The sequence below is a fragment of the Vombatus ursinus genome, unplaced genomic scaffold, assembly GCF_900497805.2.
Source record: "Vombatus ursinus unplaced genomic scaffold, bare-nosed wombat genome assembly UNPS02014809.1, whole genome shotgun sequence".
NCBI lineage: Eukaryota > Metazoa > Chordata > Mammalia > Diprotodontia > Vombatidae > Vombatus > Vombatus ursinus.
In genome coordinates, this window is record NW_020954587.1 from 21,005,762 (window position 1) to 21,294,119 (window position 288,358).

The window sequence follows — 288,358 nt, forward strand, 5'->3', positions numbered from 1 at the left end:
CATCTTTCAGTTCCAGATATAGAAGTGACTACTATCTGACCATGGACAGTAAAATTATATAACATATCTGCTCATGAACCTGGCCAGGGGAATTTTCTTATTTGTAACTGCCTAGTTAAATGACTACATGACTCTTTTGGTTGCTGTTCTAGAGGCTGGTTTAAATAAAAGTGACTGCTTTAATTAGATTTATTGAAACCTCCATCTGGATTAAGCCAGTGATGCTAATGTAAACCTTCCCTATCGGTAGTCATTTTATTGGTGCTTTCCTCTGCTACTAATGTAAACACAAGCTTATTCTGGTTCCACAAAAGTTAATTTTGGAACCACAAATCACATTCAGTTTTCAGTCCACATTTACTCCCATGAATTGAACCCAGGCTCTCCGTGGACTACTGCATGCCATCCCCGCCCCCTCGCTACACCCCCAGCCCGGTGTCTAAGGAGGTGGAGAGGGAGAGCAAAGGTAATGACAAGGATACTCTTTCCTGGCTATTGTTAACATTCCTAGAAAATCTGGACCTCTACCAAAAGGAAAATGAAACTAAACTGCCCACAAGTATTCAGCAACTAGAGGTAAATGTAAATGTCGTCTGGATCTCTAAGCAATGTTTTTCTAGTGGCTTTGGTTGAGATAAACCCTTACAATTACTAAACAAACAGTAACCTGTGATAAACATTGTAAAATACCATTTGTTGAACTTGCATAACTTGTATATGGGGGTGATTATAATCTCCAGGTCCTAAGGACTTTAATTTTGGGATTATCTAAGAACTGTGATGAATGACTCTTTATTGAGCATTTAAAAAGCCATTAAGAACTGAGCCACATGTACTTTGTCGAGACACTGTAATGCAAGACACATGAGGAGGTACTTGAAAGGACAGTGCTTGAGCCTGTCTAGGATGCCAGAGAACTTTCCAGAACTGTCCAGAGCTGGCGATCCAGACAAATGTGCCAAATGCACACTTACTAAAGATATAAAAAATATGAGGAAAGTGTAGTGGGTCAAACAGGCGCCCCAACACCCCCCTCCAGGCATCTGCAGGTCCTTGAACTGTGTCTGCGGACTAAGTGTAAATTACAGGTGGTATCCCAGTCCCCACTATCCTTGATGGATGATAAACATTGCCTCTGTTGGGTCATTTCTTGCTCTCTAATGATAGGGAAAAGTGAAACTGTATTTGCATAACTATCCAGCCCCTCATGGAAGAAAGGGAGTGGGTGGGGGGGAGGTAGAGCAGCCTCTCACCTGAAGCCTGAAGAGGGGTAAATATTTAGCACCATGGATAGAGTGCTGGGGGGAAGATCAGAGTTCAAACTTGGCCTCAGATACTTACGAGACTATGCAAATCACTAGACCCTGGGCAAAATCCTGTTTGCCTCAGTTTCCTCATCTGTAAAATGAGCTGGAGAGAGAAATGGCAAACCACTCCAGTTTCTTTGCCAAGAAAACCTCAGATGGGATCACTAAACAATAACGACACATGGGGAGGTAAAGGTCCTGGCTGGTGGGCCACAAATCACAATGGATGGTGGTATGGAACAAGTTCGGTATTTACTTGAACTCCAGATAGCTTGCAAAAAATAATTTAGTCTGATAGATTGTTAGTGGGAAGTACAGCAGTGAGGATTCATAAGCAAGAGTACAAAAAATCTAGGTTCTCAGATTTACACTAGAACCCTGGGTAGCAACTGTTCCTCTGGAGATCCTAATTTGCAAATGTGAGTCTGGTTTCTGATTCTTTTGTGAAAACCCTTCTATGCCCTATAACCACTGTTAAGGATTATGACACATTTAACATAGGAAGAAATTGAGACCCAGAAGATGGTGACTTTCTAGGACAGTTCACTATGCATAGCTTTTCTCTCCTTTTTCATGAATTCTAAAATGGAATAATCCATCTCCTCCCCCCACTCCAAAGTTCCTATCATTTCTACTTCAGTATTGATGCAAATGAGACCTGAATATCAGTTGCTCTCATATCTTCCTCCAATTTTGTAAGAACAAAATTATCATTAAGACAAGTCAAGCATTTATTAGTTGTTCTGTCTTTTGGCAGAGAGAAAGCTCCAGCAGATGTCTGAATCATTAGAGTTTCACTCACTGCTCTCTTATGCCTCCTTGCTATGCTTTATTGTTCCTTCTGTCCAGTTTGTTATATATTCACATTATAATATCAACTCTATATCTCTTTTATTTGATTTTTACCCCAAAAGTCTCCTATACTTCTACCTACTGTATTTACTGGATTTCCTCATGTGAATATATCTCTTAATATAACTGTGGTGCACAGAGATAACTTTAATAAACTTTATTACTACTCACAAGGGGAGGAGAACAGCTGATAGCAGGAAAAGTCTAAGTGTGCCAACTCCATCCCCACAGTGGGTGACACACAGGGAAGGTGGGGGAGGGGGACAGGAAGCATCCCCATTCCAGTCAAAGACCTAGAATCCTGAAGGATTCAAATTTGTATTTTGTTTGAGATAAAAGGCCAATATCATAAAATGAGGTTACTTTCTAAAACTCCTAATAAAAAGTGAGGAATGAGGAGTGTGAAGAAGGAAACTAAAACCTAACAGTGCTATCACCATCAGCTCACAATCTCAGCTCTCCATCACCCAGAACCAAAAGTCTTCCACACAGGAAATGTCTACAGCAGACAGTGAAGGGATTGGTGAGCTGGTGCTGGGTGCATTGGAGCACACAGCAGATTATGATCAGGATTATGGCTGTCTGTCATGCAGAGGGTTAGATTTTAGAAGACACTTCAGATCTGCCATTGAGTTTTCCTATAGCTGGATGACAGATCTATCTGCTGCTAAATTTAGCTGCCACTGCTATTGCTTGACACAAGCATAGGATCAGTGTTCAGTGGATCCGCAATAACGTACCTGGGAGAAAAAAAAATAAGAGAAAATCTTTGAAAAGCAGGAGCACTTTCATGACGCCACCTGGGCCTGACTGCCTCCACAATATAGATGATAGCTAGGACCTAAGGACAAGTAGAAAAACAAGTCAATAGCAACAATAAGAACAGAGTCATAGTATCTCAGTTGGTTCCCATCCAATGTCAACTGTGGAAATTAAAAAAAAAATTGAAAGGGTACAGGCCACAGTCTAGGATTCTCCTACCCACCAGCTTAAGTCTTCCCTTCTAAGTCTAGTCATTTCCTTTCCCACCAGCCTATCAGTGGACTGTGTTGGGCAGGATCCATAATGTCCCTCCAGACCCCCAAACCACTATCTTCACTGGGAGTTATTTATCATCACTTGCTGGTTTCTGCAAGATTGTTCCCTCTCCCCAACCTCACCTGGGGACAACACTACTTCTGTGACCATTGTTTGAACTAGTTATGCGATCCCAATAGCTAATCTAGACTATAAATTGGCTATCCTAGGGAAGAAACGGGGTCTTAGGCAGGGTGAATGTAAAAGGTCATGTGTTAACCAGACTAATCAGGGCATGACTGGCCTGAGTCAATGCATCCAGGTCAATATTAGCTCCACCCTAAATGGCTGGTCCTATTGAATAGATCATCTACCTTGCTACTGGATATGGCTTGGGCTAGAAAAAGGAAGGTGCATTCAGCTGTGTTGCCAGTGGTTATGGACCCCTAGATGCATCACTAGTTGTTCACTTAGCCTCTTCCTCCTGAAAATGGGTCATCTGAGATTTGTAGGGGAATGGAAATGTTCAAAGGGTAGAATGACTAAGGCAGTCCATCCATCCAAAGTGATTACCAACTATGTTCCAGGGGCAGCTAGGTGGTGTAGTGAATAGAATGCCAGGCCTGAAGTCAAGAAGACCTGAGTTCAAATCTGGCCTGACACTAGCTGTGTGACTCTGGGCAAGTCACTTAACCCTGTTTGCCTCAGTTTCCTCATCTGTAAAATGAGCTGGAAAAAAATGTCAAAGTACTCCAGTACCTTCTCCAAGAAAACCCCAAATGAGCTCATGAAGAGTCGGACATGACTGAAAAATAACTAAATAACAACACCGTCATTACAGCATAGGCCTTGTTTCAAGCAGTTGTTCCATTGTTTTATGATGCCTGCCAGAGGGTGGAATGGAAAATGGAAAATCCATCTTATGCCCGGATTTCAGGGCCATCATTGAGTACTGCAATAAATGTAGTCCTGTTGTCACTAGAAATAGAATCAGGATAGCCAAGGTGATGATAGATTTTCTTTTTAAGGATTGGGATGGAAGTCCTTGTATCCAGGTGGGAAGAGGTTGTGGCCACCCCATATTCTTTCTGAGTATCTATGACCTTCAAGATATATCATAAGCCCCCGTGTCATAAAGGCGGAGTCTACATAGTCTACTTGTCAAGATCCAGCAGTTCATTACCCTCAGGAATCTTCCCTAAGGATCCTCTTTCTCCATCGCAACAAAATTTCAGAAAGTACAACTAACTCCAGCTTCCTTGGTTTCTTATTTGAGATCTAGCCTTGCTGATGGCTCATTCTTGCATAGGGTGTTCATTTTCACTGCTGGTGCAAATGTGCACCCATTGCATTACTCAGATGATTTTCCAGGCACAGGCTTGATCAGGCATGCCATTTTATTTGGATTCCTGGGGGAAGGGTCCCCTTAGGTCACATGCATGGAATATTGCTGTCAATGTTCCCCGCTCCACCATACTGGGTTAGACTTGATTTTCCAGTTTGTTGTCAATGACTGGCTAGATCACTGGCCATGACCCAAGAGTGTCAGTATAGGTGAATATTTCCTTTTGAGTTCTCAGTTTAAAAATGAGGAACACTGCCCCATATGTCTTTTCATTGGGCTAGATGACTGTTGGTGTGAACCTCACCTTTTATGCTGCTGTACTCCACTGAACTCGGCCATTTTTATGCAAGAGGTTCTGTCAGTAAACTAGGTCTTTTCATCCTTTGAGAGGTAGGACAAAGAAGGGCCCCAAATCACTTTAAGTGTGGGCATTGGGGTTAGGTCCAGGCAAATCTCCAGTGGCTCTGTCAGTTACCAACTTGTGCAGTTTAATCCCTCTATGAGCCTAGGATTCACTTGATTGACAATTGAAAAGCCTCCTGCCTTGTGAGGCATGGTCTCAGAACCTATTGAGGTGTGGAGAATCTCAGGACTCAGTGTGACCAGAATGTCACCAGTAAGCCTCACTGTCTCAATTAGTGTCAGGCCAAGTATCAAGCTACCAAGGGTGAGGAACCTGAAGCCTTGAGGCCACATGTGGCCCTCTAGGTCCTCAAGTATGGCCCTTTGACTGAATCTAAACTTCACAGAATAAATCCCCTTAATAAAAGGATTTGTTCTGTAAAACTTAGACTCAGGGGGCAGCTAGGTGGTGCAGGAGATAAAGCACCAGCCCTGGAGTCAGGAGGACCTGAGTTCAAATCTGGTCTCAGACACGTAACACTCACTAGCTATGTGACTTGTCACTTGACCCCAATTGTCTCACATGAAAAAAAAAATCCTTCGACTCAGTCAAAAGGCTGCACTCGAGAACCTAGAAGGCCACATGTGGCCTCAAGGCCACAGGCTCCCCACCCCTAAACATTGCTTCTCAGAGGTGGGAGGAGTAATTGACTGTTGCCCCTATAAATGTGCAGATTCCAAACCTCAGAGGTCTCTGGGTAGTGGCTGCATCCTCCTTCCATAAGCTTCAGTCTGCTGTTACTAGAATAATTGATACCTGAATTCCATGGCATGGTGGGGGGAGGCAGGGGTCCAAGTGGAGGGCCTATTGGACAGCCTCTTGGGAAGCTTTCAATGTCACTTGCTGCTGTGATTCCCACTCAAACCATGCAGCATATCACGCACAGCATGGAGGGACCTCATAATGATTCCTAAATATGGGATGTGCTACCTGCTGCCAGTAGATGGAGATCCCATTCACGGCCTAAGTCTCCTTTTTGGTTACTAGGGGCTTCAAGGTCAGGAATAAACTCCTGATCCTCTTAGGAATAGCCCTCTGGGCCCTTGCCCATTGGACTCCTTGGAACTTTACCTGTTGGGATGGTCCTTGTATCTTGTCTGGGTTAAATTCTTCCCACCTTGATCCACTTAAGCCCTTAAGGAAGTGAGGTTAGTGTCCACTTATTTTTCAGTTGTTTGGTTTCATCAACACAGAGCAGAACTGTAATGTCAGAATCAGATTGGAGCTTGGCTACTGTCCACCCTACACATTGGTGACAAAAGGCTAGACTATTAAGATATCCTTAGGGCAGGACAGTAAAGGAGTACTGCATTCCCTGCTAAGTAAAAGTATGACAATAACTAATATTTATATAGTGCTAACTATGTGCCAGTCACTATGCTAAGCTCTTTATAATTATTATATCATTTGATCCTCACAATAATACTGAGAGTTGGGTGCTATTATTATTCCCATTTTACAGAGGGGGTGAACAGAAGTTAAGTGAATTGCCCAGGATCATACAGCTAGTAAGTGTCTGAATTCATATTTGAACTCAGATCTTCTGGACTCTCTGGACTGCAGGTCCAGAGCTCTATCCACTGCTCTACCTAGCTGCCTCAAATGGGCTGTGATCCTCCTCCCTTCAGGGAATAGAAAAGAAAGCAGTGTTCAAGTCTATCATACCACCACCTTCACCAGGAGTGACCACCAGAATTTTAGTTATAGTTAACATGGTAGAACACAGTGGGATAAATCATGTCCACAACTTGGTTTAGCCCTTGATAGTTGGTCACCAACTATCACTGGTCTTCCTTATTGGCCACACTGGGCTGTTGAACTGAGACATGGTCTAAGGGCTCTTTTATTAGGGCAGTCAGCTCTCCCCCTACCTGGATCCTTACCTGGAATTCACTTTCATGAGGCATGACAAGTTGGTGATGAAGGGGGTGGAAATGGGGAAAGGAAGATCATAAACTGCTACCCACCAGGAGATGGGTAATGGTAGTAGACTGTGATCAGTCAGGCTGTCAGTCTCCCCCATAAAGCAATTTAGCAGATCTATGCCTACGATTTAGTCTTCAGTCGTAATTGCCGCTATAATCCATTTGATAGGCTGGAACAGTCTCCTTACAATTGTGGAAATCACTTGGGACTTAGGCTGAAGCCACTGAGGAGTATCTTTTTGTCCCTTGTATATGTAAATCCTAAAGCTATAGTCACTTTACCCCTGATGTTTAAGAGTCCTAGAAAATGTCTAGTTCTCCCATTTAGCCATTCTATCATGATTTAGGCATATTTCCTATGATCCCTGTGGGAGTAGCTAGTCTTGGGATTATGCTCACCCCTATTGCTGTTTGCCCAATCAGGGGAATGTCTTCTTCTCCTATGTGGGAGGCAGATGGGGATGACAGTGTTGGAGCTAGAGGTATCTGTCTAGCAGATACAAAGAGGAACTAGCTTATCTTACTCATCATTCTTATTTTGTGAGGTGCCCAGGGTTCCACTATGACATGTTCTAAAAGTGACCTATCTTCCTAGACCTAGGATCTTCTCATCCTAATTCTCAGTTTTAACCTGGTCTTCTTGCCCAATCAGCTAGATCACCTCCTTAAGAGTGTCTCTATGGCAGGACTGCCTCAGAGATCCCCCTAGCATCTCTCTCTTTCTGCTACAGGAAGTTGTTATGGACCAGATGTATATCCCCCTCTCCCCCCTCCTCCCAGGAACTCCATGACCTGGTAGTCACCATCATATGCCCTTTTGGGTGGGGGAAGTGTCCCTCCTATCCCCATTTCCTGACTCTCCACCTGCAGAATAATTGAATCTTATCTCAGAGTAGAAATTGCTTCTGTGTAGGTGGACCACTGCCTATCTGGAGGGACCAGGAAATTCCCCAGTGGGTTATGTTTGATGGCTGCATAAAGCCATTCTAATAAGGCAGTTTCTTATCCCTTACCCACTGGGTAGTCATTGTATTAGTCAAGAGTGGGAGGAGAGGGAGGTGGGGAGAGGGGTCAATGGATAAGCCCCATAGGATAATCCATTCATCTTCTACAATGGAGATAGTTTGGGTGCCTTTATCAATAATATGAACTATCCAGGATTCTAAAGATTCCATGTGACTTTGCTAGCACCTGTCTCAAATCCTAGCAAGTTCCCTCTCACCAACATTCATATCTCTGTCCGTAGCTTGCTGGGTTGAGCTACATGGTAGTGGTTGCCAAGAAGATTCTGGCTGATTTTACTGTTCGTGAGTCCGCCCCTGCTATTCCCTCTTCCTTCTGGGTGAGTGCTTCTATCACTGTGGGGAGCAGTCAAGGAATGAAATCCTTTTCTCTCAGTTAATTTCTTGCTCCTAAGCAAGCCATGACTCAGGATTCTGGTGAACTGCAAGAGATAAGCCCTCTGGACCACTGAACACCCTGGAAACCTAAGTCTCCTGAGTATCTGGCCACCAGGCTCCACAGGAAGACTGTCATTCCTCTGGCACTTCCCTTCCCCCTTCCCTTCCTCCTTTTTTTTTTCTCCAAAAAGCTAAAGTCGGGAATAAGCTTTTCATTTCCACTGCTGACACCAGATTGTAGTGCAGGGGAGTTCAGATGAAAAGCAGCAGCCAGCCCACATAGAGATAGTTTTAACACACTTTATTGCTATATATATATATATGGGGAAGAAGAAAATAGTTGATAACAAGGAGAGTCTCAGTATGTGGCATCCATATCCACAGTGGTCAGCACATAGTGGACAGGAGAGGTCATCCCCATTCCAATTGACAGCACAAAGTCTCTCAGGGTTCAAAATTCTATCTCATCTGAGACAAAGAGCCAATATGTCACCAATGGGAGATTGCCCTGTTTTCTGCAGTAAAGTGATGGTATTTTCTAAATTGCCTAGTAAGTGAGGGATGAGGAGCAGGGAAGTAGGAAACTTAAGTATCACAGTACCATCGACTAAGAGGCTGAAATTGGGGGGCTAGGGCTGTACCAGTCAAACTGGTTTTCACTGGTTCATAATATAATGGTAGCTACTCTACCCCATTCCTTTTATCTATTTTGTTCCTATTTTCTTGGGAAACAGTACAGGGTGGTGTTTACAGAATGTTTTTGGAATATAGATGACTTAGTTTCAAGGCCTAATTGGACACATATTGGGCATATAACTTTCTATGAGTCACTCAAACTCTCAGTGCCTACAGACAACACTAAAAGGCTAAGTTATAGCTGCCGATCTACATTGGTGGAGGGCATTTGTATGCCAGACGATCACTATTTCTAGTCAAAAACCCTTTCAGCATGAGTGGAGTGTGGGATGTGTCTGAGATGCAACTCACAGAATACAAAACTTCAATTCATGACCACTCTAGGAAAGATCTAGAAAGATTGCTCTACCTATGATGGAAGACCTTAGAAGCTATTTCAAGGACATGCTGGTCAATGGCATCATCACAGGATCTGGAAGCCTGTATGCATCACCTAGAGTAATCATACCAAAAAAGAATGGAAAGACACAGATGTATGGATATTATTCAGCTTTGAACAAAAGAACTACACCAGACACATGCCACAGTGATTGTCTCAGACTTGTGTAGTGGATATTATCAGATTCCTATGACTGAGGATGATTGCATTCACTAATTTAAGCACATGACCAACGGCATTTCAGGGAAACCTGCCACTTTCCGAAAGCTAATGGAAAAAGTAGTTAGAGACATGAACAACCTAAAAGTGTTAGTGTACCTTAATGATATTGTTTTTAGAAAGACCCTAGAAGAACATGAGGAGAGACACATGAAAGGCTTAGATTGGTTGGACAATGCTGTTCTGAAGCTGTCAATATACAAGTATCAGTTTTGCAGTTTAATATGTCAGTCAAATGTATTCCAGTAATATGTGAGCATGGGCCCAGAGAAGGTAGAAAAACTTCTGGATTGGTATGCCCACATAATCTGAAAGACTTAAGAATTTTTCTGGGATTTGGTGGTTATCAAACATTTGTTAATAACTATTGAGTTGCTGAACCATTGCATGACCTCACTGGTGTACATATGATTGAAGACACTCAGAACCAGAGAGGTAAGAAATGTGAACTTGTCTACAAAGCCTTTTGCAGTTGGATGAAAAGAAAAATATGAAAAGACCTTCCAACACTTAATCAATTGCCATATTTCAGTGTCTGCTTATTCAGATCCAAGCAAACCTTTTGGTCTTCTCACAGATGCCAGACTAGAAGGTTTCAGAATTATAGCATACCAAGAGAGTGGGGGACACCAGAGACCAAATGCATTCACCAACAGAGGTTTGAATGACCAGGAAATTCATCATCCCACCCAAAAACTTGAATTCTTCTTTTAAGATCATTAAAACAGTATAGAATCACCCCCATTAGCCTCCCTCTATTCTGGAGTTCTGAAAAGCTATATGTATTATCTCCCCTTATAAGAATGCAAATTATTTAACTCTGTTTAATTCCATGTGATTGCTCACTCATGTTTACCTTTTTATTCTTCTTTTAATTCCTATGTTTGTCAAATTTTCTACTCAACTCTAGTCTTTTCATCAAGAATGCTTGAAATGTCTCTATTTCATTAAAAATTAATTTTTTCCTATAGGGATAATACACGTATTTGCTGGGTAAGTTATTCTTGGTTATAAGCCTAGATGCCTTCTGGAATACCATATTCCAAATTCTTCTTCTTCTTTCTTCTTCTGTAATTGTGTTAAGTGACTTACACAGGATCACACAGCTAGTAAGTATCTGAGACCAGATTTGAATTTAGGTTCTCCTGACTTCAGGGTCAGTGCTGTATTCACTGCATCTCCACTTCTTTATGGTGGTGGCTGCTAAATTATATGTGATCCTAAATTTGGCTCCTCAGTACTTGAATTATTTTTTTCTGGCTGCTGGCGGGATTTTTTCTTTGACTGGGAGCTCTGGCTTTTCACTATAATATTCCTGGGAAGGGTTTCTTTCAGGTGTTGGAGTCTTTCAATTTCTACTTTGCCCTTTGGTTCTAAGAGATCTTGGCAGTTTTATGATTTTTTGACATACTTGCGGCTTTCAGGTAGTCCATTTGATTCTTAAATTATCTTTCCTCAATCTGTTTTCAGGTTAGTTGTTTATTTTTTTATTTTATATTTTCTTCTATTTTTTGAGATTTTGATTTTAGCATTTAATGATATCTCATAAAGTCATTAGTGCCTATTTGACCAATTCTAATTTTCAAGGAGTTATTTTCTTGGGTAAGATTTTGTACCTCTCCAAGCTGTTAATTCTCTTTTCACACCTTCCTTCTCTAGCTTTCATTTCTTTTCCCATTTTTCCATAACTGCTCTCATTCATTTTTTAAAAAATAATTTTTAGATATTTTTTAAACTCTTACTTTAACATTTCTAGGAATTCTTGTTAGACTTGTGTCCAAGTTACATTTTCCTTTAAGGCTTTGCTTATAGGTATTTTTGCGTCTGTCACCATAACAGCTTTTAGAGTGAGATTAATTTTTGGATTTTTTTTTTCATTCTTCCAGCCTACTTCTTGACTTGGGACTTTACATTAGTGGGCTTTGCCCACTTCTGGGGGCAAAGTGTATTTGATTTGATCTTATGTACTTTTTTTGCTTTCACAGATCAAGCTGGGGGTCTAAGAGCTTTCAGTACTCCCAAAGTGGTGTGAAACAGAGTAGGGTCTATTAACTGTCCTCTTAGATTGAACTTTGCTTGTTCCTGACCTAGATTTGGGTCTGTTGGCTTGTCCCTGGGTGGGAGTTTCATTAGATTGTTGCTGCACTCAACCACTATTAGCTCACTGGAAGGCTCTAGAAGTTTAGAGTAACTGAACTGCCCACTTCCCTTTGGCTTAGGGCTGCTGCCCTGGTTATCCCATTGAAGGCTTACATGCTGGGCTAAAGGCTAGAACTTAGTCATTGTTCTGCCTTGGGATCAGAGTCACACACTACATTTCCAGAATTTTTTCTTTGCTCAGAACAAAGCTAGGGCCAATGGTCACATCTGCTCTACTCTGCTCTGAATGTGTGACATGAAATGGAGTAGTGGGTCACAGGGCTGCCATATGGCACCTGTTCCTATACCGAGCACTAGTTCAGGGATCCCCTGTAATCTATTTCTGCCCTAGTGCTTTCTGTGCTGGTACCCAGTCTCACCCCTGTATTCCTGGTATAAATTCCAATTGGTCATAGTATTGCTGTAATCTCCTTGCTAGTATTTTGTTTAAAATTTTTGCATCAACATTCATTTGGGAAATTGTCTATAGCTTTCTTTCTGTGTTTTAGCTCTTCCTAGTTTAGGTGTCAGCATCATATTTGGGTCACAAAAGGAATTTAGTAAGACTCCTTCTTCACTATTTTTCCAAATAGTTTATATAGTATTGGAATGAATTGTTTTTTAAATGTTTGGCAGAATTCACTTGTGAACTCATCTGACCCTGAGGATTTTTTTCTTAGGGAGTTCATTAATGGCTTGTTCAATTTATTTTTCTAAGATGGAGTTATTTAAGTATTTTATTTCCTCTTCTGTTAATCTAGGCAATTTATATTTTTATAAACATTCATTGATTTCATTCAGTTTGTCAGATTAATTGACATATAATTGAGCAAAATATTTCCTAGTAATTATCTTAATTTTCTCTTCATTGGTGGTGAATTCACTCTTTTCATTTTTGATACTGGATATTTGTTTTTCTTTTCTTTTTTTTAAATAAAATTAGCCAATGGTTTATCTATCTGATTGGTTGTTTTTCATAGAACCAGATCCCAGTTTTACTTATTAGCTCAATAGTTTTCTTACTTTTTATTTTATTAATCTCACCTTTGGTTTTCAGGATTTTTAATTTAGTGTTCAATTGGAGATTTTTAATTTGTTCTTTTTCTAATTTTTTTAGTTGCATGCTCAATTCATTGATCTGCTACTTCTCCATTACTAACATAAGAATTTAGAGAAATAAATTTCCCCCTAAGTACTTCTTTGTCATGTTGTCTCATGTTGTCTAATTGTTGTCATTCTCTTTCATGAAATTATTTATTGTTTCTATGATTTGTTCTATGACCTACTCATTCTTTTAAGATTAGATTATTTAGTTTCCAAATAATTTTTAACCTATCTTTCCATTGCCCTTTGTTGAATGTAATTTTTATTGCATTATGATCTGAAAAGGATGCATTTAACATTTCTGCCTTTCTGTATTTGATTTTGAGGTTTTTATGCCCTACTACATAGTCAGTTTTTGTGTAGGTGCTGTGTACTGCTGAGAAAAGATACATTCTTTTCTATTTCCATTCAGTTTTCTCCAGAGGTCTGTCATTTCTAACTTTTCTAAAATTCTATTCACCTCCTTAGTTTCTTTCTTGTTTGTTTTTTGGTTGAATTTATCAAATTCTGAGAGGAGACAGCTGAGGTCTCCCACTAGCATAGTTTGCTGTTTATTTCCTCCTGTAACTCATTTAACTTCTCCTTTTAGATTTTGGATGTTATACCACTTAGTGAATATATATTTAGTGTTGATATTGCTTCATTGTCTATGGTACCTTTCAGTAAGATGTAGTTTCCTTCCTTATCTCTTTTAATTAGATCTATTTTTGCTTTGTCTGAGATCATGATTGCTACCCCTGCTTTTTTTTTTTTTATTTCAGCTGAAGCATAATAGATTCTGCTCCAGCCCCTTACCTTTACTCCGTGTGTGTCTTTCTGTTTCAAGTGTGTTTCTAGTAAACAACTTATTTTAGGATTCTGGTTTTTGATTGACTCTGCTATTCACTTCCATTTTATGGGAGAATTCATCCCACTCTCATTCACAGTTATGATTACTAACCCTGTATTTCCTTCCATCCTATTTTTTCTCCTGTCCTCACCAATATTTTCCTTCTGTCCACCACCTCCCATAATCTTCCCTCCCTTCTGTCAGTTCCCCCTCCCTTTTACTTAATTTCCTATCCTCCTATTTCCCTGTAGGGTAAGATAGATTTCATACTCAACTGACTGTGTATATTATTCCCTCTTTGAGCAATTCTAATGAGAGTAAAGTTCAAACAATATCCATTGCTCACCCTCCCTTTTCCCCCTGCACTGTAATAGCTCTTTTGCAACTTTTCATGTGAAATAATTTACCCTGTTCTACCTCTCCCTTCCTTCTGCTCACAGTGTAATTCTCTTTCTTACTCCTTAATTAAGTTATATCATTCCCTCAAATTCACCTTATACCCATACCCTCTTCCAACTGCACTTTAAATGATCAGTTCTTAAAAATTACAAGTATCATCTTCCCATGTAGGGATGTACAGTTTAGCCCCATTGAATCCTAATGTTTTTTCTTTCCTTTTTATTTTTTTATGTTTCTCTTGAATCTTGATATTGAAAATTAAGTTTTTTGTTCAGCTCTGGTCTTCTCCTTATGAAAACTTGAAAGCCTTCTATTTCACTGAATGATCATTTTTTTTCCCTTGAAGGATTATGCTCAATTTCACCAGGTAGGTGAATCTTGGTTGTAGTCCTCACTCCTTTGCTTTCCAGAATATCATGTTCCATGACCTCCAATCCTTTAATGTTGTAGCTGCTAAGTCCAGTGTAATCCTCATTGTGGTTCTTTGATATTTTCATTGTTTCTTTCTGGCTGCTTGCCATATTTTTTCCTTGACCTAGGACTTGTGGAATTTGACTATAATGTTCCTGGAACTTTTCGTTTTTGGATCTCTTTCTAGAGGTGATAGGTGGATTCTTTCAATGTATATTTTACCTTCTGGTTCTAGGGTATCAGGACAGCTTTCTTTGAAAATTTCTTGAAGTATGATGTCCAGGTTCTCCTTTTGATTATGACTTTCAGGCAGTCCAATGATTCTTAAATTATCTCTCCTGCAGTTGTTTTTCCAATGAGGTATTTTTACATTTTCTTCTTTTTTTTATTATTTTGATTTTGTTTGATTGATTCTTGATGTTTCATAGAGTCATTAGCTTCCACTTGCCCAATTCTAACTTTTAGGGAACTATTTTCTTCAATTAGTTCTTGTACCTCCTTCTCCATTTAGCCAATTCTACTTTTTAAGGAGTTTTCTTTTTCCATGCTGTTGGCTCTTTTTTCATGATTCTCTTGCATTACTTTCATTCTTTCCTCATTTTTTCTTCTACCTCTTTTATTTGATTTTTAAACTCCTTTTTGAGCTCTTCCATGAGTTCCTTCTGGGCTTGATATCAATTCTCTTTTTTCCTTTGGAGCTTTGCCCTTAGATATTTTGACATTGTTGTCCTTTTCTGAATTTGCATCTTGATCTTCCCTTTCACCATAATAACTTTCTATTGTCAGATTCTTTTTTTGTTTTTGTTCATCTTTATCAACTTTTTTCCTTTTAAATTTGAGCTGTGCTCCTGGGATGGGAGGGTTGGCCCAAACTTCTTGTGCAGGAGGCTGCACAAGGGCAACAGCCCTGGCTGTTTGCCTGGTATTACCCTGAGGTCCAGGGTGGGGGGGGTGAAGGGGGGTGGGGAACCATCATGCCTGGCGCTGTTCTGAGGGAGTGTGATGAGGTGCTGCTAGAGGCTGCAGGGGTCTGGAAGCTTATCTGGTGCTGCACTGAAGTACATGGGGGGGTCTCAGTGTTGGTATCAGCCTGTTCTCCTAAAGCTTCTCTGAGGCAAGTGGAGGGGAGGGTTCTGGCACTGGTATATGCCTATTTGCCTAGTGCTGGAGTCTGCCCTTGTGTTGAGGCACATAGGGGATCCCGGCACTAGAATCTGCCTGTGTGCTGAGGCAGCTGGTGTCTGCCCGTTAGCCTGGGGCTGTGCTTAGGCACATGGTGGGGCGTAGTGTTGGCATTTGCCTGTTCATGTTGTGCTGGGGTTTAGGACCTCCCACTGGCTTGCTAAAGTAGGGCCTGCTACTGCCTTCCCGGGATGCTTCCTGTCCTAGACTGTACTTCCCTTTCACCTGAGTGAGACAGACTTTTCCTGCCAACCTTCCAAGTTTCTTGGGCTAGAAGATTGTTTCCCTCCATCTTTTTGCTGGTTCTGCCATTCCAGAATACATTTGGGAGTGCTATTTCATAGCTGTTTGGAGGTGAATATGGGACAGTTCAGGTGATTTCCTGCTTACTCCACCATCTTGGCTCCTGGAAGTCTGAGCACAAAAATATTAATAGCCAGTGTAACAAATGGTAAGTTTGGGTGTTGGGAAGCAAATCTATCATCATAATGACCAACTCATAATGTCTACTAACTGAGGCATAGGAGCCGAGGACAGACAGGGGAACTAGACCCATTTGTCAAGCCTCATAATAAAAGGGCAGAATTTGGAGTACAGAGAAAGTCTATCAGCCTGGACTGTTCTGTGAACTGAGCTCTTGTGGCCATCAGCTTTGACCTGGACATCATTACAACTTAATACTCCACCTGAGAATAAACACAAAAGAAGCAACAGCTGGGCCATGTGCTCATGCAATAAGGAATTTCCTTCATTTGAAAGAATGATGAGCCTTGGCACATTTGGTCAGAATCCCTTGGAATTTCCTGAGCCATCCCAATGTGGTGACTTCAACTATAGTGGGTCATCCAGGAATAGTGGTGTGTTTCTCCTCTGTACCAACAGAAGAAACAGGGTCAGGTTTCAGCAATGGTAGCACAAGCCAATAAGAAGGCTTTGTCCTGGAATGGGGCAGGGTGAGGGTGGGGAGTCGGGTTTGGCAAAGTCAGGTCTCCATGGCAGTGGTTGTCAGGTAGCAATGTCAATCACAGTGACCAAAGCATAATAGTACAGGCCCTACAGGGAGTGACACTGTTCAGCAAATCATGGTCTAGTTCATTCTTTTGTAATCCTACTTGCTACTTTCCATGTCTAACACCTCTTGAAGGAAGTATTCATCATAGTAGTCTACAAGTCTTCAGCTTCATGTTTTCCTCACCTCTACCATATATTTCTCATCATACTTACCTTTTCTCATTTTTTCCATTGACGTTACCAAGTATCAGAATATAAGATGATTACATTCAGAGAGGCTTGCCTAGTTCTTCATCTTCCTGTTCAACCACCAATTCTGGTCTATAAAGTGTAATTATTTTTAGGGTAGTCTTCTTCTCTCAGGCAGCTAGGTTGCACAGTGGTTGGATGCCAGACCTGGAGTCAGGAAGACCTGAGTTCAAATGCAGCCTCGGACACTTAGTAGATGTATGACCCTGGGCAAGTCACTCAACCCTGTTTCTTCAGTTTCCTCATCTATAAAATGAGCCAGAGAAGGAAATAGCAAACCATTCCAATATTTTTGACAAAACAAACAAACAAACAAACAAACAGGGTCATGAAGAATTGGACACAACTGAAATGACTGAATAACAAGAAGTCTTCTTGCAAATATTTATCATCAGTACTGTAATACAAGATGAGATGTCTCATAAAATTAAGTTTCTTGCTGCCTTTGGTATACAATAAAATCAAGTATCCCCTCTCTTTTCCATGTCTCTTCAAAGAATTCCTGTGACCCATCTTTCCATTTAGTTTCAACTTTCTTTTTTTTATTTTTCAACTTTCTTCTGGTTTCATTTATAGCAAGAATTTTAAGAATGATAGAATTCATCTCCTTTAGCAGTATTTTACATTGGTGTTAGACACAATATCACATTTAGAATACCAACAATCAAATTAAAACTTATAGAAGATCTGAAAAACTCAATTCTTAGCACAGTGTGACCCCTTTTTTGCTATTCTTGGAAGTTTTCATTTTGGGTTTTTTTTTCAAGAGGTTATTGGAGAATTGTTTTAATTTTTGCTTTGCCCACTTGTTCTAAGATAACTGGGAAGTTTCTATTTATGATTTCTTGAAATAAGGAATACAGGATTTGGTGGGGGAGGTTCATGATTTTCTGGTAATTTAATGGTTCTTAGATGATCTTCCCTTATCTGTTTTCTTCATCAACTGATAAGATGTTGCTTGGATGCTGTCCTGGTCCTCTTTCCTGATGTAGATGGGGCAGGTAGGTAATGCAGTGAATAGAGTAATAGGTCTGGATTCAGGAAGACCTGAGTTCAAATTTGGCCTCAGATACTTACTAGTTATGTGACTCTGGCCAAGTCACTTCTTTCTAATTCAGTTTCTTCAACTATAAAATGAGAATAATAACAGTACTTACTTTCCACGGTTGTTGTGAGGATCAAATGAAATAATATTTGTAAAGCACTTAGCACAGTGTCTGCCATACAGTAAGTGCTTAATAAATGCTTCTTCCCTTCTCTTCTCTTCTGTGTGGCCCTGTTTAGTGCTGCGGATAGGAATGAGACTCTTGAGTCTCTGTACTGGGTGCTGCTCTAGTCATCTCCTATTGTGGGACTGGACTTCCATTTGCCCTAGTTTGTCTCTACTCTGTATTTCTGCAGGATTCTGGCAGTCTTTTTTTGTGCATCCTGTACCAGATGGAGGTGTTTATAGCTGACTCTCTGGCTTTCTTTATCATTAATCCTTCTGGTGCATCTTTAGAGCTTTACTAATGTGTTTGGGGTAGAGGGAGAGATCTGGGCTCCTCTAAGTCCTAACATGTTCCCATAATCTTCATACATTTTAACTGGTAATGAACAATTTTCATTCATCTTTTTGAAAAATATCTAGAGCAAAATAAATTGACACAAATTGAGAAAGTATCTGAATTTGAAGACATTCAGGTCTATTGCCCAAGTTACATGTGTACACTGAGGTTTGCTGGAGTTTCCAATGGTGCCCCCCTCTATGCTTATTGAGAGCAATGTTGCTCAGTTTCTCCCCTCCATTCAAGGACTTCACTATCAGAATGCCCCACTTCTTAGTTCCCGCATCTAGCAACTGCAATCTTGAGAGCCTAATGTTGTAAAAATAGTTACCACAATGTTTCTAGTATTATATAAAGGGAAAACAAGTTTATAGGTTGTAATGAAGAAACTGGACATAGAGGGAGAAGTAGAGAGAGCAAAGAGAGGGAGAAAGGAAAGGGGGACAGGAAAGGAGTATAAATGAGTCATAATCATAGTACTGTAGACTTGGAAGAGTTGTGTGTGTGTTATTGGGGGCAGAATGAGGCAGGGTGGGATGCAAAAATACAATGAAAAAGAGGCCAAGAGAAAGCTTTGTCTAAAGATAGAAAGAAATCATAACTCAATGAAACAGTGATTTATTCATTGTGATACTAAGAGCTTGATCAACCAGCCCCGATGTACAGAGGAGTTCTTTGTGTGTAAAATGCCTCAAATAACAATTGTCATTATATTTTTGTTATTTTTTTCTGTAAAAAACAATGTTTGATACAACTAGCATAAGAGGAGCAAAAAATATTAAGAAGTGTAGCAGACCTTTCAAGGAAGTATTCTTGTAAAAAAATATAAATTATAATCCCTGGAGTGCATAGTTATTCTAACTACAGATAAATGAAATTGGCCTTTGTTCTCTTTATAAAATAAATAATAAACAAATCATTTTTGCATTATTTTCAAAAGTTCTATTTTTTAATTCTTAGGATTATAATCTTCAAAACTATTATAAAATATTCAGGATTCTCTTATTTTGAATCTGGACCATTCAAAATTATTGCATTATTTTTTAGTGTTTCTTAAATAACAATTGGACTAGACAATATGGCAAAGTACTTTGTGACTCAACTTTTCCCAGTAGACAGATTAATCTCTAGATGAACTAAAAAACAAACAACTCTGAAAAACTAGGAAACATATTGTCTTTTTTTCCTATAAAAACAAATATGCCAAGTATTTCCACTGGAGTTAGAAATTCTCCCCTCATCTATGTTAGAAGCAGATTACATATCTAGCAAGATGGTAAAGGGAGAGGATGCCTGTCTAAGTCAACTCCTCTTCACTTCAAAACAAGAAATATTCAAAATAATTTGTAGCCTAGGTTGACTGACCTATGAGGGTCAGTCCTCAGAGCATCCTCAGATATTCTCCGCCTGTTTCCAATCCAACTAAGTGGAAAATTTGAGGAGCTGGTTTCCAGCCATGAATGACTCAGGGAGTTGGTACTGTGGTGTTAAAAATGGCTATGAAGCTGCAAGAACTGATAACTCAGCAGCTGATGAATTGGAACTCAGTGTGCCTACAAAAGGGGCGACCTGCCCATCTTCTTCCTTTTCTTTTTCCTTTCTAGCTATGAGGAATTAGGATGTAAAACTGTTTTGATCATATCTCAAGAATTAGGTGAAAGACGAGATCAGCTTTGTCTCTTACCTGATGATAGCTTCAATGAGTAGCCATTTCTGTCTCATGTTTATTATTTCCAAATAGTAGGTGAACAAGTTTCTTAGGTGGATGTGCCAGACCTACAAAATGCAAAGGACAAGGTGAGGCATGAAACAATACCTAACCTCAAAGAGCTTGCATTCTTTTGGAAGGTTGTGGGGAAGGGGAGAGGGATGTACATTGTGACAATAAACAAAAAAGATATAAAAGAAAAATAAAAGGTAATTTCAGGAGTATGGAAAGGTACTACCAACTAGAGAGGGTTAGGAAAAGCCTCTGTAGATGATGGCTCTTGTGTTAAGCTTTGAAGAAAGGGATTCTAAGAGATAAAGGTGAGAAGAGAGTTCCAAGTGAAGATTAGGTGTATTCCAGGATTGAGGCCCAGCATGTTCAGAATGGAGATAGATAGAAGATCATGTCTATTTACCTGAACTGTGGAGTATGTGACAGAGAATAATGTGTACTAAGTATAGAAAAGAAGCCTTAGTCAGATTGGGAAAAGGCAAATAGAAATTTGTACTTTATCCCACAAGCAACAAGGAAACACTAGGGCTATCTGAGCATGGTTAGACAACTTGAGCTTTAGAAATATCACATTTGTATGGTTTGGAAAAGATTTGGCAGGAAGACCAAATAGGAGGCTATGATGGAAACAATATATTAAGGCCTCTGGTCCCATGCAAGTTAGGTTAGTTTTTCCTTAAAAGGCATTAAAACACCTTTGACATTTGATTGACTCAGTGGGCTAAAGCTCAGGCCGTTGACATGGTTTGTTGATCCTTTGGGTCCATAAGATACAGTACACTGGGCCTGGGGCCCCTCCCTGAGTCTTCAGACCATGGGTAGCATGAACAAGTCTGGGAAACTGCTCAGCTGAATAAATGCTTTATCATATGTGAACAAATTAATTAGTCACTCAAGAAACATTATTAAACACTTGACATTGTATTAAGCACTAAGGACACAAAAAGAGGCAAAAGACAATCCTGTCCTCAAGCTCACAATCTAATGTGGAGACTTATGGACAGGTGAGCAATTTATGAAGAAACAAAAGATAGAAAGCAAAATGAGGTGTAAAATGGATGATCATTTAAAATTATTTGTTTACTTATGTATTTTTAGTTTTTGACATTCACTTCTGTAAGATTTTGAGTTCTAAATTTTCTCCCTCATCCTCAAGATGGCATGCAGTCTGATATAGGCTATACACATACAATCATATTAAACATATAAAATAGATAATTTTGTTGCATTAAATTAAAAAGTATGTGTTCAAATAAAACAAATGTAGCCAGGATCAGAAGGAAAGCAGAAAATGGGGGGAGGAGGAATTTATAGACAGTTTCTCAAATAAAGTTCTCATATCTCAAATACATAAAGAATTTTGCCAAATCTATAAGCATATGAGTCATTCTCCAATTGACAAATGGTCAAAGGATATGAACAGGTAGTTTTCTGATGAAGAAATAAAACATTTAACAGTCATAATGAAAAAATGCTCTAAATCATTATTGATTTGAGAAATGCAAATTAAAACAACCTTGAAATATCATTTTATATCTATCAGATTGGCTAAAATGATTGAAGGGGAAAATGACAAACGTTGGAAGGGATATGGAAAAATTGGGACACTAATTCATTGTCAATGAACTTGTGCATTGATCCAACCATTTTGGAAAGTAATCTAGAATTATGGCCAAAGAGTTATTAAACTGCCTATATACTTTGATTCAGCCATACCACTACTAGGCCTATTTCCAAAGATGATTAGGGAAAAAGGAAAAGAATCTATATGTTCTAAAATGTTTATAGCAGCTATCTTTGTGGTGGCAAAGAATTGGAAATTGCAGGGATACCCATCAGTTGGGGAATGGCTGAGCAAGTTATGGAATACTACTGCGCTATAAGAAATGGTGAGCTCGATGATCTTAGAAAAACCTGGCTACACTTGCACAAAATAATAAAGAGCAAAGTGAGCAGAACCAAAAGAATGTTGTATACAGTAACAACATCATTGTTTTAAGAACAACTTTCAGCAAATAAATCATTTTGACTGTTATAAATACCCAAATTAACTACAAAGGACATATGAAGGAAAATGCTATCTGTATCCAGAGAAAGAACTGATAAATAGAAGTATGTATAGAATGATTTCACTTATGCAGACATATTTGTGTCTAATGATAGCCATCTCTAGGGCAGGGGAAGGGGAAAACAGAAATTTACATGATAACTTTATTATAATTTGAAAAGAATAGCAAGATGTACATAAAAGATTAGCAGTCTCATGTGTAATAATCTTTTTTTAATATACTATGTTATAGAAAGGCTTATTTTATTCCATCAATTAAAAATAAATAAAATTTGTTTCAAAAAGGTAAAACAAAAAAAAATCTAAGTATAACACAAGACATATGGGAAGCCTTATTTAAATTAGATGCAAAGTGAAGTAAGCGGAACTTACACACACACACACACACACACACACAAATGATTACAACATAAGTGTAAAGAACAACCAGAGAAAATGCCCAGAATCGAGGGATGAACAGTCTTGTTCAAGGATTCAAGGAACAGCAAAAAGGCCAGTGTCACTTGAGCACGTAGTTGGGAGTAAGATGTAAGAAGACTAGAAAGGCTGGAGAGGGCAGGTTATAAAGGGCTTTGAATACCAAACAGATGCTTTTGCATTTGATCCTGGAGGCAACAGGAGCTACTGGAGGTTATTGACTAAAAGGGTAACACGATTGCACCTATGCTTTAGGAAAATCATTTTGGGAGCTGAATGGAAGACAGCGGAGAGAGACTTGAAGCAGGCAGAACTATAAGCAAGCTATTGGAAGAGTTCAAACATGAGTTAATGAGGCCCTGAACCAAGGTCAGTGACAAGAAAAGCATGTATTTGAGAGATGTTGCAAAGGTGAAATCAATGAGCCTCAGCAACAGTTTTAATATATGGAGGGTGAAAGACAGTGAGGAGTTGAGGTGGATGAGACCTACGTTGAGAATCTGAAGGAATGGGAGGATGTATCCCTTCCCTGCACTGAACATCATTCCCTGCTATTAAGTTAGCTATTAAGTTAAGTAAACACCCTTTTGTTTCTGTTAGATTATGAGTCTCTCATTGCACTTCAATTTCATTCTCAACTACTAGGGGGCTTACTTGCCTGAGTCAGGTCCAGCCTATTACAATTAGTGATAGTTGGGGGGCAGGCGAGGGGGGAGCTATAGGGGAGGGAGAAGGAACAGAGTTGGGCAATGGAGAAAAAATGTGGACCTCCAAGCTTCTCATATTACGTTTGATAATAATGGCTGCTTAGTTTGAGGGTTCCACCACTGCCCCTAGGGAATTAGTGAGTAAACTGTCCACAACCACTCAGCAAATAAGAGACCAATACATGCTTAAGAACTATACCTTGAAGATAACAGCAGGAAGCTGTGTTTTAGACACATCAGCTGTGTTGTCCCTGGGGCGTCCAGTCTGGTAATGTAAGCCTCCTCCAAATTATACTAAGGAATTTCTTTAAAACTCAAAGCAGATGGCAGGGATTGAATTTTAGGGATTAAAAGTGATTTATTTTTTCCCCTCTAGGAAAGGACAAATGCATGTGAATGAGATGTGCCCTGAATTTGTTGGCACGTGATGACTTCGTATTGGTAATGATCATCACCTTGAGGGAATCCTACCAAGGAGAAAGCTCCTGTCAGCTTTAAGAGAGTTTTCTACAATGTAAATTTGACATCAAAACTTCGTAATTTAAACGGAATGGTTTTTGTCCTTTGGATCTTACTATGAGATTTGCATTTGAATGAGGGAAAAACTGTTCAGATTTTTTGGAGATAGTAGTGCAGTTGAATAAACTCTACTCAGTTCTATAATTTTACATGGACCTAACCAGCCATTTGAGGGGTGGCGTGAAGAATCCCTACAATGAGAATACATAAACCAAGAGAGATGCCTGCAATTTTAGGATTGTCAAACTGGGCTGAAGGAAGAGGGAAATCCTTCAGAAAGCCATGTGAATTGTGTTGTGATTCTTTGGTGCGAAGGACTGGTTGGAGTATCTGAAAAGACAGTGCTTAATTTCCCTCTGGATATATGGAGAAATATCCAATTTTTTTCCTAGTTGATTTGCTGAGCACAAGGGGTGCTTTATCAGTTTAAAGAGAGAGAGACTGTCTGTGTCTTTATGTGTGTGTCTCTGTCTCTGTCTCTCTCTTTCCACTAGTGGAAACTCTCCCTGAAGAGAGTTTTCTACTCCCTTCTCCTCAGCAGAAATAACTACTGTTTGTACATGGCAGATCAAACCATGTATGGGCTTAGGGGAGTCTCTGGCTTTGTGTATTTTTGTTTTTCTTTGTGTCTCTTTCCCTGAGCATAAGTGGATGATCCTGAGCTGAAAATTCCTAGTATTGATGGCAGCCTTATGAGTTCAAGATGTCAGAAGCTTGGGGATACCTAAAAGAGAGCTGACTGGCAGCAAGAGGCATTTTCTGCTTGGGGGAAGGTGACTATTGAAAAGAAAGGAACCAAATCCCTGGCATAATCAGTCAGAATCCCTTGGGATTTGCTAAGCTATCCCATATTAGGGTCTCAGACCTCATCAACTATGGTGGACCAGTCAAGGGCAATGCCTCTGCCCTATAGCACCCAGACAAGGCATAGGGGACAAAGTTATGCTTACCCCAGCATACAGAGGCAGAATCAGGACCCACAGACATGGTTTACTACAGAGTGGGCACTGGCATGGGCAGTGACAAAGGCAGGCCCACTGTAGCCCTTTGTTGATTATAATCTATATAACTGATTGGTCCTTCCACATTGCAACTAGTACAGCACTCAATGGTCCTCTGCCCATGACATTATCAAATACTTTTAATTAGTCTGATTTATGCCTTTCTTGATATTGATACTAAGAGGATCAATCATTGAACAAAATAATCTGTTGTCGTATGCATCTTGTAATCTTGCATGATTTAACTTATTGATCTCCCTGTCTTCCTTTAAGTCCCAACCACAATCCCACTTTCTACAGGAAGCCTTCTCCAATCCCTCTTAATTCTAGTGCCTTCCCTCTGTTAATTATTTCTCATTTATCCCATATATAGCTTGCTCTGTGTGTTTCTGCACATGTACATGTGTGTGTGTGTATAGCTATATATACATGTATACATACATATATTTGCATGTTATCACCTATATTGGATTGTAAGCACCTTGAAGCAGAGATTGAGGTTTTGGGGGTTTTTGGGTCTCTTTTTGTGTCCTCAGCACTTGAGACAGTGCCTGACAAATTAATATTTAATTAATTAATATTAAATTAATATGGTGCTTAACAAATGTTTATTGATTATTTGATCAATATGTTCTCAGTTGAATTAATTGGTTTTTTTTTCTTTCACATTTCACATTTCACAGAATGTTAGAGTTTGAATGGATTTCAGTGGCCATTTAATCCAACTCATACTCAAAAAGGAATTCCCACTAGGATATGGCTGGTAACCCAATCTCTGTTTGAAGACCTTGGTAGTGGGGGGAGGTGAAGAGGAGAAAATACACTACTTCCTAAAGAAGCTCATTCCATTTTCAGGTAGCTCTGAGATTCTGTTTGTGAACTTTCCCTACTTTTGAATGCTACCTTCTTTGAAATAACTTTTAAAAACTTAACTCCAGTACTTTAAAAATTGTATTGTTTTTATCAGAAATTTCTTTTGTATACACTAGGTGGCACAATGGATAGAGTACTAGGCCTGCCTGGGGTCAAGGAGCCCTGAGTTCAAACTTTACTTCAGACACTTAATAACTATGCAACCCTGGGCAAGACACTTAACTCCTGTTTGCCTCAGTTTCCTTATCTATAATATTATTAGCACCTCTATCCCAGGGTAATCAAATGAGATAATAATTGTAAAGTGCTTAGCCCATTGCCTGGAACATAGTAAGTACTATATAAATGTTATTATTATTGTTATTATTATTATTATTATCATCATTATTATTATTATTCTTTGCTCAGGTCTGCTTCCCAATTTATCTTAAGTACCATTATGACTCCTATATAATGCATTTGGTACTGAGATAGTAGAGTTCAAATGTGTCCGTGATGGTCCCATAGAAGAATGAACATCCAGCTCCTGTGTCAGAAAGTTCAAGGGTTTTCCATTCATTTGCTTCCCCTATTCCATACAAAAAAGTCTCCAAATAGTCTCTCAAATAGTCATTGCAAAGTAAAGCATTACTATAACAGACATAGGTCTGTTATAGTCCCAAACTCACAGGCACAAATCACACTTCCCTCCCCAATATAGACTTGTACAAATTCAACAAAAAACATTTTACGAGAATAAAAGTTACCTCTGGTTGTTGTTGTTCAGTCATTTTTGGTCATGTCCAACTCTGGCACCAGAGGTCATTGTTCACTTAATACATAAAATGGGTCTATCCTAAACCATATAAATACAGAAAAATAAAATAAATAAAAATTGGAATTTTAATAAATAGCAAAAGTGAGGAAACAAAACTGGAAAAAGGGAAAATTGAGTTTCCCCTCTGAGAGCAAAGTTACAAATGTGGGCTGAAAACAATCAAATGACTTTTATTCTAACTAATACCATATAAGATAATATTTGCTAGAGATGGATGATAGTACTAGTTAATTAGGAATTTAGCACACATTACCAGATAGGGAAGAATGCTGTGAGTGTAGATGACCTATCCTGAAGCCACATGACATGAAACTATAGTGATACCTTAAAAAGTAAAAACTGTTTTGCCCAAGGAGTTTTACTGCAAACTGATAACCAAACATGCTATCAGGGAACAGATGGTGCCATCCAGGTTATAGCCATGAAAGCTCTATGTGATAACTTTGTTTAATATGATTGACTTTCTTGACCTATATGGGTCAAGAAAGATTTCACACTAGTATTAAGCAGACTCTGATGGCCCAGGACGGCTTCATATGTCACCAAGAAGTTCGAGCTTTGTACTTGTTATGTGTAAAGTAAAGCATTACTAACTCATACTGAAAATTTGGAGAATATAAGTACCAGAAACATACCAGTACTTGGGTTCAGTGTGTACAAAGTAAAACACTACTAATTTCAACTACATTACCATCTCATACAGAGTATTTGTACACAATAAGTACCAGAAACCCTTTAAATTTTGTCTGTATTGTTTTATCTCTGGAAGGAGATATCAGTTGTAATTGACTACAAGTATTGGCAGGTGTACCCATCTAAGAACCAGAAAGCTTCCACAGTTGTAAAATATTGTGAAAGAAGTGTTTCTTACCATATGGATTTTCTGCTAGGATCCATTTGAACAAAGTCAGTTGGCACAATGGATAGAGCGCCAGGGTTGGAATCAGGAATACTCATCTTTATGAGTTCAAATATGACCCCAGATACTTATTAGCTGTGTAACCATGGGCAGTTCACTTAACCCTGTTTGCCTCAGTTTCCTCATCTGTAAAATGAGCTAGAGAAGGAAATGGTAAACCACTCCAGTACCTTTTGCCCCAAAAGGGGTCACAAAGAGTCGGACATGACTGAAAAATTATTGAACAACATACACCTTGAAAGCATGCTGATTAAGAAAATATTAGCTTTGATTAGCATTAGGAAATCTAGAACAATACCTTGCACTGTCAAGGGGGCAACCTGAATATTTCAACTGATGAATACATTGGGTGCACTGAGACCAGAACAAAAATCTCAGTGGACCCATTATGTGGTTTCCTAGTACATATGTTCAATTCTACCAGGAATAATGTCACTGGCTTTATACCCTCTTTGCTAATGTTTGAGTGTGAGTTATGATTACATATTGATTTGTGTTTTGGAATCTCTGAAGATGAGAGACCACAGGCATTCACAACCAGTACATCTTGACTAAAAAAAAAAGTGAAGCAAGGCTACACCTTGAGCCAAGAATGCTGAAAGAGAAAAAATTTATGGCCAAGTTTATTGGCAAGACCTTCAAGAAAGAAACAGTTCTACTGAGAAATCTTGGTATTCATGGTATTCACTCAAACTAGCAAATCAGCAGGAATTTATCCCATACTCAGGTGTGGAGAAACTGGTCAAATTGTCACTTGACAAAATAGACCCAGAAACTGGTGAGGGCCCTTCAAAGACAATTCAATATAATCACTAATGTGAGTTAGTTAGCCTCCCTCACAAGCAAACTGACATTAATGAATGCTCACCTCAGCTAACTCTAAGGGAAAGAGCCCATCTGCCAAATCATGTTAAGTCATCCTGACCTAAACAATGACTCAGAAGCAGACATTTCAAGTGAAGAAGATTTTGTATCCTGTAACCCAAAAATAAATTCAAATGCTGGGAGCGGACTGAAACCAGAAATGCCACCTTTTCTACCAAGTACTTCAGCTGATCAGACTCCTACAGTACATATATCCCACAGCGCATAGTAAAACTACTACCTAGCCTGTGTCCTCTAGAAGTTCAGGCTTAGGGAGGCAACACTGATGAGGATTATGTGTCACTATAATGCCAACTAGCACTGGTATAATAATAAATATGCTAATTGGCCACATAAAAGCAAAGACCAGCTGATCAGTGAGCGGACTAACTTATGATGTCCAAAGTAAACTGATGAAACAGTCATACTTGTATCCAGATGATAACACAAATTGTTGACTTATGCAATGATTACTGCATGTTCAATCTGTTCCTGATTTATTTTCTTATGTTTATCTTTATTAGCACCATGCATGCATTGTATAGTTTCTTAATTATTCTTTGTTTTTCCATTAGCTGTGTCAGTCAGTCAAGAAACATTTATTAAATACATAATATGTGCCAGGCACCATGCTAAGCACTGGGGATACAAAGAAAGGAAAAGACAGTCCCTGCCCATGAAGGGCTCACATTCTACTGAGGGAGATAACATGCAAAAGCTATGTATAAATAAGTTATATAAAGGATAAATAGGAAATAATCAACAGAGGGAAGTCACTGGAATTAAGGATTGAGGAAAGTTTCTAGTAAAATGTGGGATTTTAACTGCGCTTGAAGGAGGCCAGGGAATCCAGGAGACAGGAATGGGGGATGGGGAGCAAACTTTCCAGAAATGGGGTACAGCTGATGAAAATGTACAGAGCCAAGAGAGAGGGAGACTTGTGTAAGGAACATCAAGGAGGTCAAGGCCTCCTTGGAGGCTTGACCATTCCTACTTGGATAGGTAGGGAAGTGGGCTAGACTATGCAGGCTTTGAACGCTAAACAGAGAAGAGTATACCACAGTAAAGATTAACCTGGAAGCCTGTACCAATGAGAGTGACATTCCTACAGGGAAAACTTCAAGTCTCTAAGCTCTTCAAATACCTCAACATCATGCCATATTGAGCCACCTTCATTACTGACAATGAGCCGTGGGTTATCACTTCTTTCACTGAGTGTGGTTCTGCAAAGGATCTCATCTGCATGCAGTCATGAATGGCATGAATAAGAAGGCAATTGAATACATCCTGCAAGGAATTCTAAAAGCACTAGACCATATCCATTATATGATCTACGTATACAGGAATGTTAAAGCCAGTCACATCCTAAACTTAGAAGATGGGAAGGTCTATCTGTCTGGCTGTGGCCTGTTCAGCAGCCTTAGCATGATCAGCCATGGACAGCAGTAGCATTGTCCATGTTTTCCCCAAATATAGCATAAAGGCTCTGCCTTGGTTTGGTCCTGATGTTTTTATGTTTTGTTTTGTTTTGTTTTTCAGAATCTTCAGGGTTATGATGCCAAGTGTGGAATCTCCAGTGTGGGATCATAGCCTGTGAGCTGGCTAATAGCCACATCCTCTTTAAGGACATGCCTGCTACCTAGAAGTTTCTGGAAAAACTAAATGGGACAGGACTTCTGGGTCATGTGATCAATAACATGGAGGACTAGACATTTTCTCAGATCCTCCCAATCTTTCAAACCTCTCCCAAACAGAAATTGTGTGCCAATGATAAAGCAATTTCAGCTGTCTCCATGATTGAAAACACTGGAGTCAAAAAGAGGGCTAAAACAACAACAAAACCCCTATGAACTGACTCCTACACTGAGCTCACTCAGCAACCCCCCACCCTACCTCCCACAACCAGCAGCAAGGTTGCACTTAACTGACCCAAGAATCCACCCTAAGGATGAGACACACAGCTCCCAACAAATCTAAACCCCCAGACCCTTCCCTCTTTTTAGTGATGTGGAGACCCTAGATCCAGGCTGTAGAAGTTTGCTAGGGCCATGACAGACAAGCCAGTGCTCCAGGGGTGGAAGCCTGCTGGCACCTTGACAGCCAGCTAGCAACATGGCAGTGCTCCAGGGGCAGAAGCTCACTTGTGGGAGGGGTAGTGTTCTGTGCCGCAAAATATCTCTGTGGTGGAGCCAGTAACAAGAGAAAGGAGCAGAATACAAGTTTAGGCTTAAAATAGAGCACAATACCCCATCCCAACCCACTTTCCTCCCAGATCCTCAGAGACCCACACTATAGAAATCAACCCTGTAGCACCAGCATGGCAGCTCTCTGAGCTGCTGGTGCTGGGCCAGAAAACTGAGAAACAGAGGTAGTGGGACAGGTCACAAGAACAAGACTTCATATGTGGATGGGAAAGGGGGATTTGCAATGGTCCACTAAGCCTGAAGGTAAGAGTTCAGCATCCAAATGAGGTCAGCTCTAACTCCCCAAAGGTCACTTAGAACAAAGACCTAGGCTAGTGATCCATGAAATGCCCAGGTGGGAGGCAGCTGAGATGCTTTGCCAAAGAAACCACCATCAGAGGGGAGAGATCAGACTGTGAACAACAGGAGGAAATAAAGGGAAAAAACTGAACCTATCAAACATCTCACACACTCAAAAATAAAGACCTTGAGCATAAGCAGATAAATCAACAGGGAAAACATTAACAGCAAAAAGAAATATAGCCTCCAAATCTAGTCAACTATTTCAGGAATCTATGAATAAATACTGTAAAATGAAGGAAAATGATCCAACACTTGATGAGAGCGAGGACCCTGTGGAATGTCAGGAGAACATGGAACCACAGCAAGCTGTTCCTGAGAGGCTTAAAAGAGAAATGAGAATTCTGAGAGCAGAATTTATCTCCTACACAGCTAAAATAATGAGCAGAATAGAAAAATTGGAATCTGAGACAGCAAATCTTAGAAAAGAAACAGAAGAGAGAATGATAGATTGAAAATGGAAATTCATTCCCCAATTGATAAGTGGTCAAAAGATATGAACAGGCAGTTTTCAGATAAGAAATTAAAGCTATCTATAGTCATATGAAAAAATGATCTAAATCACTATTGATTATAGAAATGCAAATCAAAACAACTCTGAGGTACCACATCACACCTATCAGATTGGCTAACATGACGAAACAGGAAAATAATAAATGCTGGAGAAGATGTGGGAAAATTGGAACACTAATGTATTGTTGGTGGAGTTGTGAACTGATCCAACCATTCTGGAGAGCAATTTGGAACTATACCCAAAGGGCTATAAAACTCTGCATACCTTTTGACTCAGCAATACCATTTCTAGGTTTGTATTGCAAAGAGATCATAAAAATGGGAAAAGGACCTACATGTGCAAAAATATTTATAGCGGCTCTTTTTGTGGTGGCAAAGAATTGGAAATTGAGGGGATGCCCATCAGTTGAAAAATGACTGAACAAGTTGTGGTATATGAATGTAATTGAATACCATTTTGCTACAAGAAATGATGAGCAGACAGACTTCAGAAAAACCTGGAAAGACTTATATGAACTGATGCTGAGTGAAGTGAGCAAAACCAGGAGAACATTGTACACAGTAACAACCACAATGTGCGATGACTGACTTTGATAGATTTAGCTCTTCTTAGCAATGCAAGATCCAAGACAACTCCAAAGATGTAATGATGGAAAATACTGTCCATATCCAGTAAAAGAACCATGGAGTCTGAATGCAGATCGAAGCCCATTATTTGATATCTCTTTTTTTTTCTTTTTTGTTTGTTTGTTTCTTCTTTCTCATGGTTTCTCCCATTGGTTCTAATTCTTCTTTACAACATGACTAATGTGAAAATAGGTTCAATATGAATGTTTATGTAGAGCCTACATCAAATTGCATGCTATCTTGGGATGGAGGAAGGGGAAAGATGGAGAAAAAATTTGGAACTCAAAATCTTTTGTAAGTGAATGTTGAAAACTAAAAACAAATAAATTAACTTTAAAAAAAGAAAATGAAAATTCTCAGAAGTAAAGGACAATCTAGAAGAAGAGAGAGAAAAACAAAAATGTTAAAAGAAAATATGCTCACTCTGTAAGCAAAACATATGGATCTCAAAGACAGGCTGTGTAGAGACAACCTAAGGGTTGTCTTCCAGAAGAACATGACAGGACAAAAAAATCTTAACTCCACAATGAAGGAAATAATAGAAGACAACTTCCTAAAACCTTTGAACATAGAAAATGAAATACCAATTGAAAGAATTCATAGATTTCCTCCAAGAAAAAAACTCAAAGCTGCAAACTCCAAAACACATAGTGGTTAAATTTAATAATTCATTTCAGACACAATAAGATCTGCAATCAATGAGGAGATGTTGTTCAATTATTTCAGTGTGTCTGACTCTTCAAAGCCCCATTTGGGGTTTCCTTGGCAAAGTTACTAGAGGGGTTTGCCATTTCCTTCTCTAGCTCATTTTAACAGAAGTGGAAACTGAGGCAAATAGGGTTAAGTGATTTGCCCAGGGGTGCATAGCTAATAAGTGTTTGAGGCTGCATTTGAACTCAGGTCTTCCTGACACCAGGCCCTTCACTCGATCCACTGAGCCACCTTGCTGCCACCAGCTGCAATCAGATGAAAGACATTCAAATAGAAGGAAAGAAAATTAGATTAACACAAGAAAATTCTGCACCCATGAGAAAACACAGCAGGGAGGAGGAGAGGTGGTAGTGGAAGAATAGTAATGTTCAGAGGTATTCAGAGTGTTCAGAAAAGCAATTGAGCTCAGGATGCAGTCCAGGGTGACCTACCCTGCAATTCTAAGCTTAAGTGAAAAGAGGTGAATATTCAGTTATAAAGAGGCATTAGAAATAAAACTCAGTCTCAAGAAATTATTTGATTTTTTTTAACACCCTAGGCAACAGAAATATAAGAGGGGTGAATGAATGCAGCAGCTAAGAACAGCAACAGCAACCGAAAGATAGGGGAGTCCTGTAAGAGATGTCTTCTAAATGGACACAAAGAGACACAGTTAAAAATAGTAGTCAGACAGAGGACAATAGTGAAGAGGCAGGCCAGGAGTATTATGGACAGATCCTAGTGACACCCTGTCTACAGATTAACCAATGGTTTTTGTGGGACTATATTATAAAATGGGAGGTATATTAAAATGGAGAGAGGAGCAGGGGAGGATAGAGGGGCGTGTAGATGGGTCAAATCAAGGGCCAGCAATGAAGGGAAGATAATCTCTGCAGCGTCAGGAAGAGAAGAGTCAATGTTTGTCTGGGTGGAGATAGATGTTCTGTGAAAGGAGATGGAGACCTTGTGTTGGATGTATTTCACTCTTGTTCTAAAAGACTACTTGTTCTACTCAAGAAGAAGGAAACTAGAACTTCAAGGAACTCCTGGCACCTGGGAGAGGGGGAGGGCATGGAATTGGGGAAGAGATTTTGAAATAAATGGAGAAAAGAATATAACAGAGGTGGGGAGGGGGAGTACAGATCAGTGATGGACTGTGTAATCAGGGATGTGGTGGTGGTGGTGGTGGTGGTGGTTGGGGTGGGGGTGGTGGAGGCATTCTACCATGGGTCAGCGTCTTCTCTAACACCTGAAGGAACTGGTTGGGAGTGAGGAAAAATGGAAAAGGTGAATAAAGAAAGCAAGTTCTACAAGGCAGTGGCAGAAACTGCCTAGGAAGGAGAGGTTAGAATGGATACCTTGAAAGTTTTGATTCTATAAGGAATATAGAGAAAAGAAACTAGATAAATTATAGGAATCAGGAGCCAGAAAATGAGGGTAGACAGAAACAGAGAATGGATAATGGAAAGAGTGAGAGAAACTCCCTCTGGAAAGGGATGAAAAAAATTTAAAAATTAATGAACAGGACTAGTTGAAGGGGAAGAGAGGATGGGTGAAACTACTTGGGAAAATAAGAGAGGAAGAATTGACCAAAAAAAAACAGAAAAGAAAAAAATGACTAATAAACAAAACCTCAAAGGGAAAGGAAGAGAGGATCAAAGGTGAGGGGAAGAAAGCTAATGGGAATAAAGCCACCTAAAAAAAGTAAGCTAAGGTAACTAAAGAAATGTACTACTGGGTTTACAGCAGAAAAAGGAAAAAAAAAACACAACTTTAAAAATATTAGAGACAAATAAAAATATAAACACAAGTCTGATAACTTTAAATGTTAATGGATTAAGATATCCAATAAAACAAAAAAGTGACAGATTGGGTAAGAAAACACAACCCTACAATCGGTTGCATACAAGAAACACATTTAAAAATTAAAATATACACAAAATAACACTTAGGAGATGGGGAAAAATGTACTACATATCAAGTGAATTAAAAAAACAGACATTGAAATCATATTAACAGAGAAAGCAAAAACAAACATGCAAAAAATAAAAAAATGGAAGAAAAGGGAAACTACATTCCAGTTAAAGAATGATAAGCAACAAAACAATATCATTAATAAATTTACATACTCCAAGTGTCTTAGCATCCAAATTCATAGAGGAAACGTTAACTGTGCTACAAAAAACATAAGCAGTTAACATGGTAGGGACAGGAGACTTCACTAATCCTCTATTGGTTTTGAATAAGCATAACAGAAAGATAAACAAAAGCGAAAATATGAAACAAAAAATTTCCAGGGAAATTAGAATTAAAAGACTTATAGAGTCTTCTAAATGGGATTCTTAAAAAATACTTATTTTTCAGCACCACATGGAACATTTACAAAAATTTACCAAAATAGAGATATTGCAAACAAATGTAAAAAAGTCAGAGATAGTTAATATATACTTTTTAGACCATAATGTAATAAAAATAGTCATGAGATCAAGAACCACAGACACCGCAAATAGACATTAATGGAGATTTAACAATAAAATCCTAAATAATTAGTGGGTCAAAGAACAAATCAGAGAAATAATTAATAATTATGTGAAAGAAAAAGATAATGATTAAACAACATAATAAAATTTCTGGGATGCAGGTAAAGCAGTCTTCAAGGGTAAAATCATATCTCTACGAACACAGTTTTAAAAAGTAGAAAAAGAAAGGATCAGTATATTGAATATGCATTTTAAGACAATAGAAAGCCAAGAAATAACCAAACCTAAAATAAGCACAAAAGAAGAAATATCAAAAATTAAAGGAGAAATATATGTTGAAAAAAATGTAAACATGATAAAGCTAAAAGCTGGTTCTTTGAAAAGGCTAATAAAACTCATAAACCTTTGGCTAATTAAAAAGATGGCAGAAAATCAAATCAATAATACAGAAAAAGAGCAAGGTGAAATCACAAGAAAACCAGAAGAAATAAAAGAATAATTAGGAAAAATGCATAATTATAGGCTAAAAAAAAAAACAACAAACCAGAACACAAAAGAAATAAAGAAATATTTTCAAAAACACAAATAACTTAAAAAATCAAGAGACTAAATAGAGATCTTAACCCAATCTCACAAAAGGAAACAGATCTACCTGTAAAGTATCTACTAAAGGGGAAAAAAAATGAACTACTGGTCCTGATGGACTCCCAGGAGAATTCTATCAAACTTTTTAAAAAATATTTTCAAAAACTGAGGAAGAAAGCACCCTACCAGAATCCTTTTATAAGAGAAATATATTCCTAATACCTAAGCCAGGAAAAGATAAAACACAGAAAGAAAACTATAATATCATATCATTAATGAATATTGACTAAAAATTTTTAACAAAACCCTGTGAAACAGGCTATAGCAATTTAGCCAAGAAATCATTCATTATAACCAAATGCGATTTATACCAGGGATGTAAGAATAGTTCAACATTAGGAAAAATAATCAACATAATTAATCATATTAAAACCTAAAATCTCCAGAACCACATGATCATCTCAATAAGTTCAGAAAAAGCCTTTTACTGATTATGGTCCTTTGTGCTCAAAGACCAAAATGATATCACTATGCTGGGGTCAAGGTACAGTGTGTCTGACTGTAGCTGATCAGAACAATATGAGCTCAGAAGGTTCTACCATAGGTCAGGCACAAATAGTCCATATGAACATTTGGAATGGAACTGTCTCTAAATTTGTGCATCTCACATTTCTTTTGAGTGACTGCAATTCTGCTTTGCTCACAATTCACAGCATCTTCTTTTACGCAGGCATGCCATGCTGCACTGTCCTTTGCCAATGTCTCCCATATCTCACAATCAATTCCAAAGTTCTTCAAAGAGGTCAAAGAGACCTTGAGAGTGTCCTTGTATTGTTTCTTCTGACCTCCATGTGAGTGCTTGCCTTATGGGATGTCTCTGTAAAATAGTCTTTTAGGCAAACATATGTTTGGCATTCAAACAATGAGTCCAACCCATCAGAGTTGTGCTCTATATAGTAGAGTTTGAATTGTTGGCAGTTCAGCTCAAGAAAGGACTTCTGTATCTGGTACCTCATCTTGCCAAGTGATCTTCAGAATCTTCTTAAGACAATTCAAAGGGAAATGATTCAATTTCCTGGCATGGCACCAGTATACTGTCCAGGTTTCACAGGCATAGACAATGACGTCAGCACAATGGCTCTCTAGTCCTTCAGTTTAGTAGGCAGCCTAATATCTCTTTTCTCCCAAGCTTTCCTTCACAGCCTCCTAAACACTGAGATAGCTCTAGCAATGCATGTGTTAATCTCATTATTTATGTGGACATCCCTGCAAAGTACACTGCCAAGGTAAGTGAACTTACCCACAGCATTCAAAATTTCTCCATTTGCCGTAATCAATGGTTCCATGTATGGATGGTATGGTACTGGCTGGTGGAGAACCTCTGTTTTCTTGGAGTTTAATTGTTAGGCCAAAATTAGCACAAGTGGCAGAGAATTAATTAATCCATACTGTGTTGCATCTGAACCTCAGAGACTTCACTGAATGCACAATCATCTGTGAATGGAGTGGAGCATCAACTCTCCCTCCATTTTAGTCTTGGCTTGTAGCTTTTTCAAATTACATACTTTACCATCAGTGTAGTTGGGGACCTTGATGCTGTTTTTGTCCTCATTGAAGGCTTATGACAACACTGATGAAAACATCATATTAAAAAGCATGGGACAAAACATGCAGCCTTGTTTTATTTCCATTGGTGACTAGGAAAGCACAAAAGCATCATCCATTATCCAGAACCCATGCAAGCGTGCCATCATGAAACTGACATACAATATTGATGAACTTCTCTGGGCAACAAATTTTGCCATGATGTTCCAAAGCCCTCATAACTGACAGTATCAAAGGCCTTAGTCGGATCAATGAACATTGTGTAGAGATCTCTGTTGTCAGGCAGCAAACACCATATTTACCATTCTTGGCCCTTTCTGAAGCCACACTGGCTCTCAGGTAGATGACCATCTTCCAGGTGAAGGATCAGCCTATTAAATAGGACTCTGGAAAGAAGCTTGCCATCAATGACTAAGAAAGAGGCCCCCTACCCCCCACCGTGATCATCACAGGGCAATTTATTTTCTTTCCTTTTATAGAGATGGACAATGGAGGCATCCTTGAACTCCTAGGGGTTAACCTCCCTCGCCATATAACCTGAAATATTTCAGTCAACTTTTGTATAAGCAACGGACCCTCTGGTTTATAAATCTCGGCTGGAATACAAACAGCTCCAGGCACTTTGCCGCACAAGATGAGCCTAAGGGCGTTCAAAACCTCTTCTTCAATTGGAAGTTAGTTTAGAGAAAGATTGACTTCAACTTGAGGTATTCAGTCAATGACTTCAGCACTGGTTGATGACAGTCTATTACAAACACTATAGAAGTGTTCAGCCCATTTCTCCAGGATCATTTCCTTCTCACTAATCAATGTGGCTCCATCAGCAATGAGTAGTTAAGGTGTACAATATGTCTTTGGCCCAAAAATATCCTTCAGGGCATGATAAAGGCATTTTGGATTGCTGTTATCAGCATAAAACTGAATTTCACCTGCCTGCTTACTGAGCCAAGAATCCTGCATCTCTATAAGCTTTGCTAGCACTTTACTTTTGATGGAGCTAAATGCTACCTTTTTAGAGACAGCTGATATATCCTGCTAATAAACCCTTTGGAGTTCTCATTTTTTTTTTTTGCAGTTTCTGAATTTCCCCATTATTTTCATCAAACCAGTCTTGATGTTTGCAAGTGTTATAGCCCAGATGAGTAAATGCAATGCTGTACACCAAATCTCTGAAAGCTGCTCACTCCTTTTCTGCTCCACTGTTGCCAACCATGGTTTGACTCAACTTTCTCTCCAAGTTAGCAACAAACTGTTCACACATGGAGAAACACTCTCATCTGTTGATATTAAGTCTTCTGGTAGTCATCTTGCCTTGGGGCTGCTGCTTTTGTTAAATCAAATGTTTAGCTTGAAGAGGATAAGTCCATGATCAGCCCAGCACTCTGCACCACACATTGCCTTCATCATTCTCATACCCTGTCTGTCTCTCCTCCTTATATTGACACAGTCTATTAAATGGCAATGTTTGCTGTGAGGGTGCATCCAAGAAGTTTTATTGTGTTTAGGTAAATGGAAGACAATATTGATGATGGAGTCACTAGACACACAAGTCTTCTGTAGTAAGTGAGAGTTGCTATTGCTGGTTGTGCCTCTATTCTTCCCAAAGACTCCCTTCCATGTCTGATAGTCTGTGCCTACTCTGGTGTTAAAGTCATCCAGAATTACAAGCTTGTCCTCTTTTGGTAATTGATCACGAAGGTCTCCAGTTCTTTGTAATTTTTTTTTTACCTCATCAGGGTTTGGCATGGTGGAAGCATACACACTGTTGATGGTGGTGTGATGCCTTCCTACAAGTGACAATCGTATTGTCATGAGCCTATCATTCACTCCTTTTGGGAGGCATACAAGCTTGTTGACTAGGTTAGTTTTGATTGTGAAATCTATGCCAGCTTCACAGTTCTCCCCATTATTATAGCTACTCCAGAAAAACATGTACCTGGTTCCAACTTGGTAAGCTGGCCTTCATTTGCCAGCCTTGTGTCATTCAAGGCTGCTATCTGGATGTGATACCTGATGAGTTCTCTTGCAACAAGAGATATTTGTCTTTTAAGTCTACTGAATTTTGTGTTGTCTGTAAATGTGCATAAATTCCATGTACTAATGGTGAGTGGAATCAACTTTGTAAATGTTTTTGGACACTTTCTTCATATTTCGACTACAGGGTAGGATCCCTGCCTGCCGTGGTAAGCAGGCCAGGGTTAGGTTTGGTGAAGCAAGCAGTTTTTAGGGCACCTTTTCTAGTCCCTTCCTCCCACCAGGAGGTGAGCAGTGTGATTCTGTAAAAAAGGCTGTTCAGCCACTCAGGGGCCTTCTGAACCCTACTACTGCATCTGTCCAATGAGAAAACGACATTATGGCCTGGCCTACCTACGTGCAGGGTTGTGACTACAGTTCCCAGGGTGTCTGCACCTACTGCATCATCACTTGCCTATCCCCACAGGACTTTGAGGTAGGTAAAAATGGTATGATGTCTTTTGACTAGAGCATAAATTAGATTTAAGTGAGGCAGAGTTTCACAAAGTCATCAGCCTCTCTTTTCCAGAGTTGCCAAAGTCCAATGACAAGACAAAAGTCAAGATGACTGGTGATGGCTCAGGATGCAGTGGATGACCTTGGTGTCTAAGCAAGCTCTAAGTACTCCACAGTGTCTGCTTCCCCCACCTTCATGGCTAGTTGGAACAAATGTTCTCAACTGCCCATTCTGCCAGGGAAAGTCCACACATGCTTGGGACAGACACCTCCCTAACTCACTGACAGGTTTGAGGTGTGTTGGTTACCCACAACCTGGTCTAGCCCCATTGTTGAAATGGTTCACCAGGGTGTGGCCACTGCACAAACTACAGCTTCTTGGAGCCACAGGTGAGAGTTGGGTGGCAAGTGGACACCAAAAGTGGAAAGCAGCCCTGATGAAGGCTCAGCAGCCCAGACACCAGAAGTATTAGTCTTCCCTGATATCCATACACACCATTTTTTGATACTAAAAACCCTACAAAATATAGACATAAAGCAACCTTTTTTAACATCATAAAAAAATTTATCTAAACCCTAAAGCTAGCATCATATATACTAGAACCTTTCTCAAAAAATATGAGAGTAAAGCAAGGATGCCCACCTTCCTCATTACTATTTCATGTAGTTCTGGAAATGCTAGCAACAATAGGAGAAGAGAAAGAAATTAAAGGTATAATTATAAGTAAAGAGGTATATGATGATATACTTGGAAAATCCAAGGGAATAAGCAAAGATACTAACTGAGACAATTAATAGCTTCAATAAAGTTGCAAGCTACAAAATAAACCCTCAAAAATCAATAGTATTTCTCAATAACAATAATAAAACCCAAGAAGAAACAGAAAGGGAAATCCCATTCCAAATATCTATAAAATACATAAAACATCTGAGAATCAACATACTAAAGTCCACAAAACCTTGTATATATTAAATTACAAAATGCTCCTTAAATAAATAAGAAAAAGGAGTAAAAGCAGGCACTCGCTTGAGCTCTCCCTCAAACCCCTCCAAATACCTCTAAAAATGACTCTAAACAAATTCTAGAGCAGCAGAACCCACAAAAAGACAGAGTGAAACAAATTTCCAGCCCAAGACAACCTGGAAGGTCAACAGGAAAGGTCCGTTGCACCAGGCTGAGAGGATCACAGTCTAGTGGGGGCAGCTCAGGCACAGACCAGGTCCCAGCGAATCTGGAGTAGGTCTCAGGGGATTGAATCACAGACAGCTGTGGAGATTTCCAGGCTTCTCAACCAACAAATGCCAAAAACAGCTTAGAAGGTCAGTAGGAAAGGTCTGTTGGACCTGGGTGAAAGAGGAGTGTGTTCTAGCCCCTGCCGCAGCATGGCCCCAGGGCAGCAGCAGCAGAGGCGGTGGTAGCAGTGGTGGCAGCAAAGGCTGATGCTTCTGGAGCTTTCAGCCCACAGATGGTAAGGGGATCAAACAACTGATAAGAAGGAGATTACAGGGATCTCTTTGCTGTCACTAAGGCAGGATTCTATTACTTTGCCCACACTTGAATCTACTCTAGGGTGAGGAGGAGCACTGGCATAGCAAAGCTTATGGCAGCAGTAGAGAGGGAAACCTCCTCACAATTCTAGGACAGAAAAGAGTGCTTGAGGTCACTCACAGACCGGAGCACAGGCCAGGAGAGGAGTAAATATCTCTCCTTAAATCATGCCACCTAGGAAGAACTGAAAACTTACAGGTCACTAGAAGTATCTCTGAAAACAGTTGCACAAAGCCCTTGAAGCTTGGGACAGTACACCCTCCACATGGGAAGCAGAGCCTACCTTAACAAGGAGTTAAAAAAAGTCAAGTAATTGGCTGGGAAAATGAGCAAACAGAGGGGAAAAAACTCAGACTATAGAATCTTACTTTGGTGACAAGGAAGATCAAAACATACAACCAGAAGACAATGAAGTCAAAGCTCTTACATCCAAAGCCTCCAAGAAAAACATGAATCAGTCCCAGGCCATGGAAGAGCTCCAAAAGGATTTTGAAAAGCAAGTAAGAGAAGTAGAGGAAAAATTGGGAAGAGAAATGAGAGTGATGCAAGAAAATAATGAAAAACAAGTCAACAGCTTGCTAAAGGAGATCTAAAAAAATACTGAAGAAAATAAATAGACTAGACCAAATGGCAAAAGAGGTCCAAAAAGCCAATGAGAAGAAGAATGCCTTAAAAAGCAGAATTGGCCAAATGGAAAAGGAGGTCCAGAAGCTCACTGAAGAAAATAATTCCTTAATAATTAGAATGGAGCAAATTGAAGCTAATGACTCTATGAGAAATCAAAAAAATTATAAAACAAAACCAAAAGAATGAAAAAATAGAAGACAATGTGAAATATCTCATTGGAAAAACAATTGACCTGGAAGATAGATCCAGGAGATATAATTTTAAAATTATTGGACTACCTGAAAGCCATGATCAAAACAATAGCCTAGACATCATCTTTCAAGAAACTGTCAAGGAAAACTGCCCTGATATTCTAGAACCAGAGGGTAAAATAGAAATTGAAAGAATTCACTGATTGCCTCCTGCAAGAGATCCCAAAAGAAAAACTCCCAGGAATATTACAGCCAAATTCCAGAGTTCCCAGGTTAAGGAGAAAATATTGCAAGCAGCCAGAAACAATTCAAGTGTTCCACAATCAGGATAACACAAGATTTAGCAGCTTCTACATTAAAGGATCAGAGGGCTTGGAATATGATATTCTGGAGGTCAAAAGAGCTAGGAATAAAACCAAGAATTACCTACCCAGCAAAACTGAGTGTAATCAATGAGGGGGAAAAATTGATATTCAATGACATAGAGGAATTTAATGTATTCTTGAGAAACCAGAGCTAAATAGAAATGGATGGGGGGAAATACAGTTAGTCTTTCACAACATGACCATTATGGAAGTGTTTTACATGATTACACATGTAGTCATGTGTATTGCCTTCTCAATGAGGGTGGGTAAGGAGGGATGAAGGGAGAGAATTTGGGACTCAAAGTTTTAAAAACAAATGTTAAAATTGTTTTTACATGCAACTGGTAAGTAAGATACACAGGCAATGTGGTATAGAAATTTATGTTACCTCACAGGAAAATAGAAGGGGAAGGGGATAAGAGAAGAGGGGGAGGGGTAATAGAAGGGAGGACAGATTGTGGGAAGGGATAATCAGAATGCACACTGTCAGGGGGGGGAGGGAGGGGAGAGATGGGGAGAAAATTTGGAACTAAAATCTCATGGAAGTAAATGTTGAAAACTAAAAATAAATAAATAAAATTAAAAAAAGAAATAAGAATAACTTAAATTGGGGACTATTCAGTGTTAATAGCTGGGTCATGCAAATTTAATAAAAATGATAATACTTCTAAAGTTAACTTATGCTTTTAATGCTATACTAATCAAATGTTCAATGGAATAGTTTATAGAACCTGATAAAACAATAAAATTCATTTGACAAAACAAAAGATTTAGGATAACAAAAGAAAATATGCAAAGAAATGGGGATGAAGGAATAACCTCTTCTATATTACAAAGAAGCACTCATCAAAACCATGTGATATTGGTTAAAAAAATAGAAAGATCCATGGAACTAACATGGAATCAAAAACAATGGAACTCAATAATATGGTATTTGATAAAGTAGAAAACATAAATTCCTTAGGAAAATATTCTTTATTTGACAAAAGCTAATGGAATGAGGTTATCTACCCTTAGAGAAAGAGGACAAATAAGTATAGTGTGGTCTTACATGGATGCATATGAATATATATGTCTATATATGAGCATAATTACAGATATCTAAGTATATCTATGTAGATGTATGTATGTTTATATGTGTGGGTATATATGTGTATATGCATATATATGTATGTATATGTGTATATATGTATATATAAATATATCTGCACTTAAGTGTAGCCTTCTTGGGGGGGAGGGGAGGAAGGAGGAAGAAAAGAACAAACTAATAAGTGCACAGCAGGGAGCAAAAGAAAACTTGCAAGGAAACAAAGAAAAGACAGAAAGTTCTGAACACAGTGCATAATATTTTTATATAGGCTTTCTTGAAATAGAAATTTGATGTTGTATATTTTGAATACTCTTACATTCTGCTGTGCATGACAGTGCTTTTTTTTCTTATTTTGTATTTGTTTCAATACTTAAGTTTACATGTTTCTTCTTTTCTTATTGTGTATTTAAGTTATACCATTTAAGTTTAAAAAATTTTAAAAAGAGGGAAAAAAAACTACTGGAAAAACTGGAAAGTACTATAGCAGAAATTAGCTTTAGAACAATACCTTACATCATTTTCCTCAATTCATTCTAAATGGACGTGTGACATTGACACTAAAGGAGACAGGAGGAGAACAAGACTGAGGTTAAGGTAAACCTCACAAACTTGAACAGAACTGCTCTCTCCTTCAGTTAGTCAGTCAACATTTATTAAGCACTGACTATGTGCCAGGCATTGTGCTAAATTCTGGGGTTACAAAAAGAGGCAAAATACAATCTCTGCCCTCAAGGAGCTCACAATCTAACGGGGAAGAAAAAAGTTAAAAAAAAAAATATGTACAAGCAAGCTATGTGCATAATGAAGTGATAGAATGAGTGTTATCAATCAGTTGGTATGTACTAGCATTTTTAATCATAGAAATCAGTTGCATCTTACTGATGTATTTGTTATGGCTACTTTTTAAAGCTTTTATTTTGGTAAACCTAGGTAGGAAGGACTTAAGTGATCATCTAATACAACCACCTCATTTTACATATGAGGAAATTGAGTCTCAGAGCAGTTATGTGATTTATCAGAGGTTACACAGGTAATAACTAGGAAGAAGGCAGATCAGATGCTGCGTATGGCAGGGCCCCACCCCTACTGGGGGAACCCGCTTTACTGTGGCTGAACCTTGATTTATATACTTGTGGCTAGACAGAGAGTCAAACAGTGTAGCATAGCAACAGTAGTGAGGGACAACAATAACAGTGAGGCATGGTTGTGTAGTGACAAAAAGTTGGCTCATAGCAGGGCTTCACGTCTGGGCCTGCTGGTGCTTGCCCAAGCTCAGGGACCATAAGTTCTGTGATTTAGTTGCAGCAGTGTTCATACAGAGGGTGAGTACAAAGGATTGTTGTTTGTCAAGCTCAGGGCAGAGTTTGCTTGCTGGGCCTTAGCTCCGGAAAATAGAGTGTTGCCTCATAGTATCTTGACACTAAATTCTGTCAAAAGGAAGCACAGATAACAAACCAATATCGATGTTAAACTTATATGCTCCAAATGCCTTAGCATCTAAACTCACAAAAAAAAAATTAAGTTAATTAGAAGACATAGACAGTAATACAACAGTGGAAGGAAATTTTAATATTCCTTCAGTTTTTTTTTATCCACCTAACAGAAATATAAACAAATGAGAAAATAGAATTGAACAAATTACCTACTTTTATCCCAATATCTACTCTGAACTAACAGGATACTGGTGTTAGTCTATCTCAACAATTTTGGTATGTTTTCTCATTGTTTTCATTTTCTTTGATGAAATTATTTATTGTTCTTATGATTTATATTTTTTCTTTTTATTTTGGAGGTAATCGGGGTTAAGTGATTTGCTTAGGGTCACACAGCTAGCTAATAAGTGTCTGAGGTCACATTTGAACTCAGGTCCTCCTGACTCCAGGGCCAGTGCTCTATCCAGTGCACCACCTAGCTGCCACCTAGCTGCCCCTATGATTTATATTTTAACCCACCAATTCTTTAGTATTAAGTTATTTAGTCTTCAATTAATTTTTAACTCTTTCTTCAATGTCTCCTTATTGAATACAATTTTTATTCTATGGTGGTCAGCAAAGGATATATTTAATATTTCTCCTTTTCTGAATTTTTTGGTGACATTTTATGCCTTCATACATGAGTAAATTTTTTTTTCTTTTTACAGATGCTATACACAACTGAGAAATGTTTACTCCTTTCTATTGTCATTCAGTAATAGCCAGAGATCTATCATATCAAACCTTTATAAAATTCTATTCAGGTCCTTAATTTCTTTCTTGTTTAATTGTTAAATTTGTCTGTGGCAGCTAGGTTGCCCAGTGGATAGAGCACCGGCCATGAAGTCAGGAGGACCTGAATTCAAATCCGGCCTCAGACCAAACACTTAACACTTACTAGCTGTGTGACCCTGGGCAAGTCACTTAACCCCAATTGCCTAAAAATTTAAAAAAGAAGAAAGAAAAAAAATTGTTAAATTTGTCTAAATCTGAAAGGGATACATTGAAGTTCTTAACTATGATATTTTACCTATTTCTCTCTCTAAATTACTTAGCTTTTCCTTTAATATTTAAGTGTAATGACATGTGATTTACATATATTAAGTATTTATATTAATTAGTCTTCGGTGCCTTTAAGCAACTGTAATTTTCTGTTTATTATTGCGTTCTCTGAGATCAGGTACCTCTGTTTTTCTTTTTTCTTTTCTTTTTTTAGTTCAGCTGAAGCAGAATAGATTTTGTTCTAGCCCCTTATTTTAACTGTGTGAATTTTATGTTACAAGTGTATTTCCTGTAAACATATTATTGCAGCCTGCTTTCTGCTACATTTTGCTATTTGCTTCTGTTTTATAGGTTAGTTCATATCATTTACACTCATAGTTATGATCCTAAATGGGTATTCCTTATCCTATTCTCTTGTACTTTCTCCTTTATTTACTGCCCTCCCTTCAGATGCCGGTGAGCTCTCTCCTCCCTTAGAGTTTCAGCTTTTAAATCTAATGTAGTCTTGACTGTGGCTCTTTGGTATTTGAACTCTCTCTTTCTTGCTACTTTCAGTACTTTTTAATTAACCTGTTACTTTCAGGAGGTTACAGGAGCATTTTTTCTGTTTCCATTTTGCCCTCTGGTTCAAAGAAATCTGGGCATTTTTCTTCTATTATTTCTTGAAATATGATGTCTGGGCTCTTTTTTTGGTCATAGCTTTCAGGGTATCCAGTGATTCTTAAATTATCTTTCCTTGACCCTATTTTCTAGTCCAGTTTTTTTCACTTGAGACATCTCATATTTACTTCCTTTTTTTCAGACTTTTGATTTTGTTTTAGTATCTTGTTGCCTAGTCATTAGCTTCTATTTTGTCCATTCTTATTTCAAGAGTGTGTTACTTGAGTTAGGTTTTGTACTTTTTGTATTTAGAATTTTCCCTCCAAAGTTTTCCTACACAGTTCTTATTTCTTTTCCAATTCTTGCCTGTAGAGCTATCATTTCATTTCTAATATAGTTTTGACTCTTTTATTAACTCTAATTTCTTCTGGAATTATAGTTGACCTTATAGCCAATCTTTATCTTCCTTTGAGGCTCTTTAGAGTGATAGAGTTGCCAGCTCAACTTTGATGGCCTCTGCCTTTGTCATTCAGTTGCAGGCCTCCGCTCTGCTCTGTTGACTGAATCTGAAGTCCTGTTCTGGATTGCAGGTCCACCTGTGATCTGCAGATCTGATCTGTACCTCTCCATGGTACGAACCTGTGGGCTGAATCCCATAATTTCTCCAGGATCAGAGCTACAGAGCTACAGGCTTACTTCTGAATCTGAGATTAAAAGAGAGAGAGAGAGAGAGAGACAGAGAGAGAGAGAGACAGAGAGAGAGAGAGAGAGAGAGAGAGAGAGAGAGAGAGAGAGCTGTCAACTGACCCCCCAGTCCAATCTGGTTATTTGCCTGAATGTTGAATCTTGGGCTTGAAAAATAGGTCATTATCCATTGTGATTTCTCCTTGCATTCAGTAAATCATTACTCCATCTGATGCTTTCACTCAGTCTTTGTTGGAATAGTTGTGGAACAGAGCTAGGCTGTATAGTTTTCTCCTACCATCTTTGCAGGTGATCTCCAGCTTGGGTCACCTTCAAGTTTCTGTTCTGATTAGTCCAGGAGAGTGAAATAACTTTTAAAGCCATCCCGAGACCCAGCACGCCATTCTTCAGACTATACTGCCTCCTTTTTGATTGTTCAAGGAACTCATTTGCACCTCATAAAGAGATCATCTCCTGGCTCAGTTTTTACACTTAGTTTAACACCTTTTTATCCTTCCACTTTCTTGTGATTAGCCTGAAAGACCAGCTCCCTTACAAGTGCAAAGAGGAAGATTGTACTCCACAGGAAATGCTGCCCCTTCTATCATGTTTTGCTTGTTCCTATGCAAAAGAAATGACCAATTTGGTCTTTATGGCCAATAAATGTGAAACACAAAAGTCGTCCACACTGAGCCTCTGGTTTTCATGGGAAGGGAGGGAGGGTGGATAAGGCTTCATCCAAGCCCCTTTCGAATCCTTTAATCCCTCTTCTAGAATACTGAGCAACCACTCTTCTTTCTGCATCCACCTGTGGGGCTCAAGTGTGCTCACGGTGGCTTGGGGAGGAGGGCTACAAGTGAGGGCTGCTGCATCTGAGGTCTCCCATCTGAGGGAAGCTCCTGCTAAGGCCGGCGCCGTGATTACCCCGCGGCTCCGCTAGGGGTCTCTCGACGTCCCCGTAGCATCCACGCCGTTCTGGATCGCCCGAATCAGGTGACTTCTCTCCCAGAGCGCGGCTGGAGCAGCTGCTTCTGCTCAGTTTCCTGAGCAGCAGCAAGCCAGACAAGGCAGGGAGGGAGGCCACAAGGAAGCGGAGGCGGCGGCAGCAACAGCGGCAGTGGAGGAAGAGGAGGAGGAGGGAGAGGAAGAGGAATAGCGCAGCTGCAGCTGCAGTGGCCGCAAGGAACCCGCGAGCAGCCCGTCTCCATCTCTTCCTGCAGGGTCGGGATGCTGCCTCCGTTAGTGCCGCTGCTGCTGCTCTCTTGGACTGTGGGCGCCCTGGAGGTAGGTGCACGGGCCTAGGGGCCCCGGGAGCTGCGGAAACACAAAACGGAGCAGGATTTTTCGCTTCCTGGGAACCGTCTTTTGCTCCGTCTTTGTCTCTACTGAGTCCAGCGCTTGCAGATTATGGGCGGGGGGAGTTTGCCATAACCACCCGCAGTGGGCAGGTGTCTTTCCCTTCCCCATCTAGACCACAACCTTCCTACCCTCCCTAGCTGATGTTTTTCCTTCCTCTCCTCCTCCCACCTGACCCCAAAAATGACGGCCTTTTTTAAGTTGGAGTGTGACAGACTAGGCAGGGCTGCAGCCCAGCCCAACTCCTTCATGGGCGGTTAAGCGAGGTCCGTGCATAGAAAAATCCAGAAGGCGACCCCGAGCCCCCGGGACGATTGTCCAGGGAAGGATTGAGAAAACTGAGGATGCAGCGGTCACCCATCCTGCTTTTTCAGACCTCTGCTTATTCCCCTCGGTGTGTCCTGGGCAAGGGCAGCGTCAGTAAAATTCACGAAGCAAAGACTAGGACACAAACTCTGTGCTTTATTCAGAGGTTTCGTCCTTTTACCTTCTTGCATTTCCACCACCATCTGTACAAATGCACCTCTCTTATTTCTGCTCTCTCTAATCGCCTCAGTGCAGGGAGGTGGAGGGGGGGGTTGGGGGGAATAGTAGGTATCTGTTGCCAACAGCTAACAAACCCTCGAAGAGCAATTGCCAATTTTCCAATTTTTTTCTCCTCCATCTCTCATGCAAATTGATGGAGAATTTCTCCCACCCCCCCACCCCCTTCCCCTTCACCACACCTTTCCAGAGCCCCGACATGTTGCTGTTTTCCCTTCCCTTCGCTCCAGGAAAACGTTTCCTGAAACAAAAGCCGAAACCCAGCCGCCCTTCCCTCCCTGGCCTCTCCATTTGTCCGGAATGCTGTGGGCAGAGCTGCGGCTTTCCTGCTTTGCAGCTTCTGCTTTCTGCGTGTCCACTTTGGGGACATGGCCGGGGAGGCTCGGAGCACCTCTGTGGAGTGACTTCTCCTGTGCCTTCTCCTCCTCCTGCCTGTGGCCCCTCTGGGTGGTTTTGTGGTTCTAGAACAGCCTGTGTCCTTAAGATTAAATACAAGGAGAAAGGAGCAGGGGGTGTAAAAGCAGGAAGAGGAATGGCTAGGGGTGGCTGGCTATAAATGGGCTGTTTACTCCTTGTATATGAAAGGAGAGGCTTGCAGGGTAAAGATAAGTCTTTAGCTCTGGGTGTGCCGGGGACTCCTGGTTGACCCTCGAGTGGTATTTGGAGAGGATTTCCTCTTCAACCTTGTTTTTAAGATGCAGATGAAAGGGCTGCATTGAGTGAAGATTAAGATGAAGATGGCGTCTCTGCAGTGCAGCAAAGAAGAGCTATGATGAACGCAGCATCCTGGTGAAATTCAACCATCACTTGGTGTTTAGCAAATTTTCTTCCTTTACATTAATTTCCAAGTATTCAGTTAATTTCTCATGCCAAAAATGGAAGTAATTTTTCTTTTTGTCTGAAAGCTTTAAATCCTCAGTGGGTGTTTATATTGCCTGTGGGGGTAAGTGACCATCAGTTGGGTTCCAATTCCATACTTGGCAATTTGTCTCTTGCCTCCACCCTCATCGTCCCCCCCCCCATTATGATAATTAAAATCGACAAAAAAAATACCTGAATAACGGGTTTTTTTTGAAATTCCAAGGAGAATATATGGGATGATGTAACATCACAATTTTTAAAAACTTGCTAGTTTTGTAAAGGTCATAGAACTTTCTGGGTTTTACCTTCCAGAATCCAAAATCTTTCCAATTCTAGCTAAAGAGAGTAATTTTCTGAAAAGATAACTTAAATGTGCCATGATTTTTTTAATCCATAGGAAAAGAGGACTTTGAAGCAATAAAATATAAATGTATTTATAGAATTATCTCACTTTTTCCATGATGAGGTTTCTCCTGTTGATTTAAAAAGCTCTTGGGAATGAAAATTATTACCTTCAATGTTTTGAAGCTTTTCTTTGAAACTTAATGTGAAAGCAACCCTCCTGAATCTTGATTATTTTCTTTTTCTGTATAGTGTTTAGATAATTAAACGGGTACAGCTTGATTCTACAGCATAAGACCTTTGCTTCTATTTTTGTTCTTTCTGCTAGCTTTTTAACCATTTGACTGCTTATCTGCACTTTGCCGGAGAATGGGCCTGGAAAGTTAGAATGAAATTTTCTTAGGTTAATTTTGATGTTTTCAGTTCTAATTGTATTAGGGAGTCATCTGCAAGTTAACCAGTGCTCACATCTGCCTTCCACTCCTTAAATGTAGGTGTTCCTTAATGCTCTGTTATGTTCTCATTCTACACTATACTCCTTAATGATCTGATTAACCCTGATCTATCTTATTTGTGTAGGTGACAAATAAATCTGTATATTCAGCCCTAATGCCTTTCCTGAATGCTAGTCTTGTATTACCAACTTACTGTTGAACATCTCCCTCTGGATGTCCTGTAGGTATCTTAAACTCAATGTATCCAAAATGAAATTCATTGTTTTCCCCCTAAACACATTACTCCTCCAAATTTTCCCATGGCACAACAATGCTTTTAATCAGGTTAGCAATCTTGTAGCCCTCCTTGGCTTCCATATTTAATCAGTTGCCAAATTTTGTCAGGATCCCATATCTACATTGTTTTTTACATTTTTGCCCTTCTCTCCTTTCACACCATAGACACCCTAGTTTGGGCCTTCATCACCTATTGCCTGGACTATTATAATAATCTACTAAGTGATGCCCCTGACTCCAGTCTCTTCCTTCTCCAGTCCATTGTCCACAAGCTGCCAAATCGATGTTTCTGAAACATATCTGATTGTGTCACTGGATACTCTACTCAAAAATCTTCAGTGGCTTCATTTGCTTCTAGAATAAAATGCAAGGTCTTTGCCTGACATTTAAGCCCTCCACCTATCTTTTTAATGTAATTTTATATTATTCTGTGGCTTAGTGAGACTTGCTTGCTAGCCATTCCTCACGCATAACCATTTCTGTGGCTTTGCACAGATGGTCCGTTAACATCTAGAATGTCTTCCTTCTTCATGTCCTTGCTTGAAGGTACAGATCAGCTACTACCACTTAGGAGACTTCGCCTGCTCTCACCCTTTCCCCCTCCTCACCTAGTTATTAGTGTTTTACTCCTGTTGAAATTACTTTGTATTTATTAAGGGACTATTATGGGCCAAGCACTGTCTTAGTTCAGGTTTGATGTGGACACAAAATGAGGCACTGCTATATAGGTCATTCAGCAGTTAATAATAGGAGCAGCTTGAATCAGGATGGCCCATGTCATGGTACTTAGAATTGTTACATCCCTGAAATATAATTTATACACATTCAGAGTGTCAGTTAGGTGGCACAGTGGTTTGGTACTGTAGAGTGCTGGATTTAGAGTCAGGAAGTCCCAGAGTTCAGATTTTGGCCTTAGCAGGGCAGGGTCTCACATAGGCTTGGGACATTTGCCAAGTCTGAATGGCCCTGTCCCCAAGTGGTTGGGCCATTTTATGTCCTTAGGTACCTAGAAGCCATGTCAGTATAGCCAGAGATTACTCCTTCCCCCCTCCTACCCCAAAAAGGCCCAGCTTTGTTGCCTTTTCAGAAAAAACTGAACAAACCCTGGGGGGGGGGGGGAGAAGGGGAACAGAAGCAGCTCTGGGAAATATTAATTATATTACATACCATCAGGGTAAAACCAATACTATTCTAAACTGAAATGTCTTGGACTATGATCCTATTATATCTGTTGGTTGTGAAATAGATAAGGGCAGAATTGAATTAATCTCCTGAATGGGTTTATAATAAGCAGTATTAAGTTCTGTAGAAAGAGTGGGAGTCATGAAAACTGAGTTCTAATGCATGACTTATATTCATCCAACATGTTTTAGGTATCTGCTAAAATAAAAGCTAAGACAGGAAAGAGTTTATGGTCCAGTGGGGTCCGCTAATTAGCTTGCGTCCTTAATCGAGTTCTTTCACCTTTTTAGTCTCCAGTTTCATCATCTATAAATATGAGGAAGTTTCAGGGGTGGGGAACTTGCTGCCTCCAGGCCACATGTGGTCTCAACACCTAGAGGTTCTTGGGTGTGGCCTTTTGATTGAATCCAAGTTTTATAGAACAATCCTTTTATTCAGGGAATTTGTTCTGTGAAGTTTGGATTCCTTCAAAGGGCCAGCTGAGGACCTAGAGGGCTACTTGTGGCCTCAAGGCCGAAGGTTCCCATCTCTGGACTAGATGGATGTTCTGAATTCTCTTCCTACCCTAAAACATTTGGAGATAACTCTCTCTTGCTTTATTTGTACTTTTCATTAGATTCTCTATTTCACTCAGGCTTAATAAATATAGGTATAAAAATATAAGAGACAGCTGTGGTTGCAATTAAGGGGGACGGTAGCTTTTATGTACGCATATTTGCCAGTTTAGCTTATTTCCACAAAATGCTTACACAAAAGTCCATTGCATAAATGAATAGTGAGTATATCCATTTATCCAAGCAAACAGAAATCAGTTAAGTCATACAGATTGTAATATACCAGAAAACACATCAGTAAATTAATTCTTTGGCTGCAATCAAAATTAAATCTCTCATCTCAAACCAAGAGAGAGGGCCTTGTCTCATCCAAGTTAAAAGTTCATATTAGTCTATAGGGAGGCAAGCTGGAAATCAAGGACATGTTGAACAACTCGTTTCCCCTCCATGTCTGTTGCTTTTCTCTCCATAAGTCTCCCAAATGTTTCTGGATTTACATGTGTTTTTCCTTGAAGAAGCCCTGGCACCACTTTTATTCTTTACACAGGTACACAGAATCCTTTCATTCTTTTCATCATTCTGAAGTCATGTCTCCTCCATATGTATGAATGCAAAATGCCTTAGGCTTGGTTAGAAGCCCAGTTCTTTAGGATATTTTTTAGTTGATAGCATTGCTTTACTATGAAGAATATTTTCACAGTTTTTAGTGGTCTGGTCTTAGCATGTTAATCATTCCAGGAGAACCCAATTATTTAAGTATTATGCCTTAAATTCTCTTACCAGGGAGAATCATGTATCATTCTCCAAAGATGTAAGTATTATCATGCTAGATTATGGAAATTGAGAAATTCTTTTTCAGCCTTGAAGCAATGGTAATGGAAGAGGAGATCTGACTTGGGGGAAATCCTTTTGTTTGATGATGGTAATTTTTTGTAGGTGAGGCAGAGAGGTTGATTTGGTACATTGCTTCTCTCTGAGATATCCCTTTTTTGAATTAGAACTTGATTAAATTTTTAAAAGAAAAGAAATTTAGAAAAAGGTCAGATAAAAGAATATCAAAGCACCTGTAGTTAAAAGTTTGAAATTTTTGAGAGGTAACATGTTACATTGGAAATAGAACTATAATTGGAACCAAATGATATAGGTTCAAATTGAGACTGGTACTTAACTGCCTGTGATGGGCCCTTGATAGTCCCTTCCACTTGGAAATCTGTGTTTCTTTAACTCTCTCTGGCAGTTGGAGAGACAGAAAGGGTGTTTTTCATAAAGAATAGTATCATTATTATATACACCATTAGGAGATGTTAAATTAGGATGAATGGGATGTTAAATACGGTTCCTCTAGACTTAGATTTTTTTTTTTAAACCGTTACTACAAACTCATTTGGTTAAGTAATTTTTGCTTCATATGGATTAAATATAGGGACTGAACTTGTGATTTCTTTGGTGTAGGCAGCTTTGAGAGAGGACTTCCTGTACCAGTGCAGGCCTCTAACTTCTCTGGAACTTGTAGTCATTTTGCTGGAGGCACTGAGAGGTTAAGTAATTTGCCGAGGTTAACATATCTGGTATATGGCAGAGACATAATTTAAGCCTAGGACTTTCTGGCTTCTAGGTGGCATACAGCACCTACCTCTCAGGGTTGTTGTGAAGAGAACATGAGATAATATTTGTAAAGTGTTTTTCTAATCTTAAAGTGCCTCCTTAATATAAATGCTAGCTATCATTATTTATTTACTATTATTATTCAAAGCCAATCCTCCATCTACTATGCCACTCTACCTCTAGAGGCACTAAATAAAGAATAAATAACGTAATGTCTGCCTTTTCTGGATTAAGTGTGATGCCCCAGAAGAGACATTTAATTCGTTGATAAGTTGATTTTTCTTAGAAAGGAAACATCTTCTTTAAAGACTGATATTTAACAATAAATTTTTAAACAATTAAAATCCTTTAAATATGATTTTTTTTTCATTATGGCTATAAATATCTTTTGATCATGACAAAGATTTGCAAAATATTTTAATGTAACTTTCAGCAGATATTTTTTCAGCAATTTCTTTTAGTATCTGTTATTTGGCATTGTAATTTGACACTTTATTATTCAGTTGGTTACTTACAATCCTCACTTTTATTAGTTGTGGGACTAATTCTTAAGGCAGCTTCTCTCAGATCCATTTGTCTTCTCTTCTCCACTGAATCTAGGTTTCTTCTTGTTTCTACCTGGTTCTACCTTTTTTTTAAGGACCATTTTGGATGTCATCATCATTGCTTCATCATTGCTTTGCTTCTGTCTTTTAATGCCTTTATAATTTAATCTAGGGACTTATTTTTGAATCATAAAGGAATTATCAGGCCCTGTAGCATTTTAATAATTAGTTTGAGACTGGAGTTTAGGGAAACGTGTATATGTATACACATAAATATATGTACATATGATCAATATGAAAATGTAATACATAAGATTTAAATTATTTACTGCTTCTGGGGGAATGGCTCTTATTTTTATATGTATACATTCCCTATATATCTTGGATCTCAGACTCTTGTCTGAGATATCTGATACAAATTTTTTTCATGATCAATATGTTCCATTCTTATCCTAGCTACATTGATTTTGTTCACGTCATAACTTTTCAGTTTCGTATTATGATAATTTTATCTTTTGTGCTCTTTTCTCTCTGTTGGTTAATAACTCTACTCCTTTTGATATGTGGGAAGGGTACCTGATTTATTTTTCTTCTAATTTCCTTGATAGTGCAACCTTTAATTTTAGATGGTACATCTGTTTTGAACTTATTGTAGTAAATTTATATGATATTGACCTATACCTAATTTCTGGAAAACTACTTTCCAGTTTTTCAGGTAGTTCTCATCAAATGAGAAATCCTTCACTAAGGAATTTGTGTTCCCAGGTTTATAAAAACTGGGCTATTAAATTCAGTTGTTTCTGAGTCTAACTTTTCTATCTGTTCTACTAATCTAAAATTTTTTAATGGTTCAAATAGTTTTGATGATATTATTTTGTAATATAATTTGAAATCTGGTAATGCTTGTGATTCTCTGTAATTTCTTAATTTCCCTTGAGGTTTTAGACGTTTGGTTTTTCAAAAAAAAATATTTTCTGATTCTCAAGTATTTGTTTGGTAGTTTGATATAATTTTAGGTAGTATCATTTGCAGTTTGAATTGTTGGAGGGAATTCAGCTGATCGAAGAGATTACATTTGAGTATGATTTTCATTGTGACCCGGCCCCACAACCGTGGCCAGAAAATATCCTTCTAATCATTTAGATCATTCTTTGCTTCAGTAAAGAGTGCTTTGTAATTTTGACTATCCCTTGGTAGATTAATTCTCAGATATTTTATACACATTAAAGTTATTTTAAATAAGAGTTGCCTCTATTTTTCCTCCAGGATTTACCATATATAGAATATATATGTACATATATGTTATATATGGTTTCAATATAGAAGTTCATTGGGGCTGGGCATTGCTGGCTTCCTGGCAAATGTATAGGGAAAATATTTAGAACCAATCAGAAAGGAAGGCATTTCCATGTCAACGAAAAGGAGATTGGAAACCCAATTGATCGGAGTAAGTCAACAGGCATTTATTAAGCCCTTACTTGTGTGAGGGCTATATACCAAAGTCTTGTCCCAAAATAGTGTCTGGGGGTGGGACGAAGGACTACCCCCATATACTCCCTCTCAGAATGTTAAGTTTCTTTCAAGGTTCAATTCACTCACTGTCTTCTATATGAAGCCTTTCCTTATCCTTCTAACTACTAGTACCTTCCTCACCTAGAACCTTTCCTGGTGTGCCTTAATCTGGTGCCTTTCCTGGGGCCCCCATGAGATTCCCCTTATGTTTTTTGTACATAATTGTTTGCATGTTCTCTCTCCATGAGATTGTGAGCTCCTTGAGGTCAGGGACTGTTTTTGCTTAGTGTTGTGCCTTTGATTCCTTTCTCTTGTCTTATGGCTAGTACTAGCATTTCCAGAACTATATAAAATAATAGGAGGGAGAATGGACATTCTTGCTTCACTAGTGTATTTATTGGGAAACATTTCTAGTGTATTCCTGTTGCGTATGATTCTTGCTTTTCATTTTAGATAGGTGCTCTTTTTGATATTTTAAAGTCAGAAAATGAAAAGGAATTAAGATGCTTCTTGATGAGGGTGAAAGAGGAGTGTATAAAAACTGACTTGAAGCTTAACATTAAAAAAACCAAAACACCAAACCCAAGATCTTGGCAGCTGGTCCCTTCCCTTCTGGCAAACTGAGGGAGAAGAAATGGAAGCAGTTATCAGACTTTATATTCTTGGGCTCAAAGATCACAGCAGACAGTGAACACAACCATGAAATTAAGATGCTTGCCCTTTGGAAGTAAAGCCATGGTTCATCTGGACAGCAAACTAAAAAGCACAGACAGCACCTTCTTGACAAAGGTCTGTGTAGTCAGAGCTGTGCTTTTTCTAGTAGCAATGTGTGGCTGTGAGAGTTGAACTCTGAGGAAAACTGAGTTCTGCAAAATCTATGCTTTTAAATTGTGGTGCTGGAGAAGACTTTTGAGAGTGCCTTGGTCAGCAAGGAGGTCAAATTAGTCAATACTTAAAGACATTAAGTCAAACAAGTTACTGGAAGGTTAAATTCTGAAGCTGAAGCTTAAATACTTTGGTTACATAATAAGAAGATGAGACTCACTGGAAAAGACCCTGATACTGGGAAAGATTGAAGGCAAAAGGAAAATGGGATGGCAGAGGATGAGATGGGTAGTGTCATGAAAAAGATGAACATGAACTTGGGCAGACTTTGAGAGATAGTGGAGGATGGAAGGACTAGGCATGCCTTGGTCCATGGGGTCACGAAGAGTTGGACGCAACTGAACAACAACAACAACATGCCTTTACTTTTTAAAAGTTTTTAGCATAAAAGAGTTTTGTTCCTTGTCAGAGACTTTTTCTGCATCTATTGATGATCATGTGGTTTTAGATGTCTTGATTTTTTAATATGATTGATTACATTGATTCTTTCCCTAATGTTGAAACATCCTTTCATGACTCATATAAATTCCTCTTGCTCATGATGAATGATTTCTTAGATAAATTACAATAATCTTTTTTATAAATTTTTCTTTTAAATTACATCAGTGTTCATTAAATTGGCATATAGTAGTCTTTCCGTGTTGTATCTTTTCTAAGTTAGGTATTAGGACTATATTTGTCTTATAAAAGGACTCTGGTAGGATGTTTTCTTTCTCAATATTTGAGAATAATTTTTGATGTATAGGTACTATCTGTTCTTTCAAAGTTTGATAGAATTCTTCTGTGAATAGATCAGGACAAGAAGTTGTTGCTGTTATTTTTTCTCCCCCTTTGGTAGTTAGCATATAACTGTGCATAATATGTTCTGATTATTCTTTTTATTTCTTTTAATTTTGTTGTGATTTCACCTTGCTCATTTATTGTTCTATTGGTTTGATTTTCTGCCTTCATCTTTTTAGTCAGATTCACTGAAGGAGTTTATCAATTTTATTTATTTTTCAAAGAACCAGCTTTTAATTTAATTTTTTATTTCTATGGTTTTTTCAGTTTTTCTATTTCCATTCCAATTTTAATAACTCCTATTTTTTGTTTATTTTAGGTTTATTTTCCAACTTTTAAAAATACATATTCAGTTCATCAATCCTCTCCTTTTCTAGTTTGTTAATTTATGATTGTAAGGTTGTGATTCCCCCCTGAGGATTACTTTAACTGTATCCCAGAAATTTCTGTATGTTGTTCCACAATTATAATTTTCTTTTTCCTAGTTATTGTTTCTTTGCTTCGTCCTTTGAATCCCTCATTATTTAAGATTTCATTGTTAAGTCTACATTTGGGTCTATATTTTTTGTTTATTGTCTCTGAACCATTTTCTAGTCTTATTTTATTAAGGTATATTTTCTGTCTTTATATCTTTGTTTGCAGTGTCTCACTGTCCTATTGTATGGTCAATATTTGGAGAAGTTCCATGTGATGCGTAGATGTATGTACTATGTGTGTGTATGTACTGTCTCATTTAGAAGATGCCATAAATCTTTTAACCCTAGTATCTACAGAAATTTGCTCAGTTCTGTAGTTTCCCTTTTGTTTATCTTTCTGTTAGACTTACCTACTGCTGATGGAGGGATATTTAAGTATCCATTATTATTTTCTTTCTGTTTCTGTCTTCTTGAAGGGCAGATAATGTTTCCTTTATGAAATTGGGTGCCAAGGCATTTGAAGTTTATGTTTTTTATTGATATTATTTTGTTGTCTGTGGTTCCTGTTGGCATAATGTAGTTTCCTTGTTTATTCCTTTTTATTCTTTGAATATTTGTTTTTTGCTTTGTCTGATAGCATGATGGCAACTCCTACATTTTTTGGATTCACCTGATGCATACAAAAAATTTTTTTCTTTTTATCCCTTCACTTTTAATTTGAGTATATTTTTGGTTTTTAGATGTATTTCTTGGAAACTATAAATTACAGGATTTTGTTTTCTTAAACGGTCTGTTTTATTGGATTATTTTATTGGATTATTTAATCCATTTATATTTAAAGTTAAAAGAATTATGTTTATATTTTCTTCCATCTATTTCTAAACTTTTTTGAGTTAAAATTGTTTTTCCTTCTGCTATAAACGCAGTATCTTATTCCTTCAGTTTTTTTACTTTTATCTTTTTTAAAGTGACCCTATTTTTATTGCTTCTCTTCTGCTCACCTCTAATCCATTCTTCTCATTTGTTACCCTTTTCTTTCTATTTGGGATTTTGTTTATTAATTCTCTCCTGATTTTATCTTGTTATATATTTCTTCCCTCTCTTTTATCCTCTCCCTTAGTCAAGTAGATACCCTCTTTTCCCCTTCAGCTAGTCCTGTTCATTAATTTTTTTAATTTTTATTTTTTGTACCCCTTTACAAATCGAATTTCTCTCACCCTTTTCATTATTTATCTTCCTTTTCTGTTTATCCTAGACCCTCATTCTGAGTCATGACCCCTGTAATTAACTGGTCTTTCTTTTCTCTGTACTCTTCATGTAATTAAAGCTTCCAAGGTATCCATTCCAGGCTTCTCCCTCTAGGTGTCTTCTGCCACTCCCTTGTAGGTTCACTGCCAATTGTTGCTGGTGTCAGGGAGGATGTTGCCCCACTATTGAGCCATATTCTCTCTTGTTGACCTTTTTTTGTCCATTTCCAAAGAAATCTCCCTGTGTCCATGCTCTCCCACTCCTCCAGGTGCTAGTTGCTTCCAGGGATTCCTACTCTCCCTCTCCTAATGTAAAAGAAGTAGAATTTTCATGCAGGAAATCCCCCAGGCCTCTTTGAGTATAAGGTCCTCATCTCCCTCACTAACCATTTCTCTGAGGAAAAAAAGAACAAAATTTAAGGTATCTGGAAAAAAATAACTGACTTGGAAAACAGATGAAGAATCATTTGAGTCATTGGACTACCCAAATGCCATGAGCATAAAGTCTAGATATATTTTGAACATTTTTTAAATTGCCTAGATCACTTAGAAATAGAGGCCAAAGTAAAAACAGAAAGAATGCACCTATCGTGTCCTGAAAGAAACCCCAAAATGAAAAAGTGCCACAAACCACCAAAAAAGGAAGAATTCAAGTAACAAGGAGCCATAGTTAGCACCACACTTGATTTACCAGCAACTACATTAAAGGAATTAATATGATATTCCAGAAGACAAAAGATACTGACTAATAATCAGTAATACCTTAGTAAAATCGAATGTCATCCCACAAGGGAAAAGATGTAGATTAAATGCGACTTCCAAGCATTCTTAATTAAAAGACAAGAGCGGTTTAGTAACTTTGAATACAAAGACAGGAGTCAAAAGAAATAAAAAGGGAAACATTAGCAAGCAGTCTTAAGGGACCAAACAAATATAAACTGCTTGCATTTCAATATGGGGAAATTGTATGTGTCTTCTCAAAATTATATCCTAATCAGGGGCCATAGAGGGAATATAATTAGACAGAGGACCTTGTAATGGTTGTTGTGTTTTGATGATCTTTAGAAAGGGGAAAGGCAGGGGTAGAGGAATATACTGGGTAGAAAAAGAAGATAAGAGGATGGGGAAAATTATCTCACATAATTGAGGTGTGCAGATAGAATTTTACACAGATAGGGAAGGAAGGGGTGGAAGGGGAGGGATGTGTCTGACACCTGAATATTATTCTCTTCTGAACTGATAAAAGGAGGGGTGAATGCATGCACATGTTCGAGCTCACACTTATACACACACATACATACACACATATATACATATACATACATGCACATATGAAACCCACATTTGGGTACAGAAATACATTTGACTCGAGAGACACAGGAAGGGAGAAGAAAAAAGGAAAGTGAGTAATAAGAGCGTAGATTAAAGAAAAGATTAATTTTAAGCAAAACATAATTAAGGAGAGTATATTTCAAAGAGAGTCTTGAAAGAGATAGTGTCTAAATACTTAAAGGAAAAAGTAAAAGACTTAGAGGGAATCATTGTTAAACTATAATAGTTGGGGGCCTCAGTGTGACTCTTTTGGGGAGGAGAGGTGAGATGGAGAAAATATGAGTCTTTGTTTATTTAAAAAAATCTTTAGTGTGAGAGGATTGCATCTTTTTAGAAGTTCTGGTGACCATCTTCTCTTCTGTTTTAATATCTTCTCAGTTGATTTATCTGCTTGTGCTCAAGGATTTTATTTAAATTTTTTTCAATCAGAAAAAAATCTTTTTCTCCCTCCCACTTTAACAACTCTTCTCCCTTTCCCCACTAAGAATGAAAGAAAAACAAAACTCCAGTTACAAACTTTTTATAATTAAGCAAAACAAATTTCCCCATTGGCTATATAAAAAAAAAATATGTCTCATTCTTCATGACTCCTTTACAGCATATTTCATCATTGTCTTCTGGCACCATGCTAAATCATTATGAAGATCAGAGTTCCTAATTCTTTCCAAGTTATCATTACCATATTGTTGTCATTTTAAAAATTGTTTTCTTGGTTCTATTTACTTTATTCTCCATCAGCTTTTTCATTTCTGCATATAAGTCTTTCCAGATTTCTCTGAAACCATCCCCTTTATTAATTCTTAGAGTACAATAGTATTCCATCCTATTTATATACTTAGTTCAGCCATTCCCAATTTATGTGTACTTCTTCATATTCCTATTCTTTGCTACTTCAAAAAGAGTCAGTGGTATTTTTATACCTCCTTTTTTTTGTGTACATCTAAACTAGTTTGTTTTGCTTAGAATTAAGCTTTCTCTTAATCTACACTCCCTCTAATTCCCCTTAAATTAGAAAGTAAGTGACAAGGGAATGTTAAACTCATCAAAGATTTCAAGAGAAGGTAATTTAATTAAATACTTTGATCACAAGCAAATAAATCAAGAAGTGACACCAAAATTGTAAGAAAGAATGAGTGCTAAAATGTAAAAAAAAAATTTTTAATGACCCCAAATTAACATAAGACAAAAAAAATTGAAATAATACCTGATAAAACACAAAACCCTGTCTAATAGCAAAAGAATATGAAACAAGAATTCCAGAGACATAAAAGACATAAAAAAGGCAGTTAGAAGCACTCGTGGCTTGCACAGCAGAAATAATTAGCACAGGAGAAAAAAGTTGAAATCACCGTGGCAAGTGTCCTTAGCAGCAGAGAAAGAAAGATGAAAAACAATTTGGAAGAAGAGAAGTGAAAAGGCAATAATACTAAAGAACACATGATCTCTATATAAGCCAAACCCATGAATCTGAAAGACAGTATGTATTAAATTAAAATGATGTTAATAAAACTGTGCTTCTTGGCTGTGTTCCATTATAAACTTATTTCTAGATTTTAAATTATTTCATTGTTTTTTTGTTTTTTTTTTGGTGAGGCAGTTGGGGTTAAGTGACTTGCCCAGAGTCACACAGCTAGTAAGTGTTATGTCTGCGGCCAGATTTGAACTCAGGTCCTCCTGACTCCAGGGCTGGTGCTCTATCCACTGTGCCACCTAGCAGCCCCTTTTTTTCATTTTTTGCATCAGTCTCACTAAACAGTATCTCCCCTAAACTACCCTGTCACTCAAAAAAGCCATCTTTTAATAAATATAATAAAGAAATTCATGCATTGGTCATGTGTGAAAACCTGTCTTCTGCCCTCCCTATGCTTCATGAATAGGCAAGAAGTTTGCTTCATGCTTAGATTTTTGACTTGGTATGAGTATTCTTTTCTACAAGATGTTACTCCTAGAACCTTCCAGCTACTTGTATCTTCTTTCACTAAGTTACTCCTGTCTATTGTATAGTTGGTAAGAAGGCAAAAAAAACAGACCTTTTTTAAGTGCCTACTGTGTGCCAGACATTGTACTAAGCACTGAGGTTAGAAAGAAAGGTAAAAAGACAAGAAAAGAAAGGTTAAAAAGCCCTTGAGGAGCTTGTAATCTAATGGAAGAGACAACATGGAAATAACTGCACAAGCAAGCTATAAATTAGAAATATCAGTAGAGGGAAGATGCTAGAATTAAGGAAAGGCTTCCTGTAGAAGGTGGAATTTTAGCTGGGACTTGAAGAAAGCTAGGGAAGCTGGGAGTCAGAGATGAAGAGGACCAGCATTTTATGCATGAGTCAGCCAGGGAAAATGTCCAGAGTCAGGAGACTTGTTCAAGTCTTGTTCAGGAATAGCAAGGAGACTACCAGTATCATTGGATTGAAGAGGACATGGAGGAATATAAAGTACAAGAAAACTGAATAGGTAGGAAGGGGAATCATGTTATGAAATTTCCCTTTCTCCCCTCTTCTTCATCTCCCATCACTCAAGTGTCTTCTGTCCCTCTCTTCTCCTTCACTCTTGTCTCACATGATGAAATGACTTTACTCCTTACCAAGGCTAACCCCTTTACTTACTCAAATAATTCCATCTCATCCCTTCCTTCCCAAACAGATTGCCGCCTCCACCTCTGTCACCCCTATTCTTTCACTTATTTTCATTCTCTCCCTCTCTACTGGCTCATTTCCTACTGCCTGCAAACATACTCATGTCTTACCTATCGTGAAAAAACCCTCACTTGATCCCTGCTCGCTGTCATCTTACATCTCTTCTGCTGTTTGTAGCTAACCTTCTTGAAAAGGTCATCTATCTATACTAGGTGCCTCCACTTTCTCTGCACTCACTCTCTTCTTAACTCTATACAGTCTGGCTTCTGACCTTATCATTCCACTGAAACTGCTCTCTCCACAGTTACTAATGATCACTTAGTTGCCAAATAAAATGGTCTTTTCTCTATCCTCGTTCTCGGCCCTTCTGTGGCCTTTGACACTGTTGATCACTCTTTCCTTGATATTCTCTTCTCTCTAGGTTTATGGGACACCACTCTTCACCACTCTTCTGGTGCTTCTCCTACCTATCTGACTGCCCTTTCTTGTGTCTCCTTTTTGGATCCTGCAGTTCATGCCCTCTCTCCTGGGTTCTCTTCTCTTCTCCCTCTATACTACTTCACTTGGTGATCTTGTCAGCTCCCATGGATTTAATTACTGTCTTTATACTGATGTTCTCAAATCTACCTTTCCTGCCCTAGTCTCTCTGCTGACCTCTAGTGTTGAATCTCCAATTGCCCTTTCAGACATCTTGAACCGAATGTTCAGTAGACATCTGAGTAGACATCTGAAACTAAATTTGTCCAAAAGAAAACTGTTATCTTTCCCCCTAAACCCTCCCTCCTACCTTCCATGTTACCGTAGAGGGCAACAGCATCTTCCCAGTTCTTCAGGCTCGCAACCTAGGAGTTACCCTGAGTTTCTCACTATCTCTCACCCCTCCATATCCAAGCTATTACCAAGGCCTGCTGATTTCACCTTTGCGGTATCTTTCTTATACTGCCCCTTTTCTCTTCTGACACTGACACCACTCTAGTGGAGGCCATCATCACCTCACATCTGGATTCCTGCAGTAGCCTGAGGGTGGGTCTCCCTGCTTCAAGTCTCTCCTGTCTCCAGTCCATTCTCCATTCAGCCACTAAAGTGGTTTTCCTGAAACAATTCTAATCATGTAAACCCCACCCCACTCCCACCCCAATAAACTCCAGTGACTTCCTGTTGTCTCCCGGAGCAAGCATAAAATGCTGTGTTTGGCATTCAAAGCCCTTTTTACCCTAGGCCCTTCTACCTTTTCAGTCGGCCTTGCCACATACTCTTCAATCCAGTGACATTGGATTTCTGGCTGTTCCACTAAGAAAGAAGACACTTCAATTTCTCTGCTCTGGGCATTTTCTCTGACTATCCTCCATAACTAGAACTCTCTTCCTCCTCAACTCCAAGTATTGATTTCCCTGGCTTTTTTTACATCCTTACTGAGATCCCACCTTCGACAGTAAGCCTCTTCCAGTCCCTCTCAATTCCGGTGCCTTCCCTCTTTTAATTATTTCTTATTTTTACTGTATATAGCTCATTTTGTATTTATTAGGTTCTAAGTTGTCTCTCCGAATAGATTTCAAATTTCTTGAGGGTAGAAACTGTCTTTTGCCTCTCTTTGTATGTTCAAAACTTAGCACAGTGCCTGAAACATAGTAGGTACTTAATAAATGTTGATGGATTGATTGATAAAAGGCTTTGAATTCCAAACAGAGGACTTTATATTTGATTCTGAAGGTAATAGGGAGCCATTGGAGTTTATTGAATAGAGGTGTAACATAGTTTGTGTATTTCCCTCCAATTTTTTTTCCCTCCTTTTAAATCCTTTCTTCACAATCTATCCTCCAATTTTAGAATTTGCTTATGACTAAGCCTTCCTTAAATCCACACTCCCTCTTAGTCTTTTCCACTCATTTATAATTCCCACTTTCCTTGTTAAATTGAGTGTATTTTTGTACTCAGTTCTGTATGTATTCTCTTTTGATCAGTTCTGATGAAAGTAAGGTTCAAGTGGCTGCCTCCTTTTCCTTGTTTGTATAGTTTTTTTTTTACTTTTATACTCCAATTAGGTGAGATAGTAATTCCGTCCTTCCTCCTTTTTTTTTCCATAGTGTTCCTTCTTCCCTCCCTTTCCCATCTTCTTTTAAATTACCAAAACCTGACCAGCTGACTCCTTGTCTCTGTTTTATTTAACTCCCTCTGGGATATTTGGTAGTGTCATCGTTCTGAAGGTAGATTTGTATCATCTTCCTCATTAGAATAGAAATGTTTTACCCTTACATAAACACTTTTGGACAGATCACTTTGATTTACCTTCTAGGTCTGTTATTTTTGGTATAAGATACCTTAAATTTTTTAATGTTTTTCGCTTTTGACCTTTTAAAATATTTCTTCTTGTTTCATGATGTCATTAACCTCTATTTGCTCTTTTCTCATTTTCACATAGTCTGTTACATGTGTAAGATTTTGTATGTCATACCTGTAATAAGTTAATTCTCCTTTCACTTCTCAACCTCTACATGGTCAGTGGATAGATTTCATGGGGTCCATGAAGTTGGATGGGAAATCAGTACATTTTAATTTCACTAACCTCTAACTGATATCTAGTATTTCCTTCAGTTGTGATTGTAGGCAGCCAACATTTTCTGAAGATTTGTCTAGACTGCAAAAGGGGTTCGTGACACAAAAAAGATAAGAACCCTTGTTCCAGAGCTCTTGTTTGATTTATATTATCATTTTAAAAAAACTCTTGCTTCATTTATTCTAGAAATTCTAATTGACCTTGTGTCCAAGCTGTTTTTCTTTGACACTTTGCTGTTAGATATTTCTCATATTCTGGTTCTATCATAGTTTTATTGGTGTCTTGTTGAGACTTTATCTTAAGGCCAGGCTCTGCACCACTTAGGGAGAATTTTGCAGTCTTTCATAATTAGTTTTGTTGAAATGTTTTTATTTTTTCTGTTTTTTAATTCTTTGTTAAAAAAAAGATTGGTTCTCTGGGAGGGGAAGGAAGAAAGGATGTACTGGGAAATATAGATGATATAAAAACAAGGGGTAGCAATAACAATTTTTTGAACAGGTAGAGCAACTGTATTTAGATGTAACCACAATTCATTCAGAGCTAGGCCAGATTCAAGCTGGTCTGGCTCTACGAGTTCAGAATTGGAATGAAATAAGATACTTGTAGACCATCTAAGAATTAATGAAAGGAGATTTATTTAGTGCTGACATAGAAAGGATAATGACCAAATCCCTGAGGCCTCATCTAGTATAAGATCCTCATCTTCCTTTATTCATAGAAGCATTCATCAGTGAAATCCCTTCCCACCTCCAAAGTAAGGGCTTCTTCCTTTCTCCTTCTTTTCAATCTTTTCCCCCATCCTCTATATCCATTCTCCTGTAGGCTTTTCTGAGACTAGGGATCAACTTTCCCTCATTGCTAGCCTTTGATTTGACCCTGGCACATTAGTCTCTCCTCTGTATCCCCCTACTACTCTCCCTCCCTTCTTCTAATGTTGTCCCACAAAAGAAGCATTCACCTATAGGCAGGGTATTGCCAGGATTTGTCCATAATGCCCTCTCTCTGCCTCTTCGTTGTTAACTTTACCAGATTTCTACCTTCACTGTAATAAAGAGAAAGAAGTCTCTTACTGGTCTTTCTGTTGTCATGTTGTTAACTATTGTTGTTTGCATTTAATTACTCCTTCAATTCTCATGTTTGGAGTATTCGAGAAGCTAATAATCTCTTCAGTTCTGGTTTTCTTTCTAAAAATGTTTCAAACTCATCTTTATTATTGAATGCCCATCTTTTGTCCTGTATGGTTGAGGTCAGATTTGCATGATAGATCACTCTGCACTGTATCCTGAGCTCCAGTGATCTTTAGAATACATTGTTCCATTCCCTTCTCCTTTTTCTAGTAAGTGCAGAATAGTCTTGTGTTATTTGAATGTGCTTTCCTTTGTGTTTGAATGTCTTACTCTTAATGGCTTGCAGAGCTTGTTTCTGAATTGCATTGTTAAATTTAACCACTATGTGTCTTGGGATTTGCAGCTTTTTCTTTCCTGGAGGCAATTTGAGGATTCTTTGAATTGGAATTTCATTTTCTGTGTTCAGATGTTCTGGGAAAGCCTCTTCCATTATTTCCTTCCTTATGATGTTAAGCTGTTTTTGTCCTATGGTGTCCTTCTGGGAAACCTATGATTCTTAGGTTTCCTCTATACATTCTGCCTTCAAGATCCATATATATTTTACTTACATAGTGAGCATAGTTTCTTTTAATAATTTTGTTTTTTGCTTCTTTTATTCTCAGTCTCATTTGTCAAAAGTAGGTGTCTCTCAAAGCTGGGTCCTAGGCCTTATTCTTTCTCTGAATTGAGAAGATATTGTCGAGTTGAGTTAGTGTGCCAAGTGTTTGAGATAGGGAAGGAATAAGAATGCAGTCACAGTGCAAGGGAGCTGGCTTAAGAAAAAAAATTAGAAGTGTGAAAGAAATGGAAGTCATAGGGTGAGAATTAGTAAGAGATAGAATAAGATGGCAAAGAGAGAGGAAGACTCTGGTAGATAATATTGCTCCCACAATGCAGTACCCACTGTGTTTTATAAAGAAGTAGAAATAGCTGTAAGAAAACCGAGTTGGGACTGAGGATTAGCCATCAGACTGAGAGGATTGAAGGAGAATTCCAAACATTTAGAAGACTTTTGAGATCTTATTGCCAAAACAGTATCAATAGCTACCAACTCATATATCTGCTTTTCCACTCCTCAGCCCCTTTTAATCCAGCTTCTGACATTACAGTTCAAATGAAAGTGCTCTTTCCAAGGTTACCAACAATCTCTTAGTTGCTAAATCTTTTTTTTTTTTTTTTTTTTTTACTGGTAAGGACTTTATTGTTTGGGATTTCTTATTTTAGGGGGAAGGTCAGATAGGCAGAGTATCTTGCCAAAAAGTTGAAGACAATTCATTCAACTCCTCCATCTAACATTTATTTACTGCCTACTTCGTATAGACCACTGTATTGGTCCTGGAAGAAAATGAAAGTGACTTCTTTTTCCCTGCCTGGAGTGATTAAGTTGAGGGAAGGTAAAAGGGGTACCCAGATAACTCAAGGTAGAGCATTAAAAATGTTTAGAAAGTGCTGTGGGTATTCATTGGTTGGAAATAACACAAATATCAGCCTCTTCAAGTCAATGAACTTTTCCTTCACTCCATTGCTGTGACACTTGGGTATGGTCAAACTTTTGTTCATCGTTGGGTCTCTATGATCCTAAACTCTGAAATTTCTTTCTCAGACCATAACCTCCCATCCCTCCATCTCACATTCTGCCTCAAGCAATGTAAACTACATCCTCATTCCTTCCCCCCTCTCTCTTTCAGCAGAGAATATTATCTCATATTTAATTAAGAAAGTGGGGACTCTGGTGAGTTCAACTCTTCTCTCATTTTTAAACCTCAAATCCCCTAGTCATCATTCTTTACACTGTCCTCTTTTGCTCAAATCTCAGAAGAAGAGATGTGGTCCTTCTTTCCAAGGCCAGTCTTTCTACTTCTGCCCTCAGTCACATCACCTCCCACTTCCTTCGGGAACTTGCTCCCTCCATCACTCCCTCTGTATATACTCTTGGCCTTTCTTTATCTATTGTTTCCTTCCTTGTTACCTAAAAATATTCCCACATCTCCCCATATCCTTCAGAAGTCTTCACTTGGTCTGTTATTTCAACAAGCTATTTCTCCTCTCTTTTATAACCAGACTCCCGAAAGAGCCATCTATACTATACCCCTTGCTTCTACTTTCTCATATCCCACTTTTCTTTCTCAATTTTTTAACATTTTTAATTAAAGTTTTAAGTTCCAGATTCTATCCCTTCTTCCCTCCCTCCCCTCCCATGTCCCTGAGATGGTAAGCAATCAGATATAGATTATATATGTGCAATTTTATACAAGAAGACTGTAATAAAAGTAAAAGAAAGAAAGAAAAATAGCATGCTTCAGTCTGTATTCAGCAGTTCTTTCTCTGGAAGTGGATAGTATGCTTCATCATTAGTCCTTTGGGATTGTCTTGGATCTTTGTATTGCTGAGAATAGTCATTCACAATTCTTCATCAAACAATATTGCTGTTACTGTGTACAACATTCTCCTGTTTCTGTTCCCTTCACTATGAATCAGTTCATGTAAGTCTCTCCAGGTTTTTCTGAAATCATCCTGGTTGTCTTTTCTTAGAGCATAGTAATATTCCATTATAATTATACACTGCACAGCTTGTCTAGCCATTTCCCAATTGATGGGCATCCCTTCGATTTCCAGTTCTTAACTACCACAAAAAGAGCTGCTATAAATATTTTTATACAAATAGGTCCTTCTATCTTTTTTTGGATGTCTTTGATATAGACCTATCAGTGGTATTGTTGGATCAAAGGGTATGCACAGTTTTATAGCCCTTTGGGCATAATTCCAAATTGCTTTCCAAAATGGTTGGATCAGTTCACAACTCTACCTGCTATATATTAGTGTCCCAGTTTTCCCACATCCTTTCCAACATACATCATTTTTCTGTTTTGTCATGCCCTTGCTGGCTCTGTTTTCTCTCGTTAATTCCAGTCATATGTCACTTACTGCATCTTGGATGTCTCAAGTTGGAGGTCTCATTAAACATCTAAAATTCAATTTCCAAAACTTGTCTACCTCCCAACCCCAAATCCTATCTTCTTCTTAACTTCCCTGTTTCTCTTTCAAACACCACTATGCCTTTAGTCAGCCACGTTCACACAATCTCAGTATCAGGCGATAAATCTCTGACTCTTGCCATTTCTCCTGCTGTGACATATTTGATATCTCTCTACTTCTGTCCACTCTACTACCTAAATTTGGGTCCTCGTCACCTTTTGTCCAGACTCGCACAGGCCTAATTGGTTCCTCTTCTTCCAGTTTCCTTTTTAAACCATCCTCTAACCAGTTACCAAGTTGATATTCTTAAAGCATAGGTACAACAGTGTCACTACTCTGCTCAAAATCCAGTGGCTCCCTATGGCCTCCAGGATAAAATGTAAGCTCCTATTTTTGGGTGAAGTACTTCAAAATCTGGCCCAAACCTACCCTTTCATTCCCTCACTTTCATCATCTGTTAAAAAAAAAAAAAACAGGCAAGGAGGATGGCTAGAGATGGGACCATATCAATCAATCAATAAACAATTATTTTTTTTTTGTTTTTGTTTTTTAGGCAATTGGGGTTAAGTGACTTGCCCAGGGTCACACAGCTAGTAAGTGTCAAGTGTTTGGTCTGAGGCCGGATTTGAACTCAGGTCCTCCTGACTTCAGGGCTGGTACTCTATCCACTGCGCCATCTAGCTGCCCCTTAATAAACAATTATTAAGCATCTACTATGTGCCAGGCACTGTGCTGAGACCCGAGGATACGAAAAGAAAAATATAGTCTTTTCCCTGAAGGGCATTATAATCTAATGGCAGAGATAGCATGCAGACAAATGTATTCAAAATATATACAGGATTAATAGGAAATAACTAAGAAAGGGAAGGAACTAGAATTAAGAGGAGTTAGGAAAGTCTTCCTGTAAAAGATGGGATTTTAGTTAGGACTTGAAGGAAGCCAGTAGGGAAGTTAGTAGTCAGAGTTGAGGCAGGAGAGAGTTCTAGGAATGGATGACAGCTGAAGAAAATGCCTAGAGCTGAGAGATGGAGCCATCCTTCTGCTCCATGTTTCTGCCCTTGCTCCTCACTCAGTACACAGCCCAGGGCCCTAGTGACAAAGCTGCCTATTGGCACCTGTTCCTGCTGCTTCTCTGCTGCGTCTGGGACTTGTTCTTTAACCTGATACAAAGCCACTAGGACTGGACAGCTCTACACACTTCTAGCTAGCCTCCGTCTTAACTGTCTGCATACCTCTCTGCTTTTCTGTTTCTGCTGGGGTTGGTGATTAAAAAAAATAATGATTCTGATTAGGATTCTGCCAGGTGCATTTTTTGTATGTTTGTGAAGTAATTGCGGGGGAAAAACTGGTTATATGAATTATTTCTACTCTGCCATCTTCCTGGATCTCTCCAGCACTCTTTTCACTGTGCCTTGTTGCTGTTTATTGTGGGCATCCTTGATGACAATATAAAAAGGGAACATGAAGGCTTTTACAGATTTTCTTGAGCATGTCACATCTTCACAGTCGCAAATTCTCTGAAGTGTATAGTAAATTGAGGCTCTCAATGTAATTATTATTTGTTGATTAGAGAAATGCATTTAATCCAATAAGCACTCTTCTAACAAGTTATCTTCCATGTATATGATAGCTCCATTTCAAGATTCCTCAAAAGAACCCAAAACAGATCATTTGGTTCAGTGACCTTCAGATAATTAATATCAAGAGAAACATAAGTTTGAGAGACTTATGCTTGTCAAGGTTATTCACCATCGCCATGGAATTTTCTTTTTTTAGTCTTAAACGAGGGAGTCCCCATAGATGTTGAGGTCTTCCAAAATTATCTGTTTACCACTTGTAAATTTTGCTCATTCCACAAGGATTTCTTAGTGAAATTCGTGGCTCAAGAGATTGGCCTAAAAGGTTATAAAGGAAAAAGCAATTGACTGAATTTAATTCAATTCAGCAAGCCTCATTAGGGTTCCTGCTATCATCCAGGCACTATGCTTGGCACAAGATTTCAAACACTTCTCTCATTCCATGTTCTGAATTCATCATGTCCATGTCAAGAGATGGGTAGTATGTTTCATCATGAGTGTAATGGAACTTGAGAGAATATCCAGCATCTTCTCTTGATAGTGCAACATGGGTATTCATTCCACCAGTGTTGCTATTATCTGATAGTGTCTGACTGATAACTATCAGAACCATGTAAGTAGAGTGAGTGGGGAGTTTTATTTATATTTAATTTCTTCCACCATTAGAAGTGGTGGAAGTAGTTTCACTCCAAACATGTAGATATACACTAAACAATAATGAAAGTTAGTTTTCAGTTTTGTCATTTTTTTTTTAGTAATGGTCAATGCAAAATTTTAGAAAAACATTCTGCTAGTAGAGAAAAAAATTTTTTTAAAAATTCTTCATCTAGCCCTTTCTCATCATGACATCTATTCTTAGCTTTAAAAGCTATGTGACTTTCAGTAAGTTCCTTACCATCTCTGGGGCTCAGATTCCTACTCTGTAATATGATTGTTAGATTTAGTGATTTCTGAAATTCTTTCTAGTATTTTGTAATCTTAATGTAAGTTTCTGTGAGTGTATAGGTGCTAATAAATATTGATGATTCCTATAAGAATCTCTTTAACTTGCTTAGTTTTCAGCCCAATAATGACCTAAAATGCATATGTAAGTTGAGTCAGAGGTATACCATTTATATTACTTAATAGTATAATATCAAAAATTAGTTAAGGTATAAGATATTCTTCTGATTTTTAATGTTATTTTAATCCTCTCCCATCTTTCACTTATCCACAACTCTGGGGACAAAAACTAAAGCTTCAGTAACTGAAACAAACTTGTTGTTGCAGGTATCTACTGATGGAAATGCTGGACTCTTGGCAGAACCCCAGATTGCCATGATCTGTGGCAAACTCAATATGCACATGAATGTGCAGAATGGGAAATGGGAGACTGACCCATCTGGGACAAAAACTTGCATTGGAGCAAAAGAGGGAATTCTGCAGTACTGCCAGGAAGTAAGTACCTCTGTCAATTGACAATTTTAACACTTTTAAAACAACTTCTGCAATCATTTTTCTTGTATATCACTGTTTTTATTCAGAATATCCTTTCCATTTGAGAGGGGAGGGCATGGTATAGTGGATCCTGGGTCAACCTTGAAATCAACAAAACCCATGTCCTACCTCTGAAACATTGGCTGTTTGACCATGACCACAGCAAGTTCTGTCACTGGGAACTTGTTAGACTGTAAGTTACAGAAGAGGTAATCTGTTACCTCAACCAATAAGTATTAGAGAACAGCCAATATATATTAAAGAAAGTTTCCTTACCAGGAGTTCCCTATGCCCAGGAAATTACTGGTCTGGACTATAAAAAGCAATATGTACGTTAAACTCAGAATAACAGAGTTAACAGACTTGTGGACAGTTAGCCTATTTAAAAAAACAAAAAAACACAACCTGACCTAGGAATGTGGATTTTTGAGTTCTAAACATCCTCACGCTAGAAAAGTCTGTTCTTCATCAGTCATTAATTTTTACTGGAAGGAAGTTTTTCCTTTTCTTACTTAGTGTCCATAGAAAACCACTAGTCAGCATTTTCGTTTTTATATTCCTTCATATTTTGGAAGATTTCTTTCAGTATTCTTGTGTCTAATGTGAATCAGGATTAATAAATGCTGTTTAATTTCCTATCTTTTGGAAGTCAGAACAACTGTGTCCCCCAAAATGTCAATCTTGTTTTGAAAAAAAATTATGTATTTTATATCACATATAGAAATACACATATACACATATTGATAACTGTAGAATGGGAAGGTTAGGGCTATAACAGTGCCTAGCTGGAATCTGTATGTTGAACTCAACCATTGTGAATTGGGCTGAACCTAGTCAAGTATTACTACTCCCCAGTGACACATGGAAAGACTGAGGAGTCAGGGACAGAATCCTAGAACTAATCAGAAATGTAATAATGAGGGTTTTGGTGGGAATCCCTTACACTGACTTTCTCCCCTGTGCTGTTCTGGTGTGGAGTGGTGGTGTGGAGAACCTCGCTGCGTTGTTACTCCCTTGCTTGACCCTAATTAGAATTGGTTGGAAATGAAGCTAGCTGTCCTGCTCCTAATTCCTCTCACATGAGACCTCCATTTTTTGTAACCCATAAATATTCGTTTCTGCCTCTATTGAGGACTCCTTTGTACTTGGTATAAGGAGTTCCCACATGCATGTGCCTTTCTCTTACGATAAATCAAGTTACTGTCAGTGTCTTGTGGAGTATGACTTTTGGTTAGCAATGTCATCATATTAAAATACAGACAGCCATTGGAATCTGTAATAATTCTATATACTTGATTGCTTTCAGTGAGATTGGGAATTAAAGGAGGGCAAAACCTTGGTGGGGAAACAGATTTGTAAACCTTAGGGTTGCATGAGCCAAAAGGTGTATTTTGTCAGTGAAAATTGATTTGTGGCTCAAGCTTAATATTTACCGAGAGTACAGCATATTAAAAGGAGAAAGATTATATTATATGGAGACTTATTTCTCCTGAGATATAGCCAATCAGGAGCCCAAGACTGTCAACAGGCAAAGTTTCTCAGTATCTCCCTCTCTCCCTCAGTCTGTGTGTGTGTGTCTGTCTCTTTCTCTCTCTGTCTCTCTCTGTTGCTGTCTCTGTCTCTCCCTCTCTTTTTCTCTCTGTCTCCCTGTCTCTCTTTCTCTCCCCATCTCTGACTGTCTCTCTCTTTTCACCTCCATCTCTGTCTCTCTCTGTCTCTGTCTCTCCCTTTCTCTCCCTCCCTCTCTCTCCTTCTCTCCCTCCTTTTCCTCTCTTTTCCCCTCCCTGTCCTCCCTTCCTCTCTCTCCTTTTTTCCCTGCCTCCTTCCCCTTTTACCTTCCTCCTTTTCCCTCTACTTTCCTTATGTCTCCCTCTCTCCCCCTTTTTCTCCCTCTCTTTCTCCTTCTCTCTTTCTTCACCAGTTCCCCTTTCCCCCTTACTCTAGTGAATTACTGACATCTCTGCTTGCCTAGCTTACTAGCACTAGTGACTGTATATGTGTGTATATATCTGCATCTTTTTATTTTGACAAAAGCTTAAGAAATTTTTATTTTTGCCAGACCTATGATTTCATTGGTGCTTATAACTTCTGGTGAGGAAATTTCCCCCAGCGATTACAGTTACAGCAATTAGAGTATCATGGCATTACAGAATTTGAGAATTGGAAGCAATCTCAGTAGTCGTTGATTCCAACCCATTTATGAAAGGTATCCCTGATAGGCAAGTCAAAAAGCATTAATTAGGCACCCATTATGTGCCAGACACTGTGCTAAGCACTGGGGATACAAAGAAGGAAAAAAACTATCCCCGCTGTCAAGGAGAGCAACATGGAGAGACAACGTGCAAACAACTGTGTATGAACAAGATACAGAAAAATTGGAGGTAAGTTTAGAGGGAAAGCGCCAGCATTAAGGGGTCTCAGGACAGGCTTCTTGAAGAAGATGGGATTTTAGCTGAGATCTGAAGGAAGCTTGAGACTCCAGGAGATAGAGAATTCTGTTGAGAGAGAGAGAGGAAGAATGAGAGAATTCTAGGCATGAGGAACAGCCAGGAAAAATAGTCAAAGTTAGAAATATAGTGTCTTATATGAGGAAGAACAAGGAAGCTAGTATGTTTGAGGGAGCAGAATAAGATGTAAGAAAACTGGTAAAGTCAGAATTTGCCAGACTATGAACAGCTTTAAAAGCCAAACAGGATTTCACCCTTGAGTTTATTGAGTAAGAGTGTGGCATGGTCAGAGCTATGTTCTAGAAAAATCGATTTGGGACAGCTAGATGGCACAATGCATAGAGCTCTGGGCCTGGAGTCAGGAAGACCTAGTTCAAATCCAGGCTCAGACACTTACTAGCTGTATGACATCGGGCAAGTCACTTAACCCTGTTTGCCTCAGTTTCTTCATTGGTAAAATGAGCTAGACAAGGAAATGGCACACCACTCTACTATCTTTGCTAAGAAAACCCCCAAAGGGGTCACAAAGAGTCGAACACAACTAAACAACGATAGCAAAGCATGGACTGGAGTGGGATGAGACGAGGCAAGAAGTCCAAACAAAAGACTATTGAAGTAGTCAGGCAGTAGGGTAATTAGGGTTGTGGCAGCTTCAGCAGGGAGAAGGGTATATATATGCAAGAGAAGTTCTAAAGGTTGGCAGGATTTGACAACAGATTGGGTATGGGGAAGAGGCAGAGTGAGAGGGAATAAGGAATCCCAGATAACATCTAGGTTTCAAGCCTGAGTGACGGGAGGATGGTTGTGCTCTAGAAAGTAATAAGGAAATTAGGATGTAGGGAGCATTTGGGGGAAAGATACTGAATTTACTTTTGGACATTCTGCGTTTAATATAATTATACCTAAAAAGTGGTCAACCAGCCTCTGTCTGAAGACCTCCAAGCAAAGGAAACCTCTTGAAGCAGCACATTCTGCTTGTGGTCAGCTCTAATTACTATGAAGTTGTTCCCGTCCCTCCCACCCCCATCAAGCCTAAATTTGCCCTTTTTGCAATGTCTGCCCATTATTTCTGGTTCTGCTGCCCCTTGGGGAATAAAATATTTAAAAATAGTTAACTGTACTAAGCCTTCTCCTCTCCAAGGTAAATATACCCATTTCCATCCACTGATAGTCTTCTGAAATGGACTCATGGCTCATCACCATACTGGTTATCCTGTTTTGGACACGTGCGTGCTAGCTTATTAGTGTCCTTAAACTGTGGCACCCAGAACTGAACTCTATACCAGAAGAGGTCTGATAAGAGATCTCTCTGGTGGGACTGTATCCTTCCTGTTAGTGAAAGGTATGCTTCTCTTAATGTAGCCCATGATCACATTAGCTTTTTTGGCTGTTGCATCAAACTGTTGACTTGAGTTGAGCAGCTTGTTAAAACCTAGATTATTTTTGGAACCACTGTCTAACCATGCCTCCCTATCTTATCCACATGAAGTTTTTCTTGTAAACTATACAGCATTCCTGTCAGCTACTAATTTCATACTCCTGTCAAAAAAGAAATGTGGTTAGTCTGGCATGACCTATTCATTCAACATAACTTCCCCTTCTGCTCTGCACTCCAACCAAACTGTCTTTCACGCTGTCCTTCACTCACAAGACTCTGTTTCCCTTTTCTGCACCTTTTCATTGACTGTCACCCATGTCTGGAACATACCACCTCCTTACCTTCAAGTCATATCACTCTCTTCATTTAAGGTGCAGCTCAAGTACCATCTTCTGTATGAAGCTTTTCCTGATTCCCCCAACTAATAGTTTTCTCCCTCCTAAACTACCTTGTATTGAACTATCTTGTATATGTATATGAATATGTATTTGTTAAATTTATATTGATGCTGTATTTCTATGTGTTTGTGTCCTCCTCCTAGAAAATCATTGCAAGTAAGAATTGTTTCATTCTTTGTACTTTGTACCTAGCTCAGTGCTCAGCACATAGTTGGCACTTAATAAATACTTCTTGATTGATTGATGAAACCCTGTTAGCTCTTTGCAATCATCACTTCTTAGCAATCTCTTTTATGATCTCTTAGATTTTTCCTAAGAAACAAATTAGTAAAGCACACTGGTCTATAATTTGCAATCTCCGTTCTATTATCTTTTTGGAAAATTGAAACAGTAGCCCTACTCCAGTCTTGTGGTTTCTCTACAGGTTTCCACGATCTTTCAAATATCATTGACAGTGGCTCAGCATTCATATCTTCCAATTCTCGTAGTCCATCTCTATCAAGTGACTTGAATTCACTGAGGTCCACTAGATATTCTCTTATTCTTTCTCCCTACTTATCTTGGATGTCAACTGTTAGTCATTTTTGTTTTGTCATCTCCATTGCAGGTTGACACTAGGCTCCTTGCTTTTCTCCATGTAAGACACTACATCTCCAACTTTGAGACTTTTCACTGACTGTCCCTCATGCCTAGAGTTCTCTTTCTTCATTTCCATCTCTTAACTTCCTGAGCTTCCTTCAGATCTCAGCTAAAATCCCACCTTGTTCAAGAAGCCTTTCCTGATCCCCTTTAATGCTAATGCCTTCCCTCTAAAATTAACTCCCAATTTATCTGTATCTTTTTTGTACATAGTTATTTTCATGTTGTCTCATTATTAGACTGTGAGCTCTTTGAGAGCAAGGATGGTTTTTTGCCCATCTTTTGAGAATGTTTGTTCATATCCTTTGACCATTTATCTATTGGTGAATGTCTGTTAGATTTACATATATTTCCAAACCCTTATCAGAGAAATTCGATACAGAGATTTGTTCTTATTTGACCACTTTTCTTCTTATCCTACTTAGATGCATTAAGGTTGTCTATGCAGAAGCTTTTCAAAAATTTCAAGTAAAAAACTTACCTGTTTTATCTTTTGTAATTGCCTCTGTCTCTTGTTTGGATAAAAATACATCTCTTCCCATAGCTATAAGAGGTATATGATCTGTTTCTCTTCTAAATTTTTAATAGTATGTGATCTTTAATATTAAGGTCACATAGACATTTAGAATCTATTATGGAATGTGATGCCAGACTGCTTTTCAGTTTTCCCAGCAGTTTTTATCAAATAGAGAGTTTTTCCTTAGGAACTTTTGTTTTCCACTTTAACAAACAGTAGGTTATTGAGTTCTATTGTTTCTGATTCTCCTTTGTCTTATCCATTCCACTGACCCATCTCTCTCTCTCTCTCTCTCTCTTTTAACCAGCACCACATGATTTTGATGATTGCTGCTTCATAATATAATTTGAAGGAGAGAATGTACTTCTCACTTCATCTTTCCTTCTTTTCATCATTTCCCTTGATATTCTAGATCTTTTTTTTTTTTTTTTTAGGTAATTGGGGTTAAGTGAGTTGCCCAGGATCACACAGCTAGTAAGTGTCAAGTGTTTGGTCTGAGGCCAGATTTGAACTCAGGTCCTCCTGACTTTAAGGCCGGTGCTCTATCCACTGTGCCAACTAGCTGCCCCCTATATCTTTTTTTAAAATGAATTTTGTTACTATTTTATTGAGCTCTGTAAAGTATTCCCTTGGTAATTTGATTGGTATAGCATTAAAACTACAAATTACTTTTGGTAGTAGTGTCATTTTTATTATATTGGCAAGGTCTAGCCATGAACCCTGAACATTCCTCCAGTTATTTGGCTTGCTCTTTATTTATTTAAGGAGTGCTTCATAATTGAATCTTTATATTTCTTTTGTGTGCTTTGGGAGGTAAATCCTCAGATATTTTATGAATTTTGTCATTATTTGAAATGAGATTTCCCTTTCCATTATTGTTTATTGTGTTTTGATATTATTCTGTAGAAATGTAGTTGATTTTTGAGGATTGATTTTGTAGCCTACAACTTTGCTGAAGCTTTTAACTGTCTCAGTTAGTATCTTTGCTGATTCCCTGAGGTTTTCCAAGTATACTGTCACATCAAACAGGTATAGTTTTATCTCCTTTCTACTCATCTTTAGTTCTTTAATTTCTTTCTCATTGTTATTGCCAGCATTTCCAGAATTGTATTAAATAATAGTGGAGAAAGTGGACATCCTTGCTTCATTCTCATATTTATTGGGAAGGGGTGTTATGTGTCCCTGTTGCATATGATGCTTGCTTTTGGTTTTAGATAGATGCTTTTTTATGATATTAAAAAAGTTCTCTCTGTGCCTATACTTTGTAAATTTGTTTTTTGTTTTAGTGTAAAAGAATGTTGTATTTTCTCAAAGGTGCTTTCTGCATCTACTGAAATGAGCATATGTTTTGGATATCTTCATTTTTGATATGATTAATTATGTTGCATCCCTGATATAAATCCCACTGCATCATAATGAATGAATAAATTGCTTTAATCTGTTTGATAGGATTTTGTTTAAAATTTTTAAGACAATGTTCATTAATGATATTAGCCTGTAGTTTTATTGTTGTGTTTTATCTTTTCCTGGCCTAGGTATTAGGACTATATTTGTCTCATAAAAGAATTCTGGTAGGGGATTTTCTCTATTTTTTTATAATAATGTGTGAAATATGGGTACTAATTGTTCTTTAAAAAATTGAATTCTCCTGTGAATGGATCAGGACCTGGAGTTTTTAATTTTTTTTGATAGTTCCTTTACAGGTAGATATATTTTTCATATATTGGGGTATTTAAGATCTTTATCTGGTTTTCTGATAAATTGACTATTTTCTATTTTTGAAGGCATTTCTTTATTTCTTTTGTGACCTCAGTTTTATTAGCATATAGCTATGCATAATATGATCAGATCTTTTTATTTCTTCTGGTTTTGCTGTGATTTCACCTCACTCATTTGCTATTTTATTTGATTTTCTGCTCTCTTCTCTTTAATCAGATTAAACTAAGGGTTTATCAATTTTATTAGTCTTTTCAAAGAACCAGCTTTTACTTTGATCATTTATATGTATTTTTTGTTTCAAATTTATCTGTTTCCCCTCTGGTTTTTAATATTTCCTCTTTTATACTTATTTTAGGTTTATTTGTTGATTTTCTAATTTTTGTTTGTTTTTTTGGTGAGGCAGTTGAAGTTAAGTGACTTGCCTAGGGTCACACCGCTAGTGAAGTATCATGTGTCTGAGACCGGATTTGAAGTCGGGTCCTCCTGACTGCAGGGCCGGTGCTCTATCCACTGCGCCACCTAGATGCCCCAATTTTCTAATTTTTTAAAATACATATTCATTTCATTAATCTTCTTCTTTTCTGTTTTGTTAATGTATGATTGTAAGGATATGATTTCCCTGCAAGGACTGCATTAGCAATATCTCAGAAATTTTAGCATATTATTTCTTAATTGTCATTTTTTACGTGGTTATTATTTCTGTGATTTGCTATTTGACCCACTCATTAATTAAGATTTCATTGTTAAATCTCTTTATGAGCCTATATTTTCTATTTGTTGTCCCTGAAACAGATTCTCTTTTCATTGCCTTATGATCTATAAAGTATTAACTATTTCTGACTTCTTATATTTATTTGCAATATCACTGTACCCTAGTACATAGTAAATTTTTGTGAAAGTTTCATGTGGCACAGAAAAATATATGTATTTTTTTGCTGTCTGATTCAGAAGACTCCATTAAGTCTCTTTAACTCTAATTTCTTCAGAAATTTGTTCAGTTCTATATTTTTCCTTTTGTTTGTCTTTGTTAGATTTATCCAAAATTGGTAGAGGGATATTGAAGTCTCCTGTATTATTGTGCTATTGTCTATGTCTTCTTGAATCTCAAATAACATTTCCTTTATTAATTTGGATGCTAAGGTATTTAAAGCATATATTTGTTCTTGTTCTTTAGTCGTTTTATTTCTGTCTGACTCTTCATGACCCCATTTGGGGGTGTTATTGACAAAGATACTAGAATGGTTTGCCATTTCCTTCTCTAGTTCATTTTACAGATAAAGAACTGAGGCAAACAGAGTTAAGTGACTTGCCCAGAGTCACACAACTCCTAAGTCTTTGAGGCCATTTTTGAAATCTGGAAGATGAAATCATCTTCCTGACTTCAGGGCCAGCATTCTATCCACTATACCACCTAGCTGCCCCGAGTTTATTTCAAATATTGATTTCTTGTGTATGATTCCTTTCAACGTAATATAGTTTCCTTGTTTATCCCTTTTTAATTTTTGAACATTTGTCTTTGCTTTGTCTGATAGCATGATGCAATTCCTTCTTTTTCCATCTCCTCAGTTTTACTTTATATATGCCTTTTTTTATTGTGTTTCTTCTAAGCAGCATATCGTTAGGTTTGTTTTCTTATCCAATATTTCACTCTTTTTATTTTACTGGACTTTTATTTAATCCATTCACATTTAACGTTTTAAGAGTTAGGTTTATATTTACTTCCATCTGTCTCTAAAATTGCAAATTTTTTTCATGTTTTGATTTTTCCCCTCTTCTACTGTAAACATAATATTACGTTCATTCAGTTACTTTAATCTTTTTTTTTTAATGTGGTCCTCTTTCTGCTGGCTTTCTTCTCACATCTGATCCCTTCTTCATATTTCTACCCATTTCCCTTTAGTGTTTTGTTTCAGTTTCTTTTCTTCTCCCGCTTTTACTGATTTGTATTTGTTCCCTTCTCTTTTCCTCCCTCAGTCAAGTAAATTGCCCCTACCACTTTCCCACTTCAGGTAGTGCTGTTCGTTGGTTTTTTAAGTTTTGGGGGTTTTTTGGTGTCCCTTTACAAAAAGGATTTCTCTGACTTCTCTTCATTATCTGTTTTCTCTTTCTCTTTACTCTCGACCTCTGATTCATGACCCCTGTAATCATCTGTTTTCTCTCTTTTGTCTCTGTTCTTCTCACAGCCAAAGCTTCCAAGGCATCCATTCTAGGCTGAGACCTAGGCACTTTCTGCCACTGCGTTGTAGGGCTTACCCTATGGATTACCCTTTTCCATTGTGTCTTACTCTAAGAACACTTATAATTATTACAAGTGTCAGAGAGGACATTGCCCTATGGTGACATTCCCACACACACATCTCCTCCTGTCACCCACTGATATCTATATGTATTTTTTTTCTTGTTGACTTTTTTTTAAATATTACCCTGGAAATTTCCTTGCTGTGTCCATGCTTTCCCACTCCTCCAGGTTCCATTTGTCCCCTGGGGTTCCAATTCCCCTCTTAGGACCAGTAGACTTCAGGCACCAAATCCCCCAGGCCTCATCCAATGTAAGGTGTATCTATCTCCCTTCACTCATAGGTGTGTTCATCAGTGGAACCTCCTCTCACCTCCAAAGTAACACCTACTTCCTTTCCCCCTCTTTACACTCTTCCCCCCATTCATCATCCAGTCTCCAGTAGGCTCTTCTCTTTCTGAGCCCGCAGAGATCACTTTGCCCTCATCAATAGCCTTTGATTTGGCCCTGGCACATCACTCTCTCCTCTCTATCCCCCTGCTAGCTTCTCTCCCTTTCATGTCCTCTTCAATGTTGTAATGTAGTCCCACAAAAGAAGCATTCACCTATAAGCCGGATGTCACCGGGTTAAGTCCGTAATGCCCCATCTGCTTCTTCACCATCACCTCTACCAGACTTCTGCCTTCACTTCTGTCTCCTTGTGTGTATTTAGAAAGAAGTCTCTGTTGTTGTCACTGTCTGGTTTTATTCACTCCTGCATTTTTAAATTTGGGTTATTTGAAAAGCAAATAATCTTGTTTTCTTTCTAAAAATGTTTCAAACTCTTCTTTATTATTGGATATCCATCTTTCGTCCTGTATGGTTAATTTGCGGGATATCACCCTGGCCTGCAGCCAGAGCTCCAGTGCTCTTTGGAATACATTATTCCATTCCATCCTCCTTTTTCTAAGTGCAGAATAGACTTGTGTTATTTGAATGTGTTTTCCTTTGTATTTGAATGTCTTTCCCTAAATGGCTTGCAGAATTTGTTTCTGAATTGCATTATTAAATTTAACCACTATATGTCTTGGGATTTGCGTGGGGGAGGTGGGTTGTTTTTTTTGTTTTTTGTTTTTTTTCCTGGAGGAAATGTGTGGATTCTTTCCATTGGAATTTCATTTTCTATGTTCAGATGTTCGGAGGAGGCCTCTTCTATTATTTCCTTCATTGTGGTGTTAAAAGTTTTTTGTCCCATCATGTTCTTCTAGGAAACTTATGGTCGTTAGGTTGTGTCTGCCTTGCCTGTCTTTGAGATATGTTTTGCTTATAGAGCTAGAAGATTTTCTTGTAATGTTTTTGTTTTCTGCTTTTCCTCTTCTGGATTGCCTTTTACTTACCCTCGGAGTTAGGGCCTTGCTGTTTATCAAAAGCTAAGTATCATTTGTTCCTGTATGTTTTATACTTAACCTGTTCCAATTTTTTTACTTCTTTTTTTTATCAGTACCAAATAGGTTTGAGATGTGATACTGATAGGACCCTTTCCATTCCACATTTTTTTTATTTCTTTTTGAATTTCTTGAATTTTGTTCCTTCAGATGAATTTCAATATTATTTTTTCTAGCTGTATAAAGGAATGCTTTGATAGTTTGATTATGACCACTGAAGAAGTAAATTAATTTGGATTGTATTGTCATCTTTACTATTTTATCGACTTACTCTTGAATAATTGATATTTCTCCACTTATTTAGGTCTGTATGTAAGGAGTGTTTTGTAGTTGTGCTCATAGTGTTCATAGAGTTGTGTCTGTTGATAGATTCTGAGCTACATTATGAAGTTACTTTCAGTAGAATATTTCTCTGGATTTTGTTGGTCATTTACAGAAACGATTGTGATATGTGTTGATGAAATCCTGAAACTTATCAGAAATTATTAATTTTAGTTAACTCAGTTTCTTATGATAGATTGACTCCTTACTCTCTCTCACACACAGCCCCTTCCCATTTCCAGTCGATTCTTAATTCCTATCAATCCCGTCTTTGTAACATCTTTCAGATGTGCCACTTTCTCTCCTGTGATAATTGCCATCACTCTGGTACATGCCCTCATTACCTCAAGCCTGCTATTCAGTGGTGATGATTGATTTCTCTGCCTCAAGTCTCTCTCTGCTTCATTCCGTCTTCCACTTAGCTGTCAAGTTGATTTTTCTAAAACATAGATTGAACCATATTGCCTCCTCTCCCCCACTCAATAAACTTTGTTGGCTCCCTGTCACCGCCGGGATAGAATATAAAATTCCCTGGTTTTTAAAGCCATTCATAACCTGACCACTTCCTACCTTAGCAGCTTTCTTACACCTTACCCCTACTCTCCGATGTACTTTATATCCAGTGATACTGGCCCCGTTGCTGTTCCTCACGTAACATGCTCTGTCTCCCGACTCCAGACATTTTCACCAGCTGTCCCTTTATCTCAGTCTCCTAGCTTTCCTGGCTTTTTTTAAGCCTTAGCTAAAGTCCTACCTTTTGAGAGAGAGAGAAAAAAAAGTCTTACCCAGTCCTCCTCAATCTTCATACATTTCCTCTGATACTGCCCCCAATTTGTCCTGTATGCAGTTGTTCACATACTGTCTCCTGGGGAGGCTGAGCTCCTTGAGGACCGGGGCTATTTTTTGCCTTTCTTTGTATCCCCAGCACCTAGCACGGTGTGTGGCACATAGAACATGTTTAATAAATTCTAGTTCACTGTTTGCTTCTATTTTGTCCTTTTTCTTTGCTCCTCCTCAGACTTTGCAAAGAAGAAAGTTTGCTAAAAAGGCTAGTGATCTATAATTGATGTGATGTGTTTGTTCCATTACCTCTCTCTTTCCCCCTTGCCCTGCCTCTGATCACAGTTTTTAACCCTTTCCCTTTCCCTTCTTGAGCCACCTTTTGAGGTTGGAATTTATTTTGCTTTATTCCCTTACTTATTCTGCCCTCCCCCTTAGACCTATCTCTTCTTCTTCTTCTCTTTCCTTATTTCCATATTGCATATTATGAATTTCTACATTAAGCTCTTCTTGTGTGTGTTCAAGCTTATTTTGTATAGTTCAAAAGAAAGTGAAGATGATTAGATACCCTTTTCCCAATTTTTTCAGCTTGACCACATATAGCCTTATTATATGTTATAATAAATTCCTTCTCCTTTTTGCTCAACATTTTCATTGTCTCCTTTACTTTTTCTTTTAGTACCTTCAAAATATAATACGACCTTTTCTAGGTCCTCCATCATTCTTGTTTAATCTTTTGAATAATCCTTGAAGACATTAGATTTCTGAGGAACACGTCTTCTCAGCCCTTAGTAAATACTAGTTGTTTGGGAAAAAAATCATAAGCAGTTTATCATTGTAAAGTTCCCTCCTTTTGGTCAAATGTCTTTTGGGGGCTTTTCTTTTCATGTGATTCTACTTTCCCATCTGTTTCTAATACATCTAGGTACTTTTATAATCTCTTGAAATATGTTATCCAGATCCTTCCATCTCCATGTTTTTTTAACATGATTTTTCAGGTAGTCTACTTGTTTCCCCTTGATTTGTTTTTCATATTGGTTGTTTCTGATAGTAGATATATTACCTTTTCTATATTATGTCTTTTGTTTTTTTTCCAATCTTTTTATTTTATTTTAATATTTTTATTGTCCCATATTGCTTTCTGTTTGGCTAATTCTAATTTTGTCATCATCTAGTCTAAGCTATTAATTCTCTTTGTCTTTCCTAACTAGTTATAATTTTCCTTAATAATATATTTTGTATCTTATACTTCATTTCATTTCTTGTGGCTAGGATATTGTTTTCTCTGAGGGTCTTCTGAGACTTGGGGGGTTATTTTCTTCTTAGGTTCACCTCTTAGGTTTCTCCTAGTTTGAAATATTTCACCATACTTGGCACATAGTAGATGCTATAAATGCTTATTTCCTTCCCTGCCTACCTTACCTTTACTCATCTTTTAGCAATAGTTTCTGGATTGGTTTTGTCTCTTCTCTTTTGTCAGACTCTTTGTACTCTTGGATGGTATGAACAGGTGTTTCTTAGTTCTGGATTTGGTGGCTTAGGTGATTCCTGTTGCAGAAATTTATGGGTTTTAGCAAAATCTCCTGTTGGATCAACTTAGATTTTGGTCTTGACTCCTTGCAAAGTCCTAAATCCAGAGTTGACTCAACACTTGTCATGAGCTTGACAGGCCCCAACTAGATGTTGATTGTGATTGATAGTTTATTGATAGCAAACCTCCTGCAATGTACTTGGTGTTTTGCTTACCAGATTCTGCCTTGGTCCCTTCTCCTGCAGTCTTTGTTGTGGGCAGGCTTTGTTGTGGTGTTGCCGTGGCTCTTACTGTATTTCAGCCTAGACTGCCTCGGTTCTGCGTCAGGAGTGGGTCATGAAAGAAGAGGTCCCAGTTTTGGTGCTAGTTTGGCTCAGGCCCTCTCCTGGGCTGCCTCAGGTCTACACTGAGTAGTTGTCTGGCCCTGTCTCCTATGGTAGCTTGGTTGCTCTGTGGTCACTGGCCTGTGTTCCTGCAAAGACTGGAACACAGTCTTCCCTTGCCCAATATTGGGTTGGGCTAGACCTGTTTCCTGCAATGGTTAGGGCACAGGATGCCTAGTACTGGGCATATTTATATCCCTTGTGGTGGCTGTGGTTTGAGCATTGGTCTGGCCTTGTCTTCTATTGTAAGACTTAGATACTTTTGGGTTTTGCCTTCTACCTACCCAGGTTTGTTTTTACTGAGGGCTTCCATTGGATTCTGGCAGTGTTATGTGCAGTTACAGACTGAATACATTTTTAGAGTATTTACTAGTGTGCTTGTGAGGAATCTAGGCCCCTTTAGTTTCTCACATGCTGCCATCTTCCCATGACTTCTCAAGCCCGTCTTTTTAACACTATTCTTCCGTTGATGGCTGTGAGCCACAGAATGCCAAACATCACAAGAATTAAAGTTGAGGGTCAGCCAGGGGGCTTTGTAGAGGTGCGTAGTGGGCAGAAAAGGGCTGTAACAACATGTTACTATTTGCTGCAAAGGAGTCAGTTGGGTTGGAGTTGGGGAAGAATGTATTCAGAAATGAAGGTGAAGTAAAAACAAAAAGGCATAAATTAAATAAAATAAATAAAAATGTATTGATACCTTTTGTCTTTAAAATTCCTGGATCCCTTTGTCACCTCACCCCAAAATGAATTTTCTCATGTAAGAAACAAACAAAAATCAAACAACAGCTGGTACAGGATTAATCTCATCTGACAAGGTGTACAATATTCTGCCCTAGTAGAACCTCCTGTGACCTAAGAAGGAAGGTAGATTCATTAGAGGAAACTAGGTAGCACAGTGAATAAAGCTCTGGGCCTGGAGTGAGGAAGACCTGTGTTCAAATACAGCCCCAGACACTTAATAGCTGTGTGACCCTGGGGAAGTAATGTAACTGCTGTTTGCCTTATTTTTCTCAGCTGTAAAATGGGGATAATAACAACACCTCCCTCACAGAGTTGCAGTGAGGATCAAATGAGATATTTGTAAAGCACTTAGAACAGTGCCTGGCACATGATAGATGCCCTCTAAGTGCTTCTTCCCTACTTCCCCATTACCTATTCTGTAATGCCATCATTTTCTTTTTGTTTACATTGTTGTAGACTTTGTTTATATTGGTCATTTGATTCTGCTTATTTTGCTCTGCTTTGGTTCATAAAAATATTTCCTTGTTTCTCCAAATTCCTTATATTTGTCATTTCTTAGTGTACAATAATATATTCTTCATAGACTTTTTCACCTCTTCTTGAATAACTTCCTTTCCTTTTTGCCCAATTTTCATATTCTGTTAAATACCACAGAACACACCATTTTCAGGTAAAGTATTATTTCTTTACTTTGTTTTCATGTTTGAATATTTTGAGGTATTACATTGAAACAAGTTGATTTTATCTTTGAGAAAGATGAAAATAGGACCACATTATTTGTAAGATTTTTTTATCTTAAAAGAATTTTATTGGTGTGTCCTCTTATTTTCTGTATATTCACTGAAAGCGTCTGTTGGATAAATCCATTAGCATTTTGCCAGTTAATTCTGGCACATCTATCAGTTGTAGTCCATTTTACTATGTCAAAAGTATATGTTAAGAGGGGCAGCTAGGTGGTGCAATGGATAGAGCACCAACCCTGGAGTCAGGAGGACCTGAGTTCAAATCTATTCTCAGACCAGACACTTAACACTTTCTAGCTGTGTGACCCAAGGCAAGTCACTTAATCCCAGTTGCCTCGCAAAAAAAGAAGAAAGAAAAGTGTATGTTAAAAATGGCAATGCATAGGTATTACTTTGTGTTCTTCCATTAGATTTGTTTTCAAGATGCTCTTTACAGTCACAACCTCAGCTTTCTCCTTGATAACCTAATGCTTTATTTATCTTTCTTGGAGAATACTAAGAAGGTATTTATAAGTATTGCCTTCATCATTGGTTCAGTGACCTGGATTCATTCTCAAAACCTTAACTTTCTATTCTTCCTTGGTAATAAAAAGTTTATACTTACCACATATTTATATCATTGGAGAAAGTTTACATGAAATGAAGTAGATTAATATGTTTTTAAGAAGAGCTATATACTTTTATATCATCCATGTATATTAGGTGATAATAAAATGTTTGGGTATGCCGCCTCCTTTTTCTTGAAAGCCATATTTAGTTCTGTTAAGGAGTGATGAAAATGATTTTAAGGCTATGCAGAACCATGGCAGGCTTAATGGTCTGCCTGGATGGGGCCACAGTTTATATTAATTGATCTGCACTTGATGATGTGTTCTAAATAGAGAGCAGTTTTACATGTGAACATCAAATACTCTAATGTTCTCACTATAGCTATGCATTTTGTATATTTGCTCTGTAAGACTAAGTTATTAGTATGGGACTGATTGGAAGATTTAGAGGGATCAATAAAGACAGAGTAAATATTATGGCACTTTCAAGTAGCTTGTGTACTAACCATTGAATCCATTTTGCTTCTCAGTCAATACGTTGTTTTCTTCAGACGATCAATATATATTTATCTAGAGTGTAGGTGCCAGGCACTGTGCTAGTCATGCCAGATGCTGTGCTTGGTTCTGGGGGTAGGAGTACAAAGAATGAAACAGTCCCTACTAAAAAGCAGTTTCTGTTCTAAAATGGGGGAAGATAGCAACTATACATATAAACAGTGTAAATACAAAATTAAGAAATTCAAATATTTATGTGTTTATATGTGTATTATATATTATATATAGATACTTAACAAATGTATGTATGTATATATATATATAAAACATATATACAGATATACATATTTGTTAAATTCAAGGTAGTTTGGGAGAAAGGATGCTAATAAGTGGGGCACTACAGAAAGGTTTTATGCAGATAATGGTGCTTGAGTAGTGCCCTAAAGGATGTGGGGGACAGGAGCATAGAGTAAAGAGGGGGAATGCATTCCACACGTGTGAGAGGGCTAGAGCAAAGCCATAGAGATGGGAGAAGGAGGGTTATGTGTGAGGAACTGAAGTTAATTCAGCAGATGACTGTCTTTCTGCACCTTTTCTGACATTGTTTCCCATCTTTACCAGTTTGCATGTGTGAAGTGGAATCTTTAAGTTGTTTTAATTCACTTGAGATAATTTTTATGTGGCCATATATGGCTTCTAATTCTTGAAAACTGTAATCACTGACTACTTACTTGATTTTATCTGTTTGTCAAACTCATATATTTTGGATAGCAAATTTTTATAAGTGAGATGTGATGAAAATGTGCTTTCCTAACCCGTCATTTCTCTTTTAATTCTGTCTTCTTTGATTTTATTCACATAAAGGCTTTCATATTTTATGTTATATACTTAATTTTTTATCATTTCTTCTATCTATCCTTTCTTTAATTAGGAATTCTGCCATTATTTATGGCCCTAAAAGATATCTGATCTCATTCTCTTGTAGTTGTTATTGTTGTTTTTTCAGGATGTTACCTTTTATAATTGTTTTGTAGCCCTTTTGAACGTATTGTGGGTATATGTTGGAAGAAAATGCCTTATTCCTAATTTTTGCCAAACTTCTTTCCAGTTTTCTTTACAGTTCTTGTCAAACAGGAGATTCTTCTTCAAGTATTTTCTATTCTTAGAGTTATTGAGCACTGGGTTATTAAGTTCATTTGTTTCGCATTCTTCTGCATTCTAGTCTATCCCAGTGATCCACATTTCTTTTTTTAACCAGTACAAGTAGTTTTGGTGATTACTGCTTTTTAGTATAATTATAGGGCTGGTAATGCTGGTAATAACTCCTTAAATCCTACTTTTTACTCAAAATTTGAGATTCTAGACGTTTTGTGACTTTATTTTATAATGCTGTGAAATGATACTTTGGAAGTTTGATTGCTGTAGCACTAAGTGAGTAAGTTAGTTGGGGTAGTATTGTCATTTTTATTATATACTGTGAAGACCCAACCTCAAGCAGTATGTCAGTCCACAGTTCTAGGTATTTAAATCTCCCTTTATTTTTGCCTAGAAGCAGTGTGGTTGTGATCATTGCAAACTTTATATTATTTGTTATTATATTTATAGTGATAGCACTCCAATATGAAATCACTTGGGCTAATGCCCTAAAGGCCCAGTGACCATAGAAGTACACAGGCAAAAAAGTTGATACTTTTTCACTGTTAACTGTGTCTCAGGTGCATAAGTCTTGCAGCTTTTTGATTGGATGAACCTGGCCTCAACCTATCTTTCCAACCTCTTTGGGTATACTCCCCTTACAGTACTCCTTGACCCATCTATCTGGCTTTCTCTCTCTATTCCTCACTTATGACACTACATCTTCTGTCTTCATGCCTTTGCACTGGCCTTACCACATTCCTGGAATACAATTCTCTCCTCATATCTGCCTCAGAGACTCCTTCCTTTTAAATACAGCTTAAGCAGCTGTATTAAGCTTCTTCTTAAGCATCTTCTGTATGAAGCCTTTCCTAAATATTGACCTCTTATACCTTCTTTCCCAAAATATCTTGTATTTAATTAATTTGTATATATTTGTATTTATTAACTTTATATTTTTGCTGCATATATTTATATGTTATTGTTGTGTCTATTGTTAAAATGTAAGCTCCTTGTGAATAAGAATTTCTAAATTCTTTATATTTGTATCTTTACTGCCACACACAATGTGCGTGAGCACACACACACCCCCACACACACACACACACCCCCACACAGCTCCTAGTGCATTGCATATTAGACACTTAACATACTTGTTGATTGAACATAGATAATTAAGGGATATATATATCAGGTATGTGTATATGTATGTATATAGCTATATATATGTGGGTGTATCTGTATATGCATGTCTGTGCATATGTGCTTCATACATAGATACATGTCCTTCTCTGTGACCCAATTTGGGGTTTTGTTGACAAAGATTCTGGAGTGGTTTGCCATTTCCTTCTCCAGTGTGTCCCCATTTTACAGATGAGGAACTGAGGCAGATAGGAGTTAAGTGACTTGCCCAGTATCACACAGCTGGTGAGTATGTGAGGCTAGATTTGAACTCAGATCTTCCTGACTCCAGACCCAGCACTCTGTCCACTACATCACTTATATATGTGTGTGTGTACACACACACACACAATGTCATAACATCTATTGTACTTAGAGGAGAAACTTAATTGAAGTGCAAAAAGGCTTACATAGTAAGGTGGTCATTATCATAGACCGCGTTTCTTTAAATTAAATCAGTTTTTTTCGGTTAACATTTATTTTCTCTCTCTCCCCACAACTGAAATAAAAATAAAAAACACCACCATTGTAATGAATATGCATGGTTAAGCAAAACAAATTTCCATATTGGTCACATCCCAACATACGTCTACTTCACTTTAAGTCCATGACATTGTTCATTACCAATCTTCCACAATTATGTTTGGTTACTGCATTGCAATAAGCTGAGTTTTTGAAGTCTTTTAAGATTATTGGTTTTTATAGTGTTGTTATTGTATAAATTGTTCTCCTTGTTGTACCAGGGGTGGGGAACCTGTGACTTTGAGGCCACATGTAGCCTCTAGGTCCTTGGGCACAACCTTTTGACTGAGTCCAAGTTTTACAGAACAAATAAGGGGATTTGTTCTATGAAGTTTGGATTTCGTCAAAGGGCCGCACTTGTGGAGCTAGAGGGCTGTGGGTTTCCCCACCCAACTCATTTCACTTTATATCAGTTTGTGGTTTCTCTGAAGCCATCCTTTTCATCATTTTTTTTAACAGTACAATAGTCTTCCTTTATACATAACCATACGTATCATAATTTATTCAGCCATTCTATAACTTATAAGTATTCTTTACATTCTAGTTTTTTGCTCTTACCAAAAAATAAAAATAAAAAAGCTCCTACAAATGATATGACCTTGTGATACCACTACTAGGCTTGTTACCTCAAGGAAATGAAAGAAAGGACACATATGTACAAATGTATTTGTAGCAGCTAGACATTGTGCTAAGTGCTTTATAAATATTATCTCATTTGATCCTCATAACAATACAGAGAGGTAATTGCTATTATTATTCCCATTTCACGGTTGAGGAAACTGAAGCTGAGTATAAGTGACTTGACCAAGGTCACACAGTAAGTATCTGATGTCACCTTTGACTCCAGGCCCAGCACTCTAGACATCATGCTCCCTAGCTGCAATTACATTCTGCAACTTTGAATTTATTATTTCATTTATATTTTGTGATTATTAGTTGAGTTTTCAGGATTCTCTTGATAGACCATCACATCATCTGAAAAAAAAAATCAGTAGTTTTATTTTCTCTTTGCCTGTGTTTATTCATTCAATTTTCTTTTTCTTGTATTATTCCTCTATCTAGAATTCTAACACTGTGTTAAATAGTAATGGTAAGAATGGCATCCTTGCTTTACCCCTGATATTATTAGATAGGCCTCTGGCATTTCTCCTTTACATGCAATGTTTACTCTTAATCATAGATAGGGACTATTTATGATATCAAGGAAAGATTCCATTTTTTCTATGCTTTAAAAAAAAACAAATAGTTATTAAGCTTCTTCGGCATCTTTTGACATAGTCTATATTCTTTTAAATTGAACTAACTCTGTATTGTTGATATGATTTTAACCTGGTCATAATGTATACTCTTTCTAATATGTTGTAGCCGATTTGCTAGTTATGTTATTTAAATTTCTTTGCATTAGTGTTCGGTAGGTATAGTTATTTCTAGTTTTTCTTCTCTGCTTTTTTCTCTTTCTGGTTTAGATGTCACGATCATATTTGAATCATAGATAAAGATTGGAAGGGTGACTTCTTACTATCACAAAGAATTTATGTAGTTTTAGAATTAATTGTTCCTTTAGTGTTTGATAAAATTCACTTGTAAAACCATGCAGGGGTTTAACTTCGAGAGTTCTTTTATGTCTTCAGTTTCTTTTTCTGATGTTGATCTATTTCTTATTCTGTAAATTTGAATATTTTATATTTTGATATATACTTTATTTATCATATTTTGGGCATATAAATAGCCAAAATAGTTTTTTATTTTCTTCTCCATTTGATAGAAATTATTATTTTTCATTTTTTATACAAACAGTAAAGCTTCCTCCTCTTTTTTTAATCAAACAAGCTGTTTAATCTAGTATTTTTTTTTTCCGAAAAGTAGATGTTAGTTTTTACTTAGCAGTTAAATTACTTTGCTTGAAATTTTGTTAAGCTTTTCTTAGATATTTGGAATTTCTACTTTGGTGTTTAATTTTAAGTTTTTGATTTATTACTCTAACTTTTTTTTTGGTAGTTGCATACTCAATTCATCAACTTGTTCTTTTTGCTCTATTAAACTATTTAGAGACATAAAATTTTCCTCAAAGCCTGCTCTGCTTGCATTGCATAAACTTTTTGGTATGATGTCGCATTATTGTCATATTCTGTGATGGAATTTTTTATTGTTTCTTATTTGTTATTACCACCACCAAATCTTTCAGATTTTTATTTAATCTCCATTTGATTTTTAATCCGTTCTCATTTTTGAACACAAATTTACCACATTCTTATCAATCAATGATGCATTTAAGATTTCTGATTTTCTGTATTTGAACGTAAGGTTTTTATGCACCAGTACATTGCAAATTTTTGTTGAGGTGTCTTGCATGTCTAAGAAATAGTGAAAATCCTTTCCATTCCTATTCAGTTATCACCATTATTTATTATCTCTAATTTTTCTAAAGTTCTTGAGTCTTTAACCTTCTTATTTATTTTTAAGTTAGATTTGTCCTGGTCTAAAAGCAGTACCTTGAGGATCCACACTAGTACTTTTTAACTGATTAATTCTACCTGTAATTTGATGAGGTTTTTCTTTAAGTAACAAGATACTCTGCTGTTTGTGTGTGTGTGTGTGTGTCTGCGTGTCTGCGCACGCCAATGCATGTGTGTGTGTGTGTATATATACACATAGTATTGAGATTGATTTGTTGGCCCTATGGAGTCTTTAAGTATTATTGCAATTTCCCTGATTATCTCTTTTTATCGTTTCTGTTTTTGCTGTAGCATTTGTAAGGTGGTTCAGTGGAGAGAGCACTGAGCCAGGAGTCAGACCTGAGTTCAAATCCAGCCTCAGACACTTAGTAGCTGTGTGACCCTAGGCAAGTTACTTAACTTCTGTTTTCCTTAACTCACTGGAGAAAGAAATGACAAAACACTCCAGTATTTTTGAAAACCCCATGGACAGTATTGGTGTGCTATGGTCCATGGAATCACAAAGAGTGGAATACAGCTGAACAACAGCAAAGCATAAGCAATTCTGTTCCTCCCCTCTCCTCCATTTTTGTGTATTTTTCATCTCACTGCACCCCTATTATATAACCTAGTAAGTTTCCTTTCCATTTCTTCCCTGTCTCAGTCTCCCTTCCTTGCTATTTCCTTTTTTCTCTTAAGATCTTCAAAACAGAAGAAAACCACCCCAGCCTTATTAGGGTTCTGAGAAGATGCTTACTTCTCCTAATATTTGAACACAAGGGCATAAAATATTATAATCTCTTCCATTTGGCTAAGCATATTTGCTTTTCTCTGTTTCTCTTAACTCTTGCATTTATATTTTATAGTTTTTGTTCAGCTCTGGCCTTCATGATTGCTTGGAAATCCTTTTTCATTAAAGGTCCATTTCCCTTCTTTAGGATTAGTTATGAAAGGTAGATGTTATTCTTGGTTGTAAATTTTAATCTTTTCCTTTTTGGAATCTCATATTGCAAGCTCTTTTCACGTTTATAGTTGTAACTTTCAAATCTTATGATAACTGACTTTAGGCTTTTAGTCATCAAACTCTTACTTTTTGGTTCCTGGCAGCATTATTATTATTATTATTTTGCTTTAGATATACTGAATTTTGACATTTTGGGGGATTTTACTTAGGAGGTGACTGGTATATTTTTCCTATTTTCACCTTGCCCTTTTATTCTGATAGATCTATGCATTTTTCCTTTACAATTTCTAGAAATATGTTATCCAAATTTTGTTTGGTTTTTCTTTTGTCATGATTTTTCAGGTAGCCCAGTGATTCTAAGACTAGGACGTACCATCTCCTTGATCTCTCCTTGATCTGTTTGTTTGTTTGTTTGTTTGTTTATTCAGGACAGTGTGTGTGGGTGTGGTTGGTATATATGTATATACCTTATATTTTGTTTTTTCAGTCTTTTAATTTTGTTTTCATATTCTCACCAAGTTGTTTCATTACGTGTTGTTGTTGTTCAGTAGTGTCCAACTTTATGTATGGTCCATCCTACTTTTAAGGGAATTAAGGTCTTAATTAAAATTCATCACCATCTATTTTAAGCTATTGATTCTTCTTTTTACCTTTTCCTCTCTAGAGTTAATTTTTCATTTTCCCTTTTTTTGTTCTTCCAGTACTCTTGTAATTCATGAGGCCAAGTAATTATTTTCTGTCAGGTTAATACTTGGACTTGTAGAATTACTCCTTTCCTCTAGTTTTATCTTGTGGGCTTATCTTGGTCCATAATACTTATTTATTGTCTTAGTCATTTGTTTCTGTTTATTCCTATTTCCAGCCTTAGGTTCTGGATTCGGGTTTTGTGCTTTTATAAAACTGCTACCTTTCGTACTTTTTGATGGTATGGGCAGACAATTTTTGGTCCTCTGTGATGTGACCAGGACTAGGCCCTACCATTTTCAGGAATTCCTGAGTTTTGACTCAGTCTCCCGTGTGCTGATCTGTCTTGGTCCTCTTGCACGGTCTCCAATCTAGAGTTAGCTTCATCCCATGCTTTAAACCTGACAGACCCCAGCTAGATGTCATTGATAGTGCTTGTAGCAAGTCTCCTACAGTGACTCTAAGTACTTTTCTTCTTAGTCCTGCACTGTCCCTTTCTCCTGTGGTTCCTTGAGAGGTACATTTTTAGAGCTTTTCCACTACAATCTTAGGTTTCTGTAGGTTCTGTGTGCTGACACCTTTCCATATTTCCATTTGGTGACTTCTAAAAAATTCTCAGCATTCTTGATCTCCCTCTGTTGACCCTCCACCACCACCCCGCCTCATCCTGTGTGTTCTTTGTTCTCTGGCTTTTCATGACACTCTTTTCTTTTGGTTTTCCTCCCACCTATTGACCTGTTCCTTCCTAAGTTTGAATATTCCCCATGGCTCTGTCCTAAACCTCTCCAACTCAAAATGTACAGAATAGAATTCGTTATTTTTGCCCTTAAATGCTGTTCTCTTCTAATTCTCTAACTGGTAGAATAAGCTTTTAAAATTGTTCATTTTTTCTAGCCACCCAGGTTAGCAACGTTGGCATTGTCCTCAGCTTCTCACTTTTTATACCACTTATCCGGGCAGTTGCCGAATCTTAACTGTCTCTGCCTCCCCAACATCTCTTGAATCTACCCCTTCTTGCTACCATAGAACCTATCTAGTGCTATCATAGGCACTGTGTGAAACTTTCTTCAAAATGTTGTCTAATTTTTCTTTATCTAAAGAGCAGAAATAAGAATCATTGACAAACAAGAGAGTACAACAATAAATCTGGTAAATCCTCTAAGATAGAGATTTTTAAATTCCCCCACAGAACAGTACTATGGTGTTCCTTTGTAAACAGTAGGTACGTAATAAAATTTTCAGTGGATTATCACAATCAGTCTCAATGTTAAATTTAGGCTTTTTATTCTGCACTTCAAGGTATCACTAATCACATTTTTCTCTTTTATCTTTTGGGTTAGTGTAGCAATTTTAATTTTACATTTGGATCCATTTAGAGTTTAGATCCTTGATTGTGGAATGATTCAAATAACGTGAAATTCCAAATACAAACTTTGTTACTTTTCTTAACATGGAATCAGATTGGAAGCTTTTAAAATAATTTTCATGTGTATTTCCTACCAGGTCTATCCGGAGCAACAGATTACCAATGTTGTGGAAGCTAACCAGCCAGTGACAATTCAGAACTGGTGTAAGAGAGGCCGAAAGCAGTGCAAGAGTTATCCCCACATCGTCATTCCTTATCGATGCTTAGGTGAGTTCATAGGAATGTATGTCTGATTATGTGTTACCTTGGGCAGTTTCACCTCTGTGGATCTGCGTTCCCCCATCTGTAAAACGAGGGAGTTGGGCTAAATAGCTTATGAGATTCTTTCCAGCTCTGAATCTGTGTATCCTGTAACACAAGTGGAATTGGGCTGCTTTTAAGCTTCTTTTAAACTTAAAAATAAAGCTTACAGATGTGTAAGCGTGTAAGTCAAGTCAGATTAGCAAGAATTTACTTAAGTACCTGTTAAGTGCCAGATACTCTGTTAAGTTGGGTAGATGTAGAAAGGCAGGAAATAACCTTTACTCTCCAGGAGCTCACGGTTTAATGAGAGAGAAAGCTATTGTGAAGTAAGGTTATTGTGAATTCAATCTTTATTTCTGTGCAATGGCCTACTTTTTTTCTTAATTTTTCCAACTAATTATTATTAATTGTGAAGATTCTTTGAGGAAGAGAGGATGTGTTAATTGCATCAGTAATAAAAAGACAAGAGCTAATATTTTAACATTTTCAAAATGTTTCATATGCATTTTCTCATTTGAGCTTCACAACAGTTCTATGAGGTAGGTACAAATATTATTATCCACACTCAAAAAGGGGAATATGTGATTCTGAAAGGTTAAATTAATGCTGAATTTCTAATTCTAATTTTAATACCACAACTAATGCGTGGTAGAGTTGGGACTTAAAATCAGATTAGTTTACAAGTATACCTCTTTGAACAAATACCCAGATCATTTCTGTTTGAATTAGACTGTTAAAATCTTCAGTGCAAATTAATTTTCACCTATACATATTACATGAATACTATACTATATAATTATTCAAATTACATTTGTAGAGAGAGTCTAGATAACTACAATAACTCAAATAGTTTGTGCCAGCATTTTGGGGGAAGTTCTGTGCGCTTATCAGCAATCCTTAATACTTTATTTTGCTTTGAGTCAGATGCCTAAAACTGGAAAATTCTTAATACTTTGCCAGTAAACTGGAAGAATTCCAGTCATTTAAAACAGTTGGTATTTTTTTTAACATTGCTGTGATTTCTCAGTATCTTCCCCCTCCCACTTCCCCGCCAATTACCCTCTTATAATAACCACAAAAAAAGTACAATTTTGCAGAACAAATGGTGCCACATTGATCACGTCTGATGGTATGTGCCCCATATTGCCCCTGTGGGCCACTGCTTTTCTGCTGACAGTAAAAGAGTATGTTTCAACATTCTTTGAGTCAAAGTTATTAATCTTTCAGGTTCAGATCTCTTCAGATGTTTCCCTTTAACTTATTGTGGTAATTATTAGAATATAATTTTGTACACGGCAGAGACAGAGAATGAGATTTGGAGTAGATCATGTATCTACAGTTGAAAGGGACCTGAGAATGAGATTTGGAGTAGATCATGTATCTACAGTTGAAAGGGACCTGAGAAGCCCACCCCCTTGTTTTACAAGTGAAGAAACTGAGGCCCAGGGAGGTTAAGCAACTTGCTTAAGGTTACACAGTTAATAAGTGGTGCTGAGGTAGAATTTGAACTCAGATCTTCTGACTTTAGAACTAGTGCTCTTTCTTCTGTGCCATACCACATTGTACTCGATTGTATTTATTTTATTCTACATCCATGCATATGTCTTCCAAAATTTCTCTGAATGTCTTGTATTCATTTGTTAGAGCAAAATAATTTACCATTTTATTCATATTCCGCAACTTGTTTATTCACTTTGTTTTCAGTTTTTGCTACAACAAAGAGTATTGCTATGAATATTTTGTTACATGTGTTTTCTTTCTGCTATTGATTTTCTTGGGGTATATACTTAAGAGTGGTATTAATGGGTCAAAGGGTAAATGCTTTTTCTTATATATGCAGCAAAGACTTTTGCCAGTAGATACACTGTTATGTGTCTTGAAGGGGGGTACAGAAGAGCCTCTTCTCCAAAGGAGACTTTATTTCCTGCCAGGAGGAAAAGCAGGAGGTTTCCTCAGAGAGAGGGGAATATTAGGCTAGAATTGTATTTATCTGCTCCCTTAAATATTATCAGTTTAGGGATGTGATTTCGTGGTTTAAGCTAAACGTCTGATTTTTATTCATTAATGGGGAAAGAATGGCCCTAAGTTATATATCCAAGGCTTGACTTCCTTTCCACCAAATACATACTCCACAGTGAACACACACACACATAGCCAGCCAGTGGCCAAGAAACTCCATTTATCCAAATCAGCAGCAAAACAGAAACTGGAGAAAGTGTACACATGAGAATATGCACCAGGCAACATAATAAAAGAGCCCTCCCACTGGAAGTGAGATAACGCAGCTCAATCAGGAGAGCAAGTCACAGGACCCCTCCAAAGGGGACATTGCCTGAAGTCTTTAGCCGAGGATAGGTGCATAATGGAGACTGTCACCTTCTCTCATATCAACTTCTTCCCGAGTTTTTTTCTTCCTTTACCAATCTGAAGTGGGGGTTGGCCTTGTCCATTTTTTCCTTTCTTAAAATTGGAAGCCCCAAGCTCCTGAAGAGACCCCAAGAGTCCCCAAGAGGGTCAGGAGACCGCATCTCTTTTGTCTCCTGCTTTCTCCAGCTCTGCCCTGCCCTTCACACAGCTGTGAGGCACTGATCTCCACCAATGAGCAGACAGTCCCATACCGCTGGACTTTGCAGGGCTGGTTACTTATAATTCCAAATGGTTAGACTAATTCACTGTTCTACTAATGTTTTAAAGTACTTGTCTTTTCAAAGCCCTTCCAATGTTGACTCTTTCAAATTTGATGGTTTATGAGATAAGACCTCAGAGTTGTTTCCCTTTGCACTTATTATCTTATTTCTGATTCGGATAGATTCATATGGTAGTGGACCTTTTCCATTTCTTCAAAATGAAATTTCTGTTCTTTGACCATTTGTCTATTCAGGAATAGCTCCTAGTGTTATGTATTTTTCTAAGTTTCATGCAGAGGTTGGCTGTCAGATTTTTATCGGTTATTTTAGACTTTCTATCTTAATAAGCCTTCTTCACTGAGAATAATACTGAGAGAGGAGTGTCCATCTTGCATCTGGAATGATGAAACTTTAGTATGGCACATCATATATCTAGCAGCTGTTTGTGCCCCATACCAAGTTTAAAAATTTTTTTTTTGATTTAGTTAAAAGCAGTCTTCAAGCCATTTTATAGCTTCTAGAGGTTTAAGAATGAAAAGTAGATTTAGAATGTTTATTTCTTACTGCTGTTCCAAATTTTAGTTAGAATTGATTTTTCTGGAGCTGTTTTAGTATATAGAAAATATTAGAAGCTGTTCTGTAGACATTTGAAAGCAGGTTATTGAATATAAGAACTTATAGTTCAATTTCATAAATAACATTTAAATGACAACAGGGTCAGTGTCTAGTTAAGAGTAGAAGGTAAGGTTTGAGGTCTTACTGTTTTCAGTATACTTCAAATGAAGAAACAAACAAACAAACAAAAATAAAGCAATCCTTAGAGTTTAGGCCTTAGAATCAGCTTTATCCCACCCATACCTTTGTCATGGTCTTTGGAAAATAATTTTCCCATTCTTAGTTTGTGTAAGTACAGTATACAAGTACAGTTTATGTCTTTCCTTTCAGGGACATCTTTTGTAATATCCTTTGTTCTAGATATTTCTCATTACCTCTTTAATTACAACTACACATCAGAGTATTGTAATATATATTAGAAGCCCATACAATGTGTATGTAATTAGCATACTACGTTTGCCTTTTGACATTTTCATTCTTAGCCTGATGGTTTAATTAAAGGCTTCTACATCTGAGGAGTAAACAAATTCCTACATTGGCACAAAAAATGAGTAAACACAAACCTGATTTATTATATTGCCTGGTGAAGACATGAGCCATCAGCAAAAGATGTGGTGAAAAGTAGTCGTCTGCACTAGCTAACTTGATGCCAATTCTTGGCAGGCCTTGTCTGGGACACTTGTATATTGTACTAAATATCACCAGAATAAAAGTTTGATTAAAATTGGTTTATTCAGCCACAAACAGTGGGATTTTTGTGGACATCTCAAATTCAGCATGTCAGAAACTGAATTTATCTTTCTCCTACAAAATCTAACCTTTTGAGTTTCTCTGTTTTTCTCAAGGGTGTTACCATTCTTACATGTTCACCCTCATTCATGATCTCAGAGTCAGCCTTGGCTTCTTCCTTGAACTCATCCCACATCTCTACTCAGTTGCCAGGTCTTGGCATCTCTTTCTCCCCAGCATCTTTTACACCTGCTATTTCAGGAAGGCCCATGCACCATGCTTTATTTCAGTATCCACTTTTCCACCTTATCTTCTGCTTAGTCCAGCCACCTTGCTGCTTCAGGACTATCCTCTATATCCTTGCTTCTCATTTGGGAACCATGATGCATGACCAAGTGAACTCTGCCATTATTTCTGGAAGAGGTGCCAATCTGCTTTCCTGTGGCCTCCCTCACTTATGTATATTGTATTGCCCATTAGAAAATAAATTCCTTGAAGTCCAGCATTATCTTTGCTTTTCTGTTTACATATGTATTTGAGTGCATAGTGTAAAAAAAATTTCTTTTGTTATTCATTTATTTCATTCTCTTTTTATTAACTGGTTCTTATCACTACTTGCCAGGATTATTGAAATAGCCTCCTAATTGATCTCTTTCTGCCTCAAGGCTTTTTCTTCTCCAGTCTAGCCTTCACACAGTTGTCAAACTGACTTTTCTAAAGTGCAGGTCAGCTTGTTCAGTTACTCCCAGGACTGCTTTATTACTTTCAAGATCAAATATGTATTCCTCTGTTGGAATTTAAATCCCTTTACAGTCTAGCTCCAGCCCACCTTCCTAGCCTTATTCCTTTCAGTTCCAGTGGATTTGATTATCATCTCTGTGCTGATGATTCTTAAATCTACTTATCCAGCCCATACCTCCCTGCTGACCTCCAGTCTCACATCTCCATTGGACAATTGTCCATCCCCTGGACATCTCAGAACTCAGCATATCCATTTTCTTATTTCTCAAACCCTTCCCCCTTCCAGACTCCCCTATTACTGTCAGTGCCTTACCTCTTAGGATACCTTCTATTTATACTGCTTATATCTTTTGCCAGGGGTGGGGAACCTGCAACCTCGAGGCCGCATGTGGCCCTCTAGGTCCTCAAATCCTTGGGGATTTGTTTTGTGAAGTTTGGATTCAGTCAAACAACCACACTTGAGGACCTAGAGGGCCACATGTGGTCTTGAGGTCACAGGTTCCCCACCTGTCAGCTCTTTATGTTTTCTTCCACATTAGAATGTGAGGACAGTAATTATCTTTTTGCCTTTCTTTATAGCTCCAGAATGTTAGCACAATGCCTAGCACACAGTAAGTGCTTGTCTGATTAATTCACTATCTTGAAGGATGTTGTCATTATCTTCATAGACTTCCTCTGAGGAAAATGATTCATTAAATCAAAGATCAATTTCCATTCACTCTGTTATCACAAAAAGACAGCTCTCAGCCTGTGGATGTTCTGGTATAGAATTCAAGGGGTCTGCAGGCCATCATGTTCTCTGGCAAACAGTTCTTATAACTAAAGGGATCTTGGGTCCTGACCTGTCAGAGGCACAAAAGTGAACTACTTCCAACTCCCAGTAGGTGACTGCCCTATATTTTTTAACTAGTAGTAAATCATCTTGATGATTACTACTTTGTGGTATAGTTTGAGATCTATTCCTACAGATGAGTTTTGTTATTATTTTTCTAGATCTATAAAATGATGTTTTGGTTATTTGATTGGTATGATACTGAATCAGTAAATTAATTTAAGTAGAATTGTCATTTTTGTTATATTGTCCTGACCTAATCATCTGCAATTAATTAGGTCTATCTTTATTTCAGTAAAGAGTGTTTTGTAGCTGTATTCATATATTTCTTATGTGTGTCTTGGTATATATAAACCCAAATATTTTATAGATTCTAGAATTATATCAAGTAGAATTTCTCCTGTCTCTTCCTGCTGGGTTTTGTTGGTAATATACAGGAATATTGATGATTTATATGGATTTATTTTCTATCCTTCAGCCTTACTGAGATTATTGTGGCAATTAAACTCTTTCTAGTTGACTCTAGGATTCATATCTTCTGCCGAGACAGTTTTGTTCTGCCTATGTTTATTCCATTGATTTCTCTTTCTTGTCTTATTACTAAACTTAGCATTTCTAGCATCCTGTTAAATAGAGTGATGATAATGGGTGTCCTTGCTTTACCTCGGATTTTATTTGAAAGGCCTATTACGTGTAGTGCTGGCTTTTTATTATTATGGATACTAGTTATTACATTAAGGAAAAGTCTCTTTATTCCTGTGCTTTTTTACATTAATGAGTTGATTTTATACAAAAACAAAAAATTAAAAAAAAACAAAACCTTTTCAGCATCTATTGATATAATCAGGTAGTTTTTATTATTCATGTTTTAATATGGTTTGTTATATTTGTAGTCTTATGAATTCCTAGTTTAAATCCAATGTGTTCATATTATATGATCTTTTTTAATAAGTTGTAGCCTATTTGCTTAGATTTTATTTACATTTTTTGTCTGTGTTCATTAAAGATATTGATCTGTGGTTTTTTTTCTCTGCTTTATAGGAAAACCATAGGAAAAAAATTGGAAGATTTCTTTATTTTCATATTTTTACAAACATTTAATGTAATACTGGAATTAATTTCTCTTTAAATGTTTGATAGAATTCACTTGTAAATCCATTCTTTTCCACCCCCACCCCTACCTCCCTTTGGGAGTTCATTTATAGCTTGTGCAACTACTTTTAATTTGTTGTTGTTAAGTTGTTTCAATTGCGTCCAATTTTGTGACCCAGTTTTCTTGGCAAAGATACTGTAGTGGTTTTCCATTTCCTTCTCTCTAGCTCATTTTACAGATGAGGAACTGAGGCAAACAGGGTTTTAAGTGACTTGCCCAGGGTCACACAGCTAAGTGTCTGAGACTGGATTTGAACTCAGGAAGATGAGTCTTCCTGATTTGAGGCCCAGTGCTGTCCCTGCTGTGTCACCTAGATACCCCCTTGGTTGTCCGTAGGAATCCTATATTAGTAATCGGTATCTTTTGTTTGCATAATGAGCATATTCTTTTAATGTTCTTGTTTTTTGCTCCTCTTCTAGATTGTCCTTCTCTCTGTGAATTTATCTTCCAAATCTAGTTCTCTCTTTTGTTTCTTTGGTGATTCCAGTTTTTCTACTCTGTTTTTAATTTTTCCTGTGTAGTCCATAAATTCTGCTCTTATTTTTCTCATCTGTCTTTTGAGCCACTCAGGAATAGCATGTTGCGGTTCCACATTCTCCCCAAATTCCACATGGTCTTCTGTCTCATCAAGTGTTGGATCACTTTCCTTCATTTTTCATTATTTATTCATAGATTCTTATTGATTTATCTGTTTGTTTTTGATGTCTTTAAGTTTTCTTCTTCCCAAAATCTTTGATAACTTCAGTGTCCTCTGTTAACCCCTTCCTCTCCGGAAGCTGTAGGTTTTTGCCTTAGAGAGGCTGCAGCCTCCTAGCGGTCTTTCAGAGCCAGTGCAGATTTCTGCAGGCTGGAGGTGGGATCTCCATAGCACTGGAAGAGAGGGGTGGAAGAACAGGGACCCAGGTGTGGGGATGGGTTTTGTTGTAAACCTGTATTGTGTTCTTAGGTCTGCTGGTGTAGCCTTGTTGCCAGTACCTTGCAAGTTGGAGTAGGAGTGTATAGTGAGTTCAGGGTTGGTAAGCATTAATGCATTTCTAGAAGATGTTCTTTTGGTTTCTGGGTGTCCTTGACCATGGAGACAACTGAAGTCACTTTATTTTGGGTGCATATTTTCTATTTTCCAGAGGATTGAGAAGTAGTGAGAATCAGAGAAAACGTCTACTCCTTCTTGTTGCTTACTTTTGATTTTTGAGGATTTTGTAGCCTGTAATTTTGCTGATACTATTAGCTCAGGATCTTTGCTGATTCCTTATGATTTTCCAAATATACTATTCTGTCATCAAATAGGTATAGTTTTATCTCTTCTTTACCTTTCATTATGCTTTTAATTTCTTTTCTCATCTTATTACTATTGCTGTCATTTCCAGAAATATATCAAATAATAGTGGGAATCTTGTCTTTACTCTTATCTTTACTGGAAAGGTATCCCCATTGTCTATGATGCTTACTTTTCGTTTTAGACAGATGCTTTTTTTTTTTTTAAGGCAATTGGGGTTAAGTGATTTGCCCAGGGTCACACAGCTAGTAATTGTCAAGTGTTTGATCTGAGGCCGGATTTGAACTCAGGTCCTCCTGACTTCAGGGCTGGTGCTCTATCCACTGTGCCACCTAGCTGCCCTGACAAATGCTTTTTGTAAGATAAAAATGTGCCATAGTTTTTCAAAGGCTTTTTCTGCATCTATTGAGTTGATTGTGTGATTTTGGAAGTTTGGGTTTTAATTAATTATTTTAATCAATTATGTTGATTTTTTTTTCCTCTGAATGTTGAACATCCAGGCAACCTTGACATAAATCACACTTGGTCATAATGAATGATTTCTTGGACAAATTGCTGTAGCCTCTTTGAAGGGCTTTTTTTGAGTCAGTATTCATTAATGATATTAATCTGTCGTTTTCCTTCTTCTGTCTTTTCCTTGTTTAGGTATTAGGACTATATTTGTCTTGTAAAAGGCTTCTGGTAGGACATTTTCTTAATCAACATTTAAGAATAATTTGTGCAGTATGGATAGCAATTTTTCTTTAGAAGTTTGATAGAATTCTCCTATGAATCCATCAGGATTAGGATTTTTTCCTTTGGTGGTTCCATTACAACTAATTCTTTTTCTGGGATTGGGTGGTATGCGGTCTTTAATTGTTCTAATACTCTGAGTATTTTATATTTTTGAAAGTATTCCTCTATTCTGTTGTGTTCTCAGATTTTTTGCTCTATAACTGTGCACAGTTTATTCTGATTATTCTTTTTATTTTTGTCCTTTTTATTTCACCCTGCTTATTTGCTATTGTATGTTTTTTTCTTGCCATCTTCTTTTTAATGAAGCTAACTAAGGGTTTATCGGTTTTATTAATCTTTTCTAAAAACAGGGTTTTTATTTTATTTACCATCTTTTTGGTTTAAATTTTTTTTTCCAGTTTATCTATTTTTCCTCTAATGAGTAATATCTCTTCTTTCTTATTTTAGCCTTGTTTATTTATTGGCTTTATATTTTTTAACATACATATTCATTAATGTTCATTAATTCATCCATGTTCATTAATCCTCTCTTTTTTGTATTTTGTTAATGTATATTTGTAAGGATATGATTTTTACCCTCAGGACTGCTTTACCTACAACCTAGAGATTTTGGTGTATTGTTTCATTATTTCCTTTCACATAATTATAAATTATTTCTATGATTTGTTCTTTTACTTACTCATTATTTAGGATTTCACTGTTAAATCTCCATTTGAGTCTATAGCTTTTGTTTGCGGTTGTTGGACCAATAACTATTTTTATTGTTTCATGGCTTGTAAAGGATGTGTTAATTATGTTTTCTGCCATTTTGCATCTTTACATTTGTTTGCCATATCTGTGTGTCCTAATACGTGGCCAGTGTCAGTTAAGAACAAACCCAGAAAAAAGTTTTAGAAGGAAATTTATGAAGTTGTCTGGCAGAGAAGAGAGCCAAAATAGGTGGCCCTCTCCCCCAAATCTCTGAGTTACACACTGTATAATATTTAAACAAAGGAACAGGGAAACAACTGCTGATTGACCAGCGTAGAGGCAGTTTCCAGATAAGATATGGATACTGATTGAGATGTATAGCAGGAAGAAACTCCTTACCTTCCTTGCATCTGCCTTTGGATCTCTTGAAAATACTTTTTTTGGGGGGTGAGGGGGAGCATAATCTGCATGTCCTGAGTTAAAGCATTAAGCAAATCTGGTCTCTAAGCAACAAGGACTAGGTTCAAACAATGCAATTTAGTTTTCCCACAGTTTCTCTCCTTTCAGATTTTTTAAAGCCTACTATTCCTGTACTAGAAGGAAGCACAATTATAGAAGCAGAAAGCTAAGTTAAGATCCCAAAGGAAATTAAATAATCCGAGTCAGTGGAGGCATTCTCTTCACTGTTCATCTTACCGAAATCTTAATAGAATGTGTTTAAGAAGGTGTAGAGTTCAGATTGGTGGTACACTTTCCCCAGTGTCTCACACAGAAGCAGAGAGCTACGTTAAGGTTTCACAGGAAGTTCATTAAAATAACCCAAATCGTTATGGAGGTATCTGCTTAGGGTCGTATTGGTTGCAACTCATAGAGGGATCAGATTGAGTAAATATCAGGGATTGTAAATCAAGGGATTTAGACTTGTACCGGGAAGCAGATACACTACACAATACTGGGAGATTCTCAGGCATTGAGAGAACATATATGGCCATGAATATCACAAAATAGTTTTTAAAAAGACAGATTTATAATCCCATGTTACTTTCAATGTCATAAAAGTTGGACAAACTTAGTTAAATGGAATCATAATCTTATACATCAAACAAATCTAGTTAAGCAGGCTCTGTAAGTAAATCAAATCAAGTTACAGACTAAAACTCCGTTAATCAGAAACATTTTCATCTTGGATCTTAGCTTTCCCACGTCTCCATCTGATCCTTGGAAACATTTATCCTGGGAAATTTTGGAATAGGCCTTATTCCCAGGGCATCTCTGGAGTGATGTTCTCCTAGTAATACAATTTAGTAAAGCCTAACGACATCTCTTATGTTGAGTCTTCCAGTTACTCTTTCATGTGGTGAAAACCAGTTCAAACCTTATGGAGCTAACTTGTCCTGTCATTGTTCGTAATAGAAACATTTGAAAGACACACACACACACACACACACACACACACACACACGTGTCCATCCTAGTTCTTCAAGCAAACAGCTAATCTTGCTTTCTCAAAGTGAAGTTTATCCCATTAAAATTTAAAACTTTTACATTTTGTCACATCTTTGTCCTAATTTCCTATACCCACTTTAAGGTTTTGTTTGTGTGTGTGTGTGTGTGTGTGTGTGTGTGTGTGTGTGTGTGTAATGTGTATATGTGTGTATATATACATACATACACACATATACACACATATATTCAGAAAGGAAAATATACTTGAAGAATTAAATCTTATACATGAATATATAACTTAGTCATCACAAGTTCAAAATAGAAAATTAAAAGCAGTAATATCTTTTATACATGTATCCCATTATAGTAACTCAAATATTGAGTATTATAACAAGATTATTATATACAGTGTGTGTATATCTAAACTTTTACAATTCACCTGGAGTTATAGAAATTTTCTATGAAAGAAAGGAGTGAAGTATTTATAACAATATCAGGACTGCTCCTTCAGGGGCACAGACTGAATTGATATAACTTAGCAAGATAAAGCTTCCTTAGCTTTGTTTGGTTACCAGTAAGAGTCATAGTTGACCTTTATTTTGGAACTGCCAATCAGGCAACAAAGTTAGACATTATTCACAGAGTGACGTAGCCAGGCTTAGAATTAACCAGGTGGGAAAATTTCCTCTCAGAAGGGAAATAGCATGGTGGAGAAACTGAGTCAAGAGGATCCTACCACCATATATGTAGAGTTCTCCTCTCAACCTTTCCATGCACAAACATGTACCTGTAGCAGTTCTCAGATCATGCTCCTTTTAAGAAGCACGTGACATTTCCCTTAAATGGTGGATTATTGACTTAATGACAATTCAAGCATCATACCTGAAATCAAAACTCAGAACAATATCAAATTATAGTCTCAAGAGATTTTTACCTCAAATAGCAAGTTTCACCAATCACAGCTTAGGGCTGGATACAGCTATTATTTTCCTCATTTTGTTGCAATGGCAATTGACAATAAACACAGATAAGGCTTTATCTTATTCTAGTTTAAATCCATGTGGAGCAGTATTTACTTGCCCATGTTAGGTGAATGGCAGTTTGTTTTATATGTGTTTAATTCCATCCAGGAAAAAAAAATCATAAAAAGAATGCACAATTCCTAGATGAAGTAGAGTTCATTTTTGGTTCCTTTGTATCATGGAAAGGCTACTTGGAACACTTAACACGGAGGATTGTTATTCTAATCATAAAAATCTTAAGTTATTAGTATATGTAGGAAAGGCATTTAAAAAAGGATTAAAAATTGCAAAAATATCAGTAAGGCCATCAAAAATATTTTTTAAATAGGGTGGTAAAAATGGAACAAACTTATCAGATGATACTGTAGAATAATTATTTAGAAAATAGTTATCTGTTGGGTACTTATCCAGTCAGTTGCCGGAAGTCAGAATACAGAGCAGATAGTCCCTCAAAATTTCTTCCAACCTTTGTAGCTCTTAAGTTCAAAAACCTACTACAGTGTAGAATTAAGTTTTTGTTTTGTTTTGTTTTTTTCAGTTGGTGAGTTTGTAAGTGATGCTCTTTTAGTACCAGACAAATGCAAATTCTTGCACCAGGAAAGGATGGATATGTGTGAAACTCATCTCCACTGGCATACTGTTGCAAAAGAGGTAAAAATGTGTGAATTTTTTTTCTCTTTTTTCAAGTTGTAAGATTTGTTTGGCATGTTAATATACATATGTATGGGCATACATGTGTATATGTATGTGCCTATGTATATGTGGTATCTCTCTAATGACATCCCAGAAAATATTCAGAGGAAATAACTATATTTTTAAATTTCCAGTGATAGTAAGTAATTTGCGGAAAATAGGACACAATTTATTTGTTGTGTTGTTTATCTAAAGTGTTACATATTTAAAATAAAAGCTATAGTCTTAAATTTACTATTGCTTTCTAAGTTTAATGATTTAAAATGTTTCTCAGAGTTTTTACTTCACCTATTATCTTTTAAATAAAATAACTTTAATTTTAATTACCACATTTTTGCTGAGATAGTAGTGCTGTCTTTTAAAAAATTGAGATCAGTCAGCTGCTCTTTCAGACCATTGAGGGAAGTCCAGCTTTGAACCCAGTTTTTTAGTTATGGGTTAGGGGTTAAAATTTTAATATACAATACCATACTACTGGCCTGCCTCAACATACTTTTCCTCAGTGAAAAAATACTGGGAACAGATCGTCTTTTGTTGATTTCTTATCACTAACCCAGTGAAAGAATAAGTAATTTATGATATGTTACTCATCATAATTTCTGCTGCCATTTCTACCTTGAAGAACCTTCTTCCTTAATAAATGGTAGAACACCTTTAATTCTAGCCAGTTAATTTTGATCATTGAATCATACTCCAGAAGTCCTTCTGTAAAAGAGAATTCCTAGCTTCTTTCAAGACTCATTTCATAAACCACTTACTATTTGAAGCGTTGTCATGGCACTCCTAATTGTTTCCCTTCTCCTCACAGTATATATCTGTTTACAGATGGTATACACTTAGTTTCAATTATAAGCACCTTGAAATCAAACTCTGTTTTTTCGTTTCTTCATTGTATTCCCAGTGTTTTTTTCTTTCCTTTAATTTTTTTCCAGTGTTTTTTTCTTGAATTAGACTAATAAGTTCTTTTTCTTTCTTACTCTCTTTGAAGCAAGATTATATCTGAATTAAATATTTTCTTTTTCATCTCATAAGCAGAATACCTAAATTTTAACGGGATGGTGAAATTTTGTGCTGCTACTTAAGTGTGGTCATTTAATTTGTAGTAAGTTATGCCTACTATATATGCTTAATTTATGTTAAGTTATGCCTTTTCAAAGTAATTTTTTGTAGTCTCTAAACAAAAATTGAAGTTGATTACCAGGAACTTAGAAACAAACCCAAAATATTTTTGTTTTTTGTTTTTTTCCTCTTGTACTGAATTACTGATGCCTTGTAGGTATCCCAGGAGATGGTTTCATAGTACAAACATGGCAGATATTCTGGCATAAGAAGGTGATAGGCTTGAAATCATTTGAAGGTTGTAAGGTGTAATCTCATAGATGGTTCACTGTCACTGTGACCTGTAACTTGTAACAACTGAAAATTTACATTCCTTACATTTCCATCACTTTAGCTGTAGAGCCTATCCTTTGAGGTGACTGAATTTGAAAGATCAGAGAGTACAGGATTGGGATGGTAGATGCAGATGGAGTGTGCATGATCCTCTAACCTTATTTACTGAGTGAAGCTGACACTGTCACATGTGTGCCTTTTACAACATATGCATGTGTACTACTCTTAGCACTTGGAGCAATACTGTAGCTCTGAGTGATTGGGTAAAACTTCTCCACCTCTCAGTACTGCTACTTCATTCTCAGTGTTATTGCTTTCTCTATTGATTAAAATACTTATGGAAGAAAAGATTCCAAAAGTAAAATTTTTTGCTGGGAAAAAACAATGATAGTAAAGAAGTTAAGGTTATTCATAAAAAAAAAAACACCAAATAAGTACCATTTTAGAGTCTTTGTGAATAGGGGTTTCTTCCCTTCAATATCTAGTTCAAATTGTTTTCTGTGGTAGGTCTATGAAGACATATGCAAATTGGTTTTTTTTTTTCAATCATAGACTTATGGAATACTGAAGATAGATGGGGTCCTAGAGATCAAGTCTAGGAATTCTAAACATAGTATCCTTGAACTTTTAAAAAATATATATTATTTTGATAACTATTGCAATGTAATTGGTTTTCTTTATAATCCTATGTATTTTATTTTTTTTATTTGAAAACATTAATCTGAAAAGAGGTCCGTAATCTTCACTAGCCTAACAAAGGAGTCCATGACACAAAAAAGGTTAAGAAGCCCTTTGTCTTCTCCAGTCTCCTCATTTTATGGATGAGGGAACTGAAACCCAGAACAGTTACGCAGCTAGTTTGTGAATCCTCCCAATAAAGAAATTGAAGGGAACTTATTCTTCATAGAAAGCCTGCAGTGAATTACTTTCCTAAAGTGTGATTTTGTAAATAATACTTTCTACATTTATCTATTCTAATAATATAGTTTTTATATTTAGGATATTTTTGCTGAAATGTGTCTATCTATTGGTCATATTTTATTGGTCATGTCATTATTTAACATTTTTTTCTTTGTTCCTGTTACTCTTTAAATTTTTTTTTTAGACTTGTAGTGAAAAGAGCATGAATCTGCATAACTATGGTATGTTGCTGCCTTGTGGAATTGATGAGTTCCGTGGTGTAGAGTTTGTTTGTTGCCCATTAGCTGATGAAAATGACAACGTTGATTCTGCTGATGCGGAAGATGATGATTCCGAAGTGTGGTGGGGAGGTGCAGATGCAGATTATGCAGATGGAAGGTAAGAGGGTGCAATTTTAATCCTACCTGAATGCTTCACTTTGGTTTAATGTAAATGCCTTCCAATCTCATACAAGTAGAATACAAAACAAGTCATTTTTGTTCATTAATAAAATTCCTAAAAGAAACAAATTTTCCCAATGACATTTTTTAAAATGAAATGTGTTTTAAAAATGTTTTTGTTGATATTTTTTGTTACATTATCAGCTTCAGCCAGTAACTTTACCCTGCCCTCTTTTAGAGAGACATCCCATATAATCAATAGTATTTCTTTAAAAGAAAAAAAGAAAAAGGAAAAGAAAAAATTTGCTTACTCATTGGTATGTCAAAAAAACTCTGAAAATATGTGCTGGATGCAATACTTGTAGACCTCTCACTTTTGCAAAGGGATGGGGTGGGAATATTTTCTCATATCTTTTCTTTCAAATCATACTTGTTCTTTATAATTTTGCAATAGTCAATTTCGATTTTTGTGTGTGTTTTTTCCATTGTTAATAATCATTGTGTATTCAGTTTTCTTGGCTGTATATACTTCATTCTACATCTGTTCACGTAGGTCTTTCTGTGCTGCTGTATTCATTACACTCATTGTTTCTTACAGCATAGTAATGTGAGTATATTACCATTATACCACACTTTATTTAGCCATTCCCCTGTTAATAGCTATCTACTTTATTTCCAATTCTTTGCTATCCCAAAAAGTGCTGCTTTAAATGTTTTTGTGCATATAGGAACTTTCTTTTTAGTAGCTTCCTTGGGGAATAAGCTGAGTAATGAAATGTCTGGGTCAAAGAATGTGGGTATTTTAAGTACTTTCTTTGCAAATTCCAAAAATTCCAAAATACTTTGTAAAATGGCTTTTATCAATTCTCAGCTCTACCAACAATGCAACAGTGCGCCTGACTTCCCACAACCCTTCTAACATTGACTATTGCCATCTTTTTGCCATTTTTGCAAATTTGCAGAGTATGAAGTAAAATATGAGGAATGTTTTGATTGCATTTCTCTTGTTGGTGTTGCTGAGCATTTTTTCATGTGATTGTTAATAGTTTACAGATCTTTTGATACCTATGTGTGTGTATATATGTGTATATTTATGATGTATGTTATGTATATAATTGTTTATATGTCACGGATACCAAACTCTTATCGGAGAAATTTGATACAAAGGTTTTTTTTCCCCATTTGATCACTTCTAACCTAGGTGCATTAATTTTTATTTGTACAGAAGCTTTTCAGTTTAATGTAATCAAAGTTATTTATTTTATCTTGTGTACTTGCTTCTTTCTATTGTTTGGGTAAGAATACATCTCCTACCCATAATTTTGAGAGGTGTACACTATGCTTCTCTTATTTTTTTTGTAGTATGATCTTTAATATTAAGGTCATTTACCCATTTAGAATATATTGTGAAATACAGTGTAAAATGTTGGTCTAAGCTTCATTTCTATCAGAGTGCTTTTCTGTTTTCTCAGCAATTTTGGGGATGTATGGAATTCTTTCCCAAGTAATTTGTTTTCTAGTTATTGAACACTGGAATATTGAGTTTCATTGTTTCTGATTTTCCCTTGTGTAGTCTGCTCCATTGATCTAATTCTCTATTTTTCAACCAGTACTTGATGGTTTTAAAAAGACTACTGATTTTTATTATATTTTGAGTTCTGAAAGTTCTGTTTCCCCCTTTTCCCTACCTATTTTCATTATTTTCTGTTATTTTAGCAATTACTGTGGAATACACTTTTGTGAATTTGGTATGACATTAAAAATATAAATTAACATTGCTAATATTGTCATTTTTATCACGTTGGTATGATTCAACCATGAACACTGAATATTTCTTCAGTAATTAAAGTTGTTCATTATTTCTTTAAGGAGCAATTTGCAATTGAAGCTATACAAGTATTTTGTATGCTTTAGTAAATCTATCCCCAGATTTTTTTTGTATTTTGTAGTTATTTGGAATGAGATTTCCCTTCCTGTTACTGCCTTTTGAATTTTTGAAAATTATTATTTTAATGCTGTTAATTTTTTATTTTGTAGCCTAAAACTTTGCTGAAGCTATTAATTGTATCAGTTAGTATCTTTGAGGGGCAGCTAGGTGGCACAGTAGATAGAGTACCAGCCCTGAAGTCAGGAGGACCTGAGTTCAAATCCAGCCTCAGACCAAACACTTGACACTTACTAGCTGTGTGACCCTGGGGAACTCACTTAACCCCAATTGTGTAAAAAAAAAAAAAAAAGTATCTTTGCTATTTCTCTAGTATTTTCCAAGTAAACCATCATATCAGCAAATAGGAATACTTTTATCTCTTCTTTACTTATCTTTTTGCTTTGAATTTCTTTCTTTTGTCAGTGCTAGTATTTCCAGAACTATATAAAAATAATGGAGAGAGTGGGCATCTTTGCTTTACTCTCATATTTCTTAGGGATGCAATATGATGCTTTCTTTTTGTTTTAGATGGATACTTTTTATGCTATTAACAAAAGGTCCTTGTATGCCTATGCTTTGTAGGTGAATAGAGCACTGGCCCTGGAGTCAGAAAGTCTTGAATTAAAATGTGACCTTAGATACTTACTACCTTGTATGTCTTTGATCAAGTTACTTAACTTCTGTTTGCTTCAGTTTCTTTTAACTGTAAAATGGGGATATCAATAGTATATGTAACCTAGGGCTTTCGTAAGAACCAAATGAGAGGTTTGTAAAGCGCTTAGCATAGTGCCTGGCATATTAAATCATAATTGATCATCACACAGTGTTGCTGTTGCTATGTACAGTGTTCTCCTGCTTCTGCTCACTTCATTCTGCATCAGTTCATATAAATCTTTACAGGTTTTTCTGAAATCTGCCTGTTCATCATTTCTTATGACACAGTAGTATTTCATTACATATGAAATTACATACAGTATTCCATAACACAACCTGTTCAGCCATTCCCTAATTGATAAGCATACCCTCGATTTCCAATTATTTGCCACCACAAAAAGTTACTATAAATATTTTTGTACATAGAGGTATTTTTCCATTTTTTATGGTCTCTTTGTTATACAGCCTAGTAGTGGTATTTCTGGATCAAAGGGTTCTTTCTCCTCTTTTCAGTGCCTCCCTTTGCTCCTCACTTGTTTTCATTTAGGCTTTCTTCTTCCTGAGAAATGATAGGATTTATTTTTCTTTCTTTGTTGACCATTGATTTGATTAGGATAGATCACATATTCTCCTCTGTCTTCACCTTACCACTTTGATATACTATGTAGTCCCATCAAAAAAAAATTGATTCACCTCCAGGTTGGGTATTGTGAGGTTTAGTCTATGATGTTTCAGGCCTATCTCTCCACTGCTATTTCTATTTAACTTTCTTTTTTCACCTCTATATCCTTGTGTACATTTAGAAAGAAGTCTCTTAATGGTCTTTCTTGTTATTTTGTTGTTGGTACTGTTCTGGGTTGTTGTATTTGTTTACCCTTCTTCTATTCCTTTTATCTGGAGAATTTGAGAAGCAAATGATTTCTTTAGAGTTGTTTTTTCATGCCTAGGAATGTTTTGAATGCCTCTTTTCTTCAACATACATCCTTTTTTTTTCCCAGTTAGGCTGAGATTTGCAGGGTAGGTACCTTGTGTTGCGTCTTGAGCTCCTTTACTCTTTGGAACATATTCCATTCCTTCCTGTGGATCCTGGTTAGTGCAGAATAGTCTTGTATTATTTGAATTTCCTTTCCTTTGTATTTCAGGGTCTTTCTCCTGGTCACTTACTGACTTTGTTGCTTTCCAATGGAATTGTTAAATGTAACCACTATGTGTCTTGGAGTTTTTTAGTAAAGGGGGTATAGGAATTCTTTCAGTTGACATTTTGTTTTCTGTTTTCAAAAATAACATACATAAATAATTGATATAAATAAGTAAGTTTTTATTACACTCCTGCTATCGGTGCTTGGCATTGTGATAAACTTTGGGAATACAAATATAAATACAAAATGATTCCTGCCCTCAGGGAGTTTGCATTCTGCTACTTACATGTGATTTGTGATGTACTGTCAAACTCATTAGAAATTATAGAATCTATTCATAAAAGACAGTTTGGTATAGTAAAGTGCTAGTCCTGGAGTCAGCAAGGTCTGGTTTCTAATCCTGCCTCTTACACCTACTGTTTGTTTAACCATAGGGAAGTTAACTTAAGCGATGCTGGATTCTTGAAAGCAGAAGAGTATAATGTCTTGATTTTACTGATACAAAAATTATCAAAGGGCTCCACTGATTACTAACTGTGGCCGTAAGCAGGATGGAAAAATGGAATTTTTCAGAAAACAGGAGAGAAGGATACATACCTGGGAACAAGAACAGAGAGAGAAGTCACTGACGTGTGCCATCTAGACAGAGCAGAAGCTGTAGCCTCTTTCCTAGTTTTGGTTTGGGGAGGGTGTTGTGTCCTTAAAGCTTCCAGGAATGTCTGGAACAACTCAAAATAGAGAGTGGAGCAGTGTCCTCTTCTTACTATAGTGTTGGCAGGAAGGCTGAGCCAGAGTTTCTTTCCCATCACAGTCTTTCTTCTGTCACAATGACAGCAAGAGGCTCGAGCTAGAAATTGTCTTGCCGCAGTCCTCTCTTTGGTTGAAGATCACATGTGTAGCTCTGACCGCATTCTCTTATGTCCTATTGTTCCCTTCTCCTTTTTTCCTCCTCTTTTATATGTTTTCTGACAGACATTTCCACAGGTAGATACAAGTATTGAGAAGCACTGAACACTACACTAAAACAAAATTAATACAATAACAATTATTATTATTGTAAAACACAAGGTTTTTCAAAACTTCTTTTATCTAGCCTGACACTGGCAGCCAACTCCAGATATCCTAGTCAGATCTACCTCCATGTTTAATTTCTTCCAGACCTTTCTCTAACTCTCTAATGCAATTCAGGTACTGGGAAATAGTAAGGGTTTGGTCAAACACATATGTGCAATACTCAGTAAATGTTCATTTAAGTAGCAGATTTCTTTTTTTGGCATCTTGGATTTAACTGTTTCCTTCATGAATTCATCTGCTTCTGGGAAATATTTTCGTTTGGAAATTCTAGATTAAAGGTATCCATCCTTGACCACTATTCACAAGTCGTCCAGTTTGCGTCACTAAAACTCAGAGAGGTGTATTCATGTTTTTAACAGTGTATTTGGTGTCTTTGAAACACTCAACAATTTTTCCTGCCTACTTTAAAACTTATTTCCCACTGAAAGTTTAATCAGAGCGTTAGTGGAAGTGGAATTTATTGGGGTGAGTTTAGCATCAGAACTGCAGTGATTACTGACATTGAGGTAAGCTAATTTAGTTATGAAACTTTAAGAGCCCACATAAGCTTATACAGTATTTTAGTTTCAAAAATTCCTCGAGGATATTATGTTTTGGCTATTGTTATAGTCCATACTTTTTTTTTTCACTATTTAACCAGACCAGAATTTCCATATTGAGAGTACATTAGATCAGAATAACTTAACTTCTAAATACAGAGGGCAATTACCACAAATTAGATTGACCAGAATTTAGCCAGTGTTATCAAACTTGAGGAATCCCATAATGATCCCTAATTGAGATTTATATAAGCACTGACAACTCAAAGCAGAATTGAGATTTATCTTTTAAAATAAATTTTTACATTTCTTTTTATATCTTTCAAATCTCCCTCTGTATCCCTTTTCTTCTCTCGTGTTTTCCCTCTCAGAGAGGCAACCCATAAAATAAAGAAGAATATTTCAAAGAGAGAGACCTCAAATAAAAATATTTTTTAAAAATCAGTCTCATTTAAGAAGAACTCCAAAAATAAGATACAAACTAATTCTTTTTTTTAAACATCCTTTTAACCATCCTACACATATGAAAGTGCCTGGACACCTAGTCTTCTCACTATGTGTATATATTATCTTATATGAAGATAATATATATACATTGTCTTATATGAAGATAATGATAATGATATGCATGCAGAAGGATGTGATATTGTATAGACCTACTATTATACATGAATATATAACCGTTAAGAAGCGGATGGCAAGACTAAAAACTGATTTGTCCTAATTGCTTAGCTATCATTTCTTCCCCTACTCTTTTCCTCTCCTTTTCCATCTCTACTTTCTTCAACTGATCCTCATAAAGTGGAAACTAGCCCTGATTAGCTCTTGTCTCAACTGACTTCTTGTCTTATCAATATAAAACTTAAGTGCAAACCACTCAGGGAAAATCCAATACTGATGTAAAAGAGTATTTTTACTTTATGACTGCTATACTGCCTGATAGAAGTCAGTGATCTAATATATGTGTAATGTTTATGTAAAGTGTGCTCTATGAATTAAAATAAAAAGTTTTTAAAACTACTTCTTTTCTTGGTGCTTTTATTTCATATCTTTTGGCAAAGACCCAGTGTTAAAATAATGAAATAAAAGTTGTTGGATTTTAAAACCAAAAAGGCATGTCTTGAAATTTTCAATCAATTTTTCCACCATATAAAACTTGACATTTTACATCAGGTTCTGAAGCTGTATGAATCTTTTTTTTTTTTTTACTTTTATCTTTTGTTATCTCATTTTCCAAATTTCCCTCTGTATCCCTCCTTTTCCTTTTCTCAGAGAGCCAACCCATATAACAACAAATAATATTATAAAGAAAAAAAGGAAGAAGAGGAAAAATATCAGCAAAACTGATCAGTACATTAAAAAATATGAAAATATGTTCAGTGTTCCATACCATGGACTTCACTGCTTTCCAAAGAATTGGGGAAAGCTATCTTCTCTTGTGGTCTAGTTAAAACTAGTTCTCTTCTTCCTGAGGTCTTTAGTAATTTCAGCCTTTTTTTCCCTGTTCAACTTTCTGACACTTTCCCCTTTGGTAGCAGATTCTGCATGGGCTGGTCTTCAAAACTTTATCAGCCTTCTCTCACATTGGGGAATTCATTTTTCCCTGACTCAGACCCAGTGACTTCTGGGGTCCAGAACTGGCCCCCAGCTGGATGCTCATTTCCTTTCCTTCAGACCTGAACCGTTACCCACCCATGCTGGCATCCTTCCCTACTTCCTCTTATTCTTTGGTTTTCTGACTAAGAGCTGCTGCTTAGCCTTCCTCTGCTTTCTTTTCCATGTATGGGTGGGCCGAGTTAGTTTTCTGCTTGTTGCCACAGAATGGTGGGATGAAGTCAAGGGCAGGTCTGCTGGCAGGCTCTGAGGCAGCAACAAGGAAATTGCTATTTGTGAAAGCTCTTAGTGCCTGGCATGTAGTAGGCACTATATAAATACTTCCCTTCCCTTTATTCAGTCAAAAAGTATCCATTAAGTACTACTATGCGATGTATACTGTGCTAGGTGCTGGGGATACAAAGCCAAAAAAAGAAATAATCTTTGCCTTCCAAGAGCTTATGTGAAGAAACAACATGTACACATATAAGCATATACAAATCTAGCACTCCACTCTGGCCTCACTCCTCGGACCTGCACTCACACTCAAGAGCCTAACTAAAATCTCACCTTCTACAGGAAGACTTCCCCAACTTCTCTTAATTCCCATGCCTTCCCTATTTTAATTATTTCCTCTTCATCCTATATATAGCTTACTTTGTTTATAGTAGCCTTCCGTGATGCCAGTACTCTTCTGAACCAGCCCTTTGGTATTTCATATCTTTCTTAAAATCTTTACATTCTACTTTGGATTATAATTATATGACTTTTTCTTATTCCTTTTTTTTTTAACCAGTTGTGTGGGATAGGCAGTGTTTGTCCTTAGCAGCACTAGTTAATCCTTCTTGGCTGGTCCCCAACCATGGGTGTACCCCCTACCCCCAACCCCCATCTTTTTTCCCTTTCCCTCCTCTACTCTTCTGGTGTGGCTTTCTTCTCTGGTCTCTATCTTGGAGTATAGGTTTCATTCAAACTCCCCACAAGGAACAAAAGGACTAAAGGTACTTGAGGCAACTATCCTCAGAAAGGAGGGACTTCAGCTTTCTCTTCCCTTTCTACATTTGCACTGCTTTAGGCTTAGTCTTTGCCTTCATAATTGCTGAAGATTCTGGGTTCATATGATCTTTCCCTCTGTTGGGAGGGAGTTCTAAAATATGAATCAATAATACCTCATTCTGTTTAGTTACAAACTCTATAGTTATCATCTGGCAAGTACATAAAACAGACCCATTAGTTTGGAAGTCAGTTTGTTTAAAATGAAGCTTCTCTCCTCACTCCCAACCCCCCCAAGAAAGGAATGTCTTGAAAAACAAAGATTGGGAGTGCTACAGTAGAGCACAATGGTGAAAGTGGGGGGAAAATTGTATGTCATCAGTTTTGGTTTTGGCAACAGAGATGGCTTTGCTAACAAATCTCTTTTTCCTTTAACCGCTCTGTTTCCTGCCAGTAGCCAGAAGTAGCAATATCTTGGAGAGTTTCCCTCTGTCTCCTCTTCACTAGCAGTCTTTCTGACCTCTTAGATTTCCAAGAGATCTCCTTCCATTAAGAATGTAGAAGGGCTCATCTGTTTGAGTCTTAGTAGATAAGTTCTGGTTACTGATCTCCAGCATCCCAGAATACCTTTTACTAATAAAGTCCCTAATCTCATTTATCTTTTTATCTCCACAGTGTAATGCATATAGTAAATGACCAGTAAATATTTACTGATAGAATTCAGTTTGCATGTGTAAATTGTGTTTTTTTCTATAGCTGTAATACTTTTGGAGGTGACTTATATTTGTGTATTAATGACTGTCATGTGCATATTTTAGAGTCTACTTCCAAATTTCATGATGTCTTATCAGGACTTATGCTTCCTTCTGTATCCACCATGGTGCCAAGCCTAGTGTTTGGTAGGTGGATAATAAGCACTTCTTTCTCTCTTGGACCTGTGATTTTACTGATATAAGAAGACAACTCTCAGTAGGGATATTCCCTTTACCAATGCAGGATGGCATCTCCTTTGCAACTTAGAGAATTTTTTGGGAGCATTGAGGAATTAATTTACATATCCAGGGTCACAAAAGCAACTCTATGTCAGTCATGGTACTTGAACTCAGGTCTTCCTGATTCTGATGTGAACTGTTTATCTATCATGTCACATAAAAGATATTATAAATAAGTTTTACTTTGTTACAGTCATTTAGATGATAGGTTAAACAGCCAGGACTTTGGAACCATGTTTTTCAGAAATTCTAACCTTTCACCTCTCTCAGAAATGAATACTCTATGCATTATGATATTGACAGACTTTTCCTAACTCACTTTTAAATGTAATGCCTAAAACAATACACTGACTATACTTTTACTACCTCCTTAGAGATTCTAATACCTTAATAAGATGTTGGTCCTGAATGTTTTGTTTATATTTAGCAGAATCACAGAATCTGTCAAACTGGATTTCTGACTGTTCTCTGAATTTGACTTACTTTCGTCACACCTACATGCATTCACTTACGTCCCACTAAGCTTGGAACATGTATTGTCTTTTTTTCCACTAGTCAAAAAAATCCTTTTCTTCCTTTCAGATTTAACTCAAGCACTATGCCTTCTGTGGGTTTACTAGCTCCCCAAATTTTCCTAGAGTCCTCTTGAACCCATCATGACCTGCCTTATTAGTTATGTAACTGTAAGTATAGATAGGCCATGTCTTCCCAGGAGACAGTAATCTTTTTGAAGGCAGGGACTCTTTTTCATTCTTGCATTCTCATTGCCTATCACAGTGTCTTTTTTGGGTCACTTTCACTTTTATTGATGTTTTATTTTTATATTATGTACATTTACTGATTCCTTCCACTTTTCGAGAGGTCTCTTGTAACAAAGTTAACACAGTTAAGTAAAACTAATAGTAAAACTGCCCTCCTCATTTAAAAAAAATTAACAAAAATCTATTTTCTTTGTCCCACTCCCATAAAAAAAGAGGAAAAAACAAATTTCGTGTTACAAATACTCATAATCATGCAAAACAAATTCTCCCAGTGGCTAAACACAACTACCAAATCTAGCACCTCTCCATAGTGGATACTATGTTTTCACCATTGGTCCTCTGGAATCATGAATGTTTATCATATTGATCATAGTTCTTACAGCTTTCAGAGTTGTTTGTTTTTAGAGGGATAGTGATGGTGTATAAGTTTTTCTCCTGGTTCTGCTTATTTCATTCTTCATTAATTTATAAAATTTCTCAAAATTGTTCATTTTATAATATTAATGTTATGAATTATTCTTCTGGTTCTGCTCACTTCACTTTGCATGACAGTGTTTTCTACATGGGAACTTAGTAAGTTTTTATAAACTCAATTCTTCTTCCATCTTGTGGGTCAAATTATCCTCACTTTGTGTCTCCAGTGATACAAAGTGTTGCATTTCTTATTTCACAGTACTATTTATATGGTTATTATCCATGTCCTCTGATACATATGTTTTAACTTAATATTGATGCATTGCACTAGATGTCAGATATGTGGCAGAATGCTGTCATTGATGCATTAAGAACATATTACTAATCTATGTTAAAAGAGTATAACCTGACGTTTATTTAAAATTAGGAATGCAGTTGCACTGGCTTTAATCTACCGATCTTCCTGTGGATCATGTCTTAGTATTATAAACCTAGCAAAACTTTTCTTTATCGTTAGTCAAATGGAGAAATTCCACATAGCCTGTGCCACATTAGCAAAATTTCAAATTAATCAAATACTTTGAAATTTCGTGTTTTTCAGTTTAGCTACAACATGATCTGCTACCCTGCTTTTCCTTGTCTATTTCACTGGGAAAACTCAGAATTTCAATTATTAAGAAAATTGACTAGAAGTAAATAATTTTAATTCGTATATGAATTTCTGGAAAACGTCAACAGATTTTAGTGAGTTTTCATAAGGGAAACAAGATTATCATATAGTACTGCTACTATAAATTAAAGGAACTTCATGTTGTTGCTGTAACATAACAAAGTTCCAGGCTAAAGATTGTTTGCTCTGTATTCATAATGTGGAATAAAAACTGCATCTTTGAATTCATTGCTCAACTGAAACATCAATCAACTTGTATTTATTAAGTGCCCATTATAATCCAGGCACTGGAAGTACAAAGACAAAAATGAAGCGATATATTAAAAATATTTTGTAAGAGATATTTGGAGAAACCTTTATTCAAAATATGACTGATTTGAGAGTAATGTACTTTTTTATATAATCTATAACTGGTAGATATTTTCTTTTGATCCCCTTTTCTGTGTGAAATCATCATCCAGAGATCTAGTTTAATTTAATTCATTTAATTTGGCATTTGGTAATCAACAGTTGCCATATAAGTGAAATTTGTTAAAAATTTCTGGGCTAAATGTCACAGATATGTGCCTTTATTGAATACATAAGTTGGGGGGGGGTTTGTGTGTAGAGGGGAGAGAGAATGAGAAATCATATTATGGTATCACTTGCACATAGTATTCAGTCATTATTCTAGAATTCTGCTATCAGCTAGGGACATAAATAACTTTTAGTTGACCTAGTAAGTTGTTCCTTTACTATATTTTGGAGGCTGGGATAGATTATATTATCCTGAATATCCAATGTTGGCATCATATATTAAAATCCTGTATTGTATTGAAAGAAAAGTCTCCAAAATGTTAGCCCACTCTGAGGCGTGAAGTCACATGATAATTGGTTATCAATTTGGTTCTGGAGCTAGAGGGTCAGAAGCTATGCTTTCATAGTCAAATATTGTAAGTTGGAATTACATGATTTAATGATGTCTGGAGTTCCTGAGAAAGGATATGGAGTTGCTTGAGTTGTCATCTATCACAGTGTATATGGGAAATGTCACGATATTTCATCCACTCAGGTGAGATGCAGTGACAGTTTTGTAGGGGTTGTGGACCAGATCTTTGATTTCTTTTGGTGTTGGGAGTTTCTGGTGAGGCACTTCCTTTTACCATTATAGTTCAGTATCTTCTTTGTGGGGGGGAAGAGGGCGTGGCGAGGCAGGGAACTTGGTGTCTTGAGAGTTAATTGGAACACCGAGCAGTTAAGTAATTTGTTCCAGATAATGCAACCAATATATATTAAAGATGGAATGATGTAATCCAGGATTTCTTGACTCTGAGGCCTGCTTATCTATCCAGTCTTTCTTGCCTTAACTTAATCAGTGTTAACAGCATTAACACTGATAGTTAACATGTGTAAATGAAATTGCCAGAGGCTACCTCTTTTCAGTGAATCATAAGAAATACCTGGTAATCTGCCCCTCAATAAATCAGGAATCATCATGGTCAATGCATTCTAAAGTATGTATTTTTTAAAAAATAAATTTTCTTTGATATCTTTTGTTTTTACATCTCTAAATTTCTGTCTTTATGCTTTTCCTTTCTTCTTCCACCTACCATCCCATGTACAAAGAATATTTTTTAAAGAAAAAGAGGAAGAAGAGAAAAAATAACCAATGAACTTCTTTGTGTACTTTGTTTAGTAGTGGAGTCTCTGAGTCAAAAAGTAGAGACATTTTAGTCACTTTATTTGCATAGCTCCAAATTGTTTTCCAAAATGGTAGTGTGGATTTACAGCTCCACCAGCATATCTTCCCACACCCTCTCCAACATGGACTCTTGTCATTTTTTGACATTTTTGCCAATTTACAGGGTTTGAGGTGACCTCAAGGTTGTTTTGGTGTTTATTACTCTTATTAATGGTTTTGAGCATTCTTTCATATGGTTGTCAAGTTTGCAATTCTTCTATGAACTATTTGTTCATATCCTTTCATTTATATATTAGGGAATGGCTTTTGGTCACATGTATTTGTGTTCATATATGTATATTTGTAGAAATTCAGTTCAAAGATTTTTTTTTTAACATTCAAGCTGCTTCCCTTCTTGTCCTGGGGCCATTAATTTTGTTTGTGCAGAAGCTTTTCTGTTTCATATAAACAAAATTACCTATTTTATCCTTTTTTTTTTTTGAAAATTCATCTTCTAAACATAACTGTGAAAGGTATATGATCTGTTTCTTATCTGACTTTTATGGTAATATTAGTTGTGATAGTGCTAGGAACTATTCAGATCAAGTATAAATTTGGTCTCTGCACTTTTGAAAATCTGTCTGAAATAGATAATGTGATATGTATTTGTCATATACGTGTTCGTGCATAATGCTGAAACATATTACCAACTCCTGACAGAGAGGCTGTGGACTAAGGATGCAAAATGAAACACACTTTTTGGGTTTTTTTTTGGTTATATATATCTGTCACCAAGTTGTGGGGTCCCCCCCCCCAGTGAAGGGATTAGGAGAGAGAGAAAAATATAATTAAGCTAAAAATAGGGTATGTATTTAACAAATATATACTTAGTATTAACAAAAGAACATTTACTGAGGGAAAATTAAAACTGAAAATTTTACTTTCAGTTCTTTTCATTAGTTAGAAATGAACAAATCCTCTTGTTATGACATGTTTGTGCAAACATACCTCATTAATCATATATTTCCGCTAATAAATAACTTCCAGAAACTGGATACCCCATTGGAGCGCAATATATTTTTCCATTCTCTCATTTCCACTTTGTGTCTATGTATTTTAAATGTTCCTTTTGTAACACACATTAGGGATAGCCACTCACACTGTAGTGCTTCATACCTCTCACACAGAGCATGTGAACACCCACTCACTTTCTAGTCTGACTCACTCATTCCAACATATCTTCATAGTGACCCAGAAAAGGCTGCCTTCCATGTGTTACCCTTGGATTTGCTCAGTATCCTACATATAGCCTTATACCTACACTGCTCACTGCTTTAGCTTTGAAGCCCCCACTAATTTGCTTCTATTTACACAAAATCAGCCACTGACAATGATAAACATTTAGATTATAACCATTTACCTAGCAACAAGGCAAAAGAAGTAATAACATCACAAATACTCATTTATTAAAGCAGATTCAAGATTAACAGATATATTACAGTCTATAAGTCAGTGTCACCCTTTCTTGCCAGTGCCCTTAGTATCTGTGGAAAGACTGCATGCATACCTACAGAAACCTGGAAGAGAAATATATGGGTGAAGAATATCCACTCTTAAGGTAACTCAACTCCAGATTGCAGGTGCATTCGACCAACTGCTTTCATTCTGATCCTTACCACTCTTCAGCTTGGCAAATCTTCTTTGCTTCTGTTCTGGATCTGATAAAGCATTTACAAGCTCTTTCAATTTACAATCACCCTTTAAAGGGCATTTAGAAAGCGTTACAATCTTAATTTATCTGGTTATTTAATCTTTTCAGGTAAGTCTGACTCTTTATGACCTCATTTGGGGTTTTCTTGGAAAAAGAAACTGGAGTGATTTGCCGTTTTCTTCTCCAGCTCATTTTATGAATGAGGAAACTGAGGCAAACAAGGTTAAGCAACTTGCCCAGGATCCCACAGCTAGTAAGTGTTTGAAGTCAGTTTTGGACTAAGGAAGATGAGTCTTCCAGACTCCAGGCCCAGTGCTCTATCCACTGTGCCACCTTAGCTGCCCAATTTAGCTAGTAGTTCTCTTTAAACCAGAGACCTACAGAGTTCATTAGAGTGTCTCTCTCTAGGCAGTATAGACAATTCCAGACATCTGTTCATTCACCAGAATGCTGTGTCATCAGATCAGCTTGTAGCAAACAAAGCTTTTAGCAGAGCAGTTCAAGTTAACTCTTTGGGCAGTGCAGGCAAGCCCAGTCAGCTCTTTACCCACCAGTATGCTGAAATCATCTTTCAGCAAAGCAGCTGCAAAGCCCATCTTTGCCCTCTGCTTTTTCCCTTCCAAAGCAGAAGTGACAGCAGAAGACATGTTTCTGAGAGGCTTCATATCTCTCAAACTTTAGATGGCATGGAAGGGCAATTGTAAATAGAGAAGTTCTCCTCTTCCTGACGCCATCTTTCAGGAGATTGTTCCAGCTTCATGGCCTCAACAGAGCGGGCCTTTTTACAATCCTTGCTCTTTATTTAGTTTTTAATATTGACTCTATTCTTTACTCACTACTCTCAGTGACTTAAATCAGAGCCTCCTGATACTCGGAGACTTACCATTCACTTAGGAGGTAAAAGCTTACAAAATTTGCCTGTGAAATCAACACTTTTTTATTAAATTATATCATACTCTTCAGTCAGTTTTATGAATTTTCATTTTTGTGAGTTTTACCCTTTTAAGTATAAATAAAGCACTTATATGTAAATGAACTGAGAAAACAGCCATGCCCTGCAGCTTCAGCCAGTGTGTAATCTTCAAAGAGGTCTGCCTCTGAATATTGTGTTTCTTTATGCTTATATTTTATCAACTTTTACTAAATAAAAGTTCTTCTATTTTTTATGGCCCTTTTATTATTTATTTTATGGCCCTTTAAACTATCAAGCTGTTCATTTGCTGAAAGAAACATCAGCCTGTAGTCTTTTTAAGCAAATCTAAGCATTTGTATTTATGACACAGTTCATTTGCTGTCCCTTTTCTACAACTGCTTACAGCCTGTCTGAAAATTTGGAGTTTTTACCAGTAACAATTTTTATTAAATCATTGTTCTTTTCCTACTCTTTTCAGGTACCACATGAAAGGGCAGTGACCTTGAAGGGACTATACATGTGTATGCCTCAGATTATTAGTTTTTTAAAAGAAATCTATTCTTTCCTTTTTAAAATGAGGAATTAAATTTGTTCACTTTTAAAGTTATAATTTTTTCTTCTATTAAATTACATGCATATTTAATTCCTTTTAAGTCAGTACATAGTCTCTGTTTGTTTTGCTTGTACTGATATGAACTTATTCTCGCCTCCCTTTTCTACTCTCCTTTTCTTGATTAGTCTTAAATTCCATGACCACGTTTTTTTATATTCTGTCTGTCTTTGATTCTCTCATTTGTTTTTTTTCCTTTTTATTTCCTTTCCCAGTGCAATCTCTGATGCTCCCCATCCATGCATCTGCTTCTGTGTTTCTAAATTGTGATATCCCTTACCCAGTGGCATTGTTTTCCTTCTCTCCCCTTTCTTATTTCCTTTACCTTCTAGAATCTGTTCTCAGGGCTGCTAATTTTCATTCTAGTCAGTGGAGTACAATGGGAAGTTTTCTGCCACATAGAAGGGATAAAAGGCATTATCAATCTTGTTCTTTGCTTTTTCCCTCATCTCTTGTCCTTTTTGTCATCTGTTATTGAATGCATTGCCCCTTTGTCCTGTTGCCACTCTTTTCTTGTCAAACCTCAGCCCTGGATTTCTCTCACTGACTTTCTGAATAAAACTAGAGGAAGTCTCCCAACTTTGCTGACTTGGAACATTACAAATTTATATTATCTAACATCAATTGGGTTCCCACTACATCAAGGCAGTTCTTTTATTCTTATTTAATTGTTTACCTGTCTTATTATTTACAGAAGTTATTCTAAACCTTCTCTTCCCTCCTCATTTCTCTTAACTCTGCCTTCTCTCTTTCTCTGAGATTATGACCTTGACTCTCACTTAACATTGAGGCCATATCAAAACCCTTGATATCATTTCCCCACTCACTTTCAGCAAGCCTTACCCCTGGCACTGTGCTAAGCACTAGGGATACAAAAAAAAAAGGCCAAAAACAGTCCCTGCTCTCAAAAAGCTTACAGTCTAATGGGGAAGACGACATACAAACAAGATATGTTGAAGGTAAATTGGAGGGAAGGCACTAAGATTGAGGAGGACTAAGAAAGGCTTCTTACAGAAGGTGAGACTTTAGCTGAGACTGAAAGGAAACCAGAGAAGCTAGGAGTGGAGAAGAGAAGAGAGTTCCAGACATGAGGAACAGCAAGTGAAAGTACCTGGAATTGGGAGATGGAGTGTTTAGTACAAGGAAAAGCAGGCAAGCCAGTGTTACTTGATCTCTGACTACGTGGAAAGGAATAAAGTGTAAGAAGATTGGAAAGGTAGGAAGGGACCAGGTTGTGAGGGGAATGCCAAACAGAGAATTTTATGTTTGATCGTAGACGCTTATTTTTTTGAGTAGGGGTATAACATGGCAAGACCTGCACTTTAGGAATATCAATTTGATAACTCAAATGAAGATGGACTGAAGTGGAGAGAAACTTGAGGCAGGATTACCAACCAACATGCTATTGCGATAGTCCAGGAATGAGGTGATGAGGGTCTGCATTAGGTAGGGGGCAGTGTTAGAAGAGAAGAGCAGGGAGCATATACAAGAGATGTTGTAAAGGTAAAATGACAGGACTTGAAAACTGATTGGATTTGAGGAGTGAGAGAGTGAAAGGTCGAGGACGATACCTAGTAATAGGGAAGTTAGGAAGAAAGAAGGATTTGGGGGGAGATATAATGAGTTCAGTTTGCATATGTTGAGTTTAAAATGCATACGGAACATCCAGTTTGAAATGTACAGTAGGCAGTTGGATATGTGAGGCTGGCCTTGAGTAAAGAGGTGATAGATGAACAAATAGTTTTTAGAATTCTTTGAATAAAGGTGATAGTTGAATCCCCAGGAGCTGATGAGATCACCAAGTGAAATAATATAGAGGGAGAAGAGAAAAAGGCATAAAATATAGTCTTGGGGGATATCCACAGTTAACAGCTATGGCCTAGATGAAGATCCAGTAAAGGGACTGAGAAGGAATGGTCAGACAGATAGAATGAGAACCCAGAAAGGTCAGTGCCATGAAAACCTAGGGGAAAGAGGGTGATTGGCAGTATCAAAGGATACGGGAAAATCAAGAAGGATGAGGATTGATTAAGAGATCAGTGGTAACGTTGGACGCAGCAATTTCATTTGAATGATGAGATTGGGAGTTAGACTGTAGAGACTGGATGTTCATTCGTGTGACATTTATAAACACCCATTCCCCAACTAGGTGTTCCAGTCTCTAAAATTTATCTTGTTAGCATTATTCTTTACTACTCATTTTCCTTCACTGCATATATGTACTTAGTTGCTAGGCTGTTACAATAAAGTATAATGTGATGAAGCCTTGCCTCAAGGTGATAGCAATATCAGAGGATGGCCCAGAGTTCAAATCCGGACTTCTGACATTAACTAGCTGTGTGACCCTGGACAAATCACTTAGCCTGTTTGCCTCAGTTTCTTCATCTATAAAATTTGGGTAATAGTAGCACCTACCTCCCAACATTGTTGTAAGGATCAAATGAAATAATAATTGTGAAGTGCTTAGCACAGTGCCTGGCAGATAGTAAACACTATATAAATGTTAGCTATTATTCTTCTTGTTTTTGTCCTTCTTATTCTTTTTCTTATTATTAGTAATGTAATCATAATGTCAAAGTCAAGAAAGTCAGAAACAGAACCAGGAGAAAGTAAAGTTTGGCTAGCCTAAGCCCTTTACCAAAATGGAGGGCTCCTAGAAGAAACTCACCAGTGGGAGAAGGTGGCCTGCACGGTGGATGGATGTTGCAGGGTGACTGGATGTTCTAAGATGAGAACACCCAAAACACTAAGGGAAGTTCTAGGGTTAAAGGAGGCTGAGGCATGGTGGCAGAGTCCAGAAAGTCAGAAGCAGAGCCAATAGAGGAATGAAGGGCAGTTGGAAAGGAGTTGGCCTAGTAATGGAGAAAGATTACCTCTTCTCAGAATTTAAAATAAAGGAGAAGACAGGTTTAAAAAAAAGTGGGAGCATTCTGAGATTTGGCATAAGGGAAATGCAAATACTCATAGGCAGGGAATGTTTCGTTTTTATTTTTATATCCCAACACATGGATCATAACAGCCATTTAATAAATGCTTCGGTCAATAATCAATAAACATTTATTAAGCACTATGTGCTAGGTGCTGGAGATAGAAAAAGAGGCAAAAGATGGTCCCTGCCCAGAAGGAATTTGTAGTCTAATGGGGGAGACACCATTTAAAAATATATAGTCAATCCTCAACTTTCGTGGAGATATTCCTAGAAAATAGCACAAAAGTGAAAAACTCATATGCATTACACCTATGGGAAATAGGTAGTTAGGTTCCTGCAACTAATATTTCCCAATATTTAGCTAGAGATTACTGAAAATACGCTTTTCTGCATATAATTCTTTATAACAAAATATTAATTCTAATGATATATACTTTTCCTAACACAGAAACCGTGAAATTACTCATAAAATGGGTAACATGCTAAACATATTTTTCTTCCTAGTTATCCTCTAGAATTGTAACCTTTTGTGCTAACATCTTATTTTTTAAAAATTGATTTCACACAATATTCACTTTTCGTAGTAGATGAAATCTACAGTATCATAAATCCTGTATGGCAAATAAAATTCTTAAATCTAAAATATTTTTTAACCTGAATGTTACCTTCCACTCTGTCAGATGACTGTGGGAGGCCTTTGTATTGTATACTATACTGCTGTAAACCTCTGTACCTTAGAAACCCTCTGAAAACCAAGGGAGAGTTTGCTGAAACTTTACTCACTGTTGTTAGACGATGTGGAGACAGGCGAGATCTTGACATTACCTTAAAGCCCAAAGGACTCACTCTACGCTTTGGGGAATGATTGCAACACAACACTTGAGTTTTAAGGGCAAACAGTGAAAATATTTAAGGAATGTCCAGGGAGCTCTTTACAGCTGTTGCTTCCACAAACTTGAGGGTATATTGTGCCTCTCATTTTTTTCTCTTCTGTGCATAGCTGTTAGTGTGCCCAGTTTCCAGTGGGAGAGTGAAAATGAGGTTACTAATAATCACATGAATGCTTGAAGTCATAAAAGTGAAGTCATGAATGTTGAGAATTGACTGTATATGCAAACAAGCTGTATGCAGGATAAATAGGGGACAATCACGAGAGGGTAGGCACTGGAATTAAGATGGGTTGGGAAAAGCTTCCTATAAAAGATAGGATTTCTGTTGGGGCTTAAAGGAAGTTAGAGAGGTCAGTAGGTGAGGTTGAGGAGGGAGAGCATTTCCAGGCATGGGGGAATAGGGGGGTGCAGGCAGAGAAAATTCTCAACACAGAGATGGAATGTCATGTTCATGGAATAGTCAGGAGGCCAGTGTCACTGGATTAAAGAGTATATGGCAGGAAGTAAGGTGTAAGAAAAATGCCAAACAGCATTTTTTATTTGCTCCTGAAGGCAATGGAAAGCCACTGGAGTTTGAGGAGATGGGGAAGTATATGAAATGGTCACTCCTGCACTGTAGGAAACTCACTTTGATGGCTGATTGGAGTGGGGAGAGCTTGAAGGTAAGCAGAGCCATCAGAAGGCTATTGCAGTAGTCCAGGCATGAGGTGATGAGGTCCTGCGTAGAGTAGTGGCAATGTCAGAAGAGAGAAGGGGGTGTATTCAAGAGAAGTTGCAAAGGTAAAATTGACAGGCCTTGGTAACAGTTAGATATGGAAAGATGAGGGATAGTAAGAAGTCAAGCATAACTCCAAGGTTACGAGCTTGAGGGAGGAGATTGGTACATTTCCTCTACAATACCTATAATGGGTAAGGAAGAAAAAGGAGGAGGATTTAGAAGGAAAAATGAGCTCAGTTTTGGACTCATCAGGTTTAAGATGTCTACTTGGACATCCAGTTAAATGAATGTTGAAGTGTCAATTCTATATTGCTCATTTAAATTCAGCTGAGAATTGATTGTAACTCTTGCTTTTCCTTTCAACTATGCCTGGTTCATCTTTCCATGTTCTGAAAATCCGGTGGTTGATTTTGATCCTTAATGTTTTACCTTATATTTTACCCAGTTTAGAAAAACAAATGATCAGTATGAACCAGAATAAATTAAATAAGAGTAGGTCATACCAAACTAACATTTTTATAGCCTTATTAGATTGGTAGATTTGGGAAATTCCACTTTAAAAAAAATCTCAACAGGGCAGTTAACAAAGTCTCTCATAAACAATAGAAATACCAGCTGAGTGGTTGACTTCATAGTGAGTTGAATAATTTTATCATAAGAATGTTGATTAATGAATTGTTCACGTTAAAAAGAGGGTCCTAATGGTGTACCACCATTTTCTGTCTTCAGTGACCTGGATAATTAGAGTGTTACATGCTCCACTAGTAAATAGGCCAATGTAGCTGGATCACAGAGAAGGTATGCTTATAAAAATTGTAAATGACTTGGAGTTGGAGGGTAGTTGTACTATGTTGGGTGACATAATTAGAATTCAAAAAGATCTTAACAAAAAAAGATATTTAGTAGAGACAAATATAAAGTCTTATACTTGTCACCAAAAAAAAAATCAGTGACCCTCCCCACCTGCTTCTCTCAGCAGATGGCCTCTTTACTAATTAATGAGAAAATAGATGCTATCTATTATGAGCACTTCCATCTCTCATGCCACACCTCAAAATCCCTCTACTTTTTCACCTGCCCCTTCCTGTGTTCTGCTTTTGTTTTGTTTTGTTTTGTTCTGTTTTTTATTTTCAGTTCAGAATCCTATCTCTCCTCTTCCTGCTCTCACTCCTTGAGAAAGCAGGAAAAAGAAAACCATTTACAAATACATATAGTTATTAAAAAAAAAACAAATTTCCACATTAGCCATGTCCAAATAAAATAATAAAGAAAAAGAAAGAGAAGAAAATAGCTTTAATTTGCACTCTGCATCTACCTGCTCTTTATCTGGAGGTGGATGGCATGTTTCATCATGAATCCTTTGGAATTGTGGTTTTCCTCCTTTATTTCAAACTCTGAAGGAGAGTTCTGGTCTAGAACATGGAGTCCTATTCCATGATTCCCCTGAGATTCACCCCTACAGTAACCCTGTGGACTCCTTCCTCATCCCTGGAGGGAGATGATAGTAAGAAGAGCTACCTCACCCAAGTTCCAGCCTCAGATTTCATGCCTCCTACCTTTCTTTGGGTCAGGCAGCACCCTAAGGAGTTAGGTCAGCCCAGAATGAAGTGAATTAGACCCACAGCTGGCTGCTTCTCCTTTCTATCTACTTATTCCCCTTTACGTTCTTCTGTTTCAGACGGCTAAGTTACTTAGTGGATAGAATTCAGAGATTGGAATCAGGAAAACTCGAATTCAAATCTTGCTTTCAGACCCATGTTAACCAGGCACTTTCCTCATCTGTAAAATGGAGATAATATACCATCTACCTCTCAGGGTTGTTGGGAGAACCAAATGAGACAATGTATGAAAAGTGTTTTGCAAACCTTAAAGTACTATATAGTATTATTATCCTCTTCCTTACCAGGCTAACACTTTTCCTCTTGTCCTTGAGAGCCTATGTCTTTTGAGAGCTTGTCCCATTAACTGTTGGCACATAATTTCACTCTTGTGTTCTCTCTTTTTCCCACATTCCATACTTCAAAATTTTCTTGCAACTGTTTTCTGTCCCAAACATGTCCCTATCTCCCTTAACCTTTAAAAAAAACAACTAACCTTCAGTCGACCCATTTATCTACCTTCTAAATATTATACTTTCTCTCTATTCCATTAAACTGTCATTTTCTTCCCACTCTTCCTAACACCTTGCAATTTGTCTTCCTAACCTATCACTCACATGAAACTCTCTAAAATCATCAATGACCTCTTAACTCTTAATCCTTTAACTCTAGAGCCACTATCAGAAAAGTTAGGCTCATAAAATAAGGACCACAATAAGTGACAAGACTGGTAGAGGACCTTGAAGAAAAGTAGAGAGATAGTGGTCACCACAGGTGATTAGGTGCCCTGGAAATACAACCTTATTCTTCTTGTTCCCTACAATTTGATTTAACTCCTAAATTTGACAGCTTTTTCTCAAACTCATTCTTTTTGATAACTCTGCTGCTTTTATTCTCTATTGATGGATTGGTATCTATTTCCCAGACCTGCAGTCATGGTTTCCCCTAAAGTTCTGTCTTGGATTTCTTCTCTTTGTGCTCCTTCTCCTTTTTCCCCTTTCCTTCCCCCTACCCCTTCACATTTTATCTTTCCAACCAACTTTAGGATATTAAAAAAGGTCCCTCTATGCCTATATTTTGTAGAGTTTTTAGCATTAAAAATTGCATTTGATCAAAGTCTTTTTCTGCATATATTAAGATGATTATGTGGTTTTAGATGTTTTGGTTTGTAATATGATTAATTACATTGATTGTTCTTGCATCCTTTGTATAAATCCTACTTGATTATAATGAATGAGATTATAATGAATGATTTCTTGGATAAATCACTGCAGTTTTTTTTATTGGATTTTATTTAAAATTGTTGAGTCAGTGTTCATTAATGTTATTGGCCTATAGTTTTCTTTCCACATTTTGTTTTCACTGGTTTAGATATTAGGACTGTATTTGTCTTGTAAAAGAATTCTGGGGGGCAGCTAGGTGGCGCAGTGGATAGAGCACTGGCCCTGAAGTCAGGAGGACCTGAGTTCAAATTCGGGCTCAGACTAAACACTTGACACTTACTAGCTGTGTGACCTTGGGCAAGTCACTTAACCCCAACTGCCTAAGCAAAAAAAAAAAGAATTCTGGTAGAATTCTTTCTCCATTTTTTAGAATAATTTATGAAGTATGGATACTAACTCTTCTTTAAAAGTTTTATAGAATTCTCCTTTGACTCTATTAGGTCTAAGAGTTTTTTCTTTGATATTTCCTTTACAAGCTAGTTCTGTTTCCTTTTCTTAGTTTGGAATATTTAAAATCTCTATCTGTTCTTCTGATAGTTTGGATATTTTATATTTTAAAGATATTCCTCTGTTTCTTTTGTTTTCTCAGTTTTGTTAGTGTATAATTGTGCACAGTACTACTTAGTATCTGATCTTTGGACTCCTAAAAGAATTGGACTCCTAAAAGAGCCCTCTAGTGTTACTAGTTTCCTAAGACTCTGGACCTCCAATGGATGGGTCTTGTGTCATCAGTAATTTTATGGAAGTAGGCAATTCTTCTGTCAACACATATCACAAGCTCCATCATGGCAGCTAGGTGGCACAGAGGACTGAGCTTATAGTGAGGAAGACCTTAGACATTTTCTAGGTGTGTGACCCAGAGCAGGTCATTTAACCTTTTTCTGTCCCAGTTTCCTCAACTGTAAAAATGGGGATAATAATAGCAACTATCTTGTTGTGAGGATCAAATGAGATAATATTTTTATCACTTAGCACAGAGTCTGAAACATAATAGGAGCTCAATAAATGCTTATTCCTTTCCGCATTCCTCTCTCACCCCAGCGCCACATGCCACAGTAAATCATCACCTTCAGTTATTGAGGCTGAAAATATCATTATTAAGTTGCTAGCTTTCTTATATAAGCCTTTCTCAACCTAGCTAGGCTGGTCCTTAGAGTACTGTTATGCAGTCTAATTGTATATCCATATTCAATCTTTCCATCTTAGTAGGGTTTGCTTAGAGTCTATTTTGGGGGTCAGAGTTTTTAGGAATCCAGTATCACCAGTGCTTTATATTGAGTCAAGTCACCAAGCAATTATTAAGTGCCTACTATGTGCCAGGCATGGTACTAAGTTCTGGGAATGCAAAGAAAAACCATTTTTTTTCTTCTATTGCAGCAAACTAATGAAAAAAAAAAGCAGATGTTTTATACATTTTCCTTTTGGGTGATACTGGAGCAGGAAATTGATGCTTAAATAATAATTGAAACTTCTTTGAAAATAATCTGTTAGATTTCTAAAGTGGATCACTGATTTTCTCCCCATTTCAATCTCTGAATACTCCCAAACATCTTAGCCTTTACATGCTTTCATTTTCAGTCATTAATAGTGCCTCACAGAATCTGAGCTGAAATATAGATCATATAGGTTATTATGTAAAATAGTATTGTATAGGTTATCTACTAGCTCAAAGGACATTCCTTCTCCTTTCTCAATGAGCTCCCTGCTTGACTTACAGTCTTACTCTCTACCCCGACTCTTGCCTTTAAGTTCATAACGTATTGCCCCTAATAAGTTCATGACATATTACTCTGAGTAAGAGGACTTCAGAATTCACATATTAACTCAAATATCCTAACTTCCTACTTCTTCAAACTATTCAACTCCCACTCCAGGTGAGGTGGAGTACATACCTTTATACAGGATATAAACACACCTCTATCCTGCTTTTACCCACAAGTGTTTCACTTTCATGCTCTGAAATGCTTTTATTTGCTCATATAAAACTTCGTATTATTCCATCTATCCTTTTGCCTTATTTTTCCTAAAGTTATAATTTGTACTTACCATTTCCTCTCATTCCACTTCACTGGTACTTTATAAGAGACATTGATAACATTTTTAAATGTTTAGTGCTATAGAGCCAAGCACTCATCCCTTTGGTATTCAACTAGAAACCTGCCACATTTGACACTTAACCACTGACAACTACTCTTTGAGTCTAGTCATCTAACCACTCCTGAATCCATCTGTTGTTTTATCACCTCGCTTGTATCTGTCCACCTTTTCCACAAGAATAATATGAGATACTTTGTCAAAAGCTTTGCTAAAATTTAGGTAAACTATATCTGTAGAATTCCTTTTATCTACTACTTTAGTATCCCTGTCAGAAAAGGAATTGAGCTTAGTTTAACATGACATGTTCTTGATGAAGTCATGATGGCTTTCTATAATCACTACATCTCTTTCTAGATAGTCTTCAACCTTCTCTGTAATGATCCTTTGAAGAATTTTCCCAGGAATTGAATCCTGTTTACTGGTTTATAGGCTCAGTTTTCTTCCCTTTTTTGAAAACTGTGATGGTTACTATTTCTTCTGTCTTATGTTGCCTCTCCCATTCTTCATTTTCCTTCATATCACTGATAGCTCTCACTTCTGGCAGTTCTTTCAGGACTCCAGGTTGTAGTTCGTTTGGGCCAAGAGACTTCAATTGATCAAGGTCACCTAAGTGCTCTCTTAGCTATTATCTTACTTATTTTGAGTATAAATTCCCAATAGTTGGTTTTGTCCTGTCATTTCCAGTATAAAAGTCATTCTCCTTTGCAGAAATAAAGTATGGAGGTGATCTGCTTTTTCTGTGTAGTCAGATATCATACCATCCATTTGAAGCAAAGGTCCTATCCCATCTTTGATCTTCCTTTTTGTCCCAGTATAACTAAGAAAGCCCTTTTTGCAATCCTTAGCTTCCTTTAACAATGATAGCTTATTCTGAGCCAAGGTCATTTCCTCTGGACTTCTACAGCAGATTGTGCCCCTATCTTTCTAATCTTCCATCTTTCCCAGTCTCCTACTTCCTCCCTGTCTGCAGACTTATTATGCAAGCAAGTCTCCCTATCTTTAAAAGACAAAAACCCTGCAGATAGCACCATCCTCTTAAGCTATCATCTTGTATCTCTTTCCTTTCCCAAACTACTTGAAAAAAAAATGTCTACTTGTCTCCACTTCCTCTCTTCTCATTCTTAATGCATTGCATTCTGGCTGCTGATCACATCATCCAAATGAAACTGCTGTTTCCAAAGTTACCAGTGATTCTTGATTACTATATTTGATTTTCAGAATCATCTGCAGTAGGATTTCTGAACTTTCTGCAGTAATCACACTATTGACTATTCTCTCCAGGATACTTTGTCTCCTCTGTGATTTTCTGCTACTCCTCTCTCGGTACTCCTCTTAGCCATTTGACTACTCAGTCTCCTTTGCTGGGTTATCATCAGTACTGTGTTCCTTAATGCTGTAATGTGCTCCCAAGGCTGTATCTTGGACTTTCTCTTAATTCTCCATGCTCTCACACTTAGTGAGCTCATCAGCTCCCATGGGTTCAGTTGCTGTTGCTATGCAAATGACTCCCAGATCTAAATATCCTGCTCTATTCTTTCTTCTGGTCTCCAGTTCCTTATCGCCAACTATCTTTAGTATATCTTAAACTAATTGTCTCATAGGCATCCCAAACTCAACATGTCCATAAGAGAATCCACTGTCTTTCTCTTCAGACCCTTTCTTCTCTTGAGCTTCCTTTTTACTCCTGAGACTACCAACATTCTTTTAGTCACATAGGCTCCAACCTTGGTATCATTCTAAACAACTTTTACTCATCCCACATTTCTAGTCTGTGGCTAAATCTTGTCATTCCCACCTTTGCAAAAGCTCTCCTATAAGTGACCCTTCTTTTCACTTACACAGCTACTTCCCTAGTTCAGGCCCTCATCACTTCTCCTTTAGACTTCCTAATTGATCTTCTTGCCTCAAATTTCTTCCTACTCCAGTTCATCCACCACACAACTACCAAAGTGATTTGCTTAAAAGTGATTTCTTATGAATTTACACTCCCTTACTCAGTAATCTCCATTGGCTCCCTAATACTTCCAGGAGTGAATATAAAAACCTGTTGACTTATATTATACTTCACAATTTGTCCCTAACCTACCTTTCCAAATGTCTTACACATATTCCCCTCCACCTACTCTGCCAAACTATCTTTATTCCTCCCATGCTACCCCACTCCATTTCCTCAGCCTTCTCAGCTGAGAACTTTGCCTTGTAGTTCACTTAAAAAAAAATTGGAGGAATTTGCTAAGAGCTCCTTTTTCCCTTCTCCACATCTCACGTCACTAAGATGTCTTCCCCCACTGCCTTCTCCTTCCGTCTTGTCTCACAAGAAAAGTTGGCCCTTTTTTGCTAAGGCTGACCCCCTCTACATGCACTCTTGATCACATTCTACCCCCTATCCTTCAGCAGATTGCCCCTGTGTTATCCCTACTCTCTCACTATAACTGGCTGCTTTCCTTCTGCCTATAAGACTATATTGATCCGTCCGTCTTTGCTAATTATAATACTATAGCTGTCCTTCCTTTCATGTCTAAACTCCTTGAGAAAGCCAGCCACGACTGGTACCTCCACTTCTCTCAGTCTCTTCTTAACTCTCAGCAGTCTGGCTTTCCACCTCATCGTTCAACCAAAACTGTTCTCTCCACAATTACTACTTGATTTCCAGATTGCTAAATCTAATGGCCTTTTCTCAGTCTTCATCATTTCTTGACCTCTCCTCATCCTTTAACACTGTTGATCACCCTCTTCTCTCTGATACTCTCTCATTTCTGTTTTTTTTGTAACATTACTCTATCCTGATTCTCTTCCTGCCTATTTGAGCACTGCTTCTCAGTCTCCTTTGCTGGCTATTCATCCAGATCACCCCCATCACCATAGGTACCCCCTAAATTTTTCTCACTATACTATTTCACTTGGTGATTTCATCGCTCCATGACTGAGTTATCAATTTTGTGCTGATGATTCTCAGATCTACTTATTTATCCCCAACTTTCAGACGCACATGTCCAGCTAACTTTTGGACATCTTGAATTGAATGTCTCATAAACATATTAAACTCAGCATGTCCAACACTGAACTCATTAGATCTCACTTCAGACCTTTCTCTCTTAAGAGCTTCTCTACTACTGGCAAAGGAACCACTCTTCTCACATCTACTCAGGCTCCCAACCTAGCTGCCATTGTTGACTTCTCACTCTAATCCCCTCGCCCCCATCTAATCTTTTGCCAAATCCTATTAATTCTACCTTTATAGTAACTTTCTTACATGCTTCTTTCTCTGCTCTGACACAGCTGGCCACCCTTGTGCAGACCCTCTTCACCTTAAGCCCAGACTATTTCAAAGGCCTTCTGTTTGCTCCCCCTGCCTCAAGTCTTTTCGTCCTCCAGTCCACCCTCCACTCAGCTGCTGAAGTGTTTTTTCTAAAAAGCAGGTTTGACCCTGTCACCCCTCTACTCTATACACTAGTGGCTCCTTATCACTTCTTAAATCAAACATGAAATCCTCTATTGGGCTTTTAAAACCCTTCACAACCTTGCCCCTTCCTTCCTTCCTTTCCAGTCTTGTTACACTTTCTCATCTCTACTTCCTGGTTTCCTTCAAGACTAATTTCAAATCCCACTTTCTTTAAGAAGCTTTTCCTTATCCCCTTTAATGCTTGTACCTTCGCTCTGAGATTACCTCCAATTTACCCTGTATGTTTCTTATGTATTTCTCTGCATGTTTTCTCTCTTAATAGACTGTGGGTTCCTTGAGAGAAGGAACCGTTTTTGCCTTTAGTTGTACACCTAGTGCCTGTAACATAGCTTATTGACTCTGTAGCCCATAGGTTCCCAAAGTGGGTGATACCATCAGTGATCCAGGGGGTCAGTAGTAGCCTTAGGTGCAATTGGGGGTGTTGAGTAAAAATAAAGGGGCAGTGGAAGCATGAGGAAAGAAAAGAAGAAAATTTTGAAAAACCGTTCATACATGTTTCATCTATTGTGTAACAGAGTTAAAATCTTATTGATTACATTATTTTCCAAATAAACACACAAAATGCAAGTTATAACCAATCAGTGGTCAAGTCTACCAACAGGTCTTAACAAGCAAGTGTTGGCAGGCAAGCTTGTCTTGCATTGTTGGGAAGTCCAGCGTTCATCGGCAGGAATATGTGCTGTAATGACTTGTTTACAGTACTATACGGTTACATGACACAATATTGCATCATCAAAATTTCAATGTAGGGAAAAAACCACAAATTTACAATGAATTATTAAATTTAAGATGTGTCATTTAAAAATATATGTATGTTTTTGAAATGACACAAATTAAAAAAAAATTAAAGTAGGTTAAAGAAAGTAGATTTCCAGGTTGGGCGGGGGGGTGCTGAGTAATTTTTTTTAAAGAGGGCAGTAGGCCAAATAAGTTTGGGAACCACTGCTCTAGCCATTTCTATTCTTGACACACAACACTGCATCTCCTATCTCCGCATGCCTGGAATGGATAGTTCTCCTATCCCACCTCTACCTGTTAGAATTCTTGGTTGCATAAGGATTTCCTCACACTCCACTTTTTTTTTTCATGAGGACTTTGCTAATCCTTCCTTTACCTTGTACATGCTTTGTATACATTTTGTATCTACCTATATATGCACATGTTGTCTCCTTCCAATAGAATGCAGGGTCCTTGAGGGCAAGAACTGTTTGACTTTTTTCTTTGTATCTTCAACGCTTAGCAAAATGCCTGCCACAGAGTAGCACCTAATGAACACTTGATTTATTTACTTGTTTGTTCTGCAAGGCAATTGGGGTTAAGTGACTTGCCCAGGGTCACACAGCTAATAAGTCTCAGGTGTCTGAGGTCACATTTGAATTCAGGTGCTCTTGACTCCAGGGCCAGTGCTCTATCTACTGTACCACCTGGCTTCACCAGCTCTTGATTTATTGATGACCGAACTTCATCTAATTCAACCTATTTGCTCAGGAATTAGCAGTCTTATCCTCTGGCACTTACCTCCTTGAGAACCAGGAATTCTCCCTGGGCATCTGTAACATGAAGAAATTGAATTAGATCGTCGCTGAGGTCCTTTCTAGTTTTAGATTGAAGATCCTTCGTTCCCTTACCTGAATCACAAGTCCAAAGTCTTAATTTTCTTTTTTTTCCCTTTTTTTTCAGCAGTTGGGGTTAAGTGACTTGCCCAGGGTCACACAGCTAGCAAGTGTCAAATGTTTGGTCTGAGGCTGGATTTGAACTCAGGTCCTCCTGACTTTAGGGCCGGTGCTCTTTCCACTGCTCCACCTAGCTGCCCCCCCAAGTCTTAATTTTCTATCACAGATTGTAGCAGTGTCATATGATGTGCAGTGGTTGTACAATAAAGAGAACATAGTAAACCCTAACAGTAGATGTCCTATCATACACTTCCTAACTTAGCAAAAACATTGGTCTTTTTTTTTTCTGACAGTTTGCACAGTCAGTGAAATGATGCTTTTCTCTTTACAGTGATGATAAAGTAGTAGAAGTTGCAGAAGAAGAGGAAGTAGTTGATGTAGAAGATGAAGATAACAATGATGATGATGGAGATGGTGATGAAGCGGAGGAAGAAGCTGAGGAACGATATGAAGAGGCTACAGAAAGAACTACTCGTGTTGCCAGTACTACCACCACCACCACCACCACGGAATCTGTAGAAGAGGTTGTTAGAGGTAATCTCATGTTGGATGTTTTTCAGCGTCAGGAAAAATGTGACCTTTACTATTTTTAAAATGTTCCAAACAGCAAAATATTCCACATTGTTTTAAATTGTTTTAACATCTGGTGCTTTTCTTGATTTAAATAGCATCTAAGCGAAAGAGTTCTTTAGTTTAACACCTGCTTGTATGTGGGTATGTGTTTGTATGTTTGTACATTTATGTATGTGTGTATATATGTATATGTGCCCATATATGTATGTGTCCATATACATGTTTGTGTTTTTAGTATATTTTATAAGTGGTTCTACTTCTGTTCACATGAATGTATGTACAGTGTATGTGTGTAGATAAATTATGATCTGGGGAAAATACATATGGACTTTTTAGACTTGGCAGTTTGTTTGAAAAGAATATACACTAAATATCTTAATGAAATATGAAATCCAGTAGGATAGCTTACTTTGCAGACAAAGCACAATCATTACTGGATAGCTGCTGGATTCATATAAAGGCACTAAGCTGCATAGGTGAGAAATGTTCTCGTTTTCTTCTTATCTCTACAGTTTGCTTTTAAAAAAGTAATAGATGTTTTTAAAAATGAATGTTAAAAATTGTTTTTACATGTAACTGGGGGAAAACAAAATATTATTTTTAAAAAATCTTTATTTTAAACATTAAAACTTTTTTCTTTCCTCTCAGGCATAATCTTATATAAGTATTTTTATACTATATAGGTTTTTTTATTTGGAATTTCACTTACTATCTCTTCCTGCTATATTGTCTTGGTAATATATAGAAATGTTGATTACTTATATAGGTTTATTTTATATCCTGCAACTCATTGAAGTTGTTCATTGTTTCAGTTAGGTTTTTAGTTGACAATTCAGGGTTCACTAATAAAAGGATTTGTTCTGTGAAGTCTGGACTCAGTCAAAGGGCCACACCTTTGGCCAAAGGACACTCTGGAGGATCCAGAGGGCCACATGTGGCCTCGAGGCCACAGGTTCCCCACTCTTGCCATAGACAGTATTGTCATGCTGTGGTTCATGGAGTCACAAACAGTTGGATACAGTTGAACAACACACGCTTATTTTAGTAGAACTCAATTGTGAATCCATCTGACCCTGTTTTTTTGTTTGGTTTGGTTTGGTTTTTGTTTGGGGTTTGGGGGATTTTTTTGAGGGGGGCAAGTGGAGTTTTGTAGGTGGCATAGGTGGAGAGGAATTCATTTATGGATTGTTCAATTTCTTTTTCTTTAAGATAAGATAATTTCTATATTATTTTCTATAAGATAAGATTATTTAAGTATTCAATTTCCTGTTCTTTGGTCTAGGCGGTTTTTATATTTTCTTTAAAATATTCATTCATTTCATTGGAATGTAGTTAGGAAAAATAGCTCCTATATATATCGTATCGCCTTGTAAGAATGTAAACAATTTAACCATGTTTAGTCCCTTATGATTTCTCATTCATATTTATCTTTTTATGCTTCTCTTGACTTCTGTTTGTCAGATTTTCTACTTAGCTCTGGGCTTTTCATCAGGAATGCTTAGAAGTCCTCTAGTTCATTAAAGATCCCCTTTTTACTCTGTGGAAATAGACTGTTTTCCTGGATATGCTATTCTTGTTTGTAACCTTAGATCTTTTGCCTTTTAGAATACCATGCTCTAAGCTCTCCACTCGTATATGATAGTAGCTGCTAAATCTTGTGTAATCCTGACTTTGATTCCTCTGTACCTGATTTCTTTTTTGTTGCTGGCAGTATTTTTTTCCTTCACCTAGGACCTCTGGATTTGGCTATAATAAGCCCAGGAATATTTTTTTTTTTAATTCGTGGCTTTTAGATAGTCCAGTGATTCTTAAATTCTCTCTCCTTGTTTTGTTTTCCAGATCAGTTGTTTTTCCTATGAGATATTTCACATTTTCTACTATTTGAGCAGGGAGGAGATTATCTTTATTTTATTATTTTTTGATGTCTCATGGAGTCATTAGTTTCCATTTGACCAAATATAATTTTCAAGGAGTTATTTTCTTCAGTAAGATTTTGTACCTCCTTTTCCAAGCTAGTAATTTTCTTTTCATATCTTTCTTCTCTATCATATGAAAAATAATTGCACAATAAAGAGAACATATTACCTCTAATGGTAGATAACCTGAAGCTTCAGAAATTGAGAAAGGTTCTTGTACTACACTTCCAAACTCAGTAAAGACGTAGATCTTTTTTTCTGATAGTTTGTATAGTCAATATTTTTTTTCCTCTATAGTTCTGATTTGGTTTTTAACTCTTGCTTTAACTCTTCTAGAAATTCTTATTGGACTTGTGTCCACACTGCATTTTTTCTATAGGGCTTTGTTTGTATTTGTTTTTGAGTAATTTCTTTTGTGTTTATGTCTTGAGTTTCCTGGTCATCTTATTAGTTCTCGATGGTGACATTCTTTTTCTGTTTGTCTATTCTTCCAGACTGTTTCTTGACTTTGGACTCTTTGTTAATGCTTGGCTTTGCCCGCTTTTAAGAAGAGGGTATATCTGTCCTGAGCTTCAAACGTCTTACATCCTTCTGCTGTTTTCACAGCTCTGGCTGTGGACTTGCAAGCTTTCAGAGCTCTTAAAGTGCTATAATCTGGGGCAATGGCTGAGCCTTTCAATTTATTGTCATTGATTTAGGTCTCTTGACTTGTATAGGAGTCTCAGTAGACTGCTGCTAGACTCAGTTACTTTTAGCCTGCTGGGAAGCCTTGCAGATTTAGAGCAAATTAACCACCTACTCCCCTTTGGTTGGGGACGCTTGTCCTGGTTATTTGACTGCAGGCTTAAACACTCGGCAGAAGTCTAGAACTATGTTTTTACTATACTCCTAAGATAAGAGCCACACATCCCTGTTCCCAGAACTTGTTCCTTACTCAGGCTAAGACACATTCTCAGGATCACTGTAATCACTCTTGATCTGTAACCCAAAACTGAGGAACAGGGGACAGAGCTACTAGACAGTACTTGTTCCTGCACCCAGCACTAATTCAGGCATCCCCTGAGATTTCTTTCTGTCCCTGTGCCCTGTCCTAGCCCTCTTTCAGTCCCTCAGTGCCAAAATGCTATGGACAGTGGGCACTATTGACCAGACCCCACCCCTAGTGTCTACAGATCTCTCTCTATCTCTATTTCTGTCTCCCCAAGCCTCCTTGAGCTAGAAAAAAATTACTCAATGGAAATTTTTTCTTAGGTTTCCCAATTAGAATTCTGTCTAGTACATTATTGAGAAGGGCCAATGGGCAGCCAAGTTGTCCTGCTTCCTCTCACTCTGCCATCTTGACTCTACCCCCTGTTGCTTGCTTCTGAACTAAACTCCTCTTAAATTACACTGATTGAGGACTGCAGCAGCTCCCTACCCCCAAACACCATACCTGGAATCAGTTCCCTTCCTCATTCCTCCCTGGATCAGTGACCCAAAACTGAGTACCTGCCATTTGGCATCTTTTTCTGTCACATTGCTCTGGTATGTGTCTTAATCCTTTATTGCCCTGGTACATAGCCTCTTCCTGGGTATTGGAGAGTTCCACATAGCTCATTGCTTCTGGCTAGACCCCATTCCCCCTGTCTAAAGACCTGTCCGTTTCACTAAGCTATCTTGGTCTAGAAAAAAATTACTCATATGACTTTTTCTTGGACTTCCCCATCAGAATTTGACTTGGTGCATTTTCTAGATCTTTTTTGGAGGAGTTTTTGGTTAGAATTTATACTACTTCATACTACTCTTTCATCTTGGCTTTGCCTCCTACCTTACCTACCAAATGCTTTTAATTTTTTCTTCAAAGACCTTTTTTGCGTGTCATTTTATTTAAATTATGTGCTCAGTATTTCTGCTTTTCTACATATTCTGGCCACAGTACATGGTCTTTTTGTAAATGTGCTATGTACAGCCAAGCAGTATGTGAACTCCTTTCTATTTTCTTTCAGTAATCACCAAAAATATATCATCTCTAATTCTTCTAAAATTTTATTGATGTCCTTAAATTCTTTGTTTATCTTTTTGTTAGATTAGCTTAGGTCTGAGAGAGGGGTATTTGACGCCCCCTACTATTACTGTTTTCCTATCTATTTCTCCCTTCAATGAACTTTTCCTTTATATTCAGGTTCCACGATATTTGATCCACATATATTAAATATTGATTGATTATTTATGGTTGCTTTAAACAAAATATAAATTCCTTGGTTATCTTTTTATGATTTCTGTAATGTTGCCTCATTTGAAATCATAATTGCTATCCTTTTTTTTTTAAATCATCTAAAAGTGTAATAAATTTTCAGGGGGCAAAGCCATGATGGATGAATTAGCAGTTTTGTCAAGCTTTCCCAGCTTACCTTCTAAACAATTTTTAAAAGTGTATCAAACCAAATTCCGAGCAGGTTAATCAACAGAAAGTCACGGTGAGTCATTTTTCCACCTCAGAGCACAGAAAGAAAGGTCAAACAACACTGTGGGGTTAGAGCTAGCCCAGAGCATGGTGCACCATTGTCTGTGGGCCTTAAAGGGTAGAGATGAGTAATTGCCCTTGTAGGGGAAAAGAAGGGCTACTTGGGTAAGGACCAGAGAGCAGACCAGAAGGGCAATGACTAGGTCACACCCTGGATCATAGCACTTTACAAGCATCAAAAATTTATAGATCACCATACCTAGCTGTGAAAAGAGCAGAATTTAAAAGCCTGAAGCTCAGGCCAATCACTCCTACCCCCAAAAGTGAGCAGAGCCCAACTCTAACATAAAGTCCAAAATCAAAAAATAGGTTGTAAAATGAGCAAACAACAAAAAAATCCTGACCATAGAAAACTGCTATAGCAACAGGGAAGTTCAAGACACAGACTCAGAAAAAGACGACTTGAAAACATCTACAAGCAAAGCCTCAAAGAAAAATTCATACTGGACACGAGCCTAACAAGAATCCCTAGAACTAAAGATAGATATAAAAAAGAGAAAAAAAATACTTTAAATATCAGAATAGTAGAGGAAAAATTGGAAAAAGAAATGAGAGTAATGCAAGAAAATTAAGAAAAAAGAATTAAAAACTTGGTAAAAGCAGCAAAAAAAAAAATTGAAGAAAATAATTGCTTAAAAATCAGAATTGGCTAAAAGATAACTGGGGTTTGAAAAATCCTGAAGAAAGTAAATACCCCGTTTTATAATTGGTCAAGTGGAATGTGATGACTCCATGACACACCAAGAAACAATAAAACAAAATCAAAAGAGTGGAAGAAAAAAAAAGAAAATGTAAAATATCTCATAGGAAAAACAGTTAATATAGAAAAATAGATTAAAAAGAAATAATTTAAGAATTATGGGATTACCTGAAAGCCATGATCAAAAAAAAAAAAGCCTAGACATCATATTTCAAGAAGTTATAGAGGAAAATTGCCCAGATTTCTTTGAACCAGAAGGCAAAATAGAACTTGAAAGAATCTGCCAGTCAACTCCTGCAAGAGATCCCCAAATGAAAATTCCCAGGAATATTATAACCAAATTCTAGAAGTTTCATGTCAAGGAGAAAATACTATAAGCAGTCAGAAAGAAACAATTCAGATATCATGGGTCCAGATCAAGATCACATAAGATTTAGCAGCTACCTGGATAAAGGAATTTGGAATATGACATTCTGGAAGGCACAACTGATAACCCACCCAACAAAACAATATAATCCATAAGGGGGAAGAAAAGGATGTTTAACAAAATAGAAGACTTTTAAGCATTCCTGATGAAAAGATCAGAGTTGACTTAGAAAGTCTGACATTCAAACACAGGACTCAAGAGAAACATAATAAGATAGACCTGACATAGAAATCATAAGAAACTTAATATGGTTAAATTGTTTACATTGCCAGATGGGAAGATGATACATATAACCTGTAAGAACTTTTATCATCATCATAGAATTTGGAAGGAGTCTATTTAAACAGAGGGAATGGGTGTTAATCTACTATGTTGAGATGATCTCAAAAAAAGAATGGAAAGGAAAGAAAGGGATGCACTTGGAAAGGGGGAGGGAGAGGAAGAATGGAGGAAGTTATCTCACATAAAAGAAATATACAAGCAAGAGTTTTTAAAATAGAAGGGAAATGGGGAGGGGGACAGACAATGCTTGACCCGCATTCTCTTCTGATCAGGTACAAAGAGGGAAGAATTTCTGTATACCCGTAGTTGGGTATAGAAATTCATCTTACTCAACAGGGAAACAGAATGTGAAAGGATTAAGAAAGGGGAGGGGTGACAAAAGGGAAGATAGATTAAGGGAGGCATTCGTCAGCAGCAAAGCAGACTCCTGAGGAGAGAACAGATTAAAAAAAGAGCAGAATAAGTAGAGAATAGGATGGAGGGAAATACAGTTAGCAGTCATAACTCTGAATATGAATAGGATGGACTCATCCATAAAACAGAAGAAGATAGTAGAATGGATTAAAAACCACAATCCAACAATATGTTGTTTACAAGAGACACATTTGAAACAGGACACGCACAGAGTTAACTGGAGCAGAATGTCTTAATGCTTCTTTTGAAGCTAAAAAGTCAAGGGTAGCAATCATGATTTCAGACAAATCAAAAGCAAAAACAGACCTAGTTAAAAAAAGATAATCAGGGAAACTACATTTTGCTAAAAGGTACCATAGACAATGAATTAATATCAATACTGAACATATGTGGACCAAATGGTATAGCTTCTAAAGTATAATAAATTTTACTCTGGCCTCTTATTTTAACTGCATGAATCTTTATGTTTTAAGTATTTCTTGAAAGCAATAGATTGTTATATTCTGTTTACTCTTCATCATTACCAGCTCATTTAGATTAATGGTTTTCTGCATCAGCCTTTACTTAATGCCAGATCTTTATCCTTTGATGAAAAGGATGATGATGATGATGATGATGATGATAATGACAATAATGAAAACAATGGTGATGACAGTGATGATGATGATGATGCATTACTGCTCATTGCAATCCCAAAATGACCTCAGGGAAAGTCTAGTTTTATTACAGTCACAAGCCCGATATTGAAAGCAAACCTGCCATCCAAGATATTCTCCTGAATTTTATATTTACCTACATTTTCCCCTTCTCAAGGGGGTATCAAGTCATCTTCCTGAAAGCCAAAGAAGTGGGCATGTTGGGGGGGGATGAATAAATTGTGTGCCTTGAACATATAAAGGAGATTGGGAGGACATAGGAGAAGTTATCATTGAATTGATCTTTCTACCCAGCCCCTGGCTTGCCTAGGGATGGATATCATGCTGAAGAAGAGGTGGTAGCCAAGAGATCTGGAAATATGGAATGGGTCAGGTAGAATCAGAGGAGGGAAAATTTTATCTCAGGCTGAAGTACAGTTTGCATATTGGAGTATTATAAACCCTTAGCTTCGGTTTCCTGATAATAATTTTACTGGTGTTTTGGAGTTTAAATTCTACTGTTTTGATAGCCAGATTTCTGTTCCTATTTGCTACAGGAACCAAATTGCGTATTACAATTTTTCATTGGACTCTCATTTTAACCTGACCAAATTAAGATTTTTGTGACAGCACAGCAATTCTCTCTTTTATGAGGGTGGGTGGGAATAGGATCCCTTATGATTTTGACTGTAATTTGTTTCTCCCTCCCCTTGGTTAGAGATTGCATTTTATATCATTCACCTTAAGTGTTTTATTTGTTATTACCTCATGCCTAGAATTGAATTCTGGGTCATTTACCATTAGGCATAAAATATAACCACCCCAAGACCAAGGGATGGAGTGTCTTGGGGCTTTGTTCGTCCTGCCCAGACCTGGATCTTAAGGAGGGTCACCCTCAGTCACAGAGACTTGGAATGGGGATACACTAAATTAATTAAGGCCCACTTTTCATGAATCCTATGTATACTCGTATTGAAAAGGAAATATAACTCATCAGACCTAATTTATTTTTTATCCTTTATAGGATATGGTATCAACCTGGATACCTGCAACTGTCAGTGAAAATCCTTGTTAAGTGTTTATACTTCATCAAAGTTGATTTTGTTAGTTTTTGTTTGTCCTCAGTTTTTGTCATTGCTTCAGTCTCTCTAGAGCTTGACCCTGTACTCAAGACCCTGTTTCCAGATATCATTTTATAGGTGTTTTGGAGCTGAGACATCCTTCAAGTCCTACTGTTTTCATAGCCAGATTTCTGTTCCTGGTTGCTGGCCTATTTTTCTTCTCTCTACTCACCCAGCTGCCCCACTAATTGAGTCCCTCATCACCTCTTATCTGTACTATAGTACTTGTCTTCTCATTCTAATTTTCCCTTCCTCGAATAATTCTCTACACTAATGCATCTTCCACAGTGAGATCCCTAAAGTGGTGATCTGACCATGTCATCCCTCTAACCTCACTCTATAAAATCCAGTGGCTCTCTATTACCTCTGATATCAAATATAAAAAGTCTTTTGACATTTAAAGCTCTTCACATCTGTTTTTTCCTCTCTCTCTCTCCTTCTCCTCCCTCTCTCTCCCTCTCTCTCCCTCCCTTTCCCTCCCTCTCTCCTTTTTCCACTTTACACCCCCCTCCACACAGTTTACAATCTGACAATGTTTGCCCACTTGTTGTGCCTCACACATGACAGTCTCCTTCCTTTGCACTAGCTTTCCCTCCTTCCTGGAAGGCTGTGCCTCCTCCTCATGTGCATTCACAGGCTCAGATTAAACTCCACTTCTGTAGGTTGTTTTCCCTAGTCCCCTGTCTATTTTGTATTTTTATGTACCTAATTATTTACATATTTTTCCACCATGAGAATGTAAACTCCTTGAATATAGACACTGGTTTTGGGTTTGTTTTTTTGTTTGTTTGCTTGTTTTGTTTTTTCCTTTCTTTTTATCTCCAGAAATTAGTGCAATGCTTAGGATAAATATTTAAGAGACAAGGATAGGGATTTAGTCTATGATTTCATTGGAACATGGAATTCTTAGAATAAATGTTTTGTCAATGTATGTTGGCATCTTCTCTGCAATCTATAGTCTTAGAAAACTGCTTAAAGCCCTGAGAGTTCAAGTAACTTACCCAGGAACACACAACTAGTGCATTTTAGACAAAGGACTTATATCTTATTTACTTAAATGCTAGCTTTCTTGGGACAGCTAGGTGGCACAATGGATAGAGTGCTGGGCCTTGACGCAGGAACACCTGAGTTCATATATGACCTCAGATATTTTCTGGTCTTCTGACCCTGGGCAAGTCACTTAACTGCTGTCTGAGCCAGTTTCCTCAACTATAAAATGGGAATTATAATAGTACCTACCTCAAAGGGTTGTTGTAAGGATCAGATGAGATAATATTGGTCAAAAGCACTTAACACAGATTCCGGCACATAGTGGGCTCTTAATAAATGTTCATTTCTTCCTTCTCTGTTCACTGTCCCCTGCTGCCTCTATTCTTTGATTGTCCTAAGACAAATGCATACTAATACAAAGTTATTACTAACATATTTCTTCAGAGTTCTAGCAGTTTTAATGTTTATATGTGTTTTCCTGTTTGGAACATTATTGGTAAAGAGTCATATTTACATAAATAGATATTGGGATACTTAAATGTCGAGTCCAAGTTTGCCATTTGAAGACCAAAAATCTATACAATTCAGTTTTAAGGTTTTGCTACATATAGAACATGTCACTTAACCTTCTTGAACCTCCATCATGTGTAAGGTGAGGTCCTTAGACTAGATGAGCTCTAATGTCCTTTCCAACTATAACTCCATGGTACTATTAATCTGACATACTGGCTCCTGGTGAAAAATTAGAAGTGCATGTAATATTCAAAACATACTTCTATGTTTTAGCTAACAGTTCTTTTGGGAAAATCACTGTATGAAAGAGAATAAAATCCTATATCACTGATAAAATAATCTTTTCACATCAGGAGTAGTCAGAATTTTAGTTTTTGTTTTGATAATTTTAATTCGAGATTTTGATTTACAGATGCTTTCTGTCATTTGATATTAATCTTACAAGAGTTAAAACTATTATTGCCTTTGACAGTATACCTTTTTATCCTATTAGGAGGTACATTCATTAAATCAGATAAGAAATATGCTCCTTGGTTTCAGCTAATTTTTCTAGACCATAGAAAGTAATTGAATTACCCAAGGAGTGTATTGATAATTGCTTCCTGGCAATCCCAAATATGGATTTCATACAATAAGATAAATAAATATGTATACTTGAGTAGTAAGACAAAACCATTTTCATGCTAAATGTAGTTCCTCCACATATCCTATAATTAGAGGTGTGCTCTGAACAAGCTGAGACTGGTCCTTGTCAAGCAATGATCTCCCGTTGGTACTTTGATGTGACTGAAAGGAAGTGCGCACCATTTTTTTACGGCGGATGTGGTGGAAACCGAAACAACTTTGGCACTGAGGAATACTGCATGGCAGTCTGTGGCAGCATCAGTAAGTGGATCCTTCCTCAAGCATGTGGCCATCTCTCTTTCTTGCCACTGACTCTGCTCTTTGCAACAAATTTATTTTTCTGATTCCTGAGAAGGGGTCTGTTGCTACCACTAACAATACGTCTATCAACTTTTGTAGTTTCCCAATCTGTGCAATATTTTTAGTCATTAGCACATATCTCCTTCTTCCTCTAATAAAGCATGACAATGGATATATGCTTTATAAGCTGTTGCAGATAGACATCTTTGACCTGAAAAGAAATATCATGGGATCATGATACTTTCCCCCCTCAAACTCCCCACCTCAAGCTTTCATCCTGTATCTCCTTTCATTTTCAGCCAAACTCCTAGAAAAAGCTGTCTATACTTGTATTATTATTATTTTGTAATTAAAAACCTTGAATTTGTTTTGTATTTCTTTATTCTGTGTATATTTACATATGAGACCAATAATATATAAGCTCCTTGAGACCAGGAATTGTTTCATTCGTTATATTTCTATCCCCAGCACCTAGCACATAGTAGGAACTTAATAAATGTTTGTTGATTAATTAGCAGATGCAAAATACTTTTCAACCAGGCAAGTATCATAAGATAATTTTTATATTGAATAGGTTTATATGGACCTCATCTCCTTTTTGTTCATTGTTTCTCTTGATTTTTGGGAAAAAATCATCAGTCCTGGCTTTTGTAACTTTAGGAACTTTGAAACTGCATTTCAGAGAGAAATTGAGTTAATAAGTGCATGTATTAGACTTACCAGTTAGGTCTCACTTTTGAGGAATTAAGGAATCTCAGAATTAGATGGGACCTCAAAAGTCATCTAGACCAACCATACCTGGACTGGAATCCCTTCTACAACATCCCTCTACACCTTCCTTTACCAAACGTATGGCACAAGCTTCCTCTTCATTCTTGTAAGACCAATAGTTATCATTTCCTTACTGGTATATCTGCAGAAGTATGTCCTTATTAACCTTCCTCTCTACAGAAGTAGGCAAAACAATACGAAGATGTGATTGTAAAAAATATTATCTTTCTATTCAACAGAACATCTACTATTAAAATTTTTCATTTGTGAAGATGGTGATATGATAGCTTTTTAGTCTCTTTAGTGATAGAATAATATGGATACTTTGGGTAGCTTTAGTATAGGCTTATCTGAAAAATGATAAATTAACTAGTTAATCCCTCATGGTTCTATTCTAGAGTTCTGTAATTTGATCATTTCAACTGCTAATTCAAAGTTCCTTCACTTTCAAACAATGGAATTAAGTAAGCTAAATAGTAAAATATAGAACACAGTAGATGATTTTGTTGGTTGCTCTGTCTAGAACAAAGAATTTTTTGCTGGTGATCATAACTAGTTCTAACCATCATAATAGATTTTTCTGTCGTATTTCCAATAATTTGTCTTTTTAGATAAAAGGGAATTTGTTTTCATGAATATCATAGTATTTACTTGTTTACAAGATAGAAGTTTTGTGTGTGTGTGTGTGTGTCTGTGTCTGAGTTGTTTTTTTCTTTCATCCTTTTTTCACATTTACCCTTTCTGTTCAACCTATATTCATAGGCATCAACAACTACCATTTGTTTACTATGTAAGTAAAATGGGTCCTTTGGAACTCTTGAGTGTTTTATTGTGATTTTTTTAATAAGATTCTTGAAAGGCATAGGTATCACTAGTATAATGAATGTTAGTGGATGTTTATATCCAGAGATGGAGTACAGATAAATTGTTACGGGCAAAGATTGGTTTACGTGAAAATTAGGTCACTTGAAAAAATAATCATAGACCTACCAGTTGGGTTCCACTTTTAACTGAGACCCAGTAATCATAGAGGTATATGTAATGGGGTAAAATGGAAAAACATTGACAGCAGTCACTTGTATTAGCTTAAGAAGAAGAGATAATAATGATTCTTTTTCATTTACTAAAAGAAAAGTTGAAGAATATGGTAGCTGTTCTGATTTTTGTTGTGTTATCTGATTTATTCCTTATATTTTTTTCAATCCAGTGTAGAACCCATACATATGTTTTTCCCTTTCAGGAATCATGATCATGAAAATTTCTTAGTTATTTTATCTGTTTTCTCTATGGTGTCTCTTCTTGATTGAATTTTTGTGTCTCTTACCATTTGGCCAATTTTAAGGTGTTATTTTCTTGAGTTTTTTTTTGGTGCTGTTAACTCTTTTTCATAATTTTCTTGCACTGCTCTCCTGTTCTGCACTCCAGCTTTTACCCAGATAGGGTCCTTGCTCCCCTTGTGCCTAGCCACAAGTACTAGGGACTCTTGTCCCTAGAACTGTGACCAGGTCCCTTGTTCAATAGCCATAAGCACTAGCACTCCTCTCTACCCTGGAACTGTGACTAGAGCCCCTGTTCCCTTGTGACTGACTAGAAGTGCTCCTCTCTGCCCTGGAACTGTAACCTAGAACTGCATATGGGCGGTGGAGTTGCCAAAACTCATGCCTAGTGCCAGCAAAGTGTCCCCTATATTCTCTTTCTGACCAATTGTCCAATACCCTTACCATCTCTGGGCTGAGAGCTCCCAAAGCTGCTGCCACCACTGTCACTGCCTCCAAGACCCACAGCTGCTGTTGCCACAATGTACACTCCAAGCAGCCCCCACCCTCGTGTTCCAAACTTCTCCTGCCAACCTCCTGAATTGCCTTGGTCTAGAAAAATGTCTCACTCTGACCTTTTGTTGGCTGTGTCACTCCAGAATTTAATTTGAGACATTGTTTTAAAGTTGTTGGGAAAATTTGACTGGGTTGCTGCCTCTATTCCGCCATCTTGGCTCTGCTCTCCATGGTGTCTCAAAAGTTTCTCACTGCTCCATAGGAACCCCTTCTGAAAAAAAATGGATTAAATATATAATATACATCATCATGTGGGAGGGGTGGGAAAATATGACTGACATTACACATCACATATAACATTCCTGTCTTTTACAAAATTTTGTGCATCTTAAGCCTTTCTCTTTTAAATATTTTCCTCATTTTGTTCTTTTTGGATATGGTTATTATGTCTAACTTTACCAGGTGAAATCAGAAGCCAGTGGTAAGAGCAGTGAACATTGAGATATCACTGGTAAGCACATAGTTTAATAATACATATGATCTTTTATATTTCTTACGAAGTTTGGAAGAAGATATGTTTCCTTTAAAAAAATCAAATGTCTTCCTAGAAAATGGTTCTTCATTACACGGTCATTAAGGGACCTCTCTGCCTTTTTTTTTTTTTTTGGTTTAATTGCCAAGGTACCAAGGTTTAGAGGTTCCATATGCGTAAGTAACTGACTTCTCATAATAGAGGTGCAGTATGATACACAGCATGATAGGAATATCTGTTGTGGGTTCATAGAAACTTTCATGATCCAGGAGATGTGGGAGCCCTGTGCCTGGAGAAGAGAAGGCTGAGTTTAAATCTGCCTTCAGGCATTTAATTAGCTGTGTGAACTTGAATCATACAACTTCTCTCTAATTTGATTTCCTCAACTATAAAATGGGGATAATAATAGCACTTACCTTTCAGAGTTGTTGTGAAAAACAAATGAGTATGGTAAAGCATTTAGCACAGTGCTTGGCACATAGTGGGTACTATTTAAGTGCTAATTATTATTATAGAACTAGAGGCATACTGAATTTCATACATTGGAGGTGGAAGGAGGGACAAGCCATTTTAATTTTTCTTGTTTGTCTCAAGTTGGAGTTCCTAACGTTTTATGCCTCTTTAATTGATTCAGTATTCCAGTCACCGTAGTGTCTGTTCCAAACTTCTCCATCCCTTTGAGAGCTTCCATTAGCCCGCATTCTTCCTTACCTTCTCATCTGGGAACTTTACCTTATACTTAACTGAAAAAATTGAGGCCTTCTCAGAGAGCTGCGTCTTCCCTACTCATCTGTCATCACTCCTATTTCTTTCCCTGCTATTTCTCCTTTTATCTCTGCATCACATGAAGAGGTGGCCCTTAACCTTGCCAAGGCTGCCCTCTCTACTTGAAGTTTATTACTAATATTGGTTTGTTATCTATGATTCCTTTCAACATAATATGGTTTCCTTGTTTATCCTTTTTTATTTTGTGAATATTTGTTTTTTTGCTTTTTCTGACATCACGGTTGCAATTTCTGCCTTTTTCGATTCACTCGATGCATAGTGAATTGTTTTTCCATTCCCTCAGTTTTATTGTATGTGCGTCTTGTTTTTTAAATGTGTTTCTTGTAAGCAACAGATTTGGGTGTTTTGTTTTCTTATCCACTCTATTACTCTTTTTTGTTTTATTAAATTGTTCCAGCCACAGCAAATTTCCCCAGATTGAAGCCTGTGTCTTCATACCACTGGAAAGAGGAGAGGGTGGGGCTGGAGTGTGGCAGTGGGTTTTGTCCCAAGCCTGTGTGTTGGACCCTGGGGTCAGCTCCTGTTGCCTCACTGCCGGTAGTGTGTTAGGTGGTTGAATATTTTTGCATTCTGGTTTCCTAGACTCTGAAGACAGATAACATTGCTTTATTTGCAGTGCGTATTTCTGTTTTGGAGAAGATTAAGAAGTTGTAGTAATCAGAGAATATGTCTAGTACTCCAATTTTGGGGGGGTCATGTTACCCAGAAATCTTACAAAGTACTTTTGAAAGTTCAGATGGTATCTGTGACATCCCCATGCCTGTCTGTGTCACCTTCTGAACTTCCTTTTATTCTCTTTTATATGTTTCTAATGTTCCATTAACCCTCTCATAGTTGTATATTGAACTTTTGTTAAAAAAAAAAAAAGATACCAACATTTAATTTCTCCTTTATAAAAGCAAACAAAACAAAGGCCAAAATATTTCAAATTGCCCAACTCTTGCTGCTTGTACTTTTGGGAATCAGAAGAGCTTAATCATTTATTACAAGATGTTTTCCTACATTTTCTTGTTTTGCCAGTAAATCCCAAGTTAAGACTTCTAAATTAAAATGAAACTCAGAAACAAAATGATAAAAATGATAACATTAAAATTTAAAGTTGGTGGGGCAGGTAGGTGGCACAGTGGATAGAGCACCAGCCCTGAAGTCAGGAGGACCTGAGTTCAAATCCGGCCTCAGACCAAACACTTGACACTTACTAGCTGTGTGACCCTGGGCAAGTCACTTAACCCCATTGTCTTAAAAAAAAAATTTAAAGTTGGAAAGGACGTCATCAGCCATCTGGATCTTGAAAAGGAGCCTTACCCTAAATGTACCTGACAAGTCATCACCCAACTTCTGCCTGAAGATTTCCAGTTACCTTCTCATCTCCCCCTCTCCCCACCTTGACTCTCCCCCAAATTCCCTGTTTCTGTTGATGGTATCACCATCTTTCTAGACATACCGATTGAGAGCCTTAGGGCTTTTTAATTCTTGTTGCTCCCTTACCTTATGTTCAATTCATTGCCAAGTCTTCTTAATTTCGCCTCTGCCCTCAGCTCTTATATCTAGTTTCTCCTTTCCATTTCCACTTCAGTAGCCCAAATTTAAGGTACCCTTACCTCTTGCCAGAATTACGTTAAACTTCAAACTTGCCTCTAAACTCTCTCCTCTTGTCTGTCTTTCATGCCAGTTTCTGTGATCATCTAGTTTTTCTACCCTGATCATGTCACTCATCTGCTCAGAAACTGAAGTGACTGTACCAATGCCTACCGTCAAACTGTGTAGTATAACTTTTGCCCCTGTTTCCTCTTTAATTCGTCTCCATTCACAAGGATGCCGTTCATCCTTTGCCGTTATATATTCCCCACCACTCTTGGTATGATTGCTCCAGAAACTCACACGTTCCTTCTTCAGGAGGAGCAAACTGGCCAGCACAGCAGCCTTTTTCTCAGAAAAGACAACTTTCCTCTGTACACACTTTTCCCAGAATAAAATCAGCGGGAATCATTCATCTTTCACCACAGACTCTTACCTCCTCCACTGTCTTGTTAATCAGTGCCCCATCTCTGCCCCTTAGGGATAGACCCTCCTCCTGTACTTTCCTGGTCCTAGGCTTTCCTCCTGCCCTCTCTACCATCTCCTCCATATTCACCCCCTCCCCATCCCAACTTGTCAATAGATGGTAGTAATCTCCACCCCTTCATTGTTCCACCCTAGAGCTCCACCACTTTTAACTAGAATTTTTCTGTGTTATTCAAATTACCTTTCCTTTATTTTAGAAGGTCTTTCCCATGGCCACTAGCAAAATGTGTTATCATTGAAATTGTTCAATTTAACTACAACCTGTCTTGGAATTTGAAGTACAAGGTTTTTGTTTATTTGTTCCCGCCTTATTTGCCTTCCTGGCAGCATTTTGTGGATTTTCATAGTCAATATTTTGTTGTCTGAATTCATAAGTTCTGGATAGTTTTCTATACTATTTCCTGTTTCGTGGTGTTTAGTTTTGTTTTAAAATTTGTGTTTCTGGGCAACCCTGTGCTGTGATCTTTAAGTTATCTCTGTGCATCCTATCTTCAAGGTTAGTTCCTTTGACTTGTACATAATTCAGGTATTCATTTAGTATTGGTATCTTTTGTTTCTCTTCTTCCAAAGTTTCGTCAACTTCAGCATTTTTGTGTTTCAAATCTGTTCATCTTTCACTTCTTTAGAGATTTTCTTCATTATAGATTTAATTTTTCCTACTGCTGATTGCTTTTTTAAAAATATAATTCTGCTTGAGCTTTCTTTTTTGCTTTGAGAAATCTGGTTTTTCTTTATTTCTGATTTCTTATTTTAGGAGTTTTATTTCTATTTTGAACCCTTCTGAAGTTTCTTACAATTGTTCTTTGATCTCTGAGGAGTTCACAGGATATACTTTCATTAAGTACCAATGTTTCACTTTACTTCATATTACAACATTTGCCAGTCATACTTTGGTTTCTCTTTCAGGTTTTTGTTTTGTTTTTTTCAGTTTTAGAATTCTTTCTTTGCTTATCTCTTTGATCTCTTGGCTTTTATTAAAACTTTTCTCTCAATGTCTTTGTTTGGGCCTTTTCCTTGTATTCCTTATTAGTCACTCATATCTCTCCTTTTCTAGTGGCAGAGAACACTAGAGGCAGAGCTGCAATCCTGTATTAGCCTAATAGAAGGTCTAATTGAGTTTCTCCAGTCTGGGTTCCTTTCCTGACTAACCTCTAAGCTTTGGGCATGGTCTCCACTGGGTTTCATATTTTCTTTCTTATGTGCCCATTGTCAATCTGCTCCATTCTCCCTGCACTTTTCTTCCTTTCTTTTACAAAGCTGAATTCAATTCTCCACATAATGTGATAGTAAATGGTAGACATGATTACAGTATACAAGAGGCTGCTAGGTAGCCCAGTGGGTAAAGAAATGGGCCTGGACTCAGGAAGACTTGAATGCCATTTCAGGCCCAGCCACAAGAAATGTGACTCTGGGCAAGGCACTTAACCACTGTCTGCCTCACCTTCCTCAATTGTAAAATGGAAGATAATAACAGCACTTACTTCCCAGGCTTGTAAAGCATAGTATAGTGCCTGGTACATAGTAGGCTCATTCCTTTTCACTTCCCCACTGTAGCTAGCCTGAAATTCACTTAGAATACAAATTCCTTTAACTTCCTTATCCATTGCATTATGTAGGTTGATTATCTCTTAGGTTTTACCTTTTTTTAAAAAGCATTTTTGTTATAACAAAGATGTGTTTAATGACTGTATTTTTTAAATAATTTTTTTTCTTAACCTGTGAATGTCAATGCTTTTTAAAGAAATACAGTCTAGAATTTCCTTTTACGTTAGGGATATAAGTTCATTTTACATCATGTAATGTTTGAGGTTTGGGTGTTTCTACAAAGATAAATTTTGGATGTTAAGGATTGTTTAATTTTGAGTTAAGAAAAGTAAACATAATAAATCATGTGATAATTATAAACTTTATATTGTTTGATGTCCTGTTATAATGGTAGGACTCCAATTTGGAGTCAGTTGGGCCAAATGGTCCTAATATCTATAGAAAAAATAGGCAAAATAGACACTTTGTACTTTTCTACTTTTAACTGTGTCAGGCTGATAAAGCTTGCTACTTTTGGACTGGATGAACTCTTGACACGCTGCAGGGACCTTGAGTCATTTTCCTTCTGCTGCTAGTTAAGGTTAGACCAAACCACCAGTTAGTAGTCTGAATAAAGAAACTCCCCCTACCAAAATTTTGCCAAAACCCAGTATCAGTAAGCGACCCGAAAAACTTTTCTACCATATCTGATTAGATATGCCCCCTCCCCTATCTGTCAGAAATAACCTGTTCTCAAGCCTTTTTTAAAGGTATATAGTCTTACCACCTGATTCTCAACTTGGAGCATGTCTGAGTTCCAATTTTCTAGACGATCTTAAACCCAAATATTTGCTTTTACCCCAAACCATGAATCCAAATAAAACATATGTGGATTTGGAAAATCTTTCTGCCACAGGTATATGTGCTTCAGGACCAACTGGGAGTATTCTTTATGTGTATTTTCTCTTAACTTATGTTAAATGTTATTGTAATACAATTTTAAATCTGATCATTTCAAAGATATTCTTTACCCTAATACTAACAAGGGGTGCAATAATTGTTGCTGTGCTGTGAAATAAGTGATGTGACATAGTTTTAAACAACCTTAGAGTGGTGATAAATTTATCATATGGGTTTCTGTGCTATAATCAAATATTGTTTTTTAATTTTTCCTTCCTGCAAATCTTCTCTTTTGCCTTTTAGTCCCTACTACAGCAGCCAGCACCCCTGATGCTGTTGACAAATATTTGGAGACACCTGGTGATGAGAATGAGCATGCCCATTTCCAGAAAGCCAAAGAGAGACTTGAAGCCAAACACCGTGAAAGAATGTCCCAGGTAACCTAGACTTATTTTTCTGTTTGCAAAACCAAAGAAAACTAGTAATAAGCTACATCTGCCTGAGATTTTCAGCAATGCTCCTGATTTTTAACAAAACATCTTGTGAGAGTCTAGGATTTCTCTCCAGACCACTAATGATCCTAAGCTTTAAAAGTTAGTTTTATCTAATGAATATGGTACATAATCTTATTTTTGCCCCATTCTCCAAATTCGTCATGTGTACTCATAGTTTATAATACTAAGGAAGTTGGGTAACACAGCATCTAGACTGCAGCACTTCTTAAACTGTGGGTCGCAAACTGTGCCTACACAGGGTTGTGATCCACAGTTTAAGAAGCGCTGAAGGGATTATGAGTGCAAAAGGTTTAAGAAGTCCTAGTTTAGAAGCTAGACATGAAAAAAGGAAGACCTAAGTTCATATCTGGTCTCTAGACATTTACTAGCTGTGTGCAAGCCTTTTAACCTCTGCCTCATTTTTCTCATCTGTAAAATGGGCATAATAATAGCATCTAGCTCCCAGGGTTGTTGGAACAATAAAATGAAATAATATTTGTAAAGTGCTTTGCAAACCTTAAAAGTGTTATCTTATAAATTCTAGTTATTATCATTATTATTATTACTACTTATTACCACCAAGAAAAGGCTCAATTATATTGGCTAGAAGTGGGATGGATTTAGGGATAGTGTGAGGACCTATTAAATATTTCTGTTAAATATTATGACCTTTTCAGGGAAAATACATAAATGTGCATGTGTGTGTATATTTTTAACATGTTTGTATATATTTTCCATGCAATGCACAAAAGTGGCATAATGTTCAGCTTGGAAAGCTGGTTCTGGAACCAGAAACTAGAAAGGCCTGAATTCAAGTCCTGCCTCTGGCACATACAGGGCATGTGACCACAACTAATAACTTGGAGGGGCAACCCTCTAAGACTTCAAGCTGCAGAGAAAGTCCTACATACCCAGACATACACACATACATGTGTTTCTTTATGCACATACATGCAAGCATGTGTATATGTATATATGTGTGTGTGTATTTTCTTTGCAATGCAAAGAAGCAACACGATGTACTCAGTAAAAACTGGTGTCAGAACTAGGAAGAGCTCGCCTGTGACACATACAAACTATGTGTCTAGGACAAATAGCTTAATCTCTCCATGCTTTAGGCAACATTCCAAGGCTGTAAGTTGAACAGAAGGTACTGACCTGCATTAGTAGAAGGAGTTAACTAGACAGATAGACACACAGACACACACACACTCACACACACACACAGAGCTAGGTGTCAGTGATTAGAGTTCTGAACCTAGAGTTTAGAAAACTTGAATTCAGATTTAGTTGTGACCCTAGGCAAGTCACTTAGCCTCTGCCCTGCCTCAGTTTCCTCATCAGTAAAACAGGGGTGATAATAGCATCTACCTCCCACAGTGGTTGTGAGGAAACAATGAAGTAATATTTGTAAATCACTTTGCAAATCTTAGCTATTACATACATGTATTTATATGCAACTTACAAATTAATTTTAGAAATACTACCGCATATAAATGTGTGTATGTGTGTATCATATATATGCGCACACACACACATATATATACATACATATGATGAACATTAAATGCTTTCCCCATACCCATTATTTAGATCTTCTTTTATTTCAACAGTAATAGTTTTACAGTTTTCTTCAAGTAATAATATGTATTTCAAGTGTGTTGTTCCCCCAATATTCAGTGGTTTGGAGGATTTTTTGTTGTTGTTATTATAAATGCTTTTTATGTTTTCTTAATCCTGTTCATTAGTAAATGAGAGTACAAATATTTTGTGTTAATTTTATATCTGCAACCTTGATGAACTTATTTTTATCTCCATTAATTTTTTAGTTGAGCTAATGAGATTTTTCTAATTACATTATCATACTATTTTAGCCTCTTCGTTTCCAGTGTTAATCATAGCATGACTCATAGATTTACAGCTGGAAAAAAGACCTCAAGAGCTATCTAGTACAATCCCTTTCCAGGAACTGAAGTGGAAGGAGACACAATAGGGAAGGCTCAGAGTTACATAAAGCCAGGAATTTAAGTCAACACAGCATTTATTAAGCACCTACTTTATGCCAGGCACAGTGTTAAACATTGGGAATTGTCTGACTCCAAATCCAGTGTTCCTTCTATTATAATGTTGAACTTGGAAGCAAGATTGAAGAGTTAGGATTTAGTGCAGTAGGTGATATAAAGCTTTTGAGAGTTTTTAATCAGAGGATTATTATTTCAATAGCTACACTTTAGATCAGGGATTCATAATCTAGGGTCTGTGAACTTTATTAAAAAATTTAGATATTTGTATTTCACTATAATTGTTTTCCTTTGTAATCCTATGTATTTTATTTTATGCATTTAAAAATGTTCTGAGAAGGGATCCATAGTTATCGCCACACTGCCAAAGGCATCCATAATACTAAAAAGACTAAGAACCCATTGCTTGACCTATGGATAAGGGAAGAACTTAGGACCAGATAAGAGAGAGCATTACAGGATGTAAAATGGATAATTTTGATTACATTAAATTAAAAAGATTTTGCACAAACAAAACCAGTGCAGCCAAGATTAGAAGGAAAACAGAAAATTAATTGGGGGGGGGAGAATTTACAGTAAGTTTCTCTGACAAAAGCCTCATTTCTCAAATACGTAGAGAACTGAGTCAAATTTATAAGAATGAGTCATTCCCCAATTGATAAATGGTCAAAGGATGTAAATAGGCAGTTTTCAGATGAAGAAATCAGAGCTGTCTATAGTCACATGAAAAAATGCTCTAAATCACTATTGATTAGAGAAATGCAAATCGAAATAACTCTAAGATACTACTTCACACCTGTCAGATTGGCTAACATGACAGAAAAGGAAAATGACAAATGTTGGAGAGGCTGTCAAAAAATTGAGACACGAATGCAATGCAGTGTTAGTGGAGTTATGAACTGATTTAACCATTCGGAAGAGCAATTTGAAACTGCCCAAAGGACTATAAAACTGTGCATACCCTTTGACCCAACAATACCACAACTAAATCTATATCCCAAAGAGATCAAAGAAAAGGAGAAAGAACTGATCGGTACAAAAATATTTATAGCAGCTCTTTTTGTGGTGACAAAAAAAAATGGAAATTGAAATGCCCATCAGTTGGGGAATGGCTGAACAAGTTGTGGTGTGTGATTGAGATGGATTACTATTGTGCTATAAGAAATGATAAACAGGATGGTTTCAGAAAATCCTGGAAAGGCTTACATGAACTGACGCTAAGTGAAATGAGCAGAACCAGGAAAACATTATACATAGTAATAGCAGTATTATGAATATTTTGAATGACTTAGCTCTTGTCAGCAATACAGTGGTCTAAGACAGTTCCAAAAGACTTATGATAGAAAATGCTGTCAACCTCCAAAGAAAGAATTGATGGAGTCTGAAGATTGAACCATACTTTCTTTAACTTTATTTTTCTTGGGGTTTTGGGGGGTTCTGTGTTTTCTTTTGCAGTATGGCTAATATGGAAATATTTTTGCGTGACTGAACATGTATAATCTGTATGTTTCAGGGAAGGGTAAAGGTAGGGAGGGAGAGAATTTACAACTCAAATTTTTTTTTTAAATGAAAGTTAAAAATTATTTTACATGTAATTAAGGAAAAAAAAATACCCTACTCTAGGTAAAGAGACACTAACATAGTAGATAGAGTTGGCCTTGAAACCAGGGAGATCTTGGAGGAGTGGTGTTGGTACGGAAAGAGGTGGCTATGAAAGACTTTATCAGCTTGAATGAATGTGAGATACTAGAGAGAGATTGAAGTCAAAGATGACTGAGGTTTTGAGCATGGTTCAGATGGAGGAAATGCGTTTAGTTATGGACATGAAAAACCTGAGGTATCAGATAGGCAATTTGAACTATTCACATGCTTAGGAGAAAGATAAATCAGGGTTGGAATTATATATTTGGTATTATCTAGATAGAGAGATAGGATAGAATAGATGGATAGGATAGGTAGATGAAGCAGAGGGAAGGCAAGGATTGAGCACAGAATTTTGAAGAACAAGAAAGTTCTTGTTCAGAAGGGACCAGGAAGAAAAGGTCACAGTAAAAGGAAATCCAGAATAGTGCAGGGGCATAGAGATCAAGGAAAAAGAAATTTCAAGAAGATGGGACTGGTTGGCAGCATTACATAATTCAGAGAGAATAAGGAGGGCAAGGTCTGGGAAATGGCTTTTGGAATTGGTAATTAAGCAGTCCCTGGTAAGCTTGAAGAGGATACTTAGTGGAACAGTGGTAGTTGAAGCAGTGATTTTGAAACATTAAGTAGTTAGTGGAGAGCAAGAAGAGGAAGTATGGATTATTTCAAGAAGTAGGTTGGTTATTAAGAAAAAATGAAAAATTAGTACTTGTAGTGAGTAACAGAAGTCCATCATAGTATATTAGATATTATGCTGTACTTGGTATTAGGAAGTCCTGACTTCAGATTCAATTTCTGATACTTAACTTGCTTTGTAACAAATCAGTTAACTTCTGTGCCTCAGTTTCCCAAACTGTAAAAATGAAATAATAATAATTGTAGTTCTACAGTGTTAATGTGAGGTTCAAATGAAATAATTCATATGCATCACTGTAGAAAATGTCATCCATTATCATCACCATTATTGTTGTCAATATCCAGTATTTCTCTTTTACAGATGAAGAAACTAAGGCTCGGATTAAGTGCCAGAGTTAGAAAGTTGAGGATTGGGGCAGCTAGGTGGCACAGTGGGTAGAGAACCAGCCCTGAAGTCAGGAGGACCTGAGTTCAAATCTGGCCTCAGACATGATACTCACTAGCTGTGTGACCCTGGGCAAGTCACTTAACCCCAATTGCCTTGAAAAAAAAAAGAAAGAAAAAAAGTTGAGGATGAAAATGAAGCATAATCCAATGAAAAACATTAGCATTCAGAAGGAGGAAAGATACTTCTTTCTCTGAGATAATAGAAAAGAAAGAAAAGATTGATAATAATAGACAGTAGGTAGAAGTTCAGATGATATTGATCTCAGCAAAATTCCAGGGGCATAGTCATCTTTGAAGAATGGAGAGTGTAGAGAAAGGGTTGGGGAACCTGCGACCCCAAGGCCACATGCAGCCTTCTAGGCCCTCTAGTGCAGCCCTTTGACTGAATCCAGACTTCACAGAACAAATCCAGAACAGATTTATTCTGTAAAACTTGGACTCAGTCAAAAGGTTGCCCCCAAGGACTTAGAAGGCCACATGTGTTCTCGAGGCTGCAGGTTCACCACCCCTTGTGTAGGGAAAGGCTTGGGAACTTGAGTGGAAAGAGTTTGTCACGACCATATGCAATAGGGAACTGTCAAGAGGTGAATAAAAAGATTGCCAAGCAGCAGTGCAGGACCTACTGGAATTAGTTACCATTCATTTTTGCAGTGAACCAAGCTAGAGACTTCCCTCTTGAAGTGTATCTTCTCCCTATATACTTAGTGTGTACTTAATTATTTACATGTTGGCTACCCCACTAAAATGTAAGTTCCTTGTCAAGGTCTGGTTTTTTGTATCCCCACCTCTTAGAACAGTGTCTGGTATATAATAAGTGCTTAATAAATGCTTTCTGCTTGATTAATTGGTTCAATTTAATTGAGAACTTTGGTATCGAAATTAAATCATTTCAAGTATAGTTTAAAATATTCATTGGAGAAAATCAGCATGCTTTTCATAGGGTACTCTGAATCCCTAAGTGCTACTTTCACTCTCTTTTGTCTGACTTTTTAATAACTGTTAACATTCATAGTTAATGCATTGTTTACAGGTCACCTCCAGTGAAACTAATGAGAAGCTAAAAATAACTCAAGACTAGGACAAATTTAATTTCCTTCTATTAGTGTAACAGAATTTGATATCTCCTTAAGCATAGTACTCTTTTTAGAAGGACAATTCAAAATACAGGGAAAACTTGGGAATTGGTTGTACAAACTCTGTTTTAGTCGGGAAATGAATTATTCTTAATTCAAAAACCATTTATTTAAATATGCAGGTTATGAGGGAATGGGAGGAGGCAGAACATCAAGCAAAGAACCTTCCCAAAGCTGATAAGAAAGCCGTCATCCAGGTAACTCCTCATGAATTACCAGTGAAGCAAAACATTAGAACAAAAATTGATGACATGAGCTTAGTTGTGGTATACAGGTTGATTAATACTGGTAAATCTTGTCTTAAATTATCATGAATTGTCATTGAAGTTATCATTTACGAACTTATTTTTGATATTGCCATCATTTTGCCCCTTATATTTCCATTGTGTAATGTAGGAAGCACATATGCTTTGGCCTGTCCATGTATTTATGTAGCCATGTGCATTATCAGCAAGATTTTCATCCTTATACTAATGAACTATCATTAAGCTAAGTTCTATTGACAGAAAAGATAATCTACTTTTAAAATATTTGTGTCAATTAGATGTCATTTAGGTTTTTTGTTTCTTTTTTAAAGAACAGTTTAAACTGGTTCAAAACATATCCCTGGTAAGGCCAATCGACTGAACCCAATTCTTAGACATAAATCAATAAAATCTTGATTCAGTATATGAGTGATAGTTTTCAGATTTGCAGACATATGAAAAAGAAATTATTAATAGCTTATGTGGACCTTTGGAAAAGAATTTTAATTTCTTAGTGATGGTTTGCTGCATGTGGTCCCTTACTTCGAGTGTCTTATCATCGACATATGCCTGTGTCTGTTCTCTCTGTAAGCATTTCCAGGAGAAAGTGGAATCATTAGAACAAGAAGCTGCCAATGAGAGGCAACAGTTGGTAGAGACACACATGGCCAGAGTTGAAGCTATGCTTAATGACCGTCGTCGTATGGCCCTGGAGAACTACATCACAGCCCTCCAGGCGGTTCCTCCACGGGTATGGCGAGGCTGTTTCTTATTTTACTTTTGATTTCAAATTGCTACAAAAAGAAAAAAAAAAGAGGAAAAAGGACAAATGTTTTGAATATTTCTGTTTCCAGGTGATCCCTGGACACTTTCGAAAGGGTTTAGATGGGCTTATATTCTTATAATCTAGCCAATAGCTCAGCAATGTTCAGATTCCTTAAGAATCTGCCTAATATGGCAGATGTTCTAATAAACCTTGTCTTTGGCTGGAAAAAAAAAAAGAAAGGGTTTAGATGACTGTCTAGCCCAGAACTTTCCTGAGCTAAGGGAATTATTTTACTAGGGTTTATAGAGGGAAAGAGTGTGTCCTCAGAGTCTTGGCAATAGCACTCTTGAGAGGCAGTTACAGTGTAATGGAAAGAATCTTGGATTTGGAATGAGATGACACAGATTTATAGACTGATTCTAAGGAGGTTTGTGGGCTTGGACAAGCCAGGTTATCCTCTCTGGGCCTCAGCTTCCTAATCTATATGTAGCAATTGGTGTAAGTAGTATCACAGGCAAACCAGCTCTTCTCACCAGAGGTAGTCTCTGTCTTTGGAATGTGGGTTGCTGTGATTGTTTAGCTGTTTCCAGTTGTATCTGACTCTTTGTGACCCCTTTTGGGGTTTTCTTGGCAAAGATACTGGAGTGGTTTCCTTCTATAGGTCATCTTATAGATGAGGAAACTGATACAAACAGGGTTAAGTGATTTGCCCAGGGTCACACAGCTAATAAGTGTCTGAGGCCAGATTTGAATTCAGGTCTTCCTGATTCCAGGCTTGGCACTCTATCCACTGTGCCCCCTAGCTGAAATGTGGGTAGGGACTCACTATTCCAACTTCTCTCATGACCAAGCCCAGGAGTGTAACTTTTTTTCTCCAGAACAGCTTTCAAAGAAAGGAAGTAGAGAGTGAACTTTCCTGAGGGTATTTGCCTCAGAGGAAAGTGTTTTCTGCCTTTTTATTTACCAAGCCTCCTTCCACATAAATCTGTTTACTCTTGTGTAAGAGTGACATCAAACATTTGGCTCTGATGTCTTGACCAGGTGGTATTATGAGTGTGAACAGGACCTGTAGACTTCCGTTAATCAGTCAAAGTCTTTGTGTGAGAGACTAGGTCACACCCTACAGGTAAGCATTTTGCATAAAAGGAAGAGGCTATTCGGAAACTAAGAAGAGATTCTAAGCATCAGAATTTTAGGAGTTGTACTAAACTTCATGCAAAGAGACGACTGAGATGTAGCAGAGAAGAGGGAGGGGTAATAAGGACAGAGTGCTTGGCTCTATAGCCATCTGAGAGAAGTCCCAAGAAAAGGTCAGCCGTTTTACCAACTTCCTCTACCAGTGCCTATGTGTCTAATAGACAATATAATCTCTTGTTTTGTTATGTGTTTTGAAATGTTTCCAGTAAGATGAACTTTGCCTTAAGCACAAAGAGGGTAGGAGTAAACTAGGGATAGATAAAAATGTAAGGTTGCAAAGGGAACCCAACCTCTGCCCAGTGGTGTTAGGAATATTTTCAAACGCCGAGTTTGTAGTGATTGTGATTGAACTCAGAACTTTTTACAGATGGAACTTTTTGTACCTTGATCCAAGGTCTTCTCAGTTACAGCCCCCATGTTCACAAATAAGGAAATACACAGCTCAAAAGCAGTTAGGATCAATTATTTATATCAAATGGGCTTTGATATTAATTAAAATGGCATGAGGATAGCTTCAAAGAACAAAAAAACCTTACATTTAAACATACATCCTCTTTGATGGAAAGACAAAGGTCTGCTGGCATTACTCTTGATTACAAATACTTAAAGGTGTCCTTCTGGGAGGTAAAAGCATGAATTTCCGTAATTGGTGTCAATATGCCGTATCTTTTGAGAAAGGTTAAAAAAGAAAAAACGAAACAGAAAGCCTATGATGCAGTTAACATAGAAAGATTTCCTGATTCTACAATGAGGCCATCTAATGATTTGTGTTCTAAATCATAAAAAAGAATCTAGATAAACCTTCAAAAGATTTGGTTTAGCCTGATGTTTGCAAGCAACTCCATACGGTGATAATTCAGCATTAGTTCACTCTGTGACATTCCTCAGCCTGGGAACCGGTATTATTGGCTATGTATCAAAAAGTCGGTATTTCACTTGTGCTCAGGGAAATAAACACAAACCAGAAGAGGTATCTGCCTTTGACATCTAGCTTCAGACTCACTTAGGCTAGCACACATTCTTACTGTCAGTCTTCAGTCACCTTATCTGTAGGGTGTGCTCTCCACCACTCCTTCACAGGAAGTCCAAAGCTAAATTTTCATAAGAGAAGAGGGAACGTTGGCTTTCTTTTTAAAGTTCATTGTAGGTGGTTATGTCTTAGGTGCCAGTCATCTTTTACATAGCTCTCTGTTATAGAATGGAGTGGGGATGCATGGGGACCAACCAGAAACCTGATTCCACAGGTCATCTCTCAAGAGACCAAAGTACGTTTCTCACTAAAGGTTGCCAGAGAGAAGACTCAGTGCTTTCCATGTTCCATAGAATGTGTCTCACAAGCCCATCCCCAAGTTTGCTTGGGGTAGATTCCAATGCAATTTCAACTCCTCCCTCTTCCTCCCCCAACCTAGCTACACACAGAATCTTGTATGATTTCTACTATTATTCATCAGAGACTCGTTTTTGGAAAAGAACTTTTTAAGGCAATATTATGCTCTACAAAATCCAGTTTTTTTAAGTCAACAACAGTAAGCACATAAGCATCTTGTATTATCTTTGATCAAATGAGACAATATGGTAAATGCTTTGCAAATGTTAAAAGGGCTATATAAATCATAAAGCTATTAATATGAGTTCATATCGTCATCTTTTAGTCAGTTGTGTGATGTAAAGATGTCCACTATGGAATACTGTTTGTAAAAGCCTTTACATCCCCTTAAAATACCCCCAGCCAAGATATTCTCAATGCATGTTTAGATTATTCTCATTTAAAAAAATTTATATATATGGGAAAGTAGGCACCAGGGTTGATAGTTATTCATGTTCTCAGGGTCACCTTTTTTGGGAATAATAAGTTCTAAAATTCTTTCTATACCTTTGGCATCTTCCCTTCAGATAACTTGATAGCTGATCTCTTGACACCTTTAAATAAGTATCATCTCCTACATGTACAACTCTGTTAACACTCAGTGTAGTCCAGTATATGACCACTTCCCATTTTTTCTCTTCAGGACCTTTTCTGCTTTCTCTATAAGAAATCTTATGTGTACTTACATATGCTTATATGTATGCTTCTCTGAAAGGTATGATAAACAGATATCTAAACTAATATAAACCTTGGCTTTCATATCTTTCCCCTTAGCAAATTATTCAAGTGTTTACTGACTAAGACCCTGTTTATTTTTCATTATGGTAACTGATTTATACTAGTTAAAATAATGTATGAAATTATAATCAGTGTTGATGATTTTTCCATTTTTGCATCAGTGACATGGCCTATTTGGTTGGAATTGTTTTAATTTCACGAATACTTTTTGTTTTTCATTTTTACTCTTCTAGCTTTTTGTTAATTTTTGCTTCAACAAATGGGTGGTCTAAATATTCAAATTCAACTGATTGGAGAATGATTCCTGCATTAGTCATTTCCTGTTTGTTAAAATATAATAAATTTCATTTTTGTGATATTATTCAGAGCTGACCACATACAAAGCCTTACAATTATTTTCTTGAAAAAGAATTCATGGTATATAGTTATGATGCTTCTGTTTAGCCCTCAAGTCTTAAGCCTCTCTCCTTACCTTATTCCTGACATATATTTCTAAAATGGTGCTTTTGCATTGAATATACTGAGTATCAAAATATATTTTGATTTAATTTGGTGACTACTACCAAGTCCTCCATAGGATTCCTGTACCTCTTTGTGTTCTGCAACAGATAGTGATGTATAAGCCATGGTTATTTTCTTAGTATTGTTTTCATTGGCTTGATGCCACTATCGCAAATAGTGCAATGCGAGTTGGCCAAATGCCCCATTAAATTATATTTTTTGTTGGCTTTGGATGCTAGAATAAAATGACCTTTAATTGCCTTTCCAAGAGCCTCTTGGAGCCATCCTTCCATGTAATTCCAGCTTCCTTCTATCTTCTACTTTCATGTTTGATGAAATGTCAAAATTGGTAAGATTCACTCCCTTTGGTATTGTGCCCATTCATTGATCTTTGGGCAAGATTCTCATGGTTATGGTACTGACAACCAAGGTAGTATTTATAGATAGTCTAGAAATTGTGCCTAGCCTTCCCTTCTGTCCCTGTTTTTTAACCCATTTGCTTCCTTCACTATAAAAGTAAAAGGAACTGAGCCCCATTTTGTATTGTTTGCCATAGCCAGAGTTTGTCACTAAGGGGCCAGTACAAGTACTCTATAATTAGTTGAATTTTTTCTGAGGCTGATTCCCATGTAGTAGACAGTGCCAGAGCTTCTGTTCCATTGGTATATATCCTTTAAGAACCCCAGAAGTACCTCAGGATCACAAAGGCATCTACACTAATATACTTTGTCTATACATACATATTTATTTATTTCACACACACACACACACACACACACACACACATATAATAGTATGCTTTTTATGATAGTAATGTCTGGTCTCAAAGAACACTAGCACCTTCCTTAGATCTTAAAGAAAAATAAGCATTTACACTACACATGTATTGCACTGAATTTTAAAAAAGTCAGTTGTACATATTTACCCCAAATAACAAAAGTCACTGCTATGGGATGTACAGCTGTTTCACTGACAGAAGGTGCTTGAATAGGAATATAGACCTTTTTAACAAATAAAAAATAAAAAATAAAAAAGAATCTTTTCTTAGGAATGGAGAAAGTCTTTCATTTGCTATTATAACCAGTAAATACCATTTATTAAATTAAAAATTGGAGGAAAAAGAAACTATATACACATATCTATTTTGAGCAAAGTAACCAGTACATGTTGCAGTTTTTTAAATAAAGATTATATACTATAATGCAAGGCCAGTAGGCAGTGTCAAATTGAAAGCCTGCTGGCATTTAGCTGCTTTCTTCTCTGCAAGTTTTAAAATCTAAAAAGAACATATTAGAGTTCTATCCATGGTTGTCATGGCACCTGCATTATCAAACTCACAACATTATTTGGGGCAGAAAAGAATGTTACCAGTTGCCTTTTTGCAAAAAAATTCACATCCATTTTCAACCACCTGTACATTGGACTCTACATTTAGATCCAAGTAATGCTTATGGAGAAATTTTGCAAAATACTTTGGCACCAAATGTAAAGGACATGCATCTGTCATTTTCACTCCAGTCTAGAACAGCTTTGTCAGGGTCAGGACCACACTAGATCACAAAAAAGATTTTGATCTGGTAAATTGGTTGGTGCCATAAATTTACTCTGATCTGTAGATTAAAGATCTGGTTACAAACCTCCAAGATAACACAGTATTTTCTCTTCCTCAATGGCTACAATTAAAGCAGTCTGTAAAGATTTTTCATAGTTCAATATTGTATCTTTTTGTACATTCATCATAAAACCCATAAATTCTGTTGATGCTAGTGCATCCATGATTCCTTCTACAAAGAAAAAGAATCTGTGTATTGGATTTTTAAGCCAGTTAGAAGCAGGTAGTTTCCAGAGACTGCTTCCCTCATCTGCATAGTGTCCAAAAGCAGGCCATTGCTTTCTGATAGGAAACTGCCATGTTCAAAAAGCTTAGGCAAATTAAAGTATAGGCTGAGAAAAAAATTCCCTAGATTTTTAAGCAGTCTCCCATATTTCATTCCCTGTAGTTGGAAATTTGTATCTGGCTTTGACTCTCTCAGTTGCAGCATCCTGTCTGTATCTACTTCACTGACCACCCCTACCCCAACCCAGGCTGCTTGGGACTGGGCCCATCCTCCTCCCTTCCCTCATGTTCCTTAGCCCAGAGGAGCAGCACAGGTGGCAGTGGAGGCTTTCGCTGCTGTCTCCCTTCTCCTCTCTGCCCCATCCAAACCTCCTTCCCTTCCTTTCCGGCTGAACTCTCCCCCGTCTCCTTTGGTATAGTTTTATTTTTTATGTCAGCTAACCTCACAGCCATTAACACACTTTGAGCTTTTACATTCTTGAGACGAGTTTTGTGTGGCATGCCATGCTTTTGTAGTCCTTCTTTCTTACCTGTCCACCTTCCACACATAACTTTTTAAAATCTACGTTGATTTGTGATTTTTCTTCAGACAACTGTCATTTTCCTTCCTTATTACAGTTGTGTTTTTCTTTGGACTTTCTTTGGTCACAGTCCCCTTTTCTGAGATGCCAGTAGAGCAAAGAACTCTGCTCAATGTCTCCTATCTTTGCTAAGGTTTAGTTACCTTTGTTCCATGTTTTCTCCAACTCCTTAAATCCGGATGCTCAGAATCTCTTCTTTCCAGATTCTAAGACCTGCCTCCTTTTTATACAAAACTGCTTCGGAGTAAGAGTATTTTGCACAGGGATTGTAATATATTCACACTCACTTCTAATTATTCAGTGCAATCAAAAAGTGTTTTCACCCAGTCAAATAGGGTGGTTTTAATCTCACCCTTATACTGGTAACCTTTGAGAGAATAGTTTCAGTAGAGTGTTGGTACTAGAAAATAGGAGTAGTTATGCCTTAGAAAAGATGGGGAAGAAAGGATTTTTAGAATAAGCAGGAGGAAAATTCATCTATCATAATGTTTTGATAATATAGATGGTTCTAAACCGAGTTCTTAGATTTCATAGGACATACTATTGACTAGACATCTGACAAGGCCTACATGATTACTCAGACAATGTGATTGTAATTTATAGGAAAACTAAATAATTAGGCAGCAACACATGAACTAATAGACCTAATAGGTCTTGAACTAAATCAGCTAATAGGGTTGTTAATTGTCCGTCACCGCTGTTATGTTCATATACTTGAAAATTTAAGTCAATAAAAGTTCACACAGCCTACATACATAAGGAATTCTGATTATATGGCCCACTATTGAAAAAGATTTATGTGTTCTTCTACCAATAGAAACACTGATTTTGAGGGGGAAAATTTACTCTTATACATTGGAAAAAAATATTTTCTATTTTCATTCTGTAGCCACGCCATGTATTCAACATGCTGAAAAAATATGTACGTGCTGAACAGAAAGACAGGCAACATACCTTAAAGCATTTTGAACATGTTCGTATGGTGGATCCAAAGAAAGCTGCCCAAATCAGATCTCAGGTAAATAATAAAGGTGATAATCTTTTAAATATATAGCAAATATTTAAAATTTTAGAGTATTTGTCTTACTGATTTGTATAGGTTGAGAAAAGAATACCTTTCAATATATAGCAGCAAAAGAGTTGTTTCTATGAAGTTAGTGGCATAACAAGTTTTAGAACTTGAGAAATTTCCATTGGCATTGTTCTCTTGAATAATTTGGCCAAGAGTTTTATTACTCATATTAGTTCCTGAAATCCCACCTTATAGGAATTTTTACATATTCTCGCCTAAAGAAGCAATGAAGAATCATCATAAACAGCCTCCAAAATTGTACAAATCCAGTAGTTTCATGTAATCATAGATTATCTTTCATTTGTGATACTTTATTAATTCTCATTCTTGGTTTTTTTCTTTTTTTTTTTATTCCTGTTTTTAAAGCTAAGTCCTACTAAATGTCTATTTTTAAACATATCAGATTCTTTCAGATTTAAAATATATTCTAGCTTTTAAATTTTACTTTTTCTAGAATGACAGAATCTTTAAATATCTAGCTTCAGGCAACTTGTAAAACCACAATTTGGTCCACTCTATTTTAAAATATGAAAAGGAGGTTTTTGGTTTCGCTGTTTTTCTAGTCCCAAAATTGTAGAATTGTGATAGAGAAAGGTCTTTCTGACTGTTTTGTCAAGTTTGTGGTATGCTTGGAAATATAATGTCCTGAACCAAAGCCATAGGAACCAAAAAAAGTAAGATGAAAAAGAGAAATAGCCTTTCAGAGAAAAAGTACCAAAGGTTGTTTTATCTTCAAAATCATTTTTATTTGTAATGACTAGTAAGAGAAAAAACTACTTTTGGTTTATCTTGAGCTTCCATCTTTGGTATAGGTCATGACACACTTGCGTGTGATTTATGAGAGGATGAACCAGTCTCTCTCTCTGCTCTACAATGTGCCAGCAGTAGCCGAGGAGATCCAGGATGAAGTTGGTAAGCTAACTGTTGCATGGAAGCTTTTGCTTTATAAACACTCCCCTCTTTCTCCTATATCTGTACATAGAATTTTAAAAGAGCAGTGAATAAATTTCTGGAGGGAAATACAGCATTATCTATTTACAATTCTAGTAGGAAGGGATATGGTGCACTGGTGGCAAATACAAATCTGCAATCATTAATTATAATAGAATTCTCCTATTGATTTTTATTTTTATTTTAATAAGTTTTATTAATGTCTTCTATTTTCTATCTATATTTTGGTGTACTAGTAATGGAGTCACAAGTGGTTCAGAGTATGAGCATTTTTGTCCCTTTATTTGTATAGTTCCAATTTTTTAAAAAATTATTTGCGTAACTCCAGATTGTTTACCAGAATTGCTTGTACTATTTCAGAGCTCCACCAACAATGCATTAATGCAACCTCCTCCAACTCCTCCAACATTGACTATTGCCATTTTCTGTTTTCTTTGCCAGTTTGCAGGCTGTGAGATGAAACCTCAAGGTTGTTTTGATCTGCATTTCTTTTATTACTTAGTGATTAAAAGCATCCTTTCATGTGGTTGTGAGTAATTTGTGGTTTTTCTTTGAGGAACTGCTTGTTCATATCATTTGACCACTTAACTATTAGAGAATAGCTTTTAGTCTTAGGTATACATATACATATATAACTTGGATGCCAAATGCTTATGAGACAAATTTGATACAAAGATTTTTTCCCATTCAGGTACTTCCCCTCTTATTCTACTACATTAAATGTATCTGTGTAAAAGCTTTTAAGTTTCATATAATCAGTTATCTAATTTTTTTCTTTGTAATTGCCTCTGCCTCTAATGGAAATACAAGGTTAGGTTCCTGTGAGCTTCTTCTGGTCACATTTACTTTAGCACTTTGTGGAGCAGCCTCATGTGCAAATGGTGATTTTCTTCTTCCTTTTGCTGGATGTACCATATTGTTTGATTAACATTCAACTCAAGGCCAACAGTTCCTATAATTCATGCTTGGATGAAGCCTCATCTATAAGGCACATCACAGCCTTCTTGCATTTGAGAACACCTAGACAGCACTTCAGCACTATACCTAGGAGGCATTTTCAACAACAAAATCACCCCAAAAATGTGAAAAATGTCACACTAAATAGACTACAGAAAGGCATGTATCTATGTGTGAATGTATGTGTGTGTGATGCATATATGTAGACACATATAAATAAACATGAACAATGTGAAATTTTTTTTTTTTGCCTATGTCTGTAATAACTTTTCTTCCTGTTGCTTTCTCAATAGGAGGTGGGGGTGGGCAATGTTGTCTTCCCCGTTACATTGTGAGTACCTTGAGAGCTGGGACTGTCTTTTGCCTTTCATTGTATCCCCAGAGTTTAGGAGAGTGGCTAACAAATAGTAGGTGCTTAATATACATATTAACTGACTCAAAACTGTGCTAAGTGCTGAGGTTATAAAGAAAGACATCAACATGGTCCCTACTGTCAAGGAGCTCACACTCAAATGAGGGAGACAACATGCAAATAATTATACGCATATAAGATATATACAGTCTTGTTGCAAGGATTCTTAACCATTTTAGGACCTCTTTGGTTTTCTGATGAAACCTATTGACCCTGCCTCAGAATAATGTTTTAAATGAAAATGTTAAAATAGAATCACAAATAAATCAATTACATTGAAATATAACTGTCAGAATTTTTTTTTAAGTTCATCAGTCTGACACAATAGATAAAGTGCTGGACCTGTAGTCAGGAAGACTCATCTTCATGAGTTCAAATCCGGCTTCATACATTTACTAGCTGTGTGACCCTGAGCAAGTCACTTAACCCAGGTTGCCTCAATTCCTCCTCTGTAAAAAGAGCTGGAGAAGGAAATGGCAAAGGACTCCAGTCTGTCTGCCAAGAAAACCCCAGATAGGGTCACAAAGAGTCAGACATGACTGAAAAATGACTGAACAACACGAGGTGCCAGGCACTGTGCTCAGCCTTGGAGTTCATGGATTTCATGTAAAGAACCCTTCTCTTAAAAGAAAAGGAGAGACCACTAAGAGCTTCCCATAGAAAATGTGATTTAAATAGAATCTTGAAGGAAGATAAGGAAGCTAGAAGTTAGAGTTGAGGAAAAAGAGCATTCCAGGTATAGGAGATAGCCAGTCCCAATTAACTAAGAAGAGCATTCCAGGTATAGGAGATAGCCAGTCCCAATTAACTGAGAAGAGCATTCCACGTATAGGAGATAGCCAGTCCCAATTAACTGAGTTGGGAGATGGAATGTGGTATGTGAAAAACAGCAAAGGGCTCATGTAAAGTGAGGAAAGGAGTAAAGTGTATAAGAAGGTAAGAGGAGGCCAAATTATGAAGGCCCTGAAATGTCAGAAGATTATTTATTTAATCTTGGTAAGGGACCCAGTAGGGAACCACTCAGATTTATCAAGAAAGAGAGTCTGATATGGTCATACTTGTACTTTAGAAAGATCACTTTGGCAGCAGACTTCGGATAGGGAGACCAAATATAAGTGTGTTTCGGTAGTCTAGGTGTGAGGTGATGAGGGTTTGTGCCAGGGTGGTGACAGTGAGAATGGAGAGGAGGGGACATATGTGAGAAATGTTGTGAAGGCCAAAATGACAAGACTTGGCAACAAAGAAGAGAAAGGAATGTGTATGACAGATGTGAAGGTGAAAACAAGAGCTGAAAACAAATTAGATACGCAGAGAAAATGCCAGAAGAGTCATGGATAACATCAAGGTTGAGAGCAAGGCCCATAGAGGATTGAGGAGCAGGGTTTACCCACAGTATATTCACAGAGTTCGAGCTTCACAGCCAATTAAGAGTTTTTATTGCCATGCAGTACAAACCCCTAAGTCATCATGGCCAACAGGAAGCTGTCAGAAGATATCTGCACCTGCTTCGAGTGGGGGGTTAGGGTTCCTGCAGAGAGAGAGACTCTCTATCATGCATGACTAGAATCAGGTCCATCCCAATCTTACCTGTGCCTGACTGATATATTGGCTGAGCATCCTTTTAAGTGTGAGGCAGGGTGTGCAAAGGGATGCTCCATATTAATAATTACAAGGTATTTAGAGATAGAGGGTAGGCATTAGCAGTTGGGGAGAATTAGGAAAACTTCATGTAGAAAGTAGTACATGAGCTGTATCTTGAATGAAGTGAGAGATTCTATGACCAGAAGTAATAAAGGAATGTATTACAGGCATGGCATGTGACCAGTGACACAATAAATAATATTGATAGATCTCTTCCAGTGTCAAAGTTCTGTGATTCTGTGAAATTATATTGAATCAGAGACGAGTAAGAAGGAGTGTATGGAATCTGAAACCATGTCATATGGAGAATGATTGAAGGCAGTAAAGATCTTTGACCTGTACAGGAGAATAAAATAATAGGCAGATGTGATAACTGCCCTCAAGTAGTTGAAAGTCTTAACCATGGAAGAATATTCTTTGTAGCTTAGTTCAGTGTTAAGGGAATTCTGAAGAGTACCTCATAACCTAGAAGGATATGATCAAGGGGAAAACTGAAAAGCCCAGATTTTTAAAAAATTATCATTGGTCTTTAAAGAGACCAAACCAGTATGTTTCCCTTTTGTGAGAGAGGTGATAGATTACAGATGCAGAATGAGGAACACGTTATCAGATTGGGTCAATAGTTTATTTATCCAGCCACTAGATAACTTGTGTTATCCAGTCTAGAAGGAAGGTCTCTAAAAGGGGTGGAGAGCGGAGGAAAGGTGTCCCTGGGAAGTCATGAGGATGTATAACTTACCCCCATATGCATCAATAAAACAGTCTTTAAAAGAGGCTGGTGTGATGGACAGAAATATCATCAACTAATGTCCTCATAACAAATTATTGGATAACTAATAATTAAAAAGTTCTTTCATCTATCAGTCCTAATTTTGAAGTCCCTCTGAAGTTACACAGTTAAACGATAGTTCATGTTTTATATCACATATTACAGTTATAAAATGTTTTAGCTGCATCATATTTTTTTATTTTCTTAACCTGGTGAAATAAGTAGTGTAACTATTATCTCCATTTTTAAGTTAAAGAAACCAAGGTTTGACGAGGTTAAGTGACTTAGTCCCTAATTCAGCATGAAACAGAGCCTCAGTTGAAGTCAAGCTTCTGAGTTCTAAGTGTCCAGATAGCAGATATCTAATGTTCATTTAATAAATGACTCTGTGTTCTTAAAGGAGCCATCAGTTCTTTCAGGCTTTTGAGAGTATTGTCTTGTAAATTATTGCTAAGCAGCAAGGTGGCACAGTAGATAAGAATTCTGGGCCTAAATCCAGGAAGACCTGAATTCAAATACTAGCTCCGAGACCCTGGGCAAGTCACTTAACCTATGCCTTGGTTTCCTCAACTGTAAAAAAAAAAAAAAATAGTTATCATAATAGTACCTACCTCACAGGGTTATTGCGAGGAACAAAGGAAATAATATTTGTAAAGCACTTAGCACATGGTGCCTGGCACTGGGAGCTTGGTAAATGCTTGTTCTAGTTCCTTGAAAGAATTAGTGCGTATTTCTTTTCTCCATGCACCCAACTCCTGCCATTATCAATAAATAGCCACCCACAGTCTCCAACTTATTCTTCTAGAAAATATGTTTATTGAGAGGATCAGCCAGATTGTAGGAAATGGCCTAATATTACTAATTACTAATCATTAGACATTGTTCTAATTGTACAGATGAGCTGCTTCAGAAAGAGCAAAACTACTCCGATGATGTCTTGGCCAACATGATCAGTGAACCCAGGATCAGTTATGGAAATGATGCCCTCATGCCGTCACTGACTGAAACTAAAACCACAGTGGAACTTCTTCCAGTTGATGGAGAATTCAGCCTAGATGATCTGCAGCCATGGCATCCTTTTGGTGTTGATTCTGTTCCAGCTAATACAGAAAATGAAGGTAAGATCTCCAGCAGCAAAGAGCTGTATTCAAATGTGTGAAATATTTAGTACATTTATGCATTTATGTTCTTTAATTTTTCATATTGTTAGAAAAAAATTAGCTTTTGATCAGGAGGTATGTTTTTATGTCTTCTGAAATTAAAGCAGCAGTACTAAAATGTTGATGTAGGGAATGTTTTGTTGATATAATATACCATTCAAACAAAAGTGTTGGGAAGAGCCTAAGGAATCAGTGAGAGTGGTAATGTCAGTCATGGAAATGGAAGCTCAAACAAGCAGGCAAATAAACTTTTAGGCAGTATGCTGTGAGAGCTATGTATCCCGCGTAGAACACCTGGGGCTCTATAAGAGTGTCTCCCTAATCCATACTGGCTTCTGCGCTGCCTTCCTTCAGTCTACAGAAAAGCAACACGTCATTGTGTTAATTATTTAGCACTTGTCTATCTGCTTTGTGATTCAAGATGTTGGCTACTTAATGAACCTTGCCATTAAATCACTAGGATTGGGAGGAATATTAGAGTATTTCCTTCATGTTATTTTAGTCCAAGTTAAAATGTTCCATTTCCTAAATTCACTTACTTATCAATATGTCCAAATTTGGGAGCATTTTTATTTAGAATTTTAGCTTCTCTAAAGCTTTGTGAAGCTTAAAATTTGATTAATTTAAAATTTTCACATGCATACCTTTCCACTTATAGATATTCACATTAAATATATCTAGCTTTTACTCTTTTCTGGCAAAACATTTCCTCTGCTTTTAAGAACACATGTCTGTAGCATAATTATCTAACTGTTATAAGATTACAAAGTGTATCTCCTACCTTATAAACAAATGTCCAGTTGGTTTCTATTCAGTCATTCAGCAAGTATATATTAAGAGCTTATTACTTGCCAAGCATGTGCTCGGTTCTGGAGATAGAAATATCACTCTTAATAGGAAACTCAAATACATATATAAGTATTAAGATATACATATAAATAAATGTAAAGGTGAAATGATTCTGTTTTAAAATAGCTTTCATTTGATGACTTTAGTAAGTGGGACAGGCTCCATATTTTTACAATCATCTTCCAGTCTTACTTATGATGCAAAAGTCATAATTTGTTGTTTTATATATTAAAAATAAGAAGAGTCAAGGAAACAAGTAATTTAATGTAGAAAAAGTAAGGCTGTACTTTTTTTTATTAAACTGGACCTGTGATTCGTAAGGAAACTTCCTCTACCAGTGTAGATTAGATTTATCTGTCTACAGACTTGGAGTTGTCTGGGGCCCTGGAAAGTGAAATGACTTGCCCAGGGTCACACAGCCTATGTCAGGGTAAGATTTGAAACCAGGTCTTTCTGACTTTGAGGTCAATTCTCTATTTCATGTTGTTGTTGAGTCATTTCAGTCATGTCTGACTCTTTGTGACCACTTTTGGGTTTTTGTTTTTTTTTTTTGGCAATGATACTAGAGTAGTTTGCCATTTCCTTCTCCAGCTCATTTACAGATAAGAAACTGAGACAAACAGGATTAAGTGACTTACTCAGAGTCACATAGCTATTAAGTTCTGAGGCCAGATTTGAACTCAGGAAGATGAGTCTTCCTGGCTCCAGGCCTGGCATTCTGTCAACAGTGCCACCTTGCTGCCCCCTCTCTACTTCATAGTACCTCTCAAAGTTGTACTCCAAAGTTTAATATTTGGAATTTGAGTAATGTACGAATATTTTGAAATGGTTCCCAACTTTTTTTTAATCCCTTAACAGTACTGTAAACTATAAAAATGAAAAAAATATGTAATTGTTGCATTAATACATTTATGCCCACTGCAGGCAAATTACTTCATTAGGTACTGAGGATACAGATATAAAAACAAACTATTTATGCTCAAGAAGCTTACAAGACGTTATTCTAGGAAACTACAACATGTACAGAGATAAGTAAATTAAAAGGGTATACAGGCACTCTTGCTTAGATGGTGACATAAAAGGTTGTAGAGGACCCAAGCTCTCTCACAAAAGCTCTAGTAATCTCCTTTATCCATTCCAGGAAGGCACAAACTTACACCATTAATTTCCTGAATCCAGTATAGGCCTATACAAGCAAATGGCTTGAAGCTTGTAGGAGCTTTGAGTAAAGATCTTCTGAAGAGGTCTGAAGCAGCCCAGTCTCCAATAAAGAAGTCCTAAAATCTTTGGGCTTACCCAGTGAGGCCACACAAAGGCAAGGGAGGTGGGGGTTGGAAGCTATCCTAGCTTCAAGTAAATAGGGCCTGAAACTTATAGTTGCTCTGAGCAGGAACCCTCGAGGGGAACATGAAACGATCTGTAAATATGCACATAAGATTTTTGACCTTGACCCATAAGAGGAGCAATAGCAAGGAGCAGAGCCAATCCTCTATAGGACCCTTCACAGAGAAACAGGAACAGCTCTGCAGACATGAATAAACAGTAGAAAGCTCTAAATGCAATGAAAAAGTGCTATTGAGTTATAAGCCCAAGAGGTAAGCTCAGAGAAACAGAATACACCAAAAGTACAAGTAGGACCTCAGAGAAACTAATGACTTGATCACAAGAACTAAAAGAAATGAAGAAACAGATAAAAAATGAAATTAGAGTAGTTGAAGAAATCATTGGAAAGAAAATACATAGCATAGAACAGAAGGCAGAAAATTTACCCAAGTGGTAGACTCTCTGAAAAATAGAATAGAGCAAATGGAATTCAATAATATCATAAGACAATAAGCAATATTAGAACAAAGTCAAAAGGCTGAAAAATTGAAAGAAAAGGTAAGATAAATGACCTGAAAATGACTTGAAAAGCAAGGAGAGATTAAGAATCATTTGGCCTTCTAATAATCCCACCCAAACAAAAAACCTGGATACCCTATTTCAAGAAATCATTAAAAAAAAACAAAACACCACCACCTAAATCTATAACCAGAGGGCAAAGTGAAAATAGAAAGAATCCACTGGTCATCTCCTGAATGAAATTCCAACTTGAAAACACCCAGTAATAACATAACCAAAATCTAGAGCTTCCAATTCAGAGGAAAAAAAAATACTTCAAGTAGCCAGAAAGAATGAGTCAAAGTACCAAGGAATCTCAGTCAGGGTTACACAAGAGTAATTTTACCACTTTTAAGAAGATAAACTCTTAGATTACAGTATCCCAAAAGATGAAAGCAAGAATACTCTGCAAGACTGCAAGACTGAAGAGAATGATCCCCCTAATCAGAGATCTTTCAAGCATTCCTAATGACAAAACCAAGACTGAACAGAAACTTTGAAATACAAACTCCAACATCAAGAAAGAAACCTAGGAGGGCTAATATATTAGAGCAATTAGAAGAGATTAAATGTTGATGCATACTTACAGGAGTACAGTAGGGAAAAAAGGGAAAAATAGGAGGAATTTAATTATTTCTTATAATTGGGAAGTGCTAGAAGAACATACAATCAGGGAGGAAGGGCTGGGGGAATAGACATCTCAGAAACTTTACTCTTACTTGGACTGGGGAAAGGAGAATTGAACACAAACTGCCAGAGTTTGGTGTACAGGTTAATTATGTTCAACAGGAAAACAGGAAGAGAGAACACGTCTAGGGGAGAGTGCTCCTAACTGTAAATGTCAGGTTCCAAGTTTTTAGAAACTGTCTTTGATAAAAACAGTGCCACTCTAGGAAGGGAGAAGACTGTCTTGTCTAGTGGCTTCTTGGATCCAATAAGTATGGACTTTTTTTTTCTTTTTTTTACATAATTCCACTGTCCCCTTTCAGCACTTCCTTATTGTTTCCTTGTTGCAGAGTCACTAAGGCCTTCAAGTCTTTGCACCCTCTGTACATCATGGGGAAACAGCTTGAGGCTCCCTTAATTGACAGGCCTCTTTTTCTTCACATTGATTTGGACAGTTGCTTCCCAGAATAGGCTTCCCAGAATACCAAGAGATGGTATTGTTAGAAGGTGCTTTGCTTTCTGATTGCATGAGGGAGTTGAAATTGTCACTAAATAAGACTCAAGATACCCTAGAAGAAAAGAAATATCCTACGTATGTTGGTAATAATTCTAAGTTCCTGGATAAAGATGAAGAAGATTCATTATCCAGTCCCTATGAGAAAAGGTGGCAACCCCTCAGCAAAGGCATTTGAAGGGGCAAAAATTTGGTAATCTTTACCTGGTGGGGCTGTCAGGACTGGGCTGGTGAATACTGAGGAAGTAGTCTTGGAATCAACATTGGCCTTGGGACAGCCTTTAGGCAAAAGGGTAGTGACCTTTTAGCCACTTTATTATAAATATAAATGGCCCAATTGTGGTTAAAAAAATATTAGTGACTGTGATGGAGTTGTCATCATCCATTCTGCAGTCTTTATGCTGCTTTTACTCATCATCACTGCCTTATGCAAGGAAACTTAATGTGAATTACAAAGACGTCTTAACTGCCTTCCTGCAGATAACCCTGACTAATGATGAAGAATCATGACAGTGCTGAAGGTGCTACAGCTCTGTTTCTTTTGCTTCTCCTGATCATTGGCACTGCCTTAGGTCAGGAGTTCAACTGTGAATTATAAACATTTGGAATCAACCACTATACATAGGCCAGATTAGTGAAATCTGGGATGCTATTTTTCTGAAGTGAGGAGGCAAAGCCTAAAATTACTAGTCTTCCTCTTCTTCTAAATTTAGTCATTCTTCAGGGACCATTAAAATTTTGGGTTTTTTGTTTTGCTTTGCTAGCGACTAGGTTGTGCAGTGGATAGAGTACTAGGCATGGAGTCAGGAAGACTCATCTTCTTGAATTCAAATCTGGCCTCAGACATGTACTAGCTGTATGGCCCTGGGAAGTCACTTAAACCTGTTTGCCTTGGTTTCCTCCTCTGTAAAATGAGCTGGAGAGGGAAGTGTCAAAACCAGTCCAATATCTTTGCCAAGAAAACCCCAAATGGGGTCACAAAGGATATGACTGGGATATGACTGAAAAACAACTGAACAATCTTTAGAAAGTTTTCTCTTTTTTTCTCGAACATTACTAGTGCCAAGTTTTTCCCATCCCCAAAGTAAGGGCTGTACAGCAGTGGACCTAAAGTCATTTAAATGGTGGAAAGTCCCTCAGAACAATTCTAAGACCTTGCCACCAAGAAGTGGGATGGGATAGGCTGGGATTTCTCCACCTTCTCCTCTTCCTCCTCACCCCACCCCAGCATGTAGGTTAAGCTAGTTCTATTTCTAAAAGCCAAGGAAGATGTTCCCAAGACTTTATTGGTGGGAGATGGGGGGATTTAAGAGGGGATAGTGTGGCTAAAGCTCTAACTGCATGGTGATTGTTGCTGTGTCCTGATGACCTCAGTCCATATAGACTAGGCTTCCTATTCCTTATGGACTTGCATGGAGTCAGGGTCCTTCAGATTTTATGGATATTCCAAGGCAGCATGAGTTTCCACACTCTGCCCTGCTGAACAGACTTGCTTCCATATGGAGAATAAGGGGACCCATATATCATCATACTGAACGCAGTAGCCTTATTGAGTATCCTTTCTATGCTATAGCCAAATCAACCTTTATGTTAGCTGTTAAATGAACTATAAATGTCCCATTTCATTCCAGTATTGGTCCTAAACGGCCAGGGCACTGGCCAGAGTAAGATCAGCCCACCATACCAACAAAACCAAACAGAGCAAGAAGCTGGAGAGGGATAGAAATTGCATTCAAAGTTACTACAGAATTAAGAAAATATCAACCAATACCAAGGAGTCCACTTAACTAAACATACGTAGTCAGATAACACAGTAACAAAACACCTCTTATCGACATAAAAGAAGATTTAAGTGATTGAAGAGATGTTAATTCCTCATTGTTGGGACATGCTAGTATAATAAAAATGACAATACTACCTGCAGTATTCCCCTACAGCAGCCATCTCCTCAACTTCACTCATAGTGGATTGAGTCACTTGAGGGCAGATGCTTCCCTCTGGTTCTATGTGTTCCTTTGGTTTTGCCCTCATACATCTGTTGTTCATGAACCCCCTGTGATATTTCTTTGTCAAAGTCAGCAAGTAGATTCAGTTTCTTCAAAGAAAAGTCATTTTTCTAAGGCCGCATAGTAAAGACAGTATCTACACAATATTCCCTCCTTAAACCTGTATTGCAGTCTCCCATAAACATCCTTGGGAGGGCATGCTAGGTGGCACAGTGGATGGAGCACTGGGCCTGGAATCAGGAAAGCTTGAGTTTGAATCTGGCTTCAGATTAGCTGTGTAGCCCTGGACAAGTCACTTAACCTCTGTTTGCCTTAGTTTCCTCATCTATAAAATGGGGACAAAAATAGTACTGCCTTCCAGGGGAGCTGTTGTGAGGATCAGATGAGATATTTGTAAAGCACTTAGCACAGTGCTTGGCACATAGTAGGTATTTAATAAGTATTTGTTCTTTTTCATACTTACCATTCATGCTTAATACTCTTAAATTTCTTTTTAATGGAATATTTAGAACAAGCTAATAAATATCTGAGGCAGGAATTGAATTCAGATCTTCCTGACTCCAATCCCAGCACTCTATCCACCATCACCTAGCTGCTTTGGATTATATTTAACAATCATTCCACACTTGGAAAGAAATTGTAAGGTTTGAGGTGAAAGAAGACCTTTAGAAAATGACAGTGAAATGCCATCTGAAATCCCAGCCTTTGACAAACCCATTATTGTAAAATAGCAGTGGTGCGTGTGTGTGTGTGTGTGTGTGTGTGTGTGTGTACACATACACATATCAACAGTGCATTAAGAGCACTTTTAGGTAATAACTGATCCCCTCAGAAAGGAATGTCAATTAAATTATCATAGCTATCATTAAATTATTTGTAATACCTCAGTGTTCATTTCAACTACCTGCTTATCTTCTTAAATAATAATAAGTATAAATGAAGCCTTTAAGGTTTGCAAAGCACTTTACATATCTCTTTTGACCCCCCACAATGCTCTTATAAGGTGGATGCTATTATTATCCTTATTGTGCATGTAGATGCCCATACTGAGGTGAGAGGTTAATTGACTCACCCAAAGTCCCAGAGCTATTAAGAGTCTAAAGGAAAATTGGAATTCATGTCTCCTTGACTCCAGGTTCAGCACAATATCTACTATGCCTCCTAGATACTTAGAAATAAAGTAGCTATATGAATGCCTTCTTAGTTTCCATTGACAATACACTACTGGACTAGCGTTAGAGTCCAGTATTTATCATGTGAATCTTGCAACAATAAAAAATTTTAAATATTGTCATACTGGCAATTCCTGTGTAAAAAGTAATCCTAAATGAAGTATTGTTTTTGTGATAAAACTCTCTACCCCCACAAAATGATACAAGTTTCAGTAAAACCTATGAATTTTTTTTAAGAAAGAGGTAAAACACCTATATGTACAAAAATACTTATAGCAGCATTTTTGGTTATAACAAAGAAGTGCAAACAAAAGTGTGTGCCCATTAATTAGGGAATGACTGGACAAATTACAATATATGGATGGAATGAAATATTACATTTAATAGTCAGTATTAGTAAATATTAATAAAAAGTAAGCCCTTACTACAAGCCAGGCACTGTGCTAAGCAATAGGGATAAAAAGAAAGGCAAAAACATGGTGCTTGAAATCAAGGAGCTCGCATTCTAATGGAGGAGACAAGATGCAAATAATTGTACATGCTAGATAGATAGATAGGGGCAGGGGAGAGAGAGAGAGAGAGAGAGAGAGAGAGCACAAATAGAAGGTGATCTCAGAAGGAAGTCACTAACACTAGGAGAGACCAGAGGTGGGGTTTGAGCCTTGATGTTGAAAGGGATAGAGTCATAGAAACCTGGGGATACACATAAGAACTGATGCAGTTAAGTGATCAGAACCATGAGAATAATTTATGCAGTGACTACAAAATTGTAAAGGAAAACAGTTTTGAAAGATTTTATGAACTCTGATCAATGCAATAACCAGTCATAACTTCTGAAGATAAGTGACTTAGCACCACCTCTTGGCAGAGAGGTCTGTATTGTAGATACAAGATGAGTTATGGATTTTCAAATATGACAAATGTTTATGTTTGTTTTGCTCAAACATACTTGTTACAAGGGAGAGCTTATTTTGTGGGGAAGAGAGTTGTGATCTTGCCAAGAAGAAGCAATCAGGTAGAATTACAGTGGCAAACAGGAAGTAACAGGAGTAGTCTACTAGCTCCTCCACAAAGATCTAGAAAATGCACCAGACAGAATTCTGATTGGGAAATCCAAGAGAAAAAGTCACAGTAAGACATTTTTCCAGCCTAGAATGGTTTGGGGAGACAGGCAGAGATGTTTGAGGACCCTAGGGACAGGATCTGGCCAGGAGTGTGCCACATGCAGAACATTACGATTTCCAGGGACTGAAAAAGAACTGATACTGGGCACTGGGGCAGGAAGAAATCCCAGGGCATCCCATCCCTGAACTAGCACCGGGTAGAGCACGGGTGCCATCTGACAGATCTCTCACCTACTTCCCAGGTCTGAATCAGTCTGGGGGAGTAGGGGAATCTGCACGTAGGAGGGGTGACTAAAGGGTGCTAGCTGTGTACTGAACAAAAAACAAGTTCAGAAGCAAATAGTCGCTATGTGGCTGTGATCCCAAGAGCAGAGCAGAGATTTGATGCTACCCTCCAGCACAGTGTGAAAGCCAGCAGTGGAACAACCAGGGCAGGAGTCCCAGACCAAAGGGGACACAACAGTTCTACCACTCTGAACCTGAGCTCCCAGCGGGCTCATGGTCACAGAGCAAAACACCGGTCTGCCAGACTCCTAACCAAGGACAAGCCAACATACCCAGACCTGGGTCAGGAAACTGCAAAGCTCAGACCAGGAGGGCATGGAGCCAAGTTTTGCCTAGGATTGCATCGCTTCGAGAGCACTGAAAGCTTGCAGGCTCCCCCTATCTTGAATTGTGAAAGCAGCAGAAGGATGTAAGAAAGCAGAAGCTCAGGCCAGACGTAAATATCATAAAGTCCAAAGTTGAGAAATAGGCTGGATGAATGAGCAAAACCAAAAATGAATCCCATTATAAAGAGCTATTCGGGTGACAGGGAAGCTCAAGACAAAATCCAGAAGACAATGGCTCAAAAACATTTATGAGGAAAACATCAAAGAAAAATGCAGCTTGGACACAAATCCAACCAGAATTCCTGGAGAGTTGAAGCAAGATTAAACAGAGAAAGAGGTTTTTTAAAAAGCATTTTAAAAACCAAATGAGGATGGTAGAGGAAAAATTGGGGCAGAGGGGAGTGAGTGCTATGGAAGAAAGTTATGGAAAGAGAATTAGCAGTTTGCAACAAGAGGTACAAAAACTTACCCTGGAATATAACTCCCTGAAAATTAGAATTGACCAAATAGAAGCTAATGACTCCAGAATATATCAAAAAAAATACTTTAAAAAAAAAACAACGAGGGCCGCTAGGTGGCGCAGTGGATAGAGCACCAGCCCTGAAGTCAGGAGGACCTGAGTTCAAATCCGGCCTCAGACCAAACACTTGCCACTTACTAGCTGTGTGATCCTGGGCAAGTCACTTAACTCCAGTTGCCTTTAAAAAAAAAAAAAAAAAAAACAGTTAAAAGACCGAAAAAAGATAAAAGAAAATGTGGATTATCTCATGGCAAAAACAATTGACCTGGGAAAAAAACTATCAAGGAGAGATAATTTAAGAATCATTTGGATTACTTGAAAGTCATGACCAAAAAAAGAACATAGTTATCATATTTGAAGAAATCATAAAAGATACTGCCCAATTCTCTTAGAACAATGGGCAAAATTTAAAGAATTCATTAGTCACCTCCTGAAAGAAACATCAAAATGAAAACTCCCAGGACTATTATAGCCAAAATGCAGAACTCCTAGGTCAGAGAAAAAATACTTCAGGCAGCTAGAAAGAAAGAATTCAAGTATTAGGGAGCCACAGTCAGAATCACACAAGATTTAGGAGCCACAACCCAAAGGAGTAGAGCATGAAATGTGATATTCCAGGAAGCTAAAGATCTAAGCTTACAATCAAGAATAATTTACCCGCAAAACTGAATATAATCCTTGGGGGAGGGGGCACAGAAGGGGGCAAGGGAAAAACAAACTTTTAATGAAATAGAGAACCAAGCATTTCCGATGAAAAGCTCAGAGCTGAGTAGAAAATGTACATACAAACACAGAAATCAAGAGAAGCATGAAAAGGTAAACATGCATGAGCAGTCATAAGAGACTAAACAGAGTTAAACTATTTACAGTCTACTGTGGGAAGATGATAAATGTATCCCCTCAGAACTTTATAGTCTTCAGAGGTCACAGAGGGCCTGGGAGTGATTCAGCTCTGTTTTGATTATGTTAAAAGTGAATAAAGAGGGGCTGAAGAAGAAGACTACAGTGGGAGAGGAAGGGAAGGAGAGAAAGAATGGGGAAGATTATTTCACATAAATGGGATATACAAGGGGAAACCCTGTATACAAGGGGAGGAGGGATCTCTTCAGGGGCTGAGGTGGGACTGGAGCTGTATACACGGAGAGGAGGCCACACTTGGATGCTGCTTTCATTTCAGCAAGTTAAGGGAGAAAAGAATACACATAGAGCTGGGGAAAGAGGAAGCAGAGACGAGGAGGAGGGGTAGATTAAGGGAGAGTTTAGTCAGAAACAAAATACAGTCTTAAAGCAGGGGTTAGGAAAAAAGAAAAGGGACAGTAATAAAAATTAGGATGAAGGGAAGCACGTTTGTCCTAAACTTGAAAAGGCTGTCTGCAGTAAGTGCTTCCACCATTTCTCTCACTCTCTTCTTAACTTTTTACAATCTCATTTCCAACTTTTATCATTTAACATACTAAACAGAATAAGTCTCTCCGAAGTAATTAATGATCTCTTAATTGGCAACTCCAAAGGCACGTCTCCAGTCGAATTCTTCTTGGCCTCTTTGTAGCCTTTCTAACTTGAGGTCACCCTCTTCTCCTTGATCCTGATTAGTTTCTGGTACACCTCTCTTTCTCTGCTGGGTCCTCTACCTTTCTGACTACTTCTCTGTCTCCACTGGATCTTCACCCAGGTCACACCCATTAACCAAGAGTCACACAGGGCTCTGTCCTGAACCCCCTTTTCCCTCTATGCTACTTGAGGATCTCACTGGTTTCTGTGGGTTTAATTATCATCTCTATGTTGATGATTCTCAGTTCTTTTTATCCAGCCCTAACCTCTCTCCTGACTTCTAGACTTGCATCTCCAGCTGCCTTTCAGACGTCTTAGATTAGATGTCCAATAGACACCTCCACCTCAGCATATCCAAAACTGAACTCATCATCTTTTCCCCGAAAATCTTTCTTCTTCCAAACTTACCTATTACTGTTGACTACCCCCAGTTCCCCAGGCTTACACTCAGGTGTCATCTTCTATTCCTCACTATCTCGCTGCCACCGCCATAGCCAGTATGTTGCTAGGGTCTTCCAGTTCACCTTTGCAACATTTCTTGAGTACTCACCTGTCCTTCTTCTGATACTGCTCCAGCCCTGGAGCAGGCCTTCATCTCCTCACTCCTGGACTATACAACAGCCTACTTTGCCTGCCATAAGACTCTTCCCACTCCTCTAATCATCAGCCAAATCAGCTTTCCTAAAATGCATTTCTGACCATGTCAGTCAGTCAATAAATATTAAGTGCCTACTTTGTGCCGGGCACTGTGCTAGTAAAGCAAAAGGAGACAAAATGCAGCCCCTACCCTCAAGGACTTCCAAGTCTCATGACAGAAACAACACGAAAAGAAAAATATACAAACACTGCATATAGAAGATAAATAAGAAATAATTAACAGAGGGAAAGAAATGAGAAAGGCTTCCTATAAAAGATGGGATTTTAGTTGAGACTTTAAGTAAAGCGGGTGGGTCAGTAGATGTAGAAGGGCAAGCATTCTAAGTTAACAGTATTTACGGGAGCAGACTGATAATTCTAGCCCCGTGCCTCTTCTCTCTGAGTAGAGCAGAGTGGTAGCATTTCCCTTGCACTAGCCACACTCTCCTCTTTTCCCCTTTAGTGAACCAGGTCACTGCTTTTTATTCATATTTTCTCCAAAGTTGTAACTTTCATGGGTGATTGTCTAAATTTACACGGTAAAATTGGCTGTCATTAAGGTTTTTAATTGGGCTGAGTATTTTACATTTAGTTTTTAATCAAAATCTGAGAAATGATTCAAATAAACAGAAGAAAATCATGTCTCTGATCCCAGTTTTATGGTTACCCACGCTGATATAGAGACCTACTGGTTTAGACGGACTCAGCAGTAAATTTGAAGTTTTATGAAGTGGTGGTCTTTCTTTTCCTTTATTTTTAAGATTAACTTAGTATAAGTCTTTTCAGCTGTTGCTCTTTCCACTTTGTTTATGGTTCATGCTTCCCCGCTTTTACTCTGTAGGCAATTGACTTACCCTCTTTTCTTTGTGTTTTTATTTTTTTTTCTCGTGTGTCTTGCTTCCTGTGCCAAGTTGAGCCTGTCGATGCCCGCCCTGCTGCGGATCGAGGACTAACAACTAGACCAGGTATTTAAAAACTTGCTTAACTTCTATCTGATCAACCTTCTCTGAGCATGCTCTGTGGTCTGCCTAGGCTGAAGAGACTTTTATTTCCTTATTATAACCTTCCATAAAGCAATATCTATTGTAAATAAGATTAGAGCACCGTTAAAATAACAGTGCCATTGAAGCCTTTTTTCTATTCTCAAGGTCAAAATTAATAAAAATTATGTTTAATCACTTTTTCTTCCCCTTGTCATAATTTTCCCCAGCTAGTAATTAACCAATATTTCTTTTATATATTTATTTGATTTTTAATTTATGGACTAAAACAAGCATTTCCATAGCATAGTATAATTAAAAGGTGACTGCAAACGAAACTGCAAATCTTTTATGTACAACTTGCTATTCCTTTTAAATATATAATAAAAGTATCATATAAGTTTGTTTTTTTACTTTTTTCTTCCCTCTCTCCCCTTGCCCTACAGATGGCTACTATTAGACACAAATATGTATGTACATGTAAAGTCATTCTATACATACTTCTGTTTATCAGTACTTTCTCTGGATGCAGGTAGAGGCTTCCTTCATATGTCCTTTGTAGTTAATTTGGGTATTTATAATGGTCAAAATTACTTACTCACTCAAAGTTGTTCTTAAAATAATATTGCTGTTACTGTATACAACATTCTCTTAGTTCTGCTAATTTTGCTCTTCATTATTTCATGCAAGTCTATTCATGCTTTTCTAAGATCATCAAGCTCATTATTTCTTATATCACTGTAATAAAATGCCTAAGGATTCCCATTGGAACAAATGACTAACTATAGCAACTATTTTTAAAATTATTATGAGGAAGAGTATGAGGAGTGTTGTAGTAGGGAAAGGAAAGAAAGAATGGGGTAAATTATCTTATGTGAGGTACACAAGGAAACATTTATACAGTGAAGGGAAAATATGATAGGGAAGTCAACAGTGCTTAAAACTTTCATCAGAACTGGTTCAAGGAAGGAAGAATATATGTACACACACAATTGGGTAAAGAAATTCATCTTACCTAACAGGTAAGTAGGGGGGGAAGGGGATAACAGGAAAGGAAGATGATAAGAGGGGGGAAACATTAAGAACAGTGGTGGTCAGAAGCAAAACAGACTATTGAGGGGACAGAACAAAAAAGAGAAAGATAACAGCAGTCGTAACTGTGAGTGTGAATAGGATGAGCTCACCCCCAAAATAAAAGAAGATAGCAGAATGGATTAGAAACCAGAATCCAACAATATGTTGTTTACAAGAAGCACACTTGAAACAGAAAAACACTCAAAACAGGGAAAAAAAAATAAGAGACTGGAGCAGAATCTATTATACTTCAGCTGAGGTTTAAAAAAAAGGGTGGAATAGCAATCAGAGTCTTGGACAAAACAAAAGCAAAAATGCCACCACATAAAAGAGGTAATATCAGTTATTGGAAAATGTATGCCCCAAATGTTATAGCGTCCAAATTCTTGAAGGAAAAGTTAAATATGTAACAGGAGGAAATAGTAAAATTATACCAATGGGATCTTCAGCTTAACCCTCTCACACTTGGAAAAATCTAACTATAAAATAAAAAACTTATGAAGATGAATAGAATTTTAGAAAAGTTAGATATAATAAACCTCTGAAGAATATTGAATGGGAATAATATCTAATTTTCAGCTGTGCATGGCACCTTCACTAAAATTGACCATGTATTAGAGCATAAAAACTTTACCAAAAAATGCTGACAAGCAGAAATATTGATTGCATCTTTTTCTAATTATAATGAGATAAAAATTACATCAAAGGGCCTTTGAAGCATAGACGGCTAATTAAAAATGAGTGGATCAAAGAATAAATAATCAATAATTTCATTTGTGATAATGATAACAATAAGACAACATACCAAAATCTGTGGGATGCAGCCAAAGCAATGCTTAGCAAAAATAATTTACATGTCTAAATGCTTACATCAATAAAAAAGACAAAGAGCAGATCAATGAATTGAACATGCAACTAAAACTATTTTTAAAAAAATATTTAATCCCCAATTAAATACCAAAATAGAAATTCTGAAAATAAAAGGAGAGATTAATAAAATGGAAAATAAAAAACAAATTGAACTAGTAAATTAAACTAGGAACTTGTTTTATGAAAAAAAAAATGAGATAAACCATTGGCTAATTTGACTTTTAAAAGGAAAGAAGAAAAGCAAATTACTGGTATCAGAAATGAAAAGGGTGAATGCACAACCAATGGAGATGAAATAAAAGCAGTTATTAGAAGCTGTTTTGTTCAACTATATGCCAATAAAACTGACAATCTCAATGAAATGGAAGAATATTTATTTAAAATACATATAAGCTGCCCCGATGAACAGAAGAGGAAATCAAATATTTAAATAACCCAATATCAGAAAGAAAAAAAAATGAAAAAGCCGTAAATGAACTTACTAAAGAAAAAAAGCAAACCAAATAGGTTTACAGGCAAATTATACCAAACATTTAAAGAACAGTTAACTCAAGAACTATATGAACTTGTTTGAAAAAAAAATAGGCATAGCCTTGCCAGATTCCTTCTATGGTATAAATATGGTTTTGAGAACTAGAGAGAGCAAAAACAGAGAAAGGAAACTATAGACCCAATTTCCGCAATGAATATTGATGCAAAAATTTTAAATAAAAAACTAGAAAAGACATTGTAACAATTATACCACAAAGATCATATACTGTGACCAGGATTTATACCAGGAATGCAGGAGTGGTTCAATATTAGGAAACTATTATCACAACAACAAAAAAACAAAAACCATATGATTATTTCAATAGAAATAGAAAAAGCTTTTGACAAAATACAACACCCATTTCTATTACAATCACTAAATACAGCTTTTATTAAAATCATTAGTATCTAAAACCAACAAATATCATGTGTAATAGAGATAAACTTTCCAGTAAGATTGAGTATGAAACAAGTATGTCTATTATTACCATTATTGTTCTAAACTATTATTGTATTAGAAATATTAGATATAACACTAAGATATGAAAAAGAAATTGAATAAACATAGGCAATGAGGACACAAAACTATCACTTTTTTTGCAGTTGATATAATGGTATACTTAGAGAACTGTAGAGATTACATTAAAAAAAACTAATTGAAACAATTAAAAACTTAAGCAAAGTTCCAGAATATAAACTAAGCCCATACAAATTATCATAATTTTTATATATTACCAATAAAATCCAGCAGGAAAAGCTAAAAAGAGAAATTCCATTTAAAATAACTGCAGACAGTATAAAATACTTGGGATTCTGCCTGCCAACACACACAAAGGAACTGTATGTATACAATTACAAAACGCTCCACAGAAATGCAGATACAAATAATTGGAAAAATATTAATTGCTCATGGGTAGACCAAGCCAATATGATAAAAATGACAATACTATTTAAATTAATTATTCAGTGCCATGCCAGTCAATCTACCAACAAATTACTTTATAGAGCTAGAAAAAAATAGCAGAATTCATCTGGAGGAACAACAGGTCAAGAATATCAAGGGAATCAGTGAAAAACATGTAAAGCGAAGGGACCTAGTAGTAGTACTATACCTCAAATTTTACTACAGAGCTGTAATCCTTAAAAATAATTTGGTACTTCTTTGGCTGCACCCCACAAATTTTGGTATATCATCTAGTTGTTATCATTATCTTTAATGAAAGCAAAGCAAATAGGCACAGTAACCTAGTGTTTGATAAACCCAAAGACACCAGGTCTAGGGGCAAGAACTCACTATTTGACAAAAATGGCTGGGGAAACTGGAAAATAGTCTGGCAGAAGCTAGACGTAGACCAATATCTCATACCATTTATCACGATAAGTTCATAAGGGTAAAAGATTTAGACATAAAGGATGATCTCATAAGCAAATTAGGGGAACGCAGAAGAAATCACCTGTCGTATAATTTTGATTAAATAAAATAAATATTTTTGTACAAACAATGTAATTAAATTTAGAAGAAAAAGAAGAAACAGGGCTGGGGGGAATTTACATCAGGTTCTCTGATAATGGTCTCATTTCTCAAATATATGAGGAACTGAACCAAATTTATAAAAATAAGAGCCATCCCCAGTTGATAAATGGTCAAAGGATGTGAGTGACCTGCCTATTGGCAATGTGTCTTTCTGTACTTAGCTAGTTCTCTCACCAAGAGCGTGCTTCAAGCCTTTCAAGTAAAGTAGATCGTGGCAAAGCTCATGTTCCTGTGGCATAGTCTTCAAGAACTCAGCATCACCATCATTCTATAATGAAAAGCATCAGAGTAGGTTTTGAAAAGGTCAGAAAAGATGTTAAATTACAAATTCTGTTACTTGAATAGAAATATTCTATTTAAATTTTAGGAAGAAATCAGAGCTATTAATAATTATATTAAAAAGTGTCCTAAAATCACTAATAATTAGATAAATGCAAATTAAAACAACTTTGAAGTTCTACCTCACACCTACTAAAATGACAGAAAGGGAAAATGGCAAATGCTGGAGGGGATGTGGGAAAATAGGTACACTAATATTTTGTTGATGGATCTGTGAAACAGTCCAATCATTATTGAGAACAATTTGGAACTGTACCCCAAAAGCTATAAAACTCTGCATTCCCTTTGACCCAGCAATATTACTACTAAGTCTATATCCCAAAGAGATCAAAGAAAAAGGAAAAGTAACCATATGTACAAAAATATTTATAGCAGCTCTTTTTCTGGTAGCAAAGAATTCGAAACTGAGGAGATGCCTATCAGTTGGGAAATTGCTAGACAAGTTATGGTATATTAATGTGATGGAATACTATTGTGCTATAAGAAATGATGAAGAGAATGGTTTCAGAAAAACCTGTAAAAAACTTTATGAAATAATGCAAAGTGAAGTGAGCAAAACCAGGAGAAGAGTTTACACAGTAAGGGCAATATTGCAAAGATAATCACTTGTGAAAGATTTAATAACTCTGATCAATACAGTGATCCACCCAAAGACTCATGAAGAAAAATGTTATCCACCTCTAGACAGAGTTGATAGACTCAGAGTGCAGATTGAAGCGTAGATTTTTTCTCTCTTTTTTTCTCTTGTTGTTTCTTTCTTTCTTTCTTTTTGGAATGTGACAAATATGTTTTGCATGGCCTCATATGTATAATGGGTATTGTAATTCTTTCCTTTAAAAATTAAAAGATAGACTTTCATTTTGTGGTGAAACCTGGAATCAAGGGCAATCCAATCTACTTTCCTCCTCCTGTTCAATTCTGGGCCCAGCTCACTGTCCCTTTGCAGTTTTTGTCCAGAGATATATGTTCTCTTCTGACCATTCTGCTGCATAGCATATTCTTGAAAATAAATCAGTAAGTATTATCTTGAGTGATTATGAATCTTAGGAGGCTCTGAAATGTGCTGGGGGTTTGATTGTAATCAGCACAATGTCATCCACAAATTTATGTTATCTGGAAGACTTCACCATATATGATGAATTAGTTCTTCATAGAATTTCTCTGCTTCCTTTTCCTGTGCTATGAAAGTTAGCTCATAAGTTGCAAATATTTTCATAGTAGTTTCTTTGCAAAGTACTTGTCCTGAACATTGCAAGATGACATAACCAAGTAACCCGTGAAATAATGATTGTTTTTTTTCCTCTGCATTGTGAGGATAAAATTGGATGATATTTGTAAAATTCTTAGTATAGTGCCTGGGACGTAGTAGTTGCTATATAAATTTTAGCTGCTTTAAGTCAGTCTTCAATGCCATTTTCTTCCCAGTAAAAACCATTTTCAATTTAGCTATAATCTCCTTTTGTCTTTTTGCTGCATTAAAACAACAATGCCAAGATTAATGCAATTCAGTCCCTATAGAAGTCTGTCCATTTTTTTTGTCACTGGACCAGGATCCTACCTTTAGAGTATAAATAACTAAGTAAAAAGTATGTGGTTCTTACCGTATTCTTCCCCTTTTTTCACTACTTTGCTAGTATCATTGCAGAAACAGAAGATCTTCTCATTTAAGACTGAGGACTATATTATATTTTTCTCTATTTCATTAGTTTTTGTGGTCAAAGAATTCACTACCAAGTGAACTACCTGTTGGTGATGGGCCTTTCTTTGCTTAGCAGTTCCTTCAACAAGACTGTATTTGAAGCCTTTCAAATAGATTGTAGCAGAGTTCATGCTCCTCTGGCATAGTTTTCAAGAACTCGGCACCACATCATGCTATGATGAAGCATCAGAGCAGGGTCTGTGGAGATCAGGAGAGTTGTTAAATTATAAGTTCTGTTAGTTGAATAAAAGCATTCTCAGAAAGATTACTCTCTAATTCTTTGCTGAGCTAATCATACTCTCAGGTAAATAATACTCTACTAGAATATTTAACTCAACGAACATTGATTTTGCTACTTATTCACATGAATATACTTCAACATGATAGGAACAAACCTCCAAAGCATGTTTATTCAGTAAGTTAAATAATTGATGTTCAGGATTTAGTGTTGTGTCTGACTCTTCGTGACCCTGTGGACCATACTGTCCATGGGGTTTTCTTGGCAAATATATTGGAGTGGTTTGCCATTTTCTTCTCCAGTTAAATAACTCTCAACTTTAATATTCTTTACCCAAGGAGAAAACATAGAAATACCTACAGTGGACTGAATAATATGCCCTGAACAATAAAAATTTTAATATATTATTTAATTATGGTTCAATGTAGGTTCTGGACTGACAAACATTAAAACAGAGGAGATCTCAGAAGTAAAGATGGATGCGGAGTTCCGACATGATTCGGGATATGAAGTTCATCATCAGAAATTGGTAAGTAGAATAATTATGTTTTTGTTGTAAACGCTTTTGCTTTAAATGTCATTCTACAAAAGCATATACTCCTTTTATCCATATCCCAATGGTACAGTGATCCAGTCTGTGCCAAAAATTGACTTTAGAATAATCTTAGAATCATAAGGCATTGCACTGAAAGGGTAGAGGAAAACTGGATTCTGCGATGGAATAAGGAAAGGTCTTTATGAGTAGAGAAAACCATTTTTATTACCTTTCCCTATTTTCCAGAGCCATGTTTGTCCAAATTAAAGGCACACATGTGTCCCTGTCTAAGCAGTTTGCATAGCTCTGATCACTGTCACTTCACAGGTATTCCAGCATCGCCCCCCCTGACGCTTTCTGATCTCCCTGGTTTTTTTTTTCTAGGGGATTGAAGGGAGTCCTTTGGCCTTATAGTGTCTGGACTTGTTATCTTGCAGGCTATGTCTCTGGCCAGTTTCTGGTCTTATTGGGAGGCTGCCTGCTTGTTTGCCTGCCTTGGCACTGGTTTTGCTGGCTCATTCCTTTTCCTTTCAACCAGCTTTCTGGCTGACTTTTTGTACAGTTTGGGGGTAGAAAAAAATCATTATAGTTTCTCATGGGATTTCATAATCATTATTTGGTCTGGTGCACATTTCAGATTTTGCTGGAGTAATAGGAACTGACCAGAAACTCCCAAATTGATTTTTTAAATTTCCTTTTTAAATAAGTTTTTTCAGTATTTTTTATTTTTATATTGTGTAAATTTCCTCCTAAATTTCCTTCTTTTCCACCAAGAGCCATCCCTTATAATTTTTTAGGAAGAAAAAAATTTGCAAAACTGACCAAAACACCAAAAATTCTGACAATACATGCAATGTACCATACCCATAGACCCTTCTTCTTTGCTAAAGAGTAGGGGGAAATGTCCTGTCATAGCTCTTCTTTCAATCCAAGCTTGTTCTTTTTAACTTTGTAACATTAATTTTTCATCGCCTTGTGGTGGTTCTTTTCTTTCACATTGTTGTAGTTGTGTATATTGTTTTCTTTGCTCTGCTACTTCACTTTGCATTAGTTCACGTAAGTCTCTCCACGCTTTTTGGCATTCATCGTTTCTTACAACACAGTAATATTTTATTACGTTCATGTGCCACAATTTGTTTAACCATTCCCCAATCAATTTCATCTACTTAATTTCAGTTTTTTTGCTGCTACAGAAAGTGCTGCTGTAAATACCAAAATAGATTTTCAAAAATACCTGAGGAATAAGCAAATTTAGGGTAGTTCTGTAGACTATAATTATCACTCTGGGGGAAAAAAAACCTCCTTCAATAATTATTAGATATTGAAGTAACCAAGAAATGTAGAAGAAATGAAAATTTCACTTAGACAACTGTTTCATAAACTTTTTGGTTATATGTGTAAAAATGTCTTTAGGAGTAATAAATCTTTTTGTCTGTTTTCAAGGTATTCTTTGCTGAAGATATGAGTTCAAACAAAGGGGCAATCATTGGACTCATGGTGGGTGGCATTGTCATTGCAACAGTTATTGTCTTCACCTTGGTGATGCTGAGGAAGAAACAATATACATCTATCCACCATGGTGTAGTAGAGGTAGGTAAAATCAGTTATGTATTTGCCACATGGACATTAAGGAATGGGTGCTGTGGGAATTGTGAAATTATGCATAGCCTAAAAACCACCTCGGTACAAAAGTCACCAAAATCTCAATTCAAGTTAGTTCCACATTTATTAATAAATGGTCATTTAAGCATTAACAAAATTTTTGCATTTGTTAATAAAAGATACTTAAGCAACTGTATTTGGCTTTCTTTTATTCAACAAATATTTATCAAGCACCTATTAAGTATAAAATAGCATACCAAATGCAGACCCACAGTGATGTCCCTCAGTTTCCTCATTTGAAAAATGAAACCATTGGATTCAGGATCCTCTGAGGTCCCTTCCACCTTAAATCTATAATACCTCCTCCCCTTTATAGACTCTAGGCAGATTCCACCCAGATAAATCTTGGCTCAAAAATAAAATTATGCAGAAGTCTTCAGATAATCAAAATGTAATTCATCAAGGATTTATTGAGCATGTACTGTGTTTTATACTAGTCACTGAAGATAGAAAGATAAAAATAAAACAGCCTCTGTCCCTAAAGAAGCTTATATTCTACTGAGGAATTACAACATGTACGCAAGAAAATAAATGCAATATATTTTGAAGGGTACCCCCTAAAAACTGAAAGAGTCCAAAAAAAAAGGCTTCATTGAGAAGATAGGACCTGAGCTTAGCTTTGAAAGAATAGGATTATGAGACAGATATGAGAGAGTGCATAGGGGACAGCCTGTGTACTTCCACTCAGAGCCAGATTCTCAAGGACCTTAAACATCATGCTATGGAGTGTGTTTTTATCCTAGAAATAATAAGCTCCTGAAGGTTTTTGAATAGGGCAATTAAATGACAAGACCTGTGCCTTAGGAAGGTTCCATTGGCAGCTATGTGGAGTTAAGATAGCAGAAGAGAACAGTAGGAAGCCGGCCACCAAGAATAGAAAGTTATTACCATAATGTAGGCAAAAAACCATGAGGACTTGAGCTGATGGCTGTTTATAATAAAAAGGAAAATGCTGAACAGAAGTCTTTGATATGAACAAAGAGAGAAAGGTGTTGGCTATCACCAGAATCAATTTTCCTCACATTTTTAATGTTATTACAACCTCATCTGCCATTTTACCTCTTTTCTAAGAAGTATACTCATAAATTTGATTTGATTTATTGACTTTTATGTCAAACCAGACAACTGATAATAATGGCAGTTTTCACTGAAAATTTTAAAATCAAAGGTGACTTCCAGCGTTTCACTGAAAGTACCATATGTAAACAGCTCTGCATAGAAGAATAACATGAAAAAATGTTATTGGGGATCTTACTTAGAAACTGAATATTATTTTTATCCTTCTACTTTTACCTCCAGTGATCTTAATGAACCCTTGCATTTTAAGTAAGCAGTAAATGTTGCTACAGTGTAATTAAAGATCTAAAGAATTTTTGTCCTAATTCCCAGGCCATTACCATAACAAATTATGAAAAAATAAATGCTGATACTTTCTGTGTAAACCCAAATATGATGAAAATACTTTGAGGGGCCAGGTGTGTTTGTGTGTGTGTTCTATTTTAGATAAAAACTCAGTTTTGCTAAATCAATAATTTAGGAGATGATTAGTGAAATAATGAAAAGGGTACCAAAGATGGATTGTAAGGATTCCTTCAAATCGATAGTCCTCCTAGTGCATTTTAAATGGTTTGCAAAAGATCAATTGGCACACCTTTTCTATTTCCCAGCTCATTAATAAAATTCTAAGATCTGGAAAAAACCTCACATTTTCCCATCCAACATTTCATTTTACAAATAAGGAAACTGAACTCACTAGCATTGTGACTCTGGGCAAGTCACTTAACCCCAATTGCCAAAACAAAAACAAACAAAAAAAAAATAAGGAAACTGAGGCCCTAATGTCACATAGCAAGGCAAAAACAGAACTGGGACTAGAATCTTAATCAGGTCCTGGCTTTTAGCCCCATGGTGCCAGCCAGTTAAACTTCTTGTAGCCACCTAGGAAATGTGATGTCACTGACTCTTGAACAGAAATAACTCTGGACAATTACTCCCATGGATAATCCTCCGATGTCATTTTATTCAACATTTAAAATCATCTCAACCAAATTGTTTACTAGAGAATATCCCAATCTGTCACCTAGATGTGATTATGCTAATGAGAAATGAAACAGATGAAACAAACAAGTAGAAGGTAGGCAGAAGCATGAAACTTGGATAGTCTCTAAATTATTAAGTGATTATATATATAATAAAAAATTAAGTACTTAAGTAATAATCAAGAATTGATTGTGACTAAAATTGGAAAGACATCACTTTTCTTATGCTGTGGTTTTTGAACCCATTATCCTTTCAAATTTATGCCATCTATCTGCCTCTTGCATAAGAACTGCTTCCTAGTTCTATTCATTCCTTTTTTGTTTTCAGCTGATACTTCATAGGAATGACAGTATAATTAGAACAGTAAATCAGTGCATGACTGGACAGTAATGAATAGCCTTCTTTGTTCTTGTCTTCCAGTTCAGGAAATAAACAGGGAATTTCCTAATTTGAAATGTCACACATGTACAGATCTAGTTTGTTCAGTTGTGTCTGAGTCTTCATGTCCCCATTTGGGGTTTTCTTGGCAAAGATCCTGGAATGGTGTGCCATTTCCTTCTCCTCATTTTACAGATGAGGACACTAAGGCAGACAGGGTTAAGTGACTTGCCTAAGATCATACAACTAGTATCTGAGGCCATATTTGAATTCTAGCCTTCCTGACTCCAGGCCCAGTGCTGTCTTTACTAGTTATTGTTTAGTTTGTTATACATCTCAGCAAATTACAGAGCTGCCCTTTTTTTGGTCTTTTTTCAGGGGGCGGAGAGTGAGGCAATAGGACTTAAGGGAAAAGCAACTATCCTTCCCTTCAGTTGTGTTAGGTATAAAGGAATCTAACTTGGTTTTTCTAAAGCACACCATCTCTGCTCTCCTGGAATACTGAAGAGTTATAGGTTTGTTCTGATGGGGCCTTGAAGGAAGGTGGCATCATGGTTGGCCTCAGCATGGTTCCCTTTTCACTCTCCCACCACCATTCCTACTAGTCCAACTGAGCACAGGACAGTATAGTAGTAATATACAGAAAGGTATTTCCAGATGGAACAGAGTCTGAATTAAAATTGTTGAAATGATTGGATTCATGGTTCATTGGAAAAATAAAACAACTGAATGGACAATATTTATTAAAATGGTCACTTCCACCAGGTGATTTATGACTTCAGGAGAGAAGCCTGCCCTTCTCTAGGACTGGTAGCAATATAACAATGGGAAATAGGAATAAGGAGCCTAGGGAAAATAAGACTGAAGGCCACATGAGACTGGATTAAGATAGGAGTACCTGAATTAAACATCATCCTCTGAGGATATCATTTTATACTAGAGTTGATTTCAGAGATTGAAAAGATGATCTGTGAAATTCCCAGATGTTCTCCTACTCTTGATGAACATAGGTTATTATTCATAACTATTAACATTCATGTGCTTTCCAGAAGACATAAAAATAAAATATTCTGTCAGTAAGATATTATTCCTTTCTGAATTTTGACAATAGGTGTGTTCTGTATCACCCTAGCAAGAAAATGATAAAAAATCAAAACAGTTCTCCATCTGTGATATAGTACTAATAAAGTGTTTCAGAGCATATTAAAATAGCTTGTTCAGATGATCTCTTTCAGAAAGACAGATTAGATTCAGTAATGTGACTTTGTATTAAATCTCCACATCTTTGATGATGGCATTTTTAACTCTCAAGTTGTTGGTAATTACACAAATGCCAATTAAAGCAAGGTGACCTCATTTGTTGCCTTCAAAGCAGATCAGAAGTAAGTGGAGAGGATGGGAAAAGATTTGTGACTAAGTCATTCCCTTATGCAAACTGATATTTAGAGCAGACTGTACTATTGCCCCATAAGACAAATTGAGTTGTTATGAAGTGGACCATTTTACTCTGAGGAAATGAGTCAGGGAACCCTTGGTCAACTTCAACAAGAAGATATAACAGGGAGAATTTCAAGACTACATGCTGCCCACTCATCAGATATACACTTAATAATCTGAACAAGTAATGGGAGAAATGGGCAGCTAATAGGCACAATGGATAGAGTGTTGGGCTTGGAGTTAGAAAGACTCATCTTTCTGAGTTCAAATCTGGCCTCAGACACTTATTAGCCATGGGCAAGTCACTTATCTCTGTTTGCCTTAGTTTCCTCATCTGTAAAATGAGCTGGAGAAGGAAAAGGCAAATCACTCTAGTATCTTTGCCATGAAAACCCCAAATAGGCCCACAGAGTCTGAAACGACTGAATGACAACAATAGGGGAAATGCTTTTGACTAAAACTATATGACTGGAAAGGCTAGGGAGCAGTACAAGTTACATGTGCACCAACTACTTCTGAAATTAGCCTGTGGTATCTGTAACACCATCCTTCCTTACAGTTGCCAGTTTCTAAAAGTATACATGTAATGTGCCAACCTTTGGGCTAAGCCTGTGGGATAACTAGTCCTCATATGAAGTTAAGAAAAATAGAGAGGTATTTGTAAGTATGCGTGAGTTTTTCTTCAACATTTTTCAGCTCCATTCTGTTCAGAATATGAGATAGACCTAGCCCCATCCCATACTAGCCATGTTTTAATGGACGTACTCTCGTTTGGTTTTTGTCCTATTTTATTTTCACCACAGGAAAGTATGAAGTTGGGGACAAGTTCCATAAACTTTTCTGTGAATGATGAGTAAACAGGGTATGGTGGAAAGAGCTCCTTGGATTTGGAGTCAGAAGTCCTTGATTACAGTTCTAACTCTTTTACTTAAACTAAAGCAAGTCACTTTACCTATTTAGGTTAACTTAGCTTTTGTTTAGTGAGGGAATTGACTTTACCATGAATGTCAAAAGTAAAAAAGAAATGTATACCAAAATATTCAGTGCAACATTTGTGGTAGTTAAAAAAATTAAACTAAAATAAGAACCTGTCAGTAACAGAAATTGATAAATAAATTGTGTGAATATGAAATACAATTACAACTATAAGGAATTCAGAAAAGCACAGGAAAATTTTAGAATGTATGTAGAATAAATGGAATTAGGATACCAAGAACTATAATAGCATAAGTGAAAATAACACTAAAAAGTTCTGATTAACTACAGTGACCCATCTTGATCCAGGAATATATATTATGAAACATATTTCCTCTCTATAAATAGGTGTAAATGACTATAGATGTAAAATATTGCATATACTGTAACAAATAATTTTGCTTAATTGCATTTATTTGTTATATGGCAAGGGTCAATTGGGAGGCAGTTGTATATAAAGGGATTATTATGGTTTCAAAAGAAAAGGCATTAATAAAACTTTAATAAGATAAAATAAAATGAATAATTAAGTTAATTATCTTTAAGGACCTCTAGATTTTATGACCTAAGTAAAAATCAAGTGACTAATTCCCTTCTCCTCTGTAACAGAAAAGGAAATGATAGGATCATAGATTTAGAGTTAGAAGGACTTTCAAGGTCCTTAGGTCCAACCCTCTCATTGTACAGTTCAGGAAACAGCAGCCCAGAAAGGTTAAGTAACTTGCACAGTGTCACACAGGTAAAGTAGCAAAGCCAGGTTGCCAACCCAGTTTTTCTGACTCTAAATCCAGCACCCTCTCCACTTCACCACATGTTGAATCAATAAAATACCTATTTATGAGAGTTCATATTTAAGGAGACCTTCTATCATATGCATGATAAAAAATGCGCAGTTACTAAAACAATTAAATGTACATTTTCTTAAAGAACAGATGCTGTTTTTTATATAAGGGTGCCTATTTCATTTAAAGAATTTAATAAACATGTCATAAATTTTAGAGGCAAACCATAACCAATTCATCTGCAGTTATCTTTAGGAAAGAAGTAAAAAAATTTTAGAAGCCCTGAGAGTGAATATTCTATTTATTAAACTCCTATCTTTAAAAAAAAACAAAAACAAAAAGTACAAGAATTACAAGAGACTAAATATTACAGCATGTTAAATCTAAACAACCACATTAGCCCTGAAATTCTGCTTTGTATCTTTAATTTGATACAGTACCATTGTACTGTAATGATCGAAAAGGGACACTGAGCTCTGGAAGAGCAGGAAATAATAGTGTGACTCTGGAGTTCTCTCCAGGGAACTTATCAGGCAGAAAGCCTTTAATAGTAGTATCTTTGAACTGAGTACACAATCATTCTCAACCAGAAGGTTCTTTGGCTTCACTTGAATAATATTGACTAAAATTCTCTGAGATAAATTAAAATAAATATAGTAAGAAGAACTGACCAGAAGATTGAGTATTTTTCCATACAGTCTTGGATCTCACTATCAGTCAGCACTTTAGTGAGGACATGATGAAATTTCTCAGAGAACCCTTGGATTCAATCCAATCAGAATGTTTTATCACAACTAGCAATATATTAGTAAGAAATGTGCAGAAGGTGCCATTATTTAAAGAGAACGATCTCTAGCACTTCTTAACAAACTTAGATGAGCAGTTTGGCTAGTAACAGATTCTGTTTTTAGGTGAACAAGCAGTCATGGTATTGAGCACCACCTGGTGGCCATAGAATAGAGCCAATCAACCTACTCCAGAGGTCACCAGTCAACCAAGGGGGATCCATTCCATCACCCCAAGAAAGTGTGGAAACTAACAGAAAAGACCATGTTAGGTGATAGTGAATAGACATGCTATTCTGTGGACATATGAAAAGCATTACTAAGTTCTTTTTCTTTTTCATTACACATACATGTTAGTTGCAGGAATGGATCAAATTAGTGACCTAAGTCTCATTTGTATGCCTTTTCAGATTGATGCTGCAGTTACCCCAGAGGAGCGCCACCTTTCCAAGATGCAGCAAAATGGCTATGAAAATCCAACTTACAAGTTCTTTGAACAGATGCAGAACTAGACCAATATTTTGTTGGACAGCAACATGATTGCTTCTCTGCCCATCAGTGTTCATTTATAGAATATTGTGGAAAGGAAAAAAAAAACTCCCAGTTTTATTATTTCCTCATTATACTCTTCTGACAGCTGTGCTGTAACATAATTAGATGCCTGAATATGAATTAATGCAAATCAGTAACATTCTCTTTATTTACATTGCAGCCTTTAACTACATTATTAATGAATGGTTTTGTGTGATATAAAGATTTTAGCTGTACTTAACTAATGCATGAGTAGATTCTCTACTTGATTATTTATTGTGTAGCTCTGTAGCCAGTTGCATATTATTCTTGTGCTTTGTGATGAAATATTAAGTCCTCAATGAAATATGCTTTAAGATTCAAGGGGGGGTGCTTTTTATTTATGTGGAACTTTAGCTGCTTTTATTTGCTGGGTTTTTTTTCCTTATCACTATGCATTTAAAAGCAGAACTATACTTTTTTTTAAAGTATTCCAAATAAGTAAGTCTCTTTCTCCTCCGTAGTTGCATTTTGTTGTACAGATTATTGCCTCTGCTATATTAGTGATATAGAATTCATGAGAATACATATTTGTTTCTTTGTGCCTGTTTTATGTGCACATTTTAGACATTAAAAGTTGAAGCTCTTCTCCTTTCCTACACCTTGCCCCCATAGTTCATTGGCTCTTAAAAGAAAAAAAAAGATAAATCTCTGTTAATTTTGAGCACTTTCTTATTGGGGGTTAGGAATCTGAGGGGAAGTAGCCTGCTGTTCTCAAATTACCAGGAATTATCCAAAAATTTCTGCAAGATGATTGTACAGAATCATTGCTTATGAATCAATTGCTTTATACACAGTGTTACATAAATAAATTGAGTAAAATAACACTGGGCAAGAGTTTTATTTGAAATACATAAAGCAGTTATTATTAAAATGAACTTATTAAGCTTGAAAGGCAGTGAGTTTCCTAGTTGATCAGTCTCATTTTATTAATTATTCCAAAAAATAAGATAAAACATATATATATATATATATATATATACACGTATATAGAAAAGACCTGATTGGACAAATACAGATGCTTGAGACAAAAATTATCAAAAGTTCCATTAATTAATTACTGCTGCCAGTCACTGAATCAATGATGCTGAGATAGTTTTAACTATAGTTTTTTTTGTTTTGTTTTGTTTTGTTTTTTGCTTAGAGCACAGGCTACACCGAAAACTCACCAAATAGTCAGGGAGCCCAGACCATCAGTTTTAGTAACCTTAAATAGAATGTGAAGAAATAAGCAATGTAGAAAAATGGAATTTTACAGAAAGCAGGAGGGAAAGATGAGGATATATGTATCTGAAAACAAATAACAGAAAGGGAAAGATAAAAACTCCTGCCAGTCTGTCAAAACTGACTTGATTTCCAACAACCTTGATTTTGCAGGTAGTGTGACCTCCTAGCTTCCTCGAACAATGTCTGGAAGATCAAAATAGAGAGTGGTGCAATATCCCCTTATCATAATGGTGGCATGAAGTCTGAGCCAGAGTTTCTTTCCCATAATAGTCTTTCTCCAATCACAGATAGCAAGAAGCCTGAGCCAGAAATTCTTTTGTCACATACCCCTTTAAAATTTGCCTTCAGTTTAAAATAAAATAGTGGTGCAAAATCAGTGGTGTGCTATTAAATGGGGAGGAGAGGGAAGGGAATAATCATTTATATAGCACCTACTATGTGCTGGGCACTGTGCTAAAAACTTTTTATAATTATTTAATTTGATTCTCACAAAAACTCTGCAAGGTAAGTGTTCTTGTTATCCCTATTTTACAGATGAGGAAACTGAGGCAGACAGAAGTTAAGTGACTTGCCCAGGGTGACACAGCTAGTAAGCATCTGAGGCCAAATTTGAATTCAGTTCTTCCTGTCAGCTTAGTACTCTATCCACTGTACCACCAGCTGCTTCTAAATACTTAATACATTTTTGAGATTTATCTGCATTAACATTTTCTGCAAGTCTGGATAATTAAAAAAAACAATAAATCAAGGCCTGATTTGTAGCATTTGCCTATTTCTGAGATACACACCAAAAATTTAACAATCTGCTCCCCCAACTCAGTTTGAGCTAGTTTCAGTGCACACCCCTGTTAATATAAACAGATACATTCTTGTAGAAGTGTCATCATACTTGTGTGAAATATGTTACCATATGATATTAAAACAAGTCCAAAGAGAGAAACCTTATTTATTATAAAACTGGCTTCCCTCACTGGTTCTCCCTTTACTAGGTTCAGCTGCAGGTGTAAGAGGGAAAAAAGGAGTGCTCAGATCTCAATTTCAGCAATGTTAGAAAAATAGCTTTATAGTCAATGAAAGGTATAACTTAGACCAAAATTTCTAGTCACTTTAAAACTTTGCCCTCTAAGAAGAATTCTTAGAGTAAGAGAGCAAATACCTTCCAGAAGATAATGAGACTGGTCTGGAGAAGGGAAATTACTTGTCTATGGTCCTAGGAAGTCTAGAGTTAGTTACTCTTGAGAGATTTTTCTGGTGCCCCAATTCATGCTTGTTTACTGTAAATAACTTTCAATGGGTAAATCATAGAACAAGAATGTCCAATACTAGGATGAAGTAATAACTACTTGCTGGTGAATTGAGAGGAGATTCAAGCATGGGCCAATTACACTTCAGAAATATTGAAGCAGAAATAGGAAAGTAGGTATGTTACAATGACTTTTTCCAACAGAAACAAATGTGATTATTTCACTAGATTCAGAATATAGCCTTTACCCAAATATAGACTAATTTGTGTTAAAAGCATAAGAAGCATAGGCATGAAAGGGCTATTCTTTAATCAAAAGAATTTAACTAAAACCAAGACCTAGAATTATCAGCAATGGAGAAATATTACAAGCTTTTCAAGTATAAATGGAGTACAGCAAGGATGATCCCTACCTACTATTATTTGACGTAGTTCTAGAAATGCTACCTATAAAAAGATAAAAATAAAACCAAATTATAAACATTGGCAAAAAAGAGCCAAAATCATCCCAACTGTAGACAACATGATAGCATACTTAGAAAACCCAGAGAATCAGCAAAGAAACTAATTGGGATGATTAATAACTTCAGTGAGGTTACAGAATAATTTTACAAAACTATCCATACAGTGACTTTTAAAAAAGGAAGAAATGATGAGAGAAATTCCCTAATCACAAAAGCACAAAATATCTTGGAGTTAACCTACCAAAAAATATACAGTTTATATACATATGCAAAGAAGACATTTTTTAAAGTGAACTTTATAATATAAGGAATAGAGATTCAGTGATTGTTGTTAGCTTGTGTCAATATAATAAAAATTATTTTACCTAAATTAATTTATAGATTTAGTGCCATACCAATCAAATTAGGAAAGAGATTAGAGCTAAAATAAAACTGAACAGTGACAAAATTCAATTAGAATAACAATCTCAAGGGAAATAATGGGGAAAAGCATGAATGTAGGGGATAACATCTCAAAACATAGAGCTATCAATAGCTTTTTAATATATGTGAAATATAAAGTTATATAAAACAAAGTCTAAATTGGGTTCTAGTCTTTTGTTTGTTTTAAAGTAAATATGTGGAAGAGACTATGATAAGAAATAGAAGCAACTGAAAACAGTAGGCCAGTGTCGAATAATCCAACGAATATAAATTACTGAGGGGGAAATATTTGCCTTTTGACAAGAATTGCTGGTAAAATGGAAAGCAGTTTCCCAGAAATTAATTTGAGATTTGACATCTTAAATCACATCTCGTGCTAAGCTCAAGATGTATGCTGGACTTAAATATAAAAGGTCAGTTCACTTTAAGAAAATTACAAGAGGATAGAAATGCTTTGCATAAGAATTTTTAGCCAAATGAGATAGAGAAAATCCTAAAAGGCAAAATAGACAATTATAATAACAAAACTAAAAAACTTTTGTACATATATGGTCAATATTATAGAATAAGAAAAATTGTGAATGGAAAAGTAGATGTGGTTATAACTATATCAGGTAACAACACCTGATAAATCAAACATCCATTTAAACTAAGTAAAGAAAAGTCCTTCATTTGGATGCAGTGAAAGCCTTAGATGAAATGAAATTAATTCAGCTGTGCCTTGTGGGAATTTGGGGGTGGGGGTGGGAATGGTAAGCCAGTTCAGAACCCAGAATGTCAATGGCAGGCCAGTCTAGAGCAAGCAGCTTCATTCAAATCCCTGGGAGAGACTTTCTGGAAGATATTGCTGTTTTCTGAGTTCCCTTTAGATTTCATGACTGCAAGAGGAAGTTGTTGAGCCATTGGCAGAGTGTTGGAAGAATTCAACAGGAGTACAGTGTTTAGTGTAGGTATCCCTGATGGATTGTTTCCTTGGCAACACCTGATTTTCTAGGGTGGTTTGTGGGAGATGGGTAAATAATTAGAGTTCTCCCTCTACCACCATTAGAAGGAAAGGGAAACTATCTAGGAAGTTTAATTTTAAAAGAAAAACAGGAAATATTGAAACATATACATCTAAAAAGAAAAGTGACCATAAGAAATGAAACTTTTGGGGTTTAGGTCAATTCTGCCTAATATTAAACTATGCTCTCATTCTTAATAAAACTGTTCCAATGATATTCCTTTAACTACTTACTTTACTGTTTACAGCAATTGATTTTGTGGGTAGTGGATAAATTGCATTTTAAAAGCTTCTTGGCCAAAAAAGAAAAAAAGAAGAAAAAAAAAAAAACATCGGGAGTGGATTATAAGCAGTACAACACATTTGGGCTTAGAGTTTAAAACCTGGAGCTTTAAAGTTGTAACCCCAAGTACCATTCTCACCTCACGAACCACCCCAAGTACTACTCTGCCAAGGAGAAATGCACACTGAGAATGAAGCCTGTGGGTCTGGTGGACTTCTTTGTGTGTAAACAAGGCAGTTTGCTTTTTTCTCCACCCTAAATAAGAGGTCCTAAAACCTTTGTGAATTCTGGGAATTGTTGTTCCATACAGATACCATTTTATCATTTCCCTGGGAGGAAATGAGACCATCACAGACTCTGAGCCAGGGGTAGATTTTTAGTGAGCTAGGAATTTTGAACTAAAACTATGGCAGGAGTGAGCATACCAACAGCAATGCAATGGCAGGAAAGGCAGGAGAAAGACACAGGAGGGAAAGGAACCTGCTCAGACAGGCACTTTTCACACTATTTTTTTTCTTTTTTGTTAAGTGGTTTTTAATTTGAGTTTTTTTTTTATATAAATCTATGTGGTCCAGGTCTTTTAATTATTTTAAGAGAAACTGCAGTGGAAAAAGATAAATCTGCCTCCCTCCACCCAGCACTATGATTTTATCCAAATGGGGACTCTGAGATGAAAGTTAGAACCAATCTTATGGTCTTGACATAATCAATAATCTTAAAAGTTTTTAAACAGCAGAGATAGATGAACCATATAACTCAAAACCATGTAGCCTTCAGCTGTGTAGTTATTTGTAAGTCAAATCCAGGGGGCTTAGACTAACAAGGATCTTGGCAAAACTCTAGGCTCCAGGATGAGGGACAGAATAGAGGCACGGGCCAAAGGAAGCGCATGCTCCCTGAACTGCCAACAGCAGAAATCTTGAACCCAGGTCTCCCTGGCTTGGGAGGCTGACTCTTTGTCTTTTCTTCCACTTTTTTTTTTTTAATACTCAACAAATCATAATCAAAGTAGAAGCTAGGATTGCTATGTCTTTCGGTCTGTTGTGTGATGGTAAGGTGGTACAGTGGATAAAGCACTGAGCCTGGAGTCAGAAAGACCCGACTTCAAATCTGGCCTCAAATACTATCTGTGTGACCCTGGGTAAGTCCCTTACCTCTGTTTGCCTCAGTTTCCTCATCTGCCAAATGAAAAGGAAATGGCAAACTACTCTAGTATTTTTGCCAAGAAATCCCCAAACAGAGTCATGGAGAATTGGACACTACTGAAACAACTCAACAACAACAATGCTATTGCAGTCATGAGCTTCTTATTGCAGAATTCAGAGAAATTGAAGAAAGTAGGGAAAACCATTAAACCATAGAGGTGTGACCTAAATAACATCCCTTATGAAGTGGAAGTATGAATAGATTTAAGGAATTAGATCTCGTAGATAGAATGCCTAAAGAACTATGGACAGGTTTGCAATGTTGTGCTGAAGGCAGTAACAAAAAAACATTCCAAAGAAAAGATGAGCAAAAAAAGTAAAATGGCTTTCTGGTGAGGCTTTACAAAAAGCTGAGGAAAAAAGGAAAACAAAAGGGAAAGGAGAAAGGGAAGGATATGCCCAACTGAATGCAGAATTCAAGAGAACAGCAAGGAGAGAGAAGGTTTTCTTAAACGTGCAATGCAAAGAAATAGAAGAAAATAATGGAATGGGAAAGATAAGAGATCTCATCAAGAAAAATAGAGATCAAGGGAATATTTCATGCAAAAACAGGCATAACAGATAAAAATGGTAGGGACTTAACAGAAGTAGAAGAAATTAAGAAGTGGCAAGAATACATGGAAGAACTATACAATAAAGGATCATAACATTTCTGATAATCATTATGATGTAGTTACTATCTACAGCCAGACAATCTGGAGAATGAAGTCAAGCGTGCCTTAAAACGCATTGCTAACAAAAAAGCCAGTAGAGGTGACAGAATTCCAGCTGAGCTATTTAAAATCCTAAAAGATCCTAAAATAATCCTAAAAGATGATGCTGTTAAAGTGCTGCACTCAATATGCCAGCAAATTTGGAAAACTCAACAGTGATTGGAAAAGATCAGTTTATGTCTTAATCCTAAAGAAGAACAATGCCAAACATTCAAATTTCGAAACAATTGCACTTATTTCACACGCCACCAAGAGTATGCTTAAGATTCTGCTTGTTAGGCTTCAGCAATACGTGAACCAAGAATCACCAGAAGTTTTTGAAGACGTAGAGAAACTGGAGACCAAATTGCCAACATTCACTGGATTATGGAGAAAGGAAAAGAGTTCCAGAAAAACATCTACCTCTGCTTCACTGACTACACTAAAGCCTTTGACTGTGTGGATTCACAACAAAATGTGGCAAGTCCTCAAGGAGATGCGAGTACCAGATCATCCTACTTGTCTCTGGAGGAATCTGTATGCGGGCCAAGATGCAAGTTAGAACTGAACATGGAACAACTGATTGGTTTAAGATTGTAAAAGGAGTATGACAAGACTGTTTATCATCACCTTATTTATTTAACTTTTATGCAGAGTACATCATGTGAAATTCCAGGCTAGACGAATCAAAAGCCAGTAGATGACACCACTGTGATGGCCGAAAGTGAAGAATTAAGAAACCTCTTTATGAAGGTGAAGGAGAGTGTAAAAGCTGGCACGAAGCTTAACATCAAAAGAACTAACATCTTGGCAACTGGTCCCATCACTTCCTGGTAAATGGAGGGAGAAAAAATAGAAGCAGTGTCAGATTTGATATTCTTGGGTTCAAAAACCACTGCAGATGGTGACTGCAGCCATGAAGTTAAAAGATGCTTGCTCCTTAAAGGCAAAGCTATGGCAAATCTGGACAGCATCCTAAAAGGCAGAGATATTACCTTGCCAACAAAGGTCAATATAGTCAAAGCTATGGTTTTTTCCAGTAGCATTGTAAGGATGTGAGGTTGGACTTTAAAGCTGAGCACTACAGACTCGATAAGAGCACCACAAAATTGTGATAGTCTCATGGACGGCAAGGAGATCAAATCAGTCAATACTTAAAGAAATTAATTCAGACTATTCACTGCAAGGGCAAATACTGAAGCTGAAGCTTAAATACTTTGGCCATATAATGAGAAGACTCCTTGGAAAAGACTCTGATGCTGGAAAAGATTGAAGGCAAAAGGAAAATGGGATGGAAGAGGATGAAATGGATAGTGTCAATGAACATGAACTTGGACAGATTTTGAGAGACAGAATGAATAGAATGGTCTGGTTGTGCTGTGGTCCATGGGGTCATGAAATGTTGGACATAACTGAAGGACATCACCACCACACCAGACTTAGGATTTAAAAAAAAAAAAACACTTCCTTTCTCAAGCATCTTAACATTATTATCAACAAATTCAATCTTGGAACCTGTATTGGTGTATCAGGAAATGTTTTATAGTTGTCTACACAAAAATCTTTCAAAAATAAATATGGATTTATTTGGGTCATATTGCATATGAAATATAAACGTTTCGTTTTCTTGATGGAAAAAAAGGAAAAGTTGGCAGGTCCATCATGCCCATCAATCCTTGCATCTTTTCCAGAAGTGATTCAAACGCTTCCAAAATTCCAAAAGTTAATCACTTATACAACTGATGTTGTGTTTTAGCCTGAACTCCACACATAGCCCATTGATGTTTACTCATTTTAAATTTGATAAGACTCTTATGTTTTGAAAATCCCTGAAAACAACAAAGCAGGATGTTTGGGGGGAGAAAGAGAAGACAGGAACACAGGAGAAAGAAGAAAACAAAAAAAGTTTTTCTCCACCTTAAAGAGAACAAATTATTTTCCATTCTTAAGAGCAAAATCAATCATCCTTAAGAATTTTAACCAAATGCTCATAAGTTAGCTTTTCTCTCCCTTCCTTCAAAGTGGTAAGATTTCTGCTTGCTAATATATCTTGCTGTAGGATAGCCTTGTGACAATGTAAATAAACAGAAGAAAGAAATGAAACTTCTAATGGATTTTTCTTGTACTCCTTACTAAAAGATGTCATAGGAGAATTGGGAACTTTGTTTTTCTTTCATGGGAAACAAGCCTGCTGATTTAAAAAGTTTTGATGGCACTGGATAGTGATTCCAAACTACCAGCCCTTGAAAAAATGCCCAACTCTGATAAAACCATACATGTGTAATAAAGTATTTAGCACCCCTTCCCCCACTTCATCTCCTCTGGTCAGAACATACCTAATAGAATGTCCAGACTTCACCTTGGCCACTTCTGGTCATGGTGATGAAAGGACTTGGTACTTTGCTATGATGTAGGAAACCCTGGGTAGTTATCTGGTCCTCCCTCATCCAGTGAGCGTAGTGTGGATAGGAAAGAATGCTGATCAGTTAAAAAGAAGAAACAGTTTCTGGCTTGCTCTCTTAATGTAGTTGATAAGTGGTACTCCCTTTTTGGGATTCCTAAATCAAACTGCAAACACATTACAATTCAAGCACATGTGGTTGCTTAGGGGACCTAATAGTTCAAGATATCTCGAACTCTTGGCATGGTATCCTGGGGTCACTTTGGCTCTTTTTTTTTTTTAATTTGGTAATATAAGCACAGTTCATCCATTCAGTCAATAATAATAATAGCTAATAGTACATAGTACTTACTATGTGGCAAGTACTATGTTAAGCACTTTACAATTATCATTTCATTTGCTCTTCACAACAACCCTGGGAGGCAGGTGCTACAGATGAGGAAACAGAAGGAGACAGAGATTGACTTGTCAGGGGTCACACAGCTAGTAAGTATCTGAGGCCAGTTTTGAACTCAGGTCTTCCTGACTCCAGGCCTGATGCTATAGTCCAGGCACTGTGCTAAGCACTGGAGACATTAAGAAATGGAAAAGCAGTCCCTGCCATCAAGGAGCTTGCAATCCAATGTAGAAAACAATATGTAAATAAATAAGTGCATACAATATACATGCAAAGTGGTTGGGAGATAGCAAAAGGAAGGCTCAAGTAGAGGAAAAGTACTGCTGCAGAACATGACATTTGAGTCCTGAAGGAATCCAGGGACACTGATACGTAGAAGCGAGTAAGGTAAGCATCTTAGGCAGCAGGCCAGTGCACAAGCATGGAAACAAGATGGTATATCTTGCTGGAGGAATGGACAGTATGTCAGTGTACCTGGATCACTGAGTGCATTGAAAACAGAATAAAAAGGGGAGAAGCCAAGATGACAGAGTAAAGGCAGGGACTCACCCGCGCTTTCCCAAATTCCCCTCTAAACAACTTTAAAATAACTCCTCATATCAAATTCTGGAGTGGCAAAACTAACAAAAGTAGGGGGTGAAACATTTTCCAGCCCAGGACAACTTAGGAAGTCAGTAGGAAAGGTCTGCCTGAGCTGGATGGTGGTTGGACCTACAGCCCAACTTGCTGTGGCAGAATGCCAGAGATCATCAGCAATAGCAGCAGTCTGGGGGACCCTCAACCCACAGATTGCAAGGGTGTTGGACAACTGATCAGAAGTACTGGGTCTGGCTACAGGACCCTGTATCATTGCCCATATGCATTTCTGGGTCGCAGTCCCTGAGCTAAGAGGAGCACTAGCTCACTAGTGCTTGCAGAGAGCCCTGGACACAGTGTCAAGTGTGGAGAAGAGTGCTTGTGGTCACTCACAGACCACAGTCCAGGAAAGCAGTGACAACACTAGATCATACCACCTTGGAAGAACTGAAAACCTATAGACCCCAAGAGCCAGGTCTGAAAACAGCAGGAAGAAAAACGCTGAAGCTGAGGACAGTGACCCCTCTACCCCAGAAGCAGATCCCAACTTTAATATAAAGTTATCAGTCAAGAAATAAGCTAGAAAAATTAGCAAACAACAAAAAGATCTGATAATAATAGAAAGTTACTATGGTAACAGGGAAGATCAAGACAAACTCAGAAGAAGACACTATGTCAAAGACAGCTACATGCAAAGCCTCAAAGGAAAAATGTGTGTTGGTCAACAGACCCAAAAAGAATTCCTGGAAGAGCTCAAAAAGAATTTTTAATATCAGAGAGGTAGAAGAAAAATTGAGAAAAGAAATGGCAATGATGAAAGAAAATCATGTGGGGCAGCTAGGTGGCACAGTGGATAGAGCACTGGCCCCGAAGTCAGAAGGACCCAAATCCAGCCTCAGACCAAACACTTGACACTTACTAGCTGTGTGACCCTGGGCAATTCACTTAACCCCAATTGCCTAAAAAAAAAAAAGAAAAAAAATCATGAAAAGAGAGTCATCAGCCTTTAGGAGACAGACAGACAGACATACACACACACACACACTCGCACACACAAATACTGAAGAAAATAACACCAAAAACAATAAAAATAATTAGTTAAAAGAAGCACAAAAATCCACTAAAGAGAAATCCTTAAAAAGGAGAATTGACCAAATGGAAAAAGAAGTACAAAAATTCACTGAATAAAAGAATCCCTTAAAAAGTAGAATTGGCCAAATGGAAAAGGAGGTACAGAAGCTCAATGAAGAAAATAATTACTTAAAAATTAGAATTGGGCAAGTAGAAACTAATGACTCTATGAGACATCAAGACACAATAAAAGTCAAAAGAATAAAAAATAGAAGAAAATGTGAAATAGATCATTGGAAAAATAATTGATCTGGAAAACAGACAAAGGAGAGATCATTTAAGAATTATTGGACTACCTAAAAGCCATGACCAAGAAAAGAGCCTAAACATTGTATTTCAAGAAATTTTCAAAGAAAAGTACCCTGAAATCCTAGAACCAAAGGGTAAAAAAAGAAATGGAAAGAATCAACTGATCACCTCCTGAAAGAGAAAACTCCCAGGAATATTATAACTAAATTCCAAAGCTCCCAGATCAAGGAGAAAATATTGCAAGCAGCCAAAAGGAAACAATTCAAATATCATGGAGCTATAGTCAGGATAACACAAGATCTAGCAGTTTCTACATTAAAGGATCAGAGGGCTTGGAATGTGATATTCCAGAGGACAAAGGAACCAGGATTACAACCAAGAATCACCTATTTAGCAAAACTGAGTATTATCCTACAGAAGAAAAAATGGATATTCAATGAAATAAAGGACATTCCTAATGAAAAGACCAGAGCTGAATAAAAATTTTGATTTTCACATATAAGACTCAAGAGAAGCATAAAGAATTAAACATGAAAGAGAAATCAGAAGGGATTCACTAAGATTAAACTGTTTGCATTCCTACATAGGAAGGAAATATGTAACTCCTATAAACTTTATCATTATTAGAACAGTTAGAAGGTGTATACATAGACAGAGGGCATAGGTGTGAGTTGACTGTGATTTCCAAAAAGCAAAATTAAGGGGTGAGAAAAAGGGATACACTAGGAGAAAGGAGAAGGGAGAGAAAGAATAGGAAACATAATCTCACATACAAGAGGTAAGCAAGGAAGAGTTTTCACAGTGGAGGGAGAAATGGTGGGGGCAGGGGGAGCAGGCAACATTTGATCTCACTCTTATCTGAACTGGTTCAAGCAGGGAAGAATATATATACACACTCGTTTGGGTGTAGAAATCCACTTTATCCAACCAGGAAGTAGGAGGGGAAGGGGATAAGAGGGTGATAAGAGGGAGGCACATTATGGGAAGCAGCGGCCAAAAGCAAAACAGACTTTTGAGCCAAGACAGAGTTAAAAAAGAGACAGAGAAGGATAAACAAAAGAAAATGGGATGGAGGGAAATACACAGTAATCATAACCTTAAATGTGAAAAAGATGAACTCACTCATAAAATGGAAGCAGACAGCAGAATGGATTAGAAACCAAAATCCAACAGTATGTTCAAGAAACACACACACACAGTTAAAAAAAGGGGGGGTGGGTGGAAGGAGGTGGGGATTGGAGCAGAATCTATTATACTTTGGCTGACGTATGAAAAGACAAGAGTAGCAATCATGATCTCAAACAAAACAAAAGCAAAAAGAGACCTAATTAAAGAGATAATCAAGGAAACCACATTTGCAAAAAGGTACAAATATCAGTAAAATACATATATGTACATGGCATAGTATGCAAATGGCATAGCATTCAAATTCTTAAAGGAAAAGTTAAATTACTAGAGAAAATAGTAAAACTATACTAATAGATTACTGCTCTCAGAAATAGATAAACCTAACTATAAGATAGATAAGAAAAATATTAAGGAGATCAATAGAATTTTAGAAAAGCTAGGTATGATAGACCTTTGGAGAAAATTGAGTGGGAATAGAAAGGATTATACTCTTTTGTCAGCTATACATGGCATATTTACAAAATTTGGCAATTTATTAGGGTAAAAAAAATCCTCACAATCAAATGCAGAAAAACAGAAATATTAGAAGTACCCTTTTTGGGCCATAATGCAATAAAAATCGCATTTAATAAAGGTTCTTGGAAGCATAGATTAAAAATTAATTGGAAATTAAATAATCTAATAGTAAAAAATGAGTGGGCCAAAGAACAAATCATAGAAGCAATCAATAATTTCATTAAAGATAATGAAATCAATGAGACAACATACCAAAATTTGTGGGATACAACCAAAGTAGTTGTTAGGGGAAATTTTATTGTTCTCACTCCCAGGAATAAGTTTCTTCATTATAAAGGAATGACCACTTGCTGCAATGAAGCATTATATTTAACACTCATTCTGTTTCAGAAGCACTTTTTTCAATTAGCCATTATGGAAACACTGATATCTGTAAAACTAAAGGGAAACCATTTGAAATGAGAAAAAAATTCAAAAGAAATGATGGAGGCTGAATAGGTCTCCATTCCATTATTTGAATTAAATATATTACAATACTGCTAAAAGAGTAGTCCATTCAAAGTTATAGCAATCAGAACTCCGTCCCTTTGCTAGGATTCAAGATATCCATGTAAAGGAAAGAAACAGACATTTAACTCCCATTCATTTGCATCTGTACAGTCAAGAACCAGCCTGTGGAGCCTTCCTCTTCATTTTCCATTTGGGCCATTGGGAGGAATCTTGAAAAATCTTTAAAAAGACCTCATTGTAGTCTATGGGAATCAAAGAATGTGGGGTGATGAGATATTCCTTGACAAAGACTTTTGCTGTATTCCTCATGATGTAGAGCAGTTTCCTTGTGATTCCACTCAATTTAAACGACTTTTTTTTTTCTATCTAGGGAAAACAAGCTAATCTTTATTCATTCTGCAGGTTGCTTTTATGGACATTCCAAGAAAATGGGGAGATACTGAAGTCAAATATAGGCCCTGCAATACACAAGATCCATTCCCTCTGTGGAACAGTACCTTTGGCAAAGAATCATGATATCCATATAAAGCAAAGACATATTCCTAGAGAGAAAACCAGGACATTTTCTCTCATTCATTTCACTCCAGTACCTTCAAGAATCAGACTTTGGTGCCTGCCATTACACATTCCATTGCATCCTTTAAGAGGCATTGTGAAAAACCTTTGACAACATTTCTATGTAGTCTATTGGAATCAATAACTGGGGATGTTCCTTTACAAACAGACTTTTAAAGTATTGTTCCAACAGTAAGGAGAGAGTCCCATACCAATGGGCTCTGTGACAGGGGTTCATACACACACAAATACATATACACATGCACATGTACACATATACACAAAGGGGTGTGTTGTTTTGCTATATTGTTTTGTCCATCTAGGTTACCTGTGTGCACATGAGTCTATCTAGATATGGCTTGAATGGAAGTAAGAATAGATATCTCGGGGCAGCTAGGTGGCAAAGTGGATAGAGCACTGGCCCTGGATTCAGGAGGACCCGAGTTCAAATCCGACCTCAGACAAATAACACTTACTAGCTGTGTGACCCTGGGCAAGTCACTTAACCCCATTGCCTAACCAAAAAAAAAAAAAAAAAGAATAGATATCTCTAGAATCTTCTCCCCCTCACCTTTCTCCAAGAAAGACTTTGATTCCTGACAAGAGGGGAAGCAAAAGGTTGGGGCCAGAGGTTAGCCACACTGCTCTCCTCAGAGATGGAGTATGCTGTGTTAGAATTATCTATCTGTTCCCTTAAATATTGGTAGTCTAGGGGAGATAATTTTTAAGTTCAAGTTATGTTCCTGATCACTATCCTTTAATGGTGGGAGTATCCCAAACTATATATCCAAGGTATGATTCCCTTCCCACCAGATGCCAATTCTATAATTAACACACACAACAAATAGCAATTAACCCATTTAATCAGTTAGCAAACATACATTGAAGAAAGTATACACATGAGAATATATATATATATATATGTATATATACACACAGGACAATACTCAGAGTGAATAAGCTTTCCCATTGGGTATGAGATAACTCAGCTTAAGAGATCTCAGCTAAGGGGAAAGTCCCTGAAGTCTCTAATACAGCAAACTAGGGAAAGGGGCATGATAGAGGTTCCTGGCTCCCTATATATCAGCTTCTTCCCAGAATCTTCCTCTGTCTCCATGGACCTGAAGACAGATACACACACACATACATATATACACATATATGTATGTTGTATATACATATATGTATGTGTGTATATACATATATACACACACACAACATACATACATATGTACACCACACCCATATATATGTAGAGTATATATAGTACATATATACTCTGGAAAACTATGCACTTTTTATAATTAATAATTATTATTAATAGAAAATGCTATTTAATGGAAAATGTTCCATGCCCCACCCATCCCCACATACAACTTGCATAGGGGGGAAAATCTCTTCTCTCTTTAGGTTTCAGCTTCCTCTTTCTTAATCCCCGCTCCGTGCATCGATACTCAGACAAACTCACTTTAAATGGATACCTGGGTTTTTAATAACAGCTCCAAATCACATAGCAATTAAAGGAATACTGCCAAGAAGACAAATTTTTTCCCCCACCCCCAAGAACCATACTCCTCCTCTCAAGCGACAAGAAGGGAAACAGGAAGTGAATGGTTAAATAGGGAACTGGGAACAGCTTCCTTGCTCCAGGGAGTGAGCAGGGAAGGAAGTATTGAGACTTGGGTTGGTACCTCTCACCAACCCCCACGGTCTTCTAGTTCTTCCTGATCTCACCTGCACCCATATCTGCTCACCACCTCTGCTCTGCCCTACTTTTGCTCATGTCTCTTGAGCACTTCTGGTCTAGTCTGGCTTTTTCTTTGCTGCCCTCTGCTCCTCCCAGCTCACATTCCCACATATTCTACTAAGCAGGAAGGGATGCTGGCAAATATGGGTGGCAGCCAAATTGGATCTTCTGAGCAGTGCTCATTCTCCCTTCTCATTCTGTCTCCCACATACACACACTCTTCTCTACACTTCTCCATCTGACTGACATTTCTCTGGGCAACTTCAAAATCAAATGCCACAAAAACAAGGAGCTCTGGGTAATGACTGGTCTTCTACAGGAAGACTCTTCTGGTCAATCAAGTCTCCATGGTAATAAATCTACCAGGGCTATATAATTAACAAATATGAGTCTTTTATTAAGAGGAAAGAGCCAGGCTCTAAGGAAGAAGCAACTGATTGGCCTCACATGGAGGCTATTCCCGTGGATATACAAGTGCTGTCAGATAAGAGATCATACAAAAAGAGTCATAGGAAAAATAGAGGAATGAAGGTTGGTGACCCTTTGCTGAGGGATAATGAGGCAACTATCTGTCAATCTGGCAATAACAATAAAAGGCTTCTTTGTTCATGACAGAAACTTGTAAAATCTGGTTGCATTTACCTACTTCTGATGAATCACATGGATGCAAATGATAGTGCGTAAAAAAACCAACACATTGCCCATATATGAAAATGTATGCCGTCCACTGAAGTCAATGTTGATCAGCGTATTGACTCAATTTCCTATCGCTTTCAATGCTTTTCCCCCTCCCTTCACATTATTGTAGTCATTATGTAAATTGTTTCCTTGGTTCTGTAATTTTCTCTGCATCCGTTCATATAAGTCTTCCAAAGTTTCTTTTAATTCTTCATATTTATTGTGTTTGTGATGTAATGGATTGTGCTGTGATGCAATGGATTATTGTAACAATCCATTACATGCACATACCACAAACTCTTCAGCTTTTACCTAATTGATGGGTACTCACTTTGCTTCCAATTCTTTACTACTACAAAAAGTGCTGGTATATATTTGCACTGCTGCCTTCCCCTCTATTCTTGACCTCCTTAGGTAAAAGATTAATTATAGTTTACTGGCACTTTTGGAATAGTTATAAATTATGATCCAGAATGTTTGGCCCAATTCACAATGTCACCAAGAGAGCATTAACATACTTGCTTTCTCCAGTTTGTCCAAGATGTTAAAGTGCAAAGTTATGACACAACCAGTATACAAAATATTAACTTATAAGAAAACAAACAAATACAGTCGACAAAATAGCTTTAGGCTCCAGGGTAAGCCTTGAAATTTGAGGAAGTTCAATCATTAGAGTGATGTGTGACCGACATACTGTAGAGTGGGAAAAGGGAATTTTTCTCTCCTATGTTGTAAGTGGCAGCCTGTAGTGACCTACCTAGATGGTGTTACCCTAACCAACAGCTCTAGAGTTGATCTGTTTGAGAGAGTTTGAGGCATAATTGAGGGGAAAATGGTACATTCCAGACGGACACAGACACAGCAAGGCCTGAAGAGGGAGAAAACAGCTTCAAGGAAAGGACCTCTGGAAGCAGAGAAGAGCGCAAAGACCTGGCAATTCAGAGTAGAGCTATAGAGAGGTACAGATCCTGCAAACCTAGTTAGGCAATACAACCAGAAGTGCTGCACGCAATAGATGTGTGAATTTTCCACAAAAGAAAGGTTTTCCAGACACTGGAGTACCAGGAGTTATGAGTTATATTTATCACATATGTATCCTATAAGTGTGCCTCCGCTACCAACATACTCTAACTTTGAAACCAGTCTTCCTAGGCTGCAGTCTCCCATAAATACATACAATGTACTTTAGCTGGGGTTTTTTGTTTGTTTTGTCATCTTTGTAAATTCCTTTGCTTTGAGCTAATTGTGTCTATTGGGTTAATAGGAATCATCCTGGAGCTACATACAGTGTTAGGACTGTAGACCCACAGGGTTACTCCTAGAGCCTGAGAGTAGCAGTTACCCTTCTGGGTACCCAACCCAAATATGGAGAAGTAGTCTATATGTAGTGCTGCTATATTTTGCTCATTTTAGGATTCATCTTTTGGAAATGTTGAGGCAAATTATGGCAAGACATATGCAAGGTAAGGACGTCAAAGACAAAGGTGCCACCTGCGTTGCATCTAATAATTTTGGGAATAACATTGAACTTTACCTAAAACTTCGTTTATCCAAACGTGATTTTCTTATTGACAACAATCCAACATTTAAGTACCTTATCTCTACACTTCCACCCTCCCCCTTTGCTGCTGCTCTAGCGCCATTTGAGTTCTAAGATCCTCCAGAAGGAGGAGGAGCAGATGACAAGCAGGCTTGCCTTTGGGGTATGAAACCGGCTCTTCCGGTTACTTCCTTTGTGTGTAGCTTTGGCTTTTAATCTCCGCCCCAATGACAACAAATGACAGCCGTTCAGTACAGGAATAAAAAGAGCTTATTCTCTTTTCTTCTCCCGGCCATTCCACTTTCTCAGCTCCAAGGGGAGCAAACAGCACTAGCCACCTTCTTCGTCTCTCGCTCGAGGTACCCGCAGTAAATATCGCCTACAGCCGCAGTCTCACCTGGAAGGAAGAGAAAACGGGTAGGCAGCAATCAGCCGGTCACAGTACAGTACACTGCACAGTAGCTGCATAGGCGAGCGCCTCCTGCTACTCTTGGTACGTGCCCGCCCCTGCGTCCTGAGGACTTTCCCCATTGGATCGCTGGGGAATCTGTGTGAGCACAGTGGCGGAGCCTCGGAGCATGAAGAAATTGGATGACAGGCGGGGCGGTTTCCTTTCTCCTACAGTGCTGTTGGCAAACATTTTTGTAGCAACCCCCGGAGAAGTTGCGTGCTGTGAAGGTTGTTCAACACTCTCCAGGGCCTCATCCTCTTGTCAGGACCGTGACTTAGGTAGGCAGCCTTCCTATTGTTCGCTGCAGCGCAGTAGCTGGTTTGGTGTCCCCGCCTAGTTAGAAACTACCCTACGTAGCCTTTGGGATGAGGGTGGGGCACCTGCTTGGGGACCCATCCTTCTCCCACAGTGGGGCTGCAGTTGCGGTTCGTGGTCCGTTCCTGGCATGCTCGAGGTGCCTGAGGTAGTGGTGTTTCTGTCGTTGTCAAACCAAGGGTCCCTTTGCAGGAGGAAGCAGATAGGGAAGAATCCCTTCCGGCTTTTTCATTTTATTTAAATAGCGGAAGAAAGGGGGTGCTTTGAAAATATTTCCTTTTCTTAACTGTTGGAAAGATCAGCTGTTGCTAATCTCTGGGCCTCATAAGGCAAATTGTCCACCATCCCTTTATTTCAGGTGGCAGTGTTGCTCTCCAGGAATATTAAAGATGAGCGCTTAGTGCCTGGCACATAGTAGGCTCTTAATAAGTGTTGCGTGCCCACCTGGCAAGTAGAAGAGTAAGATTAAGTTGAGTGGCGGTGTGTTTGTGTGTTTGTGTTTGTGTGTGTTCATTCATGAGAGTAATCTATTGAAAAATAAACCCTTTGCCCAGGGAAGACCTAGATGTTTTAAGAGGTCTACTCCAGAACAGTGAGCTCTCTAAGGTTCTGTCCCTAAAGCATGTTCCTTGACTTTAATTTTTGCAGTATTTATGTCTCTATCCAACATGATATAATCTTCTGAGTAAAGGGATTGTGCAGGTGTTACATTTTTCGTTGTTCATTCATTTTCAGTCTTGTCTGATTCTTCGTGACCCCATTTGAGGTTTTCTTAGCAGAGATATTGGAGTGGTTTGACATTTCCTTCCCCAGCTTATTTTACAGGTGAATAAACTGAGGCAAACAGGGTCTGAGGACCTATCCATTGAGCCACCAAGCTGCCTAGGGTTACACTGTTATGAAAAATAAACCTCGGCTTAGAAAAAGACTTTTGCGTTATCTTATCTAAGGTAATGAAAAAATTTTTTTCTCCACCCCAAGCCATTTAAGTTGTGGCTGCTTATTTTAAAAAAAATTACTTTCAGCTAGTTTTGTTAGCACTTTAAAGGACCCAGGTTCAGGATACCCACACCCTTATTGTATATTTATTTGGTCAATCGATCAAGACATTTATTAAATACCTACTATTTGTCCTGAGGACACTGTTAGTCATGCAGTAATTTGAATTTTAATGTCAGAATCAGGGCTGAGAATTTTTTTTTTTTTAGCAAATGTGTTTGCGGAGGTGTTCTTTGCTAATTATTGGTAAGTGCTTTATAAATGTTAGTTGAATTGAATCGATATTTCTAAATTTCTATGTGAATGACTTAGAAATGATAATTTTCTATTACTTCATAGATATATGGCAATATGTAGTTTTTACCACATAAGAAAGCTATAGGACTGCTTTGATGAAGTGAAACAACTAGAGTAGTTCTTTATGGCCAGAACAATCAACCAGTTAACTAATTAACTTTAAAATAATATAGCCAGAAATAAATTTACATTAAAAAGAACTGTTAATGGTAGGAACTTTGGGGAATTTTTCTTTTCAATTGTGAGGTAGGTGTAACTGATTTAAATATCATCTTCATACTTGATGGCACACTTACTGACTGCTTGGTCTCATCCACCAAACTTCTAATCTCATTCAAAAAGTTAGTTTGTGAAGTACTTACAGCTTAATCATTTCTTTTAACATTTTTATCTTTCAGTTAGTTATCAATGCAGAAGTTGAATATAACTGACTGATCTGTTTCTGAAATTACCACTGACATGCTGTGCTCATCTCTGCCCCTCCCAGCCTTTCCTGGTTTGAGCTTGTCTTGCTAAATAGTACTTTAAAAAATATATATATATATAGCTGTATAGCCAGTTCAGTTGCTTCAAAACCACTGCTTTCTCAATGGCTATTGTCCACACTTTCCACAAGCATACTTTTCTCCTCACCATACTAATTTATTTCTGCTGACTTTTTTTCTTCTCAATTTCTCTAATTCAGTTCAGTCACCATTCAAATAAGAGCACTGTAGCCTATCATGACTTCACAGAGCCAATTTACTACTTCTGATGTCTCTAAATGTTTTTGGCCCTGATTAGATCCTTTTGATGTCAGTAAAGATTTTGCTACAACCTACTGGATGACCTGTTCCATCTGCCTGACCCTCTCCATAAGCAGTTGCTTAGGATCTATAAACCACTTCCATCAGTTTTGCTAGTTATATTAGTTACCCATCATTGCCATATTTTGGTTACTCTGGGCTATAGCCAAGAAATATAGCACATTGCCTCACTTAGTGTTTTACCTGTAGGAAATGATTGGCTTAAATCAAGTGAGGGGGGTGTGTGTGTGTGTTTGTGTTTAAAGCAGCTGGAATAGTTAGATATCCTTAGGTGCTTAAGAAAATTATATAGGATTGGGTAGAGGGATCAAAGGAACAAAATATAATACTTTTTAAGGACTAGAAGAATAGTCCTTAGTAGAATTTTTGAGAATAATTTGGTATTTGAAAAGGTTATTCCTCTAAATCAAGGATTAAAAACCTAGGCTAGAATGAATATACAGGCCCATACAAAAAATGGATGTTGTTAAAGAATAATTATCAGTGCAACATCATAAATATAAGTTATCAAAAATTACCTATTGACAATCTGGGGAGAAGAATGATAATGTTTCATTTATTGGTGGCATTAAGATCAGGCCCACTAGAGCTATGACTTTCTTTATATACTACTCTTGTCATTCTGTAGGCTCTAAAAAGATTATAGAAACTCAATGGAGAAAGGATGTATGGGAAGTCATTTTAAAGACACAGAAAAAAGAAAGAATAGCATGAGAAGGTACCTGGATCCTAGAAATATAAAAATGAGAAATTTGTAGGTTAGAGACATTGTTGGCATATTTCAAGTAACTGTTGGTTTATTGAATATTATGTAGTTAAGCTTTCCGTTCCCCTTTGGATCCTTTTTTTTAAAAAATAGCTTTTATGCCTTTTTGATTTCAAAATGCTGAGAATGTTCAAAGTTTGTTTTTTTTTCTCAGAAAATAGATTGAGCATTAAATATTGCTCTCAATCTCTAGTCATATCATTATGTCAAGAATCTGTGATTTTATCCACCTGCGTAAATTGAAAGTCCTCTGCTGATTATTAGCTAAATCTTAGAGCATTGTTTCCCACTATAAAACTTAAATTGCTAAATATAAGGTCAACAACAGGCAGACCTATTTTTAAATCTGGTTTTTTTTGCTTTGCAGGGACAATTGAAAAATGTTCATTTCATATTGCTAGCTTGCCATAATGCCCCATTGGTGACATTGCCAAGTTACCCAAAATAGATCATTCTGTTAATAAAATAATTTTAAGTATAAGCAAAATTTTCTGCAAAATGGTGTTTATGGATATAATTTTTATATGGTGATATGTTTTATAGAGGGTGATGTTTTATAGAGTTTATCTGTTCCATCAGATATATAATATGTACACATTTGTTTCTATTTTGTTCTTTTCTGTTGGCTTCAGGTTCCTCTCCTACTGTGAGAATGTAAAATGGATCCAGAAGAACAAGAGCTGTTGGGTGATTACAGATACAAAAATTATTCTTCAGTGATTGAAAAAGCTTTAAGAAATTTTGAATCATCAAGTGAATGGGCAGATCTAATCTCTTCACTTGGTAGACTCAATAAGGTATTTGAGGAGTATATTTAATTAGATTAAGGGGGAATGACACAAATCTTTTTAAAGTGACCACAATTAAGTTTCTTTTTATCATATGTAAATTCACACTCTATCTAGTATAAACTGTAATGCTGAGCAGAAAATACATTTTTTTTTAATTGTTTTTAACTTGGAATAACATTCATTCTTTTGACTAATTGTTTTTTGGTCTACTACCTCCTTGTCACTTGAAGTAACACAATATCTTCAAAGGTTTTGCAAGTAAAGCAGGTTCTGGAAAAGCTTTTAGTATGGGCCTGGTACAGACTGTACATTTTATCTTCCAAAAGACCTTTGTGGGAGAGAGTTGTATGGTATGACTGTATGGGCCATGAGATAAACCTTTGGATGTTCCTACTCTCATGTGTCTGATTCTTTCAGGGGCTTCTCACTACAAGGCAAAACTAGAATAGGGGAAAGGCAAGAAAGGCAGCAGGATAGCAAATAAAATAGAGCCCCTTATGAGGAGCATTTTAAAATATTACTAAAATGCACTTATTTTAATGCCATGCAGTTTTACTTTCCACCTCTTGTAGACATTGTGATAAGATTTGGATGTTTTTCTATTTTGTCTATTTCATTGTTTTCAGTTTTTTGGCACATGATTGGGTGAGACAGTTTAATATCATTTCATCTCTATTCATTGTGAATTTTTCTTCTTTTTGAGCTAAATAATTTGGTTTTCTCTTGTTCTCTTTAAAAAATAAACTAGCCGGTGTTTTATCAATTTTTAGTCTTAAAAAGCATAGCTCTTTTGTTTATAAGTTCAGAATTTTTGTTGTCCACTTTGTGGATCTACCATTTTGATGTTTTCAAAGTTTATTTTGTGCTTGTTTTGGGTTGATTAATTTGTTGGTCTTTTAGGTTGTTGTTTTTTTTTAAATCATGCTCAGTAATTCCCTTTAAAAAAATATGTCTGGGAATATGCATTTTTTCAAGTACTATTTTGGTTACATGTATTTTCTGTCACTGTTACTTATTTTATTATATTGTTTATATAATTTGTTTTTTGACCCATTCATTATTTAAGATCTCATTACTTACTTTTCATTTAAGTCTATCTGTTTTTTCTCAATTTCCGTTTTGATTACAGTTTTATTGTATCATGGTCTGTAAAAGATCTGTTTCTTTCCCCAGATATGAGTTTTTTGCAATATGATTTTTTAACATTCTAAATGATGTTGAAGAATAAATACAAGATTCTCATTTAAGATTCTCATTCTAATTACCATTGGTCTATCAAATTTACTTTTTCTAACATTTATTTAGTCTCACAATTTCCTTCTTTGATATGCTCTCTGAAATAGACATTAAGATACAATGACTTTTGCATTTCCATTTAGATATTACACCATTTGTCCCATGTATAGAGGATATATTTAATATTAATATTGTTTCAAGGTAGCATGGAGTAGTAGGTAGAGAGCCAGCCTCAGAATCATGAAGACCTGGGTACAAGTCTAGCCTCTAACACATATTGGTTATTTATTATGTTTATAATGGTGTTTCCCAGTCTGTCTCACTTCATAGTGCCTATTTTTTCTTGGGAGTTGGGAAGGTGCTGTGCATCTGTGCTCATACTAAGTGCTTAATAAATATTTTGTTGACTGCCTGACTGACTGAAGAAGTTGGTTGGGGCCATCCTAAGGACTACCCTTTGGGATAGGCCTATGGCGCCGATCTGAGTCTGTGTCTTAGCTACTTTTTGCATGACATCTACTTTGACCTTTTGCTAGAGACTTCTTGTTGGTCTTGGTGTGCCCTGGGCCTGTGATAGAAGGAAGAGTGTTAAAGCCATTGAGAAGAAAAAACTTGCCGTTCAGTGGACTTTATATTTTTCTGGGGGAAATACATTAAATTCTGAATTCATACACCAAAAAAAAAAGAGAACTATTTTCATAAAGGGTAGAATACAGAAAGAGGATTTAACATAAATCTGACTCCATTTCATACTGCTTGCTTTGTTAAAAAAAAAAAAAATACATCCTACACATTACTTTAAAACTGCCCTGCTTATCTGTGCTTCCTTATGAACTTCCAACCATTCTGTTCTCCTATACTTTTTCTTCTGTTTTTTCCCTTGTACTCTTTTTAGGAGTCTGTTTAGGTAGTCAGTTAATAAACATCTTTTACGGTCTATAATATGCCTACACTGTGCTTAGTGACGAGAATACAAAAAGAGGCAAAAAAACAGTACCTGCCCTCAAGAACCTCACCATCTAACAGGGGAGACAAGCAAATAAACTGTACAAACAAGCTATGTGGTAAATAAATAGGAAATAATTGAGAGGGGAGACACTAGAATTAAGATGGGTTAGGAAAGACTTCATGTAAGATGAGATTTTAGTTGGAATTTAAAGAAAGCTAGGGAAGCCAGTAGGTAAAGTTGAGTAGACAGAACATAACAGGCATTGGGGACAACCAGAGAAAATGCCTAGAGTCAAAAAATGAAGGGAATCCAAAGGAGGATAGTGTTTCTTTCTTAGCTTGCTCTTCTTTTCCATTTTTTTGCTTTACTGCTCTCATTTAATTTTTAAAATCCTTTTTTAGCTCTTTTTCAAACCGTTGCTTTAATTCTTCTAGGAATTATTTTTGGACTTTTGTTCAGGTTGCATTTTTCTTTGAAGATTTGCTTGCAGATATTTTCAAGTCATTCTCTTCTATGTTTGTGTCTTGAGCTTCCTTGTTACTGTAGTAGCTCTTTATGATGGGATTTTTGTTTGTTTACTCATTCTTCCAGCCTACTTCTTAACTTTGGACTTTAAGTTAGAGCTAAGCTCTGCCCACTTTTAGGGGATGATGTCTGGCATGAGCTTTTGTGTTCTTTCATCCTTCTTCTGTTTTCACAGTTCAATCTGATAGCTATAAGCTTTTAGCATTCCCGAAGTGTGTGATCCAGAGAGAGGTGTGTTCACTGCCCTCGATCTGAGCTCTGCAAGTTTCTGACCCAGGTTTGACTCTCTTGACTTGTGCTTGCTTAGAATTTCTATAGACTTCTGCTGGACTTGGTCACTGTTAGCCCACTTGGAGGTTCTATGGGTTCAGAGCAACTGAACTGCTGGTTTCCCTTTAGTTTGAGGCTTGTACCCTGATTATTCCACTTCAGGCTTACCTTCTGGGCTAAAGGCTAGAAGTGAGTCACCATTTTCCTCCTGGGATCAGAGCCAGACAGCTATTGTTTGTTTAAAATACTTGTTCCTTGCTCAGTACATAGCTAGTACTCTGTAGTACTAGCTAGTACACTCACTACTGATTCTCTCCACGCCGGATCTATGGCCTGGAACTGGAGAATGGACAACAGAGTTGCCGGGTAGCAAGTGTTCCTGTATCCAGTGCTCCCCCTGGGAGCCCCCAGAATCTCTTTCTGCCCTGGTGCTTCCTACACTGGGGCCCTGTCTCAGCCTTCTTTCTGTCCCTGTGTGCTGCAATGCTTCCTGTCCCTGGGGGTACCCCTGGCCAGACTTTATTCCCAGTGACTCTAGACCACTCTCTCGACCTTCATCAGCTGTCCTGGGATGGAAAAATAACTCACTGAGATTTTTCTTGGCTTTCCTGATAAAAATTCTGTCTGGCACATTTTCTAAATCATTGAAGAGGAAGAATAGTGGGAAGCTACACTCACTGCTTCTTCTTTTTGAACCCACCTCTGAGACCAATGATTTTTAAAATATATCTCTGATCTGTTTTCAGGTTGTTGGGTTTAGGGTTTTTTTGAGAGTGGGTAGTTACATTTTTTCTTTCTTTCTTTTCAATCTTTGGATTACACATTTCTTGATGTTCCATGGAGGTGATGATTCCTGAATAGTCTATTCTGTTTTTCAGGGAGTCTATTACTTACTGAGGTTGTATTCTAAGCTATTTTTTTCTTTAATTCTTTCCTCCAGAGGTTTTTGTTTTTAATTTAATTTCATTTTTTATCTCTTGATTAATTTTTTTTCTAGGTATTCTTGTAGACTTTGTAGAAAATCTATTTTTTCCTTTGAGTTTCTGCTTGCAGTTGTTCCATTTCTACTCATTCCTTTTTTGAAGCTTAACAGTGCTACAATCATTTTCATATTGGTTGATGTTTTCTTTGATTTATTCATCTCCTGCGCTGGGGCTTTGGTGTAGGGATAAGATCAGCTCCCTGCTATGCCTTTGGGTGGAGTGGTCTGCTGTATTTCGTCTTGCCTTGGGGCCCTCCATTCTTATGTTGAGCTCCATCTCCTGGGGGTTAGGACTTACTAGATCTTTGAGATTTAAAGACTGGATCTTCAAGGCCTTCTATTGGCTCTCTGGATGGAGTTTTAGGGGCTTTGGAGCCCCTTGGTTTAGGATAGCTCATTGTCACCAATACTCTGATCTGATTGGCAGCTGTTCCTGGTGACTTTGAAGATCTACTCTCTGGATTTCTGCGCTATATGATGGCTTTCTCAGAGGAGGCCTTTGTTCTTGCTATCTTGGTATACATAATCTTGTAGGCTATCAGTGTCTCTGTTTGCAGTGGAAAGCTTTTAGCTTGTTTGCCTAGGGTAGTTCTGGCCTTTCCTGTGGGCCCCCTTTACTTATCCTCTATGGTTTTATGACTATCTTATTGTTTAGTACAGGTTGGAAGAAGTTGCTTACTGTAGTTTTTCATTGGATTTCTTGACCATTATTTAGTCTGGTGCAGTTTTAAGGTTTTGGCAGGAGTATGTGGGAGCTGCCCTGTCTATGCCTATTCATGTTGGCCAGAAGTCCTAGAAACTGATTTTGAGGTGCTTCCCATAGAGCCAGTATCCTCCCCAGGTCACAGGAAGGCACTAACTTTAGTTTTCTTCCAGTGGTTCTGAAAGGTTTTGATATGTTGAGTCATTTTTTCTAACAGAACATCACCTTGCTAATACCTTTACCAGCTCCATGCTCTGGATTTTCTGCTTTTATTCTTTGTTAAACCCCCAAAATCTCATTGTGTAGTGTAGCTACATGTTGACTTTTAAGTTTTGTGTGTGGATGGTAATAAAGGTCAAAATGTCCACAAATTTCCCAATTCCATACCAAATACCTGACATCTTTGAGATTATCAGACACTAGATTACTGTGCTCATTGCTTCTGTATATTGTGTATCTAATCTATTCCATTGATCATCCACTCTATTTCTTAACCAGTATCAAATGTTTGATGATTACTACTTTGTAATATAGATTTAAATCTGGTACTGGTTGGTCCCCTTCCTTCACATTTTTTGGTCATTAATTCCCTTAACATTCTTGACCTTTTTTTTCTCCAGATGAATTTTATTATTATTTTTTCTAGCTCTATAAAGTAATTTTTGGTAGTTTGATTGGTATGGCACTGAATAGTTAAATTAATTTAAATAGTATTGTCATTTTCATTTTACTGTCTCAGCCTATTCGTGAGAAATGAATATTCGTGTCAAGAGTGTTTTGTAATTATGTCCTATGTGTGTCTTAGCAGGTAGAGTTCCAAGTATTTTATACTGTCTGCAGTTATTTTAAATGAAATTTCCCTTTTTATCTTCTCTTGTTGGGTTTTATTGATAATATTTAGAAATACTGATGATTAATGTGGGTTTGTTTTATATCCTTCAACTTTACTAAAGTTAATTGTTTCAACTACTTTTTAAATAGACTTTCTGGTGTTCTCTGAGTATGCTAACACATCTGCAGAAAATTCCTCATTGCCTATTTTTATTCTTTCAATTTCTTTTTGTCTTATTGCTATGGCTAGCATTTCTAGTACAATATTAAATAGTAATGATGATAATGGAAATCCTTCCTTCTATATATATATTTGTAATGAGTTTTGTTTTTCCTGCTTCCTTAGTGGGTAGGGTAGAGAGAGGTGTTGGAAGGGGAGAATTTGGAACTGAAAATAAAAATAAATTTGAATTTTTTAAAGTTATCTATTTTATTTTCCTTTCTTCTGTAATCTTCATTTATTCAAGAACAAGATTCTCTTTTAATTTGTTTATGATATGGAACTTTGATATCAAAGTTAGATATCCACTTGGAGTTTATTTTATTTTGGTAAATGGTGTGAGTTTTTATTTAAGCTTAATTTGTTAGTCTGCTTTCTAGCTTCCCTAGCTGTGTGTGTGTGTGTGTGTGTGTGTGTGTGTGTGTAATAGTGGCCTTTTACTCCTCTAGTTGAGGTCTTTGGTTTTATTATATACTAAGGTACTGTGTTTAATTGATTTTGGATTATGTGTAGCCAATATTTTCCATTAATCAACTTTTCTATTTATAACCACCATATAGTTTTTAAAAATATTTCATATAGAAGCTTAACTGATATAAATCAGTTGCCATAACAATGCAACCAGAAAAGCACCTTGGTCAGCAAACACTTGACTTATTTGTGGAGAGGAGAAAGATAAGCAAAGGCAACCAGTTTAGTCTATAAATTCATTGGTAAAATTTTACAAAAAAGAATGAAAATTATGAGAAAACTATGCTTTATAAAGCAGAGAGAAGCAGTGAAGGGTAAACACTTTTTTTTTATTTTGGTGAAAGACCCAACTACGCAAAATCACCCCCAAGGAAATCTAGGGATAAAAATGGATATAGATCAACAAACAGGTAAAAAATGGAAAACATCAGCAAAAATACCCAAATTATAACATGACAGCTTGATACAGTTTTGATGATTAATATTTTGTAGTAAAGTAGAGATCTGCTACTGCTAGGCCCTGTTCCCCCCTTTTTTTTTTAATTTCATTTATGGTTCTTGACCTTTTGTTTCTCCTGATGAATTTTGTCCCAGTATTTTTCTATTTCTATATTTTTAAATCCTCTAGTAGATTAATTGTCACAGCACTGGATTTCTAAATTAATTTTGTTACTGTCAGTTTTATTACATTAGCATAATCCTACCATAAAAAGTTAATTCCTATCCAATTGTTTAAATCTTCCTTTTTTCTGTAAAGAATATTCTGTAGTTGTATTTATCTAAGTCCTCTGTGTGTCTTCTTGGTTAGTACAGTTCCAAATTATTTATACATTTTATAGTTATTTGAAATGGTATTTTTAATCTCTTTCTGCCAGGTTTTGTTTGTAATGTGGAAATGCTGATAATTTTTGCGGACACACATATTTTCTTGATATCTTAGGGTACCTCTGTGTTTCATAGTATGTCTGACTTTGCTAACAGTTTCTGATGATAAACTTCAGTTGTGGGTGGAGTGAAGGTGGGAGAGCCAAAATGGCAGAGTAGCAGGAAGAAATAAAGCTGAGCTGTACTCCCCAACTCTCCCTACGTACCTAGGAAATATAGCAGACTGCATCCTGACCAGAAAATTCAAGGGAAAAAAATCACAGTCAGTCAGCTTTCAGGATAGTTCGGCAAAGGGAGACAGACAGAAAGATCTGCAGGCACAGGGGACTTTCTAGACAGTGCAAAGCTTTCTAGAGTAGGGAAAGGCTGTTCACCAGGGCAAATAGAGGTCACAGATCAAGCATAGAAGGGCTTGACTTTGTGTAGGCTACACAGAAACAGGTGTCAACTGACAGGTCTGTCACTCACTACCCAGTTTCATTTATAAACTTTTTTGTTGTCTAACTATTGCAGTGTTTGTGGATGTTTATTAATTTCTTAATAAAAAATATAATTAAAAAGTGGAAATCTAGGAATTCTAAGATGTGGAGGTGAAGAGCACATGCATTCCAGACACAGTGCATACCCTATGTATGCAAAGAAATAGGAAATGGAATTGTACATATGAGAAACAGCAAGTAGGCCAATTTGACTGAATCTATAAGTTCAGAGTAAAAGGGAAGAGTGTAATAAAATTGGACAAGTAGACTGGAACCAGAAGGTAAGGGTTTTAAAAGACAAACTGAGTTTATATTTGATCCTAGAGGCAATAGGAAACCACTGAAGCTTTTTGTACAAACAAATTATAGTACATAATTAATAATAACTGAGGAAACAAGCTGAGTTATATGATTTGTTAGCAAAACAACCATAATAAACTGTTCAGTGGACTCATAATCAGTCCAAAGACCCTGAATACAGAGTGAGACAGATTTTTATGTATTAAAAACAATCAAATAAGACCAATTAATTAAAAGAAAACAACCACAATACAAACCAGGATATAAAATTAGGTAATCTGATTTCTAGTTGGAAGAAAGATTAGAGGCTTTCCAAGTTTGGGCTGGAGGGGTGGAGCTTTGGTCCAGCTGGGAAGGGGATGAGTTGGTTTCAAGGGTCCTTCTTTTCCCAGAACTGAGAAATGAGTTGATTGGATTCACCTGCATTTATGAAAGGATAGATGGCTTATGCCATCTAGTTTCCCATGGATGATTTGCAGAAAAACAGCAAGATGAAGGATATGTGGCAGCACAAGATGGAGTCAGTGTTCATGAGATAGAATCTATTTGGTTCTCTTGATTCCCATACCAAAGCAACTCCATTTTTAAACTGGTTTTCACTTTATTTTGCATCTGTGATGGGCTAGAAAAGGGAGAGACTAGAAAGCAAGGAGATCAGTTAGGAGGCTTTGGCAAAAGGTGATATTAGAGCCTGAATTAGGGTAGGTGTGGTATGAATGGGGAGAAGGGAACAGATAGGAGAGCTGTTGTGAACATAGATTTGGCAGTTAATTAAATATGGAATTGAGGAAGAAAAAGGAATCAAGGATGACTCTGAGGTTGCCAGCCTGGGGTGACTAGAAGAATTTCTTCAACGGAATTAGGCAAGTTAGGAAAAGGGCTAGATTTTAAGGGGAATGATAGTGAGTTCTATTTTGGATGTACTGAGTTTAAGATGCCATTTCAGACTCCATTCCATTTCCTGGTTGTTTTTTTGTGTTTTTGTTTTGTTTTGTTTTGTTTTCTGTGTTTTTTTGTTTGTTTGTTTTGCATAGGCTGTCTCTTAAAATGCATGATCTCCTCACCTCCACATCTTCAAATTCTTTTTTTTATTGTTATGAAATGAATGAATACCAATAAAAAGATAGTTGGTGAGGTGGGAAAGAAGCTCAGGAAAGAGACTAGAGTAGGTTATATACATCTACAAGTCAGATTGGGCTTGGAGAACTTTGAGGTATGGTCCCTAAGAATTATTTATGTTTTGTTTTCTTCATTTAAAAAATAATTTTATTTATATATTTTGTTTTTATATCACTTACATTTCCCCATATATAATTCCCCCTCCCCTTTCTCAGAGAGCTATCCCATATAATAAAGACTTTTTAAAGACAAAAATAGAAAGAAGAGAAAACAATCAGCAAAATTGATTTTTAAAAAATCACCTAACAATGTGCATTCTTCTGTGGCTCCTTCATCTCTATAAAGTAGTGGGGGAGGTGTCTTTTCATATTTATTTTTTGAAATATTAAATGAGACAATAAATGACATAATATGTGTAAAGCGCTTTGCAAACCTTAAAGCACGATATGAATGTTAGCTATTAATATTATTACTAGGGGCCAAATTTAGTCTTTGTAATTTTGTAGCATTCTTTTTTTGGTTGTGGTTTTTTCCATTTATATTGTTGTAGTTATTATATAAATTGTTTTCTTGGCTTTGCTTACTTCACTTTAGCATCAATTCATGCAAGTTTTCCCATGATTCTCTGTAGTGATTATATTTGTTGTCTCTTACAGCTCAATAATAGTCCATTATATCCATAGACCAGAATTTGTTTAGTCATTCCCTAATCGATGGGCAACTACTTAGTTTCCTGTTCTTTGCTACCACAAAAAGTGCTGCTATAAATATTCTGCTGTAAAAGGAGCCTTTTTATTTTTAATCAATATCTCTTTGTGGGAAATGCCTAGCAATGGCATTACTTCTTATATTTATAATTTTGTAATCCCAACTACCTAAAGAAAATTTAACACTCCTCCAATTTAATCATTTTAAAGTGCTTAAACACAAAATACTTAAGAGATCACAACTAAAACAAGTTTGGGGATCACTGGTATAAAGGTTAACTGAGGATACTATCTGGGGCATCTGACTTCTGCTATTGTCCTCCAGAACAGTGAGTCTCAAATTTCCAGTCTGAGGACCACTTAAATGAGTCAGAGGACTCTGGGAATCATATACCTCTACCTCATCTTAAAAAAAAAAAAGCCTCACAAAGAGTAACGGAAAGATTTTATTCTTGTTTCCTGAGACTAGTGAGATAACAAATACATTATTGATTTATGTTAGAAAACTACATATATCATCATGGGGTTTTTTTGGGGGAGAGGGAACTATTTTTTATATTTTAATTTTAAAAAAATTTAGCCTCCTTTTTTAAAATTTTGAGTTCCAAATTCTTTCCTTCTCTTCAGGCTCTCCCCCTCCCATTGACTAGGAAAGGACCACACTTTGAGAATCACTGTTCACACTGCAGCATTTCTAAAAGTCAGTCAATAAGCATTAATTAAATGTCTGCTAATTCTTTTACAAAGAACATTCCAGGAATATGAAAAACACTGTATTTATCCCATGTGGAATGAAAAAAAAAAGACCTCTGCCCCCAAGCTGTGATGACTTCAAAACTGAGCCAAGGAATAGTTTCCTTTTCTCCCAGCTAAGATCCTTTCTGTCCTACTAAGAGGTCTTTCAACAAAATTCAGTATCATTAAGAGATTCTTCATTGCAATGAAGATAGTATGGTGACTTTTATCTCCATTTTTTTTTCTCTTTCTCTATGTCTCCTTCTGACAGGACTTCCCTTCTCTTGGCTTATTCAATAGCGCAAAAAACTGACCTGGCTTTTTTGGGGGTGAGAGGGTGATAGTGGTGGGGGAAGCCTTAGGAGTCCTTGCAGACACCTCAGGACTGTGGAAGGATAGTTGAAGAACATGTAATCTAGGGTATTCAGATACAAGTCCAAAGTAAACCCTTTCCAAGGGGCTAAGATGCAGATGAGCAGTCATAAAGACCAGGGCTCAAATCATGATTCTAACACTTACTAGCTAATGTCCAACCTCTCCGTACTTAATGCAATGGGGCAGGTAGGTGGCATAGTGGGTAGAGTGCTGGCCGAGAAGTCAGTAGACCTAAGTTCAAATCCAGCCTCATATGCTTTACCAGCTTTGTGACTCTGGGCAAGTCACTGAACCCTGATTGCTTCCCCAAAAAATACTTAATGTATCTCTAAAACCATCAGTTACAAATGAGTTAGTGACATGTATCATCAGCATTGGTGGAGGAAATTTCTACCTTAGGAGTTCCCTACAATAATGAAATCACTTATCAGAACTGTCCTCAATTCAGTTTCCCTAAAAAGAAAGAAAAAACAAAGATCATCAGAGTCCTGAGCAAGTTAGCTGATAAATATTTTTTAAGGAAATCCCTTATATGAAAGCAATGCCATTGGATTTAACAGTTTAAGAAAAAGTATATTGAAAAGAACCATAACTATAATAGACACTTTGGCATATTGGATATTCCCAAGGGTCTTAGTGAAATGTTGACCTTTAATGCCTTAAAATTGCACTAAGACTTTTGGAACACCCTGTATACCTAAACAAAAGTACTTGTTGATTTTTTTTTTTTTTTGCCCTGTTTGCTTTTCAGGAAACAGAGACATATGGAAAGTGTCATAAAGACATCATAAAGACAAACTGTATGTGATGTGGCCCCAACAATACTAGATGATAAAATTGTAGATTTAGGACTGTCAGAGACCTTAGAGATTATCTAGTTTACAGATTGAGTTTACAGATCAGGAAAAAGAGGAACAAGATAAAAGGGATCCTGAGGTCCCGCTTTACACAAGACAGAAAGAATGTAGTTAAAAAGCTGACTGATATAGTAGAAAAGAGCACTGGGTTTAAATTCCAACACAAGATAAAGTAGTAGAGAGAGTTCTAGATTTGGAGTCAAGAAGACCTGAGTTCACATCCCTTGTCTGATGCTAGCTACATGATCAATGGTAAATCGTCTAACTTCTCTGGGCTTCGGTTTTTTCATTTTTAAAATGTGAATAATACCTGCATTATTTACTTCAGAGTGTTGTTATGAGGATCAAATGAGGTAATTATGTAAAGTGCTTTGAAAACTTTAAAGTGCTATGTAAATTTAGTTATCATTATTATTATTATTATTATTATTATTATTATTATTACTGCCTATGTGGCCTTGGGCAAACTATTTGATCTCCCTGGGAATCATCTGTAAAATGAGGGTTGGACCAGCTGATCCTCAAAGTTACTTCAAGTTCTAAATCCTAAGATCTTGGCAAGCTAGGCAACAAAGCACAAAATAGGTAAGTTAATATATACAGATATAATTATTAAAAATGTAGAAACTTTCAACTTTTCATTAGAGGTTTTTAGATTATTTTTAACATTTAATACCTGCAAAACTTTTTGACTGCCTATAGAATGGTAGAACATTTAAAGTCACAACATTGTGAGTTATTTATTTAGTGAATGATATACAATAAAATTTTAATCTAAAACTGAGTAGTCGATGGAGTACTAGAGTTAAAGTTGTGAAGAGCAGATTGCCCTCTCTCGGCTGACTCGGTTTCCTGACCTATAAAATGAGAGGTTAGACTCACTGACTTTTAAGGTCTCTTCTAGTTCTTAATTTATGATCCTATAATTTTCCTATCATCCATTGTGCTTCCGGGATGGCTTCTTTTGCCGTTAGTAAGTATGTATGCAGACCATAAACTAATCATAATATTTACCCAAGCAAGGAACCTTACTAGTCTAAACCCCTCAGTTTACAGAAGACAGAACTGAAATGAATCACTAAGCAATTTGTTAAGCATTTGTCTTATGCCAGGGACCGTGCTAGGCACTGAGCATACAAGTACAGATAATGAAATAATCCCTACTCTCAAAGAATTTACATTCTTATAAGGAAGACAAGAAGTACATGTATAAGTATAGCATGAATATAAAGAGAAAAAATACAAATAAATACAAAGTACCTAGGAAGAGAGGGCATTAAACAGTTGGGAAGAATTGGGAAAGGCTGTGTAGAAGGTGGTGCTTAAGCTGCATCTTGAAAGAAAAATGAGAGCTCTGTGAAGGAAAAGTGAGGAGGAAGTAGGACGTTGCAGACATGGGGGCATGGCTTGTGCAGAGGCATGGAGATAGGGATGGAAGGTGTGCAATGGAAGCTTTAAGCTTTCACTGTTTAATAATAATAATCACCATTATTATGGTTATTGCTTGCATTTAAATCATGTTTTGGGGTTTATAAAGCACCTTGCATATTTCATCTTATTTAAGTTCACAGCAGCCCTGTGAGGTAGGACGCATTATGATCACCATTTTACAGATGAGGAAAATGAGGTTTAGAGGGTGTTTGAGGCAGGATTTGAAGTCTGATCTTTCAGATTCCAAGTCCAACACTCTTTCCACTGCACCACAGAGTTTGGTGTGATACATATGAATTTTTTTTAAAAAAGTATTTACTTAGAACATTCTGTCCTTTTTAAATTTTGAGTTACAGATTCTCTCCTTCCTTCTCACACTTCCCCCACCTGGTGAGAAGGCAAACAATATGGTAATGTCAATTATACATGTGAAATCATGCGAAATATCTATATATTAGCCATATTGCAAAAAAAAGAGCAAGAAAACTGTACTTTGCACTCAGTTCATCAGTTCTCTCTCAAGGTGAAGAGCATTTTTCCATCATGAGTCCTTTGGAATTACCTTGGATCACTGTATTGATTAGAATAGTCTTTCACAGTTGATCGTCATTACAACATTGCTGTTGCACTATGCACAATGATCTCTTGGTTCTCACTTCGCTTTGCATCAGTTCATATAGGTCTTGCCATGTTTTTTTTTTTTCCTGAAACCACCCACGTCGTCATTTTTTATAGCACAATAGTACTCCATCACAATCATATGCCAAAGTTTGTTCAACCATTCCCCAACTGATGAGCATCCCTTCAATTTCCAATTCTTTGCCACCACAAAAAGAGCTCTTATAAATGTTTTTATATGCACAACACATGTCCTTTTCCTTTTTTATTTTTTATCTTTTTTGGGTACCGACCTAGCAGTGGTATTGCTGGATTAAAGGGTATGCACAATTTTATAGCCCTTTGTGCATAGTTCTAGATTTTTTTTTTCCAGAATGGTTGGATCGGTTCACTAATGTACCAATTTCCCCTCATCCCCTCCAGCATTTGTCATTTCTGATAGATATCAAATGATATCTCAGAGTTGTTTTAATTTGACTCTCTCTAATCAATAGTGACTTGGAGCATTTTTATATGATTATAGATAACTTTGATTTCTTCTTCTGAAAACAGCCTATTCATATCTTTTGACCAATTATCAATTGGATAATGACTTGTATTTTTATAAATTTGACTCAGTAACCTGTATATTTGAGAAATGAGGTATTTATCAAAGAAACTTGCTGTAAAAATTTTTTATATTACTTCATTTTCTGTCTTACCTTTTAGCAAAATGTAGTTTCCCTGATTATCTCTCAATTAGGTTTATTTTTGCTTTTGTTTTGTCTGAGATCATGATTGCCACCCCTGCCCTCTTCACTTTGGCTGAAGCAAAAGAGACCCTGCTTCATCCCTTCATTTCAGAAAGTGTGTCTTTCTGTCTCAAGTGTACACAACATATTATCGGATTCTGGTTTCCAGTCCATTTTTGCTACCTGTTTCCATTTGATGGGTTAGTTCCTCACATTCTCAATTATGATTACTGTGTATTTACCTCCATCCCATTTTTCTTAAATTATCCTTCTCTCCCTCTTTTAATCCTGTCCCTCCTTAAAAGTCTGTCTTGCTTCTGACCACTACTTGCCCCAGTCTACCCCTTCCACTATAATTCCTCTTCCCCATGTTTCTTATTTTCTTTCTCCCTGTTGGGTGAGATAGATTTCTATACCCAACTGTGTTTTTTTTCTATATCTATATCTATATTCTTCCCTATTTGAACCAATTCTGATTATAGTGAGGGTCAAGCACTGACCACCTTCCCCCCCCTTTCCCCCCTCTACTGTAAAGTTCTTCCTTGTGTACCGCTTTTATGTGAGAAAATGTTCTCCATTCTATCTCTGCCTTCCCTTTTCTCCCAATGCATCCCTTTTTCTTATCCCTTAATTTTTTTTGGAGATCATGCTACCATAATCAACTCTCATCCCTGCCCTCAGTCTATGTAAACTCCTTTTAACTGCTCTAGTAATGATAAAGTTCTTAGGAGTTACAAGTATCATCTTCCCATATAGTAATGTAAACAGTTTAATTCCAATGAATCTCTTATGATTATTCTTTCATGTTTGCCTTTGTATGCTTCTTTTAAGTCTTCTGTTTGAGTGGTCAAATTTTCTATTCAGCTCTGGTCTTTTCATCAGGAATGCTTGGAAGCCCTCCATTTCATTAAATGTCTATTTTTTTACCTGAAGGATTATCCTCGTTTTTGGGAGGTAGGTTATTCTTGGTTGTAATCCTAGCACCTTTGCCCTCTGAAATATTGTATACCAATACCTCTGATCCTTTAATGTAGAAGCTGTTAATCTTGTATGATTCTGACTGTGGCTCCATGATATTTGAATTATTTCTTTCTGCTGCTTGCAACATTATCTCCTTGACCTGAGAGCTCTGGAATTTGGCTAGAGTATTCCTGGGAGTTTTCATTTTAGGATATCTTTCAGAAAGTAATCTATAGTTTCTTTCCATTTTTATTTTACTCTCTGGATCTAAGATAACAGGGCATTTTTTGTTGATAATTTCTTCAAATGTGATATCTAGGCTTTTTTTTATCATGGCTTTAAAGCAGTCTAATAATTCTTAAATTATCTCTTCTCAATCTATTTTTCAGGTCAGTTGTTTTTCAATGATGTATTTCATATTTTCTTCTATTTTTTTCATTCTTCTGACTGTTTTATTGTCTCTTGGAGTCTCATTGAGTCATTAGTTTCTGCTTGCTAGATTCTAATTTTGAAGGAATTTTTTTCAGTGAGCTTTTGTACTTCATTTTCCGTTTGGCCAATTCTACTTTTTAAAGAGTTCTTTTCTTCAGTAAATTTTTGTACCTCTTTTCCTTTTGGCTTATGCTTTTTTTTTTTTGTGAGGCAGTTGGAAGCCCTCCATTTCATTAAATGTCTATTTTTTTACCTGAAGGATTATCCTCGTTTTTGGGAGGTAGGTGATTCTTGGTTGTAATCCTAGCACCTTTGCCCTCTGAAATATTGTATACCAATACCTCTGATCCTTTAATGTAGAAGCTGTTAATCTTGTATGATTCTGACTTGCCTAAGGTCAAACACAGTGTCAAGTGTCTGAGACTAGATTTGAATTCAGGTCCTCCTGACTCCAAGGCCATAGCTCTATCCACTGCACCACCTAGCTGCCCCTTTATTCTGCTTTTTAAGGAGTTCTTTTCTTCAGTGAATTTTTGTGCCTCTTTTATCATTAGGCCAATTCTGTTGTTTAAGGTGTTATTTTCTTCAGTATTTTTGTGTGTGCCTATTTTACCAAACTATTAATTCTCTTTTCATAATTTTCTTGCATTACTCTCATTTCCATTCTCAACTTTTCCCTCCTACCAATCTGATCTCTTTCTTTAACTTTTCCAGAAATTCTTCCTGACCTTGGGTCCAATTAGCATTTTTCTTTGAGCCTTTTTTTGGTAGCTATTTTCACATTATTGTCTTCTTCTAAGTTTATATCTTGGTCTTCCCTGCCACTGTGGTAGCTTTCTGTAGTCAAGTTCTTTTTTTGTTGCTTAATGATTTTCCCAGCCTATTTCTTCACTTTGAACTTTATTTTAAAGTTAGACTCTGCTCACCCAGGGTGGGGGGAGGCACCGTGCCAAGCTTCAGGATTTTTTGTGCTGCTGTTTTTGGCGGTAGTTCTGGGAGTTTGCAAGTTTTCAGTGTTTCTAAGGCGGTACTATCCTGGGAGAGGTGTGGTCCCTGCTCTCCTGGTCTTTATCCAACAGGACCCCTTGGTCTCCTGCAACCATAAGTACTAGCATGCCACTTGGTTCTAGAACTGGGACCAGGGCCCCTGCTTTGTTCTGACAAATCACAAGCACACCTCTGTTCCAGGGAACAGCAACTCTTGAACTGCTTATGGATGACGGAGTTGCCAGTCAGTGCCAGCTGCACTCAGTGCCAGCAGAGATCCCCTGTAATCTTTCTGACCAGTTGTCCAACCCCCTCATCATCTCTGGTCCAAGAGCTCCCCAGTCTGCTGCTGCTGCTGTCATAGCCGCCTCCAAGGCCCCCTGCTGGTGCTCCTGCTGTGCTCTGCGCCTGCACCCACTCTATGTTACAGACCTCTCCTATAGACCTTCTGAGTTGTCTTTGGATGGGAAAATGTCTCCCTCTGATCTTTTGGTGGCTCTGCCACTCCAAAATTTAATTTGAGAATTATTTTAAAATTGTTTAGAGGGAAATTTTGGGAGAGTTCAGCTGGGTCTTGACTGTACACTACCATCTCGGCTCCCCATGTGAGTATTTTTTCATACAAAACACTCATAGACAGAGAGAAATAATTTCTGGAATTTAAAATATTCACGTTTATAAAAAATAATATTAAAATGTTCCCTTGTTGCATTATACTTGAGTGTGGTACCCTACACAATTACCTACTTATTTTTTTTTCTACTCAGTTCTGCACGTGGTATTATTTTAATCTTGGTGGTGACACTCAGGGCTAAAACATTTGCTTGTATCCTGCTTTCCTCATGTTAACTCTTTAGATGAGTGTCAGATTTACATTTAACTCGGTCATCTCATTGTGTATTACCTATTTTACAGGCTCTTCAAAGTAATCTAACGTATTCCCTATTGCCAAGACGTCTCATTATCAGTAAGAGATTAGCTCAGTGTTTGCATCCAGCTTTGCCTAGTGGAGTACATTTGAAAGCCCTAGAGACCTATGAAATCATATTTAAAATTATAGGGACAAAATGGCTTGCCAAAGATTTGTTCCTTTACAGGTAGGTTTGCTTTTGGAAATTCTATTTTGTTATCAAAACAGCATGTTTAATTTTCAGGTTAGGAATTATTATTAATGTTGTTGATCCTTCCTTTTTCTCAGTTGTGGCTTGTTTCCCCTTCTGACAAATGGAGCAGTGTCAGTGAGACCTGTCCTCCTTGGGCTGTATGAGAAATACTTTCTTCCGCTGAAGAAGTCGCTTCTACCCAGTCTTCAGGCATTTGTCATTGGGCTGCTGCCTGGCCTAGAGGAGGGCTCAGAGATTTATGACAGGTGAGAACTTGAACCTAGTTAAGCAACAGTGACTTATAATGGGAGCCATATCCTATATTCTCCTGCCGTGGAAGTAGAAGTGTGGATACTACTGGAATCAGTCGGCTAGCATTTATTAAGCACTTATTATGTGCCAGACATTGTGCCAAGCATTAGAGATACAAAGAAAGGCCAAAAAAAAAAGAATACACTCCTTGCTCTCAATGAGCTTACTGTCTAATTGGGGATGGGAGGGAACAGCATGCAAACAACCATTTAAAAACACAGGTGGAGACAGGAGGACCTGAGTTCAGATGTGGCCTCAAATACTTTCTGTTACTAGCTGTGTGACCCTGGGCACATCACTTAACTCCAATTGCCTCGCCTTCTACCCCCCAGCCCCCCCAAAAAATGAAATCAATGAGCTCATCATTTAAAGGTCAGTTAGGTGGCACGATGGATAGAGCACCAGCCTTGGAGTCAGGAGAACCTGAGTTCAAATCTGCCTCAGACATGTAACACTTACTAGCTATGTGACTCTGGGCAAATCGTTTAACCCCAATTGCCTCACCAAAAAAAAAAAAAATATATACCAAATCAAGAAATGGAGTGCCAAGTTCAAGCTCCAGCAAGGAGGCCGGTGTTATTGGCTCAGAGTATACGGTAGAAAGAAAGGTGTAAGAAGACTGAAAAGGTAGGAAAGGGTCATATTATAAAAGATTCAAAAGCCAAACAGGGGATTTTATATTTCACCTTGGATGTAATAGGGAGCCACTGGAGTTTATTGAGTTAGGAATTGGGGCATGACATGGTTAGACCTGGTTTTTAGGAAGACCAGTTTGAGAGCTGAGTGGAGGAGGGATTGAAGAGGGGGGATACATGAGTCAGGGAGACAAACCAGCAGGCTATTGCAATACTCCTGGTATGAGGTAATGAGGGTTTGCACCTTGGTGGCTGCAGTGTCAGAGGGAGAGGATATATTGAAGATGTTATAAAAGTAGAAATGGCAGAACTTGACAACTTATTGGATATGGGAAGTGCGAGAGAGTGAGGAATTGAGGATGAGATCTAGGTTTCAAGCCTGCGGGACTGGGAGGATGGCAGTACCCTTGATAATAATAGGAACATTAGGAGATTTTCATGGGAAAGTTCAGTTTTGGACATATTGAGTTTTAGATGTATTTGGAACATGCAGTTCAAGATGTCTAATAGATAGTTGGAGATGTGACAACGGAGGTCAAGAGACGGGTGAGGGCTAGACAAATAGATCTGAAAATCATTTGTATATAGATAATTGAATTGATGTTCGCTGATTTGATCACCAAGTGAAATGGTACAAAAGGAGAAGGTGAGAGAGCCAAGCACAGAGTCCTGTGGAACACCCATGATTTTCAGGAATGACATGAATGAAGAGCCAGCAAAGGACAAAGAAGAAATGGTCAGATAGCTAGGAAGAGCATGAGGAGAGAATGTTATTATCGAAACCTAGGGAGAGGAGGATATCAAAGAGGAGAGCATGACGAATAGTGTCAAAGGGTGCAGAGAGGTCAAGAAGGATGAAGACTGAGAAAAGGTCTTTTAGATTGGGCAATTAAGAGGTCATCAGTAACTTTGGATAGAGCAGTTTTGGTGGAATAATGAGGTCAGAAGCCAAACTGAAGTGACATAAGAGAGTAGTAGGAGAGAAAGTAGAAGCACCTCTTGTGGGTGGCCTTCTTAAGGAATCAAACCACAAAAGGGAGAAGAGATATATGATGATAGTTATTGGGATTGGATGGATCAAGTGAGAGTTTTTTTGAGGATGGGGGAGAAATGGCTTTGTACCTAGGCAATAAGGAAGCAGCCAGTGGACAGGGAGAGATGAAGTATTAATAAGAGTAGGGATGATACAAGGGACATTCTGCTGGAAAATAGTTGGAATGAGATAACTTGTGCATGTAGAAGAGTTACCTTGGCGAGAGTTGCTTATCTCTTCATGTAAAAAAAGGAGAGAAGGAGGAGGTAATGGCAAGAGGACATTTTAGTGATGTGAGATGAGGAACAGGGAACTTTCTGCAAATGGTCTCAGCTTTTTCATTGAAATACAAGGCGAAATTCTTAATTGAAAAGGTCAAAAGAGGGAAAATTAGGGGGCATAAATCAATTCGTAGACATTTATTAAATGCCTACAGTGTGTCAGGCACTGTGCTAAGCTCTGTGGATGCAAAAGAGGCTGCCCTCAAGGTGCTTACAGTCTAATGGATGAAAAAATTTGGAAAAGCTACTATGCTGAGTGAGATAGTCAGTTTGGGAGATAAAAAGGATTGCCTTGCTGCAATGAGGGCACAGTTGTGATTATGTAACATAAAATTTATAGTGGAACCAGTTAGCACAGTTTTTGATTTTCTCCATTATTGCGTAGTGAATTCAGAGGAAGAACTCAAAGCCAAGAAGACTGGGTTCAAGTCTTGACACACTACTCTCTATGATCCTGGGCAAATCATTTTACTTCTCTGAGCTCTAGGCAGCTAATACTAGAAGTTGCAGAGAAGGTGCTGACCTGCTATGGTAGAGGAAGTTTCCACGCTCGCCAGTTCCCTGTACCAGTGAATTTGCAAGTACAGTCCCTCTTCCTATAAGTAATCAAAAGGGGAAAACATAGATTCAAAATACCCCTTTTACAGTTTATAAAACAGTTTCCTTGTCTCAACTCTGTCAGGAAACTAAGATGAAGGGAAAACAAGATAATGGTATCATAGATCCAGACCTTTCTACTGTTTGCCCATTGTTACACAGAACTCAAAACTCAGGTTTTCTCAGGAGAAGGATGGAGCACAGGGGGGTGGGAGGGCATGACATGCTTTATGTTTTTGTATTTTTTTTTCTTTTTAAAGCATTTTCAAATACTTTACCTCATTTGCAATAAACAGTTACTACCTAATATAGGGTAAAAACTGTTATCCACATTTTATTTGTACTTCTGTTGATGAAATCACAGAAGATTAGGGGCAAGTAACAAAAACAACAAGATGATAAGATTTTAAACTAAGTGCAAAGATATACCTATACTCTTTTATCCCAAGAAATATTCGTGGAATAAGAGGGGAATTAGTTATATTTTGGCACAGGATTGGCTGCCTTCTTAGAGGCCTTTTCAAAATTGAGACATGCTCTCTAAGGAGTAAAAGGAGATAGGAGATGGCTTTGAAGTGTGTGACCACTGGCTGCAGACAAGAGAGCCAACAGTGGAAGAATCCAGTGCTTGAAAAGGAATAATATCCCTTTTTAGAATTGGAAAGAGAGATGTCTTTCCATTCCCCACCTCCTTGGCCACATCTTTTAGAATTCTTTGCCCAGTGAGAGACATCAAACCAACAGAGAATGAGGTTCAGGAAGCCGAGTGAGAAGACAGCTCTGGAGAGGGGGTCTTTATGCCTTAATGGAAGACTAATGAATGTCATTAACCACAAAAAAGGAACCCTGTTCCTTTTTTAAAAAATATGACAATAATTTTCTCTTTCTTGCTTTTAATTATTTCAAGAAAAAATTTTGCTGGGTCATTTAGTTCACTTGTTTTTTTGCAAGGGAAAAATAAAGGTGGATTTAAAAGAAAAGAAAATTTAGTATACTAATGGGAGGAGACAGCAGATAACTATATTCGTTAAAATTATAAGGACAACTCAAATAGCCTCCCTAAGTCAAAGACCACCTTCTATATTTTAATCAGCATTCTTTTATTTAGCGTTCCAAAGAAAATAAGTGTCTTTATAAATATTTAGCACTAAGAACTATCAACTCATTTTATTTCTGACAAACTGATGTCCTTCTATACTTTCATGCAGTGCTGCTGTTTTTCTTCTTTTTCCAATTTTTTGATGTGGGAACTGGGTTTCTAAAACTGTTGGCAGCTGAGAATTGAGCTTTGAAGAAGAGCAGATTCTAGAACCTGCCCAAGCAACCTGACCCCAGACATGCGACAGCAAAGGAGAATTATATAAACACTCCCTGCAGGGAAAAGAGGTCTAGGCCCTGCAGTTCCAGAAGTTATGAGTTACCTTTGCCACATCTGCATTCTACGCCTGTTCCTCCTCCTTACCATTATACTCTTAGTTTGAGTCTGTTCTTCCTGTGGAAGAATGTTTGTGTATTTGCAGGAAAGTATGCCCCAGGTTTATGAGAGTAAAAGTAGGGGAAAAAAGAGAGTAAAAAGAAAAACAGCTATTGTTTTTAACCTTCTTGTTAAATGCCTTTACTAAGAGTTAGTTGTGGCTACTGACTGATTATTAAGGAGAAGTACAATGGTGGGGACTTGTTGGCTTGTAGTATTAAAAGTGCAAAGATTTATTTGGTCATTAAGCATTTATTCAGTGTTTACTGAGTGCCAGATACTGCGTTAAGCACTGGAGATATAATGAAAGACAAAAAAAAATGGTCTCTGCCTTCTAAGAGCTGACATTCTAATGAAGGTGATGATATGAAAATACCTACGTATGTATAAGATATAGAAAGTAAATAGAAGGAATTTCAGAGGAAATTATGCTAGAACTTGAGATAGCAACCATTATCTGGGGACCAAACCCTAGAGTATATGTGCATATTGGGAGATTATCCCAGAAGGCATGCCACAATTGGAGTAGATATGGAACAAAAATATAGAGAATGAAATCTTTAATAATAATTTTACAATTTTGTAACAGAACAGATGCTTTGCTTCTGAGGCTGTCCCTGGTTGTTGGGAAAGATGTATTCTATACTGCGCTGTGGGGAGCAGTTGTGGTGAGCCCATCCATAAGGCTCCCTGCATCGCTTTTTATAGTCAGCCACATACAAAGAGAGTTACCTGGCCAAGAACAGACATATATGCTGGGGACAGACCACCAACTCACGGTGAGTTCCTTATACTTCTCAGAAGAGACTTAGGGGTTGGTTGGAGTGGGTTTGATCTCTGCTTCTCTTTATTCCCTATTATTTTCCAGTCTCTTGAAAATAAACACTAGAGAAGTAAGTTAAACATTAGGGGAAATGGAAGTGTTCTCTAAGGCATTGTGGGGTGAATAATGGTTTTAGTTGTTGGGTCCAAGCTGAGAACATGTGGTAATATGTTTTTCTTTAACAAACAGAAACTAAACACCTAAAGGAATGTTGTCTGATTCTAAATAATTACCTTGAGAGGACTCTAAATGTAATCCAATAATGTTGATGAGATTGAAAACGTGTTTTGAAAATGTCCCAGTATACATGTGTATGTGTGAACACGTATGTGCATGTGATATGTGTGTCTACATGCACACGTATACATGCAAGTATGTATATGTTGGTAACCATGTATACAAACAGATATATCTATATCCTGAGGAAAATTAATTTTAATGCCATGTCATTTGATTATTAATATTAATGATTATTGGCCAGTCTAATTAATAAATTGATCCTTTATACCCAGAACTTTGTCTCTTGGAATTTTATGTGCAACAGCCCTCCGTGGTGGCAAATCTTTTTAGAAGTAGCCAACAGAGCCAAATTTGGTGAATAAAGTATGTGATAAAGCTGAGTAATACACCTTTTGGTGTTATCAGGAGTACATTATAACTATGAAGTCATGAGACCATTTCTCTTATGTGACTTATGAACTGGTTCTGAAAGTGGTTCCAAAGAAATTTCTATTTATTTTTTAAAATTTCTCAGCAAGAGGCAACATTGTTGCAATAATTCCTTTTACCTGTTGTAAAAGTCTTGTGGCGTTAAAATTTTTTGAAGGCTTTAAAATGTGTGAGAAATTATTATTAAATTATTATTGATAGCTCATTTTATATAATATTTTAGAGAGGCAGTGTGATATAGTGGATAAAGGACGGGCCTTTGGCTCAGGAAGACCTGGGCTAAAGTTCTGTCACTGACTTATGTTATCCTTGTGACCCTGGACAAGTCACTTAACCTCTCAGTGCCCCAGCAAAACTTGTAAGATAATAAATTACTGGCTAATTACTGATTTCCTTTGGTAGCAAGGAGTTTCGCCACTTAGAGTTTCCCATATCAGTGAAAACACTAGTCCAAACCAAATATGTATTTGTGTATATATACTGCTTTGCATTTTCCTCATGACCCTGTGAAGTAGGTAGCACAAGTATTTTTCCACTACTAGTGACAGCAGGCAAATCATTTAATTTCTCGCTCCTCCCAGGAAATTGTCGGGGCAGGTGCTAACCTACTTGAAAGAGGGAGTTTTACCAGGAGTTCCCTATACTGGAGAAAAACATAGTTCATGTTCCTCTACAAGTAATATTCCATATTGTTCTTGGGGGAAGCAGGGAGGCTACCCTTCTTTATTTATGCCTGTTTGTCAGAAGTCGGATGGGGTTAAAATTAGACATTCCTACCACTCATTTCAAAAGGCTATTAAGTAACAAGGGATGGTATGCAACATGGGGCAATGAAAGTGTTTTTATTTCTTGGTGGAGTACAAAGGGTAAGGTATCTGAAGGAAATGAGAAGATAAATGTCAAAGAAACAATTCAATGGGAGGAGGGGGTGGGATAGGATGGAGGGAAATATAGTTAGTCTTTTACAACATGACTATTATGGAAGTGTTTTGCATAACTGCACATGTATGGTCTATGACAAATTGCTTGCCTCCTCAATGAGGGTGAGTAGAGAGGAAGGAAGGGAGATCATTTGGAACTCAAAGTTTTTAAAACAATGCTAAAAATTGTTTTTACATGCAACTGGGAAATAAGATATACAGGCAATGGGGTATAGAAATCTCTCCTTCTCTACAGGAAAATAGAAGGGAAAGGGGATAAGGGATATTCAGAATGCACGCTGTCTTGGGGTAGAGGGAGGGGAGAGATGGGGAGAAAATTTGGAACTCAAAATCTTATGGAAGTGAATGTTGAAAACTAAAAATAAATTAATTAGTAATAGAAAAAACAATCCAATCATAGATAAAACAAAACTTCGCTCAGAAATATAACTAAAATGTCTTGAAGGTATAAATTTAATACGATGTTTTATCATCTACAGGTAAAATCTTTGTGTGCATCATTATTGGATTCTAATGTTCTGGTACAGAGAAACAATTTGGAAATAGTTCTTTTCTTTTTCCCGTTTTACACGTGCCTGGTAAGTTATTTGTCTTGCTCTGAAGCATTTTTCCCCCAGGAAATGTGAAGAACAATAGATTCCAAACAGAGTGCTTGTAAATCTACTTAGCTAAAGAGAGTTGAACTTCTACATAGTTACTACTTATGATTTTAAACAGACCAGCAGAAACTTCCATTTTATAAAGATGAAGGTTCCAAAGCAAATATTGAATGTGAGATTGTGTTTTATGGTATTTAGAACTGTCCACTAGTGTCTAATAAAGGATCCAAATGAATTAATGAGTTTGTACAAGATTTAAGACCATAGAAAATATAATTATGTTAAAGCCACAATATGAAAGGGACATTGAATGTCAGAGTAGGGAAGCTAGGTTGGGAAAGTAAATCATCTTTTTCCTATGGCCTACCCTCTCTCCATACTCTTCCTTATTCTTCCAGTATGTGACCCCTGCCTTACTTCTGTCTCTTCAGTCTTGTCCCTACAGCTAAGAAGTTAAACAAACTTTGAATTTGTTAACCTTTTGTCCACATCTTGCCAGTCCTCAGCCCTGTTTAACGTCTGTTGGCTGGTTTTTCCTCTCTTCTTTCTGAGCTGTTGAGTATTCTGCTACAAATTTATGTTACCTGTTCTCACCTAGGTTCTGACTTCTGCACAGCAGTCATTTTATTTCTGCCCCACCCCATCCATCACTGCCTTCTGCAGTGATATTCTGAACCTTCCCTCCTTTCAAAACCACTGTTACCTCTTTAACCTCCTACTTTGTTGAGGAAATTGAGGACATCTACTATGAACTCCATCATCTCCTCTACTCCATACTTCAAACCCCTTCTACCTCTTCACCCAGCCTCTCTTCCTTTGCTTTAGTCTCTGAGGAAGAAATCCTTCTCCTTACCAAAGCCACCTTCCTCATTTGATTCCTTTGATCTCATCTCTTCGTGCAGCTTCCTGCATCATGTAATCCCTCTGTCCTCTTTATTCTCTCACTACCAGTTAGGGCACCATTTTACAGCTGCTTAAAAGTGCATTCAGGTCTTTCTCATTCTTAAAAAAATCTTTGCCTGACTGTGTCATCCCCTCAAGGTATTATCTACCTATTTGCTGCTAAACTCTTAAAAAGGGTTGTGTGTGTATTCTGTCCTTGTTTACTCACCATCCAATTACTTCTCAGACCCTCCAATATGACTTCTAACTTATTATCATTTTGAAACTGCCTTTCTTGCTGGCCATGTTACTGTTTGCCTGTAACCTTGCTACCAGAGAGGGTGAGGTCTGTGGATCTTTTGAGAACGGAAGTTCAGAACTTCCAAACTGCAGTGGGGTCAGCTGACTGAGTATCCACACTAAGTACAATGCTAATATGGTGAGTTCATGGTGAAGGTGAAGGTGAAGGGGAGGAGAGTCTCTAGGTTGCCCATGTCAGAAATAAAGTAAATTATAGTTGCTTTTCAGAGCCACTCTACTCTTCGCCTGAGTGAAATAGGGAGCCCTAGATAGATGTAGATACCTACATACATGTGTACATATGTACACACACCTACATATGCACATATGTACACATACCTACATATGCACATATGTATACACATGCATATACACGTATATGTATACACATGTGTGTTGACTACCCCATTCTCTTGAATATACTATCCTTCCTCAACCCCCAAGTTGCAACTCTTTCTGATTCTCCACCTACCCTATGACCACTTTTTCCCTGATCTCTTTCATTATTCTTTTTCTATCCTATGAAGGTCAGTATCCCCCAGGGCTGTGTCCTAAACTTTTTTCTCTCTTTCTCTCCACTTTTTCCCTTAGTGACCTCATTTGTTCAACTTTTTTTGGTATTACTTCTATATTAATGACTCACAAATTTTCATATCTAGACATAATCTCATAAATTTAGTTCTACATCACCAACTACCTGCTTGACACCTATATCTCATTATCTCAAGCATCTCAAATTCAGCATGCCCAAGATGGACCTCATCATCTTCTCCTCTAAATGCACCTCTGTTTCAAATTTCCATTTCTATTGAGGATACTACCATCCTTCTAGTCATCCAGGTTCATAATCCCTAAGTCTGCCTTAAGTCTTCACTCTTCCTTCTCCTCCATAGCTTGTGAGTTTTCATGTACTATCAATTCTAATCATCTAGCATTCATTTCCTTTTCCCCACTCATATAGCTACTGTGCTATTGCAGATCCTTATTAACTTTTGATAATTCCATTGTAACAGCCTCCTAACTATTCTCCGTATCTCCAGTCTTTGCTTTGACCAATCCATCCTTCATACAGTTTCTAAAATAATCTCCTTATGGCATAGATATGGGTGTTATTTCCCTAACCAAAAACTCTGAATGGTTCCTTCTCGCCTTTAAGATAAAATATAAATTCCTTAGTGTGGCATTTAAGGTCCTTCAAAATCTAGCTCAAAACTTCCCTTTCCAGCCTTATTTAACATCACCCCCTTTTATTTATCTACATTCCAGCTCAATTGGCCTTCAAGTTGTTCCCTATATCCAGCCTTCCAGGTCATGCTTCCATATAACATGTAGTAGTAGGAGTAGTAGTAGTAGTAGTGGTGGTGGTGGTGGTGGTGGTGGTGGTGGTGGTAGTAGTAGTAGTAGTAGTAGTAGTAGTAGTAGTAGGGGCAGCTAGAATTTATATAGTGCATACATCTCAGAAGCCTTAGCTTCTGTTTGTCAATCAGGCCAGATTCCTCTGTGTCTTCCCTATTCATCCAGTTGTTAATATTTTCTCCTTCTTCTAATTACCTCATATTTATTGATCTGTGTCTGTTATATTTCCCCAGTCAGGGGTTGTTTCATTTTTTGTCTTTATACATCTATTACCTAACAACTCTTTATATATAGTAGGGTTGTTGTGAGGATCAAATGAGATATTTGTGAAGTGCTTAGCACATAGTAAGTGCTTAATAAATACATGTTTTATTTCATCCTTCCTTCCTATTAAGACATTGAATGATGCCTTAAAGATATAGTAGAATAAATCTCTCTATCTAGAAGGAATTTGAGCTTCAGGACCACTAGGGTCCCTTCCAACACTGAAACACTGATTTAAAATACAAACTGCTTTTGAGAAATGATTTTAAATGTAAAGTTTTAGAAATAAAGTTTTTGATATTTTGCTAATAATTGCATTCAGAGAGGTAGTGAATTTGTTTTCTTCAATTATCTACAGAAAAGTTTTCTTTTTTTCTATTAGGACTCCAATAAAAGTGCCATTCCACTGCCCAGATCGGATATTGTTCGAATACTTTCAGCTGCTACCCAGACTTTGTTGAGAAGAGATATGTCTCTTAACAGAAGATTTTATGCATGGTTGTTAGGTACTTACTGAATAATATATAATAATTTTTTATTTAAAAATTAAAGTAGGCTGTTTCTAGTTCAGAATTTAATTAAGTCCACGGGAGCTGATGAGATCACCAAGAGAAGTAGTATAGCGGCAGAAGAGAAGAGAACCCAAGACAGAACCCTAAGGGACATCTATGGTTAGAAGGCATGAACTGGAGGAATATCTAGCAAAGGAGACAGAGAAGGAGTAATCAAACTGGTTGAGGAAAATGAGGAGAGAGTGGTGTTCCAAAAACCCAGAGAGAAGAGAATGAAGGAGGGGGGAATGATCAACAGTGTCAGAGACTGCAGAGACTTCAGGGACAGTGAGGATTCAGAAAATACCTCAGGATTTGGCAGCAAGAGATCATTAATAACTTTAGAGAGAGCATTTCAGTGGAACAATAAGGTTGGAAGCCAGATTGTAAGGAGTTAGCAAGAGAGTGAGAGGAAAAAAAGTGGAGGCATCTATTGTAGATGGCCTTTTGAAGGAGTTTAGCTCCTTCGTGAGAGTAGAAGAGAAATAGGATAGTTAGTAGGGATGGAAGGATCAAGTAAGGATTTTGCTTTGTTTTGTTTTTTCAGGATAGGGGAGATATTGTCATGTTTGTAGGCAGTAGGAAATGAACCAGTAGAGAGGGAGACATTGAAAATAAGTGAAAGAATAGGGATGACAGAGGGGGCAGTCCATTGGAGGAGATGGGATAGAATGAGATCACTTGAATAAGTTGAGGGTTTAGCCTTAGTAAAGAGTAAGGTCACTTCATCATGTGAGACAGGGGTGAAGGAGGAGAAAGTAGCAGAAAGCACCAGAGTAAGAGGAGATGAGGCATAGGGGAAAAGAAGGAGTTCATAGTGAATGGCCTCAATTTTTCCTATAAAATATGAAGCAATGTTCTCAGCAGAGAGAATGTGGAGAGGGAGAGCAATGGGACATTTGAGAAGGGATGAAACTGTTAGGAAGAGCTGCCGTGGAGAGTTGATGAGGGAGGTATGGTAGGATTCCCTAACAGCAGTGAAGTCCTAGTTGAGATTATATAACATAAATTTGGAGTACACCCAGTCACTATGGTTGTGTGATTTTCTCCATCTTTTTTCAGCAGCACATGTGTAAACATGAAGATAATGAATGGTAGTGATGCAAAACTGAGACGTGGCTGGGCATAATCAGTGATATGGGGGCTGGGGTTTCAAGAGGAAGACAGTGTAGAGTTGAATTGTTTCACTAAGGAGTCAAGATGGAGAGACGATGAGAGAGTAGCTAGTGCAAGGAGGGTGGCCTGGGAGAGAATTGAGGGATTAAGAGATTGGAGGGCATGGTTAGAATGAAGAGTAGAATTGTGTAAGGGAAGGCAGAGGGAGAGGTTTAAGACTAATAGATTATGGTCAGATAAGGTGATTTCAGAATTCTTAAACATGGATATATTTTGGAGTGATTGCAAGATTGAAGGCATGACCCTTTTTGTGTGATTGGTCGTGCTTGGTAGTGATTTTAAGTCCCTGGATGAAAGTGAAAAGGACTCTTCATCCAACCCCCGGAAGGTTGTCTAAAGGGAATAAAATTTGGTGTCATCTCCAATTGAGGCTTCTAGGGAGGGGAACGTTTTTTGGCTGGGTGGTCTGGAAACACTGAATGGGTATCAGTCTAAGTAGAGTCTGTATTCAGACGATATCAGTTCTTTTTCTGGAGGCAGATAGTATACTTCATCATTAGTCCTTTGGGATTGTCTTGGATCATTGTGTTGCTGAGAATAGCTAAGTTATTTACAATTCTTCATTGAACAATATTGCTGTTACTGTGTACAACATGCTCCTGATTCTATTCACTTCACTATGCATCAATTCATGTAAGTCTTTCCAGGTTTTTTTGAAATCCTGCTTGTCATTTCTTATAGCGCAGTGGTATTCCATTTTATTCATATACCACAGCTTGTTTAGTCATTCCCCAGTTGATTTCAGTTTCTAATTCTTAGCCACCACAAAAATAGCTGCTATAAATATTTTTGTGCAAAAAGGTCCTTTTCCCTCTTTTTGGATGTCTTTGGGATATGGACCTAGCAGTGGTATTGCTGGATCAAAAGGTATGCGCAGTTTTATAGCCTTTTAAGCATAAGAGAAGGGATCTTTTAAGCATGGAGATTAGCTTAGGTAAAGCCACGGAGGTTGGTGATGTAATGTCATTTACAGGAAGCAGCAAGTTGGCTGGTTTGACTGGAATGTAGCCTCTACAAAGGGGAACTACATAATGAGTAATTGGAAAGATTATTGTTCGATCTGTTTTAGTTGTGTCCAATTCTTTGTGACCCCATTTGGGGTTTTCTTGATAAAGATACTGGAGTAGTTTACCATTTCCTTCTCTAGCTCATTTTTCAGATGAAGAAACTAAGGCAAACAGGGTTAAGTGATTTGCCCAGGATCACACAGCTAGTTAAGTGTCTGAGGCCAGATTTGAACTCAGAAAGATGAGTCTTCCTGATTCTAGGCCCATCTCTTTATCCACTGTGCCACCCAGCTGCCCCTACCTGTGAAGATAGTCTCGTGCCGATTTCTGAAGGGCACTTACTTCGCTGGTAGTACTCTGTTTTGTAATTCTCTCTTGCACTTGAGTAATAGAAAACTATAATTTTCTGGCCACACATCTTATTCCCTCTACTAGACTGTAAATCCTTGAGTGCATGTCCCATATCTCATCTAAACTTTGTATCTCCCCTGTTCCTAGCACAATGTTTTATGCACAGTAGTTTCTTAAAAATATTATTGTACTCAAAAAATAATATTTTTATTATGCCTAATTGCTAATTGGATGGGGACTAGTATATAGTCCTGCTTTATATAGAAATTGTCATTAACAGAATCAAGTGTGTCTATGTCAATGCAAAAAATAAGTATAGACTGTTGAGGTAGATTAAAATGGTATTCTACCTATGTCATGGTTGGTTACTGTTATCAGTTTTCAGTCACTAAAAGAGTAGCATGAGACTCCAGCTCTACTGCTCAATTCTCAATCTCTCGGTTTCTAGGATAAATTGCATTACAAGATACTGGAAGATGGGAATCTTGCCCCACATTTTGTAATATTATCTCACTTACTTTATATGTTTTATGTTCAACTCCTTTCTGAACGAATGTTTTTATTTCTTTTGTAGGCTCAGATATCAAAGGAAATACTCTTGTGCCTCAATTGAACGTCTCAACATCTTATGAAGACCAATCCGCCTATTTCTTTGAAAAATACTCAAAAGACCTCTTAATTGAGGTAGGGGGATCATTACTGACCAAAGGTTTCCATATTCAGAGAGCTATGTATTCTGAGATATCAATAGACTCATTTTGCTGAGCCGTGGCAAAACATGTGTGTTCTGTCCGTGTGTCCAGCCTTTTCTAACCCGCCCCCCCATCTGCTAGTGCCTTCTCTCCTAAATTTTTACTTTGTATTCAATTACTTTGTGTTCCATATATATGTGTATGCATTTATTAATGTTCTGTTTGTACTCTTGTATTTTGTATGTATTTATTGTCTCTCCCAATAGAATGTAATCTTATTGCAAGTAGGAATTATTTCATACTTTTTATTATTTCACACAGGGGCATCTGACTTGCCTTGGGTCACATAACTAATAAGTGTCTGAGGCTAAATATGAACTCACGTCTTCCTGACTCTAAGCCCACTGTGCCACAGAGCTGCCTCAAAAAAGAAAAAAAAATTTTTAAACTTTTACACCATTGGTATGAAGTATTCTAACATGTCATTTTTAAAAATTAGGCATTGATTGAAATTTTGCATCAGAAGTTCACCAGCTCTGAATTTGAAGAAAGTCATCAGGCTTACCTGAAACCTTTCCGTATCCTTGTTAGTCTCCTTGACAAGCCTGAAATAGGTAATACAATAAAAAAGTATTTTCATGTTAAAATTGTGTTGAAAATAATTTAATATTTCTTTCAATCAGAGACACTTCAGGATCTTCTCATGCTTCAGGGTCATTGTTATGAACTTCAGTTGGCATCAGAGTGATGAATGTTATCTTTTGATTTTTCATCTTATGAATTTATGATCTATTATCACATGAATTTCACTTACTGAAATGAGAGGAATAAAACATCTACTTTATTTTCAAGCCAGTCATGTTGCGTGATGTCTTATCATCACAGCTTATGAATCTGTGTTCAGTAGCTAAAGTCTAGCAATTTGACTTTTTTTGTTTTGTTTTGTTTTGTTTTTAGGCAAAATTGGGGTTAAGTGACTTGCCCAGAGTCACACAGCTAGTAAGTGTCAAGTGTTTGATCTGAGACTGGATTTGAACTCAGGTCCTCCTGACTTCAGGGCCAGCGCTCTATCCACTGCACCACCTAGCTGCCCCCCAGTAATTTGATTTTTTTATGGTAATTTTTATTTATTTTTTTGTTTTCAACATTTACTTCCGCAAGATTTTGAGTTCCAAATTTTCACCCCATCTCGCCCCTCCCCCCACCCCAAGATGGCATGCGTTCTGAATACCCCTTCCCCTAGTCTGCCCTCCCTTCTGTCTCTCCCCGCCTTCTCTTATCCCCTTCCCCTTCTATTTTCCTGTAGGGCAGGATAGATTTCTGTACCCCATTTCCTGTATTTCTTATTTCCCAGTTGCATGTGGAAACATTTTTTTTTAAACGTGTTTTTAAAACTTTGGGTTCCAAATTTTCTCCCTTCTTCCCTCCCCACCCACCCTCATTGATAAGGCAAGCAACTAAATATAGGTTATATATGTGCAGTTACAAGTGCAAAACACTTACATAGTAGACATACTGTGAAAAACTAACTCTATTTCCCTTAATCCTATCCCGCCCACCCATTTATTCTATTCTTTCTTTTGACCCTGTCCTTCCTCAGAAATTTGCTTCTGATTACTCCCTTTCCCAACCCCCCCCCCCCTCTATCATCCCCCTCCTCTTTTGCCCCCCCCCCCCCCCCCCCCGCCGTTTTCCTGTAGGGTAAGACAGATTCCCACAACCAATTGAGTGTGTATGTTATTCCTTCCTTAAGTCAAATCCTATGAGAATAAGATTCACTCATTCCCTTTCACCTTCCCCCGTTTCCCCTCCCCTGTAAGAGCCTTTTCTTTTCTGTTTTTGGGTTTTTTTTTGGTGGGATAATTTACCCCATTCTACCTCTCCCTTTCTCCTTCTCCTAATATATTCCTCTCTCACCCCTTAATTTTATTCTCCAGATATGACCCCATCATTTTCAACTCACCCTGTGCCCTCTATCTATCTATCTATATCTATATATACGTACATATAATTTTTTCCCCTCCAACTACCCTAATACTGACAAAGGTCTCATGAGTTACAAATATCATCTTTCCATGCAGGAATGTAAACAGTTCAACCTTAGTAAGTCTCTTATAATTTTCTCTTTCCTGTTTACCTCTTCATGTTCCACTTGAGTCTTGTGTTTGAAAATCAAATTTTCTATTCAACTCTGGCCTTTTCATCAGGAATACTTGAAAGTCCTCTATTTCACTGAATGACCATTTTTTCCCCTGTAGGATCATACTCAGTTTTGCTGGGTAGGTGATTCTTGGTTGTAATCCTATCTCCTTTGCCCTCTGGAATATTATATTCCATGTCCTGCGGTCCGTTAATGTAGAAGCAGCTAAATCTTGTGTTATCCTGATTGTGTTTCCACAATACTTGAATTGTTTCTTTCTGGCTGCTTGTAATATTTTTTCCTTGACCTGGGAACTCTGGAATTTGGCTACAATATTCCTAGAAGTTTTCCTTTGGGAATCTCTTTCAGGAGGAGATCAGTGGATTCTTTCAATTTCTATTTTGCCCTCTGGTTCTAAAATATCAGGACAGTTTTCCTTGATCATTTCTTGAAAGATGATGTCTAGGCTATTTTTTTGATCATGGCTTTCAGATAGTCCAATAATTTTTAAATTCTCTCTCCTGGATCTATTTTCCAGGTCAGTTGTTTTTCCAATGAGATATTTCACATTGTTTTCTAATTTTTCATTCTTTTGAATTTGTCTTACCGTGTCTTGATTTCTCATAAAGTCACTAGCTTCCAATTGCTCCAATCTAATTTTTAAGGAAGTATTTTCTTCAGTAAGCTTTTGGACTTCTTTTTCCATTTGGCCAATTTTGCTTTTTAGGGCATTCTTCTCCTCATTGACTTTTTGGACCTCTTTTGCCATTTGGGTTAGGCTATTTTTTAAGGTGTTATTTTCTTCAGTATTTTTTTGGGTCTCCTTTAGCAAGCTATTGACTTGTCTTTCATGATTTTCTTGCATCACTCTCAGTTTTTCCTCTACTTCTCTTAATTGCTTCTGAAAATCCCTTTTGAGCTCTTCCAAGGTCTGGGACTGATTCATATTTTTCCTGAAGGCTTTGTATGTAGGAGCTTTGGTTTTGTTGTCTTCTTCTGGTTGTGTGTTTTGATCTTCTTTGTTCCAAAGTAAGATAATATAGTCTGACTCTTCTTGTGCTGCTTACTCATGTTCCCGGCCAATTACTTGAGTTTTAAACTCTTTATTAAGGTAAAAGTCTGCTTCTAATGTGAAGAGTGTACTGTCCCAAGCTTTGGGGGTTTGTACAGCTGTTTTCGGAGGTACTTCTAGGGACCTGTAAATTTTCAGTTCTTCCAAGGTGGTATGATGAGGAGCAAGGTGTTTCCTCTCCACAGTCACAACAAGCTTCACCACACCAGCGTTCCTCCTTGCCCCAGGACCGCCCCTCAGAACTGTGACCCAGATCCAAGCACTGGTAAAGCAAAAGATTCCTGCCTCAGCCCTGGCACAGAGATCCTTGTAATCCCCCTCTGATCAGCCACTCGATTGCCCCTCAGTCTGTGTGCCGGAAGCTCAAACAGTCGCTGCCCCAGGCCACACTCAAGACTTGCAGCTGAGACCTAGCTCCTCTCTTATTGCAGTCACAGACTTTTCCCACTGACATTCCACGTTGTCTTTGGCATTCAGGAGTTGAGAAGTCTGGAAACCGCCACAGCTGCCTTCGATTCAGTCCTCTGAGGCCTGCTTCAGGGTCGCTGCGGCCTGCGCACCCATGCCAAACTGAGCTCCTCTCCCTGCCCGGCGCGATACACCTTTCTGGTCAACCATCCAGGCTGTCTTGGGCTGGAAATTTGTTTCACTCTGTCTTTTTGTGGGTTCTGCTGCTTTAGAATTTGTTTAGAGCCATTTTTTTAGGTATTTGAAGGCTTTGGGAGAGAGCTCAAGACAGTCACTGCTTTCCCTCCACTATCTTGGCTCTGCTCCCCTCCCCAGTAATTTGATTTTTAAGCAGATAGTATGTGAACCTCATTTTTCAAGTCCATTTCTTTTGTTCTCCTTAATTTTTTTTTCTTTTTTTTTCTTTAATTTTTGGGAGAAAATTCAGTACTCTACTTGATTGGCACAAACCTGTCAGAAACTAATTTATTAAATATCTAAGTTTTAGCTTAAAAAGAGACAGAGATTGAAAAGGATGTGGAACAGAACTGCTTTTGAAAATCTCTCTAACCTACCAATTTCTACTTAAAATTTTGTCATAATCAAGAGAGAAAAGCAAAATTCTACTGTCAAGATTAAATAAAGGCACCAAGTTTAGATTTGAATTTTTGAGTAACTTAAACAGTACTAACTTCAGCAATGCACTATGGAGAATCATCTTCCCAAACCAATTCAACTGGTCAAAGGTAAAGAAAGAGAGATACTCCTCTTAATTTGGTTTATAGAAGAAGTTTCTGCTTTTGTCCAGTGTGACAGGTGAAAGATGAAATGAGTGAGAAAACAAAGGTTTGAGCTTTTGAACATATGAATTTATTAAGCATTGCATGCCAATTGCCAACAAATCAGAACCAGTTGCCTTTCTCAGTTTTGGCACCAGACCCTAAAGACAGGGGGAGACAGACTTTTATATATTAAAACCAATTCATCAAATAAGACCAATTAACTTTCCAAATTGGAAGGGGAAAAGTAAACAAATGTAATTCCCTGAAATCAGAAAAAGAGGTGACCTATTCCCCCCAAGTGTATTCAGTCAAAGGAACATAAAAGCAGTAACTGATTGATCAGTAGGAGATCAGTTTTCAGATAAGATATATGAGTTGTTTGAGTTGTGCACTTGTGAGAAAGCCTCTTGCATTAATCTTTAGATCTCACTGGGTTTCTGGTCAGCATAATATAGATCCTTAGTCAAGGGTCTCTAAGCAGCAGGTAGAGATGATTCAGCTTGCCAGCCATGCAGGGTTAGGTTCAAACAATGCAGCAAAGTCCTCTCATAATTTCCACAATTGCATAAGGTTTTCTCACAAGACAGAAGTTGGGCTAGACCCATAATTGAATAGAAAGGGAACTGAGTTAGCTCCAGAACTGAGTCACAAGATAGTGTGGTTCACTCAGTTTCCAGAATTAACCACTTGCTGTCCTAATCCTCTCAATATTCTCACCAGTCACCACTCTAAATCTGTCTCCATAGAGATCAGAGTTGCTCCCTGAACTTTGACTTTGCTTCCCTTTAGAAATTAGTTAGGTCTTTGATAAGGATGTTATGGATTTCAAGATTAGGAAACTGTCTCCCCTGGAATTTGATTCAGTACTGACAAGGTTTATTTCATTCAGATGGCTCCAAAAAGACTTCAGACAGAAATGATATTTCTTAATATTTTCCTGTAAGAGGGAAAAAATGGTAGGAAAGACCTTAGTATATTTACATAGTTTGCAGAATATCCACTGAAGTAATACCTATTTGCTTAAGCCTCATTAAATCTTTGGTAACACTTAAGCCTTATTTCTTCTCTGTCAGAATCTTTTATTGATGTTTTCTTGTCAAGTATTCACAATGTTTCTCAACAGTCATTAGTGAACTACTTATAGTCATTGAATCTGAAAAGCAGAAGAAAACCTGAATACTCAACTTGACGAATTAATTCCCTAATTCAAGTATAGTATAATGTTTTTAAAATTAAGGCCCAAGTATCATTTTATGAATATGAAAATTCCCATGACAACTGGGGTTTTTTTTTGTCTGCTTTTTAAAAAAGATTTTTCTCTCATTTGCTAATTTTCCAGAATTCAATAATGAACCTTAAATAAGCCTATCTGAGATTAGATATTTTCAAAGGTAAACTGTATTTGAAGATGCCAAGATATATACAGATTCAGTGTTAACCAAAAGGAAGATGTAAATAAAGCATGTGGTCTTCAAAACCCTGTTCCACTGCTCCTTAGGAGTAACTGTACTCTGAACTGTGCACAGTGAAGCTTTTCTTTCCACCTCACATTGTTGATCTCTGATAGGCAAAACAGATTTCCCTTGTGCTTCATGTTGCCTATAGCCCTGATGAGTAATCATGGTTTAGTCTAAAAAAGGAGTGTACATATGAAGAAAATAAATACTAACACCCAATCATGTGTTTTACTCCTTGGTAAACCTTGTGGTATGCCCTTTCTAGACCATGACTTTTTTTTTTTTGTTTTTTTTTGTTTTTTTTTTTAGTGAGGCAATGGGGGTTAAGTGACTTGCCCAAGGTCACATAGCTAGTACATGTCAAGTGTTTGGTCTGAGGCCGGATTTGGACTCAGATCCTCATGACTTCAGGGCTGGTGCTCCATCCACTGCGCCACCTAGCTGCCCCTAGACCATGGCTTTCTAGACCATTTCAATGTGAGACATCTTGTTGAATTAAGGATAATTACAAACTGTTCTCTGTACGTAGTGCTGAGGCACTATATGGTATAAGTCTTGGAGAAATATAAAAACATTGGAAAGCTTAGTGGAAGTATTGTATAACTTAGCATGTAACTAAAGTATTGTTTCTTCATATGGAAGGAAGTATCTCTGTCTTTCTGTAGAGAAAACAAAAAGGATGAGATCTTGGTTTTTTTTAAATCTATATGTTTTGATTATTTCTATGGATATCTTTTATGTAGGTATTCATCTCTGTTTGAGAATTTTCATTTTCTTACTGTGTGCTAGCCATTTTTTTTTTCAGATTATATGGGTAGATGTATGTCTGATGGTTTGGGAGTTGAGAAATAGTCCTGCTAACGAGTGTGTCTTTCATGCTGTCTCAATTATATGTTATTGGAACTGGCATCATGAGGGGCAGTTTTATGTATGTTACAGTTTTATCAAGATCATCTAGGATAGGAAATTGCCTTGTAAATATGTATTTATATGAAGTAATGCTGGTAATTAAGCAATTTAAGAATATATCAACAATTCAAGTTCTCTCTTTTCTAAGTCAATTTTCCCCCAACATCTAAAGTTTTTAATGAGAAATGTGTACAGAGTTTACATGTTATAAAATTATCTTCTTCATACAAATAACGGTCTGCTTTTTGTGAGTGTTTAACTTATGAGTAAGAAATTGGACTAACTTTTGTTAGCTTTTGTTTGTGGATTGATCTTATTTTTTTCAATTTCAGGGCCTCAGGTTGTTGGGGATTTATTTCTCGAAGTGATCAGAGCCTTATTCTCTTATTGTAGAGATGCTCTTGGGATTGAGCTTAAACTTAGCTACACTCAAAGTGGAAATTCACTTACAAGGTAAAGACAATTGTCTTTTTCATAGTTATATTTAGAGCTGTGAGAGAGCCTTAGAAGCTTTCTAATCTAACCCCTTCGTTACTCAGGGTAGGGTAAAGAGGTACAGTGACTTGCCGAAGGTTACACTGGGATATGAACGCAAGTCTTCTGATTCCAAAGCACAATACACTTTTGACTACTTCCTCCTTTGGTGAATGTCTTTTCCCCCTTTTCATCACATTATTTTCAGGGTAACTAGATAGCGCATTGGATAGAATGCCAGGCCTGGCATCAGGAAGACCTGAGTTCAGATATGTCCTCAGACACTTACTAGCTATGTGACCCTAGCCAAGTCACTTAACCCTGTTTGCCTTAGTTTCCTCATCTGCAAAATGAGCTGGGAAAGAAAATGATAAACCACTCCAGTATCTTTGCCAAGAAAACCCTAAATGGTCATGAAGAGTCAGACATGACTGAAAAATGACTAAACAACAACAAATTGTCCCTCTAGGGCAGCTAGGTGGTTCACTGGATTGAGTAGTTGGCCTGGAGTCAGGAAGATGTGCATTCAAATATGTCCTCAGACAATTACTTGCTGTGTGACTTTGGGCAAGTCACTTAACCTCTGTTTGCCTCAATCTACTGTAAAAGGAAATGGCAAACCCCTATAGTATCTTTGCCAAGAAAACCCTATGGACGATATTGGCATGCTGTGATCCACAGGATCACGAAGAGTCAGACATGGCTGAAAAAATAACAAAACTTTTCTCTCTGCTTGCCTTCTATAAAAATCCCATTTGCTCAGATAAAATATGTTAGGTTATTCTAAAAGTCAACATTATTGAATACTCACTATAGGAAAATCCTATAGGGAATTAGAGAGGACATAGTGTTGACTCAACTAAATTGTAGAACTAATAGTGTTTATGAACCAAATATAAAAACTAAAGGTGGTCATATAGCAATCTAGGAAGTGAGGAGATTATACATACATATACATATGTGTGTGTGTATACATATATATATGTATATATATATATACATATACATAGAGAGAGAGAGCAGAAGTAAAGAGAGCTGGGGGGAAAAAAAGAGATTCTAAAGTAAATATAGCCACCTAGCTGCCTAATTAATACTCCTAAGACACAGGTCTAACTGTCACACTCCTATCCAAAAACCTGTAGTGGAAAGCTATTGCCTCTGGGCAGTAAAACTCCCTACCTTGGCATTTAAAGCTTGATAAGTGCTTGTTAATTTAAAGCCCTCCAAAATATATCTCCTATCTGACTTTCCAGTCTTATTTCCTATTACTCACCTTTGTATACTCTATATTTCAGCCAAACTACCCGACTAGCTCTTCTCTGAACATCTCCCATCTCTGTGACTTTGCTTGGAACTCTTCTCAGATTTCTCTCTTAGAATCTCCAGTCTTCCTTCAAGACCCAACAGAGGAACTCCATTCTTTACAAAACCTTCCCTGATCTCATGCTACCATCTCTACCCCACTTGTTGTTGCTCTTCCCGTCCTGAAATAATTTTATATTTAGTTCTTTTTGCATATGTTGTTTCTCTTTAACAGACTGCAAGCTGATATAAGGACAGGTATCTTTTAATTTTAGTCTTTGATTCCCCAAGGTCTACTACCAAGCTTTGTTGAATAACAGCTAGTGTTTGTAGTTTAAGGTTTGCAAAGTGCGTTACAAATTTTATCCTCACAACAACCCCAGTGGGAAGTATGTGCTATTATTATTCCCATTTTACCTAGGTGCCTAGGAGACCTAGGAACAGAGAGGTTAAGGGACTTATCCAGGGTCCTAATTTTTAGAGCTAGGTGTTGATAATCTTAAAAGGAAGTAGGTAATTTTTTTCAGTTGAAAAATACTCATTAAGTCCCTCCCATGTGCAAGGCACTGTGAGAAGTGAGTCAAACAAAATTTTGAAAGAGTACAGCAGTCACTATTTAGGGGGGTCATGTGTGATGACAGACTTGAAGATAGAAAATAAGTTGTTTTCAAGAAATGAGTAATAAATTTGCTTAGTTATGTATAGTATTCAAAAATTTCTAACCAGTTTTTTTTTTTAAGGGAAAACAAGTTCTTTTTTTTTTTAAAAGGCAATTGGGGTTAAGTGACTTGCCCAGGGTCACACAGCTAGTGAGTGTCAAGTGTTTGGTCTGAGGCCGGATTTGAACTCAGGTCCTGCTGACTTCAGGGTCGGTGCGCTATCCACTGTGCCACCTAGCTGCCCCCAAAATAAGCTCTTTCTTCTTTAACCTTAATATCTTTTTCCTTCAATGAGAGTTGGCATTTGAGTTAAATTATATTAATTCTCTTCAATTCTAGGAGACCTTCTAACTGTTAATGAATGTGCTGAGAGCTTTTACTTTGTTAATGAGTTCTCTTCAGTCACTAAAGTAATACTTAGGAAGACTTTCATGCTAATTCTTACAGGTTGTGGAAGACAGTTTTTTCATATTTAACCTAAGGGTTGAAATAATTCCCCTTTTGAAAATTTTCTCCATGGGGACTTTGATAAATTTACCTTCCTCAGAAATCACCTTTTGGGTCTTTAGGAATAAAGAATTATAAAAATAATAAACTAAGGGGATTTGTTGAATAACACAATTTCAGGTCTAGGATATTCTCTTAACTTAAACTATTTCTTTTTAAAAAAATAAATATTGGGGAAATGAGTATGGCAGAAACTAGGCATAGACCAAAATCTCACACCATATACCAAAATAAAGTAAAAATGGATTCATGATTTAGATATAAAGGCTGATACCATAAGCATACTGGGAGAGCAAGGAATAGTTTACCTATCAGATCTATGGAGAACAGAAGAATTCATGACCAAACAGGAGATAGAGAACATTACTGAAAGCAAAATGGATAACTCTGATTACATTAAATTGAAAAGTTTTTGCACAAACAAAGCCAATGCAACTAAGATTAGCAGGAAGGTAGAAAATTGGGAAAGAATTTTTACAATCAGTCTCTCTGATAAGGGCCTCATTTCTAAAATGTATAGAGAATTAAGTCAAATCTATAAGAATACAAGTCATTCCCCAATTGATAAATGGTCAAAGGATATGAACAGGCAGTTCTCAGATGAAGTAGTCATATGAAAAAATGCTCTAAATCACTATTGATTAGAGAAATGCAAATAAAACAACTCTGAGGAACCACATCACACCTATCAGATTGGCCAACATGACAAAACAGGAAAATGATAAATGTTGGAGAAAATGTGGGAAAATTGGAACACTAATGCATTGTTGGTGGAATTGTGAAATGATCCAACCATTTTGGAGAGCAATTTGGAACTATGCCCAAAGGGCTATAAAAATATGCATAACCTTTGACTCAGCAAATAGCACTTCTAGGGCTATATCCCAAAGAGATAATACAAATGGGAAAAGGACCCACATGTATAAAAATATTCATAGCAGCTCTTTTTGTGGTGGCAAAGAATTGGAAATTATGAGACGATGCCCATCAATTAGAGAATGGCTGAGCAAGTTGTGTTATATGAATGTAATGGAATACTATTGTGCTATAAGAAATGATGAAGAGGCTGACTTCAGAAAAACCTGGAAAGACTTGTATGGACTGATGCTGAGTGAAGTGAGCAGAACCAGGAGAACATTGTACACAATAACAGCCACGTTGTACAATGACTAATATTGATAAACTTACCTCTTCCTGGCAATACAAGGATCTAAGACATCTCCAGAGGCCTCGTGATGGAAAATGCTATCCAGATCCAAAGAAAGACCTGTGGAAGTTGAATTGATATTTTTTTTCCTCTTCTGTTGAGTTTCATTTCCTCTTTCTGGTGGTTCCTCCTATTGGTTCTAATTTTTAATTACAACATCACTAATGTGAAGATATGTTTAATAGGAATGTATACGTATAGCCTATATCAGATTGTGTACCATCTTGGGAAGGGTGGTGTGGAGGAAGGGGGAGAAAAATTATAAACTCAAAAGCATATGGAAGTGATTGTTGATAAATCAAAATAAATTAAAAATTTTAAAAAAAGAATGATAGGAGAGACTTCATAAAATGTTTTGTTAAAATCTAGGTAAACTATAGCTATAGAGTTCCTTTAATCTACTAATTTAATAATTCTGTCAGAAACAGTAAATGAGATTGTGTGGCATGGCAGGTGGTTATTAATATTATTTATTAATTGCAACAACAGTAATAATAGTGATAAAAGGGTTATGGATTTATTTTTCTTCCATAGAAATTTCTCAGTATTAGTACCTTCTCCCCACAGAACTTTACCTGTAAGAAATAAAAGAAGTTACATAGACAAATAAATAAATAAATATTGGTATCTTTTTTTTATATCAATAAATTTCTCCCAGTAACCCCTCTCCCTCCATGAGCCCTCCCAGAGAGGCATCCAACATAACAAATAATATTTTTAAAAGAAGATAAATTAACTTTCTTCACAGATGTATTTCTTTTTTTTTCTCCACAGTGCAATAAAAGAAAACAGATATGCCTCTGAGATTGTTAAAACTGTGAATTTTCTGATTACTTCCCTAAGTACAGATTTCATCTGGGATTATATGACCCGATGTTTTGAAGACTGCTTTAGGTAATTATACAGATTAGTATAAAAGGATATTTAAGAGAAATGAACCATATAAGAACTTTCTTGGGTGGTTAGAATGATTAGATTATAAATGGTTCAGGCTCTGACTGTGACTTTTGGTGAATTTTCATAACCTTACTACTGCAGGAGGAAATAAAATGTTAGTGTTTGTCACACAAGGAGTGAAGTTGGAGAAAATAAGGTACTTATATATCAAGTATTTTGTGCAAAAACAGCAGCATTTGATCTTCCGATTCAAAGATGCAAATTAAACCAAAAAACCTCACCATTTGGGGGATATTCTTTCTTTACTTTGTGATGCTAAAGTTGCTTTATATCTTAAGAGTGTAACTTACGGAAAACATGCTGTGCCTTTTCTAGATACATCACTCTGCTCAACTTCTATGTTGATAGTGCTCTTTGGGACTTTATCTTCTTAGAGAAGATGAGTCTTTAGCTCAAAAATAGGCTCCACCTTTTCAATTTTAAATCATGAAACTGAACCAGGTTAGCAGAGTGAGAGGATCAAAGAAAGCAAAGCTGCTTACCCCAGTCTACACCTCCCCCCAAAAGCAACAAATAAAAAAAAAAAACACAGAAATGACTAAAAAAATTCATAAGAAAGCCAAAAAAAAAAAGCAACAATTTTTTAAAGAATTCACTCAGGCTATCTCCAGATTAAGTAAAGGCATTTATTCTGGATAATACACAAAGCAGGCTTCTCCTTAAAGGAGGTCGCAGCTAGCCAGGAGAAGCTAGGGATTCTTACAGAGGAAAACCGGCAGTGGGTGATCAGGGACAGAAAGGAAAGGTAATCAGGGACCTAAAGGCGAGGAAAGCTCAAGAGTTTTGTGCATCTCTAACCACATTATCATTCCATTGTTCAGCCCAGGGTGTAGAGGCCCCTGTTAGTTTTGGTATTTCATTGACTAGCCTATTTGAATCTCGTTATCTCATTGACCAGTCTATTTGCCTCAGGTGGAGGGGCGCCTGTTTTTCTCATCATAATAATTCTGTACCCAAACTCAACAGAATCAAGGTTTTAATAGTCTCAGTTTCAGATTAGGGCACTTCTTTGTTTTGTTCTGTGTCAAAATTGCAAAGTCATCTTTCCAAGATGAATTCATAGGTGGTACTGTATGTTCCAGGATATTTGATAGGAAGGAAATTACTAAATTTGCATCTGGCTCTGGGACAAGTCAGAGGTACCTAGTGATTCATCGAACTTGAAAAGAACACTGGGTTTGCGAATCAAAAGATCCAAGTTTCAATAATAGTTCTAACATAGTAATTCACTATATGACTTTAAGCAAGTCACTTTACTCTGGGCCTCAGTTTTCTCCTCCGCAAAACTGAAGGGATTGGGCTAAGTGATTTCCAAAAGCCTCTTCTACCTCTAACCTTTTATGAGTGTATCCTGTGAGCCCTTCAAGAGTGTTGTTTTAAGAAAAGTATTGAATTTCATTGTAGGAAGGGTATAACCCTGTGAAAGACAGATTATGCCTATCCCAATCAAGCTTCTCTATTGAAACTGTAGGATTCTAAGTAACAAGTAATTTACAGAAACATGAAAATGTTGATCATCTCTTGGATCTAAAATTTGAAAGTGTTTCTAGGATCTGAATTTGGCAAGTTGAAGTTCTACTTGGCTTGCCTTGTTGCCAAAGCCAGTCCTGCGCCACCTAAACTTCTTAGTTTTAGGTTCTAATGAGTGGTGAGCCATTCTTTAGGATCTATGTTGTTAGAACTACAGAAGCTATTACTACACTTGAAGCTGATGTGAAGAGAATTAAGTGTTTTAAAGTCTTGAGACACTGAAGATTATATCTGAAAAATACATATTTTTCTCTTTTTTTTTGTGGCAGAAGCAGATCCATGGAAGTAAGCCATCCCTTTACAAAAAACAGCATTTCTCCCACAGTTTCAGAACTTTGCATATTGCTTGTGTTTCTCCTTGATGTAATTCCATTGGTAAGAGAGGTAAACTTTTAAAGAGGTTATTCAGGGCTTGCTGTTGTCTTTCTCTTTAAAGTGATAGGCCAGCTTATTTGAAAAAGAATCATGTGCAATATATAAACTCATGGACTCATCTTTTTTTCTTGTATGTGAAAAGTAGATGTAGATAACTTGCTGTATAAATCTAGCTTATAAGTGGGTTCTAATTTTTGAGCCAATTTTAAATGTGCTTAAAATAAATTATATGACATTAAAAAGAAAGCCAATTATATTGAAATACAGTTATCAAAATATTTTTAAGTCAAATTGAACATCATCCCAGTAATACACTATTTGCAAAGTCCTACTTTGTGAGTAAAGAGAACAAAATAGACACCTTTCCTGATTAAAACATTACAGTTGTGTGATTTTTCACAAATTAAAGTTGTCACATGTTCCTCTCTTTGTTGGGAAAGAAAAAGGAGAATGATTAAATGAGTGACCAAGTAAAACATCAGTTGAGTTGTTCAAGAAAGAAAAGAAAGAAATTCTCTTTTGTTCAGCTTACTAAATTTTGAATTAATGCAAAGCTTATTCAGATTGGTAAAATAAGTTTATATAAGATGACATTTTGAACTATCCCTCTCCTCTTTTAAAAATAGGAACTTTATTCTGAGGTACAAACTCAGTATCTCCCACAGATGCTCAGTTACATGGTACAGTGCCTTTATGAAGAATTGGAATTTTTAACCTTGCCCGAACTCACCCATGCCTTAAAAACATGCTTCAAAGTGCTTAACAAAGTGCAGATGCCTCCATCCTATTTGGATATTGAGACACGGAGTGAAAATATGGTATGTACTGTTATTCATGAAAACTCTTAAAGAATTGTTCCTTATTAAAAGTGTTTTCTGCTTTACATGTATAACAAATAACTAGAATTTCGGCTAGAAACAAAGAACTATTTCCCTGGTGCCTACATTTTTCCAGGGAAGCAAAGTATAATTTGTGAAAAATTACTCTATACTAATGACGTTAGTTTTGGCATCAGCTAGAAATGTTTAAGACATTCACTATTGCTGTGTATATTATGTAGACTATAATGTGTTCCTACTTAAAATGTGTTGTTTCTTTAGTTTTTCCCTTTAACTTTTATAATGTCTAGATTCTGAGTAATAAAAGGAATGAGAAAGGAAAGTTAAGATACTTATTCCTTGGTATAACCCTCAAATTTTTTCCTTTTCAAAATGACTTTTTTATTTGCTATATTTTCATTGGGGTTACTGAAAAGTTTTCTAAAATACATTTTATTTTATTTTTGTTAAATTTAGACTTCCAAAATTATGGCAGGTTTATTGACTTCATATCTAAGAATTCTAAAAATTTCTTTTATAATAGCATTAATTTTTTAAAAAATATGTATATCTTTAAATGGATATACTTTTAACCTCTTTATATTGTGGACATCTTGGCAATCTGTTGAAACCCACAGACCCTTTCTCAGAATAATTTTTAAATGCATAAAATAAACTGTATAAGATTACAAAGGAAGCCAATTATATTGAAATACAGTTGTCAAAATATTTTTAAGTTCATAAATTCTAGTTTAAGAACACTTAGCTTAGAGGCAGCTAGGTGGCGCAGTGGATAAAGCTCCAGCCTTGGAGTTAGGAGTACCTGAGTTCAAATGTGACCTCAGACACTTGACACTTAAGCTGTGTGACTCTGGGCAAGTCACAATTGCCTCACCAGAAAAAAAAAAAAAAAGGATACTTAGCTTAGTGGGAAAAGGTATAATCATTATTATTTCCACTTCATAAGAAAACTGAAGCTAAGCTGTGATTTCACAGAATCTGAAAGTTGGAAGGGTCCTCAGAGGCCATCCAATTCCTATCTGCCCAAGAATCTTCTCTCCAGCAGGCTCACACAGCTAATAAGTGGTAAAGGTATAACCAGAATCTAATTCTTCCAGATAAGCAGTATGGTATAGTGGGAGCTGGATCTGAAATTAAAAGACTTGGGTTCAAACTATGGCTCTGACAGGTGTTATCTCTGTGACTGTAGGCATGTTACCTAACCCCTACAGACCTCAGTTTCCCCATCTATAAAATGGTCTTTTAGTCTATAGCCTATAAAATAGACTAAATGGTTTATAAGGTCTCTTTAAACTCTATGATACCCAGTGCCCTATTTGGTCATTGTTTGAATCCTGATTGGCTCAGAATGAATGTAAATAGCAATTGTTTCTATTTCAGCCAGAAACCCTGAGGGTCTTTCCCCTCCCAGATGTATTTTTTATTTATTCATTTTTTTAGTTTTTGACTAGGTAAAGAGGCCGTTCTCTGCCTCAATTCTTATTAAGCCTTAATCACTGAATGGGCATTGCCTCAGTCAAACTGAAATCTCTTAAAAGACCTTAGCTTGAAAAGACAAAAGTCCTCCACTGCATCCTGGACCATCTCCAGTTGTCGTAATCTATATCTGGTGACTGGACCCAGACAGCTCTGGAGGAGAAAGTGAGGCTTGTGACTTTGCACAGCCCTCCCTCACTTAAATCCAATTCACCTGTATGTCATTGCATCACCTCCCTACTGTCACCGTCCTCTTCGAGAATGAAAAACATACAACAGTAACAATAACAACTCCCTTATGTATTTATGTACATATATATGTACATAAATGTATATATAAATGTATATATGTGTGTGTATATAAATGTACACACATCTATATATGTATACATATGTAAATAGTATATAGTTGTATATGTGTGTTGCATATATACATATATATATATATACACACACATATGCACACACCTACAACTATGGATCGAATCATGATATTCAGGGAGAAAGATTATTAAAAGGGGAGAGACAGGGTCTTTTCTTTCATTTGAACTGACAACTGAGAAGGATGTGATGCTTCTACAGTTCTAGAGTGGGAAACAAAAAAAATGAATAACACTTGGCAATTTATTTTTAGATTTATAATTTTCCGTTCAGATTTTCCATGCAAAGGGGGTGTGGAATCAGAATAGCATATCATTCCCTAGTTTTAATTAATTAGTACAAAAAAACTTTACAAAAAATTTTTAATCTTTAACAAATTTCATTTCATCTTTTGAGAGAATGATACATGATTGTTTTTTTAAATGCAATTTTCTTTCAAGAAAAGTTCAGGGCACCTTGTGTCTGTCCTTCCTTACACATGACCTTTCACCTTCAGTCAAGTTGATCAAAATGCAGATTTTTCTTAGCAAAATGTTGCATATTTTGACCTTTTGTTTTAGGCACCAAGACAGTTTGTATAACCACTTCAAGACCAAAAAAAAGGCAACAATTGTACCCAGGCTTTGTCATCCTTTTAATAGAATAGATATAGAATTATATTTGTTGTCCTCTGTGAAAGAGGAATGATGAATTTTGATAAGTGTTATTCTCCAGGATACAATTGGAATATCTTTCAATTGATAATTCAGACAATAATAATTTGTGTCTCATTTGGAGGTTTGTTAAAAAAAAATCATGCAAAAGAAAGAAAACTATCAGATAAATAAAGTATGTGCAAATGAGTGTGAGCAAAGCGAGGTTGGGAGTTGAACTAAGTATCCAGGTAATTCCTTCTAAGAGTTTGCATTTTGAGGGAAAGGTGGCTTTAAAATTCGGATTATCCTGGTCCTGTATGCACCAATTAAATTCCAGAAATTTTCAACACTTTAACTTCATGTTTCCTCTGTGTGTGTATTTATGTCTATGATGTCTATGTATGCATGTTTTGAAGGGGCTTAGGGGGAAACAGAATCTAAATCATTATTTTATTTTCCCTGTAAGAAAACTCCATCAAGCAATGCAGTGACAACTGTTTGCAATAACTTCTAGGGGCAGCTAGGTGGCACAGTAGATAGAGCTCCAGCCTTGGAGTCAGTAGGCCCTGAATTCAAATGCGGCCTCAGACACATGACACTTACTAGCTGTGTGACCCTAGGCAAGTCACTTAACCCTGATTGCCTCACCAAAAAGTAAAAAAAAAAGAAATAACTTCTCTATGAAAGACAAAGACTCTCAAGGTAGATGAGGCAAGCTCATTTATTGTACATTCTTGCAAGAAGCGGGTGTGCAACTAGAGGCAGATACACCCTACAGAAGTGAGAGGCAAGTAGTTGTATCCCTGTCCCAAAATACAAGGTCCCCCTTGTTTCCCCATTGATCAGGTACTTCAGGGTGTACAACTTCCCTACATGCCTACTTCATATTACTCCTTAATGTGTCCTCTCCTCCCACTACATACAACATTGTACCTAAAATTGTGTTAATCCTCCCCCTGGAGAGGAGAAACTAATATGCATAAGCTCATTAAGCATGTGCACCTTAGCCAAGTTATGACCTTTTTTGGGTTGGGTTTTTTTGTTTTGTTTTTTGCTTTTTTGGTGAGGCAATCAAAGTTAAGTGACTTGCCCAGCATCATACAGCCAATAAGTATCTGAAGCCAGATTTGAACTCAGGTCTTCCCAACTCTAAGGCCGGAGCTCTATCCACTGCACCACCTAGCTGCCCCAACCTTTGTTTTGCTTTCTTCACTTCTAACCACACTACTAGTGTTAGCCTGTTTTGTCTGTTTCTGGGTATTATTGTTAAAAATAATTCTGAGTAAAACCACTCCTGTGGCAACTTTTGAATTCTGTTATTAGGACTACTCCCTTTTCATCTGTGGAAACATAATTTCTTATACCTTACAACAACTATTTAGCGACTTATGGTCTGAGGTGTTTAAGAACCTTAGTGACATGCCCAGTCTTCTGTACACGGCCAGTATATGATAGAGTCAGGGCTTGAATCCAGATCTTGTGATTTTGAGGCCTGCTCTTCATTATGCTGTGCTACCTCTGAACATGTGCTGTTATGAAATGAAATCCCTTCTCATAATTTGGTTTAATATATTCTTAGATACTTCAAAAATCTATTAAACAATTCACGAATTGCTGGAGCTGAGGTCAAATTATCACTCAGTGTTTAATCTAGTGATGAACTTCCCTGAATTTGGAGTGAGAATATCTGCTCTGGCATTTCCTAGCAGTATGTCCTTAGATAAACTGTTTAATCTTTCTGAGCCTCACTTTCGTTTTCTTTAATATGAAGGAGTTGGACTTAGATAACCTTTGAGTTACCTTCTAGTTCTAAAACTGATGTCTGAGGGCAGGGACTGTTTTTCATTTTGCCTTCATATCCTTCAACGTCCAACATACTGTCTTACCCGTAATATGTGCTTATTAAATATTTTTGAATTATAATGGATTAGTATTATAATCATATTTTATAATTGTTCAAGTACAGTTATCAAAAGGGAGACCAAATATTACACTTAGACCTTGAAAGATTTTTCAGTATAATTTTTTTTTCTCACAGATTCATAGATTGTATGATTTGGAAGGGGCTTTAAGAGATCCTCTGGTTCAGTCCTGTACCTTAGGTAAAGTGATATTCTTGGTATACAGATTTGACAGTTACAGGCCAAAAAGATGAAATTACTTGCCCAAAGCCAACAAACAGCTTTTTAGTGGCAGAGCTAGGGCTAGCACTCAAGCTTTCTGACTCCTAGTGTAGTGCTATTCACACTATCTCGTGCCACCTCACCAATTTTATTGGATGGAATAAAATTTAAACACACAGTGAACAGCTGTTAAATGGTTGATACTCTTGGACTAGTCAATCATTAAAAGAATCAAGTAAGAAACAGGAATATCAATAAATGGGAGAAAAGGGAGATAAATAATGTGCACTATGTGTAAGCATGTGGAAAAAGAATTCTTCAAATGATATTACCAGTTTTTAATTAATTTACTTGTTGATCACCAATGATGTGCGTCAGTTTGGGTTAACTTTCTATAATTTTGTGGGATTTACCATCTAGTTGCTAGAATTGGTCATTTGAATTTAAATCATCTTTTCCTTTGAAAGCTGAATCAAGTACAAAGAGTAAGATATTCAAAGCTATTTGAGAGTAGTAATGACGTTAGAAACCTATCCAAGTACTTCAAACATGAATCATGGTTCCCACAGTAAGATTAATCTTCCACCTCATCAGCTAACCAAATGTGTATTTTTCATGCGTTGTTAGACTTCCTAAAGGGTCATATTTTATATACAAAGTAATAAGAACCAGGCTTTCTGTTGTTAAAGCAAACTTCTATATTAAATTAAACCTATTTACCATGTGGGTAGTTTTATACCCCCCCCTTCAGAAAGCTTGTAGAGGGTTTAAAGGGCAAATGTTTTCTATTTTATATTGTTCCTGTCAAGTAGAATCATGTGGTAAACAATATTGTAATTCCTATGCAAAAGAGGGCTAAGTTACTGTAATAGCTGCAACTCCAAATGACCAGTTACAGTTAGTACATTTAAACCTCCTAAGAGAACAATTTGTGAAAAAACTTAAAATTCAGTTCTCAGCTTTAGCTTTTAAAACCCAAGATGTCAGAGCTCTTTCCTGATTGTTCTAAAGTGAGCTCGGTTTTAACTGTATCCTAAGTCACTTTGTAATAATGACTATTTGGGTCACAGCCCCCCAATGACTATTGTTAGTATGATGGCAGAATAATAAGTATCCCCTCAATTGTAATTAGAATACCTCCACAATCTAATGGAGGGGCCAACATGTAAACAACTATATACATACAAAATATGTATAGGAAATATGAGGATAGTCTCAGAGGGAAAGATCTAAGATTAAGGAGGGCTTGGAAAGACTTCATGCAGAAAAAGGTGGACTTTGGCTGAGATTTGAAGGAAACTAAGTAACGATAGAAGGGATAGAATTCCAGGCATGGAGGACCACCAGAGAAAATGCTCAGAAATGGGAGATGTTGTGTTTGATGCAAGGAACAGCAAGTAGGCCAAAGTCCCTGGATTGCAGAATACATGGAGGGGAAGGAAGTTATTAGAAAACTGGAAAAGTATAAAAGGACTCCAAAAACCAAGCAGAACATTTTATTTTTGATCCTAGAGACAGAATAGTGCCCCTGGAATTTATTGGATGGTAATGAGGGTTGGGGGGGTGGACAATGATTTGGCAGATGAATTGGAATGAGACAGTTGAGGCAGGGAGACCAACCAGTAGGCTACTGCAATAATCCAGGCATGAGGGCTTGCACCAGGATGATTGTCTTGTCAGAGAAGGGAAGGAAGTGTATATGAGGGATGTTACAAAGGTGGAAATTACAAGACTTATATGTTACTCCCTCACCTTCCATGATATTTCTTCCCACAGTGCAGCAAGGCTGCACTAGCATAATCAAGGACTTAATATAGGCTTACATCAAAGCCTACTCCTATATCCTGCCTCCCTCTTTCCAGTGCCATGAAGACCCCAGCTCCAGGCTGCAGAATTTTGTTCAGGTCCTGACAGCCAGCTTGGTCACAACCCTTCAGGAGCAAAAGCCTGCTGGGGGCTGCACCCTGGAAGTGCCAGTGATGCAAAGCTCTGAAGTGCCAGTGTGGTGGGGACTATAGGGAGAAGGAAACAGACTCTGAACTGCCTATGCCAGGTCAGAGAACAGAGAGAGGGTGACAGATCACCAGGACAGGATATTTCGCATGTGGGCAGCTGTGCAGTACTCCACCAAGCCTGAGGAAAAGAGCTCGGCATCCAGCTGGAACCACTTCTGACCAGCCAGAAGTCAATTGGAGCAGAGACTAGGATGGTAAACTGTGAATTACTCAGTGTGGGGGGAAGCTGATCCTTTGAGATCCAGCCCCCAAGCAAACCACAGTCAGAGGGGAAAAAGTCGGAAGTGAGCAGTAAGTAAAATAATGGGAAGGGAAAAATAAAAGCAGTAGTAGGTTCTCTGAAGACAGGATACCTAGAGACAATCTGAAAGGTCTCCCAGGAGAACATGACAGAAAGAAAAGAAAAAAAAAAACCACCTTAATAACGAAGGAAATAATAGAGAACTGTCCAGAACTTCTGAACATAGAAAATGAAATTCCAGTTGAAAGAATTCGTAGATCACCTCAGTTAAAATAAACATTTATTAATTACCTATTATGTGCCAGGCACTGTGCTAAATTCTGGGTATACAAAAAAAGAGGCAAAAGATAATCCCTACACTCAAGGAACTTGCAATATAATGAGAGAAGCAATATGCAAACAATATGCAAATGTATACAAAGCAAACTATACAGAGGATAAATAGGAAATGATTAACAGAGGAAAGGCAGTGGAATTAAGAAGGTTGAGGAAGGCTTCTGGTTGGAGGTAGAATTTTGTTTGGGACTTAAAGGAAGCCAGGGAGGTCAGTAGTTGCAGTGGAAAAGGGAGAGCATTTCAGGCATGGGGGAATAGCCAGAGATAATGCTTGGAGCTAAGAGAGAGAGCATCTCATTCAAGGAGCAGCCAGGAGATCAGTACCACTGAATTGAAGAGTATGTACTGGAGAGTGAAAAGTAAGAACAGGGTGGG

The 288,358-nt window shown here is 37.1% G+C and overlaps 2 protein-coding genes and 2 pseudogenes across 5 annotated transcripts in view; 3 read left to right on the forward strand and 1 right to left on the reverse strand.

The window, feature by feature from the left end:
- Positions 1-399: 399 nt before the first annotated feature.
- LOC114052774 lies at positions 400-30,028 on the forward strand (annotated as a pseudogene).
- Positions 30,029-48,455: 18,427 nt separating this feature from the next.
- On the forward strand, positions 48,456-212,704 carry APP (amyloid beta precursor protein). 2 transcript variants are annotated; one of them, XM_027875454.1, is made up of 17 exons: positions 48,457-48,695; positions 73,417-73,584; positions 98,348-98,477; positions 110,918-111,030; positions 113,570-113,763; positions 144,338-144,540; positions 154,798-154,965; positions 163,657-163,790; positions 169,848-169,922; positions 170,563-170,721; positions 177,846-177,974; positions 178,841-178,940; positions 183,655-183,876; positions 196,360-196,413; positions 203,142-203,242; positions 204,692-204,838; positions 211,718-212,704. In XM_027875454.1, the coding sequence occupies exons 1-17, from the start codon at positions 48,639-48,641 to the stop codon at positions 211,817-211,819; spliced, it is 2,256 nt and encodes a 751-aa protein (XP_027731255.1). In that variant the 5' UTR covers positions 48,457-48,638; the 3' UTR covers positions 211,820-212,704. The 2 variants fall into 2 exon arrangements, with proteins under 2 accessions (XP_027731256.1, XP_027731255.1); XM_027875455.1 differs by lacking the exon at positions 154,798-154,965 and having other exon boundaries at positions 48,456-48,695.
- LOC114052735 lies at positions 175,734-176,738 on the reverse strand (annotated as a pseudogene).
- A 17,281-nt stretch (positions 212,705-229,985) lies between the features above and the next one.
- DOP1B (DOP1 leucine zipper like protein B) overlaps positions 229,986-288,358 on the forward strand; it is a 148,177-nt gene continuing 89,804 nt past the window's right edge. Inside the window, exons 1-13 of one of the 3 annotated variants that reach the window (XM_027875480.1) lie at positions 229,986-230,574; positions 234,112-234,276; positions 251,989-252,170; positions 252,272-252,442; positions 257,098-257,287; positions 259,421-259,519; positions 262,725-262,848; positions 266,002-266,111; positions 266,619-266,733; positions 273,259-273,379; positions 277,850-277,969; positions 279,832-279,946; positions 280,564-280,755. In XM_027875480.1, the coding sequence (XP_027731281.1) occupies positions 234,139-234,276; positions 251,989-252,170; positions 252,272-252,442; positions 257,098-257,287; positions 259,421-259,519; positions 262,725-262,848; positions 266,002-266,111; positions 266,619-266,733; positions 273,259-273,379; positions 277,850-277,969; positions 279,832-279,946; positions 280,564-280,755 (1,677 nt within the window). In that variant the 5' untranslated portion in view covers positions 229,986-230,574; positions 234,112-234,138. Of the gene's footprint in view, positions 230,575-231,498; positions 231,562-234,111; positions 234,277-251,988; positions 252,171-252,271; positions 252,443-257,097; positions 257,288-259,420; positions 259,520-262,724; positions 262,849-266,001; positions 266,112-266,618; positions 266,734-273,258; positions 273,380-277,849; positions 277,970-279,831; positions 279,947-280,563; positions 280,756-288,358 lie in introns of those variants that run through there. The other 2 variants (XM_027875482.1, XM_027875481.1) reach the window with 2 other exon arrangements.

Coding starts and splice junctions, on each gene's coding strand:
- APP (XM_027875454.1), top strand. CDS start 48,639: ATGCTGCCTCCGTTAGTGCCGCTGCTGCTGCTCTCTTGGACTGTGGGC. Junction 183,877..196,359: donor AGCTAATACAGAAAATGAAG/GTAAGATCTCCA, acceptor TCCTGTGCCAAG/TTGAGCCTGTCGATGCCCGC. Junction 203,243..204,691: donor AAGTTCATCATCAGAAATTG/GTAAGTAGAATA, acceptor TCTGTTTTCAAG/GTATTCTTTGCTGAAGATAT.